At 39.4% G+C, this 236313-nt stretch overlaps 2 protein-coding genes across 2 annotated transcripts; one reads left to right on the top strand and one right to left on the bottom strand.

The window, feature by feature from the left end:
- The first annotated feature begins 243 nt into the window (after window positions 1-243).
- LOC134216695 (probable G-protein coupled receptor CG31760) lies at window positions 244-219658 on the top strand. Its single transcript, XM_062695534.1, has 15 exons — window positions 244-348; window positions 461-1004; window positions 111011-111238; window positions 154717-154903; window positions 162363-162561; window positions 162622-162786; window positions 162842-163420; window positions 163556-163964; window positions 175949-176157; window positions 180141-180390; window positions 180487-180749; window positions 194131-194227; window positions 194364-195072; window positions 201178-201412; window positions 218696-219658. The coding sequence occupies exons 3-13, from the start codon at window positions 111029-111031 to the stop codon at window positions 194409-194411; spliced, it is 2616 nt and encodes an 871-aa protein (XP_062551518.1). The 5' UTR covers window positions 244-348; window positions 461-1004; window positions 111011-111028; the 3' UTR covers window positions 194412-195072; window positions 201178-201412; window positions 218696-219658.
- On the bottom strand, window positions 50599-57474 carry LOC134212546 (uncharacterized). The gene is made up of 3 exons (XM_062690525.1): window positions 57295-57474; window positions 50891-50983; window positions 50599-50831 (listed from the first exon to the last, which is right to left on the bottom strand). Exons 1-3 carry the CDS (start codon window positions 57373-57375, stop codon window positions 50748-50750), a joined length of 258 nt encoding a protein of 85 aa, XP_062546509.1. The 5' UTR covers window positions 57376-57474; the 3' UTR covers window positions 50599-50747.
- Window positions 219659-236313: the final 16655 nt, after the last annotated feature.

Genomic DNA, 236313 nt, shown 5'->3' on the forward strand with positions numbered 1-236313 from the left:
GGCTGCGATCGAACCAAACGTTGCTTTCAGTCGAGTTGGAACCGTCCCCAGTGTTGGCCGTTTGAATATCGTGCTCGCTCCGAACTCCGTTGCTTGGAGTGTGGACTGCACCAGGACAACTGCCACCTGCCCACAACAGGTTAAAGTGTAGCTGGCAGGAAGAAGTTCTCCACCCGTGCGTGCCGTCAGCTGGGGTGGCGGGGTCTGTGAGTGTGCGTACATCGGTCGTGTGCCGTCGGGAGTGAGTGGGGTGTCCTTCTTGAAGACCCACAGAAACACCAGCCAGCCCCGAGCGTCAGTTTCCAACCCACCGTCCCACGTGTGTTCGATGTGGTTGGTTTACTTCGGGTCTGTCGTCGGTTGTAGAGTTGCCACTGCCAATGTTGCAAAAGGATTCTACGGGAGAGCTGCTGTTTATGAAATCCAGTGCAATAGTGCAACAGTGCAACAGCGTGTGAAGGCTATTTTTAGGGACGCAGGCTGGCCGATAAGAAGTGTTTCGAATTTCCTTGGGGCGTGCAGATTGGCCATTGAAGCCAGGATGGATGTCTTAATCGAAAAGTGAATGGGGTTGCGACATAAAAAAAGAGATATCTGTGGTGAATCCGTGGCGTGGGTGGTGCACCAAGTTGGTGTTGGTGTGATTGAATCAACTTGAAATGGCAAGTCGTGATATAGAGTAATCAATTGGGCAGATAAATTGTGTAACATTTGCCTGCCATCTACGTCTCTTCAGTGGAGGGTGTTGGGATTGTGTGAGTGCGTTGTTTTGGTTAGATGGTAAAGGTAAAAGTGCATTAAGAGCTGCTGGTTGGATTGGTGGATACCATTCGAAGTTGGATGGGATGGCGATGCGAGGATTATTATCTAATAGCAGTGAAAGACGTTAAAGTTTAGCTGGCCATCACCGGAGCAGAACGACACGACACAGCAAACGGTGGGACGCAGATTGTCCGACAGCAAAGAACGCGGGCCAGAAGACCCGAGGACGTGCTTTCTAAGAGGTAAATAGCTTTCAGAAGTTCGCAGCTCGTCATGAGTTACGTGATCAGGAATCAAAATGATGTGATTAATAGCAAGACCTTGATGCTGTTATCAATCCATTATCACACTCATGGAATGGCGTGTCTGGGCAAGAGCGAACCGATATTCTAACGAAACGACAGAATTTAGATTGGGGGAAATTCGTTAAAAAATAGCACATGTAGCTTATTTTAGTTATAAAACACGAGGTATTTTATACGCGCATGAAATTTTATATCCATTCAAACATTTTTTTGGTTAACATTGTTCTGAAAACTTAGATTATGATTAGATTATTATTGGAAGATTTGTATTGGAAATAATCACTTTCCTTCGATAGGACTCGAACGCTCGACCCTCAGTACGTTAGACTGGTGCTTTTAACCAACTAAGCTACGAAGGACCTTCGTCGGCCTTCGCAACTTAGCAACTATGAGCCCGAGCTTCCCAAATTGGACGCATAGACGAATCAATCACAATCCATTTGTCAAGCTAACACTTCCACATGTGTATAGTACACGTTCACATTAGAGGACCGTGAGTATTAAGAACGTCTGGCGGCTACACACATTCTTTATCAGCAATTGTACTGATCAAGTAGAAGTTGTGTGTGCTATTTGCCAGTCGGTCGTCAAGCTCATATTGTTTTGCTTTTCTTTTTGATTTTGTGTACCATATTTTCATGGTAATTTGGATGAAAATATAAATCTATTTTTTATTTTATGGCAGTTTCAATGGCAATCTTTTATTATTCTTTCAAACTGTTGTCTTTAAGCAAATGAACTCTCCCTTAATCGATATTAAAGGGACCATCGAGTTAGGCAGGTATCGAGGTAGGGAACACATTTTTAATTTGGCTGAATGCCGTTTGGCCAAAGAGTCAAACTTTGTTTTCTTATTAAGTGAAGTGAGAAGTAAGATGTTTGAAGGGAATAGTGAACAGCGAGGGCTGAGAAGTGACAAATAAGATATACGAAATGAGTATAAAATAGTGAGAAGTGAGATGTGTACAGTAATAAGTGAGTAGTATAAACTGAGAAATGAGAAGTGAGAAGTGCATGGCAGGCGGGTGTAAAGCTGTCAAATGTTTGTTGCCTCCAATCAAGCGAATGCCGACGGCACTAACACTCCGCCGTAGTCTATGAAAAATAAACACTGCAGTGAATAAGAATGTTATGAAACGCACAAAGTTTTCATAATTCCAGAAACAACTGTATCTGTTCAGCACAGCGTTTCATCTACCAACAAAATTATTTATCGCCATATTTCGCGTAAGGGATAAAGTGAAAACATTACATTTGGTGTTTTTTTGTTCGTTGCAATCCTTAATTTAAAATGTGCTTTCGATACCACTCTTTCTTGTAAAAACGGTAAACAATACTAATTTTCACAAATACCACGACTATTTATGATAGTATATGAGCATTTTGACATTGAATTATAAATTTATGCGCCAAATTAAAGGGTACTGTCATACTTGCCAAACTCCATATGAAAAAAATCCGTTGTCTCCCCTCTGGTGCATGGTGAGAAATGCGTGGTGAGAAGTGATATGTGATAGTTGAGAAGTGAAAGTAGGATGTGGGTATTGAGAAAAACAGGAGCAAGGGGTGAGAGGTGAGAGATGATGGTTGGGAAGTGAGAAGCAAGATTTTGAGTAGTGATGAGTGCACGGAGAGATTTGAAACATAAAGTAGAAGAAAGACAGAATAAGGAAAAAGAAAACCAAATTATCTCTTTTCCCATTTCTCGCTCGCTCATTTCTCAATTTTCACTTCATACTACTGTTTTCTCACAACTCACTTCTCACTCCTCATTTCTCATTTCTCACTACTTACTTCTTCTATTCATTTCTCTCTTCTCACTCACTTCGCACTTCTCATTTACACTTTTATCTTTTCACTTCTTACTTAAAACATCTTATATCTCACTTCTGACTTCTCATTTCTCTCTTATCAGTTTTCACTTCAAACTTCCATGTTTTCAATTTTCGCTTCTTATTCCACTTCTTTCTTTTCACTACTTCGCACTACGAATTTCTCACTTCAAACATCTCACTTCCCACTACTCACTTTTTACTTCTTTCTCCGCTCGTCTCACATCACATTTCTCACTTCTCACTTTCACTTCTCAGTTCTCATTTATTACTCCTTACTTCTTATTTCTCCCTTCTCAGTTCTTATTTCTCACTTATCGCTATAACTTGTAACTATACCGTGCATGTAACTTATCACTTCAAATTTCTCACTTCTCACATCTAACTTTGCACTGCTCATTTCTCACTTCCAACTTCTTATTTCTCACTTCTCACTTATCGCTTATTGCTCTAACTTTTAATTATATCTTGCACGTAACTCCTCACTTTTCACTTCTCACTTCTAACTTTTGACTTTTCACTTCACATTGCTCACTCATAGCTTCTTATTTCTCACTTATCGCTTATCGCTCTAACTTATAACTAAATAGTACATAAAACTTTTCACTTCTCACTTCTAACTCTTCACTTTTTACTTCTCATTTCTCATTTATAACTTCTTATTTCTCACTTTCCACTTCTCATTTCTCGCTTATCGACTATCACTCTAACTTTCAACTAAATCGTGACTAAATGTAACTGTTTCTGACAACATCGAGTTAGCGATGTAAACATTCATTGGAAAATTACGTCAACTTAAAGAATATCGGGCAGCAGGGACTATGTCCAAGGGCTTGACGATCCCTCCCAGGCCATCTGCGAGTTGTGGGGCTTGCCTAGGATGTGGTGGGGTTTGACAGTGGGCCCTGTTAAACCTCTATAAAAAGCTGCATGTATCCGCAAGTAGGCTCCACCAAAGCGACCGTGTGCCGCTCAAAGCGCACAAGCCCAAGTCCTGGTGTTAGGTGGGACGCTAAACAGCCCTGACACGACGGCCCTCCGACGAGACAGGAGGTTTGCGCAGGCCCAATAAGCCGCCTAGAAAACCAATCATTACGAACAATATAAGAGATAATGCGACTCGATATAATCGGCAAAGACCTAGGGCGACGAATACAGGATCACGATTGGAAGCTTGGAACATGGAATTGCAAGTCGCTAGGTTTCGCAGGTTGCGACAGGATGATCTACGATGAATTACATCCCCGCAACTTCGACGTCGTGGCGCTGCAGGAGATTTGCTGGACAGGACATAAAGTGTGGAAAAGCGGGCATCGAGCGGCTACCTTCTACCAAAGCTGTGGCACCACCAACGAGCTGGGAACCGGCTTCATAGTGCTGGGTAAGATGCGCCAACGCGTGATTGGGTGGCAGCCAATCAACGCAAGGATGTGCAAGCTGAGGATTAAAGGCCGTTTCTTCAACTATAGCATCATCAACGTGCACTGCCCACACGAAGGGAGACCCGACGACGAGAAAGAAGCGTTCTACACACAGCTGGAGCAGACATACGATGGATGCCCACTGCGGGACGTTAAAATCGTCATCGGTGACATGAACGCACAGGTAGGAAGGGAGGAAATGTATAGACCGGTCATCGGACCGGATAGTCTGCACACCGTATCGAATGACAACGGCCAACGATGCATAAACTTCGCAGCCTCCCGCGGAATGGTAGTCCGAAGCACCTTCTTTCCCCGCAAAAATATCCCCAAGGCCACATGGAGATCACCTAACCAAGAAACGGAAAACCAAATCGACCACGTTCTAATCGACGGTAAATTCTTCTCCGACATCACGAACGTCCGCACTTACCGCAGTGCGAATATTGAATCCGACCACTACCTCGTTGCAGTATGCCTGCGCTCAAAACTCTCGACGGTGTACAACACGCGTCGAAGTCGGACGCCGCGGCTTAACATTGGGCGGCTACAAGACGGTAGACTAGCCCAAGAATACGCGCAGCAGCTGGAAGTGGCACTTCCAACGGAAGAGCAGCTAGGCGCAGCATCTCTTGAAGATGGCTGGAGAGATATTCGATCCGCCATTGGTAGCACCGCAACCGCTGCACTTGGCACGGTGCCCCGGATCAGAGAAACGACTGGTATGATGGCGAATGTGAGCAGTTAGTGGAAGAGAAGAATGCAGCATGGGCGAGATTGCTGCAACACCGCACGAGGGCGAACGAGGCACGATATAAACAGGCGCGGAACAGACAAAACTCGATTTTCCGGAGGAAAAAGCGCCTGCAGGAAGATCGAGACCGTGAAGAAACGGAGCAACTGTACCGCGCTAATAACACACGAAAGTTCTATGAGAAGTTAAACCGTTCACGTAAGGGCCACGTGCCACAGCCCGATATGTGTAAGGACATAAACGGGAACCTTCTTACGAACGAGTGTGAGGTGATCCAAAGGTGGCGGCAGCACTACGAAGAACACCTGAATGGCGATGTGGCAGACGAAGATGGCGGTATGGTGATGGACCTGGGAGAACGCGCGCAGGACATAATTCTACCGGCTCCGGATCTCCAGGAAATCCAGGAGGAGATTGGCCGGCTCAAGAACAACAAAGCCCCTGGGGTTGACCAACCACCAGGAGAGCTATTTAAACACGGTGGTTAGGCACTGGCTAGAGCGCTGCACTGGGTCATTATCAAGATTTGAGAGGAGGAAGTTTTGCCGCAGGAGTGGATGGAAGGTGTCGTGTGTCCCATCTACAAAAAGGGCGATAAGCTGGATTATAGCAACAACCGCGCAATCACATTGCTGAACGCCGCCTACAAGGTACTCTCCCAAATTTTATGCCGTCGACTAGCACCAACTGCAAGGGAGTTCGTGGGGCAGTACCAGGCGGGTTTTATGGGCGAACGCTCCACCACGGACCAGGTGTTTGCCATTCGCCAAGTACTGCAGAAATGCCGCGAATACAACGTGCCCACACATCATCTATTCATCGACTTCAAAGCCGCATATGATACAATCGATCGGGACCAGCTATGGCAGCTAATGCACGAACACGGTTTTCCGGATAAACTGACACGGTTGATCAAAGCGACGATGGATCGGGTGATGTGCGTAGTTCGAGTTTCAGGGGCATTCTCGAGTCCCTTCGAAACCCGCAGAGGGTTACGGCAAGGTGATGGTCTTTCGTGTTTGCTATTCAACATCGCTTTGGAAGGTGTAATACGAAGAGCAGGGATTAACACGAGTGTTACAATTTTCAATAAGTCCGTCCAGCTATTTGGCTTCGCCGACGACATAGATATTATGGCACGTAACTTTGAGAAGATGGAGGAAGCCTACAGCAGACCGAAGAGGGAATCTAAGCGGATCGAACTAGTCATCAACACGTCGAAGACGAAGTACTTGATAGAAAGGGGTTAAAGAGAAGACAATGTGAGCCACCCACCGCGAGTTTGCATCGCTGGTGATGAAATCGAGGTGGTAGAAGAATTTGTGTACTTGGGCTCACAAATGACTGCCGAAAATGACACCAGCAGAGCATATCCGGAGACGCATAGTGGAAATCGTACGTACTTTGGACTCCGCAAGACGCTCCGATCGAACAGAATTCGCCGCCGTACCAAACTGACAATCTACAAAACGCTCATTAGACCGGTAGACCTCTACGGACACGAGACCTGGACGATGCTCGTGGAGGACCAACGCGCACTTGGAGTTTTCCAAAGGAAAGTGCTGCGTACCATCTATGGTGGGGTGCAGATGGTGGACGGTACGTGGAGGAGGCGAATGAACCACGAATTGCACCAGCTGTTGGGAGAACCATCCATCGTTCACACCGCGAAAATCGGACGACTGCGATGGGCCGGGCACGTAGCCAGAATGTCGGACAGTAACCCGGTGAAAATGGTTCTCGACAACGATCCAACGGGCACAAGAAGGCGAGGTGCGCAGCGGGCAAGGTGGATCGATCAGATGGAAGATGACTTGCGGACCCTTCGTAGACTGCGTGGTTGGCGACGTGTAGCCATGGACCGAGCCGAATGGAGAAGACTCTTAAATACCGCACAGGCCACTCCGGCCTTAGTCTGAATAAATAAATAAATAAAGAATATCGAGTTAGGGAGATATCGACTTACGGAGGGAACGCAGTATGCTAGATTCAAGGGACTTTCTTGAGCTTGAGCTTGATTGACTGCTCGTAGTTGCTACTCCATTATGACCAGATCAGCTGTTCTTGTACAGGGAACCAACAGATGTTTGCTTGGGACTAGCACACATCTTCAATGTACAAGTACTGGTGATCTCATTTGTTAGGTCATACTGGCGCCTGCCACGTCAGAATGCAAGTCAATGTAGGGAAGGGGGAGGAAATGATGATGCAATCACTCGCCCACTGCAAGCCGAATATACCTCTGCACTTGCCACGAGTTCATGCGGAATTTGTTGGAATTTCTGGGTTATGTTGGAGAGGCAGGGGTCCGTCTTGGTTAACGAGCTGCCAATGTGATAGATAGGAGAAGGTAACTGATGGAATTTCTAATTGGATGTAGGAAACGAGCTCTATAGTTCATTTCTAATGAATTATTGGCAGTGGCTGATTTTCTACCCGCCGCAGCCACATTCAGGCGCTATAGTATATGCACAAATAGCCAGCAAGAGTTAACCGCCAGAAATTTGTATGGCGAAAGACATCTAACGCTGGTTTTCTCAAAATTAGGAACTTTCCATGGAAAACTATTTGGCACCGGTTATGAGGGATGGTGTCCGCTACTACGCCTACCAAATATTTTTTCGATTAAGATGCTTAATTTTGAGAAATTGAACCTTAGATGCCTTTCGCCATACTGATTTCAGAAAGTTAACTCCTGGTGTGCCGCTGTAAGCACGCTCAAAGCAGGCGATTCATTCTAGCAGATTACTGTTAGAATACTCAAGTTGAAGGTATAGGAATAGGGTAAATGATATATTTTGGACATGTACATATTTTGGACAAGCCTGAGCTTCTTCGATCAATTTTAGATAATGTGTAGGAAAATTTTTATCGAAAGTATGATCATTGCATACTTTTACCTCAACTCTAGCAGCTTCTGATGAGAATTCACAAATCAACTATTATTTACCTTTAAAATTATCTAAAATGTAAAGCTTTTCACCAAAGTGCCTGCTGGACGCCAGTATGCAGGAGAACATGCATTATAGGACTCTTCGTAACATGCACCTGAAACACGTTTAAATTGGTTCAAACGGCAATTTTGAGGTCCTGCGGCCAAAGTTTAATTGTAATTGAGATACTAACATATTCCAATCGCTTAACATGAACTTGAGACGGATGAAAAAGGAGTGACCAAAATGAAGTTATGTTTTTATGCATCAGACATTTATTGGTCACCCCATGTACAGTGCATGGATGAACCATTAATTGCCAACTTTCAGGCTGTTTTCAATGATATCGATAAGATTGCGAAACAATGTTAATTTCTGGTTTAATCTATGTCAGTTAAGCAAATAAATGCATTTAAATGAATGTGGATACGTGTAGGTAGGTCATACCATTGAGATCTGTAGGGTGGCCATTTTTAAATTAGGAGAAAATGACTCTGTCCAAAATATATGCATTTTCCATGTCGAAATTATATATTTGATGTCCAAAAGAAAATATTTCAGTTCGCAGTATATCACAGTTTACACCTAGTAAACGTAATTTACTCAAAAATTGGGCAATGGAGACACAAGACTAATCATAGGTTATGTATTTGGATGAACCTAGTGGTTTTCAATTGTTTTATACTATTCAATCTCGATATATTTTCTAATGAATGTCCTGCGCTTGTCCAAGATACATCATTTACCCTAGTAATGGAAACGGTATGGAAGTCCATTTCCAGTTCTAGCGATTGCTAGAACATAAGAAATAAAGAGAAAGATAAAAAGTAGGAGAATGGAACGGACCTGGGATTGAACCCATGACCTCCTGCGTATGAGGCAGAAGCAGTAGCCATATGACTACCAAGCCCGCTTCGAAACAAGAGAGATCACTGAACTGATTAATTTTATTGCCGGCCGCGCAACGCAGAACACAATAATTCGGCCGACCGCGCGATCGTTCTGCTGTCCGAAACATGAGAGATCACGCACTGAACTCTATGCTAGATTCAAGGGACTTTCATCGAGTAAGGGAAAACATCGTGTTACAGAAAATCGAGTTAGGAAGAGCTCACTGTAATAAATTACCTGCAAAACGATAAAAAAAAACTTAAAAAAATGTACAATGCCTGCCGCAGTACTTCCTGTTTCGACGGCATGTTGCAACCAATGTTGGAGGGAAAGTGTGTGTACGTCAATTATAAGGATTATTTCTAAGGATTAATGCACATGTAATAAAATTTCTGTGAACGCATTATTGTTCTAATAGAAAAGTGTTGAAGCTGTCATATATTTTTATTTCCACGAACCTTCGGCCTCTTCCGGGTTCTCTACTGAATATTATCTTCGCTTGACATTATTCCAGCATACGAACAACGTGTCCAGCCCACCGTAGTCTGCCGTGTTGTATAAGCTTAACAATATCCAGCCCTTTATACACCTGATACCACTCGTGATTCATGCGACGCCGTCAGATACCGTTTGTCCGCAGCACCTTACGCTCAAACACTTCGACAGCTCTCCGAACAGCTGCCTTTAACGTCCATGTTTCATTGCCGCATGAAGCCACCGGAAGAATCAGAGTAGTATACAGCGCGAATTTTGTTTTCGTTTGCAGACTACGGGACTAATTACAAGAGATTACAATCTGGAAATAACAGAAATATTCATCAGAGATGTAGATATCAGCACTAATTAGCCTAGCTGGGAGCTTCTCAGCTATTCCGATAGTGACAAACAGCAATTCGTTCGCTGAAGTGATTGTGAACCATCATAATGGTGGTATCCATGGCTGCTAAAGCTGCCCCTGGTAGGAGAATACCGTTGGTTTGTATTTTTTCATACAATTTCCAGATTCACGAGGATGTGGAATAAGGCGATCATGCTCCACTCCACCGGACTTTCACCAAGCACAGGTTCAGAGCTGGGAGGGAGCTCTCGATACTACACATCAAATTAAGTATATACTGTCGTCATGCAACAAGTAAATTTTCAACAAGAAAAAACAATCAACGTAGGCGCCACATGAAATGACTAAATTCTGTTTTGCGTGTTATTGTTGTTATATTGCCTTCAAAAATTTGCTTGCCGAGAGTTTCGTTTTCGGCTCGGCTTGACACACACATTTTTCGTATCTGTTTATCCCTCCCAGGTTCAGAGTAAGTAATTGGCAGAGGTGGAAGAAATGCAGAAACAAGATGACGAGTGGGCAGCACGGGTGCTAAAGGATTTCAAGCATAAAACTGGAGTCGCAGAATCCTCGGTTCGTGTCCTTGAGGTTTACTAATTAGACAGAAGCTGCACGACCGTGATCAGTTCAAATTCAATTTTATTGGCATATTGATCTCTATACGAGCAGCATCGAGACCGATATGCCAATAAAATTAAATTTGAACTGATCACGGTCGTACAGCTTCTGACTATATAAAAGTTCATTTAATCATCGTACAATGTTCTGTGACGTTGTTCTGTAACACACCAACTGCCCTTTTTGCAATTCTATCGGGCAATCAGAACCAATTTCCAAATCGAATGAGTGACGGAGGTGTATTTTCCTATATATTTTGACTGAAATCCTTATACAAACTTCAAATCAAATGCGCCAGCCTATGCAACAAGCGATTGAGCTGAAATTTTGAGAGATTGATTTTCTCACCAAAAGACACAATTCTGGGGGCGGTGCCAAACAAGTTTTTACACATTCTAGTCACGCAGAATGAATGATTGCAACTCTTCTCGGTGATCCAATAGTGCCAGTGGAACGGATTCGGCACCTGCTCAAGCTGAAATCAATTTAAAGAGGGATGGCTGTATCGAAATCCGACAGGGTTTGTCCTCAAAAGCACCGTATAAATGAGAGCTGGAGTCCTTTTTGACTGAGAGCCGTAGGAGAAAGAGGTTCTGTGATTCAAACACCTGTTCTGAACGAAAACCAACGACTTAGAACTTAGCTGGCCTTATTTTGCAAATGTGCGAATTGTTTCATAGCTGGAAAATGTTTGTATTAATGAAAAATGAAAGTCCTAAAATTTACAGACCGGTAGGTGGAAGCTAAGTGGTTCCTCAATGGACCTAAAGCAATAGAAGTCGAGGTAACCCAGGACCCTCCACCATACAGCATCGATCACAGTGCTTTACGCGCCATAGTTATCGATTGCTGCTCATCAGTACTGAGCGTTCAGCAACCCCGAAGTGTCATCATACATAACATGTTAATAATGATTTTTGCATGACATGATTAGCATTTGTAACGATTTTTGTAAGAAATAAGGCAGTTACAAATATTTAATTTACCTTTTGTCCTACTGGTCTCCGAAAGGTCAAGGGGGGGGGGATAATAAAAAATAAATATTAAAATAAAAAAAAAACAAAAAACTCCTCGGATTTGTTAAAGAATGTTTTGAAAATCCTCAAAATTGTCCGAATTTTATTTTGTTGCCCCCTCAAAATATTATTTTTTGGCAAAAAAATCCGAGGGGGGGGGGAGACAAAATAGATTTTTAATATTTGTATCGGCCTAATGTATAAAAAAAAATAATGTGATTGTATTTTTAACGGATTGCTAACGAAATTGTGTATAGTTGCCTTTTGTTTGTTCGGTAGCTACTTTTGAAATTATGATGTGTTTAGTAGCCAGTCCTGGAAATCGGTTTCGCAAGTTGTCATGATAAAGAACTGATTCGGGGGGATGTACCCCATGGTAAATTCCTTTTAAAAGTTCAAACGCCGGGGACCATATATGGTACATTCGTAGAAATAGAGTGATCATGAGGCAGCTTACGTAACAGTACGGCTACAGGACGTCCAATCTGCTATCCCTGTGCATTTTGATGCTGCTACTTCTGCTGGGCATTTACTGGAACAGCGGAGCTGGCAACTGGAGGGACGCCACGGCTTGTACTTTGAATCAAGCGCTTCTTCAGGGATTTGTAGTTTGATCCGGTGATTCCGCAGCAAGACGTTCCACTTGCTCGTATACGGGGTATTATCATATTCGATATTGGGCAATAGAGAGCGGGGACGAGCCAACCGGTCTTGCCTAGACTTTCACCTCCTAAGCTGCGGGTACCAAGCACTCGTTAGGTGTGAACCGACGATAATTAACGGAGTCGTCGGACAGTCGGACACCAACACGGGGCTTGCAAACCTTTCCTTATCAATGTTCTGGGCAACTCGACAGCGGTTCCCGGGTTCCTTTCAACTGTTCAGACAGCTGAGATTGTTCCTTCCGCCAATACCTTCCGCGAAAATGGGGCTTGATGAACATCCGAAGCTTCACACTCCACTTGGTTAACTTCCGCCGCCAACATTCGATTTTCTGTACTCGTAAAAGTATCATCGAGTTAGCTTCATAATTTAGGAATGCAAAAATGGTAGCTTGGCTCAGAAACTTCGTTGAATTGCTTAGCGAACACTAAGCTTCGAAGCGGCAATGTCTCAGTGAAGGATGTAATGCCAATAAGAAGAAGAAAAATTAGTTCTATAGTTTCTTTGTCAGGGTACAGTTATCAAGTGTTAATTGTAGAAGATGTCCGATCAGCCATGGACAAGAATCAATGTGATTGTACAATCTGTGAACTTATCTTCATTCATTTCAATGTTTAATTTTCTATTGTAATAATCTCTGTCAACAAATCACATACACTGACATATCAGGCTATGTTAGTCATAATTATAGGATGCAAAAGTGAAAATAATTTGCTTTATTCACGGTAGACATCAATACAGATTGCATAAAAACAAAACATACAATCATAACTTTGAAGCGCCAACCTATAATTTATTTCAAGGCCATGGCTTAATTCCAATAGGAGCGTGAGCCCATGAAACAGAAGAGATGAATACATTACAGCAATTATAAACATTGTCTTGACAAACTAATGTATGTGTGGTTCGCCGAAATACAAAAATGTACCATACGGGAAGTGGTGAGACGTGGCTAATTTTAGTTTGAGAAACCCTATCCAATGTTATTTTAAATTTCGCATATTCAAATTATAGTTGATAATGTGAAATTAAACAATTGCATACATTAATAGAAAAACAATCAATTTTTTTTTTAAGTTACGATACATGGAATTAAAATTTGCCTTATAAGGAATTACGTTCTAATAACGAGGTTGCTTTATAACGAGGTTGCCTCATAACGAGGCTGACCTGTAATTACAAAAAAAAAAAAAATTGTGGGTGATAAATTGAATTAAATGCCTATATGTATAGCTCTCAAAAAAATCATAAGCCTGCAACGCAATATTCTACGTACTTCTGAAATTCCACCAAACCCGCCAGCTGATGATGTCTGGTGTTATAAACTTACATTTCAATTTGATCTAGGAACCACATTAATCTAGCAAAGCCTAAATAAGGCACAATCATGATATTCCGTATCTTGATTGACAGCACAGGGCTTTGCTCGTTTTTAATGATCCCACTCAAGAGCTGAACGAAATAAAAACATTGTCGAAAAAGAAATTCTACGCAGCACCAGAACGAATAGGAAACTCCACCCCGCCGCGCGACGACGACGGTTAAGCGTGGATAATGGCGATGGCGACGACCAACCTCCAGCAATCTACGCGTATTCGTATCAGCCAGTGCCCAACTGTCCGTCCCTACGCTTTCGCCATATCTCCAACACAACAACGACAGCAGGTGACAGAAAGGAAGTGGAAACGGAGACTCATTTTCTACGCCCGGAGCGAGCCTCCTTCCACTCGGGCCTACGTAGGATATGGAAGAAAACTGTTCTATGTTCCGCTCGAATCACAATTGCACAGTGGATCCGAACGAATGTTCCAATGAAAAATATAGAGTATACATTTTGTTTTCAAAAGTGGTTCCGTGTCTATGACACAACATTGTGTAAAAAATATGCATATGTATTGTAATGAATGTGGTTTTGTCGGGTTTCCATGACTGAATACAGCCAAGAGTTGAATTGTGAAGAGCTTATTATGAACACTTGTATTTGTCCTGCACATTTATTATCTAGCGCTCACCGGTCTGTCGTAATCAAATCGAACTTGTGTATTAAAAATCAACTTTACCAGCATATTCAGGAGTCTTGGAATTTGATGTTTTCAAAGATAATGCTTCTTATTCTTCTTCAATTGCTCTCAGGGAATAAATATTCGAGCAATGCCTAATGGAACGTACACACGGTCAAGCAGTTTGACCAACATTGACTCCACCTCTCGTTTATTCGAACATCCATCAAGTTTTACCAACAGCGGTACGAACAATCAATTTATTCGACCAACAATATCACACACGAACGACCGAAGCGCCAACTTGAGCACCAACCTTAAAAAAATATATATGGGGGTTTCGGAAACTTCACTACAAATGCTCAAACATGTTCGGCGAATCTTGACTTCGCCCCTGACAACTCGAACCAAAATCAAACCGTTTTATTTTTTCTAACAGAGTCGCCAACTGTCAAATGGTTGTTCGAACTAGAAATACTAGAATAAGAGATCGGCGAAGACGCCATCTTGCTTCCAATCGAACCGTTAAAAGCGGTTCTATTTCGACTTGTTTACTTTTTGCATCCATAAGAAGCAAACAAAAAGTTCAAGTGCTGCCAGTATCATTGTAACGATTTCATGCATTTTCATACGTTGCCATTTCGACAGTTTTCACAGTCACACCGCCGGTATCTGGTTATAGGGCTGCTAGTTCGAACAACTTCACAAACGTTCAAACAAACCAGAAACCGAAACGTTTTCTTGGGGGGCGGAGTCAATATTCGTCAAACTGCTTGACTGGTGTGTACGTTGCATAACAATATACCCTTTGTTGTCAACAGAGTTTGTTATGCAACGTACACACCAGTCAAGCAGTTTGACGAACATTGACTCCACCCCCAAGAAAACGCTTCGGTTGCTTTGTTGGAACGTGTGTGAAGTTGTGCGAACAACCATTTGACAGTTGGCGGCTCGGTTGTAAAAAATTAAAACGGTTTGATTTTGGTTTGTCTTGTCGGGGGTGGAGTCAAGGTTCGCCGAACATGTTTGAGCATTGGTAGTGAAGTTGCACAAACCCCCATGGATGGTGCTCAAGTTGGCGCTTCGGTCGTTTGTGTGTGGTATTGTTGGTCGAATAAATTGATTGTTCGTGTAGCTGTTGGTAAAACTTGATGGATGTAGGAATAAACGAGAGGTGGAGTCAATGTTGGTCAAACTGCTTGACCATGTGTACGTTCCATTACTGACAAACGCACATCGCAACAAGCCTTTGTCAGAACCCAAATACAATATGACAAGAATCATTTGCCTTGCATGCTCTGATATTTCCGAGAATACGATGCTAATTTTGTGATCATAGTTAGATTATCGAATATTTCCATAAAAGCAGGACGATATCAAAAAAACAAAACTTGCTGTAGAGATAATGGCAAATAACGGGATGAAAAGTTAGCAACAAAAGTTGCCGACCAAATTTTTCGAATCTTCGTCATTATTGTCTCCGACAAAAACAAAGCTCTGTCTAGAGATGTCGCAAATTAATCGATTACTTCGATTAATCGATTCATCGTTGTGATAATCGATTAATGTTGAATCGATTATTACCCAACGATTAATCGATTCAATAATCGAGAGGAATCGTGAGTAATCGATTAGTTACTAATCGATTAATCAGAATTTTACAACATTATAAGGATGTCGAAAATTAATTGATTATTTCGATTAATCGATTCTTCGTTGTGATAATCGATTAATTTTGAATCGATTACTATACAATGATTAATCGATTCAATAATCGACAAGAATCAAGAGTAATCGATTAGTAACTAATCGATTAATCGGGATTTTACGACATCTCTAGCTCTGTCGTTGGTTCTCTTTTGTCACTTGTTTCGCGTACGCATCAAAGAAAAGTTGATTCCCTGATGGCTCTACATTCCAACTGGAACTTGGCCTGCTTTTCACTTAAGTATTCTATTAGTATTTCCTCAGTTATTAATTGAAAGCTTTTCTGTGCCAGCCATCGCATGAGTATGTGTAAGGCAAGTACAAAGAATAAACTATGTCCAGGGTGTCGAGAATGTTTCCAACTCGAAAGCATCCTAGACCGGCTTTGCTCGCAAGGCTACTGGGGACCCCCAAAGCTAATGCTTAGTTTTTATTGACGCCTAAGAAAGCCTAAGAAAGGTTCTTTATAATTGAAAACGAAAAACATAGAGCTTCTCAAAGTGAACACCACCGATCCACAGGATGGGATATTTTCAACCCCCCAAGCTTCTCCCCCGCTTGATTGGTGGAGATGGATGCAAACGCAGGTTTGTATATCCATATATGACAGAACTTGTTCTTGGCAGAGTAGCCTTGAATTGCGTCTCCATTCCATTCCGGGGGTGGTCTCTACCCTTAGCCAATAAATAGATTGGCACACAGTTGTTCAACCGATGACAAATCCGGTGCCACGAAATGTCTTTTCTATCAAAAAGTGGTAAACCTTATGTTGGAAGCATTCAACAACAAAATGGATTAAGTATTAATTTTATGAGCATTGTAAGAAAATAGAAATTCGAGGAATATAAATGATGTTATTAACAAGGAAACACTCCATATAAGCAATTGAATAATGTATTAATTTAAAAGCCAAACATTATGGAACCCGAACTACACGTCTATGTCAGTTGTCCATCAATTTTGAGTAATGGACCAGATTGAAAAAAATGTCTTTTTTTTCATTTAAAATGAAAAACACTTTGAAGGAGACAAAATATATTTTGAAGAACGAAGGCAGGTGAAATACAAGTAGTTTTACTAATAGCATTTTATCCTTTTGGTTTTGCTCTTCGTTCCACTGTATAATTCATTCTGATATTTAAAGTTGATTACTCGTTTTCCTTTCGGCATTCGTCTACTTACGGCGCGGGTATCGTTAGCTTGAATATTTTTCCTTCAAGTCGGTATCGGACGTAAGCTGTCGTAGGGAGATTTTTTTGCTGAGGGCGGACATGATTATTTTTGAAACATTAATAATTGAAATGGTGACTTTCATTGGACTGGTTCATAGCAATAATGAAATTGAACGTTTCCGTTTCGGTTACAATCAATTTACCCCGGAATTATTTTTAGACACACGAAAAGCCTATTTATTCTTATTAGTAAAGGGTAAGTACGCCAAACATAATGAACGGAAACAATATGTATGAACTCATCAAAATTCAAAAACATTTTTTTGGCGGGAATCTATGAAGATTCACACACATGTTTGCTAACTCTCCGAAAAATCACATAAATGTTCCGTGTGTTTGAACATATATGTAAATGTTTTGGCCAATCTATGTTCGCCACATATATTGTATGTCCTTTTGTCAGAGATTATGAGAAAGGAGCCGCATGGTACATTATTGTGCTCCTAAACATGTCCGGGAATGCTGGTCCTGCCTCAAGATACCAAGTCAAGATACACAATAGAAGATACCCAAGATACACATAAGAAAAATTTAAATTGTCTGGAAAAAAACATTTTATCTTATATGCTAGTTTTGATCTTTTCTGCGTTGCTTATTATCTTTTTAAAAAACGCCACCACTGCTTTTCCAAGTGTAGACCATTCGTACCCAAAAAGACCTTCGAATCTACCAGTTAAACGCACCGATTCTTAAATCTAGTCTTTATTCCTTCGAGGTACAATTAGGACTGAATTCATATTCATATTAGTTTCGTCTAACAGCTTCATCGATCTAATTCATATTTATATGTATATGTTTATAGCACACTACAAAATAGGGTTCAAAATTCAATTCCAATATATCGTTTACACAAGGCTCCTTCCGTAAGAAAAAAAAATTGAAATCAAAAACACTTTTGTAAGCAGCAATACATCCTAATGAATACAAACAATTGTAAATTGATAGAAATATTAGGATCTATTACCTCAAAATTTCCTCCGACCTTTCTAATGCGATTTCTCTAATTCATTTTATGATGCAGGAAAAATCATCATCACTGCTAGGTGAATTATTGTGGATTTTTTTAAATATACTGTGCACTCCTTCCACCCGAAACTGTGCTCCCATTTTTTTTCGGTTTGATTACATTAATTGGAATGTTGGGAAGTTTTAGACACAGAACAAGTTTTCCAATGTGAAGTAGACAAACTTATGTTTCCAGATATGAAAACTTGGTTCAACTGGTAGTGGACTAACAAGCTACTAGTCACTAGAAATTCTCCTCATTACGAAAAGACACATTACAAACGGATCGCTTGCCCTCAATCGGTTTACTCTTGGGAGTTTGCCACAGAGTCACTTACACAAATATGGGACAGCTATGGGTCACCCATTTCAAGTAAATACTCCAACACTCTTCTTCCATTAGCAATCGTCCCGTTTTGTAGTAATCGATTTATATCCTACAGGATGTCGAACGGTGTTTGTTTGTTTCCAACTGGTCGCGTATGTTGTTCTGTGCTGGCTGCTTGCTTCACCCGACCCTATCACTCACTGCGTAGACCCGGCATGGTCGGTCACTCTTCTTGCCTGTCCTCCATGTACGTTGCGTTATGTGAGGATCGGTGAACAATTTTGCGTGTCCCTTCCGTTCTATGATTACGGGTTAACTTTGAAAATTTATCCACTTCATGCTGGTATGCCTCCCATGTGGTTGGCGTTTGTTTGAACTTCGATGTAGAGGCGATAAAAGCATCTCACTTACGGATGGGTTTACACCAGGAGGGAGGGAGGGAGGATTCTAGAAACCAGACCGGCAATGTTTAGTGGAACGAGGTGGGTGCGCTGTGGCAGAAAATAGAATTTCATTCGGTTTACAGTTGAGCATCATATGCTGGCAGGACATATGCATGTTCCATCCTGGGGAGGTACACGTTTGGTTTGTTTTCCGTGAGTAGTGTAATCTAATCCAGAAACTTGGATACGTTGTTAAAGCAGTCCACGTACTACCGGAGTATTGGTAATATGTATCTATCAGTTTCATTACAAACTTTTTTTTTCATATTTTTATCGAATACTAAGAAGAATGTCAGCTTTTTTTGGTACATTCTTTGTTTATCAAAAAAAACACACACAAGACCGCTTCAAGCTGCTGTGATAGAATATAGTTACCCGCATGATCAATATTTTATTTCAATAAGCAGGGCACTGTTAATATATTAAAGTTGTTGAATATCTTGACTGTGCATATGCACAGCACATGTTTCGAAATGGACAAATTGATATAAAATTAGCGAAAAACAATCGGCGTGTCTTGGAGGGACTCAAACCCGTAACCTTCTACTCTCTAGATAGGCGTGATAACCCCTATACAACAAGACCACTCAAAGCTCACTTTTGCGGAAAAGCCATCAGAATCCGAGTACCAACCTCTACCGCGGTTAGCTCTTTTTTGCACATTGAATATCTTTCAGATGATTGATTTGCCCAATCGTCACATGTGCTTTACTGTTGTATATGCACAGTCAAGCCGAATAATATGCGGTCGGTCGGTCTTCCACCGTCATTAGTCGTTTGAGCATACGCGACTGCACTCATCAAATGCTCTAGCAAAATAAGTCACAGCACAGCAGAGTGTGATTGATTCACACTCTATGCAAATACACCCAGCCCGTTGCTAGGGGCATTGAGTGTGATGTTCTTGATAATAAACAATGTGGGCTCACTTGATTGTGCACAATTCATGGTTATACAACAGTAAAGAACATGTGACGATTGGGCAAATCAAGTATCCGGAAGATATTCAATTTGCAAAAATAAGCTAACCTCGGTGGAGGTTGGCACCTACTTGGATTCTGATGGCTTTTTTGCAAACGTGACCTTTAAGTGGTCTTGTTGTGTAGGGGTTATCACGCTTATCTAGAGAGTAGGAGGTTGAGGGTTCGAGTCCCTCGTATTACTCATTTTTCACATTGAGAACTGAGAAGTGAGAAATGATTAGTGAGAAATGAGAAAAGAGACATCTCACTTCTCACTACTCACTGTGAAAAATAAGAAGTGTGAAGTGAGAAAAAAACGTCTCACTTCTCACTTATCATTTCTCCTTTCTCACTTTTGAAAGTGAGAAGTGAGAAGTGAGCAACAACAATAGTGAGAAGTGAGAAATTAGTAGTACGAAGTGAGAAAAGCGACGTCTCACTTCTCATTGTGAAAAAAGAAAGGTGCGTAGTGAGTGGTGAGGCATCTCACTTCGCACTACTCAATTTTCACAGTGAAAAATTATTAGTAATAAGTGAGAAATTACATATCTCACTTCTCACTCATTATTTCTCTTTTCTAACTTCTCACTGTGAAAAGCGAATAGTGCGAATTGATAAATGAAACGTCTACTCTGTTTTCACAGTGAGAAGTGAGAAAGGGTTAGTGAGAAAATCACCTCAAATCACCTATTTGGCTGAAAAACATTTTCGGCTGAATGACCGATTTGGCCAAATTACATATTCAGCCGGATTACTTGTTCGAAAAATTAACTTGTTCGGCCAAATTACCTATTGGGCCAAACGACATTTTCGGCCGTATGAATATTCGGCCAAATGACCTATTCGGCCAAATGGCCTATTCGGCCAAATTACCTGTTCGGCCAAATGACCCTTCTCGGCTATATGACGTTTTCAGCCGAGTGACTTTCGGCCAGATGGGTTTCGGCCTAATGGTTTGTTCAACCTTGTGGCATTCGGCTAAATGGGTTTCGGCCTTCCACGTGATAGTGTTAATAGTCACTATCATTGCATGGGTGAAAATAAATAATATAGTCTTTGTCATAACATTGAACTGTTTAGATACTCGTACAATTAAAAGTTGATTTCCGAAACTTCTACATATTATTGAATGCTCTTAACTTGAGACGGGTTGGTTAACCCTTTTGGGGCCAACAAAAAAAAAACACACGTGGATGGCCGACAGGGTGCTCCCATAAATTGATATTCTCATAACTTCAACAATTTTCTACCGATTTGGATAATTTTGACAGTTTTGAAAACAGAAACTCATATACTTTTTGTCCATTGTCAAGGTTTTCAGCTTATGCCCATGGTTATACAAGAAATCTTTGAAGTAAGGCTTAAGAGTCTACACGCGTAACCAAAGCCCATTCAACCAGTTTCAAATATGCTACAAGCTCTTTGCGCTTCTTAGAATTGAAGGTGTTCACAGTATTTGCTTCGAGTAATGCAAAAATCCCTAGGGGTCTTAGTCATCCGAGAAATCTCTGGAGTAAAGCCTAAAGATCTACTCGCGTAACCAAAGGCCTATAATGCATATTCAAATACGGTACATGCTCTTTGTGGTACTTAGCATAGAATGCGTTCACAGTATATGTTCTGAGTCACCCAAGAGATCAATCTCAAAAGTGGTACCCCGAGTAGCACACTTGTTACACATCAGTAACTGTGACTGATATGCGACCAAATCATGTCACATTGGAGTTGCTGCAACCAAATCGAACTAAACTGTTCTACTAGGGACATGCTCTTTGCGCATCTTGAAATCAAATGTGATCACTACATATGTTCTGCGCTATCGAAGAAATCTTTCCGATCAGTCCTCTGGCGCCTTCATTGAATATGTTCATGGTCATCCAAAAAAACCCTGGAAAAGGCCTTAAGATCTACACGCGTAACCAAAGATCTTTCATATTGTTTAAAAAGTGCTACATGCCCTTTGTGGTACATACAATAGATTGCGTCCATTGCATAGGTTCATGGTCATCCAAGAAAACCCTGGAATAGGCCTTTAAATCTGCATGGGTACCCAGAGATCTTTTGGCTTGTTTCAAAAGTGGTACATGCCCTTTGTGGTACATAGAATAGAATATGTCCATTGCATATGTTTATGGTCTTCCAAGAAAATGTTAGAATAGGCCTCAGGATCTTCACACGTAACCAGATACCTCTCAGATTGTTTCAAAAGTGGCATATGCCCTTTGTGGTACATAGAATATACCGCTTTCATTGCATATGTTCATGGGTTTCCAAGAAAACACTTGAACAATCCTCAAGAACTTCACGCGTAACCAGCGTGACGCGGCCTATTTGAATAGTTATACATGCCTTTTATGGTACGTAGAATAGAATGCACCCATTTCAAATGTTCATGGTCATCCAAGAAAACCCTGAAGTAAGGCATAAGGATCTACACCAGAGATATATCAGCCTGTTTTAAATTTGATACATGCCTTTGGGGTCCATGGATAAAATGCGTTCATGGCATATGCTAATGGTCATCCTAGAAATTTATGGAGTAAGACTTCTAGGCTTACACGAATATCTAGAGGGTCTTTAAGGTCACTCCTGACGGAATCCAAGTTTCAAAGTGCTCGCGTTTTCGGGGGCACACCACTCGAGCAACGCACAACTGTCATTTTTATTATTTCACGCATGCTGCGACGCAGCAAAGCTAAATCAACAAAAATGACAGTTGTGCGCCGCCTCCGCCGCCCCTCACGTTCTCGGCGTGAAGTTGTATCGTTCCAATTCATTTACATTTTGCATTTCCAAAGTATGGACAACTTCATATTAGTGATATGAATGAAGTTTGTATACTACCTGGAACCGACAACAATAACTACTTGGAACGCTAATATATCAAGATGAGGTTTCACATCTTGTTTTTTCTTCAATAACTACCAGAGCTAATGACAACAACTTAAACTACTTGAAATGCAAACATATACCAATAGCCTTCCGTTCGTGGGTTGATCTGCGGATCATTCCTATATGGAGTTCATAGAACACCTAGTACCATGGCAAAACAAAAACTACAGCAGACGTTCGATAACTGCAAGTCATTTAACTGCAATGCTTTTTAACTGCAATTCGATAGTTGCAACAGTTTTGCAGTTATCGGACCGATAAACTTCAAACCGATGTCAGACTCAATGGCAGCTGCATTGCGCTGCACATTTAGATGCACTTTTATTGCATCTGACGTCGATTGACAACCGTTTGACGTCTAGATTGCGTTGTAGTTATCGAACGGCATTCGATAACTGAAAAGTAAACATTTTGCAGTTATCGAACGGCTACTGTACTAGGAATGCGTACATTCATTTAGATGAGGTTGACCCGATTTTGTCACTCCCAGATTTTGTCTACCCCTGATTTTGCCTAACCCGATTTTATCACGTTTTCGACCCAATTTGCCGCAAAAATAAAGATTTTCATGAAATTATTTTCACTGCTTGTAGCTTATTATGAATCATTTATGAGTACCGGTTAATAAGTTTGTAAGTCTCTTCGACAAAAAAATACGGATTCCATTCACGTATTTTGCCTTGCCTTCATTACGGAGCCCACGACAATGAAAATAACTACTTAAAATACAAACATATACCAAGAAGGGGTCTCACAACTTGTTTATTTTCAAATTACTGCCTCCATTAAGGAGGTTGATCCATCGACCTTGACTCTATTTCATAGACTACCTGGAGCTCAAGACAACAACAAGTACTACTTGGAATACAAACATATAACAAGATGGGGTCACAAAACTTGTTTATTCTTCGATAGCTGCCTCCATTATGGAGATTGATCTACAGAACTTAGGTGGGGTTTGATCCCACGGAACCAGTACGCTAGACAGGTGTTTTCCCTACCAAGCTACTAAGGACCTCCGCAGCTTAACGGGTACTGATGAAATCAAATTCACAGCACCGGGCATGTAGCCGAACTATTGCAATACATTCTCAGAACTAACTCTCAAATATATGTTTTTGTACAATGCCAACCAAGTAGGATGAGTATTTAGTGTTATCTGGCTCCTACACACTTGCTTCATCACCAACGGCGCTCGATGAAGTAGGGTTGTGTGAGATTGTGCCAGTTGGTCGTCAGATCCCAACCCGACCACATAAGCGAAGAGAGATCGCCTTTCCGGGTATTGAGCCACCCGGAGTGGAAATTAATTACTATGTCTGAAACTCGATTATGCATATGCACAACATGTGATAGATTAAGTTCGGAAAAGGTATTGGAGGAAAACCGCTACCTTCCGTTCCTCCCAGTTGTTCTTAAATAACTGCATCCGTTACGGAGGTTGATCCACCGACCTTGACTCTATGGAGTTCGTAGACTACCTGGAGCCCACGACAACAACCAGAACTACTTGGAATACAAACATATACCAAGAAAGAGTCACGCTACTTGTTTATTCTTCGATAACTGCCTCCATTACGGAGATTGATCCACCGACATTGACTCTATGGAGTTCGTAGACTACCTGGAGCCCACGACAACAACCAGAACTACTTGGAATACAAACATATACCAAGAAAGGGTCACGCTACTTGTTTATTCTTCGATAACTGCGTCCATTACGGAGATTGATCCGAAGATCTTGACTGTATGGAGCTCGTGGACTACCTGGAACTCACGACAACAACAAGAACTACATGGAATACAAACATATACCAAGAAGGGGTCACACAACTTGTTTATTCTTCGTTAACTGCCTCCATTACGAAGATTGATCCACAGACCTTGACTCTATGGAGTTCGTAGACTACCTGGAACTACCTCGAGTGTGCATATGAAAGGTTATTCATTATATTTCATCCAAAAACAGCTAATTGCAGCAACACCCATCATTGTTTCCTTAAATGGTACCTCCAATTATTGGTGCAGTGTTCCAATAGTTGCGGTAATTTTTAATTCGGGTTCCTATAGTTGCGAATCTCATTGTTTTCATATGGTACTCGCAACTATTGGTGCAAGGCTGAGAAAAATTTAAGGTATTTTAATGATACTTTACCGATTTTACTGGAAATCCATAACTGTTTTCTCTTATTTCGTTTATTGACATGTCAACAAATTGGTAGACTAGATGGGTTGCTGCATTTGAGACGTGAATTTTGTAAAAATAGCACTACCGCAACTATAGGAACACCCACGACTATTGGAACTTCTACTATGATGTTTTTAAGCTTTTAAATCGTCATGACGATTTGGTTGCAACACAAAATAACAAATTGCGTCATGTAATCCGTAATCAATGTTCCTGGCATCATGTATTAGGAACTCTCGATGTCGAAGGACCCGCTCCGGAGCATGTAGGCTAAGCTGAGACAAGATGGCCGATGAAACGGTCTCTCTTCAGAAGGATTTGTCCTACTTTTAATACAATGTTCTTTCGTTCTCCTTCCCGCGGTCTACAGTGTTCTAATTACCACATCACAAGATGTCAACACGACTAGAGAGCAGCAAATTTTAATGCAGATGTTGAATAAAGACAAGCGGTATTTCGGTGAATGTTATATCAGGTGATTCGATTGGAATTTTGCGGAATTTGTTCCCGGAGCCGTTTTTACGGAAATGACCCTATCTCTACGTAGGGGAAAATACCTATGCTTGGCAGTCTAAGACATTCGCCAAATAGAATGATAAAAATAATGAATAAATACACTAAAACACAGGTAAGGTTCAACTGGTATACATTTGTATGTCTTTCTTTGATAATTGGTATTCACTAAATATAACAGCTTTTACCACAAACTCAGTAAATTTAATATAAAGTAACAGGTCAACGTTTCTTCTATTCGCATAGCAATTTCTATTATCAGCAATGAGTTTGCTCCCTTTAGCAACATATAAAAGCGTGATTTTTATTGTATATGTATCGCAAACATAAACATTATTATTCGAATCTAATAGTAAAAAAATATTTGGTTCCACATATAATTGTTATTATTATTTATTTAATCAGACTAAGGCCGAAGTGGCCTGTGCGGTATATAAGAGTCTTCTCCATTCGGCTCGGTCCATGGCTACACGTCGCCAACCACGCAGTCTACGGAGGGTCCGCAAGTCATCTTCCACCTGATCGATCCACCTTGCCCGCTGCGCACCTCGCCTTCTTGTGCCCGTCGGATCGTTGTAGAGAACCATTTTCACCGGGTTACTGTCCGACATTCTGGCTACGTGCCCGGCCCATCGCAGTCGTCCGATTTTCGCGGTGTGAACGATGGATGGTTCTCCCAACAGCTGATGCAATTCGTGGTTCATTCGCCTCCTCCACGTACCGTCCGCCATCTGCACCCCACCATAGATGGTACGCAGCACTTTCCTTTCGAAAACTCAAGTGCGCGTTGGTCCTCCACGAGCATCGTCCAGGTCTCGTGTCCGTAGAGGACTACCGGTCTAATTAGCGTTTTGTAGATAGTCAGTTTGGTACGGCGGCGAACTCTATTCGATCGGAGCGTCTTGCGGAGTCCAAAGTACGTACGATTTCCAGCCACTATGCGTCTCCGAATTTCTCTGCTGGTGTCATTTTCGGCAGTCACCAGTGAGCCCAAGTACACAAATTCTTCTACCACCTCGATTTCGTCACCACCGATGCAAACTCGCGGTGGGTGGCTCACATTGTCTTCTCTTGAACCTCTTCCTATCATGTACTTCGTCTTCGACGTGTTGATGACTAGTCCGACCCGCTTAGCTTCCCTCTTCAGTCTGATGTAGGCTTCCTCCATCTTCTCAAAGTTACGTGCCATAATATCTATGTCGTCGGCGAAACCAAATAGCTGGACGGACTTATTGAAAATTGTACCACTCGTGTTAATCCCTGCTCTTCGTATTACCTTCCAAAGCGATGTTGAATAGCAAACACGAAAGACCATCACCTTGCCGTAACCCTCTGCGGGTTTCGAAGGGACTCGAGAATGCCCCTGAAACTCGAACTACGCACATCACCCGATCCATCGTCGCTTTGATCAACCGTGTCAGTTTATCCGGAAAACCGTGTTCGTGCATTAGCTGCCATAGCTGGTCCCGATCGATTGTATCATATGCGGCTTTGAAGTCGATGAATAGATGATGTGTGGGCACGTTGTATTCGCGGCATTTCTGCAGTACTTGGCGAATGGCGAACACCTGGTCCATGGTGGAGCGTTCGCCCATAAAACCCGCCTGGTACTGCCCCACGAACTCCCTTGCAGTTGGTGCTAGTCGACGGCATAAAATTTGGGAGAGTACCTTGTAGGCGGCGTTCAGCAATGTGATTGCGCGGTAGTTGCTACAATCCAGCTTATCGCCCTTTTTGTAGATGGGACACACGACACCTTCCATCCACTCCTGCGGCAAAACTTCCTCCTCCCAAATCTTGGTAATGACCCAGTGCAGCGCTCAGCCAGTGCCTCACCACCGTGTTTAAATAGCTCTCCTGGTAGTTGGTCAACCCCAGGGGCTTTGTTGTTCTTCAGCCGGCCAATCTCCTCCTGGATTTCCTGGAGATCCGGAGCCAGCAAAATTATGTCCTGCGCGCGTTCTCCCAGGTCCATCACCATACCGCCATCTTCGTATGCCACATCGCCATTCAGGTGTTCTTCGTAGTGCTGCCGCCACCTTTGGATCACCTCACGCTCGTTCGTAAGAAGGTTCCCGTTTATGTCCTTACACATATCAGGCTGTGGCACGTGGCCCTTACGTGAACGGTTTAACTTCTCATAGAACTTTCGTGTGTTATTAGCGCGGTACAGTTGCTCCGTTTCTTCACGGTCTCGATCTTCCTGCTGGCGCTTTTTCCTCCGGAAAATCGAGTTTTGTCTGTTCCGCGCCTGTTTATATCGTGCCTCGTTCGCCCTCGTGCGGTGTTGCAGCAATCTCGCCCATGCTGCATTCTTCTCTTCCACTAACTGCTCACATTCGCCGTCATACCAGTCGTTTCTCTGATCCGGGGGCACCGTGCCAAGTGCAGCGGTTGCGGTGCTACCAATGGCGGATCGAATATCTCTCCAGCCATCTTCAAGAGACGCTGCGCCTAGCTGCTCTTCCGTTGGAAGTGCCACTTCCAGCTGCTGCGCGTATTCTTGGGCTAGTCTACCATCTTGTAGCCGCCCAATGTTAAGCCGCGGCGTCCGACTTCGACGCGTGTTGTACACCGTCGAGAGTTTTGAGCGCAGGCATACTGCAACGAGGTAGTGGTCGGATTCAATATTCGCACTGCGGTAAGTGCGGACGTTCGTGATGTCGGAGAAGAATTTACCGTCGATTAGAACGTGGTCGATTTGGTTTTCCGTTTCTTGGTTAGGTGATCTCCATGTGGCCTTGTGGATATTTTTGCGGGGAAAGAAGGTGCTTCGGACTACCATTCCGCGGGAGGCTGCGAAGTTTATGCATCGTTGGCCGTTGTCATTCGATACGGTGTGCAGACTATCCGGTCCGATGACCAGTCTATACATTTCCTCCTTGCCTACCTGTGCGTTCATGTCACCGATGACGATTTTAACGTCCCGCAGTGGGCATCCATCGTATGTCTGCTCCAGCTGTGCGTAGAACGCTTCTTTCTCGTCGTCGGGTCTCCCTTCGTGTGGGCAGTGCACGTTGATGATGCTATAGTTGAAGAAACGGCCTTTAATCCTCAGCTTGCACATCCTTGCGTTGATTGGCTGCCACCCAATCACGCGTTGGCGCATCTTACCCAGCACTATGAAGCCGGTTCCCAGCTCGTTGGTGGTGCCACAGCTTTGGTAGAAGGTAGCCGCTCGATGCCCGCTTTTCCACACTTTCTGTCCTGTCCAGCAAATCTCCTGCAGCGCCACGACGTCGAAGTTGCGGGGATGTAATTCATCGTAGATCATCCTGTCGCAACCTGCGAAACCTAGCGACTTGCAATTCCATGTTCCAAGCTTCCAATCGTGATCCTGTATTCGTCGCCTAGGTTTTTGCCGATTATATCGAGTCGCATTATCTCTTATATTGTTCGTAATGATTGGTTTTCTAGGCGGCTTATTGGGCCAGCGCAAACCTCCTGTCTCGTCGGGAGGCCGTCGTGTCAGGGCTGTTTAGCGTCCCACCTAACACCAGGACTTGGGCTTGTGCGCTTTGAGCGGCACACGGTCGCTTTGGTGGGGCCTACTTGCGGATACATGCAGCTTTTTATAGAGGTTTAACAGGGCCCACTGTCAAACCCCACCACATCCTAGGCAAGCCCCACAACTCGCAGATGGCCTGGGGAGGGATCGTCAAGCCCTTGGACATAGTCCCTGCTGCCCAAATATAATTGTTACGGTTGCCGTATACCAAATCTTAAAATATGGCCGCAACGACGGAACTCTTCGAGAAACCGAAATTAACATTCGGCAAACGGTAAGCATTTTAATTACTTTCGATTGCTTTCATTGTGTTAATTTATTTTATTTGCTGTTTTTTATGAAATAGGGATTGGACAGCGGAGTCCCGATGAAAACGATGAACTTAACTTCCATTCTTATATGGAGCATCTTCTGAAGACGGAATGCGATAGGGAGGAATATTGGATTGCTCCTGAACCTCTGAAAAGCAAGCAGCAGAGCAAAGGAATGGAGGTCGAAACAGGATAGGGCAGCATTCATATAGTCTGCCGCAGAGTCAGGAATCCAGATGATAAACAGATCGTGGAAAATCACCGGCCATTTTATCCATCGGGACATTCCACGGAGAAAAAGTAACAATCAATCTAGTGATGAATGTCGGATTTACGAAAAGTGACCGCGATATTTTCGGCGGTATGTAAGCGTGAAAGGAATTTTGCATCTCTTAGTTCTGAGAACATACAGCCCGCACTAGTAAATCGGAGAATATAGAGGAATATAGAGTCCCTTACTTCAATGTCCAACTTATCTTTTCTATAACAAAATTATTTTCTGTTTTCTTTTAATAAAAAGATTTGAAATGAAAAATAATGATGACCTTTATTTTTTATTATGCAAATACGAATAAAACTCATAAACCACAAACATAAATTTTATTTTGTGTCACCAAATACAGGTCATAAATCTCACACATAAATTTTATTCAACAAAACAAAATAGATTTTATTTGTTGAAAGCCTATAAATATAATGTTTCTGAACATATATGATTTATTTGTAAAATCTAATTGCAAAAATTTATGTAGTTTCACACATAACGTATATGCGGAAATTTGCCTCGGTGTACGTAAAACTAAATCTATACACATAAGAATGAATTTTTGTCTGTCTGCCCTTATAGACTAGGAAACGGCATGAACATTTGTATGTAGAGGTTTTTGGGAACGATGAAGGTTCTTATGATGGTATTATACCCCTCCTCTTCTGGAAGGGGGGCTCCCATACAAATGAAATACAAATTTCTGCTTTAATCGAGAATTAATCTAAAAATTGGAATCAAAATTTGCAAATTTCGAATACTTAACCGTCTTTTAAATAATATAAAAAATATATAATTATTCAATGTTAGGTGAAACGAAGCTCGTCGGTTCTGGTAGTATAGTATATCTTATATATCTTCTTATATATAAAAATAAAATGGTCTGTGTTCGTATCCGCATAACTCGAAAACGACTGGATGATTTTTTTCATTTCTTCAGCAGAAACATTCGTTATAGTTTCCGACGGGTTTATATGATATTTCCTAATGCGAAAATTACGAGTAAAGTTGAGCAAATCGTGAAAAACTAAAATTGTGATTCCTATGCGAACTTTGCATGGGCAGTTCGGAATGCACATTCTCGCCTACTATGCAGGACAACGTCTGCCGGGTCGACTAGTTAACAATATATTCCACCTCGTGGATAATGGGCAGCACTGTCCTATCCTGCCGCTGGAGCCATCTCATTCTTACACTGCGCTTCACAGTTGAATAATTGATAATACCTAAAAGTAGGCAATAATTTATGGTTGAAATGCGCTATGTAGGAATGGGAATGGTTATGATTGTTTTGATGAGCTTGGAAAGTATTGAAGTTGCAAAAGGAAAACGGTCCTGTCAGCCACATAAGGGTTAAAATACTACGGTGTGGCTATCACTTTTGATATAATTCATGGTCTGCGTACAAATCTGAATAGAAGCATTTGTATTTTAACATTTTTTTAAATAAATGCCATCGCCGGATATTTAGTTCGTATTTTGCTAAAATAAAATCACATAGAATTGTGCGTGGTATCTTTGTAGCGTGTGTTTGATATGCTCACAAACACATTCTCTCGCTCTATTCCGAAGTGTGCTGCTGTCAAAGAAAACGAACAGTCCTGATTTTGTTTAGTGAAACATAGAGCAAATATTGCATAAATTTGCTCTATGTGGTGATAATCAAGTGTTGATGAGGTGTAAAAAGTAGTTTACGTACTTAATTTCTCGTGTCATACGCAATAAAGAGAAGAAACAGGCGATCCAAAAAAGTAAGTAACAGTTTGCTTTTCGTGCGCTGCTTTCTTTGGCAATGCAATAATAGCAAGGATTTCGTACGTGCAAATTTGTTTCTTGCTTCTTTTACACAAACAACTTATTCAAATGAAAGCTTAGACATGAAATTGTGTGATTGAATCAAAATTATGTTCATAAATAGTGTATGTTTGCTGGAAAACGCAAATATTGTTTAGGGTGCCAACAACCGTCGCACCCTGCCAATGACGTATTCTACCCTATTTCCCATGTATTCGCGCTCTAAAGCCAGCATTAGTCGGCATATTACAAGCTTCAATGCTTGGCACCGGCGCAATAATATATTTTGGCTTCAGTTTGACAAGCAAATCGGTTCTATTCGCATTCGTAAATCTGACAAACATGTGTCACGGTGTGTTTGTCCGAAGAGGCTTATTTTAAAAAAAATCAGTATCTCTGAAACACTCATTACACGAAAGTATAGGTTTTACTCTTTCACGTAGGTGCTTTTTTTAAATGTTCTATCGGGGGTCATTTTTCCATACATTTTTAGGGGGGTTAAATCGGCTTTCATTTGAGATTTCTATGAAGTTTGCACCAAAAATAGTGAAAAAAATTAAAATTATTCTAGATCCCCCGATAGAACATTTTAGTTTACCCACTATATGAAAGAGGAGCATATACTTTCACGTGGTGGGTGTTTCAGAGATACTGATTTTTGAAAAATAATATTTCCCCATATGTGTTAAATTATGATTCTTTAAATAAACCCACACAGTAAAATTATACTTCGCTATATGTCCTAATTTTTGCCCATCCATAGAACCAAATGTAATTTTTCAAATAATTTGATCTGGTAAGCACATGTGAGCGCCGATTCTGTAATACCCAAATCACATTGATGATGGGCGATATGCAAAGGCTCAGGTTGAGGATCAGAGGCCGGCTCTTCAACTTTAGCATAATCAAAGTCCATAGCCCACACTCTTGAAGCACTGATGAAGATAAGGGCGTATTCTGTACGCAGCTTGAATGTAAGAGCATGCGAAGGAGTTTGGACCAACTATTGGAAAGTTCAGGCCCCTTGAGGACTGCTGAAGTTAGTTAAAGCGGAGAGTCTACAGCAGCGGAGAGCAGCATCTCGTATGTGGAACGAAGGGACGAAACGATTGGTTCGACAAAAAGTCCATATACAGATTCTGGAGAAGGCGTTGAAAAGCTGATTATTTGAGCATTTGTTTGGTTATCTAGGGTCATGTCCCTACCGCAAAAATACGACCGTACATCGTTCATTACTGCAGCAACAAGCATCAGCAGTTGTATCCGATTCTAAAAACTCCTATACTCTGGTTTATAAAAAAAATCAAACGGAAAATTTTCAAACGAATCGGATTTGTTTGAAAGTGAACAAGAATCTTAAAGAAAATTAAAATAATAATAATTTAACACAATTCACGTATTAACTACATAACTAGAAATAAAGAGTCTTTCACCAAGGTGAGGGTGGCTGGGTTCGATTCTCAGTACCAGTTTAGGCAATTTTCTGATTGGAAATTGTCTCGATTTCCTAGGGCATAAAAGTATCATAGTGTTAGCCTCATTATATACGAATGCAAAAATGGTACCTTGGCTTAGACACCTTGCAGTTAATAACTGTGGAAGTGCCAAATGAACACTGAGCTGCGAGGCGGCAATGTCCCAGTGGGGGATGTAATTCCAATAAAAAGAAGAAGAGTTTCAATTTCATGATTAAAGTATTTCCAAAATAAAGTTTTGCTCTGATACAGTGCAAATTGTGTTTCAGTTTCAGCAGTTTCAGTTTTCTTTGTTTCTTTTTGTTGAACCTGGTACAGGAATAGCAGCATTGTACTCATAATTCATCTGAATTTTATAATGTTAATAAATTTGTTCCACGTCCACCCATTAGCAAGCACAGATATTTGCTGGCGAATATCATAAATCAAATTCATTGTCTGTTGCACAGAAAACGCAACAATTTGCCTCAAGAAGCGTTTCAACAATGACACCGATGATTATGAACCGTTGACAAGGTACAATGACCAAGCATTTATCTGAAAACATCAACATACCACCCTCATTCCAGTCTGCTGTTGGTTCTTTTGCTGAATGGGACACCAGTCAAATCTAAAATATGAAGACAATTCGCCCCTGGTGTGCTTTCGGGTAGTAATGCCCGAGCGGTAGAAAATGTTTCTGATTCGGTAATCCTTACGTTTAGTTTGAGCTAATTACATCATGAATTCTATAGAATATAATTATTTCAGACACTGTACCGGCAAAGCCTGTAGGTTCATTATTATTGCTAGAGCTAATTTTCTATACCAATAGTTTTGGGAGTGTAATATTATTAAATGAATGAGGAAAAGAATAAAACTACTCAGGAGTTAATGCCAAAAGTTAAACTTTTCGTAGAACTTCTTCACTGTGTTAAAAATTTACATGTTATTCACTAATGGAACATGAAATACAATACGATAACTTTAAAATTTTAGCTCAATTATTTCTATTTGATCGGGACGTGATTCTAGGGCATGCATCAAGATTGCCATCATCGTGGGTCGCTCATGGATGCTGAAAGAAAGCTATCACTAGATTGAAACACCGTAGCCGCGCTCATGGCATGATTGTGTAGCTGGATGCCACCTTGTTGTGTTGCTTTGGAAAGGAAAATGAAACGTCATCACCGTATCCATTACTTTACTAGAAACGGATAAACTGTTGAGGCGTCTGTGTAGTATCCTTCATTCACTATCGGTAGAAGTTGTTTGTTGTTTTTCATGACGGGACCATGGTCGGGGGTCAGTTATCTGCTTTATATGGACAATACACTCGATTGAGAACAGATAGATTGTACAGACATACAATAATTAATAGTGATCTCTTTGCAGGAGCCTGATAATCACTGAACTCAGGGATTGAATCCAAAAGAGAATGAAAAAGTCTCTCTTATCATCGCTGTATACATATACGATATGAAACATAACGTAAGATACTTTTTTCGCAATCTGTCATGATAAAGAACTGATTCGGAAGGCTATACCTCATGACAAATTCGTTTTAAAACACTCCAAAGCACTGGTTCTGATGATACATTTTAACATGTTCTACACAGCTGTGCGGTCTCCAATACAAAATGAGCGAGAACAAAGCGAGAACCGTCACTTCTCGGTGAGGGCTGCCTATCCGATTCTGTTTTTTGGCACTTGTATACAACTTTGATAAATTTGTTATGATTCTGAACAGTTCTTGCGTTTTTTTGGTTGTTCGTTATCAATTGAGACCGATTAATGCAAGTTCTGACTGAACTTATGTTTTTTTGCTACAGTAGCACCGACGCCCGCATCAGAACAGCCGAGGTGCACGTTTTGATCAGAGTTATCAATCAATTATTTATACACATTTAAACATATGATTAACACACTAAAAACCAAACCAAGCGAGGCAGTAATGTCCCAGTGGGGAATGTAATACCAAAAAAGAAGAAAAATATACAAAAAATAAACATAATGAATCGCCTGCTTTGAGCGTGCTTACATGGGCACACTAGGAGTTTACTTTCTGAAATCAGTATGGCGAAAGGCATCTAAGGCTCGATTCCTTAAAATTAAGCACCTTCATCGAAAAAATATTTGGTAGGCGTATCAGCGGACACCTTCCTACATAACCGGTACCAAATAGTTTTTCATGAAAAGATCCTAATTTTCGCGAAAGCCCGCGTTAGATGTCTTTCACCATACAAATTTCTGGCGATTAACTCATGCTGCTATTGCTGCATATACGATAGCGCCTGGATGTGGAAGCGACGGGTAGAAAATCAGCCACTGCCAATAACTCATTGAAATTCCTCTCTATTCATTTTATATTAAGTTTTTTGGTATTGTACAATTTGCTCTCATCTAAAGAAAGAGAGTAATTTATTTATTTAAATAGCCATGAAGCAATAATAACAACAGCATTTAACGGTCCGAATTCTTAATTTTCAAATTTTATTTTTTTAAGTTTTTTGGAAAAAAGGGACGAAAAGCCAAACAGGGGCCATCCAGAAACCACGTGGTCATATTTTTGAAGATTTTCAACCCCCCTCCTCCCATGTGGTCTATCGTGGTCATTTGGCAGACCCCCACCCCTCCCCCCCTTTGACCACGTGGTTTTTTTTTCAAGTGCAAAAATTTAAACAAAAAACCCTATGTAACTATAACATATGGTTAATCCGATCAATTTTGAAGATGGACAATTTCAACTGATTCAAAATCAAACTAAAACCCAGCATGGAAATTATAAATTTTTATTATTTCGAAGATTTTTATGATGTTATCATGTTGTAATGTGTATCAGGTATTAGGTTATCTAGAACTCGCATACCTTCGATGCATCAGGAGGATACAAAAAAATGAGGACTCGCAAATATGTTATAAAAATTTCGAGAAGAATTTATAATGGATTAGAAATATTCCAAAACATCCCTATATATTTAATTTCTTTATTGGTGATTTTTAAATACATAAATGCAATTTTGCTTTTACAAGTGCTAATTTATTATTGTTTTGTGGAAATTTTTAACTGTTTATGGAAATTTTGCATTATTTGCAGTAATTCTATATTTATTTAATACTCATACCCTGATTTCTTTATTGGCAATTTCCAATTCTATTATGGAAAATTTCTATTTTTTCTCTAATAAATAATCTAGAGCTGGCTCATCTCTCACAATTTGTAATTCTTCATTGAAATTTTATTTTGATATTGACTCGTGGAATCCAATGATGCCATACTAAACATATTTTCTCGGTCACTCTGATGTCTTTCGAATAATTTCCCAAGGAACTTCTATTCCATATCTCGAATGTGCTTCAGTCAATGGTCCTTTCATAAGCGACTCATAGAAGAATGAATGTATTATAGATCAATTATCATTTTGGAGTTCGGATCATTCAATTTATTCAATTAACCAAATTATGAATGATGTATGATATAATATCCCATTAGGTCCATTGGGTTGATATGACAATTGTTATTTGTACAAGCTACTACAGACTTTTTAGTTAAAAAAATATGTTGAGCTTTTTAATGGAATGTCTTTACTAGTCATAAGACGAGTTTGTACCTTCCCATTTAATTCCACCACTTGATTGTACCTTGACAGATACGTATTTCGACCTCCACAGTAAGGTCGTCTTCAGTGTTTCGTACTTGACTCGACTTAGGTTATACAAAACTTTTAGGTTTTAAAAAACGTCCTGGAAGTCGTAATGTTTGAACTACTTAATCATTCAAGTCCGTGAACCCAGTGCTTCTAAGGCCCTACAAAAAAAGTTATAGTCATTGTGCAGCTTGATGTTGACTCAAGATAATTTTGGGTACCTTGTCTCTTAGATGTCATGTTAATGGAAATTAGGATCATATGCTTATTTCATCGGATTGGGTACATACCGATGATGAGGACATTACAAATGTCATGATTGATCACCCGAGAAGTCGTGGGCTGAACTTGAGAGCAATCACTGGCTTAACGTTCAGGATGACCCATCTTATCTGAGTGTTCAGAATGATTCAAACATTTCAACTTCATTTGCATGCTCTTAGAATCGAAATCTTCCCAAGGTTTCGGATAACTGAGTTTTCAGGGTCAGTCAAATTTGAGCTCCCATATTTTTTTCTGTAAAACCAATATCTAGATGAACAATTTTACTGAAGAAAATGGTGGTCTAGCTCTCTTTTGTGATTTAATAGACAATCTAAAACGCTGGGCATATATGACCCATCCGTCCTGAAAGGGTTGAGATTTGTTTTGGAATTCAATTTCAATCGTTATTATAACACTATTTATTACCCTAGATTGTTTTAGGAATTGGAGTGTTTTTTTTCTGGAACACTGCCACTTTTTTTCATATCGCAGGACTCTTCTTAGTTCTAAGACCCTTTTATGAATTTAAAAAGCATTTTATTTAGAATTTCATGTTGATTTTTTAAATGCAAACTTCTCTATGTCATAACCTTTTTCATACGCACTACTAGAATTTTGTGCATTATTGATCGAAAAATTTAATAATGCACCTAAATGTTCTAATTAAGGGCATTATTGAATTTTTCGATCAATTAGCCTAATTATTCAATATCATAAGAACTAGGCTTCTTAATCCTAAATAATTGCCTACATTTATTGCTTAGATGAATTTTAAATTCCAAGATCTTCCTAATTTTCAAGAATAATTATTCTGGAGTTGCAAGGGAAACCCTTCAGAATATTTAGAAGAAATTCTTCGGAGTCTCCACGGAAAAATCTTCAGTATTTCAACGACTTTTTTTCGAAATTCTGTGGAAGAGTTCCTAAAAAGGTTCGGTAGAAATTTTGAAGAACTAGAATAATCCGTAGAAGGATCCTAAATGCATATTTACGATGAAAATTCCAATAAACATCAAATTCCGAAGAATTTCCAGTATAAATTAGAAAAAAATCCAGCTTACTTTTTTTTTACAGAATCTCTAAAGATTTTTTTCAAAATCCTGGGCAACTTTAATGAATCTTCAAAGGAAATTCTTCTAAATTTCCAATGGAAATTTTTTTCGTTTTTCAAAAAAAAATCTTAGAAATTTTCAGCAGTTTTTTTAATTTCCAAAAGAAATTATCTGGAATATACCAAAATATTCCCGATGGAAATTCCTAAGATTTTCCAGTAGAAAATCGAAAAAAAAGTTCATCTAAAACACCAATAATGAATTTCCCGAGGATATTTCGATATTTTTACAAGTGGAAATAACTAAAAAATTGCACTTTTGTAGTACTTGTAAAGGTTGTACTTTAGAAGCAATTCCAATAGGAATTCCTTAGAAAATTAAATCAAAATTTTTAAGATTTTCTGATGTGAAAATTCCTTAAAATTTTTAAATCATTTCTTGTGTTTCTTTGCATGGTTTGCAGATTTAAAGCAATGTTTAGCTGAACCTACAAAGAAATTAAAATGACTTTCCGAAGAAGAATGAATTTCCCATGAAGTTTTGGAAGAATTTATGGTGCAAATTCAAAAAAACATGAACCTTGAGAATTCTAAATATTTATTCTTTGAAAATCCAAAGTATTTTTTGAAGATAATCCATAGACTCTTCCGTGGAAATTCTAAATAATAGAGTTCAGAGTGGTAGAATTCACAAAGAGCGTAAAAAATTTCATTTCAAAATTCCAAATTTGAAAACAAAAATCCAAAAACGGTAATATCAAAGTGTTTCATGTAGCATTGGCTATAAATTTAGAAGTCTTCTTCTTCTTCTATGGCTCCATATTCCAACTGGAAGTTGGTCTGCTTTTCAACTTAGTTTATTCTATTAGCATTTCCTCAGTTATAAATTGAAAGTTTTAAATGCCAGCCATTGTACGATTATATATCTTGTGTAGCAAGTACGATGGATACATTATACCTAGGGTGTCGACAATGGTTGACACCCGAAAACATACTAGACAGGAACGAGAATCGAACTCGTCATCTCCGGATTGGCAATCCTACGCCTTTGCTCGTAAGGCTAACTGGAGACTGAACATTTTGAAGTGCACTCCAAAAAATGTTCGAAAAACTTATTTTGGAAATGAAATAGAATTTCTGGTGAAGATTCGGAAGAACTTGTCGAAGAAATTCATTAGAATGTAAAAAAAAAATATGAAAATATGAACATTTTTTTCCACCGAAAATTATATGTATTTCCCACGAGACTGTTTTGAATTTTCAGACAGAATTCACATGGAATTTTTTTCGGCATTTACACTGGAGATGTTTTGTTTTTTTTCATGACCAATTTGTAGCAAAATTTTCCAGAGAGAATTGTTCAAAAAACATTCTGAATGCTAGCACTTTATCAGGATTGTATGAAGTAAGGTCAAAGTTTTTACAGGAAATTTTTTTACTGGACAAAACATTCTTTTGAAGATTTTTCTTGAATTATTGTAAAAACATGAACAGTTTTCAAAATTGTAGCTGTAGTCCGCTGATGCAAAAGTGTCGGCGGCGTGATGCCAAAAACCATCTGCGGCGGAATTATTAAAAAATATTTTTTCATTTTTCTTTCCCAATTTTTTTTTGTGAAAATTGAGACTGAAACGCAACCTGTTTTTTCGTTTATTTTTTTTATGGAAATAGGATCTAAAGCTAATGTTGTTTTCGTTTATTCCGAACGGTGTACACCGGCGGTGCAACATTTGCTACCGGAAATACGAATGGTTTGGGTGCAACCTTTGGAATGCCAACATATGTTTTCGATGGTGTTGGTGATGTCGTCAATCAAATCTATCGAATATCATATAGCGAGTATATATTATTGAGATTTATGTAAGGATGTAATATTTGAAAGGATGTATTACGATTATGTAATATTTTTGTCTTGTTTTTAATGTTTTTTTTTAAATGTCTACTGTATATTGTACAAAGTATTACACAAATTTTGTAATTTAATTTTGCAAATTGAAAACGTATAAAGTAGTTTCTTATGCGTTTTGTTTATTGATTGTAACATATTTAAATGTAGAAAAATCTTCAAAAAACAAAGGGCCCTTGTAGAATTTGATAAATTGTGAATGTTAGAAATTCATGAAATCTAGCCGTTTATATTTATTTGAAAACTATTTAAAACGAAGATCGATTCAAATACCGCCATCGGGGGTGACGATGAGTTAAGAATGAGTCATCGCTGTTACTGGCAGCCAAGAGGTCCATAACAAAATCGTTGGAAAACGACTCTTATGGTTAATTAGTTTCCTTGCTACTAAAAACATTTTAAGTTGTTGACAGTGACCAATTTTCAGCCCCATTTGATTCTTTGTCACCCCCAATGACGGTATCAAAATGATCAATAGATTTTGAGTTTTACCAGAAAATAATGCAATACGAGTTTATGGTCTTCAACATAAATTTTCACATCTCTACGTGATTGATTAAAAAAAAAACTAATACGTTACGTTACGAATTTACTCCAAAGCTGGTCTTTGGAAACTTGACATTTTTTCCTTTACTTCAATAATTTCATATGAATTGAACATATTATACAATTCATTTATATTCATAGTACAAAAAATCAAGTTTTAAAAAAATACAAAACACTATTCATATCATTGCTATGAAAAAGTAATGATAAAAGCTTAATTAAAAGATAACCGGATATGGTGCGTAAAACTGAATCAAGAACTGCATATGTGTAAATTTAAATTATTTCTCGATTTAAAAATAGTTATGTAAATCGACTATTAATTTGAGATCAATTCCAGAATTTCACAGTCAAACCTTGTTACATCATGTCAATATTCGTTTGAAAAAAGTTAAAATATAATGTTGAGGAAAATGAACAAGTTTGTTCTATTCAACACGTTAGTTGACTATTCGATTTACTACATTATGAAAAGAAAATATATAAGTATAAAAAATGAATATTAAATAAAATAAATAATAAATAAATTAAATAAAATATAGAAAGATTTTTCTCTCGCTAATAATTAGAATAATTCATTAATATTATAACAAATTGTACAATTATAGAAACTTCTTTGGATAAAGATTCTTTGCAGCTTTTGATTCTACTTCAACAACATTGATACACATTATTAAATATAATATCAATGAGGAATAGATATCAGCAGATAATAAAATAAAAACAAAGCCACCCGAAGAACCTAATAAGAAACGGAGTAGGAAACTTATGACAGCTCCGCATCGCATAAGTATTGGTAGGGTAAGACGGTATAATATGCCCCCCCTAAAGCAACTCCTTGATAACTTTTTACTTTTCAACGCAATTTATGCAAACTTTGTGTTATTTGGTAGTCCAGGAAGTCGCAAATGCATTGCCCGTGAGTAGTCATATAAAAATATTAAAAATAACACGTAATAAAGCTTTTTTGAAAAGTCGCGAAAAAATGGATTTCAACAAGTGCCTGGGCAATACGCCCCACCTTAGTTAAAGACGTTTCATAGCCCTTCATTAGTATTTTATCAATCCTATAATAAAAAGGTTACAAATCCTTATGCACTTGACATTAAAAAACCAACATTGGTCCATGTAAGCAGGTGTGAATTACATTTCAATATTTTCCATACAATTTGGAAGCAACTGCTGCTGGCTCGCTGAGCTTGTGTCCAGTTGGTAAGGGCATATCGTCCTGCCTACACTGGGGCGTTTTGACCAGTGAAACATGTTTTCGAAAATCGTTACATTTTTGAAGATGGAAGCAATTTTATATTTTTTTTTTTTTTTAATCTTTATTAAAGTGATTTTTAAGATGGTACAAAAGCAATTTTATATCATATAAACCACTGAGCAAAGTTATTTTGTTGCCCAGCTGAGTGTTCCAGTGCAAGTTTTGTGGACAGTATGCCAGAGTCGCTCCAGAATGTTGAGCTAACAAACATAAAATGTTACATCAAAACTGTAACTTTTTGTATTTTGCTATTATTTTCATTGTGTAATACAAAAATACTTCCACATTCACATAGTATGATGGGTTTACAAATACTCATAGGTACCAACTGATTTTGGCCCTTAATTAGTTATAGTTTTCTAGAAATCAAAGGGGGGCGTTTTGGCCAGGTGGGGCGCATTATACCGTCCTACCCTACCACGCGGTGCCTACCCGCTACACTCGCTTCGGGTAGGGTGTAGATTTTTCTGCACCGGTGGCAAAAAGGTGCAAGAACGGAACTGCACCGTTTTTAAAAACGAACGATTCCAGTGCAAGTTTGCCTACACCGGTGCAAGCGGTGCGAATAAACGAAAACGACATAAGTTGGCCAAATAACTCAGATATGCATCGGCGTTGCGACCGACGCTGCGTTACCGGGTTTTCTCGATGCTTAAGGTCGCTCCTGACGGAATCCAAGTTTAAAACTGCTCGCGTTTTCGGGGGCACACCACTCGATACAGAAGCAACGCACAACTGTCATTTTTATTATTTCATGCATGCTGCGACGCTAATCAACAGAAATGACAGTTGTGCGCCGCCTCTGAATCGAGTGATGTGTCCCCGAAAACGCGAGCACTTTGGAACTTGGATTCCGTCAGGAGTGACCTTAATGCTAAATTCTTTTTAACACTGAGTTGAAAAGACGCTACGTGGGCATCGGCCCTAAGATGCGCTTTGCGTTTAATGATGAAATCATTAAATTTTGATGATTTGTATTTTTTACACCGCTATTGTTATTCACCAAAAGTTTTTCGTGTTAAAAAAAAAACCACGTGGTTCGAGAGCAACACCCCCCCCTCCCCCAAATATGTCAACGTGGTTTCTGGACGGCCCCACAGGGAATGACGGTTGAAAGTAATGAAACTATACTTGACGAAAAAACGACAATATTTTCGAATCCTTGAATAAGGATCCAATAAGGATCGAAACGTTGGAAAAAGAAAACATATAATTGTTTTTCAGTCAAAAATCAGACTGAAACATCAAAAATGTATAATAAGCGTATTCAAAATTTCATCGTCTCCAGCAAGATAATCGACGTTGTCCTTTTCCCCTTTTTCCCTTTCCCCCCCAATCTAATTTTTTTTTTGTTTTGATGCCGGATCGACTCTAACTTTTATATTTATTTTACGGTTACGCAGTCTTTATTTGTAGAAACGAGTTTATTCGTTGCCCAACTTTTCGACACGGGGATTGTGTCTTCCTCAGGGGGTAATTATTTGTGTCGTTTTACGTCTATCGTTTCGTCTAACTATTACTGTCTGAACTGTTTTCCCCTGTCAAATTTTAGTTTTATAATGGTTTTAAGGCACTCTTGTAGAGTAAATAATGGTCTTGAAGAGCGTCATAAAACTAAAAATGTTAGTTCAATCAAAGGTAATTGCCTATTTCCGGGGATTAAACCACCCGACTTGGACGTTAATTTACAATGTTATGAAAACTCATATGTGAATATGTACGTTATGTGGAAGATATTGATTTGGAAAATGTATTGAAGGTAACCACTTTCCCTTCGATGGGACTCGAACCCATGACCCTACAGTACACTAGACTAGTGCTTTAAAAATGTTAAAAATGTTACTTGGGTTATGTTGGTACATAATTATGGACCACTACAAATCGTGGCTAGTCGAAACGATAGACGTGAAACGACACAAATAATTACCCCCTGAGGAAGACACAATCCCCGTGTCGAAACGTTGGGCAACGATAAACTCGTTTCTTCAAATAAAGACTGCGTAGCTGTGAAATAAATATTTTTTTTTGTTGCTCTCGTTATTTCACAATCGATTCCGCATTGCACCGAGTGGAAAATTAAAAAGATGACCACTCAAAAAAGAAATCTGTAACATAGACATTAGGGTGGCTCAAATTAGTATGGGAATTTTTTTTGATTTTTTTGATGGGCCGCCCTCTTATTCGGTTCTATTTGATGCCTTGATGCTCTGGACAAAATATCAGCCAAATCGGTCAACGTTCGGGCGGTGCTAAACTCGTTGGAAGTTTATATGCAAAAAATGTTTGCAGAATCATCCAAAAACAGTAAATTGCAATTTGGACGGCACAACTTACGATTAAGAACTATGATACTCATTCAGATCTTGAAGAATTTAATACAGAATATTGTGCAGAAAGCCGCGAGAAGATTAGAGTTTTCCCGGCAAAGCTATTAGCATTTCTCTGAAGTGGGGTTTGAGCAAATTTCGTTTCTTTTACCTTTGAAAAGAAATAAATTCACCCCTACAACACTCCAGTAAAATGCTAATATCTTTGCGTAATAAACTCTAATCTAACTAACTCTAATCGCGGTTTTCAGCATAACATTCTGTATTTAATTCTACAAGAACTGAATGAGTATCATTGGTTCTTGATCGTAAATTGTGCCGTCCGACTGCAAATCACTGTTTTTTTGATGTTTCTGCATACATTTTTGCATATAAACTTCCAACGAGTTTAGCACCACCCAAACATTGACCGATTTGGCTGAAATTTTGTCCAGAGCATCAGGGCATCAAATTTTTTTTTTATTCATATACTAGCTTTATGTACCCGGCCTTGCTCGGAATTGCCAGTTTGATTCGCAGTTTTTTTTTTCACAATCGGAAAATGAATAAACCAATTGGTCAACAGGATAATTGCGTTTTCTTATCGATACTTCATCATTTGATCAAAAGAAGGCAGATTTCATTTGAAAACATTGACTGATTTTGAAGAAGGGAGCAAACCCATAATCGCCATATTCCGGGCAAACGTCTATTTCTAAAGAAGGAAAAACATCCACCGATGCCTTATTCCGGGCAAACGTCTATTTTTAAAGAAGGGATCACATTCACCATCCAGAAGGAAACACATTAATCATTGCTTTTCACGTTGGGCAAACCATGATTTCGATAAATGGTTGAATTGATCGATAACTAAACAATACAATAATGGGTTCAGAAGTTAGGCTGGAGCATACACACAAACATACAAACATTGAGTTTATATATCTCGGCAACTTATTCAAAACGACGTATGTGATTTTGTAAACAAAGATGCATACGTCGACTTGTCAAATATGATGACACTCCACGCAAACCAACACAACGAACATGTAGCCGAAACCTTCCCCTACCTGTATGTGGCGATAGTTTGCGTGGGAGTGCTATCAGATTGCAGAAATCAACGTTTAAATTTTTGTTTACAAAATCACATACGTCACATACGTTGAATAAGTATCCGAGATATATAGATAGCTAATAGCTATATGTATCCGGCTTTGCTAGGGACTGAAAAGTAAATTATAGAATTAAAATGTCCAATGCTGTAGCACGAAACCCACAGAGGTAGATCTACCGGTCATAGAATTGAACCTTTGTATCAATATATTTTTATATCTTTGTTTGGCCCTTCCACCTTTTCAATAAACATCTTCCAAAAATAGAGAATAAGTGTACCAAATCTGGTTGAAATTTATCCTGGGAGTTACACTGAATTGCTCATTTTTAAAGACAACCCTTCCCCATAACTTCCCTTTTTCCAAAATGACCCTCCCACCTTCTTTGTTATCTTCTCCTTAGGATAGAAAATGTGTGCACCAAATTTGGCTGAAATCGGTCCTGGGAGTTGGGTGTTACACTGAATTGCTCTTTTCTAAAGACAACCCTTCCCCTTACCCTCCCTTTTCCCAATGATCATCCCACCCTTTGTTATTTTCTCCTTAGGATAGAGAATGTGTGTACCAAATTTGGATGAAAGCGGTCCAGGGTTCAAAAGAAACACTGAATTGTCTGTTTTCTGAACAATACCTCCCCCAGACCCCTCCTCTTTTCCCAAATTACACTTCCATGTGATCGACTTCTCTTAGTGAATATGTACAATATTTGGTTGATATGGGTACTGGAAGTTGGGAGTAACACTGAATTGCTCGTTTTATAAAGACAACCCTCCCCCATACCCTCCCTCTTTTACAATGACCGCCCCACCCCTTTGTTATCTTTTCTTTAGGGTAGAGAATGTGTATCAAATTTGGTTGAAATCGGTGCAGGGGTTCAGAATTTACTCTAAATTACCCGTTTTCTGAACAATACCCTCCCTCCAGACCCTCCCCTTTCCCAAAATCTCTCATATGATTGTTTCCTTATAGTGAATATGTGTACAAAATTTGGTTGAAATCGGTCCTGGGAGATGAAAGTTACACATAATTGTTCGTTTTCTAAACAAAACCCCTCCCCCTTTCTTAAATGACCCTCCCACCCCCTTTGTTAACTTCCCCTGAGGATAAAGAACGTGTGTACCAAATTTGGGTGGATTCGGCCAAGTGGTTCAGAAGTAGTTAGCGAACATACATACATAGATTGGTTTTTATATATATAGATTTTATTTGGTAGGCACTCTGTGTTCCTTAACTGCTACCGTGTGCCGTGATCTACTATGGTATTCTGCTGTACAGAATCCACACAGAATCTATTTTTAGATATCCATTATTCATTATTGTTGTCGTTGCCAGTTCATCTTCTCGTGAGCCCATTGTGTCCGTTTGTCCATGTCGGGTATCCAATGATCGTTGCGTTGTTTGGTTGCCATTTAATCCGGGTAACGTTGGAGGAAAGCCTCCGAGAAGAACAAGTTGTCAGTCGTCATCAGGCAGCCGTGACGATAAGGCGCCCCAATACGCTACCGCATGGGCTGCGCATCCGGCGACTGACGAGGGTTTGGTGGAGGGGCTGGGAATCGAACCCATGACCATTCGCTTATAAGGCGAACGTGTAGCCAACTACGCTACGGGACCCCCCTAGGGCATCAAATAGAACCGAATAAGAGGGCGGCCCATCAAAAAATTTGAAAAAGTGTTTTTTGAGCCACCCTAATAGACATTTTTCGCGCTCATGTTACCATCCATTTTATACAAAAATATCCACGAATTTTAAAAGAAGTCTCAAAGTCCCTCAGTTTATTTACGTTGTACTGGAAGATTTTTTTTGATACTTTTTTTTAATCTCGAAATTATAAAATTTAAGAAGTACAGTCGACTCTCTACATACATATATGTTCTATATCTTGATATCTCTCCCTTTGTCGATGTTTTCCTCAATCTCTTAAATCTACATACATTTTGGGCATTCTGCAGCTCGATAACCTCCCTATTTCGATGTGTTTTGATAATATTTTGTTCAGGATCCACTCTCCCTATGTCGATATGTTCAAATGTTTAGGCTACTAGACCATTTTTGGACAATAACAAACACATCAACAACAGGAAACGACATTTGTTTTGTTGTCGTTTTACATAGCAACGAGCTTTTTTGGATCTAGTACCCATTGCAATTTTCCTTCCATTCCTCGATCTCTCCCAAGCTTGATGGTCCCTTCAATATCGAGATGTGAAGAAGCGACTGTATTACCTGTACTAGAAACTAACTATTTGGGCAATCAATTAATAAAGGCATCGAGATTAATACAGATAGCAAGAACTTTGGTTATTCTCCACTTCAGAAAAATAGGATTCTTTTGGCATTTAGACTACTGATGTCGTGATTCGAAAACTTTCTAAAATTCGCACCTAAAAAAAATCTAACAATTTTTGGATAAAATTTTGGCATATACAATTCTGCAAGGTTTTAATACAATTAATGTAAGCTTTTTCTACAGATTCTGTATTAAAATAATGCAAAATTGTGAGATTTTAATACAATGGATGTATTAAAACCTTCCGAAATGTATATGCCAATGTTCCTATGCAGAACTGTATTGAAATTTGTCATTCGCTGGTTGGGTGCAAACTTTGTTACTTTGTTCTTAGTAATAAAACGTCAGTGGCAATATGAGTCATGGTTGGGATTTGAATCAGAATGGTAGTTTTATGTCAAATCGTTGAACCAACGACTAGAATATTGATATGTTCAGCAATCACTGGAAATATTCGCGATACTTCCTGAGATCTTCTAAATATCACTAGAAGCGTCTTGAAGTAATATTTGCATGAAATAGCACACGTTTAAAACGACGACAATAAACAGGAATTTAATAGGAAACCCATGTGGCACGATGAGCTCATCCTTTATTTAATGCTTAATTACCAGGACAATAGTGAGCGCTTATGATGTATTTATGCTTATGATCGTACAACCTGTTTCAAAGCCCATATAGATATATGGTTGCTGTTGTTGTTGATGATGATGGTGATGATGCGAGAGCAACTGGAGCTGAATGGGAGAATACGTTGCGCGTGAAAGCATTATCGAAACTGACACACTAATGAGTCTTTCCGGAGTGATTGGAGCGAAGTGGATGTGACTGTAGTTGCCTCCAGGAATCGGCTGAGATGGTGGGATAATGAAATTTCATGAATAGTTCAAATGGCTTCTGGTGGGTCTGAATGGCTTGAATATTTTATGAGGAACGAGTTTCCACCGGGGGAAAAGGTCGATTCGTGGCGGTAATTGATGGGAGGACTTAGCATTTTGATTTTTCCCGTGGAATTCCATTAATTTTATTATGGCACCAGATTGGAAGTTTCCTGAAATTGATTAGAAAGGAAGACAATATTTTTGGGCATCACCCCTCTATTTGAACCGGTGCCAGCGAAAGTGGTACATGTTACATTGAGTTAATTTTACAGGAGACGCATTTTTCCGAAAACTTCGAAAATAAAAATCAAATTAGCAATTATCTGCATCACAACTGTACCAACGTGTTATGACTGATGTGCCTAAAGGTAGTAATGAGAAATATGCGAAGTTTCTTGACAAATTTCAAGTATGTTGGAACAAAATGCACATGTACCACTATTAATGGGAGCAAAAGGCAACAGAAACCAAAAATCGTTGCCAGTAAAAGTGGTACAAGTACATTTTTAAAATTATTTTAAACGTCAGTAAACCATCTTGAAATTCAAAATAGGGTTAAATTCTGTTGCGGAAACAACTATGTTGTACAATTTTTGTTTTCAATAAGCTGTTTTTAGTGGGTATAACTGCACATGTACCACTTTTCCTGGCAACGAAATTGCCATTGTGATATATACCAGAAATTAAACAATGCATATCCCCAGATTTAGTTGTCAAAAATCACTTTTTCGTTATTCCCTTACTAAACCTTTGCTCCCAGAAGCAGTTGGTGTAAAAAACACAAAATCGACAGAAATGGTTTATGTACCACTTTCGCTGGCACCGGTTCATTTGGCTTCGACCTTTATTAGTCATCTGTATTTTAATCAAATGACTTGATGTTCGACATCGCACGTACACAATATATACGTTACATTATTTTAATTTATTGGCCAACCCTGTGGTAATGTTTATTGGGGACAACTCCCACTTATTCAGAATAGATATTTGAGATCTTTCAGCGGTATATTGTTGTCGGTATAATCATGTATATGTCCTCTAATTCCAATAGAATCAAAGTCTTGGATATATTTTTAAAATAAATTCTTCGACTTGGTAAAGTTTCACATTAAATGTATTTCGCCTTATTTACTAGGCTCACGAAATCATTTAGTACAAGAAAAACAAAAGAATGTTTGAAGCTCAGAGGTGAGCCAGCCTAGGGCTGCAAGCCTCTTTAATAAAGAAAAAAAAAAAAAAAGAATGTTTGAAAATCTTCTTATCACGCCCAATTTCGCCCAAGATAGGCATAAAAACTTTAGTCATATTATGAGCCAGGCACATTTTATGCCTGCTGTAGTGCTGTGTGTTTACCTAATGTACTTATGCCAAAAACGGAACAAAGCAAACATACAGTGAAATGCACATAGTGTATGTATGTATCTTCCTATTTTATTTATATTTCAAAGTAAATATATTCAAATGATACATGTTTTATGATATCCCTCTGAAACGCCTCAAAATCCAATAAATGTCCTTCCACAACATTTCAAACATGATCCAGGCTAAATAAAATGAGCGAGACACATACCATACAAATACAAGCCACTCCATTAATGCCAACCAATTCTGCTCCCCATCAATCATCCTTCCCATGGTTGGTGGTGAAACGCACCAGAGAGGAAAATCGTTTGTTTTCCTATTATCTAGCATCCCCCACCAACCTCCAGACGGCAGTCAACGGAAGCCAACTTGCGGTGGTCGTTCCGGAAGAACTGTGAACAGGCAGCAGGGTCGCTGAGGAGATAAATACTTGAACAAATATTGATTGGCTTCGTTCATTTTTCTTCCCTCTTCTCCGATGTTATTTCTGTCGTCGATACAGACGGAACCATCATATCCCGCTCGATCGTCCGCGGTTGCCATGGGAAATGAGCGCCACATGACTAATAAAATGGGCATCTTTATGGAAAAAGATGTCACCGAACCGTCTTGGCGTTGGCACCCCATCGGTGAAATGAAGTGAAACGTTTCTGTCAAGTGCACACGCGAGCTAAATGTTATTCACCCGGAACGGAGGACATTATTGGATGTTTCCTCCTGTACGGTACTCACACGGGAATAGATACCAGGGTTAGTAGTACTGTGCCATGAAACAGTTAAACACCCCGGCCAACGGTGAGGAAGCGATTAACAATTTATAATCGGTACCGAAATAAACTGCAGTGGATAATGTCCTGCTCATGGGCGGGGATCTAAATACGTTATCGGAATTCAAAAATGTATTAATCGTCTTATCTAACATTCCACTCGACTACAACAATCACAAGGAATTCCTCGAATAAAAGAAGCTAATAGAACGACAAAATTCAATTATCGAAAACCCATTTTATCTTGAATCTATCGTGGAAATATAACTAAACTAGTCGACTGATCCCCAGCAATATACGCTACACAGTGCACATGTGGATATATACGACTTGGTGCCAAATGAGATACCAGCAACAGCAACGCATGAATGAGATTGTAATAAATGAATCATCATATCAGATATAATGATAATATGGCATAGATACTTCAATGACATGATACATCTTCTCACAAGCTTTAATTCATTCAATCAAATATAATTTTCGGTTGACATGCATCAGTGATTGGTTTCTCAACACAGATGATTCGAATCCTAGAGAAACAAACAACATCCACATCAAACTTTGTCTAGAAGCCAATTCGATTTATTCTCCGTCAAGATCAATCAGTGACAGATATTCTCGCAAACATCAATCATAGCGCAAATCCTCTATCTCTGTAGATAATTGCTTCCGGGGCGCACACCATTTGCCTTTCTCTTTCAACTCAATCTCATCCGAAGAAGCATTCGGTTATAGCACCTTGACGGCACCGCCCAAACCGCCTTTGACAGTCGCTACAGTTTGCTATTGCCGTCTGCCGAAGAGAAAGGAAATTAGGATTTTATTACTGGAAAATAACGTTACGAAACTTACCGCGCCGTCACAGGAAACGTAGCCCTTGGAGTGTAGAGTGCCATATCCGCAGTACCTTGCCCCGTATGCCTTGCAGGAAGAGCATGTTTTGGCCTTCAGAGGTTGTTCGGTTTGATAACGAAACACCCAAGGTGAGGTAGTAAGGTTTTCACAGTAGCGGGAGCGCCGAATTGTTGAAGGTTATGCAATAGAATGAAGAAAAGATAATTCATAAAAAACAAAATCAGAAGGGTTATATACAAGATACGACCACCCGACGAAAACTACGTAAAACAAATTATAAGATAATTCATTTGATTGCCTATTAGAGTGGGGCGTCATGGTCATTTTTTCAAATCAATGGTTTTTCGAAGCCATCCTGCGTCCGGAACAACTGTGCAGAATTTGGGACCGATTGGTTGCTTCCTCGCTTTCCGCATCGCGTTTGAAGTTTGTATGGAAATTGGTATGGGAGAACGTATATTTTTGCATTTCTACTACTAGAGGTTTCAGTTCATCGTCAACCAAGTGCCACATTGCGTTAAAGTATAACCCAAAGGATGCCGAAAAACCATTGATTTCTTGCATATGGTTTAAACAATCAATTTTCGAAACGTAATAACATTTTTTGTAGACCTTCCAGCTACGTACCTTCTTCGGCAAAGTCTTTCGGCATCTTCCAGGCTATATGCTAACGTATTGAGTCACGTGATTAATGATAAATTGAAGCCGCTAATAGCAAAAATGTTTAAAAGTACATACTAATCTCCATGTAAATGTAAATTTAAAATGCGATGCAGCATGCGAGGTCGCAACCAATTGAGCCCATCAAGCCCATTGATCTCACTTGATCGGACGAAGTTCGCGTTTTTCCGTACAAGTGCGCCCCACTCTATTGCCTATGTCACTAGTTGGAGCATGAGCTTAGAGTGATTCAAATGTTGACCTTTTCACTCCCCTATGCTTGAACGATAACATTTGCTATTTTAATGAACCTCCTAAATTTTTAACTGAATTGGTTGTAATTTGATTGAGCACCAAGCTCCAACGGCTTGACGATCCCTCCCCAGGCCATCTGCGAGTTGTGGCGCCTGTCTAGGATGTGGTGGGGTTTGACAGTGGGCCCTGTTAAACCTCTATAAAAAGCTGCATGTATCCGCAAGTAGGCTCCACCAAAGCGACCGTGTGCCGCTCAAAGCGCACAAGCCCAAGTCCTGGTGTTAGGTGGGACGCAAAACAGCCCTGACACGACGGCCCTCCGACGAGACAGGAGGTTTGCGCAGGCCCAATAAGCCGCCTTTAAAAACAACTATTACGAACGACATAGAAGATAATACGAATCGATACAATCGGCAACGACCTAGGCGACGAATAAAGGATCACGATTGGAAGCTTGGAACATGGAACTGCAAGTCGCTAGGCTTTGCAGATTGCGACAGGATAATCTACGATGAATTACATCCCCGCAACTTCGATGTCGTAGCGCTGCAGGAAATCTGCTGGACAGGACAGAAAGTGTGGAAAAGCGGGCATCGAGCGGCTACCTTCTACCAAAGCTGTGGCACCACCAACGAGCTGGGAACCGGCTTCATAGTGCTGGGAGAAATGCGCCAACGCGTGATTGGGTGGCAGCCAATCAACGCAAGGATGTGCAAGCTGAGGATAAAAGGCTGTTTCTTCAACTATAGCATCATCAACGTGCACTGCCCACACGAAGGGAGATCCGACGACGAGAAAGAAGCGTTCTATGCGCAGCTGGAGCAGACATACGATGGATGCGGGACGTCAAAATCGTTATCGGTGACATGAACGCTCAGGTAGGAAGGGAGGAAATGTATAGACCGGTCATTGGACCGGATAGTCTGCATACCGTATCGAACAACAACGGCCAACGATGCATAAACTTTGCAGCCTCCCGCGAAATGGTAGTCCGAAGCACTTTCTTCCCCCGCAAGAATATCCACAAGGCCACATGGAAATCACCTAATCAAGTAACGGAAAACCAAATCGACCACGCTCTAATCGACGGTAAATTCTTCTCCGACATCACGAACGTACGCACTTACAGCAGTGCGAATATTGAATCCGACCACTATCTCGTTGCAGTATGTCTGCGCTCAAAACTCTCGACGGTGATCAACACGCGTCGGAGTCGTCCGCCGCGGCTAAACATTGGGCGGCTGCAAGACGGTAGACTAGCCCAAGACTACGCGCAGCAGCTGGAAGCGGCACTCCCAACGGAAGAGCAGCTAGGCGCAGCATCTCTTGAAGATGGCTGGAGAGATATTCGATCCGCCATTGGAAGCACCGCAACCGCTGCACTAGGCACGGTGGCTCCGGATCAGAGAAACGACTGGTATTACGGCGAATGTGAGCAGTTAGTTGAGGAGAAGAATGCTGCATGGGCGAGATTGCTGCAACACCGCACGAGGGCGAACGAGGCACGATACAAACGGGCGCGGAACAGACAAAACTCGATTTTCCGGAGTAAAAAGCGCCAGCAGGAAGATCGAGACCGTGAAGAGACGGAGGAACTATACCGCGCTAATAACGCACGAAAGTTCTATGAAAGTTGAAACGTTCACGTAAGGGTCACGTGCCACAGCCCGATATGTGCAAGGACATAAACAGGAACCTTCTTACAAACGAGCGTGAGGTGATCCAAAGGTGGCGGCAGCACTACGAAGAGCACCTGAATGGCGATATGGCAGACAACGGTGACGGTATGGTAATGAACCTAGGAGCACGCGCGCAGGACATGCGACTTCCGGCTCCGAATCTCCAGGAAATCCAGGAGGAGATCGGCCGGCTGAAAAACAACAAAGCCCCTGGAGTTGACCAACTACAAGGAGAGCTGTTTAAACACGGTGGTGAAGCACTGGCTAGAGCGCTGCACTGGGTGATTACCAAGGTTTGGGAGGATGAGGTTCTGCCGCAGGAGTGGATGGAAGGTGTCGTGTGTCCCATCTACAAAAAGGTCGATAAGCTGGATTGTAGCAACTACCGCGCAATCACATTGCTGAACGCCGCCTACAAGGTACTCTCCCAAATTTTATGCCGCCGACTAACACCAATTGCAAGAGAGTTCGTGGGGCAGTACCAGGCGGGATTTATGGGTGAACGCTCTACCACAGACCAGGTGTTCGCCATACGTCAGATATTGGAGAAATGCCGCGAATACAACGTGCCCACACATCATCTATTTATCGACTTCAAAGGTGCATATGATACAATCGATCGGGACCAGCTATGGCAGCTAATGCACGAAAACGGATTTCCGGATAAACTGATACGGTTGATCAAGGCGACGATGGATCGGGTGATGTGCGTAGTTCGAGTTTCAGGGGCATTCTCGAGTCCCTTCGAAACCCGTAGAGGGTTACGGCAAGGTGATGGTCTTTCGTGTCTGCTATTCAACATCGCTTTGGAGGGAGTAATACGAAGGGCAGGGATTGACACGAGTGGTACGATTTTCACGAAGTCCGCCCAGTTATTTGGTTTCGCCGACGACATTGATATCATGGCACGTAACTTTGAGAGGATGGAGGAAGCCTACATCAGACTGAAAAGCGAAGCTAATCGGATTGGACTTGCCATCAACACGTCGAAGGTGGTGACGAAATCGAGGTGGTTGAAGAATTCGTGTACTTGGGCTCACTGGTGACCGCCGATAACGATACCAGCAGAGAAATTCAGAGGCGCATAGTGGCTGGAAATCGTACGTACTTTGGACGCAAAACGCTCCGATCGAATAGAGTTCGCCGCCGTACCAAACTAACTATCTACAAAATGCTTATAAGACCGGTAGTTCTCTACGGACACGAGACCTGGACGATGCTTGTGGAGGACCAACGCGCACTGGGAGTTTTTGAAAGGAAAGTGTTGCGTACCATCTATGGTGGGGTGCAGATGGCGGACGGTACGTGGAGGAGGCGAATGAACCACGAGTTGCATCAGCTGTTGGGAGAACCATCCATCGTTCACACCGCGAAAATCGGAAGACTGCGGTGGGCCGGGCACGTAGCCAGAATGTCGGACAGTAATCCGGTGGAAGTGGTTCTCGACAATGATCCGACGGGAACAAGAAGGCGAGGTGCACAGCGGGCAAGGTGGATCAATCAGGTGGAGGACGGTTTGCGGACCCTCCGCAGACTGCGTGGTTGGCGAAGTGCAGCCATGGACCGAGCTGAATGGAGAAGACTTTTATGTGCAGCACAGGCCACTCCGGCCTTAGTCTGATAATAAATAAAAATATAATCAACCCGAAGACTTCATAGAATATTTCCTAATATGTAAGACAGTTATTGTTCCGAAGCGATCGGATCGTTGCTCATTAATGATATTTATGTAATTCTTTCACGTGTTAAATTGATTTTCCCACGATTTAGTATTTCGCGAGTATGTTCTGCACCAATCGTGCAAAATTACCGTCGTCACTCTACATCTCGATGTTCTATATCTCGATATACCTCCCTAGATAGAAAAGGGACCTCCGTCCCTACGAACTACATACATTTTTACATTCTGCATCTCGATAACCTCCCTATCTCGGTTGCTTTATCTCGATGTGTTCTGATCATGTTTTGTTCAGGATTCACTCTGTCTATGTCGATTTATTCAAGTTTCTAGGCTACTAGACAACCTTTGGGCAATAACAAACACATCAAACACAAGAAATGACATTTGGTTTTTTACCGTTTTTCATAGCAACGAGCTTTTTTCCATCTACTACCCATTTCAATTTTCCTTCCATTCTTCGATATGGAATTTCTAACAAAATTGACGTAACTCAAAATATGAAAATAACTGGATGCGACAATCTAAAATTTTCACTCAAAAACCAAATTCATTCCCCAGTGGTGATGATGCCTTTCTTCGACTATTATTCGACTAAGAGTGGTTAATGCATCTCAAAGGTAATTGCCTAATAAATGGCTATTAAACTCTTTGAAGTGTTAAAACTTATGAAGTGTTGGGTGCTGCCCAAATGGTAAGATAACCTTGTTTAAATTTGATAAACAATTTTAATAAAACTTGTAAACTGGTGGCGAGTTTCCGAGTCTATTGATAAATAAATCTTAAAAACTTATTAAAAAATAAAGGCGCTATTAACGTTAAAAATCTTACATGAATTCATGACGGTCCTCAATTTTGAAATATTGTGAAATATTGCACAAATTATATCCCAGCCTTCCCCTAAGATGCAATTTACGTCAAAATCGGCTTTATAATGTTAGTCTAGGATTGCCTGTAAACATAAACCTGTTTAAGCATTTAGAGGGATTACAATGAAAATTTGACGTATAACTATGTCCATCAGTATAGGCTTTGAATAATTATTAGCAAGGGCGTTGCTTACACGAACATGTCCAGCACCTAAAGCACATTTTCATAAACATTAAGGTTCCCCCAAACACACGCGACGCTACAGTTGCGACGCGATTCTATCGCTTGGCGACAGCGATTCTGTCGCCGTTGGTATGGAAGCGTAAATCAAACATTGCCTGAACCAACCGCACCAGATGGCGGCCGTAACGGAACTCTGAAATTTTAATGAGTTTGTGAAGAATTCGAATTTTCAATGTTTTTACTTTAATAATCAATAATAATCAAAAAATTGCTGGAGAGTTTCCGTTTCGATTGATAATACAATCTCAAAAATCCATCGAAAGATAAAGGAGCTATTAGCGTTTGAAATCTCTCCTAATTTTGTGACGGTTTCGAATTTGGAAATTTTCATTTGCCACCCTGTATTTGAGTCTTCCCCTTAGACATAGTTTACGTCAAAACAAACATTCCCAAAAAATTTCCACTAAAAGAGCTTAAATATTTTTTGTATAATTGAGAAACCATTTTGTTTTCACTTCACTGTTGGGATTGATTTCCTTTTTGAAATTATACTAAAGTATGTTTTAATCGTAATTAGCATTAGCATTAGCATTGAGCAATTCGCACAAATTCGTAGGTGGTACAAGCCAAGACTATTGTATGGGTGAAAACGCTAATTGCAGTAACTTATACTGAATGATAACAAAATTTCAATAATTTAGTTAAGGTTACTGCAACTAGCGGTATAACTTCGTTATTAGTAGAATTACAATGACTATTGGAAGAGTCGTAGAAAAACTTTCGCACTAGAAGTCCATCATATAACACCGATTGAAATTCAGCCTCTGGAATGAGTTTATTAACAAATAAATAAAAGATCGTACCCAGATTATATATTAAATGATCGAGAACATACTTGCTCGAAACATATTATTTACAGCGTGAAAATATTAAGAACTACTCAATATTTTATAAACTATACTCAATAAGGTTTTGATTATTTAGTATAATCTACTACAACATCTCTGACGTTGACAATAAATAATCAAATGTGAATGGTTCACTGTGAATGAAATACTTGAGTACTCTAAACTTACATAAACAAACACCAACGCTTCGCTGTATGCGGCAGACATCACCACTAGAGCCAACAAAATACACACCGTTTGTTGTTTCATTGTTCTAATTGAAACACTTTGTATTACGATTTCTAGAAACGGAAAGTTCACCGTACGCTGCAGACAAGGTAGCCACAGTTCAACTGCATCGTAGCGCCCACCACAGCGAGCTTATATTCACTTGCTCTCCTCATCTTTCTGTTTATCGATGGAAGTGGTCTTATCAAACGGATATTCGCAGAAGTAGTGTGACAAACCCTGACAGAACAAATATTGCAATAATGTCGGCCACATTTGCTCAGCAGGTCGCAATCACTTTGAAGTTTCATTGGTTTTACAAACAAATTTTAATCATTTACTTAGGTATATTTATTCATCCTCGTTCTTGTCCCTTAGCCCGCGGTATTATACACTAGCCTGCAGAATTGCTGTACCTAATTATTATTTCTATTATTGTTTCTTATTAAAATCAACGGTGTTGCACTTATATATTTGGTGTCTGCTCCAACTCCTCTGAACTACAATTAATTGGAAGTTACCTATTGGTGATTAAGAAATGCTAAACAATTAGTGTACTAATCGTATGAATCCAATAAAAAATCAAAATCTCAAAGTTGAAGAAAGTCTATGCTAACATTGATAGAATTTCAATCATTGTTCTGATCACAATCACAAATCTCAACTATTATATTCATAATGTTTGCTCTACATTTTTGTAGTCATGTCCATGCATACAATCAAAAGCTCTGCTTTATTTCGTTAATCAGTGTTATAAATTGCACTCATTAAGGTAAAATGCTTTTTAATCGCACGGGATTCACACGTTGGCGTTCATAAAAATAGGTATGCTGCGGCGTCGAGGATTCACAATCATGTAAACTTGTAAAGGAAAAGAAAACAGTTCAGCGCGGCAGTGGGAATCACCAGATAAAGTAGGGTTATGGCAGATATCTTTGTCAGAGTATAGTTTTCGGACGTTGGATCGAGGCAAAATTTTAGACTCCACAGTAGACAGCTTAGTATTCATGCTCTGATTCGGAGAAGTAATATTCAGTGGCTTTCACATTTATGAATTGCCCGGATGAATACACCTGCCTTATCCCTATGTACACTTAAAAGGTACACAGTGCCATTTGGAAACGGGGATGCCCCAAGACATCGCCAGTCTTGTTTAACGTTTCTTAGGCGTATTATTGTTGTCTCAATTGCTTTCTTAAGAAATTGGTAGGAGCCCCAAGAGCCTTGAACGGTATGGCGCTGAGAATAGCATGACGGCACAGAGCACAAAACGGAATCAGGCTTAAAATAAAACATTCCTGCGGGGAGAGAAAGATTAATTTATTGTCATCCCACTGAGAGTTTTAACTTATTACGTTTTAAATGTGTCTTTCTCGTTTCTACTCCATGTTGTAATAAATGAAATTATTGATGGGCTTCTGCTGAATCCTTATTATATACAATATGCGAATTTATTCATTATTTAAAATCTGGATTAATTCCCCTAGCGATATGCAGCATTTCCCACTTCTTCTTTTCTACCGATTTGCTTGCAACAGGCTGCATTCGAGGGGAAATGCTGTCCCATTGTTCCATGCATAATTAAACGGAAATGGATATCAAAAATTGAGTTATTTTTATTTTAAGTACGAACTCACAAAGCAAATGTTGTTAATGCTTTCAAAGTGTGAAAGCATCTATAAGAACAGATGCTAGACGTGTTCGGAAGAATACGATTGCTGCTTGTAGAAGCATATTTTTATTTTTATCCAGTCTTCGGCTTAGCTTTCCGCGAAACTCTTTGCAAAATTATTCATTGTTGTCATTGGATTATCAAACGTATTTATGGCATACCTAATTTTTCATGCATCCGAACCCTTCTTCCTTTTGTTGTCAACAATTAGGAGCAAATCCTAATCTGCCTGAGAGATGTATGGGAAGCCTACGTTACGTAATGTCTCTGAATTCATTGTGGAAAAATGAAGCGTTCAATGCAGAAATTGAATATTCTTCATTCGTGCGTGAACATTAAAGAACCAACAACTACAATTATAATCAATACAGAATACGCTTTTGAAGAATACAGAACGAAAACATCGTCATGAAAATATTGGAGATAGCAAGAAAAAACAGTAATCCTTTCGCTGATATTTTTTTTAGAAAGTAGGTATGCCTACGACCGTGAAGATGATTACGACCGTGATTACTCTGCATTTTATTCAGACTTCTCAAAGGATATTGCAATGAATCTGTTGTGGGTCCGGGATGTTTTACAAGTTTTGAGAAGCTTGGATGCCTTAGAATGTCATGGTCCTTACTGATGGAATCCCATTTCTATTTATGATGGAGCATCATACTAGAGATGGGCAAAACGGATCACTTTGATGAACGGATCAGATCTGGGTCATTCATTCTGATGATCCGGATCTTTCAACCGGATCGGATCCTCAGAACAAAATGCAAGGAGAATGCAAAATAATGAAGCCTTAGTCATTCAGGCTCTCACTTTTAAACCGTATTGACAATGACTTCACCCTTTCTTGTTTACAAGCGTATGGAGTACAAACAATGAACTTTTCATTTTGTCATTTACTTACAAATGGTGAAATAATTTGCTGATCTGGTGAACCGGATCTTTTAAAAAATGATCCACGAATCATTCACTCACTTCAGAGATCTGGATCTATTTAACGGTTCCGGATCTTAACGCCCATCTCTACATCATACTACTTCATTATTTTAAGGTTTTAATACAGGGGTTAGACGAAAAGGTTGAGATAAGCAAACTTTTGTCGAAATTCAAATCAACATAACTTTGTGTAGCATAATCCGATTATAATAAAACTGAGACCATCGGACGCGGACTTACTTACTCGATACTTGATGGGCTACAGCTCTTCAATTAACCTACGCCGAATGGAGTATCCTTTTCCACTGGACTCGATTGTGGGTCAATCGTTCCCAGTCGCCCTGAACATTGAGCGCCCTCAGGTCCTCTTCAACTGCAAAAACCATCGTGTACGCGGCCTTCCACGAAGCATGTGGCCTCTTCCGGGTTCTACTAAATATTGTCTTCGCTTGACGTTTTTCCGGCATACGAACAACGTGACCAGCCAACCGTAGTCTGCCGTGTTGAATAAGCTTCATAATATCCAGCCTTTTATACACCTGGTATAACTCGTGATTCATGCGCCGCCGCCAGATACCGTTCTCCTGTTTACCGCCGAGTATTGTCCGCGTCACCTTACGCTCAAACACTCCGAAAGCTCTCCGATCAGCCTCCTTTAACGTCCATGTTTCATGGCCGTATAAAGCCACCGGAAGAATCAGAGTAGTATACAGCACGAATTTTGCAGACTACGCCTTTTCACCTCGTGGGTAACATCATTATCGCACGTCACTAATGTTCCAAGATACACAAATTCTTCTACCACTTCAAATTTTTCACCATCCAGCACCATTTCACTACCACCACCACTAATGAACCCACGTTAATTGCCAGCGACCATGTACTTCGTTTTGCAGTTATTGATCGTGAGTCCGATCCTCGCTGTCTCCCTCTTAAAGGGCACAAAAGCTCTTCTAATGGTACCGCTTCTTTGCACACCAGCTCTCCTAATCGCACCCTCGAGCGCTATATTGAACAGTAGATCCGAGAGTGCATCACCCTGCTTTAATCCATCCTAAGGTAACAAATGATATCGATATTTCACCCTCAACCCTTACACTTGATTTCGATCCGTTCAACGTTATACGGATCAGCCGTATCAGTTTCGCCGAAAAAACATGTTATAGCATAATTTGCTTTAATTCCTTCCGTTTCACTGAATCGTACGCCGCCTTGAAATCAATAAACAGATGATGTGTCTGCAAGTTGTACTCCCGGAATTTATCAAGGATTTGTCTCAGGGTAAACATTTGATCCGTCGTTGATCGGCCCTCACAAAAACCTGTTTGGTATTCGCCGACGAAGGACTCTTCAAGCGGTCTCAATCTGTTCAACATAATACGGGACATAATTGTGTACGCCGAATTAAGGAGGGTTATTCCTCGGTATTTGGCGCACTCCAGTCTGTGTCCTTTCTTAAAGAGAGGGCAAATTAGGCCGTCCAATCTGCTAGCAGGCAGTTCCTCGTCTTCCCATATTTTCGACATGATATGGTGCAGAGCTGGTGCTGCTCACTGTCATGTTTGAGAAGTTCAGTCAGGAGCTGGTCCTTCCCCGCAGCCAGTGATGTCCTACACTCAGTGCAAAAAATTCTGCTCTTTGATTTTATTCCATCTAAACGATTTTATAGTCTTAACTAACTAAGTGCAACTAATAGAGGGATATTTGAAAAAATGTCATGTCAAACTGTCAAAAAAATGCACGCCAGAGCCATATCGCTAATATTTATTCTGTTCACCGATGCACCGTCACTTCCACTATTCAACAAAGTCTCGAAGTGTTGCTTCCACCTGGCAGCAACTTCGGTTTTATCTGTCAGCAAATTCCCTTGTAGGTCTTTGCACATGACGGGAGATGGCGATGCCTTTCTCCGCACGCCATTGACAGTCTCATAAAATCTCCGCATATCATTCTGCTCCATTTTTTCCTGTGCCTCGCTAATCACTTGTTCTTCGTACTCGTTTTTCTTCCTGCGGTAGGTTCGTTTTTCGGCTGCTCTTGCTTCCTTGTACCGATCTCTATTCTTCTATTCCAGTTGATAACCGTGATCGATTTTTACTGACAACCAGTACATGGTCTAACTGGTAGCAAGTTTCACCATTTGGGTGTCTCCAGGTGTGCTTTTGGATGTTCTTTCGTGTAAAGTAGGTGCTACTGATGGCCATCCCTCTTTTTTTTTTTTTTTTAACAAAGGTAATGGAAATCTGCAAACAGACACCTGGGGAGGCGAACCCAGGTAGTGTGGGGATAGGATCACCAATCCCGACCCACTAAAACCAACTCCTTCCTCTCCAGTCATTCCCCCGGCCCGCAATTAAGCAATACTTCGGGGGATGACTATTGGGCATTGCGCCCCCTCCATGACGTACACAAGTGCACGTATGCGCCTCAACTCTTCGACACTCCCCATGCAACACATTTGCACAAGACACACTGGCACCACATGTGCCCCAGCACCTGCCTATGCCGCTTGAATGACTGCAAGGGACCAACTAACAGGTACCCTGCAGGGGTACCTCATGCCGCCATCTCACAAAATAGACAGTCCTCACTCAGTGTGGTGTTCACCCCGTCCTGCAACAGGGTGGCACCACTTGTCTACCAAGCCGGAGGCGACCCTAGGTTGGTGGCTCCTATGCCGCTCCTACCTCAGCTACGAGGCAGACCCTTTCATGTCTCCTATTTCTGAGGTGCCGCAGAGGCATCAACCCCCCGACACTCCTGCCAGTCATAGCCAGCCGGATCACACTACTGCCTAAGCAGCCACTCTGACCATACGTACCATGCGAGTCTGACTTGTGTGCTTGCTCATACATTCAGTCTCAATCGCTTGCACCACTTGTGCACCACTCTCCTTGACATTCAGTCACTCACTCAGTGGAGGTTGTAATACCCCCATCTCCCATTTTTATCCACTCTATGCACCTCCTGTGCATCGTTTGGGCGTGGAACACCCGGCACGTCAGGCGTGCCTAACACTCACCTACCCAGGCTTTGATACTGCCAATAGGTCACCGTTAGGTACTTTGCTGGCAGCACCCACCTATTGACATTTCGAAGCCCAGATAGTCCTCAGCCAGTGTGGTGGTCACCCCATCCTGCAACGGGTTGGCACCACTTACCTTACATGTCTCCGATTTCTGAGGTGCCGCAGAAGCATCAACCCCCCGAAACTCCTGCCAGACGCAGCGAGACTTTCGTGTCCCCTACTTCTGAGGTGCCGCAGAGGTATCTGCCCCCCGACACTCCTGCCAGGCCTCACCAGACTTCAGTCATTCTAACACTACCGACCGTGCGTACCATGCGAGACTTACTTGTGTGCTCACCCATACACTCGGTCCCTCACTCGAGTAATACCCCCAAATCCCATTCGCTTGCACCACATGTGCACCACTTGGGGTGTGTGGGTACCACCCACTGCCACCCGCTTACCGCCGAAGCAGCCCTCACTCTGTGGAACCTCCACAGGCTCCGTTAACGACCTGGCTAATTGTTTCACCCCCCAGGTCATTCATCCCTTCGGCACGGATCGCCTGACACCTTGGGATTCGGGGTTAGGGGCTTGTATACTTTAAGCGGCACACGTTCGCTTGATAGTGTCTGCTTGCGGATACTTGTGGTTTTTGGGAGGGAATTAACAGAGCCCCTGTTAACCCCACCACCTCCTGGGCAGAACCCCCTGACTCGCAGACAGCTGGGGAGGGGTCGTCAAGCCCTTGGACATGGTCCCTGCTGCCCCCATGGCCATCCCTCTGGCAGCAGCGAAATTTACTAGCCGTAGAACGTTGTTATTGGTAGCGGAGTGAAGCCTCTCCCTACCGATTATGGGACGGAATAAGTCCTCTCTACCGACCTGAGCGTTAGCGTCTCCGATAATAATTTTCATGTCATGCTTTGGGCACTCTCCATAGGCTTTATCAAGACATTCATAAAACGTGTCATTCACGTCGTCTGATGTATCGTTTGTCGGTGCGTAAACGTTGATTAGGCTGTAATTGAAGAATTTGTATCCTCAACACACAGATTCGTTCGCTAATGGGTTTCCACCGCACCACTCGCTTCATCTGCTTGCCCATCACTAAGAAACCATCTCCACATGCTCCGCTTTTACGCCGCCGCTGTGATAGAAGTTGTATTTGAATGCAGTATTGGTCGGGAGGTCCACTGCTCGGAATTCACGTTTTCCGGATCTGGGCCATCGGACTTCTTGAATAGGGGCCACGTTCACTTCAAACTTCTGCAGTTCACGAGTTTATTTAGGGTCCTGACATTCCAGGTACCAAGTTCCCAATCATAGTCGTTATTTCGTTGCTGGGTCGGTTGCCGAAAATTACGTTTTTTCTTCTTCTATCTCCATTTTTCGTGCTACTTGAGAGGCTTCTGTAAGCTACCTTACCGGGGTCGCGTTACCTACATCGCGCTGGCGCTGGTGGGGCTGCACCTTAAGTATAGCTGACGCGACACAGCATTTCGTTAATCAGCCGCTGGATACCAGGCAGACGTTGTTTGAGCCGTACCTCCTGGTGAACAGACGCTCCTGACGTACCTTCTCAGTCTATCTGATGTCAGAAGGACAACAGTGTCCAGGCTGCACTACCAGCTTAGTACACAACGTTTAGCGCGTGGTCTTTTGTCATCGGACGACCCGTGGAAGCGTGAGATAGGAACTTGTGGGGACTAGAGCTATGTTGGGCGCTCCTTCCTTGTTATCCCACCATTTCGCAGCCCACGGACGGACACGAACACTCTCCTAGTATTCTGTCCTAATCCAAAACCTCAAATTGGCCCACGGACACCCAGTTTATATCCGACAAAATGGCGCCTATTGTCAAAGCTTCTAGAATTTTGCGTAAACATAAGTTTCTCAACACATTTTTTTTCATAAGCTAAATTGACAGTTATAATAAAAAATGTGAATCGGGATGTCAACAAAATCATCAAGAAGATCAGAAAGAAACACACTGTCATTGAATTTTTGATATCCAGGAACAAAAACAGAATATAAACGGTTTTAGCTGTTGAAAATCCAACAAATTGAGATTGTTATAAATATCTCGAATTTCTGAGTTAGAAGTTTTTCGTTGATAATTAGATTTCATGTCTAGAAGGTCAGATAATATATTCAACGAAACAAAACAGATTTCTAAAAAGATTGATGGCTTAAAAACATCGACAATACAACGTGTCCTCTTTATAAACTGAACAATCCCTCTGCTCTCCTCTTTCATATAGTGGGTAAACTAAAATGTTCTATCGGGGGATCTAGAACAATTTTTATTTTTTTCACTATTGTTGGTGCAAATTCCATAGAAATCTCAAATGATAACCGATTTAACCCCTCAAAAATGTATGGAAAAATGACCCCCGATAGAACATTTTAAAAATGCACCTACGTGGAAGAGGAAAACCTATACTTTCGTGTAGTGAGTGTTTTAGAGATACTGATTTTTTTGAAAATAAGCCTCTTCGGACAAACACACCGTGATAGTCCTGAATAGAACCGATTTACGCTTCTTTTACGTTCTTTTTACAACCCTAAAAGCGACCAAACCAGCTTATTTTTTTAGCTGACAACAATGGCTACTCGAAGATTTTTCACAATTTTCTGAAATAAATCACTTGCAGAGTCTTGTTGATGACGGCCACACGATGATTAACATCCCGCCAGGTACGTCACCCATAACAATGGCTGAACAAAAAATTGTACAGCAATCACGTCGATGATCACCACCGATGACGACGTTGAGACAAGTACTACAAAACGTCGTGATCGTCATAAGACAAAGAGCAGAGGGCCTTTTTCTATCTTAGGCGACCAAATGGAAATATCGTGGGCTCTTTGGTCATTTTTGCACGAAAAGCGGCCATGAAAGGACGTTGTACTTCGTTTTGAAATCAAAATATCTAAATTATTCAAGAATAATTAGTAGTCGGTGAAATAATCATATTCCTTTAATCCACCGAGTTGTAAGTTGTAATAAACTCAAGAATAAAGCAGATATTATACACTTTTATACCCATACAAATTGTTGAGATTTTTCTAGCATGACTTTCATCCTTCGCGTTCTCATAGAGAGTGAGAGGGGCAGATTTGTAAATATCACGTGACATCTCTAATTGAAATTGAGAAATTCCCGTACTGGCTGGGACCGATCTTCGATACCGATGGATGGTGGAACCGCTTCCCGCGAAATAATATGATGATTCTTGCATCACTCACCAAAGTGAATCCAGATAAAATATCCTATACAACTAACACAATACCTCATCCCAAGACAATCGTGGAAATGCAGAGGTGTTCTTGGTCTCTTGTAGCAACGAGAGTCGAACTAACAAACCTTCCTTTCCTATATGACCGTGAGGACGTGGCCGGCGCCGTTATTGACTACGTGAGCTTCTGAAACGTGTGCATTGAAAATGGATAGCAAATCCCATGCACCATTCACATGGTTCTCTGTGCAATTTTACAAGTTCCAGTTAATCACGCAGTAGCAACTATATAGTTGTAGCAACTATATATTCGTATACGAATTGTACGGTCATAATGCACATGCTCATACTCATATGATCTGATCTGATAAGACCATTTTCGGTCATATGGATCCGTTTAGCCAAATGACATTTCAACCAAATAGTTTTTTTTTATTTGGCAAACGAACATTTCGGCCAAACAGCCTTTCGGCAAAAATAACCAATTCGGCCAACCGCAATTTTCGGCCATATGACCCGTTCGGCCAAGTGACATTTCGGCCATATTGCCCTTTCAGCCAAACAACCAATCCGGCCGAAAGACATTTTCGGGCAAACGACGCTTTTGCAATCAGACAAGCAAGCAGTCGTTGCAGAGAAGAAGAGGAGGCCGCGTGCAGGGAAGACGTTTTTTTCGACGGTTGACAGACCTTCTTTCTATTAACAGGGTGAAAATTTTCAAACTAAAAAAAAAAGAAAATTAAGATGTTTTCAAGTTTTTTGGAATAGACGCTTAAACCGGAAAGAGTCTCTCCCGGAAATGTCACCACAATTTAAGAAAATGAGCAACTCAAAAACGTCTTAATTCATGTCCCATTCGTGTTGTCCAGCGAATCCATCGGGCAGCTTCGGTGGGTTGAAGGAAGCTTTAAAGGTAACCATTTGCGAAGGACCCGTTCGGTAAGTTATTTTATTATTCCTCACATGAAGACCCATATTTACATGAGCTGTTGTGATAATGTGTGGCAGCCAGTTTGATTAAGATAATTTAATAACATTTCGATCGTTCAATTTTATAGAAGATTCGAGGGTTCTAGCTACCGTATGCCTTTCGTTGAATTTTTTTGGCAGTATTTCGACCAAATTGGTGAAGAATTTGTGTGTATGGTGCTTTGTGTGGGAGGGATTTAGGATTTATGTTGACCTTAAATCTCCATACGATTGCCGGATCGTGTTAGATTCGGTTGTGCACGCAATCCTGGCTACCGTGTCTATGGGCGGAGCATGCGGATGACTCATTACCATTACTGTTGAGTTGATTTAGCGATGTAATTGGCATTGTTTATATGAGATAAATAGAGAATTTGGTGCAGTTAGCGTCAACTGATTTACTATCAGAATCAACGCACGATGAGTTAGTTTGTCTGTGGTTTTATTTGGAAAACGGAACTGGTGTTGTGAGCGTATGTGTTTGTGATTACTAATATACGAAATTTGAAATTTGTTAGTTTCTCATTTCATGTATCAATGAGATTCTTGCCCATACATAATAAGAAGGTTGAGTACATTTTCTTCAATATACTGTATATTTATATATTGTGAAAATGTTGTGGGGTGTTCAATTTGTAGGGTGGATATTTCTCAATTATGTATTAAAATAGGTGTCACATTTTTTTCAGCCAGATGTCAGATAGAGTGTAGAGGAATCCAGCAATTTCTCATATGCCCAGTTGTAATGATTTTTATGGGTTATTGTACAGGATTGTGAGATAAAACATACAAAACACGTCTGGTGGCTTCCGCTCGTGAATACATTCCACAGAAAAGCCCAATATAATTTTTTTTTAGAGAGAGTTTACATTTTTGTCTCTTGAATCCCCCCGCGTCGAAGAAATGAGTTTCTTTAAAAATAAATGTAGGTTTTGCAACTGCAAAACAACTTTGCAACTAATTGCTTATTTATAGGTTGAAGTTTATAGGTAGCAGATTATCGCGGACAGTTAAAAGATAAATTTACATTAGTTCTACCGGAGCGATTGATTGTCTGCCCTTTCGTTGGGTGAACAAGAACACAACAAAATACGTCGTAACTTTGTTCTCGCGTCAACATTAACATGCTAGTTACTTGGATTACATCACTTACCAAGGTGAATCCTGATCTAAGTAATGACACTTCCTCTCCCTACTTACAATACTCCTTCCCGTAACAACCGTAGAGATGCAGACGATTCGTCGGTCTCTAAAACAACGGTTGTTACACTAACATTCCTTCCCTTCCCTAGATGATCGTAAGGACGTGGCCGGCGCCGTTATTGACCCATTGAAAGTTGAGCTTTCAGAACTTGCACATTGAGGATGGAGTGCTAATCCCAAGTCCCATCTGTTGGTTCTCTGTGCAATTCCGCTAGTTCTGGTCAATCACGGAGTAGCAACTACGAATTGTACGGTCATCTCATGCTCATGCTCATGCTCATGCTCAGACAAGCAAGCAGTCGTTGCAGTAGGACAATAATGTTGAGCAAGTGAACATTGAAAGTTACATCAAATCTTTAAATTTTTGAATTTTGCTATTAGTTTCATTATGTAATACAATAATACTTCCACATTCGCTTAGTATGATAGTCTTACAAATATTAAATGATTAAATTGAATGATTTTTAACCTGCGTTTTAGCCAGGGAGGAAGGGCACATTATTCCGTTTCACCCTATTCTCAACATCCATGTCCTACATCATCCAAATCAGAAGCACCAACTCAGCCCAAACCTTGTAGGGCTGCAACAAATAGAACGTTTATTCAGTGGCATTGGGGGGCACCTCGATTGAAACTCCGACCCCCCATACTTCTAGGAATGCTGTATCACGTCATGACATTTATCCATTATGTTACCCTGTTATGAGTTCAACAACACAAACAGTACTAACACACGTTTGCCGTAATGAAAACAATGAATCCACTCGTAACGACGAAATGAAAAACTTAATGCAATTCAAACCACCCACTCCTTGACAAGTGGCGACTGCACATAGGAGAATAAGCAGCAGAATGCGCATTCGGGGCGGAAAAAGTGACATTTATTTCTATCAGAAAACATATATTTGACAATTCATTCCTTTGTTCAAATTTATTGACAGTGTTTTCAAGCAGGTGAAAGAAACTTGTCAATAGTAATTATATATTTTATTCACTTGTTAAAATTTAAGAACATCCCCTTTGAAGGGCCATTTCAAAACGCTTATGTATATTAAATAGTCAATAGCCTAAAATTAATTTGAAGGTTAACTATAACACGTACTTTGAAAAGGAAATTAAATAAAATGAGTCATTTTCATAAATAATGTGTTTACTTGGCCATATGTATATAAGGTAAAAGACCCAATAATGGAAGAACTAAGCACGATCCACCACTATTTGTTCACTTATACCATGTCTATACTTCATTTCGCTTATCTTAAGTACGCATTCGAAAGCTTATCAATTATATTTTAAACGAAGAGTTATCCAATCGCTGCAGAATTCATCATTCTTTACCTAAAGTGATACCTTCAATTATTGGTGCAGTGTTCCAATAGTTGCGTAATTTTTTTAATTCCTATTCCTATAGTTACGAATCCTATTGTTTTCCTATATTACTCGCAACTATAGGAACACTACCGCAACTATACAAAGCAGAGAGAAAGATAAGGTATTTTATTGATACTTTACCGATTTTGGTGCAATTCTCAACATATTTTCCTTAATTTCGTATAATGACAGGTCAACAAATTGATAGAATGCATGGGTTGCTGCGTTTGATATGTAGATTGGGTAAAAACAACACTACCGCAACTATAGGAACCCCAGTTTTAACAGTAAATAATCGAACTATTGGGAAAATACCTGGTTGCCTAATCTACACAAATAGTTACTGTATACAGGGATTATCGAATCATGTTGATGAGGGCCTTCTTATGCTGTGCGGTAAAATGCGCGACAACAAAGCAAGACCATACAGAAGGTGGTTGGGTTCGATTTCCGGTCCTTTCTAAGAAATTTTCGGGTTGATTTTTTTTTCAATTTCCCTAGGCATAAAAAACATTATGTTTGCCTCATATCAATGCAAAATTGGTAACTCGCCTCAGAAACGTTGAAGTTAATAACTGTGCTTAGTGCTTAATGAACAATAAGTTGCGAGGCGGCAATGTTTCAGTGATGAAGTAATAGTAATTGATGATTAAAAATTACATCGTCCCGTATTTTTTCCATCAAAATTCACCACAAAAGAACAAATTCACTACATTTTCAAATAATAAATATGAAATCACAAATTGGGTAATACTGGCAATAGAAGTGATGATGTGTTATAATATTTCTCCATAACAGATATCCGCTTGAGCTTAAGGTATTCGTAATGTCCCTAATACCCCTAACAGTTTTATTCGTTCCACCTCCTTGCTGTTTTACCCTTCTAACCATTTAACTCTTAATCTCCCGACAGTACGGTGGCACTTCATTCGCGTCTCATACAGAGAAAAAATCTTCTCCCGTTTCCGGTTGCATTTCAAAACAACAAGCTGAAGGAAAATACAAAAAAAATCATCCTACCTCCGGTCACCACATCCCCTCGCGCTGAAGTGGGCACTCGGCTCGGGCAAGAGCTTTACAGTTGTGTAGATCTTTGTTCTGTCATTTCAAGTTGTCGTCGTCGACCTCTCCGGCCGTCACCACTTGCCAGCGCAATTCTCGCTCCTTTTCCACACCTGTCTGTGATGTGTGACGTTGGCTCGCCTAAACGATGCTTTCACTTGGAGTTAAAGATTTAATCGAGCTAAAATAATCCCAACAGGATTTTCCTTCCGTTCTCAGTTTCAAAACTGTTTGTTCGCTGATACGATTGTCGTTGAGAGGGAATTCAGACTCATCCAGTATAATATATTTACACCAGTAGACGTTGAGGGGAAAAGGAACTGGGGCACACTTGGCACCAGGGATACAAATATGCGAAAATGTGTGATGTGTTTAATCAATTCCTTAACGCATTGGTATTTATTGCTTCTCATTTAAACATAATTTGGCATAAAAATGAGGTAAAATAAATCTGTTGGGAGATGAATGTTTCTTATATAACTGAAGGCTGAAAAAAGTGCGGAAATGTTTCGCCTCGCGAGTATTGAATGCCTTTTATTTCGCTGTTAGCACAACCAAATCGTTGAAATGATATTGACATTGAATTATTTTTTTAACTCAAATCGAGTAGGTAGTCGGTCCATTGGAATCTGTAAAATCATATACAGTAACCAATCGATTTTTGCAAAACACTTCATCGACTTTTCTAATTTCAGGATGCCAACGCCTGATGATTATCGTATCATTTGCATAGTTTCTCCTTTATATTTTCCATCCTGAGAAAAACTAAACAGTCATGAAAAACTGAAAAGAAGCACAAACAATTTTAAGGCAATGCAATCGTGTTGCCAAAATCGACTCGGCCCTGTTTCTGTACTATACAATTGAAATCGATATTATGCGCGAATACATAGCTGATATAAGCACAAACGTCTCGACATTCATCGCTTGATGGGCTATGGTAGTACGAAATTCAAGGAACCTTGATAATCGAATCCGGCTTTTTCAACGAATCACTTCTCCGTCTAAAATGGAATGTTGAAGCATTCTACGAGTTTTTCCTAATTGAATTTACGCTTGACGATTTTATTGGTCCCAGCTGATTGGATGCTTCCGGCAAAAGGCAGACTACGACCAGCAGATCGACGCTTGGTGATTGACTTTTCCAATTTAGTGGTTAATTACTTTGTCGCAGAAATTATGTTTGGACTTAGCTTCATCATTGTATGTCTGCTATAGTACGACGCCAAATATTTCGCAAAAAATTGAATCATCGCAGCAAATCAGATTTAGCTCAATGTATCACTGACAATAGCTCCTACTCGACGTGGCTCTCCAACTTGAGACAGAATGCTGACGTTTGAACTCAAAGAGGGATCAGAAAAAATACTATATATCGATAGTTTATTAGTGAATGTTGATTCATACCTCATGCGGGGCTCATAATTTCTATGTTTAGACATTTGTATTTTTTTTTGTTAGCTAATTTTATTTGCTAATTATCTTATACATGCATTCATCTCTTAGACTAGGTGTTCCGTGTTTTCTTAACACCATCATCCTTATTTGCTTTGTTACTTTTTAGATAGTATTAATACATTTCAGGCCTCTGGCAGTTAGAATTTTTTCTCTGGTTGAATTGAACCATGTAGGAATTACAATGTTTTCAACTTAAACTAAACTTAACCTATTTTATACTAAGGGAACAAGGAGTTAATCGTTTGCAATAGAAGATTGCAACGATTTTTGTCAAAAATTGGAAATTATTTTGTTGGACATTTGTTGCAATGTCTCAATATTATAAATTCTATGAAGTTCATTGGTACTACACCATGGAGGCAACTTCAGAATCATTTTCAGAATTTTGAATCCTCTGAAGTGCCTTCTTTCTGGTATTGCAGCAACTAGTCCATATAGGCACAGCATACAACATGGCTGGTCTAAAAATTTGTTTGTAAATCAAAAGTTTGTTCTTAACACAAAGTTTTGATTTTCTGTTTATAAGTGGATATAGACACTTAATATATTTGTTACATTTGGCTTGAAGGCCTTCAATGTGATTTTTAAAAGGTAATTTTTGATCTAGCAGAAGTCCTAAATATTTAGCTTCGCTAGACCAATTAATTGGAACCCCATTCATAGTGACAATATGTCTGTTAGAAGGTTTCAAATAAGAAGCTCTCGGCTTATGTGGGAAAATTATAAGCTGAGTTTTGGAAGCATTCGGGGAAATTTTCCATTTTTGCAAGTAAGTGGAGAAAATATCCAAACTTTTTTGCAATCTACTACAATGACACGAAGGCTTCGCCCTTTGGCTGAGAGACCTGTGTCATCTGCAAATAAAGATTTTGACACCCTGGTGGTAAATCAGGTAAGTCAGAAGTAAAATGTTATATAAAATGGGCCCCAGTATGCTGCTTTGGGGAACACCAGCTCTTACAGGTAGTCTATCAGATTTAGAATTCTGATAGTTTACCTGCAGTGAGCGATCTGATAAATAATTTTGGATCAGTTTAATAATGTTCAGAGGAAAATAAAAATTCATCAATTTTACAATCAAACCTTCATGCCGAACACTGTCAAATGCTTTCTCTATATCAAGAAGAGCAACTCCAGTCGAATATCCTCCAGATTTGTTGAGCCGAATTAAGTTCGTAACTCTTAATAACTGATGAGTGGTTGAATGCTCATGGTGAGAACCAAATTGCTCATCAGCAAAAATAGAATTGTCATTAATATGAACCATCATTCTATTTAAAATAATCTTTTCAAGCAGTTTGCTTATTGAAGGAAGCAAACTTATTGGGCGATAACTAGAAGCCCCAGCTGGATTTTGTCCGGCTTTAAAATTGGAACAACTTTGGCGTTTTTCCATTTATCTGGGAAGTTGGCATCAATTGAAATCATTTGTTAAATAAATTAACCAAAAGGACAAAGAGCTCTCAGGAAGTTTTTTGATAATTATGTAGAAAATACCATCAGCAACCGAGGCTTTCATATTTTGAAATTCTCTAGTAATAGATCTCACTTCATCCAAATTAGTTCCCAACGAAGAGTCAAAAACATTCTCTTGATTGAGAATGTCTTCGAAGCTCCGTGTGACCTGATCCTCAATTGGACTAGTGAGACCTAGACCAAAATTATGGGCACTCCTCGAACTGCTGAGCAAGTTTTGAGCCTTTTCACCAGTCGTTAATAAAATTTTTATTTTCCGCTTTAAGCGCTGGAATTGGCTTTTGAGGATTTTAAGAATTTTCGTTTAATTTACAAAAGGGTTTCGAACTAGGATCCAATTTCGAGACATTATTTTCAAAGTTGGTATTTCTCAGAATAGCGAAACGTTTTTAAATTTCATTTTGCAAATCTCGCCATATAACTTTCAATGCGGGATCGCGAGCTCTATGGTATTCGCCTCACATGTTTAAGACGGATCAGTAGCTGGCATTATCAATATCACTTTTGGTATCGAGAGGAATATCAACATCAAAATTCCTATCGATATACGTTTTATATAAATCCCAATCAGCTCTATGATAATTAAAAGTAGAGCTAATTGGATTATAAATGGCTTCTTGTGAGATTTCAAATGTCACAGGAAGGTGATCAGAGTCAAAGTCAGCATGAGTTACCAATTGGCCACACAGCTGACTTGAATCCGTTAAAACTAAATCAATTGTCGAAGGATTTCGAGTGGATGAAAAACAAGTTAGGCCATTGGGATATTGAATAGTATAATATCCCGCAGAACAATCTTCAAATAAAATTTTGCCGTTGGAATTGCTTTGAGCATTATTCCATGAACGGTGTTTGGCATTGAAGTCACCAATTACGAAGAATTTTGATTTGTTGCGAGTCAGAATTTGAAGATCAGCTTTCAACAATTCCCTTTGCTGCCCATTGCATTGAAAAGGAAAGTAGGCTGCAATGAAGGAAAATTGTCCAAAATTTGTTTCAACAGAAATTCCCAAGGTTTCAAAAACTTTGGTTTCGAACGAAGAAAATAATTTTTGTTTGATACGTCTATTGATGACAATGGCGACCCCACCACAGGCGCTGTCAAGACGATCATTTCTGTAGATAAAATAATTTGGATCTCCTTTAAGGTGGTTATACAACAAAGCCACAAATCGGCCATCTTGAAAACCACGTGCTTTTTCTATTGATTTTTCAAGAGCACGAATTGAGAGAACCACAAAGCCCATGGTGATGAAACATCCGTAGATCGTTTGCTTACTTATGCTAAACAATCGACTTTAATTTCAGCATTGTACGAGAATTATTACGTTAGATTTGAACTTTCGATGATAGGAGTAGAAACTGTGTGGTGAATTTGAATTTCACCACTTGGCTTGATTGTATAATCACCTTAACGGAGAGTTAGCATTATGAACTGTTAGGAAGTTGAATAATTCATCTTCCTTACCCTTTAGAGAGCGGGCATTCCAATTTAGAACTTTCACACAATGTTGCAATTGTTCCTGTTCCTACCTGAATCGGCAACATGACCGTTATTTTCCGTTGGGACATGGGTATAAACCTCATTTTGAAAAGAGAAATTTTGTCTACCAGCAGCGATGTTTGCATACGCATACGAAAAATTGGAATTTACTGAAGTGCTTGCTACCGCAGGAGGCAAAATTTGTTCGTGAATTGTGGTGGGTATGAATTGCTCGACCGGTAACTGGTTTCGAAATTTGAGCGTTTGTAAAATTTCTACCCGTCGAATCTGGGATCCGATTGGAATTTCCCGTCATCAATTTTGCACGGGAATTCAAAACTTTTTTGCGTGAAGGGCATTCCCAGAAATTGGATTTATTATTGCCCCCACAATTTGCACATTTAAATTTATTGGAATCTTCTCTCACAGGACACGCGTCCTTGGCGTGAGACGTTCCACCGCAAATCATGCATTTAGCATCCATGTGACAATGTTTAGTTCCATGACCCCACTTTTGGCACTTACGGCACTGGGTGGGGTTTTGGAAATTTCCCAGGCCTGCGGAAATGTTCCCATGTAACGCGGACATGGGACATAATACAGGCCTTCTCCAACTTTTCATATTATTTAGTCCACTTTTGTTAAAATGAACTAAATAAAATTCTTGAGAAATGCCCTCTGGGAAGTACCAGAGTGAGATTTCTTTTTCATCTTAATTACTTGGACTGGTGAAAATCCAAGTAATTGAGAAATTTCAATTTTAATCTCATCCAGTGATTTATCATCACTGGGGAAATCTTTCAAGACGACTTTGAACAATCGCTCAGTTTTATCGTCGTATGTGAAGAATTTATGGCGCTTCTCAGTTAAATACTGAAGAAGACGTTTGCGATCGTCAAAAGATCCCGGCAAAACGCGGCAGTCACCCTTCCTAGCAATCTGAAATGAAACCTTGATCCCCTGAAGGTTACTCAAGATTTCATTCCTAAAGCCAGAAAACTCGGCAACAGATACCACAATTGGCGGAATCCGTTGTTTCTTCGCATGAATCGAATCACCTGGGCTAAAGGTAGATTCGATTTGCTCAATTTCATCATTAATCAAATCGAACTGATTGCTCAGTTCGATAGGAGAAGAAATAATGTCAACGTTAGATTTAGAAGGAATATCTGAAGTCTCCAGCTTCCTTCTATTTTTTCCGCGCTTGGGCAGGACGGTCTTGAAACCTTGTTTCTTTGAAGGAAGTGGAGAATTCAGAGACTCCCCCTTCCTCTTGTTTTTGTTAATGCTCATTTCGGAGCGTGGAGACGTGACCTTCTAAGAGGTTTTTTCCCAGAACGGTGTCCCTGCAGGATTACCACCGCTTGTCAGAATTTTACTTCCGCAAACGGGTCCAACGTAAAACGAAGGCACGGGTCCTTGCAACAGGATCAGTGGGTACAAATAGCGCTGAGAAGCACTATTTAAATTAAAATAGCGTCGGGTAGTATTCAAAACTTCCTTCTGCAAAGAGAGAAAGAACCGCACAGCACGAAAGCACGATGCGGTCTTAGACATTTGCATAATTATTTCAAACTACAAGTGAAATTATTAACCCAATTTCTACAGGTATAAACAAAATGTGTTGTAAGGTAACTGTGAGCGATTCAACAACTGATTGATTATTTTTGAAAAAAGACATTTCCAAGGATGGTCTAATTGGACCACTAAATCCAATTAGAAAGATTAAAATACTTGGATGGAATTATGCCCGCTCAACTTTTTTTGGCCAAACAAAATAATTGAGAGGGCAACAATAAAATTTCCGGAAAATTTTGAGGATTTTGATGTTGAACATATTGGAGAGAAGTAAGACGTGAGTTCAAGTAGTTAGAAGCTAAAACATGTGATCGCTCTCATACTCGATAATAATAAGCGATTAATAAGCGATCTTTATAAATCTGTAATGATTTAGGTGCTCAGTACCGCTGCCAAATATCGTCAAAATTCTAATGAATGGACTAGAAAAAGCATGTTTGTTATGTATGCCACGACCTCTTCCGGAGCCTTTACAGAACTCGGTTACATGATAATGCAAGAAATAGTACTTTGACGTGAATAGAAGCTGCGGTTTTCTCAACAAAGCGATCAATTGCTTCTTCAAAACCATGCTCTAGTTTCAAAGAGTTGTATCCTGCGTACACGTTTTTGAAATCATTCAGAATCTCATGAATGAAATGAAAATTAGAAATTTGTTAATTTTTAAGTAGAGAAACTTATCGTAACGTAATCCGAAATATCGGGATTCCAGTGAACCTTATGCCATTTGTTGATGCCTCATATGTACTTGGTTCACCCACTCTACCCAATCGGGTGCTTCTCGAGCAACTTGAAAATCGTATCTACAAAAGTACTGCCCACTAGACCCTCGGATACTTATTTAAAAGGACGTATGTGATTTTGAAAACAAAGATTCAAACGTAGAAACGTAGATTTATCCAATCTGATGGCACTCCCACGCAAACCATCACCAGTCACCACAGACAGGTATGGGAAGCCTTCGGCTACCTGTCTGTGGTGTTAGTTTGCACTCCCTTGCAAAGATTGAATAAATTGAATAAATCGATGTTTGAATCGTTGTTTGCAAAATCAGATACTTTTGAATAAGTACCCGAGCCTCTTCATGTTTTCGAAAAGTATCAACAATTCAACCGGTCAGCCCAGAATTACAAGTCTTATGCTAAAATAAGCTGGTTAGGATTTCTTCAAACAAGTTGTCCGAACGAAGAAGCTTTGATTTCACTTGGTACTAAGATGCACTTGATGGCAAAAGCATACAGACATATAGTGCCACGAATTAAATTTGGAAATAGTTTGTTATAAATAAGCATCAAATATAATCGAAAACCAATTTACCAACCAATTTAATTTATTCGAATAACTTGTTTGAAGAAATCCTCACGGGTAAATTTATGATAAATGTCCAGCTTCTGATTTTTAAGAATTTAACGGTAAATCGCACATTGGCAATTATATTACTCAAATATCCAGGGGAAAAAGAGGAATAATAATACCTAGGTATAATAAATTAGCAAAGTTTTATAATAAATTCAAGAATTTTGTAGAGCAACGACTTTTTGAGGAAACAGCGTTTTTATGCACATAAAAGCTTGAAAGCAACTTGGACGTGGTCAAAACGTGAATGGAACAAATCGCAATGTTCACAAGACTTGTAAAACACATCAAAAGCTTCCGTTTAGAGGTTGTTGCTATGATTTCTAATGTTTATGTCTCTTGTTAGATTTTTTTTTACAATAAATCGGCTTGAGCCACCTCGAAATGTTATCCGAATTAGCTGAAAACGTGACAGAAGGCTTATTTTAGCATACGAATTGTGATTCTGACCAATTGAATTTTTGATACTTTCTTAAAACATGAAGAGGTCTACTGCACACATCTTGCAAATTCTTTCCTTTTGTTGTGCAATTTTCCTTGATGTTTTCCTTGGTTCTTGAGGTGCAATTCGATATGCCGAGTTCACTCTTAAAAGTCGTACTTTTAACGGGGTTTTCTGAAAGTGCAATGATAAAGAAGTTTTCTTTACCGCCATCCTTGAAGTCATTACCAGCCCGATGATCCGTTTGCTGGGAAATCGCACATAAAGTGATTTTGAAAAAGCTCCGTCAATGCCAATGTTTACGGCACCCGACGAAGATCCAACATGTTATATAATGATAAGCAACTACACTACTCCAAACAAATCTTTAAGCTATCGGTTTTTTTTTCATCAATTTCTTTCGTTCTCATGGTTTGATCTTTACTTATGATGCTCCAATACTATATATCACACTTAGATAATGAATGAAATATACAACACAAACTTTATTCTAAATTATTAAACGAAGAATTTGCAGTCTGCACGTGAATTCTGAAAGGTTCTCAACAATAGGTATCATTTTTGAAGATAGACGGCTTCAATCCATAAAAAAAACATACCTAGTCAGTTTGGTGAGTAAATATTTATAATTTTAATTTTAATGAAGGCAACAAATGCAAACTGGTAGAAGAAAAATTTAGACCTCCGAGACGAGCCAGCCAAGTCTCTTTAATAAAGACAATAATAATAACAACTTGGGCCAGTTTATGGGCAGCTTTATATTTTGGGGATATTTTTGAATTAATTCAAATAATTCGTTTAAAATGTATTAACTAAAATCTTCAAATCAAGATTTCTCCAGATTCCCTTCTTGGGATTTTTGAAAAAAAAATAACCCAGAAAACATCGGGGCTGAAATGCACAACATTGTTAGAAATCCGAAGAAAAGCTTCAGCCAAGACTCTCCTGAAGTTTCAGTGATCGACAAGGCGAACTTTCTTGCCATCTCGGCTCTTCGACGAGCGATACCAGTACTTCCACCGTGACAACCGCACATAAAACTGGCGGATGCAGAAAATTGATTCAAGCTCTCTACATGCTCCATCTACCAGCAAGAGGCCCCTACTTCCTCCTCCTGAATTCCACCGGCAACCGGAGAGCGATAAACTTCTCTATGCACTTGTTCCGCTCTATACCCCAGAGCAATTGTTACGGATCTTCTCGCAGCTAGCCACTCGGCTGCGTGGTTCCAAAACCTGATTCGACTAGGTCTTCACTCTAGGCATGTTCGTCATTGAAAATGGCTGCAAGGGTGGACCTGGATAACGCTTGTTCGCTCAACGGCACAACAATCTTTTGTTTTAATTCTTTATTAAAGCGATTTTTGTGTGTATGGTAAAGTTCATCACGTAGCAAAACAATAGAGATGAAGGATTTCCCTGGGGAAAAGGAAAAAGACCATCACGGCGAAAACGGAAGAGAATGTCAACACTCCGGATTGTCGCATCGTGAGACTCGACCGGCCGACTAAGAAGGTGGTGTGGCCATCGCTCTTCGCTACAACATCAACTATACTGCCCATGATCGCATATTTGTACCATTTGCATTTTGGTTGATTTTGTAAATCGTTTGTCAATTCTCCCCACAAACTCAATCATTTCTAGCTTACCACAGATAAGCAAAATAGTAAAGCCTATTTTACTGTTGTGGGATTAAATGGAATAAATTGAGCTTTCTGAACGATTCACAGGCTTTTTACAAAATGAACAAAATGCGAGTGTTACAATTATGCGATCATGGGCAGTATAGCCTGCTGCCAAGCACCCAGCTGAGTGTAATCGAGACCATCGGTGTCGTAGTTGCCACTTCTGTCGGCACAATCACGCTCATCGTGGCGTACTATCCAACTTAGGAACGATGTCCACGATTTTATGTTTTTACGTTTTTTACGCTGCGTGCACGCCGCGTTCACGCAAGGTACACAGCATTAAATGGAGTAATGCACACGTATACGTGTGCACGACTACATTTGATGCAGGGCACCTTGCGTGGACGCGGCGCACGCAGCTTAAAAGACGCTACGTGGGCATCGGCCCTAACACGTACGTCCCCAACCCCCATTTTACGACAAAACTCAAAATTCAAAACCACGCAGCTCAGCCAATTTCTAACGGATTTTCAAGCAATCTTCTGGAATCGATCACAAAATTCCTATAGTTTTAGGAACCGAAGTCAATTTTTGGCCAATGGCCATGGTTCCGGATATATTCCGGGGAGTACTGGGGTTACCTCCCTCCCGGAAAAAATGGTCACTGGCAGATTGGCTTCGAAATCCATCGTGCGACATGTCAAACTTCATGATTTTGCAAAACAAGTACACTGGAGTACATTTCGGCGATTTTCGATCGAATTGGCCACCCTCCGAGTACTTCCAGGGCCTGGTTTCCTTGGGGAAGTGGCCAATTTTCGTTCAATTTTGGAATCCATCTTGCGACATATCAAACTTCATGATTTTGCAAAACAAGTACAGTGGAGTATATTTCGGCGATTTTCGATCGAATTGACCACCCTCCGGGTACTTCCAGGGCCTGGTTCCCTTGGGAAAGTGGCCAATTTTCATTCGCTCTTGGAACCCATCTTGCGACATATCAAACTTCATGATTCTGCAAAACAAGTACACTGGAGTACATTTCGGCGATTTTTGATCGAATTGGCCACCCTCCGGGTACTTCCAGGGCCTGGTTCCCTTGGGAAAGTGGTCAATTTTCGTTCAATCTTGGAACACATCTTGCGACATATCAAACTTCATGATTCTGCAAAACAAGTACACTGGAGTACATTTCGGCGATTTTCGATCGAATTGGCCACCCTCTGGTATTCAGGGCCTGGTTCTTGGGAAGTGGCCAATTTTCGTTCAATCTTGGAACCCATCTTGCGACATGTCAAACTTCATGATTTTGCATAACAAGTACTCTGGAGTACGTTTCGGCGATTTTCGATCGAATTGGCCACCCTCCGGGTACTTCCAGAGCCTGGTTCCCTTGGGAAAGTGGCCAATTTTCGTTCAATCTTGGAACCCATCTTGCGACATATCAAACTTCATGATTTTGCAAAACAAGTACACTGGAGTACGTTTCGGCGATTTTCGATCGAATTGACCACCCTCCGGGTACTTCCAGGGCCTGGTTCCCTTGGGGAAGTGGCCAATTTTCGTTCAATCTTGGAACCCATCTCACGACATGGCCAATTTTCGTTCAATCTTGGTACCCATCTTGCGACATGTCAAACTTCATGATTTTGCAAAACAAGTACACTGGAGTACGTTTCGGCGATTTTCGATCGAATTGAACACCCTCCGGGAAGTACCTGAAGGAAGCAGGGCCTGGTTCCCTTGGGGAAGTGGCCAATTTTCGTTTACTCTTGGAATCCACCTTGCGGCATGTAAAACTTCATAATTTTGCAAAACAAGTACACTGGAGTCCATTTCGGTGATTTTCGATAGAATTGGCCACCTTCCGGGTACTTCCAGGTAAAAATTAAATTGGCGGTGGCGTGATAGATCATTTTCAGCCAGCGGCGTCACGCCGTTGGTGATTGGCGGCGGCGTGGATCGGTGTGAACCAGTTTCAAGCGCCAAAATTTCTCCAAAAGTTCGTCAAGGAATTCTTCCAGAAGTCGTGACGCCGCCGCCTCTGCCTGAAAATGATCTATCACGCTACTGCCGGTAAAATTTCAATCAGCGCACAGGCCTACCTGGAAGTACACGGAGGGTGGCCAATTCGATTGAAAATCACCGAAATGTACTCCAGTGTACTTGTTTTGCAAAATCATGAAGTTTGACTTGTCGCAAGATGGGTTCCAAGATTGAACGAAAATTGGCCACTTCCCCAAGGGAACCAGGCCCTGGAAGTACCCGGAGGGTGGTCAATTCGATCAAAAATCGCCTAAATGTACTCCAGTGTACTTGTTTTGCAAAATAATGAAGTTTGATATGTCGCAAGGTGGGTTCCAAGAGCGAATGAAAATTGGTCACTTCCCCAAGGGAACCAGGCCCTGTAAGTACCCGAATAGTGGTCAATTCGATCTAAAATCGCCGAAATGTACTCCAGTGTACTTGTTTTGCAAAATCATGAAGTTTGATATGTCGCAAGATGGGTTCCAAGAGCGAATGAAAATTGGCCACTTCCCCAAGGGAACCAGGCCCTGTAAGTACCCGAATAGTGGTCAATTCGATCTAAAATCGCCGAAATGTACTCCAGTGTACTTGTTTTGCAAAATAATGAAGTTTGATATGTCGCAAGGTGGGTTCCAAGAGCGAATGAAAATTGGTCACTTCCCCAAGGGAACCAGGCCCTGGAAGTACCCGGAGGGTGGCCAATTCGATCGAAAATCACCGAAATGGACTCCAGTGTACTTGTTTTGCAAAATCATGAAGTTTGATATGTCACAAGATGGGTTCCAAGAGCGAATGAAAATTGGCCACTTCCCCAAGGGAACCAGGCCCTGGAAGTACCCGGAGGGTGGTCAATTCGATCAAAAATCGCCTAAATGTACTCCAGTGTACTTGTTTTGCAAAATAATGAAGTTTGATATGTCGCAAGGTGGGTTCCAAGAGCGAATGAAAATTGGTCACTTCAAAGGGAACCAGGCCCTGGAAGTATCCGGAGGGTGGCCAATCTGATCGAAAATCACCGAAATGGACTCCAGTGTACTTGTTTTGCAAAATCATGAAGTTTGATATGTCACAAGATGGGTTCCAAGAGCGAATGAAAATTGGCCACTTCCCAAGGGAACCAGGCCCTGAAGTACCCGGAGGGTGGCCAATTCGATCGAAAACACCGAAATGGACTCCAGTGTACTTGTTTTGCAAAATCATGAAGTTTGATATGTCGCAAAATGGGTTCCAAGAGCGAATGAAAATTGGCCACTTTCCCAAGGGAACCAGGCCCTGGAAGTACCCGGAGGGTGGCCAATTCGATCGAAAATCACCGAAATGGACTCCAGTGTACTTGTTTTGCAAAATCATGAAGTTTGATATGTCGCAAGATGGGTTCCAAGAGCGAATGAAAATTGGCCACTTCCCCAAGGGAACCAGGCCCTGTAAGTACCCGAATAGTGGTCAATTCGATCTAAAATCGCCGAAATGTACTCCAGTGTACTTGTTTTGCAAAATCATGAAGTTTGATATGTCGCAAGATGGGTTCCAAGAGCGAATGAAAATTGGCCACTTCCCCAAGGGAACCAGGCCCTGGAAGTACCCGGAGGGTGGCCAATTCGATCGAAAATCGCCGAAATGTACTCCAGTGTACTTGTTTTGCAAAATAATGAAGTTTGATATGTCGCAAGATGGGTTCCAAGAGCGAATGAAAATTGGTCACTTCCCCAAGGGAACCAGGCCCTGGAAGTACCCGGAGGGTGGCCAATTCGATCGAAAATCACCGAAATGGACTCCAGTGTACTTGTTTTGCAAAATCATGAAGTTTGATATGTCACAAGATGGGTTCCAAGAGCGAATGAAAATTGGCCACTTCCCCAAGGGAACCAGGCCCTGGAAGTACCCGGAGGGTGGCCAATTCGATCGAAAATCACCGAAATGGACTCCAGTGTACTTGTTTTGCAAAATCATGAAGTTTGATATGTCACAAGATGGGTTCCAAGAGCGAATGAAAATTGGCCACTTCCCCAAGGGAACCAGGCCCTGGAAGTACCCGGAGGGTGGTCAATTCGATCAAAAATCGCCGAAATGTACTCCAGTGTACTTGTTTTGCAAAATCATGAAGTTTGATGTGTCGCAAGATGGGTTCCAAGAGCGAATGAAAATTGGCCACTTCCCCAAGGGAACCAGGCCCTGTAAGTACCCGAATAGTGGTCAATTCGATCTAAAATCGCCGAAATGTACTCCAGTGTACTTGTTTTGCAAAATCATGAAGTTTGATATGTCGCAAGATGGGTTCCAAGAGCGAATGAAAATTGGCCACTTCCCCAAGGGAACCAGGCCCTGGAAGTACCCGGAGGGTGGCCAATTCGATCGAAAATCACCGAAATGGACTCCAGTGTACTTGTTTTGCAAAATCATGAAGTTTGATATGTCGCAAGATGGGTTCCAAGAGCGAATGAAAATTGGCCACTTCCCCAAGGGAACCAGGCCCTGGAAGTACCCGGAGGGTGGTCAAATCGATCAAAAATCGCCGAAATGTACTCCAGTGTACTTGTTTTGCAGAATCATGAAGTTTGATATGTCGCAAGATGAGTTCCAAGAGCGAATGAAAATTGGCCACTTCGCCAAGGGAACCAGGCCCTGGAAGTACCCGGAGGGTGGTCAAATCGATCAAAAATCGCCGAAATGTACTCCAGTGTACTTGTTTTGCAAAATCATGAAGTTTGATATGTCGCAAGATGGGTTCCAAGAGCGAATGAAAATTGGCCACTTCCCCAAGGGAACCAGGCCCTGGAAGTACCCGGAGGGTGGCCAATTCGATCGAAAATCACCGAAATGGACTCCAGTGTACTTGTTTTGCAAAATCATGAAGTTTGATATGTCACAAGATGGGTTCCAAGAGCGAATGAAAATTGGCCACTTCCCCAAGGGAACCAGGCCCTGGAAGTACCCGGAGGGTGGCCAATTCGATCGAAAATCGCCGAAATGTACTCCAGTGTACTTGTTTTGCAAAATCATGAAGTTTGATATGTCGCAAGATGGGTTCCAAGAGCGAATGAAAATTGGCCACTTCCCCAAGGGAACCAGGCCCTGGAAGTACCCGAATAGTGGTCAATTCGATCTAAAATCGCCGAAATGTACTTCAGTGTACTTGTTTTGCAAAATCATGAAGTTTGACATGTCGCACGATGGATTTTGAAGCCGATCTGCCAGTGACCATTTTTTCCGGGAGGGAGGTAACCCCAGTACTCCCCGGAATATATCCGGAACCATGGCCATTGCACAAAAATTGACCTCGGTTCCTAAAACTATAGGAATTTTGTGATCGATTCCAGAAGATTGCTTGAAAATCCGTTAGAAATTGGCTGAGCTGCATGGTTTTGAATTTTGAGTTTTGTCGTAAAATGGGGGTTGGGGACGTACGTGTTAACTGCCCTGATGGTTGCCACAGCATTATGAAGAGCTCCTGAATGACTATTCCCGAGCAACACACTTAGATACAACAAAAACAAGTCATATGTGAGTTGTTGTGACCAGAACGGACTAAATTGGGTTACTAAAGAATGCCAGACAACGATGGCGATGATAGCGATGATAACGAACCTGGGAGGACGCCGCAGAATATGCAATTTCCAGCTCCGAATCACTAGGAAGCCCAAGAGTAGATTGGCCGACTGAACAAACATAATGGTAAGGCACTGACTGGAGCACTACCCTGGGTAATTACCAAGATTTTGGAGCAGGAACTTCTACAAGAACAGGAGCTTTGCAGAAGCGATGAGATAGGTTAAAGCAATACGGGACATTCTCGTGTCCCTTTAAACCGTTCAAAGGGCTACGGTAAGCTGATGGTCTTTCGTGTCTGCTATTCAACATCGCTTTAGAAGGGGTAATACGAAGAGCAAAGATTAACACGAGTGGTACGATTTTCATGAAATCCATTCGCCTATTTCGTTTCACCGACGAGAGTGATATGATGATACGTAACTTTAGGAAGATGGAGGAAGCCTACATCATACTGAAGAGAGAAGCTAAGCCAATCATTAACAGACGAAGACGAAGTATATGATAGGAATAGAAGAGAACGTAAGCCAATCTCTGATGAGCTCTCTCTATCTGACTGCCCCATAGTTTTATCTATCATTCCTATCGATCATTGCAGTTTTTTGGGGACTGTCACAGTTTTGTGTAAAAAATGATACTTCAAGAGTGACGCATATTTTATCGCCACAGTATAAAAGTAACAAGATAAAACCGTAAAGAGCATCGTCTTGATTCAGCTTGTGTGAAGATAGTAGTTGCGTCACATAAATACATTTAAACTGAATGTTTACATACGTGCTGAGTCTGTCTTGTACTTTTGTATGCCGTGCTCCAAGGGATTATTATAATGTTCTTTAATACTAAACTATTCGATAAATCTGTTAGGATACGGGAGAGTGCCTTTGAGTAAGACGAAACAGCCACTCCCCTACTATTCGTTTCCTTTCTATTCCAATTGATTATTGCTGCTATGAGGTGCTAGCGTGAATCAGCAAATCGTCCAGACTAGAAAACTAATCGTGCTAAAAATATATCTATACCACCTTTGCACTCGTCCTATTATTTAGTAAGTTCTACTGACAACAACACTGTCAATCACACTGTACCATAATACAAGCACAAAGCTGTGCAAAATCCTCCATTACCTCAGCATACTCCCCGGGAAATGCTCAACAGATGTATTAATATAAATGTTATCATAGCTGCCCTTTCACGTGACAAATCCGATAGCACGCGCTGGAATGGAGTTTCATTCAGGTTGATTTCTACCAACTGTCATCTACATATCTTTAGATCTATCTTCGAGGAAAAGTAACAGCACAAAGGAGAAGCTATCTTTCATTGAAAACGGTGCGAAAGCTGGACTAATCGTGCCTAACGACCTCGCACTTACCTCGCACTGACGGAAAAATGAGCGTTTTGATGGACGTTAAAGGGAAACGCTATTAAGTTCATTGGATTAAGTTAAATCTCGATGGCACAAGATATCTACGATTAACTTTGATTTGATAATAATTAAATTATAGTCTTCACAAAATGTAATAATTAGCATTTGAATCTAATTAGATGGACTGAAACACACCGGGAGTTACGCAATAAAAAATGTTACACATTTATCCAAGCTTATTATTCTTTTAACGCCTTGTAACTTAACTTTCTTATAGATTTCATTCGACAATTCTTCTACAAACCACACATTACAAGTTTCTACCCAACAAACAACAAAAGTGGGTGAAGCGATTTTTCAGCAAAAAATAGTCTTCTTCAGCTTGAGCTTGAGCTTGATTGACTGCTCGTAGTTGCTACTCCATTATGACCAGATCAGCTGTTCTTGCACAGGGAACCAACAGATGTTTGCTTGGGACTAGCACACATCTTCAATGTACAAGAACTGGTGATCTCATTTGTTAGGTCATACTGGCGCCTGCCACGTCAGAATGCAAGTCAATGTAGGGAAGGGGGAGGAAATGATGATGCAATCACTCGCCCACTGCAAGCCGAATATACCTCTGCACTTGCCACGAGTTCATGCGGAATTTGTTGGAATTTCTGGGTTAGGTTGGAGAGGCAGAGGTCCGTCTTGGTTAACGAGCTGCCAATGTGATAGATAGGAGAAGGTAACTGATGGAATTTCTAATTGGATGTAGGAAACTAGCTCTATAAGTTCATTTCCAATTCTAGCAGATTACTGTTAGAATACTCAAATTGAAGGTATAGGAATAGTAATGGAAACGGTATGGAAGTTTATTTCCAGTACTAGCGATTGCTAGAACATGAGAAATAAAGAGAAAGATACAAAGTAGGAGAATGGAACGGACCTGGGATTGAATTCACGACCTCCTGCGTATGAGGCAGAATCAGTAGCCATATGACTACCAAGCCCGCCTCCAGCAATAAATAGTCTTCTTCAGCTGATAAACTAACTTATTCAGCTTAAATTGTTTGTTGGGTATTTTTATAGATACCAGGGACAGGACTTCATAGAGATGTTTGAGATTTATGGATATAAAACGATAACGAATATTCAATAGAGTGCATTTCAAAACACTCACAACATGCTGATGCTTCATATAAAACTAGTTATGCTCGGTTGATGCGTTTACAGATTCATTATTGTTGGGCTCATTGGTATTGATCCTTTATTTCAATATTGAAAATGGTGTAAAAAAAATAATCCAAGATCAAGATTAAAACCCATGGTCTGATGAAGGTTTTATTGTTGTAAAAGTCCGTAGTATTAATGAAGTGATTTGCATTTCAAAAATCAGTTTTTACGATTCCTACTCAAACTTGTTTTTGCGGTGGATTGCTATTAGTTGACGTTTAACAGTCTTTTTGGGCTCCATGTAATCACAAAAAACCGTTTTTGCTAAATACGGATTTACTATCGCCTCTCTCATGGAACTCAGCAAATCAGTCTGGCCACTATGAACGCCTCAGAGCAGCCATTAGTATAATTGAATCAAGACAGAGTCCATCCTTATGATACCAAGCTTGTATCACCTTAGCGCCTCTGAACACTTCCTAACAACAATTTTCATAACAATGTATACGCTCTTGTACTGCAAAGATAGTGATCTTCGATAAAAATGATAAGGTTCTGTTCCCAAATTATGTTACAGAAATGGGGTATTTTTTGCCCCCTCATTTGCCCTCATTGCGCCTTGATTATAAAATTTATATTAGTTCAAAGACACTGGAGTGAAAATTCAAGTCTGTTTGTGGAAAACAGTGTAGTGAAAAAGCACAATATTTGTTATTCCTCTGCATACTTGAGTCGTAGCGTTAAGGAAGGCCCTATCTAACGGACAGGATTTACTCAAGCTATCGATGTTGGAATACAACCAAAAGAGTCGAATCGATTTTTCAGTTCAGGAGATCCGTTCCATTCACGTGGATTGCGAAGTGGTTTCTCCTGAATATACAGGGAGCGAGAAGCCGAAACTAGGGATGGTGATTATACGAGACCGCATTGATGAACCAAAGCGACGGGGACAGCAATATGATCGGAAGAATTCTCGAACGAGCGAATGTGTTACAATTCCATAAGTCAAGTGCTTATATCTATATCTTCTATATATTAAAAATAAATCTATGTATCGCTAACTACTTCTGAACCACTTGGCCGATTTCAACCAAATTTGGTACACACATTCTCTATCCTCAGGGAAAGTTAACAAAGGGGGTGGGATGGTCATTTGGAAAAGGGGTAGGGGTTTTGTTTAGAAAACGAACAATTCTGTGTAAAGAAAATTATTTTGAGCTTTTTAGTGGAATGTTATTTTTTATGACAAGTGAATTATGTGTAACTTTCAACCAATTTCAACCAAATTTTGTACACATATTCACTTTGAGGAGACGATCAAATTTTGGAAAGGGGGAAGAGGTTTGGAGGAGGGGGATTGTTCAGAAAATGGGCAATTCCGTGTAAATTACGAACCCATGGACCGATTTGATTCAAATTTGGTACACACATTCTCTATCCTAAAGAAAAGATAACAAAGGGCGTGGGATGGTCTGTGTGAAAAGGGGGAGGGTATAGGGGGAGGGGTTGTCTTTGGAAAACGAGCAATTTAGTGTAACTCCCAACCCCAGAACCGATTTCAACCAAATTTTGTACACATATTCACTATGAGGATTACCCATTCTCAATGTACACATTCTCAAATATCTAAAGTCAATAACGGCGCCGGCCACGTCCTTACTGTCATATAGGAAGGGAAGGATTGTTAATCCGACTCTCGTTGCTACTAGAGACCGAGTATACCTCAGCATCTCCACGATTGTCTTGGGATAGGATATCCTTTTAATTACAAAGGATAAATTATCTGGATTCATTTCGGTGAGTGATGCGATCTATGGGATGGAAAAAAAATACTCTCGCTGTCTGAAACTTTCACTTTCTGATTTATTCACTCACCCGTGCAAAGCAGAACAAAATTACGACGACCGGCCGATCGTTTTGCCTTCCGCACAAAGCAAAACTAAACTTCGACGACCGGTCGATCCGCTTACTGGAGAAACACGACTGGACAAGAAACAAACTTTCACTTTCTCATTTTTGACAATGATGACTGATAGTGATTAACGATTAAACTCAGTTTTGACGATGATTAACAATTAACGAGGAATGCTCTTTGGAAAGAGGGAGGGTGTGTGGGGATGAGTATTGTTCAGTTATCGATCAACTCAGTGTAACTTTTATACCCCTTGGCCAATTTCAACCAAATTTGGAACTCACATTATTTTTCTTAAGAAAACGATAATAGGGGTTAGGGATGATATTTACAAAACGGGAAGGTCGTAGAGGGACTGGCATTATTGTTCAGCTCTCAATCACCTCAGTGTAGCTTCTGATCTCCCCTTAGCCGATTTCAGCCAAATTTGAGACACAATTTCTTTATATTAAGGAGACGAGGATAGCGGGCTAAGGATGTAAAAGGAGAGGGTGTGGGGGAGTATTGTTCAGTTATCGATCAACTCAACCCCTCATTGAAATCATGGTTTGCTCAGTGAAAAGTGGGTACATAGACCTAGTTTTCATAATAAAAAGAAAACCCTAGGAATAATATCTTGTGATAAAGTAATAAAATGTTTTCAAAAATCATCTTTTGACGGGAATAAACTTGTTGTATGTCACCAAGCAGTTTAATTGCTGATTGAATAAGTAGTAATACCTGCCCACAGTTTTGGGTTAATTTTGTTATACAGTCCCATCCCGATTTTGGCAACACCCGTTTTTGTCTACCCCCGATTTTGGCAACATTTTCTTCCCGATTTTGGCAACAACCTCGAAAATATTTTTTTTATTACTTTTTAGAGCTAAAACCTTTTTATTAATATGTAATAGGATAAACAAAACCAAAAGTGAATGTCATTAAGGTTTATATGCGTATTATGGGCACTGTACGAATAGTGGGCACTTTCACTGAAATAATGAACCACCACTCGTATCACCGCTCATTGCAAACAATTTCTATTGAAACTTTTCTGCTCTTTTTATTCACGTTTTCCATGTCCTTATTCACACTACCCTAATCTAACCAGCCCACTGTAGAATGTCGTATTTTTTGGTATTCTCACTGGTTTTGCCGTCGACAAGCTGACTCAAACCGTTGTCTCATACGCGAATTTGTCAAGCGATTAATATCAGAACACTGTTGGCCTTTCTTGTTTTGATTCCAGCATGTTTGCCAACAGTTCAACAGTAATGGTAAGAGTATGGTAACATGTAACCGTAAATCTAAGCCAACCTGATGCTCTGCGCGGGGAAAGTTATAAGCTTCCTAAGATCTTTGAAACTGGACGTTCGATGATTCACCGTTTAATGATCTTCAACGCTCACCAATGGAAGCCTTGGTAACACAACCATGAGCGTCGTTACGGTGCGCTGATAGAAGAAGCCATTCAAGCATTCTAAAAATGAAGACCTCTATGACCTCTAGCACACTGAATGGGAGGCGTTGATACTTTCTCTCGACTATCTCATCACCTTGAAAGAAAAGCGAATAAGGCAGAACGCATGATGTGGTTTGATTGTTTGGTTTCATTGTACTAGAGCAAGCGGGGTACGTATTTTTTTCTTTTTTTTTTTACAAGGGAGAATGCATTTACACACTAACCCAGTACACGTGCATTGTAGTTGCCAAACTACCACACGGAAGTGTACTGGAGTGTCGGACTCGACCATACCGGTAATACCGACTAAACTCCCTTGGGCTCCACCATCGTTTCCCCCAGGAACTACCTCGCAGTACTACTTCTGGGGGGATAGCAGTACTAAGCGTACTCGCTCATTGTCGCTCACACAGGCACTCGTCCCACGCGAGACTGACTTGGGTGCTCGCACACCATTCACTCCATTTGAGTCTTACTTGGATGCTCTCCCGGGCGCTCCGCTGCCATGCCTCGAGGTGTCAATAGCGGTAACTGTCTGGGCCTACAGATATTACGCTACGACACTCCTGCCTCAGCACGAGCAGATCAATCACACCACTGCCGAAGCAGACCACACGCTACCCTGCCGAAGCAGGGACACTCCCCATGCACCACATGTGCACAACTGTAGGTGTGTGGGTACAACCCACTGCTACCCTGCCGCCGAAGCAGCTTCTCCAAAGACCATTCGCTCCATGTGACCCTTTGTCGGTGCTCATTCTAACACTCCACTGCCATGCCTCGAGGTGTCGATAGGTACCTCGACTCCTACCTCAGCATGTGCAGTCCATACTCAGACTTCTGCTGCGCTTCGAGGTGTCAATAGCGGTAACTGCCTGGGCCTACAGATATTACGCTACGACACTCCTGCCTCAGCACGAGCAGATCAATCACACCACTGCCGAAGCAGACCACACGCTACCCTGCCAAAGCAGGGACACTCCCCATGCACCACATGTGCACAACTGTAGGTGTGTGGGTACAACCCACTGCTACCCTGCCGCCGAAGCAGCTTCTCCAAAGACCATTCGCTCCATGTGACCCTTTTTCGGGTGCTCATTCTAACACTCCACTGCAATGCCTCGAGGTGTCGATGGGATACCTCGACTCCTACCTCAGCATGTGCAGTCCATACTCAGACTTCTGCTGCGCTTCGAGGTGACAATAGCGGCGACACGCTATGACACTCCTGCCTCAGCAGAACCAGACCACTCACTCCCTGCCGAAGCAGCTCACGCGCTACCCTACCGAAGTAGGGACACTCCCCAAGTCACTCTAACACTCAACTGCCATGCCTCGAGGTGTCGATATGGTATGTAGGGACCAATCAACGATACTACGCTACGACACTCTTACCTTAGCATGTGCAGTCCATACTCAGACTTCTGCTGCGCTTCGAGGTGACAATAGCGGTGACGCGCTATGACACTCTTGCCTCAGCACAAACAGATCACTCACTCCCTGCCGAAGCAGCTCACGCACTACCCTACCGAAGTAGGGACACTCCACATGCCAATTGGCACTCCTGGGCTTGTGCTTTTGAAGCGGCACACGGTGGCTTTGATAGAGTCCGCTTACGGGCGCTTGTGGTTTTTTGGGGGGGATTTTAGCAGAGCCCACTGCTAAATCCCACCACGCCTCCTAGGCAGTGCTCCTGACTCGCAGACAGCTGGGGAGGGGTCGTCAAGCCCTTGGACATGGTCCATGCTGTCCCTGCTGTCCCTGCTGCCCCCCAATAAGCGGGGTACGTATGCAAAAATCGTAGCTTACATGGATATCTCACCACGGCTTGCCTTGTTAGACGGTGTTGCTCATTGTTTATCACACACAGCAAATAATTTTGAAAAATTCAACGACGTGTAAAATTGCAGCTTATCCCATCAAATGAATAAACATTCGATATTCAATAAAATTTGATTGAATTTTACAAGCAAGCACCGTTTAAATTTATTTCGATTTAAAAGAATAGTGAGATCAATTGAATATTACGTTTATTTGCATGCTCCAAATATGTACATGAAAATACATTTAAAACCACAATATATTTACTATGTCTGAACTTGATTATGCATATGTACAACATGTGATAGATTTAGTTCGGAAAAGGTATTGAGGGTAACCGCCCTTCGGTGGGGTTTGATCCCACGACCCCAGTTCGCATGACAGGTGCTTTCCCTACTAAGCTACGAAGGACCTCCGTCGTCCACCGCAGCTTAGCGGGTACTGATGAAACCAAATTCCCAGCATCAGGTACCAGCCGATCTCTCGCAATACATTTTCAGAACTAACTCTCTCAAATGTATTTTTGTACACAATGTCAACCAAGTAGGATGAGTATTTAATATTGTCCGGCTCCTACACACTTGCTTCATCAGCAACGGCGCTCAATGAAGTAGGGGTGTGTGAGGTTGTGCCAGTTTGGTCGTCAGATCCCTTGGCTTAATGGTGGCTTAATACCCGGCATATAGGCAATTAACTTTGAATGCACAATATATTTTTATCTGTGCAGGAACGATCGCTCCTACTCGTTGTTTGGCATGGATGCTACGATTGGAATAGATCAATGCTCACTCACATTTCCAATGCCTGCTCTCGAGTGTTCTGTTTGTGATGGCGAAGTATCAGAAGTGGAGTACCTCCTGTGAAGGTCCCATGAGATCACTGATTCAGCCTAAGGCCGGAGAACCATTTTTACTCCAAGTGCGCGTTGGTCCTCCACAAGCATTGTAAAGATCTCGTGTCCAAGGAGGACTACCGCCACCGGTTTAATAAGGCTGAGGCAGTTGAGGCAGGTATTTTCGTCTCTTCGTCATAGTCTTGAAAACCAATAAAAGAGACATTTTTTTTGCCAAACTCATCCGTACCAAATCATAAGCTCAGGAGAAGCATTCTGCTATAGTGAAGTTCTAGCAAATGGACGTTGCTATCGTGGGTTTTAGCCCATACGACGATAGACGGAAATACCTGCCGTGTCCCTATGTACGGTACGGCGGCGAACTCTATTCGATCGGAGTGTTTTTTAGAGTCCAAAGTACGTACGCTTTCCTGTCACGTTGCGTCTTCGAATTTGTCTGCTGGTTTCGTTATCGGAGGTCAAGTGAGTTCAAGTACACGAGTTCTTCAACCACCTTGATTTTGCCATTTATACCCATACTCATACTGCATTCGATACGCTTGACTAATGTGCAGAATGCAGATTTCCGTTACCATTTTCTAAAACAATGGAATGTCTTATGCCTTGCGTTCATTTTTCTATAATGTCAGCGAAAATTGTGCAAAGAACTTTACTCTTAATCACTCCGACCACAAGAAAGTTTGCCTCCATCAAAATCCATTATATAAGAATTCGAAATTTGTAGCACATTTAGTCATCTTGTATCCGTCGGATTGCTATTTGATTATGATAAAAACAAGCATTTTTGGTGGACTAAAATTTATATGAGATGTCAGATTGAAGTCAGCACTTCAATGGACTACAATAGGAACGTTATTTTTGTCACCACAAATTTTTGTAAGGACGTGGCCGACGCTATTGTTAATTTCAAATATTATTTATTATTAAATTTGTAGGTATTATTAAACTGGCCAATTAGTTACCTTATCGTTTGATTACCATTCTTGAGTTTGTTTCAATTTTGTTTGAACTACAATCTCCGAGTTATGAATAATATCACAAACATGTCAATTCTGATGCACGTGCATCACTTGAATACACTACACATGCTTTGTAATACATATTCTTTAGTATTTAGCTTCAATAATGCAAACAAAAAAAAAATGAAATTTTGTATGAATTTTTTTCCCGTTTTTGGCAACATCCCCATTTTGGCCACATTAAAATCCGGTCGTGTTGCCAAAATCGGGAAGGGACTGTATGATTTTTTTGTTATTTTGCTTGATTATGTTTTATTTTATCTCGTTTCAGAGAGCGAGTAATGGCGCTCTAGCCTAGACATAATTGCCAGGACATATGAAAGAAATACCAGTGCTCATCCCTAGAAGCTGGATCAGCAAGTAGTGACACTAATCTTCTTAGCAATGTCACTCCCAACGTCACCTTTTCATATACCCCTTGAATGTGGAACGGTTGGCCCCGTTTCTTCTTATCGTGATTTCAAAACTTTTCGTTGATCATGATATTCATTACTGAATAATCTGATTACCGGGGAATTATAAATTATCTCTCAATTTCAAGCCTGCATGGTGGGCTGGCCGTTTTAATATTTGTGTCATATTTATAATACGCTGCAAAGATTAATGCTGACAAGAAAGTGCTCGGAAACATAACCGACATCGGAAACATAACATAACCGAAAACCGGATGGTTTTCAATACTGGCTGTGCATGTGCTAAGACAAGACAAGACAAGACTGAAATTAATCCTTTCCCTCGCACATCAATGTTACGTAATTTATGAACAGGCTTTAACTTGAACTTTTCCGCAGAATTCGGTACTTAAACGGAATACTTATCCTGGAGGAATCACTGGAGTGTAAAATTTGCATTATGTTGTTTTCCCAAAGGTTTTTGCATTTTAATAAAAAAAATACGACTTTCATAACCAGTCGGAATGGTGCTCGGCTCAAAATTAGGATCATGCTGATTTGAACTGAATTGAAATTCCTATTCAGTTCAGTATATGTTAAGGCATGGTAGTTTTTTCAACTCCATTCAAAATAGCATGAAGTACATTCAAGCTCTCTGCACGATATTCACATTTGGCTTAGAGCGTGAGCAATTATTATCAATCGAATTTATGGCGCAACTATATGCTGATTGATTAGTTGTTGATTCCGAAGCTTGTAAATATTCAATGGCGTCCAGTAATACAGAACCTAAGCCGAGGCCATACATAAAATTGAAACAATTTGTTGTATATTATAAATAGGCTAGCACAACGAATAGTTCCACAACCTTCCCTTGGCTATAAGTTAATATGAAAGACTGACATATTGTTCTCGGTTTACCTTCCCTTTACCTTTACCTTCTTCGTGGGTGTTATATTTGGGGATAATGGAATAAAACACTCCCTCTCTGACGAAATATTTTTTCCTCCGACACCGGCATCACATAGATTAGTGTTAACAGTCATTCAGAACTTTTTTGCTAAAAAGTTCGGCCATTTCATCAGTTCACATTCTCATTTTACTTCGAAAGGGAGGCAGTACACCCCACTTTCATTACCAGTCTTTTGTCATTGTCACACGGGAACGCGGATGTCAGGTTTGTTCTATCCGGGTTGTAATTTCCTGCTGGAATGGAATTTCCATTTTTCTGATATGGCGAGCAAGCCTCACAATAGGTTTTCGATCAACTTTCTCGGAAGTATGTACTGAACTAAATGGATAAGCTTCCATACAACCAGAATCCTGCTAGCCAAGTTAAATTGATACCCGCGGAATTGTTTTTTTAGGGGAGAGATGTATTATGTCCTACACCAGATTTTTTACTTGATTAATTGATATCTCCACAGTACTCAAATTATAAACTTAAAAAGAAAAGACATTTAAAAGATTCAGACCATTTGAAGAAGACTTACGAAAATGGCTATTTTGTAATTCACAGTATTTTAAACAAGCCAAACACAGATTATTTCAAAGCACCTGCGATTGCTCGCCAATTCGTAATCCAATTAACTTCGATTGTGCCTTCAAAATCGCCAGAAAATTCAACGGCTCAATTGATCACAAATCGAATGTTTTACTACCCGTTTATCATTTGAAATCATTTTCCTATTAAACGATAGTCACTGAAGCATAGCTTTTTTGTCCAAAGCAGTTTCCACATCCGCCCACCCATCCGACTTCCGTTTGCCTCACGATCCATGACGCCTACGAAGTAAAACTCTTGGAAAATCTGTACAGAAACATTTACTGAGCCTGAAAACATTTTTTTACTTCTTTCCTGGACTACTAGACAGATGGTACACGCCCACGCGCAAAACGCTACCGAGAAGGTTTTTTTTTCGACGACCCAGTCCGTCCCCGTTAATGCTTTGCGTGTCCTTGGAATGCTGGAGATGTGGACTCGATTTGCGTTTTCCTGTTTCCGCACGGATTGGAATCGGCACGGGGTTTTTCTTTCTTTTGTGAGCGGCTGTCGGACGGGATGGTCGACGCGACGCGGCGAGACAGAGCAAAACTGTTGACGGCAGCTGGATTCCGCATCGTTTCCGATCATCTTTGGGTTGGCACATTCTCACTCGATGCTTCATTTTGGTTTGGGTTTTGTGAAAAAGCTAACCGGAAAAATGCTACCACTCATGATTGGAATAAAATGTACATTGAAAAGATCGCCGGCAACGTGCGGACAGGGTCGGTTATGGGAGGCCGCGGCGGCGTGGTTCATGTTTCAAATATTTCAGAGGTTTATCTGGATTCCAAGACAATCTTAGTTTTTCCTGTCGTTGATTAATTAATCGCTTGATTCTTGAATCTTGATTCAATTAAGAAAAATACCCGACAATAGAAGCCCCAAGGCAGACTTTTCTTTGAAGCCTTTATAACTTCTCGGCTCCGGCAAACACAAGCGCAAATCCGACTCTGCTTGTTCGGATATCTGTTGTAACTGCTTCAACATTATGTATTCAATCAACGCTTCGAGGCTTTTGAGAGTTTTGTTAAATGCGATATCAGAAATTGAGTTCCCAAGAAGGGATAAAACGATAGCTTATTGGATTTTACGAGCCGTACCAACCAAATTTGAGACAAGTGAAAGTACAGCAAAAGTGTTTGGAATAATTTGTTTTTCCATCGTTTCAAATGTATAGCCTCCAGTGAAATTAATCTACAATGTTCATATGAATTCCGCATTATCTATGTATAGATTGGTTGAGCCTAGGATAAATAACCGTTATTTTTTCCATATTGGAATTCCAGTGCGAGCAGGCCTCCAAAGCATTTTCTTTCTTTGAAACTTCAAGAGCAAAATAAAGCCAAGATAATTAGATATTCTCAAAAGCAAGAACCTTCCCGAAAATAATAGAATTCCGAGGATATTTTTAGATAAATTCATGTTATTTCGTTTATTTGATAACCTAACTACTGTGTACACCAATATAAAATTTTACAGAAGCAATTTTATAACCTATGAATGTGAGCAATGGACCCTGTCTTTTTCTTTACACTCACCGAAGTGTTCATATATGGTTTTTATTCCGGCCAGACAGTGGACCTCTGATGTACTTGGGGGCTCATAATTACCGCAAGCATTTGTTTGAAGTTTGAAGTAATGAATTTTTAGTGCAAATCTCCCAGGGCAGCATGCCCAAGGTACCACCATTTAAGACACCTTAAGCTACCGTTTTCGGTAACGGGGAAGATGAATTGTTTTTAGAGAGTAAGCCTATTTTTCATGGACTAAGACGGTGGTCGATTGATGAATGGGTACAGCCTAGTTTCATAAAAACGTTACACTTCGTCGTTTCCATTGTCGTGCCATTGAGGGTGATTTTCTCAAGTGGAGCATGATTGAAACATTTTTTGATTGGGGAAAGATATACATACCTAATATTAGGTATTTTTTTCTCCAAACTGGAGTTTAGTGAAGCATCTCAAAATAAGGCAAATTTTTCTTGTATCCCATTGTTTCCTATTGAAAATTGGCCCGATCGGACTATGGGCTAGGAATCTATGGCCAAAATACTATTTTTACGGAAGCATCGCGTAAAAAAGTGTCACTTATTTTCGGGCACTTATCCTCAACCGATTTGCTCGCAACAAGTTACATTCAACGCAAACTTCTATCCTATTGTTTCCTATTGAAAATTGACCAGATCGAACTATGGAATCGGAAGTTATGGCCAAAATACTTTTTTTACGGAATAATCGAGTAAAAAAGTGTCACTCATTTTTCGACGCAGAATTATTTTCTATTGAAAATTGCCCGGATCGGACTATGGGCTCAGAAGTTATGACCAAAATACTATTTTTTAACGCACGAGAAAGGCACCATCACCGCTAGGTGGATTAATCTGGGTTTTTTTACATACCCTCGAAAAACACGGAAAAACTCCGGTACCCGTGGACCGATAGGACAGGACAGAAACAAGAAGAATTTTAAAATCGGATCACTTTCTGCTTCTTTTTCTTCTTCTTCTTCTTCTTCTTCTTCTTCTTCTTCTTCTTCTTTTTCTTATTGGCATTACATCCCCACACTGGGACAGAGCCGCCTCGCCGCTTAGTGTTCATTAAGCGCTTCCACAGTTATTAACTTCGATATTTCTAAGCCAGGTTACCATTTTTGCATTCGTATATCATGAGGCTAGCACGATGATACTTTTATGCCCAGGGAAGTCGAGACAATTTCCAATCCGAAAATGGCCTAGACCGGCACCGGGAATCGAACCCAGCCACCCTCAGCATGGTCTTGCTTTGTAGCCGCGCGTCTTACTGCACGGCTGATGAGGGCCCCGGATCGGATCGGATCACTTTAAGTAAAGTTAATTTGAATTTCATAAAAACTTCGCCTATCTCTACTTTTTTTTAATGGACTTGGTGGCCATATGGCTACCACTTCTGCTTCAAACGCAGGAGGTCTGGGTTCAATCCCTTCCCTCACCCGTTCCACTCCTCTACTTTGTATATTTTAATATATTGCTCATGTTATAGCAACCGCTAGAACTGGAAATGGACTTTACACCGTTAAATATCGTCTATCCTCTACACTACAACGTTACCAGACATTGTTAGGATTTAAAATGAATGAAATCTCGTGTCTGCACCCAATTTAAAATACCACCTTTTTCATTCCTATCACATTGTTAGCCCGTTGACGAAAACGAACCTCTGCCACAAAATCTAGCCCCAATCTAGAGTAAAAATAACATTTCACATAAACTCATGGCAAGTGCAGAGGTGTGATTGCTTCCATATTTCCGCCCCATCTCCGATAGACCGTAACGACAATTTAAAATACTAAAGCTCTCGAACTGTGCATATTGAGGTCGGAAAGCAATGTCCCATGTGCCATCCATTGCTGGTTCCCTGTGTAATTGCGATTGTTCTGGTCAATCACGGAATGGCAACTACGAAATGTACGGTCATCATGCTGATGAATAATTATTGTACTCCAACCCTTATTTTATAACTTGTGTTATTTTATTGTTTTCAATTGATAAATTGATTGACGATTGATTACATGCAATAATTAATGCTTGGTGGTTACTTGGGTAGTTGGTTAAAATTAGCAGTCTCTGAGGGTCATGGGGTGTTACCTTCATCTAAGAAAGTGGTTAACTCCAATACATTTTCCAAATCAAAATCTTCCACATAATGTACTTAGGGTTAACGGCTCAAACCTTGGCCCTTCATGCTACGGTTGAGCCTTATCGTTATAAATCTTCATATTGCATTTTCAACCAGAATTAATCCTCCAGCCGGCTTGCTTACATATGGATTCGACGCCAAACTGCAAAAAACGACCATGGATGTCCACTAGACTGGCCCAGATTACTATGGGGAAAAAAAATGTTGTCAAATGCCACGGGGCACCCCCCAGGATTGTGTCGTTGGGTGAGAAAATCAATCTGAAATTTCAGCTCAATCGCTTGTTGCATAAGCTGGCGCATTTGATTTGAAGTTTGTATGGGGATTTCAGCCAAAATGTATAGGAAAATACACCTCCGTCACTCATTCGATCTGGAAATTGGTTCTGATTGCTCGATTGACTTCAGAATTGCAAAAACGGCAGTTGGTATGCTACAGAACAATTTCACAGAACATTGCATGATGATTAAATGAACTTTTATAATTTTCGGCTGATTTATTAGGAGCTGATTTGTATTTTTGGGTTTTTGATCGAATCGCATCAGCCGAAACCTATATAAAAGTTCATTTAATCACCGTATATACAATGTTTTGTGAAATTGTTCTGTAACATATCAACTGCCCTTTTTGTAATTCTGAGCTCAGTCGACCAATCAGTACCAATTTCCAGATCGAATGAGTGACGGAGGTATTTTCCTATACGTTTTGGCTGAAATCCCAAACAAACTTCAAATCAAATGCGCCAGCTTATGCAACAAGCGATTGAGCTGAAATTTTCAGAGATTGATTTTCTCACCCAAAGACACAATCCTGGGGGGTGCCCCGTGGAATTAGACAACTTTTTGTTTCCTGGGCCAGTCTAATGTCCACAATATCTCATTTAAGCGAGCGAAAGCCTCGAGTGAAATGGACATAATGTTGACACCATTGTCCCTATCAGGTGGATGATTTTTCAGCCCACTTGGGACGAGTGATTGTTGATTTCGAACATACGAAAGAAAAAGATGGGTTGCTGTTTTAATTACAAGTCATTTTGCTTGCGTTGAATAAAAACAGCATGCAAACAAACAGAGAAAATCAAAACATCTTATTGAGGAACACAGCAAAACTGTTTAAATTTCGGCGACGTGTAAACAGGCTCAGTCTTAAAAACACATTAATAGAAACTCTAATTGAAATCTCCATTAAAATCGATGCACATATTTAGAGCATCAAAAAAGATGTAAAATTAAACGAACTCTCATTGATTTTTCAATTGTTGTAAAAATATGTCAATTTGAATTTATTTTCCCTCAATAAAACTTTAATTTCATACAATCATGTAAATAAAAACCTGCTTTAGTTAAATGTCAGAACAACATGGTGACAGCGTGCGTTGCGTTTAATTAATCTGGAAAGTAGGGATTTTTTGTCCCAAATAGGCTAACGATAAACGACGTTGATCAACTGCGTTGATGGTAAGCATAATTTGCATGATTTTTCAATTTATGAAGTTCATGGCTTTCTTATTTACAGCTAGTATTTTTGCTCCAGCTGCTTTATATTTCGGCTATAGGAAGATAAGTAATTGCAGCTCAATCAAATGTGCATGGAAGTGGCATATATGTCATATATTATACATTAAATGAATCATATTAGAAAGACTTTATTCAACTTTTTTTTTAATTTGACTTGAAATAAAACAAATTGAAATCGATTATTTCTTCTGATTATTATTTCAATTGGATTATATATAAAAGGGTGGCGATAAAAAGGCGATTAAAAAATAGATTTAATTTCACATGCATTGATGCCATCAAACGTGTAAAATTCAACGATCTTGATTAAATTTTAAATTCATGTAAATTTAACGTCAAACCTAATTTTAGATGTTTTTGATGCTCCAAATATGTACATCAAAATAAACATAAATTTACACAAAAGTTCTAACTGTGTGGATTCTAATTGGAGTGCGCTCTAGATTCCCCCAATAACACGCCTACCAAGGACATGCTTACGAAAATACTGATTGTACGACAATTTCCCGAAACCCAATTCCCCGAATGCAATTTCCCCAAATGTAACAATTCCCCTAGTGCTACTTCCCCGAATGTAACAAATCTCCGAAAACAAAGTATTTTTTACAAACACATAACTGTCATCGACTTTTGATTTCGAGATTTATTCCAGAGTGTCTCTTTGGAGATGCCGAACATGATCAAATCTTTCGATAGGATTGTATGCCCTTGATCTTTCTTATTGTTAAATTATCAGTCCTATTGGTAAATTATAAAGATATTAGAATAAAGTGCGTTCCTATTCATTTTTTTTTTTCTAAAATAGTCGAACAAAGGCTGAATTTCATTGGTGGAGTAGAATCGCGAACAGAAATTCCGATTGATAGTATCATGGTGAAAATTTGTGAAATCAAACTCCTGTCATATGTAAAGACTATTCCTTCTTAAGAAGTTACAAGAAGTGGATTTGAATCATTCAAGAAGAAATATTAAATGAATTGTATTTTATTGATGTTTAGATTTAATTCGAATAATAGAGATGAGCCAGCCTAGGGCTGAAAATCTCTTTAATAAAGATAAAAAAAATCATTCAAGAAATAATAATGGGTATGCCCGGAATAAGGAAATGGTGAATGTAATCCCTTCTTTTAAAATAATGCATCTACTCGGAATAACGCAATGGATTAATTTGATCTCTACTTTGAAAGTAGGTGTTTCCCCAGAATAATGAAAAAGTGAATGTCATTCCTTTTGTGACAATTTGTATTTACCTGGTATGAGGAAACGGTAGATGTGATCTATTCATTAGAGCTAGGCGTTAGCTCCAAATAAACCAAAGTAGAATGAAATTACTTTTTGAGAAGTAGGAGTTTACCTGCAATAAGGTAATGATAAATGTAGTTTCTTCTTTTCATTTAAGGAAGGCATTATCTCCTTCCTTCGCTTTACTCCAGGCAAACATGTTCAATTGAAGAAGGGTTCATCTACCCTCTTTGTCTTATATCAGGCAAACGTGTTCATTTTATGAAGGCATTATGACTCGTCTTCCTCTAATACCGGGCAAAGCGATGATTAAAAAAAAACATTATCTCTTTCCTTCGCCTTATACCGGAAAACGCATTAATTTTCTTCCTTTATCTCCATCCTCCTTCCTTATTTTTCCATTCTCTTTTCCTACATCTCACTTCGTATTTCGCCCTTTCTCGCTCCTCACATCATATTTTTCACTTCTTACTCCACACTTTTCACTTCTTACTTTTTCCTTCTCAGTTCTTACTTTTCACTTCTCACTTCTCACTTCCCACTACTCACTACTCACTGCTCACTACTCACTTCTCACATCTCACTTTTCACTTCTCACTTCTCATTTCTCACTTCTCATTACTCACTTCTCATTTCTCACTTCTCATTACGCTCTTCTCACTTTTCACGTCTCACTTTTCACTACTCACTACTCATTTCTCACTTCTTACTTCTCACTCGGCCTAATGACGGTGCAGCATAATGATCTTCGGCCCAATGACCCAGCCTCTTAATTTTTTTCAATGTTTAAGCGAATTTAATTTGCAAGTGAAGAAGTTTAGAAAAATGAAAACTGTATTAAAACTGCAATTGCAAAAAAAAAGCTACATGATATAGCCCTCATTTTGTGCTTTCAAACAAATTGCATATTAGTTTAGTTTAGACAGGACAAGTGAAATGAACAAGCTGCGAATTGATTGTTTGATCGTCTATTCAATTCACTTTAATGAAAAGAAAATTGAACACGTTCAACTTTTGGCAAGTCAATTGAATTCAACTGAGTTGTTCAATACACTTGCCCTGTTGAAACGTTTCATAAGAATCAAGTAAACGGGATCCATAAAGCGCGGTGGTACCTCCCCTGAAGGGCACACCGCGTGCAATTTTGAGAAAATCAAGCAATAGTGTACCGCTGCAACCAGTGGCGCCGGGAGTGGGTAGGACAAGTAGGACAAACGTCTTCTTCGAAAATATTTTTTTCGCGATCTCAGCTTGTTTCCGGATCTTTTTGGAGCACTGCGTAAAAACCTTGTTAAAAATCCGCGTTAGAGAACGCGTAAAAACGTTGCGTATAAAACTATTCACGTAAAAAAATGCATAAAAAGCGACGCCCATGTATGTGATGCAATGTGCTATCACTTATCAGATGAAGCAGAAGCATATTCCGTACGTATTGCGCATTGAAAGCGCGGATGAGTGAAACACGGTCTCTACGTTGAAATTTAGTCGCTTTCCTATGCGGCTTCCTCTACATTACCATCGTTTTTGTACCAAAGATTGTTGAATTAATTTTACTCTCCCTCCATATCATACATTCACTATCATTTTGAGCAACTAGAAACTATGAAATGTTCATTCACGCTAATTGAAAAAGCAATACATGCTCAGAAAATCGATGGACAATTTATTGAGGATTCTGTCCGGAAGGTTCAGAAGTTTACCAGTTCATTGATAATAATTATTGACGTAGGACTTACGTCTTTCTTTACTATACTGGGTGTCATTTAGATTTTTGGAAATCGAGAGCGTTACGCTGGAAGGGAAGATTTTGAATGTTTCTTGCGCCTTTATCTTTCGATGGATTTTTAAGAATTATATATCAATCGACTTGGACACTCTCCACCATTTTGCCTATTTTATTGAAACTTAAGATTATTAACGATTATCTACTGAGAATTTCAATTCTTGTCAAAGCCAGTCAAAATTTCATATGTAACCAATCCCGTGCATTCCTAACACGGACATCAGAATGCGGTATGTCACGGTATGTTCGGGTCTACCGGAAGATTTTCTTTGTGTATAAAAGAAGTAGTGCCTGCCGTGTGTGAGTCATTACAATTTGTGACAGCAGCGCGTACTGACGTGCTTTTTGCTCCCGCATTTTTCATTTCGTTCGTTCGTTCGTTCGTTCGCTGTGTTTACCTACACAGCGATAGCATACAGTCACCAGCGGTAGAACTGCCGATGGGTGGGTCTGCGAATATGCATTAAAAAAGTGGGCGCATTTTTTGTCATTCTGTGCTTGATGATGGTCGGATGCAGTGGTGTCGGTTGCGATGGATGCAATCGCCCATCGCATCGCTCGGGGTTCACGGCTACAGGCCGATGATGGCTGTGGCAGCGAGGGCAGCGGTAGTGGATGAGGAAGAATAAAATTAGAGAGATTTGGTCTGCTCATCCAGGTGATGGGTTTCATAATCCATATGATCCCGGGATGGGTATGAGTCATGTCATATGACTGACCATATGTTAAGTTGTGCTTGGTACTGAACCACACGTACATTGAAACATGGTTATACTATAACAGTTCTGATTCCCTAGAAAAAAAAATAAGTACGCTGATGAAAATAAAAATTTGATTGAAACAATTACTTTCATTTATTTGCAAAAGTCATTAGCAATTAAAGATGCACAATCAGCAATAGTGTTAATATCCATGTTTTAAAAAAAGTCCGTAAAAAATAATTTCCAGAACAATATTTAAATAAACTTTATCTTATTTTTTGTTTTTCATTTTCCGAGAAATTGTATTATTAAACTTGACGTCGACTCGGAGTTTGGATTCAAAACATCAAATAATTTTTCGTTGACGTATTAGCAGTACCACCTCTATTTGAGTAGGGTTACTGCTCCTTGACTTGTTACTTATTGTTGTGATTCAGCAGTAAGCACGCATGTTAGCAAAAAGAAGCAACGAGATTGGTGCTGTATTTCTTTGTTTGGCAAACGGGACAGTTCCCCTAAAATAGCACATTTTGCCCAAGTCTGGAAGTTTTATAATTAAAATTTTTAAACTTCAAATACTATCATCAATAAGAAATCTATAGATGCCCTACATTTGCTTCAGTAAATAAGGGCTTAATAGTTAGGAACAAAGCAATTCTAATTATGTATTTAATTATTAGTTTTATTTCCAGAAGTTTTGAATAAACAAATTGCTAATAATTCTACACAGCATGGAAGTTGTCGTTTCCAATATCAATACCTATAATCAAACTCTATAGATCCAAAAGTTAGAAGTTAAATGTAAATACGTTACGTTTATACAAGTCCTACGTCTACTCGCGGTTATGTTGAAAACATTACCCATTGCTCGTTTTTATTCCTTCACGTGTGTTGCGTCGGGCGTTGCGTTTAGGCCAAAAAAGTGTCAAAATAATAAATAAAAATGAATTTTTTTCCTCATTTTCAAAATCTAACATTTCGGCAAGGCAAAACGCCCTAGTGGGGCTTACCTGCAATGTACTATGCGTCTCCAGGCACTGTCCATGATATCAGAATGCTGATTTGCCAACGCGTGGTGCGTTGTTCCCTAGGAGCTGCCGATATTTTTTTTTCAAATCAGCGTCTCTGAAGCACCCACCACGCGGAAGGGTATGCTTTCCTCTTTTATATAGTGGCTAAACTAAAATATTCTATCGGGAGATCTAGAACAATTTTTATCCGATTTCAGCCCCAAAAATGTATGGAAAAATTACCCTCGATTGAAAATTTTAAAAATGCACCTACGTGAAAGAGGAAAACCTATACTTTCGTGTAGAGAGTGTTTTAGAGATACTGATAAGCATCTTCTGACAAAGACACCGTGTCAGCTAGCGCATATTGCCCCTCTTTCCCCCATCTAGTTTTCAATAGCAAATAATTATACATTCATTTTGTAACACCCGGTCGGTAAATAAAAACAGCGTAAATCCCATAAAACATCCAAAAAAACGTAGATCCCCAAATCCGTGTGAAAAAATTGCGTAAAAAGCGATCCGCGTAAGAAACGACTTCATTGTACATTGGGTATAAAGCGTTGGCTCTTCCTTGATCGAACGGTCAAACAAAATTTTGAATCCACGGAGAAACAATTGAGATATTAACGATCAAAGTTTATCGTTTAACGGTTTATTATTTTTCGCAATCGTTAAGTGTAGCCCAATATAGAAACACAGACGTAGCTCCACGTCAAAAATTCCAGAAAACGTGGGACTGATGATATGCAACCACATGTAGCACGGCCATCTAGCCACTAGCTCAACCACCACTCAATGAATTAATCCTCTAGTGCCCAAGACCGCCTTAAGACGGGGTACTTTGATTATTTTTTTGTAATTTTCAATTGATCAGATTTCGAAAAGTTTTTGATGTTGATCAATAATATAAACTTGAATGCATGTTTAAATGTGGTTTAAAGTCAATTTTCAAAGTTCTACAAATTTATTAAAAAATATTGAAAATTGAGTAATATTTTGTTCTTTCGTGTTTTCGCTCGTATACCTTTAAAGAGTGAAATATTTGTAGTTTAGTATTTTTCTACAACTAACCGTATTCAATAAAAGGTTATAGTGGTGAATGTTACACTCTAAAATATTCATCCAACTCGTTACACGGAAAATAAAAAATAACCCTGAAAATTTAAAAATTGCGATAAGTCAGCATTTAATAGGAATTTTAAAACTCTAAATCTGTTGAAAATCAAAAAAAGATTAATAGATTCAAGAAACTATTTGATTGGATAAAAAACTTGAAAATCAAAATTCTAAAAAATCAAATTGTGAAATTGATAAAATCGAATTCAAATTTTATAATGCCCAAACCGTGTTTAGATTGATTTTAGAAAGCAAAATAGTGATTTTGAGCGAAAACAAAAATTTGGGTTGTAGAGGGTTAATTTGACAGTATTAATAAAGAAGAAATAATATCCTCTGTGCGTTTATTTTTTTTTTCATTTTCGAGGATTTGTGCAAATGATTCAGAAGTGGATATCTTCATGCCGAACGGAATTTAACCCAACTTGGCAAAGAGGCTGATTCAGATATTTGATGCCTTCAAGAGTTTGGATATTTTGACTTTTGATCGTTTGGCTTTTTTCGGGCGTTTTTGAATATGAAACCATTTACCAGTACTGTACCTACATGTTAGAACACAATGCGTCTCCGCATCCAAAACATTGGGTATCATCACCCAACGGATAACCTATTTTTCGAAATGTACAGAGAACCATCTGCATCCATAATGTGAGCAAAGGAAGCGATAAATATTCGGAAGTGTGTAAATTAGGTTCGGACGTGCTTATTGTCTGCCCGTAAGTGGTTCCGACACGAACCAACAATCCATACGGCGGAACACACTTCAGCACTGCTTTAAATCTGGGGCAAGCATACGGATGTGTGTTCCTACGTGGGCACGTTTTTGTCACGTCAGGATTCTTCTCAATCAAGGCTGACTTTGGCTGCGATACGAGAAGAACAAAATAGCAGAAGCCCTATCTCCAACCCTTATCAAAAGCTGTATCGATAACCAATTCAGACATAAAAGCATGATCCCAGATTACACACCAATCGATTACTGTACGGGCAACCCGGATCAAACGCCAAGAGCTATAAAGGAAATGCCCTAGATGAGTACGTTGGTATTTGTTTGCTGTAAAGAATAGGTAGTTGAAGATTTTTTCTGCCAAATTCTAAGGTTTGTGGAGCAGCTAATCAATTTGAAAGATTTCGCTTGATTTTTACATGTTTTTTCAAACTCTGTCCGACTTTCCACTCAATATTCTAATGAATATGCTTGTAGTGATCAATTAAAGTTTTATCTTGTGTAACACATTATTATTATTATAATCTTTATTAACAAGACATTCGGCCCTTGGCCGGTTCATCTTGTAGGGTTGTGTAATATATACCCAACCATGCAGTCATTACAAAATTATAATTCGATAACACTAAAGGTTGCTACGTCCCATCCAATTATCATGTAACACAATTTTGGTTAATTTTGAACTCCGCCATACCCATATAGTTTTCCGTAACGAACGTCCAGTTCCCCCTCTGTATGTTACACGTAAGGCATGTCATCCACAAAATAATTTAGATTGTAGTAGTAGAAACAGTAAACAGTAGAAACTGTTTCTGTGACAGAGCACAAATTAATATTGGAATATTTTCGTTAATTTCGATATTTCAGTATGAAACCTGGTAATAATAATAATAATATCATATCAATGACAAGATTTTCACTTCATATTTTATTCATTTTATTATTTTTTACTGATCGGGTACCCTATGCCAAGAAAAGTTGATTATTCTGAACAGCATAGATACTGGCTGTTTTGCGATCTCAAATAATTTAATCATGTTAAACCGATTTTAATTTACTTATGGAATAATAAATATTGAGCGTCTTAAGGAAGTTAATTGGAATTAGTTCATTGTGCCGGGGTCTGCCACCATTGAGAATGTCAGATCCCGTTATTATTATTGACTCCAATTAGTCTTCAAAATATTAATCATCCTTATTACCTTTCGGCTCACCCAAGATTTTATCATCAACTAGTTGACCCGGCAGACGTTGTCCTGCATAGTAGGCGAGAATGTACGTTCTGAACTGCCCATGCAAAGTTCGCATAGGAATCACAATTTTAGTTTTTCACGGTTTGCTCAAATTTCCTCGTAATTTTCGCTTTAGGAAATATCATATAAACCCGTCGGAAACTATAACGAATGTTTCTGCTGAAGAGATGAAAAAAATCCATCCAGCCGTTTTCGAGTTATGCGGATACGAACACAGACCATTTCATTTTTATATATAAGAAGATAATGCACACATCGATCATGTGACATGTATTTACACAGCCCTCTACTGGTGATGAATCATCCCCTTCCCAGACACTTTCCAGAAAAAAAAATCAATTCCAGTTATTTATGTGCAACCTTCGTTCAACGTGATAGCTCACATGCCTCCCGATTACACAACAAGTAATGTGTGTAATTAATATTTTCCCTGCCCATAATCGCTCCCGGAAGCTGGATATTCCGGTCATAAATTCTGATTAAACTTTTCCGACTTTTCTCCTGTTTTACGATCTCGTTGATTCTGTGGCTGCCTTGGATACCTTGGCATCACACCACAGTCCAGTCCAGCAGGACTGGCGGAAGGGTGCCGAGCTTTATCAGCTATTAAGTTGTTTATTGTAGCCACCGGCATCATAACTAATTCGCCTGTGTATTTTTCTTCTCTTCCTGACGTTTCTCTGACAGGTCACATGACCGTTCGCAATGTGTAAAATTCCGTTATGGCCCTGGTTAGCCATAGCATGGAGACAGCAGCTGGTGGTGGCGGTGCTGGTACTGCTGCAGAACTATTCCGCCAGCGCCGTTCAGTCAAGTGGTTCAAGAACAAACGATGGAAGTCCCGGAAGTGTGGGATCAGCAGAGGCCGCGGGAAGTGGGAGCGCTTTCCTGCTCGGAGCAAACAAACCAACTATGGTAAGTAACTCTGGCAATTGTTTGTGGTTTGGGCGGGATGCACGGCAAAACGTGATAGGAATGTGTCACTGGCAGCGACAGCTTCCTCGACACATGTGATTATCTATTTTGCATGTTGTTCCTAGCTGTTATCAACATGTACTCAGTGTGGCAAATCTGAATATCCTCCATCCTTCATAACATGAAGTGGAGTTTGTAATGAGGACAATCTAATTCTGGAAACATTCCGTGCATTGTGAACGTGAAGTATGGAAATGAAGATGCTAGTTTACTTGGTAGAGTTAAGCTTTAATCTTATTAGTTTCCGATTTAAATCTTAATGGAAATAGCTAGTACTCTTCAACTGTATTGATATCCTTCTTCTTATCATTGGCATTACAGCTCCCACTGGGACATTGCTGCCTCGCTGCTTAGTGTTCATTCAGCACTTCCACAGTTATTAACCGCGAGTGCCTTTTTGACATTCAAGAGGTAGAAAATATTTACATATTTTAATCAATGTAGGCCTTGATTCATTGGAAAACATTGGCACTCATCTGTTATCAACAAATATATGCCAAATATGTTCCATTATATTATTCAAGGAATTGGTAATTCTCCTATGGATTTTTGGTAATTATTTTATTCTGTTTTCTAGCATAACTGCAAATTTACAAGCATGTTTCTGCTTTATAAGACCTATTTGAGTAGAACACCAGAACCCCCTGATTCACCGGAGCTAGAAAACGGCGAAAAAGGTGGCGTGGATATGATTTTGTATTGACGGTCATCGAATAATACCGTAGAACGGAGGGCTCGATCGATTCTTCACTGGCGCCGGGTCATCTTACTAACCGCGGGAATTGGGGCTTTGTAAGCTTCGGCCTGTCGACCGCAAATGTGAAGAACAAAAGTTCCCTGTGATGGCGTCTAATTGCGATTCCAATGGTGGCCGCAGTGATGCTAGGAAGGGTTTGATAAACACGTTCAGCCGGAGCTCGTAGCAGCAGATTTGATAATACCGGAGTGCAGAGGATTACGACCCTGACCGGAGAACTCGAGGCTAGTTTAGCCACAATAGTTCCAAAACATTCCGGTTGGAAATTTGGGAAAATAAAACTCACTACAGCCCAACTCAATCGTCACCGAAATGTGCATTTCTATTTTGATACTTCTCGATTCGCAGGTTCACATCAACTGCCTTACAAAACTTTCACTAACACCTTCCCGCCCAACAATTGCATTTCTCTTCTTGCATCCTTGATTCGGATCAATGGATCTCGTCACTCACTAGGCAACCAAATAATGTAATCGAACATGGTGCGCCTCTCTCATATATTAACTGAACCATGCGCATCAACATCAGCATCAACGGGGCCCTCCTTAGCCGTGCGGTAAGACGCGCGGCTACAAAGCAAGACCATGCTGAGGGTGGTTGGGTTCGAGTCCCGGTGCCGGTCTAGGCAATTTTCGGATTGGAAATTGTCTCGACTTCCCTGGGCATAAAAGTATCATCGTGTTTAGCCTCATGATATACGAATGCAAAAATGGTAACTTGGCTTAGAAACCTCGCAGTTAATAACTGTGGAAGTGCTTAATGAACACTAAGCTGCGAGGCGGCTCTGTCCCAGTGTGGGGATGAAATGTCAATAAGAAGAAGAAGAAGATGCGCATCAACATAAATCGGCCGTTCATGAATCAACTTCACAATATGATATCTGCTGGGAATAGTCACGGACCTTTCCGAAGTATTCTTTACTTCACCTTTTCAAAGCTGCCAGTTCTTAACAATACTCTATTTTTCCGTAATCATAAATTATTTGTTACCCGCCGGTAACAGGCTAGTAGTGCCAAGTTGTCCAAGGATCAAGAGAGCCTGCACAGTATAAAAATGTTACAGCATATATGATGTAACAAAAAGGCTCCGATCGATTCGACTCATTTTTCCATCACTTTTTAAAATTACAGGTCGTCATTACTATGGGGATTGTAATCAACATTGCGTACAAGAAAAAGTTGGAAGCAAAATTAGAGGTTATCGATCACAAAAATAAGAGTTAAAATATTTCTATGGCATGTAATTTTCACAATTTTTAACTGTGTGGGAAATACAGGGAGATACAAGAGGTGTCTGTCTAGGTACATGCAAATCAGTGTCCATAATGCTCAAAAGTCCCCTTGAAGTATTGCTTGATTCAGTAAGTAGAGCGTATAGTAAATCCATTTTGACACTTCCTGACTATCACCTCACCCAGGTGGTTCCAGATTTCCTTCCCCTTAGAAAATACTGATTATTATCATTATACATTATTTGTCGATATTATGTGGCTTCTATTATTCCTAGAAAATACAATAAAATCATAACAAAAAAGCATCTTTCATCATAACAAACCAATGAGGAAATATTTGACATTTTGCTTGTTTGTTGATACCTGGTGAGTGCCAATGTTTTTCAATGAGTCAAAGCCTGCGTTGATTAAAAAATGTAAATATTTTCTACCTCCTGGATGTCAAAAAGGCACTCACGCGGCCGCCATTATCGAGCGCAAAATACTGGATATTTTCTTTGACATGTTTAGATTCGTTGACAACTTTCTTTCCCATAATTGTTGCCAAAACTAGAGAAAAATGCAAGCACCTCACCGGGGTTGCTCAGCCCAGCATGGGCGTAGCCAGGATTTCGAGAAGGGGGGGGGGCAACTTTTTTCTAAATCGTAGTTTTATATTAGTTTTATAAAAACACATGAATATTAACACTTGAAGCCAAATCCAAACCAAATCGAAACAATAATGATTAAAACAATAATGGATTTAAAAATGCGTGATTCATTGCTCATCAGAGATTTTTAAATAAAGTGAGAAAAATATTAACGAACTTAGTATTCAGAAAGAATATAAAATCGGCTATAACAATTACTATAAAAATCCTGCATTCTTCCATAAGTCTTGTCTTATGCTTTCTTCCATAAGTTTAAGAAAACTAGAACCATACATCTGAATTTCTAAACAAATCCTCTCTGAAATAATATTTATTATAAAATTGGCAGAAAAATCAATATGTAAGCTTTCTCCAGGAATTCCTTCGACAATTGCTCCTGGCATTCTATCCGAAATTCTATCAGGGATTCTTTAGGAATGCCTCCAGCAACTTATTCGGCAGTGTCTTCAGGAATTCCACCATAAATTTTGCCGGGAATTGATCCAAAAGTTCCATCATTATTTACTCCAAGAAAATCTTCTCGAACTTCTTTATAAGTTCTGCAGAATTCTCTGCAATAATAAAAATAATTTCGTGCTGTTTCCCATCATTTTTAAGAATAAGAATATTCCGTGGAAATTCCGCAGAATTGCCAGTAAACATTCCTGAGAATTTCACGAAAAATCTTCGAATTTCTTATGAAAATTCCATAAAATTTTCCGTGAATTGTTTCGAATTATTTCTTGTGAAAATTTCAAAGAATTTCTCCAGGAATTCCACCGGAAATTTATACAGAAATTATACCGAAAATGAAATCATCAATGGAATTTTCGGAGGAATTCCTAGATTAATTCGCAATGAAATCCTGAAAGAATTCCGGTGGAAACTTCAAGATTTCCACTGGGAGATCCTCCAGGAGTTTCTCCGAAAATTCCTCCTGGAATTCTTCCAGGAGTTCCACCGGCATTTCCAATTTCTCTAGGATTTCCTTCGAGAAATAATTCCGGTAGTTCTATCGGCAGTTCCTTTGAAAATTCTTCCGGGAATTTCGGCAGAATTGGAATTTATTTAGGATTCTTCAGGAATTTATATAGATTTTCCATTAGAAGCTCCTCTGAGAATTTCTCTGCGAGCTCCTCAGGGAATTCTCCGGGAGGTCCTCTGATGATGATGATGGTCCAGCTACAAACCCCAACAAAGGTTTCAGCTAGACGAGATTTGTCTATAAGATGAATTCTCTTGTTTCCGAGAATGCTTCTGGTAGTTTCCCCGGGGTTCCTTTGAAAATTCTCCCAGGAGTTTCTTCCAGAAAATTCCTTCGAGAGTTCCTCCGGGAATTCCACCAGCAATTCATCCGGGAGTTTCTTCGGAAATTTCTCCGGGAGTTCCACCACAAACTATTCCAGGAAATTATTCAGGCTTTTGTCAGGAAATCATTTAGGCTTTCTTCAGCAATTAAGCTGGAAATTCCTTCAGAAGTTCTTCCGATAGTTTCTCTGGGAGCTCATCCGGGAGGTCCTCTAGGAATTCTTCTAAGAGTTCCTCCTGAAATTCCTCCGGGAGTTCTTACGGGAGCTCCTCCGGCAGTTCGTTCGGGAATTCCTCCGGGAGATCCACCAGCAGTTTCTACGAGAATCCCTCCGGGAGTTTCACCAGCAGTTCTCTGAAAAGGAACTCCCGAAGGAACTCCTAGAGTAATTTCCGGAGGAACTCCCGGGGGATTTTCTATAGGAATTTCCGGAGAAATTATCAGAGGAATTCTCGGAGGAACTGCCGGTGGAACTTCTGGAGGAATTTATTGAAGAACTACAGGAAGAATTTCCGGAGGAAATCCTGGAGGAAGTCTCGTAAGAATTCTAGGATGAACTCCCAAAGGAACTTCCGTAAGAATTCCAGGAGGAAATCCTGGAAGAATTCTTAAAAGAACCTCCCGGAGGAATTCCCGTAAGAACTCCCAGAGAAATTCTCCGAGAAACCTAAAGAAATGCTAAATGAATTCCTGGAAGAAAGCCTGATTGAATTCCCGAAGGAACTACTGGTGGAACTTCAGAGGAATATCCGGTGGAATACCCTAGAGAAAGACAAAAAATATTTCTGCAGGAACTTCCGAAATCCCATTTCCCGTGAAATTCCTGCCAAATATCGTCCAGGACTTCCCTGTAAAGTTCTTGGAGGTATTACCGGAGAATTTCTTAGAAAAACTCCTGGAAGAACTCCCGGAGGAACTCCCACAAGCACTTCCGGAGGAATTCCCACATGGAAGTCCTGAAATAATTCTTAGAGAAGTTCCTGAAGGAATTTCCGAAAAAATATCTGAAGGAATTTCCAGAAAAATACCAGGAGGAATTAATGCTGAAATTCCCAGATGAAATCCTGAAAGTATTCCCAGATGAATTGCTGAAGAAAATTCCTGCGGATTGTTCCGAAGAAATTTCTGGAAGAACTCTTGGCAGATATCCGAGTAAATTCCGAGTGAAGTCCGGAAGGAATTCTAGTACACTTCCGCGGAAAATCTCCCGGGAAAATTCCTGGAGAAGTACCTGAAGAAACTCCAGAAAAAATACCTGTAAGAATTTCTGGGGAAATACTTGGACGAATTCCAGGAGATATTCATGAAGATATTTCTAGAGGATTTCTTGAAGGATATTCTGAAGTAATTGCGAAAAGAATTCCAGATTGGAATGCTAGATGATTTCGCTATTGAATGTTTATTTATTTATTTATTTATTTCGTCAACCGACGCGACGTAGACTAGTACATATACAATATACATGTTTTTCTTTATTTTCTTAATGCTATAAATACGGTATTATAGTGTATAAAAAAAATAGTTTGGTTAAGTAGTGTTTAATTTTGCGATTTAATGTAAATTTAGATGTGTAGGTTTCGAATTGTGACAAAATATTTTTTTAGGTTCTGCCGAGATATTGTAAAGTCAATAGTTTCGCAGTGTTGATTATAGATAGCCATCATCTGATTGAGAGGTCCGAATTTTGCATAATTTGTACGGCAGTGATTAATTAAAAATGTATGTCGATGACGCAGTTGTCGAGATGGTATGTAGAAATTTAATTTCGATAAAATGTTTGATGAATCAATACGCTGCGAAACTATATCGTTAATAAATGAAACCATTGCAGTTTCACGACGCTCTTTCAAAGATTGAATGTTTATAAGCTTGCAGTGTGCCTCATATGATGGAAGTGGGAATGTTGTCCAACCTAATTTACGAAGATCAAATAATAGGAATTGTTTTTGTACTGATTCTAATCTTTCTTCGTGTGCTATTGAAAATGGAGACCATACAATGCTGCAATATTCCAGTATCGACCTTACATAAGCAATATATAATGTTTTAATTGTGTATGGGTCATGAAAGTTATAGCAGAAACGTTTTATAAAACCCATCATATTATTTGCTTTATGAATAATGGTGTTGTAATGGTCGATGAATGTTAGTTTGGAGTCTAAGATAATTCCTAAATCCCTAACTCTATCGCATTTCTCTACAACCTGGTTTCCTAATGTAATTGAGAGATTTGATGCTGTTCTTTTTCTGCTGAATGATATAAGGTTACATTTTTTTACATTCAGTTGCAATAGGCTTTTATTGCACCATTCGTAGAATGTGCATATTTCGTTCTGGAATATGTTGAGGTCATTTTTATTCGCTACTAGTCGACCCGGCAGACGTTGTCCTGCATAGTAGGCGAAAATGCGCGTTGTGAACTGGCTATGCGAAATTCCCATACGAATCTTTATTTTAGTTTTTGACGATTTATTCAACTTTACTTATGATTTTCACATGAGGAAATATCATATAAACCCGTCGGAAACTATGACGAATGTTTCAGCTGAAGAAATGAAAAAAATCCATCCAGCCGTTTTCGAGTTATGCGGATACGAACACAGACCATTTCATTTTTATATATAAGATTTCCAAAAAGAGCTTCATGTCATCTGCATAGATTAACACTTTAAGTTTGTCAAGAATGAAGGAAATGTCGTTTACATATATTATGAATAATAGAGGCCCCAAATGAGAGCCCTGGGGGATACCGGAAGCGGCTTGAATGGGTTTTGATCTATTGTTGTTGAATTTTACAATCAATTGGCGATCAGTTATATAGGATTCAAGCCATTTGAGTAGTCCCGGCTCAATTCCAGTTTTTTTCAATTTGAATAGAAGCATGGGTATATCTATGCGTTCAAATGCTTTACTGAAGTCAGTATAAAGAGCTTCTACATGGTTTCCTTTATCCATTGCATTCAGGGTATAGACAACAAATTCAAGAAGATTAGTTGAACTTGAACGCCCTTTACAGAAGCCATGCTGTGCGTCTGTTATTCGGTTTTTTACTTGTTTGAATAATTTTTCGTTTACTATGGCCTCAAAAAGTTTTGGAATGCAAGAGATAATGGCTATTCCACGATAATTACGTATGTCTGATTTTTTCCAGATTTGAAAATGGGTATCAAAAGTGAGTTTTTCCATATATTTGGGAATTTTCCTGGTTCTAGTGACATATTAAATAGCCAAAATAATGGAGTGATTAGTTCCACTGCTAGGGTTTTCATAAAGGATATAGGAGGGATTCCATTAGGACCAGGACCTTTCGAAGCATCTAAATTACGTAGGGCCTGCAAAATGTCATGGACATGAAGTTGATTCACTCCAATATCATTTGAAAACTCTGGAAAAAATGCAAAATAGTCGCGGTCACGATCATTTCCAGAAAATGTAGAATAGGTTTCCTGGAAAAAATCTGCAAAAAGATTACAGTTCTTTTCCGAGCTATCCCCCGCGTTTTCGTCAAGATGCATAATTGATGGAAAGTTATTAGATTTCAGTTTTGTTTTACATAATTAAAGAAGTTCTGTGGTCAGGACTTTATTTTGATCTCAGATTTTGAATTGTAATCTTCCAATGCGTTACTGATAGCGTAATTCAATTGATCGCATACGTCCAAGTAATATACTAAATTTTCATTACTGTTATGACTTTTGTAAATTTTGTGTGCTTTTTGCTTGCGATTTCTTAAATTCTTGATTTGCCGGTTATACCAAATTGGGTCTTTATTATTGTTATGACGTCGTTTTCGTTTTAGTGGAGTTTCTTGCGAGATTATGTCAGATAATAATCTGTAAAAAGTGTTAACAGATGCTTCGACATTTTCTTCATTTCTTAAAACTATTTGCCAGTTTACACTACTTAGCCTGCCTCGAATATTTTCATAGTTCGCTAAATTGTATTCAAAGACATCCTCATACTCACAATCGTTGGGTCTTTGTTGTTCATGAATGAATAACGAGTATTCGATTGCAGTGTGGAACGCTTCATTTTTCCACAATGGATTGATAGATTCTGTTACACAGAAATCTTCATAGATATTTGTCAGCAAGAGGTCCAAATAGCAATTTTGATTGTTTTTTATATGATTAATTTGGTTCAATCCTAAACTTGCAGACTTGTCAAAAATTAATTGCAAAGTTTCGTTATCCCCAACGACTGGCAGTAGTTGGAGGTATTCCCGGAAAATTTCCTGGAAGTAATCCCGGAGGAATTAAAGGAAGAGTTCCGAGAGAAATGCCCGGAGAAGATCCTAGAAGAATTTCCGAAGAAATTTCTTATAGATTTACAAGTGAAATTATGGAGCTAAATCGGAGGATTTCCGTCATAAATTTTTGAAGAAACTTCTGGTAGAATTTTGGGAAGAAATTTCGTATGTATTCTTGACGGAACTCTCAAATGCATGCCTGAAGGAAATGCCGGATTTTTCCTGAAGAGAGAATAACCGAAGAAATATCTAGAAGTAAATCTTGAAGAGAAGATAAGAAATCTTCAAGGAATTTCCTCGTGAATTTCCTAAAAAAAAAGAGTGGGGGGTTTCTAGATAAGGAGGAATTACAATTACATTAGAAGGATTTTCGAACGATTTTCAGAGGAATTTGTGGATAACTTTCCGGAGGAATTCAGAAGTTCCCAGGGAAGCTTCTAGAAGGATTTCAAGGAGAATTTTCGAGTCCGAAATGTTTCGAGTTGTTTTGAACTTTCATATATTATGGATCCTGGATGCCCTAATAAGTTTTGGGAATCTTTTGAATTTCAACCACCTATTTCTGTATATGATTGGATCGTAAAGTGCACATGTTTAAGGGAATTCATTTCAGTACCCGTGAAATCTTTCCACAATTTAGGGGGGCCCCCCTTGGCTACGCTCATGCAGCCCAGTAACTCAAATTTGAGTAAATTCAAGACAACAAAGACACACTGGCACCACATGTGCCCCAACAATCACCCACCTGATCTGTGAGACCGCCAACAAGTAGAAGGCAACATATCTTCTAGGAGGTATCCCGAGTTGGCATCTCACGGCCCAGTTGGTCCTCGATCAGTTTGTTAATCATCCATCCTGCACCGGAGTAATACCACTTGTCTACCTAGGTTGTTGACACCTATGCCGCTCCTACCTCAGCTACGAGGCAGACCTTTCGTCCCATTTCTGAGGTTCCGCAGAAGCAACAACCCCCGACCCTCCTACCAGGCCTAGCAAGACTTCACGCATTCCGTCACTGACAGCTGCCTAAGGATCACACTACTGCCGAAGCAGTCACACTGACCACACGTACCATGCGAGGCTTACTTGTGTGCTCGCCCATACATTCAGTCCCTCACTCTGTGAGGGTATTACTTGATTGATACCACCGTCTCCCTTATGTTTCCACTTGTGCATCCGGTACATCACTTGTACCTCAACGCTCACCTACCTGGGTTATGATATCGCCAACAGATGGAAGGACAGGTACCTTGTAGAAGGTACCCCTTTTGTCAGTACGTAGTTCCAGACAGTCCTCGATCAGTGTGGGGGTCACCCCGTCCTGCAACAGAGTAGCACCACTTGCCATTCACGTCTCCAATTTCTGAGCCCCCGACACTCCCATCAGGCATAGCGAGACGTTTGTGTCCCCTAACTCTGAGGTGCCGCAGAGGTATCTGTCCCCCGATACTCCTACCAGGCCTAGCAAGACTTCACTCACTCTATTACTACCGACCATGTTTACCATGCGAGGCTTACTTGTATGCTCGCCTATACATTCGGACCCTCACTCTGTGAGAGCATTACGTGTAATACCCCAAACTTCCATTCGTTTGCACCTCATGTGCACCATTTGGGGGTATGCGGGTACCACCCGCTGCCACTAAAGCGGGTCATTCTGTGGAACCTCAACAGGATCCGTTAACTGCCTGATTAATTGTTTCACCCCCAGGCCATTCATCCTCTCGGCGCGGGTCACTTGACACCTTGGGATTCAGGGTTAGGAACGTCATATTGTCAGCTTCAAAACGAACGCGTGGTGCCTTCCTTCCTCAAAACGACAGCCAACAGTTTTTTCATATGTTAAATACATCAATATTATTTGCAATACCAATTTTAATTTACAATCAATAGTCTTCAGGTACCAGCTTATTTAGTCCTCTAACGGTTCTGTTTCTATTTGTTATCTTTAAAGTGTTCCTAGAATTTTGTTCTATTTTAGTACACAATACTTTGTACTTCCAGACATGCCGGTATCGTCGTATGCTAGAAAGCCTATGACAGAAAGCTTATGCATTTGCATAATCTGCGCTAGAGAGGGTATCCTTAGCCGTGCGGTAAGATGCGCGGCTACTAAGCAAGACCATGCTGAGAGTGCATGGGTTCAATTCTCTGTGCGGTCAAGGCAATTTTCGGATTGGAAATTGTCTCGACTTCCCTGGGCATAAAAGTATCATCGTGTTAGCCTCATGATATACGAATGCAGAAATGATGAATTGGCTCAGAAGCCTCGCGGTAAATAATTATGGAAGTGCTTAATGAACACTAAGCTGCGAAGCGAAATCGATTTAGTGTTTTTGGCATAATTTTGCCCGTAAAAAAATCGTGACTCTGAGTGGGATGAACGAAATTCATTGCAATAACAACTAAATGAAAGCCATACCTATCCTCGAAAACTTTGTAGAACATTGTGTTATAATCGGAACAGATCTTCTACGCGTTTCAACAGATTTCGTCCTTCGAGATGCTCAAAAATCAACATTTTTCATTGATAAAAGGCCTATGAAATCGACATACAGATATGTTTTCGAAATGAATTCGTCGGGAAGTTGCAGCTACACATTCATTTAGTATAGCACGCTACTAAATATCGGGGTATCAAATCAAAATTGTAGAAAATTGAGGAGTGGATTCACATTTTAATTTCTCTAATTGATTGCCTTATTAAAAAAACTTGCACGCTGTAAAGCATTTCCATAGAACAAGTTACCATTGCTTTTCAATGAACGTCATCAAATATTTTGGTTGGGACCTGAGATGTTGAGACATTGTAGTCATTGGTAGATGGTAGATTGTCATTTAATTTTAACACCATGCTGCAACGGCAAGCGTATCTGGTGCAGATGGTAGGGCGTTCGGCTGATAATCAAAGTGTCATGAATCGAATCGCACAGAATTTGAACCAAAATTCAAAAATCAACTTTTTAAAGAATTTTCTTGATAAGGAAATGCTGCCATCTTCTAAACCTGAACGTACATGTTGATAATATAATTGGAGGCGGGAGTACAAATCTACTTCTATATAGAAATCTTCATGCCTGCCATACTATCAACTTTATGTAATTTCGCCTCTAATTATATCATGAACATGTTCGTTTAAGTTTGAAAGAAGATGTTAGCATTTTGCAATTTCATTTCAAGAAGTAACAAACTCATGTCAATCAATTGAGCTGAAATTTTCATCAGAAGTCTATCTTAACATAAGAATTGTGAATACCAGTTGACCGGTCGATTTTAAGAAACTTTTTGAAATTTGAACAGATCTAATGTATATAGAACCTACAACAAACTTTTTATTTGGCCATTTCCTTACAAAAGATTTTTTTAATTTGATTCTGGCGAACAGGAACTTTCAAAAAGTGAGCTTTGAATCATAAACTCACTTTAAAGATCCGGATGATTTTAGTGGTTCCGGATCTGAACACCGATCTCTAATCTGCACCGTATCAAAGCCCTCGAATCGAAATATTTTGAGACTGTTAACATATTCTTGCGACAGTAAACCGAAATCATAATTACATAAGCATTGAAAAAGAATAATACTTCCGTCATTCAATAAATTAAATGTCTTTGATTTGTTTCTTTTTAAATTCAAAACCATTATCTGTTAAATACTTATATAAATCTATGACAACTAAATATCTTGAATTATATTTGATATGATCAAACTCAAACGGGTGTAACTAATAAAAACATCAATATTTTTCCGTTTCATACAAGTTGTTTGTAAGTAAATATAATAATTTTCTGTGAATTTTTACATTTATTATAAACATCGTACAAACTACACCAGCTTATTACCGCAAAGTTCTAAAATCAAAGTTTTTTTCTATGGTCAACTGAGTTTTGACTAATATGTCACTTACACCACTGTGTTTCAAACCCCCTAATTTAAAACTCGTTTATTAATAAATAAAGAAAAGTTATTCCTCTTTCACATAGACTATGGAGACTATTAGTTAAATGTTTCAAAGATACTAAAAGGAATCATAAAAAATCTGAAGGCATATCAGAGTACGTTGACTTCTCTTGCTCGATTGTTGAAGCAGAAAGAGAAAAAAAACAGTTTCCCCATTCATACCGAATCCAACAGACTCCCAGAACCAAAAGTTGTGTTAAAGCAGCACACGTTATGAATAATTTTGCACTCTGTGGGGATCCTGTCAATGGAACGGATATATGTGGAATTGCGACAGTGATTGCGGTAACACGAATCATCCTTGTAAACATATGCTGAATGCTGAAATGCCTCATGTAAGGCGATGTTCGATAGAAATTGTGCTCTACATTCTTGCCATACACAAAATTAACTGAAATAATAAAGGATGTTTTTTTTTTATTTCAATAAAGCGTAAGAACTAAAAAGTGTAAAATATCGCCATCACTTTATAACCATTACTGACATAGAATAAATTCACATTTTCAACAATCATAATATGTGCAACCATTTTCTTTTGACTTGCAAAGCTCTCGCAAGCACAAGAAGGAGCAGCCATCTACTAACTAGAGCTAGAGGCACTTTTCAATAAACTGCGCTTTAAGGGACGAGTTCCATTGAAATGAGTAAATTAAAAATTCATGGACCGTACTATGTGCTACGCTGATGGCAAGGAAAAACTTCACTACATAAGCATGGCAAAGGGTTGTTTCATTGATGGAAAATTAGGTGAATGATCTACGGATCACGACTTATGAAGCATAGTAAAAAAATGTCAAAATTGGGGCAATTTTATGTTACATGTCCTTTACAACGAAGCTCTAGGCTTGGGTTGAGGCCGAAAGATAAAATGCCTAACCGGACGAATATTGCTAATTTTTATGTCTTTTTGCATTTTAAAACGTATTTTCAATACACCGTCTAATACATGTAATAAATTTGGAAATCTAATAGATAATATAGGTATTTTTTTCTCTACATTCTATTCATAACTCTATCCATCTTTAGTGAGAATTACATTCTACCAAATGACAACGTGATTTTTCTTATTTGTACATGCTCCTATCGTACCGCACATGCGATTGCCTTAACATAAAAACAATATGACAATGATCTTCTATATGCATATGAAACACTTCACTTGTCATAAAACGAGTTAGAACTATCTCATTCAACCCCACCACTTGAATCATAAAGTAGACATTCCACTTGAAGCCTTAAATAATTTTCTTATTAAAAGTTTTTTTTTTCAAGATGCTTTCGACAATTACGAACTGGATGGAAATATTTATTCAGAAACATATTATCAGTGAAATATTTCTAATGTCTGCTCTATATCAAACCAATAATCGGCTTCTGAAAAAACGAGGGAAATATTATGCAAGCTTGTTGTCGATAAAAACGAACTCAGTGTTGTCATATTAGCTTCTACAGGGAGGAACAATGACAAACTAGACAGATTTTGTGCTTGTTGTTTGGCAAACCTAAAAAAACAGATCATTCCACCTACCGTTGGTGTGGCCTTTCTCGCGCATTAAAAAAAAGAAAAACACATAACAGAGGTCGAAATAGCACTTTATGGGGACAGATTTTTCTTTCTCCATCAATTCTCGCTTAACTTTTCAAAAGGACCTAAGTGACATTTTTTTCATTAATTAATTTGAGTACTGCAATCAAAAGCTTTCATGTTGTTCTGTTGATTGCCAAATTAATCCATGAAAAAAATTGTTATTTAGGTCCTTCTGAAAAGTTAAGAGAGAATTCAAATCCATTTGCGGTCATTTGAATGCATTGCTGCAAACCTTGAAAAAAAAAATTGTTTTTGAAAAAAAAATTCCCAAGGGGGGACCTTTGGCAAAAAAACAATTTTTAATAACTTTGGAAAACAATGACCGATCGGGCCAATTTAAAAAAAGGAAACAACTAGACCGCAATCCGCGTCGATTGCAACATGTTACGAGCTAATGCTAAGTATCAAGAAGTGTGGCTCACATTTTTGTACACATACACACAAAAATACAGACATCGCCTCAAATCGTCGTGCTAAGTCGAATGATATATAACATTGTGGATCTCAGAGCCCTCTATCAAAAGCCCTATAGCCCTTACGTATACTTTGCAGACGAGAAAGGCAAAAATAATTACACTATTGTGCGGTAAGACGCGTAGCTACAAAGCAAGACCATGCTGAGGGTGGCTGGGTTCGATTCCCGGTTCCGGTCTAGGCAATTTTCGGATTTGAAATTGTCTCGACTTCCCTGGGCATAAAAGTATCATCGTGTTAGCTTCATGATATACGAATGCAAAAATGGTAACCTGGCTAAGAAACCTCGCAGTTAATAACTGTGGAAGTGCTTAATGATCACTAAGCTGCGAGGCGGCTCTGTCCCAGTATGGGGATGTAATGCCTATAAGAAGAAGAAGAATTGTCATTTACTGGAAATGTATTGAATATAGGCGCGCGCGCGGAATTAACCTTTGGAAATTGTGGTTATCACACACTAAACTCCCAGTGCGCGTTGGTCCTTCACGAGCATCGTCCAGGTCTCTTGTCACTTGTCCGTAGAGAACTACCGGTCTAATAAGCGTTTTGTAGATAGTCAGTTTGATACGGCGGCGAATTCTATTCGATCGGAGCGTCTTGCGAAATCCAAAGTAGGTACGATTTCCTGCCATTATGCGTCTCCGAACTTCTCTGCTGGTATCGTTATCGGAGGTCATTAGTGAGCCTAAGTACACGAATTCTGCAATCATTAGTTACCACCAATACAAAATCGTGGTGGGTGGCTCACGTTGTCCTCTCTTGAGCCTTGTGCATCAGCTGCCATTGCTGATTCCGATCGATTGTATCATAAGCGGCTTTGCAGTTGATGAATAGATGATGTGTGGACACGCTGTCGCGATATTTCTGCAACCCCCAACGTACGGCGAACACCTGATCTTTGGTAGAGCATTTACCCATAAATCTTGCCTGGAACTGTTACACGAATTCTCTTGCAATTAACAATTAACTCTCTTACCAAACTCATCCGTATCCCGAGCAGGAGCGACGACCTCGATAACAGAAATTGGTATGAAGAAGCCTTGCATAAGAGGTGAAATACCAAAACATTATATGCAGAATACCTGAGGCATAACAAGCTTAGGTATTTCTATACCAAACGAATAATAATTGGTTATGCATTTGGTATTGAAATAGAATTTAATAACAGAGTATGTTATGGCTCAAGTATTGTGCATATAAAGTTTTGGTATTATTCCTTTGGTATTTTACCTCTTATGCAGGGCTAGTTCATAATAGAGTATGGTATCAATAACAGAATTAGGTATTATTGAGCCAATTTCTCCTGCTCGGGTATAACCATCCGTAACTTAGGAGAAACATTCTACTATAGTGGAAAGCTATCCAATTATCTAAGGAAATACCTGCCATGTCCATACATATTGTGTTCAGAAAATAAAGAAAGGTGTTCTGGAAAACATTTTTCAAGCATTTGCTTGTCATCAGACCCTAAAGAATCACAGTTTAATCTAAAGTGACCAGATTTTTCTTGGGCCAATCCGGGACACCATGTGCATTATATATTCAGAAAACATGCCCGAGCAGGAGAAATTGGCTAAATAATACTTAATTCTGTTATTGATACCTTACTCTGTTATGAACTAGCCCTGCATAAGAGGTAAAATACCAAAGGAATAATACCAAAAATTAATATGCACAATACTTGAGCCATAACATACTCTGTTATTAAAATTATATTTCGATTCCAAATGCATAACCAATTATTAGTCATTTGGTATTGAAATACCTAAACATGGTATGCCTTAAGTATTCTGCATATAAGTTTTTGGTATTATTTTTTTGTATTTTACCTCTCATGCAAGGCTAAATCATACCAATTTCTGTTATCGAGATCGTCGCTCCTGCTCGGGTATCAAATCGTCAATGAGAATTTCCTTCTATCAACTTAGGACATCCAGTATGATGATTTTTAACATGTTTGAAATAAGAAATAATTTACAATCTCAATCTCGTGGCTGTACGGCGCCTATCGTATGAGCATATTTTTAATTATATTATGTGTATGTATTATGAGTTGAGGTTGAGAGTTATGTCGTTTTCGGTTTTAGACCTGGGTCAGGTCCGACCCCGACTCTGAATAACCGAACGAAAAACGAATCGGGATCGAGTCAGTATGATGGTGTTAGTGAGATCTCAAGCCCTATCATCTGTTTTTGTTTTCAATTCGCACTGCCAGCTGTTAGGCAGAAATATAAATATTTTATCAGATTTTATACAGATTTTATCTTTTGAATTTTGTTATTAGTGTTATTTTGTTTCTTATTATATAAATTGAATGGGGATGTCAGATTTTTCTTCTGTTAATTGTTTATTTTAACAATGACAGTTAATCCATCAATAAATTTATGTGATTAGAAGCTTGTGATGAATGGCGACGGCAATGTAGATTTCCGTGAAGGAATTTTGGCGCTCTGGAACATTTCCGGTAATTATGCCAATCCGTGTTTCCCGATAAACTGTTATACTGGTTCTAAGTGGCGTTCTGGATAACAGTGATTGTGTTACATTTGAATTATCAATTATGCCCATTCAAATGTAATAGAACAAGAAAATATGGAAACACTTTGTAAAAATCCAATAGACAATTTATTGAGATTTGGGCCCTTTTATTTTAAAACAAAGAATCAAATCGCACAAGAGTTGACTAACATTTTGTATTTTCCTCCCAAGAGGGATCCTTTGGGATAAACCGCGATTTCGCCAAAACTGCAAAAAACCAAATATACAAGAAAGGCAAATAATTTTTCTCTACATAATTTTCCACTACATAACAGGAGATTCAACATAATAAATATCAACGGGGTAAAATATGTTTTGTCGGTTTTTAACGAATTACAACCAAAATCCTTCTTCCACTCTAAAAATTATGCTCAATTCGTATAAAACTGTTCCTAAATTTACATTTTGAATTTATTTTCTGGCCAAGTATCATCTAGAGTGTTACTAGGTAGCAAATATACCCTCTGCAAGGTGAATAATTAATAAAACTATTGTAAATAATCAGAAAAACGCATCATTTGTTGATGGCAATATAGTTATCACTGCCATATAAAGGGTTAATACATTATGTTTATATTCTTCAAATCCTTAACCTTAAACAAATTATTCACAGAGCTGCAATAACGAATAAAATAATGGTATGAACTGTCGTATCCATCCGGGAGCTAATTACCACCAGCCGAAACTCGGCCTCAATAGCACATAACGCGCACGTCTGTTCGTTGGAACTTCGTCTACAGAATGACCAACCTTCCATTTACCCATTTCATTCAGCCTTCACAATCTTTCATACGAATATTCCCTTCCACTCTAGCACACGTTAACATTCGTCTTCATTTGATACTCCGGCACTCAGTCGTCGTCATATCATCAGTTGTATATAGCGTTCGGGACGAAACGAGACCACTGCTTCGTGTGATCATTAGTCCTACCACGGAGGTGACATGCACATTACTCTTCTTCTAAAAATCATCTGTTTCGTATAATCATTGTGATGACAATTTCATTTTCTTTTAAGCGATTAAGGGAGACAAGCATCCAACTTTTTATTTAATGACTATTAATTACCTATTGCCATGAACCAATAATATATTTATTCATGATATAACCTTATCATAATTTATCTTCAATAATGAATTATTGATCAATACAAAATCAATGTTCAGTTACACATCTCTTCACTACAATACCTTTATTGCTCGAAAGCCAAATTAATGTGAACTAAAACAAAATCTGGACGAAAAAACGAGCCAAGACCAATCGATTTCCAATCCAAATTCATTTCAAAGTTAGTCCAAAGCTAATTAAAATTTATTCGAAAACAATAAAAATCCAATCAAAATTCAATCCAAATTCAATTCAAATCCAAAACAAATCCAGTCCAATTCGTTCAGACAAAATTAAAACCAAAGCCAATCCTAATCCCATTCATTTTGAATCCAGTATAAATTCAATTCCACTGCACATTCGGTATAAATCAAGTTTAATAAAAATCCAATTCAATTTTAATTCAATCCCATCCAAACTAATTCAATCCAAGATATTACAAATGCAAACCTAACAAAAATTCAATCCAAAACCTACCCAAACATACTCCAAATCCAAGCAAATCCAATTCAATCCAAATCAAATCCAAATCTAACCCAAATCCAATCAAAATCCCATCCATTGCAAAACTAATCCAACTTTAATTCAATTCCGATTAAAATCTAATCATAATACAATTCAAATCCAATCTAAATTCAATTGAAATTCAAAACATACCCCAATACAAATAAATATCAATACAATTCCAATCAAAATCCAAATCCAACCAAAATCCATTCCGAATCCAATCCAAATTCATTAAAAATCCAATCCAATTACAATTCACTCCAAATGCAATGGAAATCTAATCATCAATCATTGCTAATCTAATCCAAATCCAATCTAATCCCAATTACAATCCAAATTTAATCAAATTCCAATCTAAATTCAATCCAAATCCAATCTAAATTTAATCGAAATTCAATCCAAATCCAATACAAGTCCAATTCAAACTCCATCCAATTCTAAGTCAAATTAAGAAAAAAAAACAAATCCAAAACAATCGAATACTAATACAAATACAATTCAAATCTTATCCAAATCCAAACCAAATTCAATCCTATTTCCATCCAAATCCAATCAAAATCTAATCCAAAATCAGTCCATATCAAAACCAAATCCAAACTAAATCCAAGTCCAATTAAAACCCAATTAAAGTTCAATACAAATTCCATCCAAATTCAATAAAATTCAATTCAATCGAGACGCAATCTAAATCCAATTTAAATTCAATCCAAATTCTGTCACAATCTCAACCAAATCCATTCTTTCCAATTCAAATCCAATCCAAGTCCAATCCAAATTCAAACCGAAACCAATCTAAATTCAATCGAAATCCAATCCAAATCCAATCCAAATCCAACCCTTATCCAATTCCAAGCCAAATCCAATCCAAATTCATTTCATATCCAATCTAAACCAACTCCAATATATGTAAATCCAATCCAAATTCGGTCCAATTCAGAAAAAAATCCAATCCAAATTCAATCGAATTCCAATTTATATCCAACCCTAATCTACTCTAAATCAAATACAAGTCCAATCCAAATTCAATCCAAATCCAAATCCAATCCAAATCCACAATCCAATCTAAACACGAAATCTAATTCAAATCCAATCCAAGTCTATTCCAAATTCAAACCAAATCCAGTTGCAATATAAATTCAATCGATATCCAAATCCAAAATTTATCTAATCTAAATCCAATCCACATCCATTTCAGATCTAATCTAAATCCAACTCCAATATGAGTCCAATCCAAATTCGATTAAATTCCAAACGAAATTCAATCCAAATACAACCCTAATCCAATCTAATTCCCATCTAAATCAAACCTAAATTCAATCGAATTCCAATCCATATCCAACCCAAATCTTATCCAAATCCAATACAAGTCCAATCCGAATTCAAATCAAATCCATATCAAGCCCTAATCTAATCCGAATTCAAACTAACACAACTCCAAACCAAATACAATCCAAGTCAAATCCAAATTAAATACAAGTCCAATCTTAATTCAATCGAAACCCAATCCAAATTCAGCTCTAATCTAATCCGAATCCAAACCAAATTCAATCCTTTACCAATCTAAATCCTATCTAAAACCTTTCTATATCAAAACCAAATCAAATCCAATCAAAGTCCAATTAAAACCCAACTTAAGTACAATCCAAATCCCATCAAAATTCAATAAAAATCAAATCTAAATCTCAATTCAATAGAAAGGTAATCAATCTAAAACCAATTCAAATTGAATTCAAATTCAGCCGAAATCTCAACCAAATCCATTATAAATCCAAATCTTATTCGATTTCAGTTCAAATCTAGTACAAGTTCAATCCCACTTCAAATTCAACCCATATAGAGCTAAATCCAAGTCTAATCCAATCCAAATGTAATCTAACTCCAATCCAAATTAAATCGAACGAAACATTTTATTCAAAATATTCATTTTAATAAATGCACTCTAACTAAAACAATCCCAAGTCAATCCAATTGAAATCATATTTAAATCCAGTCCAAATACAATTCATTTCAATGTTAATCCAAGTCCAATTCTAACTCAATCAATTCCCGAGCAAATCTGAACCGAATCTAATCCCAATTCAATAAAAATTCAATCTTATCCATGTAAAATCCACATTCAATACAAATACATCCAAATCCAATTAAATCTCATTCCGATCCAGATTTAATTTCGAACGAATACGAATCCAATCCCATCCAAAACAAAACCATATTCAAAATCAATCCAAATTGATACCAAATCGAATTCAATTACAATCTAAATCCAATATAAAATTCAATTACACTTCACGTTCCAATAATATAGAGTAGAATCCAAATGCAATAGGACCCCAATCCAATCTTATTTAAATTCCATCGAAATCTATACCATCCAACTCAATATTAGACTAAGTTCGAATCAAAACACAAACTTAAATCCAAATGCCATCCTACTCGAATTCAAAAACGATAAAAATTCTAATTTAAAAACAATTCAAACCAAATAAAAATCATGAATTGTACTTGCCATTCAATGCCAATTCATCCTCATTCAAATCTAGCTCAATCCAATTGAGATTCCTACGTCCGAATGTGTGAGTGACGACAAGAGGAAAACAAACACTCCTTTATGGTGCAACTCATCAAAGCTTGGGTTAAAATGGGTATATTTCCAAATTTTTTTTTGACTCCGTTGTAATCATTGTGATTTCCGATCAATTTGAGATTATGAGCAGAAGGAAAACATACCCCAATCAATTTGAGATTATGAGCAGAAGGAAAACAATATATATTTACACATGCAGAATTGCACATTAATGTGCGTGCACCAAACGTCACTCATCTCAATACAAAGTCCATCTAAATCCAATTTAATCCAAATTTAAACCAATAATCCATGCTTAATCCACATCCAATGAATATAGAATCCAAATTCAATACTGTTCAATCTGAATCCAATTAAAATTTATTCCCTTTTACATTTAATCCACATCGAGTTAAATCCAAAACAATTCAATTTCATTTCTATCCATTTAAAATCAAACTTAAGTTCAAACAATGTAAATCGAATACAATCCTAGACAAATCTAATTCAAACCAAATCGAAGTCAATCCAAATACATTATAATTCAATTGTATTCCATCATTCCATGTTAAACCCAAAATTGAAATAGATTCAAATCAAATCGCAATAAAAATCCAATCCAAATTCAATGCTATCCGATTTCAATTCCACTCCACGTTCAATCCAGCTTACCGTAGTATCAATAAAAACCAGTTCAATTCAAATGATAAACCAGAACGTCTTAAGTTCAATATAAATATTTTCTTTCCATATCGAAACCAATATAGTATAAATACAATATAAGTCAAAACCAAATCAATATCTAATACAAATCCAAACAAAATCAATTAAAACACAAAGCCAAATATATTCTAAATCTTGCTGCACACAAGAATTTGTGAGAACTATCCTGTTTGAGAAATTCCATACAAAATTACCAGTTTTGTATGTATATCTCGAAATTTGGAAACAAATACCATTCAAATAACATTTACGATTTACGCATTTGCTCATTTCCTTTGTTACAATCAGTGTCTTTTTAGTTCTTACATCGGAATCCAGTCATCCGCTCATTATTAGTGTTTCAATTTATTGAGGCACGCAAGGAACCCACTCGTCCTGCGTTTGAAAATGGTGCTGGAACCCACACGTCCGCACATTTTTTCTTGTCTTTTGGCATGCAGGTACCCACACGTCCTGCATGCTTTTGTTTTTACAAACAGGTACCCACTCGTCCTGTTTTATTTTTCTTACTTTTACATTTTAGCATTATTTCTTTTTGGCATGCAGATACCAACCCCCCCACAAGATGACAGAAAGCCTTAGTTTGGCGTACCCACTTGGAAAATAGCAGATGGCGCCACACAACGTAAACAACGGGCCATCCTGCATCGCCGACACGGTTTTGTTGTAAGGGAAAATATATTTTTGTTTCGTCTTTTGTTGATGTCAAACCACGGGCAAGAGTTGCAGTACAAAAAGGCGTAGAGATAATTGGAACCATTATTTGAACTAAATTAAAACAAAACTAATTTGATTTCATTAAATTTTTCTTGTATTGAGTTTTCGAAGCGCAGAGTATAATATATAAAATAAAAGTGGGTGGTAATCCAGTTGCGACAAAAATACTACTCGACTACGATAGAAGATAAAAACGATACCGATGTTCCGGTTGTTGAAATGCTTGCGTCCGCCACTGCGGTTGATGACTTTTCGCTTTAATCATTGATTTATTCAGCAATCCACGTTCAAAACAGTTTATTGGAAAAATAAAATATGAGCATTATAAACATGGGCTTGTTCAGACTTCAGAACATATTAAGGCCAACAGTGTTGGTAAAAACTAAAAATCTCAAAACTCATGGATGATTCAAATCAAGCGTGAGTTGAAACGCACTCAACTCAGCATCTAAAAACTCATGGATGAGTTGAATCATCCATTTGAATCATCGTAGGTTTTCTTTTGTTCCCCTTCGTTGAAAACAGTGAATTGACATTGCCCGCTAATTGATTTCAAATGCGTTTTTAAACCAAAATGATTTTTTGACAAATGAGTGAAATGATGCGTTTTAGCATGATAAATTCAAGCGTGATGCATTCCTTTAAAATCGCAGACGATTTCGATCGCACGGGAGCGCTCGTTGATTGAGATTTATGAGTGATTTTACCAACACTGAAGGCCAACAAAGTTGATCTTTTAATTTGCAAGATCTCGGAGACGGTGTTAAAAATACTTATTAAAGATTAACCGAAACTCGAACTTCAACGTCGGGAAACATTATGCGCAGCTTGGATATCACATCGTTACGAACATCTACAACACCCACCAACATGTTTTCTTAACAAGTTTGCTTAACACATTTTAGCACAGGAAGCCATTAATAATCATCGAAGTATTTTGATGAGCTTAGGCATTGATTTTAACCTGAAATATTGGCTTAAACAATATGCCTAAAATTTCGAAGGCATAAACAATTCATCCGTAATAAAACTCATAAAACTGATTCTTTTCCGCGCCGAATAAAGCCCCAAACACAATGTTAGCGGAACGGAAAGGGCAAATTTGACAGAAAATATATGGGCTAACTGTTGTCACACGTTGTTCTATTTCAATAAAATATAATGACTTAAATGAGACAAATATAACCATTTCTACAAGTGTCAATATTTGCTATTTAAAGTGAAGAACTGAATTCATTTCAAAATTCACAAAAATAAGAAAAAAAAATGCTATTTGCTTTTATCACACCCATCTGAAATCAAACGAACAAAAACTATCTCAACAACAACACAGTAACCATCGAACTGTCAAATTGTAACTAAAAGTTAAACGAATCGGTGGAATGGTTCACAGCCTAAGTACTTCTATAATGAATCGCGTGCTTACAGCGGCACACTAGGAGTTAGCTTTCTGAAATCAGTATGGCGAAAGGCATCTAAGGTTCGATTTCTCAAAATTAAGCACCTTAATCGAAAAAATATTTGGTAGGCGTAGTAGCGGACACCATCCTTCATAACCGGTACCAAATAGTTCCTAATTTTGAGAAAACCCGCGTTAGATGTCTTTCGCCATACAAATTTCTGGTGGTTAACTCATGCTGGCTATTTTGCGCATATAGGGTAAATTATATATTTTGGACATGTACATATTTTGGACAAGCCTGAGCTTCTTCGATCAATTTTAGATAATGTGCAGGAAATTTTTATCGAAAGTATGATCATTGCATACTTTTACCTCAACTCTAGCGGCTCCTGATAAGAATTCACAAATCAACTATTATTTATCTTTAAAATTATCTAAAATGTAAAGCTTTCTACCAAAGTGCCTGCTGGACGCCAGTATGCAGGAGAACATGCATTATAGGACTCTTCGTAACATGCACCTGAAACACGTTTAAATTGGTTCAAACGGCAATATTGAGGTCCTGCGGCCAAAGTTTAATTGTAATTGAGATACTAACATATTCCAATCGCTTAACATGAACTTGAGACGGATGAAAAAGGAGTGACCAAAATGAAGTTATGTTTTTATGCATCAGACATTTATTGGTCACCCCATGTACAGTACATGGATGAACCATTAATTGCCAACTTTCAGGCTGTTTTCAATGATATCGATAAGATTGCGAAACAATGTTAATTTCTGGTTTAATCTATGTCAGTTAAGCAAATAAATGCATTTAAATGAATGTGGATACGTGTAGGTAGGTCATACCATTGAGATCTGTAGGTGGCCATTTTTAAATTAGGAGAAAATGACTCTGTCCAAAATATATGCATTTTCCATGTCGAAATTATATATTTGATGTCCAAAAAGAAAATATTTCAGTTCGCAGTATATCACAGTTTACACCTAGTAAACGTAATTTACTCAAAAATTGGGCAATCATAGGTTATGTATTTGGATGAACCTAGTGGTTTTCAATTGTTTTATACTATTCAATCTCGATATATTTTCTAATGAATGTCCTGCGCTTGTCCAAGATACATCATTTACCCTAGTATAGCGCCTGGATGTGGCAACGGCGGGTAGAAAATCAGCCACTGCCATATTTCATTGTTTCGATTATTGCAGCGCCAAACCAGGTTGTGATGATATCTATATAATTCATCACCCAGCTCCGTAGAGCTTGTGTACATGCGAGCCTATTTCAAAATAACTAATGTGTAATGTAGGGGAAATGTTCCGATCTCCATCTCACTGTACATATATCCATCTCATCGCTAAACAAAGAAATACGGCACCAAATTCGTCGCTTCTTTTTGTCAACATGCGTGCTCACTGCTGAAAAAAATCACAAAAATAATAAACAAACCAAATTCCTTTCCATTGCTTTGTTTTTGATGGGATTGAAATAGGAGCTATGAGATGAAGTGGCAAACCGTTCCCCTAATTGTGTGATAAATGAATAAAAAATTTATAATTAAAATTTGAGTTTATTTTTAACTTTTTACGCCATATTCAGGAAATGTTCACGAAATAATTGAGTTTGACAGAACCACCTGAACCAATTTTTCGGGGTACACTGACAATGTACTGGAGCTGTCACGTTGCTCACGGGTTGGCAGATACCCACCCGTTCTGCATGCATATTTTGTTTTCACAAACAGGTACCCACTCGTCCTGTTTATTTTTCTTTCATTTACATTTTATTTTTGGCATGCAGGTACCCACTCGTCCTGCATGCATATGCAATTATAAATAAACTCACACTTTTGATCCTTCATATTTCACCGAAAACAATTTCATACCTACCAACTTCGCCATGTCGTATCCATCCGGGAGCTAATTACCACCAGCCGAAACTCGGCCTCAATAGCACAGAACGCGCACGTCTGTTCGTTGGAAACTTCGTCTACAGAATGACCAACCTTCCATTTACCCATTTCATTCAGCCTTCACAATCTTTCATACGAATATTCCCTTCCACTCTAGCACACGTTAACATTCGTCTTCATTTGATACTCCGGCACTCAGTCGTCGTCATATCATCAGTTGTATATAGCGTTCGGGACGAAACGAGACCACTGCTTCGTGTGATCATTAGTCCTACCACGGAGGTGACATGCACATTACTCTTCTTCTAAAAATCATCTGTTTCGTATAATCATTGTGATGACAATTTCATTTTCTTTTAAGCGATTAAGGGAGACAAGCATCCAACTTTTTATTTAATGACTATTAATTACCTATTGCCATGAACCAATAATATATTTATTCATGATATAACCTTATCATAATTTATCTTCAATAATGAATTATTGATCAATACAAAATCAATGTTCAGTTACACATCTCTTCACTACATGAACATTTTTGTATAAATAATAATCCGATACTCCGGTACGCTATTTTCCCATTGAGAGAACAATTATACCTAAAGCATATAATCGAATACACATTACGTTGTGAATAAAAATCATCAAAATTTTTAACCATCATTTTGTTTATAACGGAGCTACCGTCTGAAGTAATCTGCAAAAAAATATGTCGGTATCTGAATCCATTTCACCCTGAGAAACAACACAACATTAAAATAATCCATTTTTACGTGCAAGACAGCAACAAAATTGATAAATTCAACAAATGAAACAAAAACGATTAAAAGTCAAATACCCATCCGCACCCTTCCGTGTCTTTCATGTTTTCATTTTCCTTTAGCGTAAACATAAACACCTGTTTGACAGTTTGTGTTCGAATGTATTGGTGAACCTAGGTTCGATCTCGATAAATCGGCAGAGCGAACCTCGTTCGTTTTGGGTCGGATCTGGTGCGGATCGCGATCCAACCTGAACGAATAACCGAACATTTTGACAGCTGTTAGAGCGGATCCGGGGCAGAACTAGGTTCGACCCAGCAATAACCGAAAACGACATTATAGATTTCCGCTTTAGCCATGGAAAGTCTTCGATAAACAAAACATTCTTCAGTGGTTGGTTGACGCATTGTTTCAAGGATTTTCTGGATTATGAAGATTTTTAGATCTTTGCAGATTTAAGAATACCTCAGATTTTACCCATTTTCTGATGTCGCATTTTTTATAGATTCTGGCCCTGGCCTAAACTTCTCGGAATATCACAAGACATTTTTAAGTTTTTAATTTTGTACCCAGTTCATAAAAATCCTTAATATTCCCACATTCCTCCTTTTAGTTCATTAAAACAACAAAGATTCCGGATTTCTGCTTTATCCAAAGGCTGACAAATCAACTCAACTATTGTTGATTTTTTTAAGAAGGCTGGGGATCTTTAATAGTTATGATAGCCTTTTCATCTAGTTCACGGATTGTATCCCAGGCTAGTTTTTAGTGGCGGGAGTGAAGAAATTTCAACACGATAAATGAATAATCCCGCTGGCCCCATTTAAAATTACAGAAATTATTAAATCGTCAAAACATTCAAAGTTTTTTGTTTTCTTAAAGTTCAGTAAACTCTCTAAATTACTTGAGTTCTTCCTTTTTCTTCTGAACAGTTAGATCTTTTATAGATTTTCTAAACATCACATTACCTAATGATTCCATAGATTTCCCAAACTTCATGGATTTATCATGGAATGCGGGACGTTTTCCGGGACACCTGGCAATGGTCAGCAATTCGGGACGTCTAGTCACTTTAGTTTAATCTGATATATGAATATATATTGGGATTAAGTATTATATTTCCCTCTTTGATTTAACCTCAGAATTAAACAAGAGAGTAAAGTAATGACATATAATTTTTTATCAAATAATTTTTTGATTGAATAAGTACATTTATTTGCTAAATAAGATTGAATTTCATAACAAATTGTGTTTTTGATTATAAGTTGATTATGGCCTTCACTGGTCGAATTTTGGATGAAAAGACACTGGAAAAAAATTCAATATGGAAAGTTTTTGGTAGAATGTAAGGACGGTTGGTAGACAACATAGTTAACTATCTCCAGACAAAATTTTCCCCAAATCAAAAAAATATTCCGCAAATCGACTTTTAATTTTTAAAATAGATTCTTTCAGTGTAGAACTCAATTTGGATTTTTTCAATTATTTTTATTCGAAAACTTGAATAAAACACTTTTTTGTAGGACATTTTTAGCTATATCCATTTAATGAAAATCGGCAAAAAAAAAAGATAATCCAGAATAATTTCGGAAAAGCTCAGTATGCAAAGTAAAGTGGCTTTTTGTGACAAAGTTTTCAAGTCCAGAAAGTTTCATTGAAATCAGAGAGTATGCTGCCAGTTGCGAATACGATTTGGTGCGAAATGCATCATTTTCACTGATATGGAAATGCTAATATAACCTTCCAAACTTAGACGTGTTACATGTTCATGATAGAATTAGTTGAGATACAGCAGACATGAAGGATGTTCTATAGAAGTTTTACTATAGAAAAATTACTAACGGAACTATCAAATCTAGACTTTCGCCTCTAACTAAGCAACCGAAAACATTCCACTGGCAAGTTGATCGGGGTTCAGCCAAACCGCACCATGCGGCTTGTTGACTGACTTGTAATATTCTATTAGCACAAGGAAAACGGGAATCATTTCATATCAGTTCATACGTATATTTGTTGTACGATATCCTTAGTTATGGGGTTGAGGGATATTCGATAGATTTGTGATCAATTAGATCCACCAAACGAAAGCTTGGGCAGAAAAAATAGGTAATTTTTTGATGGCACTTAGTGTGTTTTGGCAGAACCCCGACCAGTTGTAAAACAATTTTCAATTCAACCATGCCTTAGCAGAAGTTATAATGAACACCCTCTTCAGTTCAACCATCAACCATGACAGAAACAGCAATCGTCCAGAGAATGAAGGAACAGAGAAGACAACACATCAGCTTACCTTCCCGCATAATATTGTTAACGTGAAATAAGATTCCCCAAATCAGCAAAAATCAATGCTACTTTCAACTCCACAGAAGGCAAACAGTACTTAATTGAATCCTTCACTTCGTTTTCCTATCTTGTTAGAAAGATGCCGTGCAGATGAGTGGAGAAGATATGTACAACACATCAGATTGAATAATAAGATGAAGAAAGTTTAATATTATAAGCAAGTTTGGAAACAAGATTTCTCGGAAATGGCAAAGTAATTTAGCATCATCATTGTGTAAGAATGGGTCAGGGATACATATTCGACACCGGATTTCCATTTCTGAGCAATCGAAGCTGTATACACAGCAGAATTATCGATTTTTTTTTCTCATTATATAAAACAACTTTGCTTTTTTGCATTATCAGATAATAATCTTAAATAAAACTCACATGGCTGTTAGTTTTCTGTCACATATATGGATTGTGTGGCTTAACATGCAGGTTTTTACATTTTTTCGCTTCTCTCTTTTTCGGATCAGTTTTCCCTGAAATTTCTGAATACGTTAGAATTATAATACCCCTGAGTAACAAAATTTGTCAAAATTGCAATACACCCAATATTTTTTACACGGTTGGTATTCATTAATTTCTCGGTTAACCTTAACTTTCACATCTTTTTAAATACTACCTGAATTTTCTTTGATTTTTTGTGATTTTTTTCGTTAACTGATAGTTTCATTGACGCTAAAGGTCATAATTAGCATTAGCATTAGCATTGAGCAATTCGCACAAATTCGTAGGTGGTACAAGCCAAGACTATTGTATGAGAGTAGCATCACTTTCATCCGTTACCACGGATATTGATTTGGGACTAATCACTATCTCTTAGATGGAAGCAATGCACTCTCCAATAGTCGAGGTTAGTTGAACACCCACTTTAGAAAGATGCAGAGAACTCTACTATCTCTCATAGGTGCCACGGGAGGTTTTGGAATTGTTAGTGTGGAGGGTTATAACAGTAGGAATCGTTGGTAGAACGTGAAACTCAGAAAGAACTAGGATAGAAATACAAATTAGGAAAGGGACGAGCCTGGAATTGAACCCACGACCTCCTGCTTATAAGGCAGAAGCGGTAGCCACTAGACCACCGAGCTTGTCCATTGACGCTAAAGGTCATAATCGGCTAAAACCTAACCGTGTAAAAAAATAATTAGATGTAGCATAATGATTAAAATTACACAAGTTTCAACATTAAACGATCAGCATTTGACACATTCTCACACCTGTTAAATTTTATGGACATAGGCACCAATCACCATCATCTTCGTCATCCTGGTAATAAACCCATGAAATTTAAGAAAACGTAACATATGAGACACATCCATAATCATAACCATAACCATTCACATATTGTTGGGGTGGAACTCAGAATCCGCAGTTAAGCTCTTCCATAGTTCGAGGCAGGCTTATGGGAAAATGCTCCTGTGTTCGCCAAAAAAAAACTTATCCTTCTTAAAGCTGCTTGTGTTTACCATTTGGGGTTCTTTTTTTAAATTATATTTCCGTTCATGTCAACCCTCGTCATGTAGCATTCAATCTAGATCGGCTCCTGACACCCGGACAGTGTTAAATAATAGACATTATGGTGCCCATCATGCTTCGAGAAAAAGTTTGGCATGTTTACATCATGAGATCGGTGGGAAAGAAGATGCGAACAAACTAACGGATGTATTCGGATAAAAAGGAGAATGAACGCCTTAGATAAATCACATCTGGTGATACAAACTCTTCTCCCAAATCAAACTTTTATTAACACAACTCTATTATCATTTTCACATCAATTCACAATAACGATTCAGAACCGTTATCCTTCGAATGGTGCTGAGCCATTTCATGAGTGCTGAGTCTACAATGAAACCATCCAGAAACTTCTTTATGTTGCCGAAAGACCACTGCCTAGCATAAAACACGGTCGAACGAATAGCAAACAAAATTACCTCTTTCATCAAGTTGTAAGACGAGAAAAACTGAGGGAGGCAGAACGACCTTAAAGCATATTTTTTACAAGCATCCTTTGGGCAGGACTACTAAGTAGAACTAATGGTATCCTACATGCTATTTTTGGGTATCAGAATAGGGACAGAGTAACCACTAAGTTGTCAATAATGTTGGTGAAGAATCCTAAACAAATAGCATAGTATTCAGTGCATTCCGAAGAGTTGCTATACGTTTGGCACCCTCAGAAGCTAGAAACGAACTCGTTTCCATCATTTTCATTTGTATGTTTCAAAGTCTAAACTGTAAACAGATAACACCGAATCAACAATTTAAAAAAATATAGCGCTGCGACACGTGGCCCTTACGTGAACAGTTTAACTTCACATAGAACTTTCGTGCGTTTTTAGCGCGGTACAGTTGCTTCGTCTCTTCATGGTCTCGGTATTTTTTGCTGGCGCTTTTTCCTCCGGAAAATCGAATTTTATCTGTTTAACGCCCGTTTATATCGTGCCTCGTTCGCCCTCGTGTGGTGTTGCAGCAATCTATTGTTCGTATGACTCAAAAACATTCCAGATTTAATACAAATAATAAAAACAAATTTAAAAAATAAGTATAACTAATTTTTGGATAACGATGGATAACATAAGACGAGTTTGTACAATCCCATTGAATTCCACCACTTAATTGAATCTTGACAGATACATATTTCGACCTCAACAGTAAGGCCGTCTTCAGTGTCTCGTACTTGACTCAAGTATGAGACACTAACGACGGCCTTACTGTTGAGGTCGAAATACGTATCTGTCAAGATACAATTAAGTGGTGGAATTCAATGGGATTGTACAAACTCGTCTTATGGCAAGGGCATACAAAATGGTCAACTTTGACAAGCTGTAACTTTGTACCCCGATGACCAATTACCCTGAAGTTTTGGCAGTGAACTACAAATATGATGAAATTTACACATACTACGTATCATTTTTTCCGAATGACGCGTTCAAAAATTACGCACTAAGTCAAATTGTTTAAAATAATAGCAGTTTTTGTTTTGGAAATATCAGGAAAACAATTAATTGGAACGTTATCAATTTAAATTCAGCTGCTGCGAGACACTAAGTTCATAATTTAAAAAATATAAATTGTTGAATTTGACATTTGAATTGGTCAATATATCAAAAATAAAAACGGCTATTTTTTTTGAATAATTTGAAATAGTACGTAATTTTTGAACGCGTCATTCGGAAAAATTGATACGTAGTATGTGTAAATTTCATCATATTTGTAGTTCACTGCCAAAATTTCAGCTCAATCGGGGTACAAAGTAACAGCTTGTCAATGTTGACCATTTTGTATGAAAAATGGCTTCCGCTGCTATTATTCTGAACACAGGTGTAAATCCCAATCAGCTCTATGATAATTAAAAGTAGAGCTGATTGGATTATGAATGGCTTCTTGTGAGATTTCAAATGTCACAGGAAGGTGATCAGAGTCAAAGTCAGCATGAGTTACCAATTGGCCACACAGCTGACTTGAATCCGTTAAAACCAAATCAATTGTAGGATTTCGAGTTGATGAAAAACAAATGGTGGGTATGAATTGCTCGACCGATAACTGGTTTCGAATTTTGAGCGTTTGTAAAATTTCTACCCGTCGAATCTGGGATCCGATTGGAATTTCGCGTCATCAATTTTGCACGGGAATTCAAAACTTTTTTGCGTGAAGGGCATTCCCAGAAATTGGATTTATGATTGCCCCCACAATTTGCACATTTAAATTTATTGGAATCTTCTCTCACAGGACAGGCCTCCTTGGCGTGAGAGGTTCCACCACAAATCATGCATTTAGCATCCATGTGATAATGTTTGGTTCCATGACTTTTGGCATTTACGGCACTGGGTGGGGGTTTTGAAATTTCCCCCAGGCCTGCGGAAATGTTCCCAAGTAACACGGATATGGGACATAATACAGACCTTTTCCAAACTTTTCATATTATTTAGTTCACTTTTGTTAAAGTGAACTAAATAAAATTCTTGAGAAATGCATACATAAAACGCGACGCGAGACTGGACACAACAAGTCGTTTGTAAGAACCAAAAGTGTTGTGTCCAGTCTCGCGTCGCGTTTTATGTATGTGATATAGTTCTTACGTTAGCACAATCTCTAAAAAATGAGCTTGAGAAATGCCCCTCTGGGAAGTACCAGAGCGAGATTCCTTTTCCATCTTAATTACTTGGACTGGTGAAAATCCAAGTAATTGAGAAATTTCAATTTTAATCTCATCCAGTGATTTGTCATCACTGGGGAGACCTTTCAAGACGACTTTGAACAATCGCTCAGTTTTGTCGTCGTATGTGAAGAATTTATGGCGCTTCTCAGTTAAATACTGAAGAAGACGTTTGCGATCGTCAAAAGAACCCGGCAAAACGCGGCAGTCACCCTTCCTAGCAATCTGAAATGAAACCTTGATCCCCTGAAGGTTACTCAAGATTTCATTCCGAAAGCCAGAAAACTCGGCAACAGATACCACAGTTGGCGGAATCCTTTGTTTCTTCGCATGAATCGAATCACCTGGGCTAAAGGTAGATTCGATTTGTTCAATTTCATCATTAATCAAATCGAACTGATTGCTCAGTTCGATAGGAGAAGAAATAATGTCAATGTTAGATTTAGAAGGAATATCTGAAGTCTCCAGCTTCCTTCTATTTTTTCCGCGCTTGGGCAGGACGGTCTTGAAACCTTGTTTCTTTGAATGAAGTGGAGAATACAGAGACTCTTCCTTCCTCTTGTTTTTATTAATGCTCATTGCTGAGCGTGGAGACGTGACCTTCTAAGAGGTTTTTTCCCAGAACGGTGTCCCTGCAGGATTACCACCGCTTGTCGGAATTTTACTTCCGCAAACGGGTCCAACGTAAAACGAAGGCACGGGTCCTTGCAAAGATCGCAACGGGATCAGTGGGTACAAATAGCGTTAAGAATTTTATTTATCATCAGACTAAGGCCGGAGTGGCCTGTGCTGCACATAAAAGACTTCTCCATTCAGCTCGGTTCATGGCTGCACTTCGCCAACCACGCAGTCTGCGGAGGGTCCGCAAGTCGTCCTCCACCTGATCGATCCACCTTGCCCGCTGTGCACCTCGCCTTCTTGTTCCCGTCAGATCGTTGTTGAGAACCATTTTCACCGGATTACTGTCCGACATTCTGGCTACGTACCCGGCCCACCGCAGCACAGTGGTGCGTTTGGCTAAAATCGTGAACTTTTTATTTTACCACTTCAGGGTGTTATTTTTTGGCATCGGTGTCTTTGGGAATAAATTTTAGAAAAATATGGCGCATCGAATGACGAAAGTTGTGGTTCAATTTTTGCCACAGGTGGCGCTGCAAAATCTCTTCTTTAATAAACGATTTTAAATATGGTGTCTTTGGCAAAGTTGTAGTGTAATTTATTATGAATTTTATTGCTGAAGACACCAGTGTCCATCTATCATCGTTTTGAAATACGGGCGTTTTTATGGACAGACCCTAAAACAGTATTTAAAATATTTTCGAAACTAACAGTTTCAGGTCAATACAATGTTCTACAAAATGTATATATATAATCAAAATAGACCACTTTCTGGAAGAAACCAGGGATGTTTTTTGCAAACATGACTTGTTATTATCAGCGATTTAGGGTCGAAAATAGTGATATTTGAAGACTTCATATGCAACAGAGGGCAAATTAGGGCAAGAAATCCCCACAGGATTTAAAATATCCGGTCTGTAGTTTCATATGCATATAATTATGTCTGTCTCCACGTGTATCCAAACAAGTATTTCTAAATTTCATAAATCGACATTTTCAACTGATATTTATATAATAATTGAGATTTCACCACACTGCATACCACGCTGTTGAATGTTAATGTAAAAAGAAGTGCAGCGTGAAGCTGGTTTTCTGTTCTCTCCATCCAATCATTTCACACAATGCAATTCTGACGTCATACGCTACTAGGGATGTCGTAAAATCCCGAATAATCGATTAGTAACTAATCGATTACTCTTTATTCTTATTGAATCGATTCATCGCTGGGTAATAATCGATTTAAAATTAATCGATTATCACAACGATGAATCGATTAATCGAAGTAATCGAATAATTTGCGACATCTCTATAACGCTAAGCGAGAGAATGAATGAGTTGACACCTTAACATTATACACTTAACAATGAATCCCAACCAGTAACTGGTTTCTACCCACCAACTGCCAGCATTCAGGTGCTATCATATACATACATTTCAATTAATCGATTAATCGTTGAGATAATCGAATTATTTTGAATCGATTACTTACCAACGGTTAATCGATTCAATAATCGACAAGAATCGAGAATAATTGCTGAGTTACTAATAGATTAATCGGGAATTAACGACATCTCTAAGAAGTCGCAAATTAATCGATTAATCGATTCATCGTTGTGATAATCGATCAATTTTAAATCGATTACTACCCAACGGTGGATCGATTCAATAATCGACAAGAATAAAGAGTAATCGATTAGTTACTAATCGATTATTCGGGATTTTACGACATCTCTAGGAGCGTATGACGTCAGATTTGCATTTTGTGAAATGATTGGATGAAGAGAACAGAAAACCAGCTTCACGCTGCACTTCTTTTTACATTAACATTCAACAGCGTGGTATGCAGTGTGGTGAAATCTCAATTATTATATAAATATCAGTTGAAAATGTCGATTTATGAAATTTAGAAATACTTGTTTGGATACACGTGGAGACAGACATAATTATATGCATATGAAACTATAGACCAGATATTTTAAATCCTGTGGGGATTTCCTTGCCCCAATTTGACCCTCTGTTGCATATGAAGTCTTCAAATATCACTATTTTCGACCCTAAATCGCCGATAACAAGTCATGTTTGCAAAAAACATCCCTGGTTTCTTCCAGAAAGTGGTCTATTTTGATTATATATACATTTTTGTAGAACATTGTATTGGCCTGAAACTGTTAGTTTCGAAAATATTTTTAAATACTGTTTTTAAGGTCTATCCATAAAAAACGCCCGTATTTTAAAAACGATGATAGATTGACACTCGGTGTCTTCAGCAATAAAATTCATAATAAATTAATACTACAACTTTTGCCAAAGACACCATATTTAAAATCGTTTATTAAAGAAGTTACATTTTGTAGCGCCACCTGTGGCAAAAAATTGAACTACAACTTTTCGTCATTCGATGCGCAATATTTTTCTAAAATTTATTCCCAAAGACACCAATGTCGAAAAATAACACCCTGAAGTGGTAAAATAAAAAGTTCACGATTTTAGCCAAACGCACCACTGTGCGCAGTCTTCCGATTTTCGCGGTGTGAACGATGGATGGTTCTCCCAACAGCTGATGCAACTCGTGGTTCATTCGCCTCCTCCACGTACCGTCCGCCATATGCAACCCACCATAGATGGTACGCAACACTTTCCTTTCGAAAACTCCCAGTGCGCGTTGGTCCTCCACGAGCATCGTCCAGGTCTCGTGTCCGTAGAGAACTACCGGTCTTATAAGCGTTTTGTAGATAGTCAGTTTGGTACGGCGGCGAACTCTATTCGATCGGAGCGTCTTGCGGAGTCCAAAGTACGTACGATTTCCAGCCATTATGCGTCTCCGAATTTCTCTGCTGGTATCGTTATCGGCGGTCACCAGTGAGCCCAGGTACACGAATTCTTCAACCACCTCGATTTCGTCACCACCGATAGAAACTCGTGGTGGGTGGCTCACATTGACCTCTCTTGAGCCTCTTCCTATCATGTACTTCGTCTTCGACGTGTTGATGAATAGTCCAATCCGTTTAGCTTCGCTTTTCAGTCTGATGTAGGCTTCCTCCATCCTCTCAAAGTTACGTGCCATGATATCAATGCCGTCGGCGAAACCAAGTAACTGGACGGACTTCGTGAAAATCGTACCACTCGTGTCCATCCCTGCCCTTCGTATTACTCCCTCCAAAGCGATGTTGAATAGCAGACACGAAAAACCATCACCTTGCCGTAACCCTCTACGGGTTTCGAAGGGACTCGAGATTGCCCCTGAAACTCGAACTACGCACATCACCCGATCCATCGTCGCCTTGATCAACCGTATCAGTTTATCCGGAAATCCGTTTTCGTGCATTAGCTGCCATAGCTGGTCCCGATCGATTGTATCATATGCGGCTTTGAAGTCGATAAATAGATGATGTGTGGGCACGTTGTATTCGCGGCATTTCTGCAATACCTGACGTATGGCGAACACCTGGTCTGAGGTAGAGCGTTCACCCATAAATCCCGCCTGGTACTGCCCCGCGAACTCTCTTGCAATTGGTGTTAGTCAACGGCATAAAATTTGGGAGAGTACCTTGTAGGCGGCGTTCAGCAATGTGATTGCGCGGTAGTTGCTACAATCCAGCTTATCGCCCTTTTTGTAGATGGGACACACGACACCTTCCATCCACTCCTGCGGCAGAACCTCATCCTCCCAAACCTTGGTAATCACCCAGTGCAGCGCTCTAGCCAGTGCTTCACCACCGTGTTTAAACAGCTCTCCTGGTAGTTGGTCAACTCCAGGGGCTTTGTCGTTTTTCAGCCGGCCGATCTCCTCCTGGATTTCCTGGAGATTCGGGGCCGGAAGTCGCATGTCCTGCGCGCGTGCTTCTAGGTTCATTACCATACCGCCACCGTTGTCTGCCATATCGCCATTCAGGTGCTCTTCGTAGTGCTGCCGCCACCTTTGGATCACCTCACGCTCGTTCGTAAGAAGGTTCCCGTTTATGTCCTTACACATATCGGGCTGTGGCACGTGGCCCTTACGTGAACGGTTCAACTTCTCATAGAACTTTCGTGCGTTATTAGCGCGGTACAGTTCCTCCGTCTCTTCACGGTCTCGATCTTCCTGCTGGCGCTTTTTCCTCCGGAAAATCGAGTTTTGTCTGTTCCGCGCCCATTTGTATCGTGCCTCGTTCGCCCTAAGAAGCGCTAAGAAGCACCGTTGAAATTAAAATAGCTTCGGGTAGTATTAAAAACTTCCTTCCGCAAAGAGAAAAAGAACCGCACAGCACGAAAGCACGATGCGGTCTGAATATCAGTAGGTGATTTTTGCTATTTGAAGACCGTGCTTACCTCCACAAGAATCACAGAAAGAATTATCAGTTAGTAAGTAGGCATCGTTGAATCTGGATTCACTCTAATTAGTGATTGTAGCAGCCAGTTTTTTTACACAATGATTTTACCAAACTATTACTCGTCCATACAAAGCAGAACGAACTAACTGAACTAAGGTACATGAGCAAAAGCGCACCGATTGATTTACTTCTCGACTGCACAAAGCACAAGAATACCGGATCGTATGCGTCCAATCTTGCACTAAATTATTTACTCTCCAACCGCACAATTAATCCTTTTGTCGGAAAAGTCGTTTGTCCGAATGGTCGAATGGTTGTTTGACGGAAAAAATATGTTCGGGTCAATTTGCTCTTTCTGTCAAAAGACCGATGTACGATGTACGATGTACATAAAAAAATAATTTCAGTCTACAATATATTTATAAAAATATTCGGTGAGGTCGCTTATTATTTTTTTTTTTTCAGTATAATCTTTGGCCCGAACTAGCAAACACCGCAAACGGATTCAAAAAAGGGAGATTTGTTTACGGCACTTCAAAGTTCAACTTTGAAAAAACCGTTTCAACTTACCCCTGTGTACCTTATGTCCATTTTACATCGGGATTTTTTTTATCCTAATTTTCATTGTCATAAAAATCACAAAATCTGATTGTTTTCCACTTAATTGACTTCAAGCCATCGATATATGTAAATATGTACTAAAATTGTACAGTTGGATTAACTTCGCATGATCATTCTCGCTGATAAATCATGTTGCTGCAGAGAACAATGAGATTCTATGTTATCGTGCTACATTGCATTGCTCGACAAACCCTGAAGCGATAGTTAAGTGCCTTTAGATAATGTTAATGTCTTGTCCATCCAACTATTTCATTTATTACGCGACGCAGAGAATAAACTTTTTGAATACTTACTCAAGCTAATTCAGCAGAATGTAACTACGTAACAACTGTTCTGATGATGGTTTTAATGTGCTTTAATCTAATAAATCTGTCTGATTTAGGTACTTAACATGACCATTCTTGGCAAAATATCCACATATTTGATGCAGAAAAAGCAGGTTCCATGTTATCAAGCTGCAGTGCATAGCTCGACAAACCAAAACAAATGAAGCGATAGATGTTCCTGTCTATGGATAATTATGAAGTTATGTCCACTACAGTATTTCATTTATTATGCGATTCAGAGAATACACTTTCCAGGCTTAATTGTTGGTGTTTCATTATTGCTACCATGCTATAATGGTCATTAAATCCAACGATGCATGGAAAAGTAGGCCGTTTCATCACATGCTTTTTACCCGCTAAGCTGCGGAGGACGACGGAGGCCTTCGTAGCTTAGTAGGGAAAGCACCTGTCTAGTGTACTGGTTTCGTGGGATCAAATCCCACCGAAGGGAGCGGTTACCCTCCAATACCTTTTCCGAACTAAATCTATCATATGTTGTGCAAATGCATAATCGAGTTTCAGACAATTTTTAATAGCAAACAATGGAACCGACGAATGCGGCTTTTTGCGAGCAACGCGGATCATCACATAACATATGTGTAACTTGGGTTCAAAAAGTTGTACCCAAGTACAGATTCAGAGGTGGTATAGAGAACATCGTAATGTCAAAGGCATCATACCAGTTCACTTTCGAAACACGGAAAAAAATATAGTAAACACAATCAAACTTTACACGATGAGATGACTTAACCCATTAATGAGTACTGTATTTATGTTAATATTACTCCTACCGTGAAAAAGTCACTCTTTTGACGTAGAACTACGTCTGTCTTTTCTATATTGGCTTTTTCTACACGAATCGTATTTTATGGGATTTTTTTCACTCAAATTTTGGGATTTCAGCTAGTCATTCAGACATATTTTGGGATTTACGCGAATTTTACGTTGTTTTAATTTACGCGGCCCATATCCTCCGCGTTAAAACTGATTTCAGTGTGTTACATACAATATTGATGTATGATAATATTTGCTATTGAACAATTGCTAATAGTTTAGCAGACGGTTTCGGTAAATTAGTCGATCTCGTAAGTGCATCGCAAGCATCTTCTTCTATAACACTATATTCCAACTGGAAATTAGTAATCTATTAGTATTTCTGTGGTTGCAACTGCAACTCACGTGAAGGAATAATAATTATTATCAATAAATTGTCAAACTTCTTTGTCGCGTCTACTCTGACTTCCTCCATAGGATGACCACCAAACGCCATTGACAGCCCAGCTTCCACGATGGGCTTTCCTGTAATGAGTCACCGGGGCTCAGTCTGACTTAGTGGCAGGTGCTTAGTCAGACTGTGACGGGTGCTTTCAAACATTATAGTTATTTCTATTGATTATTTGGATATGTGATCGCTTAAGAGTGTTGTTCATCCTCGATCATTTGAAAAATTTATTTTTAAAATCCTTTTCAAATGTTGGTATTAAAATTGTATACTTCACCAGTGTTCGTAATGATCACTCAATCTCAAGAGCTCAGGTCAAGATCAAGGTCAGATTGTATTAGAGGGCAGTTGAAAAACCACGTGCCTAGAGCACAGTATCATCTAATAGCAAAGTAGTACTGGTTACCAAACGTACCATAATTAGGTACCTGGAACCCTATATCAAGCCAAATGCTCCCCTGAGATAAACTCCCCACTCTGAGATGATCTCCCGACTCTTAACCACCTATCGATAATAAGCGACGGCCGATCACCAGCTTGGGCAGTTGTAAAATCCAGTCTCCTTAGTTGTCGGTTAACTGCTCGTCTTCCGCCATTGGCATCTTAAGTATTATCACTTTATCAACAGGATAAACAATCCTATACTGCAAACTATACAACAAAAACTAAAATAAATAAAATTCAAACATAGATTTAATTTACCTTACACTTGAAAAACTTCCACGAATATCGAGAATCGGCCAAGAATCCTGATCTAGAGCCAGCGTTCAGCCATTTTGCCTTTTCACTGTGCTTTTTCACAAAGGAAAATCTCGCATTTTGACAACTGCTGTGATACGGGCAGATTCACGTAGAATCAAAATGACACCCAGGTAGACGTCATTGGAATATTATGTATAAAGCATATATTGAGCTGTGGTTTACATCTGACTCACATAATATGGAGGTATTCGAATTATTTTTCAATTTAAGTGAACTTTCACGTACATCTAACGTTACAATATTTTTGAGTGTAGGCTTGGCATGGTGAATCAAGCTTGAAATTGTATGCTAACAATGAAGCAAATAGTAACAATATATCCTATAACGCATATGTTGTTTTGACTGCATGGTATGCCGTTTTTCATTATGCGGGCACATACAAAGACATTTTTTTTTCGTGCCACCGAATCGCCGAATAATATGCAATTAATGTGATTCAAATTTTGGGTTAATTTATTAGACCGTGCAGGGCTCAACTTTTATACCACTTTTTAGTTCCGTGTCGCTTTTCTCAGATGACAGAACGATGTTCCCCGTACCAGTTATACAACTTTGGCGAGAAGCAAAAGGGGGTCAACTTTTTGCTACGACTTCTCTTCGAAGTTACACTTATGTTATGTGGGATCATGCTAAGTTCCAAAAAGTGTGTCTTCAAAACTGTGTACACATACACCCATACAGACATCACCTGGGGGCAGCAGGGACAGCAGGGACAGCATGGACCATGTCCAAGGGCTTGACGACCCCTCCCCAGCTGTCTGTGAGTCAGGGAGAACTGCCTAGGGCGTGGTGGGATTTAGCAGTGGGCTCTGCTAAAATCCCTCCCAAAAAACCACAAGTGCCCGTAATCAGACTCTATCAAAGCGACTATGTGCCGCTTCAAAAGCACAAGCCCAGGGAGTGCCAATTGGCATGGGGAGTGTCCCTACTTCGGTAGGGTAGCGCGTGAGCTGCTTTGGCAGGGAGTGAGTGATCTGTTTGTGCTGAGGCAGGAGTGTCATAGCGCGTCGCCGCTATTGTCACCTCGAAGCGCAGCAGAAGTCTGAGTATGGACTGCACATGCTGAGGTAGGAGTGTCGTAGCGTAGTATCGTTGATTGGTCCCTACATACCGCTATCGGAACCTCGAGGCATGGCAGTGGAGTGTTAGAGTGAGCACCCAAATAAGGGTCACATGGAGCGAATGGTCTTTGGAGAAGCTGCTTCGGCGGCAGGGTAGCAGTGGGTTGTACCCACACACCTACAGTTGTGCACATGTGGTGCATGGGGAGTGTCCCTGCTTCGGCAGGGTAGCGTGTGGTCTGCTTCGGCAGTGGTGTGATTGATCTGCTCGTGCTGAGGCAGGAGTGTCGTAGCGTAATATCTGTAGGCCCAGGCAGTTAGCGCTATTGACACCTCGAGGCATGGCAGCGGAGCGCCCGGGAGAGCATCCAAGTAAGATTCAAATGGTGTGAATGGTGTGCGAGCACCCAAGTCAGTCTCGCATGGGACGGGTGCCTCTGTGAGCGATAATGAGCGAATACGTTTAGTACTGCCATCCCCCAGAAGTAGTACTGGGAGGTAGTTCCTGGGGGAAACGATGGTGGAGCCCAAGGGAGTTTAGTCGGTATTACCGGTATGGTCGAGTCCGACACTCCAGTACACTTCCGTGTGGTAGTTTGGCAACTACAATGCACGTGTACTGGGTTAGTGTGTAAATGCATTCTCCCTTGTAAAAAAAAAAAGACATCACCTCAGTTCGTCTGAGTTTATTGGTATACTAGCGAAAGAGACCCAGCTTTGCCCGGGTGTTGCAAATGTCACAATGAACTATTTGCAGCACCGCACGCTAGATCAATTTCCGCGCGTTTGTTTTGTTTTCCTCAACAGCTGACCCAAAATTGTATTCAAATGATTTTTTACATTTCCCCGTTAAATTCACCAACTTTTTGTAGATACAATGAATCGATTAGGCAAAAAATCTTGCAAATCGGTAAACCCGTTCGCAAGTTAAATCGTCAGGAAGGAAATTTCAGCTCATTTTTATTATATAGAAGAAGAAGATAACACTATGGGTCTCCGAGCCTTCTGATTATCTGGCTAGTTTATCAAAGGTTCGTTTCTTAAGTCATCATATAGCCTAGATTTAGAAAAAAATCTTGAATGAGCGGCTTAGTACAAATAATGTTTTACCTATATCGTACACTAAGTGTAAGTGTACGAGATAGGTGAAACATTAATGTTAGCTCATTAAAAAAATTCTAAATATTTTGAAATCCCAGTATATCTTAAATAAAAGCCAGCATATTTAGCAAACGCTTGTGCTTCCGAGCGGGTATAAGTACGACAGATTTGCATTTTTTATATTCGCTTGGGAAACTCGTTCATACACACTTGACGAGGCTGATATAATGGTGCCTAAGAGAACGAAGAGAAATAAAGCGAAATGGGCTCTTCAAATGAATCGTTTACGGCGACGTTTGTTCCAGCATGGCGGTTGCTCCATCATTGAGTTGCTTCATTCCTCGAGTAGCTGGCATGCTAATTTAAAAACCAGTATGCTTAGCGGTTCATGTTACATCAAGAATCAAACGATGAGACTCTTAAAATCTTGAAATTTTTTAAAGATTCCAATCATAAAACGAAATTTCGCTTTTCCCATCCACAGGCAGCCATCGAGGACTCGCTGCAGACGATACACGACATAGCGACGGAGAATCTGGGCACGCTATGTCTAACAAAGTTGTTTCGACCACTGCAAATAACCTTGAACCCGGACCGATACACGGGTGCACGGCAGAAGGCTGACCTGGCCGCAGTGGTGCTCCAGGACGTTGGAGTTGCTCGTCACAACGGTAAGGCACTTATCGTCTAATAGGTGATTTTTGTATGTTATGATTTTCATCCAGCAGCATGTGTGATGGTGGCGGTGTCGATAACTTCTCGGAAGGAACTACACATATGTCATCACCGCAGATGAAATTGATGTTACAGAAGAAGCCCTCATTCCGGGAAACAGTTATAGTGCTCTTGTTTGCACGCGTAGGATATTTTAGTACAAATAGAGCTGATATAAAATCCTATTCAATTTATTGACATGAATAGAGGATGAACTTTTCAGTGCTGCTGATGCATGATAACAAAAACCTTCCAACACGTTCAATATGCTGTTCGGTAGAATTGGATAGTTGTTGGCTTCGCAGTCATATAATTAGTGCCGACAGGCATCACATCAATAGCAGAACTTTCGCAAGAATTTGTTGGTTCATTGTGGTGCTTCGCACAAAGACCGACATGCTCTTGAACGTGTACAGCGTTTTCCAAAGATTTTCTTCCAACTTCACAAATATGATTGTTTTCGTCATATTATTTAAGGTACACATGTTGAAAGTTGTTATGTTAACCACGTCAATATTCTATCTATTTGATTTCTAATAACTGAGAAAATGTTATTTCGACTTGCATTATGGTAACATATTATTAACTTATACTTCTGTGAATTTTCTTTTGCTTCGTTTATTTTAACTTTTTTCTTGATTTGATTGAATTATGAGCACTACTCCAAAGATAAGTAATGTATAAGCTAGTTCTGCAACGCTATCAAAAACGAGCAGCCACTTGCGTATCTATAGTATAAGTATTACATCCTTCAATAAAAGAATGGAAAGATATCTGGAATACGCAGAGTAAGGAAACATAAACCAGCGCAATACATACAGGAATAAATACAGTTTATTTTATAGTTTTTAAAGATGCGTTTTAAATTATATATATTAAAGTAAGTGCAGTAAAAAAGTGAAATCGTGAAATGAAATCGTCATTATGCTTCATCAGGAAGGATAGTTCTTCAAATACATTATGCACCAGATCCAGTTTTTCATCAGCCTCATGTGGGATACAAGTTTGAATAAGTGTAAATACAAAATTTAACATTCTATTATTATTCACTTTTTCAAATAGTAATGGCTTGGGAACATCCCCAAGTAAAAGTAAAAACCATTGCATTTGAGAGCAATTTCCCCTAATAGTATCAATGATGATACCGCATTGCTAAACCTCTGCAAACAGCTCAACGAACAAAATGCGATGTAATGGGTTCACTCCTCCTCGAGGGCGGCATACCGAAACTTTCTTTTATCTGCTACGTCGATACTGTTATTATTGTCATCATTTTATTTGGGTCCCATTTTACGAGCCAAGGAAGGTCGCTAGCAAAATGCGAACGTCGATTTTGTCGTTCACCGATACGTTTAGACGGGCCTGTATATTTTTTTTTTGAAAAAGTTACCTTACGGAAAATCTCGCTCTTTTTATTGTTTAACGTAATGGAGATATTAAGTAGGTACTACTGTATTGTGAACCAGTCTAAGGATACATATAGAACACCAGAATCTGAGGATGAAGTGTTTTTCGCGGTTTGAAAATGCGGCTTTTATGTATGAGAGGCAAACTTGAAAAGTTCAAATCAGTTTTAAAGTACATGCACTTGTATAAGATTTTAAGGATAGTTTGTTTAATCAATTTCAATTTGGAATGTTGTTCTATTGAAAACTAGAGGTGTGCAGTGCTCTAGTCCTAATATTCTCGTTAACAGTAATGAATGATGGTTGGAAGAGTTTGGAACGACTATAATTTGCTTTGCTTTATTTGTCTGAAGTCGAAACTGATTAAAAGGCGTGGCTTTGAGAGTCGATGTACCCCATTTCTCGAAGAGTATAAATTTATCTAAAGTGGCTTTAGATCAAGTTTGAGAAATACCTGAATGAAAAACGTCTGCTTCATTTCTTCTCAAAAGCAATGGAGTAGAAAGACATGCACTATACAAAGGACACGGGTATACCTGCTACAAAAGTCAAATAAAGGACGCAGTGGTCCATCCCGAACAAAAAAACACAATGTGAGGCAGTATTTATTACAATAGTTATCTTGCATAGTTAATATATCCCCGAAGGTTTAGAAAAATGTTTGAAGATAACTGCAATAGGTCATTTGGCCGAATATGTCATTTAGCCGAATAGGCCATTTAGCCGAATAGGTAATATGGCCGAATAAACATTTTTTTCAAATCTGTCACTTGACGAATAGGTTATTTAACCGAATAGGTTATTTGACTATTTGGCAGAATATGCAATTTGGCCAAACAGGTCATTTGACGTACCACTTCTCACATCTCAACCATTATTTCTCACTTCCCACTGCGAACAGTGAGAAATGAGAAGTTATGCGAGAGAAAAGAGATGTCTTACTTCTCACTTAGATTTACACACTTTTAACAGAAGAGTGAAGAGTGGGAAGTGAGAATTGATACGTCTCACTTCTCACTTCTTAATCTTCATTTCACACTTCTCACTTCTCACTGTGAAAGTGAGTAGTACAAAGTAAGAAATGAGACGTCTCACTACTCACTTCGCACTACTCACTTTTTACAGTGAGAAGTGAGAAATTAGGCGTCTCACTGTGAAAAGAGCAAAGTGAGTAGTGAGACATCACACTTCCTACTTTGCACTACTTACTTTTCACAGTGAGAAATGAGGAGTGCGAAGTTAGAAATGAGAGGCCTCACACTATCTCCTCATTTCTCTCTTCTCATTTCTCACTCCTAACTATTCCTAGTGGTCCTTTTTGCCAAACGACCAATAAAGCCAAACGGCATCAAAATTACTTTTTCGGCCAAATTACCTATTCGGCCAAACGACATTTTCTGCCAAAATGCACTTCCTGCCAAACGACTTTTTCAGCCAGATAATCTATTCGGAAAAAACAACATTTTCGGCTAAATGGTCCTTTAAATAATTAAAGTCGGCCTAAAGTCGACTAACTGACCATTAAGCCAAATGACATATTCGATCAAATGACATATTCGGCCAAATGCCCCTTTTCGGGTAAACGACTTTCGGCCAAACAACTTTCGGCCTAGTGGCCTTCGGCCAAATAGCATTCGGCCGAGAAGTGGTGGAAGAAAGTGGTTTTCGTACCACGCCCGTGTAAAATCAGAATTTTGAAAGAAAACTCCATTTCACTGCTACTAATGCCAACGTCAGCCACGCGATGATTTGAGACGCCATCCATGCGAATAAATTTTTGCAGCATCTTCCTACAACGAGCGCTTTCCCTGCTACCAACTCCAACTTTCTACCTTCGCCAAGTAGTTATGATTTTCATTTTGAAGAAAAATTTTCAGCTCTACCTTCTCTCGTGTAAAATGGTGAATCTGAGAAGAATCATTTTTCAATCCACAATGCGGTTTTCCAACCAATAATAGCAACCAAACTTTTGTCTGGACCTATCGAAAAAACTGGTACTATTGTCCAACAGTCACTCGATGATTTTTCGCTGAGACGCCACTATCTAAAATACATTTTCAGTACAGCCACTAATGTCTCGGAACCGCAACCGGCGCAATCAACCCTTTCTTCTCATACAATTTTGGACCTCAAACGAACCGATTTTCTTTTCACAATGTGCCACTAACAGCAATCAATCGATGGTCCGAATATTGCGTGGAAATATCTCTTTAGTGCTGCTGCGGTTGGGATTGTATAACATTTCGCCGAAATACATTTTTCGGAATTCATTTTCGCGGAATAACATTTGGCGGTATGTAACTTTTCGCGGTCTGGGAGTCTTCGAAAGGAAAGTGTTGCGTACCATCTATGGTGGGTTGCAGATGGCGGACGGTACGTGGAGGAGGCGAATGAACCACGAGTTGCATCAGCTGTTAGGAGAACCAATCATCGTTCACACCGCGAAAATCGGAAGACTACGGTGGGCCGGGCACGTAGCCAGAATGTCGGACAGTAATCCGGTAAAATGGTTCTCGACAACGATCCGACGGGAACAAGAAGGCGAGGTGCACAGCGGGCAAGGTGGATCGATCAGGTGGAGGACGACTTGCGGACCCTCCGCAGACTGCGTGGTTGGCGAAGTGCAGCCATGAACCGAGCTGAATGGAGAAGTCTTTTATGTGCAGCACAGGCCACTCCGGCCTTAGTCTGATGATAAATAAAATAAACTTTTCGCGGTACGATATTTTGTGGATTTTACCTTGTCGCCGAATTCTTTTCGTCGAAGTTTTAATAACAATAGTGTTCATTCAGCAGTTACTCTTTTTTGGAATTGGTATAATACGAGATTAATACGTCGAAACTTGTATGCTCAAAAACGTCGAAAAAATTTCTAATCGATAACTTAACTAGACCAGACCAGAATTTGAACCCAGCCACCTTCAGCATAGTCTTGCATGGCAGTCACACATTTCCCTGCACGGCTAAGGAAGTCCTCTCGGAATATGTAGGAGTAATGTACAAAATTTCAAATTCCTTTTACAAATCTTTTACTAGGTATATCTGGCAGACCTAACCCATATGTAATAAAGGAATTTTCTTTATACCGAGCAAACGAGTCCATTTCAAGAAGGAATTATTTCTTCACATTGCCTTATACCGACCGGATACGGCCGTTCAAAAAAACTACTACTTTTGTCTTATACCAAGCAAACATGTCCATTTGAAGGGGAAAGGGTAATTTGGCCGAAACCCATTCGGCCGAAAGCCATTTGGCTGAATGCCACTAGGCCGAACAGACCATTGAGTCGAAAACCATCTGGCCGAAAGGGTTGTTTGGCCGAAAGGGTCATTTGGCTGAAAGGGTCATTTGGCCGAAAGGTCATTCGGCCGAAAGGGTTGTTTGACCAAAAGGGTCATTTGGCCGAAAGAGTCGTTTGGCCGAATGGATCATTTGGCCGAAAGGGTCATTTGGCCAAAAGGGTCATAATGCTGAAAGAGTCATTAGGCCGGAAGGGTTATTAGGCCGAGAGGGTCATTTGTCCGAAAGGGTCGTTTGGCGGAAAGGGTAATTTCGCCGAAAGGGTCATTTGGCCGAATAATTCATTTGAAAAGTGAGAAATTAGGAACATTTCATTTTTCTCTTCTCACTGTAAAAAGTGAGAAGCGCGAAATGAGTAGTGAGATGTCTCACTACCCATTTCGCTCTACTCACTTTTCACAGTGAGAAGTGACAAATGGGGAAAGAAAAATGAGACATCTCTCTTCTCATTCCTAATTTCTCACTTTTCAAATAAATTATTCGGCCAAACTACCCTTTCGGCCAAATGACCCTTTCGGCCAAATGACTCTTTCGGCCTAATGACCCTTTCGGCCTAATGACCCTTTCGACCAAATGACCCCCCCCCCCCCTCCTTTTTGCGGTGTTGAACTTAATCTCGAATTAAAAAAACACCTTAATAAAGAAAAAATAATAATAAAGACCCTTTCGGCTAAATGACCTCTTCGGCCAAATGACCCATTCGGCCATATGATTTTCGGCCTAGTGGCATACGGCAAAATGGCTTTCGGCCGGATGGGTTTCGGCTAAATGACCCTTCCCCATTTCAAGAAGACAATATCTCCTCACTTTGCCTTATACCGGCCACTGTGCACTGCTTTAATTGCTTTAAACCACAATCAAAAAGAATTTAAGTCGGAGTACAATAAATATTTTAATGATAATTATTCTAACTTAATTCCGCCAAATGGCATTCCGCGAAATGTGTTTCGGTGGAAAGATGCATTCCGCGAAATATCGTACCGCAAAAAATAAATCCGCGAAATGTTTTCGGCAAAATAGTTTACAATCGCTGTTGGCGATTTATGCAGGGTCTGCTAACACCAGTGTCATCGTTGCGACAGTACTGTGTTCTCCGTGAAATCTTAATTGAACAGAGTAGCCCAGCACGTATGTTTGATGTCTGTGCTTGCGAAGCACATACGAGATTGATTAGTTTACCAATTTTAAACAGTGCCTGGCGAAATTCAATTTTTCTATAGATTAGCGCTTTTAACCCATTGTATTTCCCTTGTCATAAGACGAGTTTATACCATCCCATTGAATTCCACCACTTAACTCGTCTTATGACAAGTGAAGACATTCCACTAAAAAGCTCAAAATAATTTTCTTACCATTGTATTTAATAGTTAAGCAAAACCTTAAAGAGTGCGTCGATTGATACCCAAATCTCCTAAATCGGTTGGAATGAGTTATTTGTTCATACTTCCTGACCACTTTTCGTTACGGTCGCAAATTTAAATCTGCAGTATGTTCCCCCTATGTTCCCAAAGGACGTAATACTACGTCAAAAATGTACGAGGCGGTGACCATAGAGCACCCAGTCGTCCAGCAGCTGTCATCGACCTGCTGCAATATGACGGTGGTAGTCTACATCGACGTTCCCAAACAGAATAACACAGTCGGTCCGCATTCTACGGTCATGGAGTAGCGTGTAGCCAAAACATTCAGTCTACCGAAAGAATGAAGCGTCTTTTTAGTGGAGGCATATGCCACAACGATGTCGATAAGGATTCTCAAACATCAATACCGAGATGTTGCTTACTAGTGTTATAATCAAAGGCCCGAGCAGCACAAGTCAGATCAAATTGGTTGCAGCAACTCGATTGTGACTAAATCTGGTCACATATGGTCACATTTGTGGCTGCAACCTTTGTGGAATATGCGTGCTGCTAGGGGATGTCGATACACCCGTAGACAAAGAAATAGAAGGAGCAGTACATCAACGGTAACAGTCTGGCTAATCGATGGCGAACAACCCTAGCAGCACACATGTTCTACATAAATTACTGCAACTTATATGCGATCAGATTCGGTCACAATCAAGTTGCTGTCACCATTAGTGTCTATCGTGTGCTGCTTGGGAAGGGCGGAGGGGCAACAATTAACCGATATTACTTATCTCCGGAAAAGACGCGCTAATACGAGGCCTGTGGTAAATGTTCAGTTTTAGATAAGTTAAGATACGGGATATGAAGGACGACACACAAAGGTTGATGACCAGAGTTTGCTTACACGTTTGAGAGTTGGTCAGTAACCAATGGTCACACGCAGCTAACCCATACGTTACTGTTGAAGAAGTAAAAAGACAAATCCTGCATGAAATAAATTATACACTTGGTATGTTGATTAGTTGACTTTCAATTTCTGTAAGATTCAAAACAAAAAAAAATAAAACCGATGAAAGGCAGAATTTTGACGAAGAATTTTATGTGTGCCGTTTCTTTTTATTTTTCAGTACTTGTTAAGTTTCATCTATCACAAACTTATACAAGAATTGGTGACTAGGTACAATAATTCACATTCGCTTGCCCTGTCGACATGAGCCATTCACTTCTTCTCCAAAGTATCCAGCCCCTCTGATTTAACCTCCTTCCTCTAATGCAAATTGTTTTGATAATATGTACCATAAAACAACTGTTTTGTAGCCATAACTATTTTTTCACAAATTTACACACACACATTCAACAGGTCTGCTGGATGCGTTGGCGAAAGGGCTGCTCTCCGATCTGCACGTAACAAGTGCACGCATCCTTTCGATAAACATCTCCGACGGTATGATCACCAACTCCGTCTGGTGGAGTAAACCCACATCTGCAATGGGAGCTCCAATTCGGGTGGAAGAAGATGGAATTGCCGTGGGAAGGTCTCCCGATCCTAGCTATCCATGGTATGTAACTCAACCGCCAAGCCAGGGTTTGAATTGTTGTAAATGTTCTTTTTTATAAAGGTTTGCTGACGAATCGTCATCACCGGGGCTGCGATCGCCCAAGTTCGCTCCCTCGCCGCTTAACATATCCTTCAAAGGTTGGTGGACGTACCCGTATTACTCCTGCAACCAAAAACGATGGATTCTATCATACAGTGTTGCCATACCACCGATGGGACGACATGGGTAAGTTACGTAATTTTGTATCTGATAGCATATTAACACCTAGGGTATTCCACAGACTACGAGGGTTCCTTAGCATCGACATCGACATCTCTGACCTGCAAGTCAATCAGTGCAACAATCCGAACAATTTGGAAATCATGAGCTACAATCAACGCTTGAGACAATACTATCCCTTCGTGCGGAATGCCAAGCTCACCGAAGAGGAGCAATACAGCCAGATCGAAGCGTTTCACGGGTCACACAAATGCCACGTTCACAGTATGCGCTGCGTTTACCGGCCAGTCGTAACGAACGTGGCTACGGCAGTCAATTTAAACTACAATCACTATAGCAACACTAGTAGTTATACTAACGGTAATAGCAGTAGCGGTGGATCGGTAATCATCAGCAAAAACATGAGGGTCATCAACGGATGGAAACGCGGTGCATACGAATGCAAATGCCGGGACGGGTTCTATTCCGGTCCACATCCTCAGGGCTTCAACGGTAGTATTATGGAGGTTGCGTATCAGGAGTACCGCGACAACATCAGTAGCTTCTTCATGGACTCGTTCGTGTGTCTGCGATGTTCACCGGGATGTACAACCTGCACCGGTCCGTATCCCTGCTTGGCAAGCTACAACTGGGTGTTTCGGTGAGTTAGTAAGCACTTGTAGCTTACAATGGATTTATAATTGGAATTGAACTTAAAGTTCTCAGTTATCACGCATTGGTAAACTAGAATTTAATTAAAGTTATTTTCGCTTTTCTTCCACCTACAAACCATAAGGACGACCCTCCTTACCTTCTCGGTGATGTGCGCCGGGTTCACCATCGTCCTCACACTGTACATGTATCAGCACCGCAAAATAAAAGTTTTCAAGGTGGCCAGCCCGATCTTTCTCACCATTACCCTGCTGGGTTGTGCCTTCATGTATCTGGAGATGGCCGCCATCTTTCCGATCTTGGACACCTATTCCTGCATAGCCACCAAGTGGACACGTCACATGGGCTTCTGCGTCACCTACACGGCACTGCTGATGAAAACGTGGCGCGTCTCGCTGACCTACCGAGTTAAATCGGCTCACAAGGTTAAGCTCACCGACAAGCAGCTGCTCCAGTGGATGGTTCCCATCCTGTTGGTGATGTTCATCTACCTGGGGACATGGACCCTGTCGGCACCGCCTACCGCAGAGAAGGTAAATACACCTTTAATTGCATGTCTATTCAAAATTTAACCACCCACAAATTGGTTTGCAACTGAGCTGCTATCCTCACTTTTGCCCTCCTGCTGGGATTCTGCTGTCGGGAAATAAGCAGACCAATCGTAGCAGCTTCTATATTGGCTGATGGGCAAAAATGGCCAAAAGATGTTTTGCCAAAATTGATAAAGGAAATTTTGATTTGTGCATGTTTTTGGTAGACAATTTTCATTTGCTTACGGCATGATAGGTGACGAATAATTGCTACGATACTAAATGGAAAGTTCGCAAAGAAGCGCGAGGTCGAAATTAATCTCACAACTCATCTAGTGGCCATGTCATCAACAGTTAATTGACAAGTCAACATACCTTTTCCAAACGTTCTGGGTTGAAAATCCTTTGAACGGCTCGGATAGTGTTATGGGCGACACGTGGAGCCACTATTACCGAGAGTGACAAAAGAAAGCTGATTTATGTTCACATTTTTATGTTGAAAATTGTCATATGTCAAGAATTCATCACTGACATCATGATTCAAATAATACTATAAATAGCAGTTCTAGAGCATATGCCTTGAAAATGTAATAGATATGTAATAGCTATGAATAAATTATTGCAAAGCAACACACACCGACTTTTGGCCACCAAGATCCCAATATTGCCATCATGATCGCACTACTGGTGTCAGCTCATAAATAATTGATGATGGCATTTGATTTGATTGCTTAAAACGAGAATCACGGCCAGTCTCAACAGGTCTATTCAAACTTCCTATCGCCGAGGGTTGTAATACAATTTGTGGGGAATTGAACTGCACAGAGGACAATAAAAGTATCCCCGAGCGACGAGCATTTTACCGTTTTGGGTCACTCGTGTGAACCAACCAGACGCAATACCTTTTGGACTTATCGTTGTGTCGGTGGAGGGGCGCTGGTAGAGTGAGTGACAAAACTTGTCATATGACCATTCCCACAGAGACGAATTATTCAAATCAACATCATTATTCGAGGACCAGCAATTGGAGTGCGGACAGATCGAATGACTTTTTTTTCTGGGGGAGGAATATTAGAAAAAAGCCTATTTGGTAGAAATATGAATTGACTGTTTTTCTAAAGGCGAGACGAGTGGACTTTATGCAGCGTCTGTATGTAGAGGCAATGAATTAATTCGCTTGGAACATTTGGCATGCGACGAGGAACTCAGTGTTATTTTTCGACTTCGATAAATGGATTTTACAAAAAATGGTAATGAATATTTGCACATTGTGTCTCGTATAAATGAGCGGTACTAAAGGGAACTAAGATATGTTTGTAAGGTGTCAGGCCATTTGGCCAAATGCCGTTCAGCCGAACGGGTCGTTTGGGCGAATGCCGTTTGGCTGAATAGTTTTAAAATTTGACCTCAGATTACGAGAAGTGAGAAGTTCTTTCTCCTTTCTTCTATCTTCTTTCTTCTTTCTCCTATCTTCTTCCTTCTTTCTTCTTCCTTCTTTCTTTCTTTCTTCTTACTTCTTTCTTCTTTCTTCTTTTTCTTTATTTTTCTTCCTTCTTCTTCTTTCTTCTTTATTCTTTCTTCTTTCTTCTTTCTTCCTTCTTACTTTCTTCCTCTTTCGTTCTTCTTTCCTTTTATACTTTCTTCTTTCTTCTTTCTTCATTCTTCCTTCTTCATTCTTCTTTTTTTCTTCTTCCTTCTTTCTTCTTCTTTCTTCTTTCTTCTTTCTTCTTTCTTCTTTCTTCTTTCTTCTTTCTTCTTCCTTCTTTCCACTTTCTTCTTTCATCTTTCTTCTTTCTTCATTCTTCATTCTTCTTTCTTCTTTCTTCTTTATTCTTTCTTTTGTACTTCTTTCGTTTTTATTCTTTTTTCTTTACTCTTTTTTCCTTATTCCTTGTTTCTTCTTGCTTCTTTTTTTTCTTTTTTTATTTTGTCACTTTTCACTTCTTGCCTCCCATTCCCATAATAAAACGTATTTCAACTATTCGGCCAAATGGCATTCGGGCAAGGCTATTTTATCATCCCGCGTTATATCATAGATCCATGAGTCGATGTTCTATGACTCGATATCGACTAATGGAAGCAAATTATGCCGTACTGCCATACTTTACGGTCCCTTCAATATCGACTCATGGAGGTTTGACTGTATTCGAGATTTTTAGTTTAAACGATATAATTTAATTTTTATATTCGAGTTATTTACAATCGAATATCATACCAACTAGGGAACACATGAAAATCGAAAATCGACAAAACAAACCGGGGCATGTTGCGATGACACATGTTGGTATTGAAGCATAAATATGGAACATTGCTTACAGAGGTATAACATACTCTGGTATTTGTTACGTTAAGTATGTTGAATCTAAAGTATTTTCCATAATAATTTTCGATGTCTCTTGCTCGGGACCGTTTGATTTCATTCGCCTTTTCAATCGAGTCACGGTACGCCTATAGAACTCTTTCGGCATAAAATAAATTGGTGGAAAGTTCCGATAATTATAAATACACTAAGAAAAAGACATCAATTCAAATAATAACATTAAATGAAAATGTCGATGCCTCCTAAAATTACATCCTACTCTTTCACGTGATGTATTAGTTCCAAATTTTTTGCCAATTTGACCCAAAAAATGCAAAAAAGGGGTTATTTTTGGAACGTGTTTTTTTAGGTAAATTACCTAGAAAAGAACGTATAGCTGCTAGATCAATATATTGTTCAATACAGACAAAAAATATTTCGAAAAAGGAGTAATCATCATAAGTACGAATGTGGCTTTAGAATCAGACGATTATCAGGTATGGTATATATTGAGGTTTACTCTGAACCCCAACGACACAGACCACATTTCTCCAAAAAGTGAAAAAAAACTGGTTGCGTTAGTGAAAACAAGAGCTCGGAATCATTTTTAATATTTTTTGGGGCTAGTCGCTATTAATTTGAAATTGTTCCAATTCTCGTCCGAGTGCAATTATTCCATTTTAAAAATCTATAATGCTTGTTAATTGAGTATAAAAAGCAGATAAAATGGATGGAAAAATTTTAAGTGATAGCCGAAAAACATGTTATGCAAAATACTCGAAACATTGCGAAGGAAAAAAAGGATAGAACATGACAACTATTCGAAACATTCTGGAAAACTCGAAGCAAATAGAAAGTTAGGCTATATGTAACCATAAAACAATAAATTACTTGATAAACATTGGAATTATTCAATAAAAAAATGTATTTATAATTATCGAAACGGCTATAGATCCGAAAATTGTTGGAATTTGAAATTGAAGGTGGAGCATTTTCTTGCTTCAAGGAGACGCTTGGTGTTTTACTCTGGAAGACTTGTGCGGTGGTAGTGTTACAAACTTTTCTCTTTGGTGCGGCAAAGAAGACGCATGGTACGCGTAGTACGTATGGATGGACCGTAGAATTCGCCTATCCGTAGAATCCAATCTCGGCGGAGCGATGAAGGGAGCCAGCAAGGAGAACAGAGGAGCGGTTGCATTCTGAAGCGCAGAAATCAAACTCAATTCGAGTGCCTGCTCTGCAACTTTTTCTTTTTTTATCTTTTATTGAGAGGGAAAAGCCGGTACCGACTCTGCGACGAAACTCCGATAAAGACTAGAGATCACACTGAAAGTCATTTTAGCCAGCGGTGGCGGCAGGAATCGGTGAGGCAATTTTTTTTATTAAGTTCGTTTTCCAAAGATTTGTTTCCGGAGTTTTTCGGAATATTTGTAAAACATTAACTGGAGAATGCTTTGAATTTCATCGGAAAAATCAAATAAACTTTACGCAACTCTTAACTCCGATATGTGATACTTTTGACGCATTTCATAAACCGCAGTTTCACCGTTGCAGTGCTTGAATTGACGATGAGCTTATTTACATCGTGTGATTGTACGACAATTCCCCGAATAACAATTCCCCGAATGCAATTTCCCTGAATAACAATTCCCCGAATGTAACAACACAAGCAACACCTCTTGTTTCTCAGTGAGTAACAACAACTGTGGTGTGACTTACTAAAGGTCTGACTTATGCACAACGCGTCGTATTTGGAACTCCTTTGTGACACAAAAAGCGCAAGGGGTGGAGCCTATTTGCAACATCTTGCGGCTACAATGAAAATAAAAACACAAAAACCAACCGGGAATCGAACCATGGACCTTGAGATTTGCAACCTTCTACTATAACCATCACACCATCAATTCCATTTAGAGATTCTGCTACAAGTGAACTACATAAACAACAAAGTCATTTGTAACTTTATTGTACCTTATACGGAACATGCGGGGGCTGTCAAAAATAAAATACTGCTCAGCAGAGCTCAAAGTATTTGCAACATATCAGAAACATTGTCGTAACAGCAATGAACCGAAGTGTTATTAGTTCTGCAACTTATCTGTTTTGTTTCTGATATGAAACACATCGAATTTTAAACCACCCAAGAAGTCAGATTGGTAGAATATTGCGACCCCACTTAAACGGAAATGAAACATTATGTTTTTCTGAAACTGGGAAGTGGCTTCAATGTGACTCGATGAATTGCCAGTGTCTTCAATGCAATTTCTTAGGAACAAACACCTATTTGAAAGATGTTACGCGTGCTGCTTGGGAATTCCCCGAATGTAACAATTCCCCGAATGTAACATTTCCCCGAATGTAACAATTCCCCGAATGCATCTCCCTTCTTTTTTTAGTGCGGCACAAGGCGATGGGTATTAAGTCATGCGAGCAAAGGCCTATGATTGCCGATCCGGAGCTTGGGAGTTCGATTCTCGGTGCAGCCTAAGATGCTTCAGGGAGGGAAGCATTTTCGGCGCCTTGTGCACAGTGTAACTATTGTACTTGCTACACAAGATATTCATGCAACTGGCGGGTACCGGAAAGCTTTCGATAACTGTGGCAATTATAATAGAACACTAAGTTGAAAAACCGCCCATGTTCCAGATAGAATGTAAAGCCATTGAAGATGAAGACAATGCGCTGAAAGAAGGCAATGCTTTCTTCAAATAAACGCATTTGATCTGTATAAGACGAAGTGAGGAGATAATGCTTTCTTTAAATTAATAAGTTTGCTCGGTATGATGAACGCATCTGCCCGGTTTAAAGCCAAGGGAATGTCTTCTTAAAATGTACGCGTCTGTCCGGTATAAGACGACGGTAGGAGATAATTCCTTCTTTAGATGATAGCATCGCCCGGTATTAGGGGAAAGAAAGTGATAATGTCTTCCTCAAATGAACACATTTGCCCGGTATAAGGCAAAGAAGATAGACAGCCCCTTCTTTAAATAAACTCGTTTTTCTGGAATAAAGTGAAAGAATGAAGCAACGCCTTCTTTAACTGATCGCGTCTGTCCAGTGTAATGAGAATGGAGGAGATAATGCCTTCTTCAAATTAGGGCCTTTGGAGACAGAAGTTCTGTCAGCAATAAAGCAAAAAATGGGGGGATAATTCATTTACTAAGCAAGTAGCATGTTTGCCAGGTATAATAAATGATTGATATGAAGCAATTATATGTTTCAAAACTGCTGTTACATTACACCACACTTATCTGAGAAAATGCCAATTCATTTAATATAACATTCCAAAAAACGGCATTCTTCCTAAGATCATTCTGAAAAAGGTAGAATCCATCGAAAATCACACTGCGAAAGTTACAGACCGCCTAATGCTATATTGAGAAAATGAATTCGGGAAAACGTTTTTCGGTTAAATATAATACGTTCAATACATATTGCGTAATAAGGGATTTTTTTTTCCTCATGCTGGCCAAATTCGTCTGCATTAAAATAAGAGATCAGATTAGTTCTTATTCTCATTCTCAATTCATTTCTCAATTCATTTGCATCTCGAGACGAGCCAGACTCGGGCTGAAAGTTTCGGTAATAAAGAATAATAAAAAAATCGTTGCATTAGTTCGAGCTAACGCCTATTTTTGAAGGACCACATCTACCATTTGCTTACTTTGTAAAAATGCCTTCTTTTAAAGAATGCATCACATCCCTCATTATCATATTCAGGGCAGATACATGTTATTAAAGAACGAATAATAACATTCAATATCTGGTGAAACATCCACTGAAGAAGGGACACATTTACCATTGCACTATTCCGAGCAGATGCATGCTTTTTAAAGAAGGAATCACATTCACCATAGCCTCTTTCCGGGCAAACGCATTATTTTTGTTTACAAGGATTTACATCCACCATTGCCTCCTTAGAAAGCACTGTACTCTGATATCTTTATAATTCAACAACACATCTTGGAGGATCAAGAACTACAAATACTACCAAAGGCTATTCAGCTGATAATCTCACTCTTGAATGTATCTTTGAACGTTGCTTTTTTCGGACGCAAGAGGACGTGTTTACAAGAGGTACTATGTTTTCGGGGAATTGTTCCATTCGGGGAAATGTTACCTTCGGGGAATTGTTACATTCGGGGAAATTGCATTCTGGGAAATTAAAATTACATTCGGGGAATTGGTTTTCGGGGAATTGTCGTACAATCACATCGTGTCCTTTGGGCAGGTTCACGGGAAACTTGAAGTCGAACGAAACCTGCTGTGGACTTCATCTGTACGTCCAAAAAAAGGAAAGTTTTTACATCCTGCTAGCCTTCTCGATTTTCAACTACACTCCAGCGGGCAGCTCTCGGTTTTTCTTGAGGATAGTGAGCTCATTTCTGTAGGATTCTGCTTGGATCTGCATGAAAATAGTGGACTCAGCTTTGAAAAATTCGTCCCGGTTTAGCCACGCCGTTATTTCTGATGCTTGCTTCGCAATTGTACAGCGGAGGTTGCTGATGAATCGGTGATCCCGTTGGCCACCGCACGAACGGGACATTCCCATTTTTAGAATCTTCCAAACTGCACCAGTTGATCTCCGACGACGCCTTGAAGTAGATGAAGCGGGCGAAGCTCTTCTTCTGACTCAGGTATTTTCAGTGATTACTTGGGCCACTTTTCGGAATTTTTGTACAGCAACTCTAAAGTCAGGAACCACCGACTGTCGGATGTGATATTTGCTCCCTGGCCCCATTTGGTGGCCTCGTCGGCAACGTTTGAACGGGATGGAACCCAACGCCACTCATCAACCTGTGTTAGCTCATTGATTTCCGTCAGCCTGAAGGCAACGAATTGTCGATACTTGCGAGGATCCGATCGCAACCAAGAAAGGAACATTCAAGAATCACCCCAAAACACTTTGCGATTGATTAGAAGCGTTTGGTTCTTCACTACGGATTTCGACAGTTCAGCTCCAAGAACGGCTGCTGATAATTTTAGCCTCGGAATGGACAGGAACCTTGAAGGTGCTAGGTTCCTTCGTTTTCGCCGACACCAGAGAAAAAACAAATTTTCGTTTCTTCCACGATTCTAAAATACGCTACCGATGCGAAGGCTCTTCAGAAGCGTCGACGGAAATATGCAACTCTCCTGAACGGTAATCAGTAGAATAGCCCGGAAAGTTACATCGTGGAACGTCAATGTGTTTTATTTGCTTCATCAGCTTGATCCACCGTATCTACTGTTCATGGTAGTGATGTTAATTTTAAAATTAAAAAATCACATAAATGAAGAATCAAAAAAAAGTATCAACTGTTCGACAAGTTAGTCTGGAATATGCACATTCCAGCCAATTCCCGAATGCCAGATGTGCTGCACGAGTACTTTTCTATGAACAACAAAAACGGCAAACGCCTTGGAAGATGCACACATCTTGGTCTGGCCTCCATGTCAAACCAAGAACACGTTGATCGGCAGCCAACCTGTCGATTAACTTTTTCTTCGGAGATTCTGTTTGTTGCTCCCCGATTCGTGTTAGGACTTCGAACAAATTGGACAGTCAGTTCTAGTGGTTGACCCCGACTTGGAGTGTATCATCTTGCCCAGCACAGCAATGACTTCTACTGTTTGTACGCTGCATAAGAAATCATCCAAGTAGTGATGCTTTTTGATTGCTTCCACCGTTCGTGGAAACGGAGAACTAATCAGCGTTCCGATTATTAATAAACTGAGCTGCAGAAGGGGAGCATGTGGAGCCAAAGGTAGCAACGTTCATCACGAACACGTCGAACGGTTGAGATGGATTGTCGCGCCATAGAAACAATTGAGTGGAACGGTCTTCTGATCGAATAAAAATCTGATGGATCATTTCACAGATATCGGCGCTGATCGAAACCTCAAATTGACGAAATAATCTTAAGACGACAGAAAGAGATGCGAGAAGATCCGGACCAGCAAGAAGAGCAGAGTTGGGCGATTGGCCTTGGACCATAGCCGCTGCACCACACCTTGTTTGGCTTTCTTGGGTTCGTTACGACGTTCAATGGCAGGAACCAAGTCCGTTGGGATCGAAACTGGCCAGCTCCTCTGAATTTGCCTTATGTTTGGGAAATTAACACAGTCATCAGGGTTCGCAGAAATCGCTCTCAATAGATAACGAACAACGAAAAAAGAGAGGCAAAAACTGTTCCGAATCATAACAAGCCAAGATAACAAATTTATCAAACTTGTATACAAGTGCGAAAAAAAACAGAATCGGATTGGCAGCCCCACAGAAAAATAGTGATTCTCGCTTTGTTTTCGCTCATTTCGTGTTGGTTACTGCACAGCTGTGTAAAACAAGTTGGAATGCGTCATCAGAGCCAGTGCTCCCCGTGTTTGGAGCTTTCTAAAAGAAATTTATCATGGGGTGTAGCCTTCCGAATCAGTTCTCTATCATGACAGCTTGCGAAAAAAGTCTCTCGTGGTATGCTACATATCGTACATGTAAACAGAGATGATAAGTGAGGGACTTGTTCATTCTCTTTAGGATTCAATCCCTGACAGTCATATTTCCACAGCAAGCCTGTTTGAAACCTTCCGGCTTCCAAAATTCGCTTGGCTCGTTTGTCATCCTCACTTTCAATAGCAGAGGCTGCAGCACCCATACTTTCCAACGAGAAAAACTCCTTTCCTAGTTCATGCAACTCTTGATCGGTTGAACGTGCAAAAATATGAAACAGCTGATGTGTCGACGGTACGTTTGCAGCAGACGTTGTTCCGCACACCGCCCATCCTAGTCTGGTTTTAGCAGCAATTGGGTTTCCCTTGGCTATTTCCCTGCTTTTTCATGTCGCCATGACGAACGAATTCTCCAAACCAACTAGAATTATGGGAACAGCGTTAGCGTAGCTACGGATTTGAAGACTTTGAAGGTACGGGAACTGTTTTCTTAAGTTCGCTGAAATTCAGTGATTGAACTGGAAGGTTCAATTTTTTGACGGCGTATACTTCTTTCTATACGAGCCGCGGAGAATTTGGTTCTTTAGAAATCTGTAACCGAACAAAGCGGGTGTACGTCACCGGTCACTCCAAGTTCCTCAGCAATCTTCGATTCCAACAGCGTCCTAAAGAAGACGTCATCAAGAAATGCAAACGTTCGAATTGTTTTGCCTTTTCTATGTAACGATACCGGCACAATGCGGAATAAAACCGCCAGCTTGAGCTGACAATAAACTGTGGCTGTGCTCGTAGTTTACATAGGATCGATCGGTTTAGCTGACTGTGGATTCCCAGATTGAAGAAGTTTATGATGACGTTATTTGCATCCTTTTGTCCGCAATTGTTCGCTTTACATGGGAACTACCTGTGGGAACCTAGGCAACGACGAAACAAATATTTCTTCTGAACAAGTTTTCAACTATCACCAAGACTCAGCTTGTGAAAGATATGACAATCCTTGATCTTGTGGCCCATTTCATGGCATGCGACACACGGCTTCTGTTGCCTCGCCTGACGGGCCACTATATGTCGTGGGCACAGTGTACACACTTTCCTCCTCTGCAGCGTGTGCGTTTACGTCCATCTTCCCCTTTGTCTTCTGTTTCGCCTGCTTGCTTTGATGTTCTTCTACCTCATTCAAAAAAGTCACATCACTTGCGGATGTCACGATCTATTCTTTATAAGACCCGAATGTGGTCACGTCGAAGATGAGGTGCTGGCGCTTGAAAAGTGACCAGTTAAGCTTCAGTGTAGCTGGAAGCTTGCTTACCATTTTCTGAAGAAGTAAGGGATTAAAGATCTTGAAGCAGCTCTGATCGGCGGAAATGGTTCAAGCAGGTTCTTCATATTGGATTGAGGAGCAATCGTCGGAATGAATTTGGAGCACGTTTGACTTGCCGAACTGGTAACCTTGTCGTTACCAAGCTGACCGAGAACTCGTAAGTCGCATTGCGCGCTGGCATGGGAACATTCGTCGAAATCTTGGCACTTTCGATGACTCCACCAACCGTTGATGGTACTGAGTGCAGAGGATCCCTAATTCCGCTCGGTGGTCGCTTCATTTCCTCAATTTGACGGGTTGTCGTCGCTGCCAACTGCTCCGGCAGACTGTCACATTGCATTTGAAGATCACGTAACTGCTTCATCACTTCATCTTAAACGGGCGATAGCTGCTGCAGTAGGCAAACTCGCAAAATGGATAGCATTGTCTCCCGGGTGTACTTGGCTATGTTATGGTTAGGTTTACTTGCTTGCTGGGAATACGCTTCACCTGCCAATTGCAGCTCCGTCGGTGCCCAGAAGACTGGAATATTTCCAGAGCGTGGCATCTCGTTAGATTTCACGGTTAGAAATCTAAAAAGTTTGTTATTTTCACCTACATTTCTAGTCCAATTTTTAGTGTGTTTAGTGTATACCGATCACTGCTTGCCAATCAATTTTGATAAATACACCAACGCACAATATATTTTCACTTCTCCTTCTACTTCTCATTTGTCCCAATACGATACCGTTTTACAAACGAAGTAACCAGAAAACGACCGTCCCCTTGCAGCAAAATAAGAACCCCTCTAATGGAACCGAGCCACCCCGGACAAAAGGAAAAACAATAAAAATTATTTGTAATAATTCGTAATAAGATTTCCCGTGGCGAAACGTATGAGTGTTGAGTATGCACCGCAATGTTATCCATTTTGGAAACACATCTTAATTAACTCACAGACGGGAGTGTGCTATCAAAAGTATCCGCAGATATACAATCTCCGGTTGGGCGAAAACTTAGTTAAGTAATGTTTTAGGGGTAATCGGCTTAAATTTGTCGTTTGAGCACCACTACAGTCGATGGGGAATCTTGTCCCATTGTTTCCTATTGAAAATTAGATAGATCGGACTGATCCCATATTTAATGCCAAAATACGATTTCCATTAAAAAAAAACACTCTAAAAAAATATCCTAGGTTTTTTTTAGCTTATCTAATGCACCCACACCATTTGTTGGATCAATTGGGATTTTTGCAGTATTGTGGACTCATCATTATTTTTTAATTATATTCTAACTGAGGTGTCAACTGTCGCTACTGCAAGTCAGTCTCATATGTATATGGCATCCATGTACAGATGGGACTGATTTACAGTTAGTGGCAGTTGAAATGTCGATAAATACTTCAACTATATATTTTAAATGATTTGATGGTGTCATTAATAGAAGCATATTACCCTTACTTCCCCAATAACCAAGCACAATTGCGTTGGCAAAGCATCATTTACATTTTAACTAATTACGCTCGAAACTAAAGTACTCGACTATGTCTGATTTGAACCAACCCACTTTTCGGTAGGGTGAAATTTATCACAGAATAACTTGTGTTTGAAAATGTTGTACACAGATTTCTGTTTTTCCACAATTTTTGATCGTGTAGCTTTTCAGTTCAAAATTACAAAATTACTGAAAAAAATGTAAATCGTATAAAAACAGAATCATGTGTATTTGAATAGAACGTCCACGAAATATGCTACGTTTTCAAGGGTGGAGTGATGAAATTCGAATTATGGATACGTTTAAGATCACAAAATCATAAAAAGTGTATTTTTTTAGATAGATTTTGGGAAAGATGTTTTGATTATTAGAAGTCATATTATATACCTTCCACAATTTTCAATTTCCCTACAACCGTAAACTAACCCCATGATGCATTACGATTTTGCTTCTCCCATCCACCCGCAGATAGTCGACCAGAATGGACTCATCTTCAAGCAGTGCTCCTACAACTGGTGGGACCACAGCCTGGCCATCGGCGAGGTGCTGTTCCTGGCGTGGGGCATTCGAGTATGCTACAACGTTCGGAATGCCGAGTCACTTTACAACGAGGCCCGGCTCATCTCGTATGCCATCTACAACATCGCCCTCGTCAACACCACCATGGTGGCGTTCCAGTGAGTATTCAGTCAAGGGGTAGAGTTTAGATTTTAATTGGTTCACTGCGGCCGAACAACCAACCAACTGCGACCAATTGCCAACATTCTATGTTGCCATTATTAAAGCCTTTCCACGTTAAATTTCGGACACTGAGAAAATGTCCAACTGATTTGTAGCCATTCCATCTCTTTGGACAAGAAGGAAAACCCGCTGAAAGAATAACATAAAGGGGAGAGATTCAACTGTCGTGTAAATTGATCTCCTCAGTGGTTTGTGGAAATTTAAAAAAATCACATGGGATGATGGGTGTCCGAAATTAACGTGGACAGGCTTTAATTAAGTTATTAATAAAAACAAGTTTTTTTTTTTCAACAGATCGAAGCATAGTTTTCTCGTAACATCCTATAACTACATCCCTGTTATTGCGTTTTCAACTATGCATTTGATGAAGTGTTCTTCTAGAACGATTAGGCATTTATGCATTCGCACCATTTTTGGTATGCAGACATGGGGGAATGTTAGTGGTTAGTGCAAATCCAGAGAGGGTCGAATGATATTCCTGGCAGGGTTTCATTCCAGACACAGGCTTAAAAACCAAAGCTAACATTTTCTTTTTTTTTTGCAAAAACTCCTCCGTAGTAGTGGGTGCTCACTCGAAAATTTACAATGCAGCTAGTTGAAATTGAGCTTTATTATACAATTCCTGAAAATCTGACGAAGCTACGTAAACACAATTTAGTTTTTTGTATCAACGAACAGGTTTTTGGCAAATAAGTTGGTAGAGCTGTATAAGTTATGAAAAGCAAGGTCAAATGGCTCTAGATATAATATCGGAGAAGCTGTACATAAATTGAGACTTATTTCGCCCGAGTGAATGATGATGATGAATGATGATCATTCATCTGAAAACCATTTGGCGAATGCCATGTGACCGAATAATACGATTGGCCAGAAGTCATCTAAGTGAATTTTTGCCAAATTACGGCTATTAGACCGAAAATACCGTTAGGCCGAAATGTAGTTTGGCTGTAATGGTCGTTTGAAGGAAAAGGCCATTTGGCGAAAATTTCATACAGGCGAACTGGTCATTGAGAATGGCGTTTGCTGCACGATTGTATTGCTAAAAATGTCGTTGGGCCACAATAGCCACAACAATAGCGAATTTGAAAAGTGTAAGGTGATTATTAATAATTGAGAAGTGACAAGAATGTAAGGAAATGTGAGCAATAAGTGCGAAGTGAGAAGTAACTAACAACTCTTAAGTAATCTGCGAGACGTCAGATGTCTCTTATCACTTTTTCTCGCTTCTAACTTCTCTCTAACTGTTAGAAGTGAGAAGTCTCATTTTTCTCTTCTTATTTCGCTTTTCTCACTTTTCACAGTAAGTAATGAGTATGTGAGAAATAAGCAGCGAGACGTGAGAGATGAGATGTGATTGCCTTAATTCTTACTCCTTCCTGCTCACTATTCGACAGCGATTTTGACCTGCCTTTATGTTGTTCTATGTTTAAAAACTATTCCGACGATCGGTGGCATTTTTTAGAAATTTCATACGATTTGACGCTCCTTAGAGACCATCCATAAATTACATAACGCTGAAAGGAAAAGGGGGGAGGGGTGCTGAAGGGTGACGATCCATTCCAAAAATTAAGATTCATACCGGAAATGTGACATAGGAGGGTGTGTCAAATTAGCTATATTTTGCTTTTCGTAATTGATGGATCTTCTTATAAGGAAAGTGATGGCTTTAACAGGTACTATTGTTTTCATGTTTTTTTCAGATTAAATATTCTTTGGACCAAGTTTGAGTATAAAAGGGCTAGAAAAACCCTCCTGACAGTAATAGGTCAAATCTATGAGATCAATTCATACTAGAGCATTTTTGAAAGTGTGATAAAGTGATCCGATAAAGAGGAATAAAATGTTTACCGTCAATTGGAAAGCTTCTTAAAAATAAAATCTCATAGAAATTCAGATCTACAGTGAACTTTCCTTTACTCGATACTGAAGGGACCATCGAATTAGGGAGTTCTCGAGATGGGGAACACATTTATATTTGGCCGAATGCAAATTAGCCGAACAGTTTAAATGTGTTTCCTTATTAAATGAAGTGAGAAGTGACATGTTCGAAGTGAATAGTGAACAGCGAGAACTGGGAAGTGAGGAATGAGATGTTTGAAATGAGTACAGAATAGTGAGAAGTGACTACTGAGAAACGCAAGTGAGTTTTGAGTAGTGAGATGTGTGCAGTAACAAGTGAGAAATGAGAAGTGATAAGGAAGTGGTGAAAAGTGAGATGTGACTTCGCAACTAAGTGAGAAGAAAGGTGTAAGTAGAAGGAAAAAAGAAGCAAGGGATAAGAAGAATATAGGATAATTATGAAGTGAGAAGCGAGATGTTGAGTAGTCAGCAGTGAATGGAGAGATATAAGACAGAAGGAGGAGGAAGGCAGAAGAAAAAGAAGGGAAGAGAAAAAATCTCATTTCTCGCTTCTCACTTTTTACTACTCTCTTCTCGCAACTTACATCTCACTTCTTATTTCTCACTTTTCACTTCTCACTACTTACTTCTTACTTCTTTCTTTGCACATCTCGCTTCTCATCATCCGTTTCCCACTACTCACTTCTCACTTCACACTTCTCACTACTGACTATTTATTTGTCACCTTGTTACGGTTTATTTTATCTTACCTGTAAGTGACAAATGTTTGAATGGAATTATTTCCCAGACACAAACCTTATATTGCTGGTGCAAAACATGGCACAAAATTATTATTTTAAAATTAAATTATATTTTTATTGTAATAACCTCTCAATTCGCACATATCACATTTTTCACTTCTCACTTCTCAATTATTACTTCTTATATCTCCCTTCTGACTTCTCATGTCTCACTTATCACTTTTCACCTCTTATTTTTCCTTCTTACTTTCCACTTCTCACTACTCGATTTGAACTTCGAACTTGTCACTTGTTACCTCTCAATTCTCACTTCCCACTACTCATCTTTGTTTTTAAATCTTCATTTCTCACTTTTCACTTCTCACTTCGTCAAAAAAGGTGACTCCTCACTTCGAATTTCATATCACTTTTAACTGTTGACTTCTCACTATTCATTTCTCACTTCTAACTTCGCACATCTCACTACTCACTTCACACATCTCACTTCTTACTTCGCACTTGTCACTTCTCACTTCTCATTTTTCACTTTTCACTTCTCACTTATAACTTCTTAAACCTCACTTCTGACTTTTCATTTCACACTTATTACATTGCACTTCTAACTTCTAACTTTTCACTTCGCACTTCTCACTATTCACTTCACACTTCGAATTTCTCACTTCTCACTTTTCATTACTCACTTCCAACTATTCATTTCTCACTTCTTACTCCGCATTACTCATATCTCACTTTCTTCTTCTTCTTTCTCTTCTTACTTGGAATTTCTTACATCTTACTCCTAACTTTTCACTTTTATTTCCTCACTTCGCATTTGTCACTCCTCGCTTATCACTTTTCACTTATAACTTCTAACTATATCGTGCATACAAACACTGTGCATACATTATACTGTTTCTGACAACATGCATTGGAAAATTACTTCGACTTAGAAAATATCGAGTAAGGGAGATATCAACTTACGGAGGGAGTGCGATATACTAGACTTTGAATTTCACCGAGTAAGGGAAAATATCGAGTTACAGAACATCGAGTTAGGGAGAGTTCACTGTATTACACTGCTATGGAATTTATAACGCAATAAATGTGCTACTTGGCACCATATTGAATTTCATATAACATTCCGCCCAATATGTTTGTTGTCCAAACAAAAACTAGAAACTAATCATAGCTATCCCTTCTGAGCACAAACAAAAGTCACAAAAGTTGAAATGTATCACACCAGCTCAATAGCAGCCATTTCCCCCCACACGAACTGTAACACAACGCAACAGCACAGTGAACTAATAACCGTTAATCTCCTCTTTATCCCTCGCCGACAGTTTATTCTTCTTCCCACAAGCCGGACCCGACATCAAATATCTGCTGGGCTTCATCCGGACACAGCTGAGCACATCCGTAACGATAGCGCTCGTGTTCGGACCGAAAATTTTGCGAATATTGCGTGGTCAGGGCGATCAGTGGGACCAACGAGCCCGGAAACGAGGCATAACCGCATCGTTCTCTCTCAATGGCATCGGTTTGGTTCCGGAGGAAACCGCAGACCTCTACCAGGAAAATGAAGAACTGAAGGTAAACCATCAACCCATAGATAAGCCACTTTCGGGAAACTTGAGCTTTCCCACAACATTTCACTTTTTTTCCTGTTCTGTTTTGTTTTCTCCCAAGGAAGAAATTCAGAAACTCGCTGCTCAAATTGAATTTATGAGGATTGTTCACATGGAGATGAACAATCGACACCTGAAACCGAAACCGGGGAGTTATTTTACACTGAAAAGTCCTCTCGGCAAGAGTATCGGCGGTAGCGGACTGCACTCGTCCCACAGGTACAGACATACGAAGGAGGACTCACTCAAGGAAACCAGTGGTATCACCGAGGACGGTCACAGTGGCTCCAATAGCTGCTACTCCGGGACGGCTAACTCTGTTGGGTGAGTTGAATGAATATATGTTTAGAGAAAACAGGATAACAAATTGATGATTCGTTACAATTCTGTATGCAAACAAACATATGCAACATTTCAGTATGCCATACTTTCGGTTGATTCGCATATCCTATTTTATGGTGCTTTAATTTTGAAGCAAAATTTATTTTCATAATGACGTTATAAAACCATCTCAGCAACTCACGTCAAATTGTTATTGATTTTATAAACAGAAATATGGTGGCTTAGCTTAGCTTGCTTGGTTGTACACTTCGAAGTTGCTAGTCGTGTTTGGCCGAGAAACAATAAATATGCCCAGCTTATCAATTGAATAGCTTTCTTGTGATTAGAAAACCTCATTGTACGTGCATTGTAGTATACGGCCACAGTCGATATAGGATTTTAGGAGGGGAAAATTAGTTGGGCCCTCATCGTTATAAGAGACCGAGGAATCCTCTGTATCTCCATAAGTTTCACGGGAAAGGGATAGCTGGTTAGAGAAGGTAATCTATAGGAATTAGTGTAGAATCGCAGTGAAGAATCGAATATTTCGATGATCGCGCGATCGTTCCGCGTCCTAAAGAAAACACCATTAAACACGCACTCCTATGAAGAGAACTATGGTTGTGACAAAAAATCGTTCGAACGTAAATACATTTTTTTTAAATACAAATAACCATTGCATCATTGCATTATGATGGATCGACTGTTTCATAGATATTTGGAGCATTTCTTGGCTTGCAGATCCTAGAACTCAAGTGATATGCCAATGGAAAGTCAATTGAAATACAAGAAAAATAATTAGTACAATGCTCCTACTCTAGAAGCAGTTTAAGATCTTAAATAAATGTAATTGTTTGATAACCTAGCCAAAAAGGCATCCGCCGAAATGTTGAAAAGGGTGCTAGAGCAGGATTCTGACACGAGCCGGTAGCTTAGAGCGGGGTACTAAACACATAAACGTAACTTTCAATCGATATTACTTGTGAGAAACCGAAATAATCCGGAAAGGAACCATCTATCAAGGTGCCACGAGTCTTACCTGTCCGTCAGTGTGGAGTTGAAAGTGACAGATTGACTTGCTGCCAGGGTGAGCCTGCTGCGATGGCAGTCGAGGTGAGTTATGAGTGAGTAATTCGTTATGAGTGCACATCCATGTCTGATCACAAAGGGGCGGGGCTAACGGGCTTACTTTATTGAATACAATGCGCGCGATCGATTTTAAACGGGATTATTTAGAGAGCGGTCGAACAAGATTTCACGCTCGCAACATTCCAGTTCGAGACAGCAGCACGTACGGACGTGTTTTTCTGCTCGCGCTTTTTCTTTCCAAGTGTTTTTTTGTTTCGTTCGTTCGCTGTTTACGTTTTCGCTTCGTCGCGTTGGCGTTATTTTCTCCCGGACCCGTCATGGGAGACTCAGTGGCCGCGACGTCACGCAGTGTACCAACTGCTTCAATTTCGGGCACAGCACCAGGAACTGCCGCATGAAACCGCGCTGCAACAAATGTGGCGAACTCTATCCGACCGAAGAGTGCGACAAGATGGAGGTTGCTGATCCCAAATGCGCCAACTGTGGCGACAAACATCGGCCTACAACCAAGGACTGCCCAAAGCGGGCGGCGTTTTTGTAAATCAGGAAGAAGGCCTCCACCAGGTCCCTGCCGAAAAAGAACCGAGTTCCTGCTCTCAACCAGGTGAACTTTCCGGCTGGCGGCTGCTACATCATCAGTTCAAGCTCCAACACCATCCACCAGCGAATGGCCTCCGCTTCCTCCCCCTGGACTCCGTCGTCAGGATAATGAGCCCCTTCCGGCCGAGGGCGACCTACCGCTCTACACATCGGAGCAGCTAGTTCCGATTTTCACCCAACTGGCAATGCGACTACGCGGATGCAAAACTCGCTTCGACCAGATCTTCACCCTGGGCATGTTCGTCATTGAAAATGGCTGCTAGGGTGGGTCTGGTCAATTGGAACGCTTGCTCACTAAAAGGCAAAATCATCGAGCTCATCAATTTACTTCAGGAGAAGGAGATTGACGCGGCTTTCATCATCGAAACCCACCTGAAGCCCGAGGTAAGTGCAACAATTTCGGGTTTTAGGCTGGTGAGGTTTGATCGAACAAGCTCCAGAGGGGGAGAAGTGGCAATCGCCTTGCAAAGCAACATTGCCTGCCACCTGCCGCCTGCTGCCGGACTTCAAGCTCAAATTCATCGAAGCCGTTGGAGTAGAAATCACCACTTCCGTCGGAGTCGTCACTCTTATCGTGGCTTACTGTCCCACACAAGGCAAAGTCGACGATGGCACGTCGGCCGAGCTACGAAGGGACATAGTCAAGCTCACTCGGCGGCAGGGGCAGTTCATCATCGCCGGAGACCTGAACGCAAAACACCAGTCGTGGGGAAACACCGTCTCCAACCGGAACGGAGTTGTCTTGTCCAACGACGAACTAGAGGGCCACTATACCATCCTGAGCCCTGACAGCCCTACCCGGTTGACACGGTCCGGGACCCATCCTACGCTCGACATCTTCATCACGAACATGCACGACCACGTCTCCCAGCTAGTCGTCCTCCAAGAGCTTAGCTCGGACCACTATCCGGTGCTGGCAGAAGTTGGAACTTCAGTAAATCGGCACGAGCTAACAAGGCGAAACTATCATCGAGTGAACTGTCAGCGGTTCCAGTAGTGCGTCGACAACACCGTCGATTACGAGGTGCGTCCGGAGACGCCGAAAAGTATCGACCGCCAGCTGTGCGCTATCGAGAAGGCCGGTGGCCCGTGAGCAGCATGTACCGACGACTCGGCAGGTAAGCAACTCCTTAAACATCGATACACGCACCAAAAATTTGATTCGATTGCGGAATGTCACTCGCAGGCAGTTTCAGCGTACTGGACTGCCTGAGCACGCTGCAATCGAATCACAAAAAATATCAAGGCCAGAATGGTGGACCTCAAAAATAACGACTTCTCGAATAAGAACCGCACTCTCCCAGACTATGCTAAGCCGTTCTGGAAAATGACCCAAATTCTAAAATCCAAGCCTCGATCCATTCCACCTTTGATCCCACTAGATCAGCGGTTCTCAACCTCATTGTTTTTTTTTTTTTTTTTTTAATTTTATTTGCTAATTATCTAATACATGCATTCATCTCTTAGACTAGGTGTTCCGTGTTTTCTTAACACTATCATCCTTATTTGCTATGTTATATTTATTAATACATTTTACTTGCCTCTGGCAGTTAGAATTTTTCCTCTGGTTGAATTGAACCATGTAGGAATTACAATGTTTTCAACTTAAACTAAACTTAACCTATTTTATACTAAGGGTACAAGGAGTTAATCGTTGCAATAGAAGATTGCAACGATTTTTGTCTAAAATTGGAAATTATTTTGTTGGACATTTGTTGCAATGTCTCAATATTAGAAATTCTATGAAGTTCATTGGTACTATACCACGGAGGCAACTTCAGAATCATTTTCAAAATTTTATTTTGAATCCTCTAGATGCCTTCTTTCTGGTATTGCAGCAACTAGCCCACAATGGCACAGCATTCAGCACGGCAGGTCTAAAAATTTGTTTGTAAATCAAAAAGTTTGTTCTTAAAGACAAAGTTTTGATTTTCTGTTATCAAGTGGATATAGACACTTAATATATTTGTTACATTTGGCTTGAAGGCCTTCAATGTGATTTTAAAAGTTAATTTTGATCTAGCAGAAGTCCTAAATATTTAGCTTCGCTAGACCAATTAGTGGAACCCCATTCATAGTGACAATATGTCTGCTAGAAGGTTTCAAATAAGAAAGTCTCGGCTTATGTGGGAAAATTATAAGCTGAGTTTTGGAAGAAGCATTCAGGAAATTTTCCATTTTGCAAGTAAGTGGAGAAAATATCCAAACTTTTTTGCAATCTACTACAAATGACTCAGAAGGCTTCGCCCTTTGGCTGAAAGGCCCGTGTCATCTGCAAACAAAAGATTTTGACACCCTGGTGGTAAATCAGGTAAGTCAGAAGTAAAAATGTTATACAATATGGGCCCCAGTATGCTGCCTTGGGGACACCAGCCCTTACAGGTAATCTATCAGATTTAGTATTCTGATAGTTTACCTGCAGTGAACAAATCTGATAAATAATTTTGGATCAGTTTAATGATGTACAGAGGAAAATTAAAATTCATCAATTTTACAATCAAACCTTCATGCCAAACACTGTCAAATGCTTTCTCTATATCAAGAAGAGCAACTCCAGTCGAATATCCTTCAGATTTGTTGAGCCGAATTAAGTTCGTAACTCTTAATAACTGATGAGTGGTTGAATGCCCATGGCGAAAACCAAATTGCTCATCAGCAAAAATAGAATTGTTATTAATATGAACCATCATTCTATTCAAAATAATCTTTTCAAATAGTTTGCTTATTGAAGAAAGCAAACTGATAGGGCGATAACTAGAAGCCTCAGCTGGATTTTTGTCCGGCTTCAAAATTGGAACAACTTTTGTTAATTGAAAACATTTGTTAAATAAATTAACCAAAAAGGATAAAGAGCTCTCAGGAAGTTTTTTGATAAGTATGTAGAAAATACCATCAACCGGGGCTTTCATATTTTTAAATTTTCTAGTAATAGGTTTCACTTTATCCAAGTTCCCAACGAAGGGTCAAAACATTCTCTTGATTGAGAATGTCTTCGAAGCTCCGTGTAACCTGATCCTCATTGGACTAGTGAGACCTAGACTAATATTATGGGCACTATCGAACTGCTGAGCAAGTTTTTGAGCCTTTTCGCCATTTGTTGATAAAATTTTATTTCCCTCTTTAAGCGCTGGAATTGGCTTTTGAGGTTTTTAAGAATTTTGTTAATTTCCAAAAGGGTTTCGAACTGGGATCCAACTTCGAGACATTATTCTCAAAGTTGGTATTTCTCAGAATAGCGAAACGTTTTTTAATTTCATTTTGCAAATCTCGCCAAATAACTTTCAACGCGGGATAGCGAGTTCTTTGGTATTGCCTTCTTCTCACATTTTTTAAGACGGATCAGTAGCTGAAGATCGTCGTCAATAATAATGGAGTTGAATTTAACTTCACATTTCGGAATTGCAATGCCTCTGGGTTCGACAATTAAATTTGTCAAAGATACGAGAGCATTATCAATATCACTTTTGGTATCGAGAGGAATATCAACATCAAAATTCCTATCGATATACGTTTTATATAAATCCCAATCAGCTCTATGATAATTAAAAGTAGAGCTGATTGGATTATAAACGTCACAGGAAGGTGATCAGAGTCAAAGTCAGCATGAGTTACCAATTGGCCACACAGCTGACTTGAATCCGTTAAAACTAAATCAATTGTAGAAGGATTTCGACTGGAAGAAAAACAAGTTGGTCCATTGGGATATTGAATAGTATAATATCCCGCAGAACAATCTTCAAATAAAATTTTACCATTGGAATTGCTTTGAGCATTATTCCATGAACGGTGTTTGGCATTGAAGTCACCAATTACGAAGAATTTTGATTTGTTGCGAGTCAAAACAATTTTTTGTGTGTACTTTATACCAACCTGAACAGCTTCAGGAATGGTATTTGCTTTGAACATTGCATCAATCATGTGATGCAATTGTTCAGTTAAAAAATAAAAATCGGAAGCAGTCATGCTACCTGAATCGGCGCATGACCGTTATTTTCCGTTGGGACATGGGTATACACCTCATTTTGAGAAGAGAAATTTGGTCTACCAGCAGCGATGTTTGCATACGTAGGTACATTCGAAAAATTGGAATTTACTGAAGTGCTTGCTACCCGTTGACGAGCAGCATAATTTGTTTGTGAATTGTGGTGGGTATGAATTGCTCGACCGGTAACTGGTTTCGAAATTTTAGCGTTTGAAAAATTTCTACCCGTCGAATCGATTGGAATTTCCGTCATCAATTTTGCACGGGAATTCAAAACTTTTGCGTGAAGGGCATTCCCAGAAATTGGATTTATGATTGCCCCCACAGTTTGCGCACTTAAATTTATTGGAATCTTCTCTCACAGGACATGCGTCCTTGGCGTGAGAGGTTCCACCACAAATCATGCATTTAGCATCCATGTGACAATGTTTGATTCCATGACCCCACTTTTGGCACTTACGGCACTGGGTAGGGTTTTGAAATTTCCCCCAGGCCTGCGGAAATGTTCCATGTAACACGGACATGAGACATAATACAGGCCTTTCCAAACTTTTCATATTATTTAGTTCACTTTTGTTAAAATGAACTAAATAAAATTCTTGAGAAATGCCCTCTGGGAAGTACCAGAATGGGATTTCTTTTTCATCTTAATTACTTGGACTGGTGAAAATCCAAGTAATTGAGAAATTTCAATTTTAATCTCATCCAGTGATTTGTCATCACTGGGGAGACCTTTCAAGACGACTTTGAACAATCGCTCAGTTTTGTCGTCGTATGTGAAGAATTTATGGCGCTTCTCAGTTAAATAGTGAAGAAGACGTTTTCGATCGTCAAAGGATCCCGGCAAAACGCGGCAGTCACCCTTCCTAGCAATCTGAAATGAAACCTTGATCCCCTGAAGGTTACTCAAGATTTCATTCCGAAAGCCAGAAAACTCGGCAACAGATACCACAATTGGCGGAATCCTTTGTTTCTTCGTATGAATCGAATCACCTGGGCTAAAGGTAGATTTGATTTGCTCAATTCATCATTAATCAAATCGAACTGATTGCTCAGTTCGATAGGAGAAAAACAATGTCAACGTTAGAGTTAGAAGGAATATCTGAAGTCTCCAGCTTCCTTCTATTTTTTCCGCGCTTGGGCAGGACGGTCTTGAAACTTTGTTTCTTACAAGGAAGTGGAGAATTCAGAGATTCCCCCTTCCTCTTGTTTTGTTAATACTCATTGCTGAGCGTGAAGACGTGACTTTCTAAGAGGTTTTTTTTCCCAGAACGGTGTCCATGCAGGATTACCACCGCTTGTCGGAATTTTACTTCCGCAAACGGGTCCAACGTAAAACGAAGGCACGGGTCCTTGCAAAGAAAGATCGTAACGGGATCAGTGGGTACAAATAGCGCTGAGAAGCACTGTTGAAATTAAAATAGCTTCGGGTAGTATTAAAAACTTCCTTCCGCAAAGAAAGAAAGAACCGCACAGCACGAAAGCACGATGCGGTCTGAAAAACTCATTGTTCGAATTTGTACCAACTTCCTGAAGCAGCACGGATTTGTGGCAGCTCAAAACTAGAAAATTTTGTTTTATTACTCGTAATTCAAGGTATTTGTTACAACTACTTACAAGATTTGGTATGCCTCGTTTCCGATAGTACCGATTCTAAAGCCTTCGACGTTATCTCAGCTTATCTTGACTATCCCTACGCAAATGTACATTTTTAGTTTTATCTCTTCAGGTCACTTCAAAACTAGTTTATTACTTACTAGGACCCCTAAGCTTGCACCCGTAATATCGATACAGAAACAGACCAGATGAATCAGTCGCAACTAAATTTCCGCTCTATTCTTCTGCTGTAAATATAATGCACTTTAATCAAGCTGATATGATTTTCCATTCATTTTAATTTACGCTGAATCCTTAATTCGAAACACTATACGTATCGCCTCTTCTTCTATAGCACTAAATTAAGTTTTTTAGGTATGGTTTAATTCTCGAAAAACAACGTTTTAATATTAACTTTATGATTTTAGATAACAATGGCCGTTTTTATCACCTTTGTTTTGCTCTATTTTTCATCTCTTATCAATTCCATTTTCTCTTATCATTCCATTTCTAGGTATTAGTAGCTAATGAAATATGTGTATGATTTAACCATTAGGAGTGCAGTGCTCATTCGATCGACACTCGCAAAGGTATAGGTAGGTACACTGAGCAGCATGACGGTGATAACACTCATTGATAAAGTTTTGATAATTGCGTATTTTCTATTTCAAATTTATTTTGTACATAATATGCAATGCGATCAATAAATCACAATTGAATCCTGCCTTCCACAACCAGGACAATGTATGAAGGGCTGCGGAACAATTGATCAAACGAACAAAGCGTCGAATGAACAAAATGATTTTTTTTCACTAAAGCTCGGTTGCTTCGTTGCAAGAGGATTAGAATCATCCTTCTACACCTCTGTGAAGCCTTCTTCCAAGCAGCTCGAAGGCCTTCTTTCAAGAGGCTCGGAAGCCTCCTTTCAAGAGGCTCGGAAGCCTCCTTTCAAAAGGCTCAGAAGCCTCCTTTCAAGAGGCTCGGAAGCCCCCTTTCTAGAGGTTCGGAAGCCTCCTTTCCATAGGCTCGGAAGCCTCCATTCCAGAGGCTCGGAAGCCTCCTTTACAGAGGCTTGGAAGCCTCCTTTCAAGAGGCTCGGAAGCCTACTTTCAAAAGGCTCGGATGCCTCCTTTCAAGAGGCTCGGAAGCCTCCTTTCAAGAGGCTCGGAAGCCTACTTTCAAAAGGCTCGGAAGCCTCCTTTCAAGAGGCTCGGAAGCCTCCTGTCAAGAAAGCTCAAGCGTCCTTTCAAGGGGCTCAGAGCCTCCTTTCAAGAGGCTCGAAGCCTCCTTTCAAGAGGCATGGAAGCCTCATTTCAAGAGGGTCGGAATGCTCGTTTCAAGAGGCTCAGAAGGCTCCTTTCAAGAGGCTCGGAAGCCTCCTTTCAAGAGGCTCGGAAGCCTCCTTCCTAGAAGCTCGGAAGCCTCCTTCCTAGAGGCTCGGAAGCTTTCTTCCAAGAGGCTCGGAAGCCTTCTTCCAAGAGGCTCGGAAGCCTTCTTTCAAGAAGCTCAAAATCCTTCTTTTTTAGAGGCTCAAAAGCCTTCTTTTAACTCAAAAGCTCAAACTCAAAAGCTCCATTTTACGTGGTTAGGTTGCCTTCTTTCAAGAGGCTCGTAAACCTGCTTTCAAGAGGCTAGGAAGTCTACTTTCAAGTGGTTCGGAAGCTTATTTTCAAGAGGCTTGGAAGCATAATATCAACAGGCTCACAAGCGTCCTTTTAAGATGCAAATATAGCTTATTATCAAGTGGTTTGAAAACCGCTTTCAAGAGGCTCGGAAGCCTCTCTACAAGAGGCTGAGAAGCCTCTAATAAAAAGAGGCGCGGAAGCCTACTTTAAAAGGATTCAATAGCTTAAAAGAGCTTCCCTTCAAAGGGCTGCTTCCGAGAGGGGGTACCTCAATTAATGCAAAAGTTCGAAGGGGTACCTCTCAAGAAAAAGGTTGAGAACCGCTGCACTAGACAATAGTGGCTCTAAGGATCGCTTGATAACTCCTGCAGAGAAGGCCGCTGAAATAGGTCGTCACTTCGTCAGCTCACACATTCTTGGGCAGAACATCGTCCGTCCACACGAAGCAGCCCTCAACGAGCATGCTAACAACATCCATTTGATTCCCAACGACTTCTCGGAGGAGTTGGAGATCTCAGCTGGGGAATTGACGGCCAATATCAAATCATCGAAGAACATGAAGGCCCCACCCTAGGAACATTTTGGTTTTATGATGGTTTTATAACACTCTTGTAGAGTAAATTATGTTCTTCGATAAAACTTAAAATGTTACTTGGGCAGGCTTCGACAGCATCCTGAATCTCGAGCTCAAACACATGAGTGCTCCGTTCTTTGAGCACCTCTCGCTGATCTTTAGTCAGTGTCTCCTGCTCAGCTTCTTCCCATCGGCCTGGAAGTCAGCAAAAGTCATCCCCATCCGGAGGCCTGGGAATGATCCTTCCTCCCCCAAAAGTTATCGTCCCATCAGCCTTCTCTCAGGATTATACAAGCTATTCGAAAAACCTATTCATCATCGGTTACTTAAGTCTACCGAAAATCTCAACATCTTGCCCAGCTACATGGTGAAAATCATCAATACTATAAAGAAGTGAAAGTTTCGTGAGTGTCGATTCATAATTCACAAGTGTGGAATTTTCTTAAGAAAAAACAGTATTTTTCAATAAGATGCGTATAGAGGAGGGGGTGGCACACCGGGACACAATGTCAGGCACATTTTAGAAAGTTTTTACGTAAGGATTTGAAGGTGTGATGGTTTGGTGAGTGCCAATTCACACATAAACAACAAGTAAAGAATTGATAGTTCACGTTAGGATGCGGCAGGCATGAAGAATGTTATTATAGAAGTCGATTTGAAAGCGAACGGAGAGCAATATTTGTGATGGCACATATCGCACGACCTTCCTTCTGCCAAACTCCCGTATGAAGGGGGAGGGAAGAATATCAGTGTGGAAGCTGATATATCTCCACTGGCCTGTCGTCAGACAACAATTGAATTTTCAACAAGAAAATAACAATGGAAGTGGGCGGCACCTGAAAGGCTAAATTTTGTCCTGCGTGATACTGTTGTTATGTTGCCTTATGTCGTTTTCGTTTTTGAGGTGTAGATACATCGCACAATGGGAAAAATCGGGTACATCGGGGTAAAACGAGGCCTTGCAGCTTTGTGGAGTGAACTTAACCACCTTTGCACGATTTCCCCAGAAAGATCTACGGTTTGTGCCAAAATTTCAGAGCAATCCGCCATCACCGAACCGAGGTGCCATTGTGCACCGTTTAGTGCACCACTCTGCATGGCAAAAACCAACGTTTTGAGTATAGTTGGGTTAGTTTGTTATGGATAACATGAAAGTAAACCAAAAAAACGGCAGAAATTTAACAACACATACAATTACATCGGCACACTGTGATTTTATTTGGTGCTACACGGTTTATTTCGGTGCAAGAAAAATGCTACACTGGTATAGCACCAAAATCAAAAACGAACATTTTTGGTGCAAAAGTGTAGCACGAGTGCAAAAACGAAAACGACATTAGAGAATTTGCTTTTCGAGAGTTTTGTTTTTGGCTTGCTCTGTCAGCTAGGACAGTATTATACTCTACTCCGTAATTTTATATGCGTATATGGAAGAGATGGGACCATTCTTAGTCATCTTTCGGCAAGATGTTGTGGATCTAGTGAAAGTTGTGGACCTAGCAAAAATATGACATTTTGTTATTAAAACTTTTTTTGTACGAAAACTTTTTGTGTACGAAAGTTGCAAGCCGAATCAAAATGCTCAGTACTCTCCAGTAAGCTTCATAATATTATGTTACGAAGCAATCGTTATGACAAAAAGACTTTTTTTTCGCCCTAGGGAGACTAACCTACAATGTACTACGCATCTCCACTCACTATCCATACCAGAATGCTAATCCGCCGACGCGTGAACCATTGTTCCCTAATAGCTGCCAACTAGAAGACGTATTGCCTCGTGAGTTTTTCGGCAGCGAAATATCACTAATTTTTTAAATGTGAATATTTTCATTATGATTGAGATTTTCTATAGTTTTTAGATGGCATCAGTTAGCTATATTGTATAACTGTTGCATGAGGTAATAAATTACTTGACCGACAAATGAACCCAGCCATATATACATGACATTGTGATTCGCTTTGCCACCTTCTTCCCTATACGCAATCGAAATCAGTGTGAAATTGATTTTAATAGTTCCATAATTTTTTATATAATGTCGTAGCAAGTTTTATATTTATCAAAACGCGTAGTTTTTTAGTGCTCACATTTTTGTTTTAAGTCTGAGTTTTGTTTAGAAAAAAAAGGTGTAGCCAAAATACTGAAATTACTGAATTTTACTTTTTTAATAGTAGGTACTATTGTAAAATAAATATTTATGATTTATTTCTCTATTTCGACACTAGACACTATTTCGATCATGTCAGCCGCTTGGGCACAAAACAGTTAAGTTCATCAAATCACGAGTTTCGACCATTGTGTGCGGTGGCAAGTCCAATGGATACACTATGCCCAGGGAGTCGAGAATGTTTCCAACCCGAAAACATCCTAGACCGGATCGAGAATCGAACTCGCAATCTCCTGGTTGGCAATCCTATATATATGCATATGCCTTTGCTCGCAAGGCTACTAGAGTTAGTGAATATGTTGACTTTGAAACTTACTTATCTGAACGGAAATAAACATATCCGCATAAAATGCTTTCTACTATTCTAAATTTGTTACTTTTCACCATCACAGGTCATGAAAGTCTAAAAATAAATAAAATAAAAAACAATTGCGGGAATCGGTAGCGAATTCACATTTCTCTTGGAAGTGCAACATTTAATCTGCTTGCCATCTTCCGTCAAATGCCACTAAACCAAAGTAATTTGATGGCCCATCATGAACCATAAAGCAAATTTAACGCCACATTTCATGGCTCATGGCACCATTACCAGTTCGTGGCCAAGTTTCCTACCGAATTGATGGGTAATGCTGGCTGGCTGCTTTATTGCATGACATTACATGAACGGAACTCTTGTATCATGTTCCTTTTTGCGGGTTATGTCACAAGGAGAGTTCAGGCTGATCTCATATTATTAAAGTTTTTTTTTCTCTTGCGCTTGCATATGTAATGTTCGATCGATATTAAGTTAGGTAATCTCTCCTTATTCTCATAAAAGTGCCATGGCAGTTTTCATCAAGTTGAGGAAGTAGTCGTTCAAAGACCAGACTGACAGAGCACCTAACATTTCTACGACAATGACTGGCTGCTCCACCTCGTAATTTCAAGGACACCCCCTTGGCGACGCTTTAAGTTTGTGCTTTAAGTGTAGCCCGGGAGAATGCGAAGTGAATTTATTGCATGTAAACACCTGCGTTCAGCAAACAGCTTAGATTTTCCAAAATCGTTTCAAACACATTTTTTTTATATTGATAGGTATAGATGGATTATGAACAATAAGCAAATGAACCGTTTGTTTGAGAAACTGCATATGTAACATTTTTGGCCAAAATGAGATTTTTATATATTCTGAATCCTCGTCCAAAAATACATATTCTGGCAAAAAACACGAAAAAAAATTTTTTGTTCAGTAATGTATGAAATTTTTTTCGTTTGTTTGAGAAACTACATATGTCCACGTACTTTGGAGAGCAATTGTGGAGTACTGTTTACATTTTGTGCTCTGAAAGTGCCCCAGGGTGTTGAGTTTTGCCAAAAACTATTGATCTGTATCGAAGAAAGCGAAAGATTCGGTGCAAATTTGTTCAAAAACAGTTTTTTGTTGTTTTCTCGAAATAGTGTAAAATGGACTTATGCAGTTTCTCAAACAAATGATTCAAATGTTTATGGATTTTTATTTCGTAATTGAGAAATTTGTATTTATGCAGCAATTTCAAATTTTAATGCGATGAAATTTCTTAAATTTCCGATAACGTGGTAAATGTTTAGCATACAATATGGTTACAGAAAAGTAGCCAATTCAATACTAATAACAGATAATAAAGATATGATTACGATGCGTATTACCTCTTTCTATCCCTAAATGAGATTTCCTAATTACCTTCCACTAAAATGTGCCGTTTTCATTCCATTCCTTGTGTCATCCTGTGTGTAGCTACTCATCAACAATCCACAGCGGCCAACAGCCGTCGCAGCAGCAACAGCAGCAGCACCAACAACAGCCACAGCAACAATCCAACGGAACCGAAAGGGTATGACATGGCTACCGAGGTGGACGCGATTGCTCAGTCTCATCAGTCGTTGTCATAATCACAACCCCACCATCCAGCACCAATTCCCGAAAAGGATTACCGGCCCTCAGCACAACTCCCTCTTCGTCTTCCCCAGCTCACACGGCCACTGACAGCACTAACCGTAATGATGGCGTCAACATGAATTACAATCTCCATAAACGCAGCAGTGAGAACAATGGTTCCCACGGCGATACTCGACGCCAGATCAGTAGCAGCAGCAGCAGCAGCAGCAGTAGCAGCAGTAACAATAACCTACCCGAAACGGAATCCCGAGCCCAAACTACGTCGTCCGGTTTAGGTGAACTACAGGAGCAGCATTACAATCGTATCAACAACAATCATGTAATTGATGGAGCCGCAGGGCTCAACGATTGTCATCTAGACTCATCCGCGACCGCGGTGACCGGTGAGGTCTGTGAACCTGATTCCATCGCAAATCCTACCCTTAACCAAGCCACCGAAATGAGCAATGAATCACCCAGCAAGTCCGTCGACAGCAGAATCCCAGTTTATGTCTGAAAAAAAAACTTGAACGCACAACCGGAGTGACCCCGATAAGAAACCAATCCCAAATCCCGGCTCAGTTTCATCATCAATTGTGATAATAATCAGCGGCACCCGTTGGTGCTTGAATCGTTAAAAGATTTCAGATTAGACTTTAAGCTGCTCTTGAGATTTTTTGGGCTTTCTAAATGAGGCTGCAGCAACTGTACCCTCATAATATTCATTATAGGAGGATGAGCCTTGCTTTTGCTTCGTATCCAGTCATCTAAGAAAAATCTAATTATTTTTAACAGAAACAGGTAAGTCAATTCTCCCGGAATTATATCGTTTGTAGTGCACCTTTTTTTCTAAATTGAATTATTAAGGCAAATTAGAGATTTTTTATGAAGCAGCTTCAGCTTGAGCTTCACTGGTTGTTGATTTTACCACCAAAGGTAGTGCATAGGTTTCCGTATCGTTTACTCCTTGAAATTATGTTACAAAGCGATGGAAACTTTCATTGAAATTTCGTATCCATGTTTGTTTACAAAATTGTGTTTTTTTTCTCGTATTATTTGCATCTAAGTAAAAAAGCAAGGCAAAAACCATCCAATCGTGTCATTTTGTAGCTACTTGGAACACAAATTCTAATCACAAATGCATTAGATTAGAATATTGCTGCATTAACTTTCGACTTATTAATTCTCAGAAACTGGGAATAAAATCTGTTGTTTAATTTGAATCACATCCTTGGTTAAAATTTTGTCAGAAGCTTGAAACAGCAAATCGTCATTTTCCATTTGCAGATGGAGACGCATCCCGAGCAAAGGCAGATAACTGAAATGATATCAAACTGATAACACGATTAGTTATCCTTATTATCATTTTGATATTTAGTTATCAATCATGTGATTAACTGATAACTGAATAATAACAAATTTTATTATCAATACAAATTTTCTTCTAAATTTCGCGTCGTTCAGAAATGGGGCTAAGCATTCTACCCTTGCCAACATTCTACTTCTGTAGCCGGCCTATGCTATGAATATTGTGACAAGAACTGTTTCCAAACACTGAACTGAATTTTTTGTCTAAGCAGAGAGTGATTTTCCCCGTTACCCTCGATATCTATTGATTTGTTTATTACTCTGTCAACAAAGGAATTTACACAAGAGTTGAAATTTTCTTATTTGTTTTATGCTATGCTTAATAACTTTACTTTCATTTCAGGTGTCGTTGAATAATGAAATATGTATCTGAGAACCAATTAAGCGTTGTAGTTCATTAAGTACTTAAAATGAAAAATATATTAAGCTTTTTTTTAGTGGAATGTATTAAACCGTCTAAGACGAATTAAGTACTGTCCATTTAATTCCACCAGTTAAATGAAAACAATCGCAACTTACACTATTTATACTACGCTAGGTACCTAATCTAATCTTATTTGCCTACTTTATTTACCTATACAGTAAATTACTTTATTGAAGAGCCTTGAAGAGCCAAGAGCTGCCATTTCCCTGATCCTTATTCAACAGCGCTGTTTGTACCTGTCGGTGGATTTCCAAACTCTCAGCTCCATCGAGTTTCCATGGGGAAGAGACATTTCTTAAGATTTTAATATTTGATGCCGTAATTGGGTGATTTTCCTTATACACATGCTCTGCTACCTTAGATCTAAATTCGTAATGTAATCCCTTATCGTTTTCTCTTTTCGCCTTACTCACTTCCGCCATATGTTCCTTGAACCTTATATCTAATGATCTTTTTGTTTGGCCTACATAGATTTTTTCACATTGGGAACAACTTATCTTATAAACGCCTGCCTTATTCAACATTTCTACTTTATCCTTCGTTGAACCCGATCACACAGAAATCAGACGTGGAACAGATCATCGTGGACATGGAGACAGCGATTTCCCGAAACATCGAGCAACAGGATCAAAATACAGCGAGGAACATTGTGGCAGACGCCATAAAAGAAGGACGGCACAGGACAACGAACCATGACGAAAGGAGGATTCTAAAGGAGCTTAAGGAAAAACCAGTATACTACGTAAAAGCCGATAAGGGAAACGCAGTAGTGGTAATGGATAAAGAGGACTACGACGAACAGATGACGACGAAAATCAACGGAGGACCTTATAGACATTTGAGAGTGGATCCGCTACCAGGATTAATACGACTCACGGACAAAACAATAAAGGAGTGTAAGGCGATCATCGGAGAAGCCCGAGTAAAGACAGTAAACCCGGTTCTACCTAGGATTAAAGGGCTACCAAAAATCCATAAACCCGGCAAGGAGATGCGAGAGATAGTTTCATCAGTGGGTTCCCTACCCAAAACCTAGCCAAATGGTTGGTAAAGGAGTTCCAAAAGTATGCCGAAACCATTCCCCAGCAGGTCAGTCATCAATACCCAGGAGTTCGCCCAGAAGCTGTTGGAATCAGGACACATCGAAGAAGAGGACATAATGGTATCATTCGACGTAGCGGCATTGTTCCCTAGCGTTCCAGTGAAAGATGCTCTGAATCTTCTAGAGGATTGGCTGCTAACACAAAGGACGGAAACAACATGGCGAGGAAAGGTGAAGATGTACCTAAATCTGGCAAGGCTATGCATGACGGAGAACTACTTCACATTTCGTGGCAGCTACTACAAACAGACGAAAAGGAGCACCGATGGAAATCCGCTATCACCGTTTTGTGCGAACTGTTCATGGCGAATCTAGAGAACAACCTACAAGAACAAGGAATACTACCCCAGAGAAGTGGTGGAGATACGTCGACGACATTTTCAGCATCATCAACCGAAAAGGATCTACCAAGGATTTTGGAAGCGATAAACAACGTGCATAAGGACATCAAATTTACCTCCGAAGAGGAAAAAGAAGGTAAACTACCTTTCTTGGATCTACTAGTCATCAGGGAAGTAAATACAACATTGAGCCTCGAAATCTACAGGAAGCCCACGAACACCATGAGAGTCATCCCATATACATCGAACCATTCGTACCAACATAAAATGGCAGCATTTCATCACATGATCCACAGGATGCAGACGATACTCCTGAGCGAAGAAGAAGGAAAAACGAAGGAACTACAATACATCTTGGAAACAGCGAAGATCAACGGATACCAGGAGAGGACTATACGAGCGATCATCAACAAGAAGGAAAGGACCCTACGACGAAATGGACATACAACGCTGACACCGATAGAGGAGCCGCTGAAAAGAGTTTTGGTCCCATATGATAAACAAATATCACCAACCAGCTACGCCCTCGACTAAGGAAATTCGGCATCGATCTAGTATTCTCCAGTAGAAACAACCAACTCAAGTCTCTATTGGGTTCAACGAAGGATAAAGTAGAAATGTTGAATAAGGCAGGCGTTTATAAGATAATAAGTTGTTCCCAATGTGAAAAAATCTATGTAGGCCAAACAAAAAGATCATTAGATATAAGGTTCAAGGAACATATGGCGGAAGTGAGTAAGGCGAAAAAACAACGAAAAGGGATTACATTACGAATTTTGATCTAAGGTAGCAGAGCATGTGTATAAGGAAAATCACCCAATTACGGCATCAAATATTAAAATCTTGAGAAATGTCTCTTCCCCATGGAAACTCGATGGAGCTGAGAGTTTGGAAATCCACCGACAGGTACAAACAGCGCTGTTGAATAAGGATCAGGGAAATGGCAGCTCTTGGCTCTTCAAGTTTCTACCTAAACAATAAAGTAATTTACTGTATAGGTAAATAAAGTAGGCAAATAAGATTAGATTAGGTACCTAGCGTAGTATAAATAGTGTAAGTTGCGATTGTTTTCTTCAAGTCGAGTCAAGTACAAGACACTGAAGACGACCACACAGTTGTGGTCGAAATACGTATCTGCAAAGATAACGAAAATTAACTGGTGGAATTAAATGGACAGTACTTAATTCGTCTTAGACGGTTACTTAAAATGGCCTTGCAGCTCCCGGAACATATAATCCAAGGGATCAGGAACGGTGAATAATCTTGACTAACCGCCAAGCTAACCGCAACATAATTCATCTTGGGATCCACAGTGCTTATATATATATATTGAGAAGCGGAAATTTTAACTGGAAATGTCGGATAATCAAGAAATTGCAACGATCTGGTCTGTAGTGGAGGAAACAATCATGGTCGCACTTTAGTCGATCTAGCAATGGGCTCAACTATTGACAGTTTAAACCTAGGTTTGGACACAAAAGACAAACCAGAGCTAGATCATCTGCAGCCAAACCTTCAATAGTCGATGTTGAAAGGACGGTCGACGCATGGGAATATTGAGATGTGAAATAGAAAATCCTTTGGAAGGTGTTTTGTCACAGTAACCCAAAAAATATGTTTTAACTACTCGACCCGGCAAACGTGGCAGACATTGAAGGTTAAAATGCACGTTGTGGACTCGGTACCCATACGAATCCTAATTTTAGTTTTCCACAATTTACTCAACCATACTCGTGATTTTCGCATGAGCAAATATCATATAAACCCGCCGGAAACGATAAAAACATATCTGCAGAAGGAATTAAGTCATAGAACATTGACTGAACTGATAGATTTGAATTTATATAAATAAAAAATTACTTGAGGTTGATTTGACTAGCGAGAGGATTCACTCATGGCCGGATTGAGGGAAGAGGGGGAGGGGCTTTGAGTCATGGCCCCGGGCCCTCCACATAACCGTATGTACCAAAGTCAACCTTTTCGTACATTTAGGAGCTCCCGAAAACTGTCGACCCGACTCTGGATTCACCAAATGGCAACATTTTTCACGGATTAATTCTTGCTGGGATCAGCAGTGTTGCTGTTTATATATGCATATGGTTGTGGTTTAGTTAGAATAAAACTAGAACCGAAATCGATCTACAGCATGGCGCTGCTAGTAACCTCATGATTGACAATTAGAGAAAAAAAACTAACCTAAGCCTATTATTTGGCCTATTATGTATAAACCTATTATACTGGAAAAATAAATAAAATCATTAAAAGTACGATAAACCGTATTTATTCTAATTGATTGCTGGTTCGCTATTTTGAATTAAATTCGGTTTATCCTTTTGTTATATTGACTGGTAATTCAACCAAAATAATAACAATTCTAGTTATCAATATGACTGGATAATAAAGTTTGTTATTAATAAGTTATTCTGTTCTCAACTCTGTACAGCTGACTGTTATTTACATAAAATGGTCATATGGCATCATGATTGTAGAAAGCGTATTGCTCTTCTCTTCTGCTCCTCAAGAAAGCGTAATTGGGTGAGTACCTAGAGACGACGCCGTGCAATCACTCGATTCGAGTTCGAATCCCAGTGAATGACAACATTTTTTTCAATGCGTAACGAAGTCGGCAAAGAAGATTCAACTATTTTGGTCGATAAAACAGTGATGGCTGATAACTAAATAATAACTAAATTAGTTATTTGAGTAAATAACATGTATAACAAAATGTGTTATCAATTTGGTATCAGTGATAACTTAATTTGTTTTCATGTAGTTATTTCACGAATAAAATTCTGGTATCATTTTTGTTATGTTGGCTGTTAAGTCAGCCAAAATGATAACAAGTTCAGTTATCAATATGTCCGATAACCGGATAACAGAATTTGTTATCAATTAGTTATTTATTTGTGCTCGGGATGGTACACCATACGTGATATTTCTTTCAACGCATGCTTGTTGTTAGGAAAAAAACGTCTTCTCGATATTTCTACACGATTGAGGTTGACAAAAATCCTAAATTATATAGGTTTGATGGAGGAAGTATCGCAATAAAAGGCTGAAAAACAGCTATTCAAGTGAAATTACCTTCTTTGTATAAACAATAGGCACGAAAAAGAAATTTTGTAAATCGGCTAATCCGTTCGCGAGTTAAATAAAAGTCCAAATCATTTTTTTCTAGGATATGGATATATGGATTGAGCGACCGTTACGGTAAATTTTCATGTGATACAAGTGCAATATGGGTCTGATATTCCTTGTCATCATATCAATTTTCAAAGTAAAAATTAGTCGCACCTCAAAACACTTCGGTAAAAGAACAACGAAAGCGTTTGCAGTACTCAGCTCAATTTGGCTAACATCATGGAGCTATTTCGTAGTTCTTTAATTTCACTGAAGGTTCGCGAACGATCATAGAAAGAAAAGTATGTCGATAAATATTCCCAGTTGGATATAAGCACTTCCTCCGTAACGAAATTAATGTAGTAAAAAGCCTCGTGCCTTTGCATACATATTTTTTACGCTCATGCCAAAGAGCAACAACCATTTAAATTGCTATGGATGTAGAACACTGACTGTGAAATATACGACCGACGACAAAGCTCGCCAAAAATCCAAAAGAACGCCAAACTAAATTACAAGTCGTTATTCTTTCTGGCTTCGACCACTTCCAGACACTACCCCGCCGGTTCACCCGATCCATGGGTGGAAGGAAGCTGAAAAACAATTTGTCAACATGATGTCGGAAGCAACCCGTGGACCAACCAGCGACGAGTCCCGCTTTGATGATGAGCAGTAGCGTTAGACATCTTGTTTTTGAATTTTCCTTTTTTTTTTGTGTTTTTTGCTTTCCGAATATAATCCAACTGCTGCTCTGCTCCCGGATGGCTGTTACTTGTAGCTCGTGGGGTAAGTACATCATTCATCACAGTCTCGTTAAAAACTCAAATTATCAGACCACGTGCACACTGCTCGGTCATATGGGACACAGAATGAAGCGAATGAGGTAAGGTTCGTCACGTGCCTAAAGTGTTATAAATATGTGTATATGCTAGGTGATATGCACTCCATCAAGGCATGACTTTTGACTATAATTTTATCACTTGTGATCCATCATCGCACATAGCCTTTCGAAAATTAATTTGCAGCTGACCTAGTAACGAAACATTGGATAATATCCGGTCGCCGCTGGAGTAATTAGAGTTGAAACCTAGCCATATGTTATTACCATAATTGATAAACCCGTAAAGTGGTTTCAATCATATGAAATTTACGTGCTGTTGGAGTATGTTGTGTTCTTTCTTCGGATATTTTCCTTCCTTAGAATCATACCAGAGCATTCTAATTTTACTAATATAAGAAGAAGAAGTTTAAAAAATACTAATACATCAAAGCCTCCCAATGCACACTGGGGAAATCCGATTTCAAAGGTGGAAAAAAATTATAACTTTCTTTACGAACACCTTACAGAAAATATCAAGAGCTTATTCGAAAGGTATATTTCCAAGGTACTCAGTGAGTGCTATTTCATGGACGTGAAACACTTCCATATGTAGTTCTTGAGCTCGTTTTGCCCCAATGTCCCATATATCACGAGTTTTCATGTTTTTTTTTTCATTTTATTCTTAAGAAATTATTCTAAAATTGTTTTTATCTCTTCACTGTGGATCCACAGAAGGGCACTAAATAAATTAAAGTATCTTGGGATCAAATAAGCATCAAAGTGCATTTTATGTTAAATTTTTATGTATTCTGTCAAAATTAATAATATTTACAGATAATTATTACGATTTGGTTTTCCGTTACTTGATTAGGTGATTTCCATGTGGCCTTGTGGATATTCTTGCGGGGGAAGAAAGTGCTTCGGACTACCATTCCGCGGGAGGCTGCAAAGTTTATGCATCGTTGGCCGTTGTCGTTTGATACGGTATGCAGACTATCCGGTCCGATGACCGGTCTATACATTTCCTCCCTGCCCACCTGAGCGTACATGTCATCGTAGACGATTTTGACGTCCCGCAGTGGGCATCCATCGTATGTCTGCTCCAGCTGCGCATAGAACGCTTCTTTCTCGTCGTCGGATCTCCCTTCGTGTGGGCAGTGCACGTTGATGATGCTATATAGTTGAAGAAACGGCCTTTTATCCTCAGCTTGCACATCCTTGCGTTGATTGGCTGCCACCCAATCACGCGTTGGCGCATCTTTCCCAGCACTATGAAGCCGATTCCCAGCTCGTTGGTGGTGCCAGCTTTGGTAGAAGGTAGCCGCTCAATGCCCGCTTTTCCACACTTTCTGTCCTGTCCAGCAGATTTCTTGCAGTGCTACGACATCGAAGTTGCGGGGATGTAGTTCATCGTAGATTATCCTGTCGCAACCTGCGAAGCCTAGCGACTGCAGTTCCATGTTCCAAGCTTCCAATCGTGATCCTTTATTCGTCGCCTAGGTCGTTGCCGATTATATCGAGTCGTATTATCTTCTATGTCGTTCGTAATAGTTGTTTTTAAAGGCGGCTTATTGGGCCTGCGCAAACCTCCTGTCTCGTCGGAGGGCCGTCGTGTCAGGGCTGTTTAGCGTCCCACCTAACACCAGGACTTGGGCTACTAAGCCACCCACCACGAGTTTCTATCGGTGGTGACGAAATCGAGGTGGTTGAAGAATTCGTGTACTTGGGCTCACTGGTGACCGCCGATAACGATACCAGCAGAGAAATTCGGAGGTGCATAGTGGCTGGAAATCGTACGTACTTTGGACTCCGCAAGACGCTCCGATCGAATAGAGTTCGCCGCCGTACCAAACTGACTAACGCTTATAAGACCGGTAGTTCTCTACCGGCACGAGACCCGGATGATGCTCGTGGAGGACCAACGCGCACTGGGAGTTTTTGAAAGGAAAGTGTTGCGTACCATCTATGGTGGGGTGCAGATGGCGGACGGTACGTGAAGGAGGCGAATGAACCACGAGTTGCATCAGCTGTTGGGAGAACCATCCATCGTTCACACCGCGAAAATCGGAAGACTGCGGTGGGCCGGGCACGTAGCCAGAATGTCGGACAGTAATCCGGTGAAAATGGTTCTCGACAACGATCCGACAGGAACAAGAAGGCGAGGTGCACAGCGGGCAAGGTGGATCGATCAGGTGGAGGACGATTTGTGGACCCTCCGCAGACTGCGTGGTTGGCGAAGTGCAGCCATGGACCGAGCTGAATGGAGGAGACTTTTATGTGCAGCAAAGGCCACTCCGGCCTTAGTCTGATAATGAATGAAAGATAATTATTACATTATTATCCCAATAATGTGTAGAGCAGATATTGACATATTTTTGTCGAACAAAAACTAATGAAGAAAATCGTTTCGCAAATGTTTTATTTGGTATTTATCGAGTAAAAATCGATTTCCAAATATTTCCAAACAATACCGGACAGCACAACTAGACAAGAATAGTCATATTATATGAGTCTTGGTGTGATCATAGATAGGAGATAGTCTTTTTTCCTACCTTTTTGCCAAAATTCCCATATGAAATAATATAGCTCAATGATTCTGAGCAAGAAAATGATGTAGTGATATTAATTTAATTGAAATTTGCCAATCTATATATGTATATCCCAAGTAACATTTTAAGTAATATAACGCTCTTAAAACTAAAATTTACTTTACAAGGGTGTTATAAAACCAGCATAAACCCAAAATGTTACTATGGATAAAACTCAATGTATGTATGTTCAAGCATAATTTTTGAGCCTATTGACCGATTTCAACCAAGCTTGGAACACGCATTCTTAATCTTAAGGAGATGACGATAGGGGGAGTGGGATGATGTTAGGAAAAGGGGAAGGGTGGAGGTTGGGCTGCAGGTGTATTGTTTATTTATCGTATCGATCAACTCAGTGTAACCCCTTGGGCGATTTCAATCCAATTTAGAATACATATTCTTCATCTGAGAGATGATCTTTGGAAAAGGGGGAGGGTGGGGGAAGGGTATTGTTTAGTTTATAATCAACTCAGTGTTACTCAACTCCTGAACCCCTTGACCAATTCCAACCAAATTTGGTACACATAATTTCTGTCCTAAGGAGACAATTATAGTGATGGATAGTGACGTGGCGATCGCTGTACCAAGACAGGCCGTTCCTGGGTGGACTTCTTCTTCATTGGCATTACATCCCTACATTACATCCCCAAAAAATGATTAAATTTCAACGACATGTAAAAAGAACAAGCTGTAATAACACAGCTCTTGAATTTGTTACTTGATTAAAATTTCCATCGAAATCGATGCACATATTTAGAGCATTGAAAAAGATGTAAAATTAAATGGCTCAATATTCGATTTTCAATTGATGTAAAGGTACATCAAAATGCATTTATTTTTGCATCAATAAAACTTTAATTTTACACGATCGTGTAAATTTCAACCGATGTACTTCAGATGTAAACAACATGGAGGCAGAACTCGTTATCGTGTATATTGTGAGATCAGCAGTACCTGTACATACTGTGTCCCGAAATCGCTCTTTGGTGATTAAATTTAGCTTAAGAAAATTCAGCGAATGATGACCAACTAGATATTTATGCAAATGCATCAGTTTACCGAATCACTCCATGCCATATTGAACCGATAGATATATTCAATGTAATTCTGAATATTGATGTTTTATATTGTGCGAAAAATAAAATAATGATGAAATGAAATTTTATTTAATTCAAAGTTTGATTGAATTTGGGAATGGGGGGAATCAAAGGTTGTCGTCAATTGGTTTTACATTAATTTAATTTTAAACGCGTCCGTAATATACAACGTGTGAAATTCAACGATCCTATTGAATTTTAAAGTGATGTAAATTTAACAGCTAACGTAATTTTAGATGTATTTCGATGCTCCATTGAAAAAATCAAATCATGAGTAAATTTACAGAAATTCTAATTGATGCTCTTTTGCGGCCTAATCGCTACTGCTCTAAAAATACTTAAATTTTACATTGCCTGTAAATTAGAAATGATGTAATAATAAATTGATTGAATCTGAAAATTTGATTGAAAATTAAGGCAAATTTTATTATTGCTGTAATCATAAATTGATTGAAATTGAATCTGATTGAAAATTGAGTGTATTTTAATCCGCTATTAGAGCATCGAAAACACATAATTTTAAATTTTATTTCATTTTACAGTACAGTGTATTTGAAAGCAGCTACTTTAAAGTAAATGGAAATCTGATGAATTTTCAATCAATATTAATTTAATTTTCAATCGTAACAAAAAGTTACAGCCGTAAAAAAATAGATGGAGGATACCATACCAAGAGCACTTCGGTTTTCTCACTCAGTGAGGTTGCATCATTGTGTTACGCAGCATGGTTAACTGCGCATAGTTAAAGTGTTTTGAATATTCATCTGAGCAATATGCGTCAGCAACAATTCAATTTGAAGTGTCGCCGTGTTTCCGCTGTTGCATATAATTGCATGAATGAATAATAAATAAATTTATAGAACACGATTCAAAACTATTTTATTCCTCAGAAACAAAATAGACTATTTCGGAGAAAATTTCGTTTGAGAGAAGACAAAACATTTCATATCGCTCATTATGTTCCAGACCAAATACTTGAAAACTGCCTGTCAGCCGAAATTTGAAGATATCAGTTCTTCGTTTATGTATATGGAATGATTACTGTTACATTTCTAATGTTTGCCCAAATCATCCATTCGAATCTCCAAGATTTTTCTGCAGAAAACAAATTTAGTTACAAAACAAAACACAGCAGATGAAATGTGGAATTACATCATCGTTTAAAATTACACGATCGTGTAAAATTAAACGATTGATTCAATTGAAACTACATGTAATGATTTATTACATGGCTACCCGCAAATCAGTGTAATTTAATATCTGACTCATTTTTGCGTTTATTTTCATGCTCCAAATATGTGCATGAAAATAAACGTAAATTTACAGAAAAATTAATACTGTGTGGGAATCAAACCCAGCCACCCTCAGCATTGTCTTGATGTCCCATACATCACAATTTTTCCTATTTTTCGTCCTTTTATCTTTTAAATATTGTACTAAAGTTGTGTTTTAATCTTCATAATGGATCCATAAAAAGCACTATACATATTTTGTTGGTAAAAGTTGGAAATTTAAGGGGTTTTGGGTTTAATTAATCACCAAAGCGTACACACTTAGAATTTCTGTGTAAATTTACGTTTATTTTGATGCACATATTTGGAGCATCGAAATACATCTAAAGTCATGTTAGCTGTTAAATTTACATCACTTTAAAATTTAATTAAAATCGTTGAATTTCACACGTTCAATATGACACATACGTGTAAAATTAAATGAATGTAAAAATCAATAGACGACTTTTGATTCCCTCTTTCCCAAATTCAATCAAACTTTGAATTAAATAAAATATCGTTTCATCATTCATTTTTTTTTTATTTTTCGCGCAATACAAATTATAAATATAAAAACTTATATTGAGTATATCTATTTGTTGTGTATTTGTTTGGTATGGAGTGATCCGATAAACTGTTGCATATGCATAAATGCCTGATTGGTAGACATTCGCGGAGCTTTCTTGAGCTGAAATTGAGAGTCACGCCAGGTCAAACAAATTGGCTGTAATATAAGCAATGGATGACTTTTGAGACATGAAATAATATTCATCCAAATTATTCTTACCTACCCGTACTTGCTCCGCTGTTTAGGTCAAACTTGTTCAATAATAAACGGTTTCGAAACACAGTACAGGTACTAATTTACTTATCTCACAAAATATTGACGACGAGTCGACCAGATGACGAGTTCTGCCTCCATGTTGTTTTAATGTTTTAAAGTACATGGGTTGAAATTTACACGATCATGTAAAAATAAAGTTCTGTTGATTCTAAAATAAATGCATTTTGATGTATCTTTACATCGATTGAAAAATGAGCAACGAGCCGTGTAATTTTATATCTTTTTCAATGCTCTAAATATGTGCATCGATTTCTATGGAAGTTTCAATCAAATAGCAAATTCAAGTGCTGTGTTATTACAGCTTATTCGGTTTACATGTCGTTGAAATTTAACCATTTTTTTTCTGTGTATATACGTGAATAATATCAAAAATGTTGGAACAGATATTGATATTATAAAAAAAAACAAATATCCGTATATTACATTAAAAATTGATTTTTAATGGATTTTGGTGCCAATAGGCGAAAAATTCTTTAAATGTTTTTTTAAAGCTTCTGAGCTTGTTTGACCTCAAAAACCCCTGGGAATCATTTTTTTACAATGCAATATAGGAATCTTTCATAGTATGTATTATTGACAAATGATAATTGAATAAATGTTACTCCATCATTTCTTAGCTCAGAATCATTGAGCTTTATAATTTCATAAGGGAATTTTGGCAAAAAGACATGAAAAAAGAACATTGAACGTCTTAGGAGAAAATGTTACAAAATTGAAAGACTTCACTATTCCATTTACTTCCACTATATGTGTTCACTTTGTATCAACAGATACGTATTTCGTTTTCTACTTGAAAACTTCTGCAGTGTTTTGTTATCTACTTATTTAATAAATAAAAAACTTGGAAATTAATTTACGATGTTCTGAAAACGTATATGTGAATATGTACACTGCGTGGAAGATAATTATCAGAAAGCATTCATAAGCCGGATTAAGGCAATGTTGAATGTGATCGTTCTTTCAAATAAGTGTTTGCCCGGATTAAGGCAATGGTGGATGTGATCGCTTCTTAAACAAATAAGCGCATGTCCAGATGAAGGTAATGATGGGTGTGACTCCTTCTTCAAAAGCAGGCGCTTGCCCGGATTAACTCAATGGTGGATGTGATCCTTTCTGTATAAATATACGTTTGTCAGGATTAAAGCAATGGTGAATATGATCCCTTCTTAAAAAGAAGGCGCTTGTCTGGATTAAGGCAATGGTACAGAGCTTCCCAAACTTTTGGGTATGCGACTCACCTAGCAAAATTCTATATGTCTCGCGACCCACCTATGAAAAAATGCATTTTACCAAGTAGTATTGAGCATTAATTGAATCAGAATGTCATCTGTTTCGGCTTCTTCCACATAAAAAATATTCACGTTATCTTACATGCACAAATGCAAAAAATGACGAACATGATATTGTTTGTCAAAAAGTTAGCGTTTTTATTTTACTTCATTAAGGGGACAGATTTTAGGCATAAATGTTTCTAAAATAGCGTGGTGATGAATATTTAAAACAAAATGCGGTTTGAACTTGAAATTATGTTCCTGAAAAAAATGATCAAAAGGTTCGGCATTCGAGCTGCAATTAATATTTGTTCTACGCGACCCACCAATAATCCGCTCGCGACCCCCCTGGGGGTCGGGACCCACAGTTTAGGAAACCATGCAATGGTAAATGTGAAACCTTCTTTAAAAGCAGGCGCTTGCTCGGATTAAGGCAATTGTGAATGTGAAAACTCCTTTAAATCAGGCGCTTGTTCGGATTAAGACAATCTGTTATCCAGAAATGAAGCAATGGTGGACATGATCTTTTTTTAAAAGAAGGCGCTTACTCCGATTAAGGCAAGGGTAGATGTTATCCTTTATTTAAAATAAGGTGTTTTATCGTGCCCGTGTTTGAATATGACAATTGTGGATATGATTCCTTCTTTAGAAGTAAACATTTTGCCTGCACTTGTAGAACTAACTTCTTCAATGAAAGCAAATAGCTATCTAGTATGACTAGTGATATTATCCAATTGTAGATGTGATTCAATTTTTGAAATTTAGTCTGCGTCGGGAATGAGGCAAAGGAGTATGATATCCAATCATAAACAGTTTGTTTGGTTTTATTCAAATATGAATATATTTTTTTGATAAATAGTATCCATTTTTCTGAAAATTTTCTAACATGTTAAATAATCACTTTTATGAAAATTTATTATACCGAAAATCCCTCCATTATTTAAAAATGCCCGTAATGCAAAATTACCTTCTTTATATGATTCTTTTTCTATTCTTTAGTCATTTAGTCATGGCTTTCTGGCATACGGTTCAATCTGGTAAATGAGTTTCTGGCAAATGTCATACAATCACTGTGAAAGTACATACGTATGATACCAAATGAAATGTGACCAACCTCGAAAGAATAAAATTTCCCACTTTTTTATGATAAAATTATTGATTAGATTTTAAATGTATTTTTTTATAACATATTATTTTCAGTTATGCCACATTTTTTACATAAACCAAACACTGTGTCAAGACGTTGTAACGTCACGCCGAAATGTGTCAATTGTAAAAAAAAAAATAAACCAAACACTGTGTCAAGACGTTGTAACGTCTCGCCGGAAAGTGTCAATTGTAAACGAAGAGTTTTCCATAAATAAATAAAAATGTTCCACCAAAAAAAATACAAAATTTCCATAAATATATCAATAATAGCAACAAACAATTACAAAATTTTCCACAAAATAAATATTTTTTACAACATAAATAATTTAATATATAAATATTTTATTCATACAAAAAATCAAAAACAAAATATAAAAATGTCTATAAAGAAATATAAAAAGCAATAAAACTAATCTTTTTTATAGATGATCCCATCTTTAAAAGCGTTTAAACTTCATGGAAAATTTTATCAATTTTATTGCTTTATGTATTTTTGCTCATAACTTGATTTCTATATTGGCAATTTACTACTTTTTCATGGAAAATTTTCATTCCTCATGGAAATTTTATTTTGCTGCATTTTACTACATCTAAGACTAAATTGAAACAATAGTTTCGTACCCAGTAAATGCTTTGTGTGTCTAACCCTCAAAACCAATAAAAATCGTGTTTAGTAATTTACAAACGGTGAACTATATTTAAAGATTAAACCTGTATAAAAACGATCCACAAACATGATTGACGACAATAAACAAACAAATAAAAGAACGATGATTTTATGTTCGTCCCTGCGTTCCGACAGTGGTTAGTCATCTTATTCTTCTTCTTCAATGGCTCTACATTCCAACTGGAACTTAGCCTTCTTTTCAACTTAGTACAACTTAGTATTCTTTCAACATTTCCACAGTTATAATTGCAAGCTTTTCTATGCCCTCCATTGCATAAAGACTAAAATAAATACTCCCCCTCTAAACGATTATAAAATTCTAATAAAAAAATAGAAAATTGCCAATAAAGAAATCAGGGTATGAACAAAAAATAAATATAAAATTTTCACAAATAAAACAAAATTTCCATAAACAATTAAAAAATTTCCACAAAACAAAAATAAATAGGGTAACCGTACCCTTAGTGGAGGTAGAACCAATAGTGGATGTAGTGGGGTTTTAATGAGATTTATCATATTTATCATTTCGGGCAGCAGGGACTATGTCCAAGGGCTTGGCGATCCCTCCCCAGGCCATCTGCGAGTTGTGGAGCTTGCCTAGGATGTGGTGGGGTTTGACAGTGGGCCCTGTTAAACCTCTATAAAAAGCTGCATGTATCGACGACGGCCCTAGGACGAGACAGGAGGTTTGCGCAGGTCCAATAAGCCGCCTGGAAAACCAATCATTACGAATAATATAAGAGATAATGCGACTCGATATAATCGGCAAAGACCTAGGCGACGAATACAGGATCACGATTGGAAGCTTGGAACATGGAATTGCTAGTCGCTAGGTTTCGCAGGTTGCGAGAGGATGATCTACGATGAATTACATCCCCGCAACTTCGACGTCGTAGCGCTGCAGGAGATTTGCTGGACAGGACAGAAAGTGTGGAAAAGCGGGCATCGAGCGGCTACTTTCTACCAAAGCTGTGGCACCACCAACGAGCTGGGAACCGGCTTCATAGTGCTGGGTAAGATGCGCCAACGCGTGATTGGGTGGCAGCCAATCAACGCAAGTATGTACAAGCTGAGGATTAAAGGCCGTTTTTTCAACTATAGCATCATCAACGTGCACTGCCCACACGAAGGGAGACCCGACGACGAGAAAGCAGCGTTCTATGCACAGCTGGAGCAGACATACGATGGATGCCTACTGCGGGACGTCAGAATCGTCATCGGTGACATGAATGCACAGGTAGGAAGGGAGGAAATGTATAGACCGGTCATCGGACTGGATAGTCTGCACACTGTATCGAATGACAACGGCCAACGATGCATAAACTTCCCAGCCTCCCGCGGAATGGTAGTCCGAAGCACCTTCTTTTCCCGCAAAAATATCCACAAGGCCACATGGAGATCACCTAACCAAGAAAAGGAAAACCGAATCGATCACGTTCTAATCGACGGTAAATTCTTCTCCGACATCACGAACGTTCGCACTTACCGCAGTGCGAATATTGAATCCGACCACTACCTCGTTGCAGTATGCCTGCGCTCAAAACTCTCGACGGTGTACAACACGCGTCGAAGTCGGACGCCGCGGCTTAACATTGGGCGGCTACAAGACGATAGACTAGCCCAAGAATACGCGCAGCAGCTGGAAGTGTCACTTCCAACGGAAGAGCAGCTAGGCGCAGCGTCTCTTGAAGATGGCTGGAGAGATATTCGATCCGCCATTGGTAGCACCGCAACCGCTGCACTTGGCACGGTGCCCTCGGATCAGAGAAACGACTGGTATGACGCCGAATGTGAGCAGTTAGTGGAAGAGAAGAATGCAGCATGGGCGAGATTGCTACAACACCGCACGGGGGCGAACGAGGTACGATATAAACAGGTGCGGAACAGACAAAACTCGATTTTCCGGAGGAAATAGCGCCAGCAGGAAGATCGAGACCGTGTAGAGACGGAGCAACTGTACCGCGCTGGGTTCTATCACAAACGCCCGAATTCCATTCGCCCGAATAGACCAAACGCCCGAATGGACCAAACGCCCGAAAAGACCATTCGCTCGAATGGATCATTCGCCCGAATAGACTATATGCCCGAATAAACTCTTCACCTTACTTGATGAAAAGATTTTTTGTGACTGTTAAAAAGAAATAGTATATTTGATTTCCTACTTATCTCTTATTTTGTTGTATACGTCTCTCACATGTATCTAAATATTCGTTTAGTTTATGTGTGAAATAATTAGAAAAATATCGATGTTATGTACTTTCTTTTTCATAATATTCAAATTGATTTCTTTATATATGTATGCATAAAATCCTTTAATGTAGCTTCACTCCTCGGGAATTCGGCTCGCATTTTTTTTCCCAGGGCACAGGGACCAAAATCCGGCAGAAAACTTTCCCGAGGTGTAAAGCACCATTTAACATTGATTATAAATAAAATCTACTCATCACTGTCTTGCAATCCATTCACATAGAAAAAAAACAGTCTCAATCGCTCAGCATTGTTGAGAGAATCAGATATTAAAATATGTTAGTTTAGGGAGTTTAGGGAGCAACTAGGAATTCGCCCTTCTTTTCTTCATACATTGTTCTTTTTAAATGTATTGAAGACATGATTTCTTCCCTAAGTATTAAGGTTAGGGTGGCTCAAAAAACACTTTTTCAATTTTTTTGATGGGCCGCCCTCTTATTTTGTTCTATTTGATGCCTTGATGCTCTGGACAAAATTTCAGCCAAATCGGTCAACGTTTGGGCGGTGCTAAACTCGTTGGAAGTTTATATGGAAAAATGTATGCAGAAACATCCAACACAACACAGCTTACGATCAAGAACCATGATACTCATTCAGTTCTTGTAGAATTAAATACAGAATGTTATGCTGAAAACCGCGAGTAGATTAGAGTTTATTACGCAAAGATATTAGCATTTTACTGGAGTGTTGTAGGGGTTCTTTTCAGTGAATACTAATAACTTAGTGAAATACTAATAGCTTAGCCGGGAAAACTCTAAACTTCTCGCGATTTTCTGCATAACATTCTGTATTAAATTCTCTAAGACCTGAATGAGTACCATAGTTCTTCATAGTTTACAATTCACGGAACTGTAAGCGAAGGTCAACACCGTCGATTCGTTCCCTTGGTATTAATGCTAAAACACGGGAACGTATGATACAGCCTTTTGTTCATTAATGGAACGAAATTTATCAATATACGTTAGATCCAGAGTATATACTATTGGATTTTAGGATGGCTGGGATCAACCAAAGTTTTGTTTTTAGAACACATCAGTGATTGGGATTACAATCGGCATACGGGAAGGATTACAAAATACAGACTTCAACTTGCCTATAAAAAGTTTGTTACCTTAGCACTTTTTTCATGTTAAGATAACAAAGGCATTCAAGGAGGTTCGAAAGTCTTGCCCGAAGAAACGTAATTGTTTTTCTATGTAAACAAGTATTATGTGTACCCGTTAGGCATAATGTACGTTATACATAAATGACCTAAAAACAGTCTATGACATAAAGAAGGCAGAATTATGCCAGACGACCATTATGCCTAACGTACATTATCCCTAACGTCCGTAATGCGTAACGTCCATCATGGCTAACGTACTTATGTCTAACGTAGTGGACTCATGTGAATGGTCGCCAATCAACGCACAAAAAGACCACTAGAGACCCACTTTTCTCCCCTTCACTATGGCCGGTCTATAAAAATACCCTAAACAGTATTCCTCGAACTTCCAATAACATTATAGGGAGGCACAATAAGTGGAATACGCTTTTGAAACGAGGAAGTCTTACGTTTTACAACGTTCCAAAACAGTTCCAACTACAAGAAAGAAATGCGACCACTGATACCCTACGACCACTGCAGGCTAAGAAGATATCTAAAAAAGCAGAAATAATGAAAAACTAGGCAAACTGGAACGCTCATATATTCCAGGTTATTGGCATATTTTTTCTTTTAATATGATTAGAAAAAATAACATGTTGGTATAGAATCTGGAGGTATATATGACCTATTCGGGCGAATGGTCCATTCGGGCGAACGGTCCATTCGGGCGAGTGGTCCATTCGGGCGAGTGGTCTTTTCGGGCATTTGGTCTTTTCGGGCGAATGGAATTCGGGCGAATGTTACATTCGGGCGTTTGTCATTCGGGCGAATGGAATTCGGGCGAATGGAATTCGGGCGAGTGTCATTCGGGCGTTTGTGATAGAATCACCGCGCTAATAACACACGAAAGTTCTATGGGAAGTTAAACCGATCACGTAAGGGTCACGTGCCACAGCCTGATATGTGCAAGGACATGAACGGGAACCTTCTTACGAACGAGCGTGAGGTGATCCAAAGGTGGCGGCAGCACTACGAAGAACACCTGAATGGCGATGTGGCAGACGAAGATGGTGGTATGGTGATGGACCTGGGAGAACCCGCGCAGGACATAATTTTACCGGCTCCGGATCTCCAGGAAATCCAGGAGAAGATTGGCCGGCTGAAGAACAACAAAGCCCCTGGGGTTGATCAACTACCAGGAGAGCTATTTAAACACGGTGGTGAGGCACTGGCTAGAGCGCTGCACTGGGTCATTACCAAGATTTGGGAGGAGGAAGTTTTGCCGCAGGAGTGTATGGAAGGTGTCGTGTGTCCCATCTACAAAAAGGGTGATAAGCTGGATTGTAGCAACTACCGCGCAATCACATTGCTGAACGCCGCCTACAAGGTACTCTCCCAAATTTTATGCCGTCGACTAGCACCAACTGCAAGGGAAATCGTGGGGCAGTACCAGGCGGGTTTTATGGGCGAACCCTCCACCACGGACCAGGTGTTCGCCATTCGCCAAGTACTGCAGAAATGCCGCGAATACAACGTACCCACACATCATCTATTTATCGATTTCAAAGCCGCATATGATACAATCGATCGGGACCAGCTATGGCAGCTAATGCACGAACACGGATTTCCGGATAAACTGACACGGTTGATCAAAGCGACGATGGATCAGGTGATGTGCGTAGTTCGAGTTTCAGAGGCATTCTCGAGTCCCTTCGAAACCCGCAGAGGGTTACGGCAAGGTGATGGTCTTTCGTGTCTGCTATTCAACATCGCTTTGGAAGGGGTAATACGAGGAGCAGGGATTAACACGTTTGGTACAATTTCCAATAAGTCCGTCCAGTTATTTGGCTTCGCCGACGACATTGATATTATGGCACGTAACTTTGAGAAGATGGAGGAAGCCTACATAAGACTGAAGAGGTTAAGCGGATCGGACTAGTCATCAACACGTCGAAGACAAAGTACATGATAGGAAGGGGTTCAAGAGAAGACAATGTGAGCCACCCACCGCGAATTTGCATCGGTGGTGACGAAATCGAGGTGGTAGAAGAATGTGTGTACTTGGGCTCACTGCTGACTGCCGAAAATGACACCAGCAGAGAAATTCGGAGACGCATAATGGCTGGAAATCGTACGTACTTTGGACTTCGCAAGACGCTTCGATCGAATAGAGTTCGCTGCCGTACCAAACTTACAATCTACAAAACGCTCATTAGACCGGCAATCCTCTACGGATAAGAGACCTGGACGATGCTCGTGGAGGACCAACGTGCACTTGGAGTTTTCGAAAGGAAAGTGCTGCGTACCGTCTATGGTGGGGTGCAGATGGCGGACGGTACGTGGTGGAGGCGAATGAACCACGAGTTGCATCAGCTGTTGGGAGAACCATCCATCGTTCGCACCGCGAAAATCGGACGACTGCGATGGGCCGGGCACGTAGCCAGAATGTCGGACAGTAACCCGGTGAAAATGGTTCTCGACAACGAGCCGACGGGCAGAAGGCGAGGTGCGCAGCGAGCAAGGTGGGTCGATCAGGTGGAAGATGACTTGCGGACCCTCCGTAGACTGCGTGGTTGGCGACATGTAGCCATGGACCGAGCCGAATGGAGAAGACTTTTATATACCGCACAGGCCACTTCGGCGTTAGTCTGAATAAATAAATAAATAATCATATTTATACATTTTACGATGATTTCAGTTGATGCGTCGTGCTTTAAATATCCTGTTAAATGCAACTTATCTTAAGATTTCGCTTGAAAAACCATTAAAAACAATGATTTTCCTTAACAAAATTGACTCTCTTGCTCCTATAGTGGTGCAATCAAAATTGCCAATAGTGGCGAGTCTCATAAGAAACCAATGGATAGCACCACTATGGGAACAAAAATTATTTTTCCGCCACTAAAGGAACAGTGTACCCATAGTGGTGCAAGCAATATTTGGTAATTGCTGATGTTAAATGACATCTATCTCATTTTTGTTAGCAAATTTATTAGTTTATCTATTGACTAAGATATTAAAGTTGAAAATTTCTTATAATTACACATTTAAAAAAAATTTCTTTTGTGGATCTACTAATACCTCCACTATTGGTACCGTTACCCTAAGCACTTTTAAAAGCAAAAATTGCAGTTATAAAAGAAGAATTTTCCATAAAGAAATCAAAATGTTTCACGAAAAAAATACAAAATTTTCATAAATAAATCAATATTAGCAATAAAAAATTACAAAATTTTCCACAAAATAAATACATTTTTTTCATAAAAAAATAAAAATTTTCCATAAAATGATCAATAAAGAGCAATAAAAAAATAAGAAAATTTCCATAAAGAAATATAAAAAAACAATCAAACTGTGATTTTTTTTCCATAGATGACTCTTCTTTAAAGACGTTTAGAGTTCATGTAAAATTTCATCAGCTTTATTGCTTTCTTGTATTTTTTATGGAAATTTTCTTATTTTTTATTGCTCTTTATTGATTATTTTGTGGAAATTTTTTAAATTTTTGTGGAAAAAAATATTTATTTTGTGGAAAATTTTGTAATTGTTTATTGCTAATATTGATTTATTTATGGAATTTTTTTATTTTTTTCGTGAAACATTTTCATTTCTTTATGGAAAATTCTTCTTTCATAATAGCTATTTTTGCTTTTAAAAGTGCTTATTTTTTTGTCTTGTGGAAAATTCTTAATTGTTTATGGAAATTTTGTTTTATTTGTGGAAATTTGAATCAGCTTATAATATTCATCTTCACGAACCAACTTCAGTCCGAATTTTGACAAACATCGCATGATTATTCAAAACATAAAATGACATAGTCAGACGACTACTCCACCAACTCATTCATTCGACTCTCACTGAATGTGCTTACTATGTGCAGAAAAAACATAATTAGCATTCTTTATATTGATGTTTACCGTACCTCGTTGATGAACATCGGATTCAGTTCTATGTGATAAATTACTTTACTCATTTGCAGGGTTGGGAAAAATCAAATTTTCGAAAAATCGAGAATGATCAAACTCACCCGCGATTTTACTTTTAAATTATCAAGTGATTAAAACTCGCCAGCGATTAAGAATCGTTTGAAAATCGTATCTTGATTTGAAGCATTTACCGTTACATTTTGAACTCTTTTTCCTCACTAGCATGAAGCTATAACGCCAAATAGAAGATATAACGGGACTGTTAACAATTAGATATTATTAGCGAAGATTAATGATTGAATGAAAATTCTGTGTTTATAATCGTTTGAGTACAAAATTTGAGAAGTTGTCGCCGGTGACAGCTCGCCTACTGTTTTCACGTGAGAAGTTTTCACATGAAAATTGCAATCATGATCGTCTGATAATGATTAAGCACAACACTGCTCATTTAAAACGTGTTCAGATTTCAGATAATTTAACAATTTGTAGAATGTGCATAAATATTCAATGACTAATATTCAACCGAATATTGACAGTTCAGAGCCGACTATGAATGTATCTGGAAGTGAGCTGAAAAGTGAAAAAAGGTGGACTTCACCAAAAAATTTCGATTTTTTTACACTCTGAATTTGATAATTATTTATTGCTCATACCCTGATTTCTTTATTGGCAATTTCCTAATTGTTTATGGAAAATTTCTAATTTTAAATGCATAAGTATGTATCTTGTGTGGCAAGTACAAACGATACACTATGCCTAGGGAGTCGAGAATGTTTCCAACCCGAAAACATCCTAAACCGGACCGAGAATCGGACTCGTCATCTCCGGATCAGCAAACCTACGCCTTTGCTGGTTAGTACCATCTTGAATTATCCCCTGGATTTGTTACTAACCATTGCCGAATATAGAACCATCGTTCTGACAGAGTACTGCAGATATTATAGTCAAACTCTCATCTCCATAATTAAATTATATTCGATCCCATCCATCATTCAAATCAATTTAAAAATATTATTAATTATAATTTTTTGCCAAAGTCAAGTGGCAAAAATGAGTGTCTTATATGAAAATTAAAATCATATGCTTTCTTTCCCACCCACAGCATATTCCATCAAGTGCCCGAAGCGAGCGAGAAACTGCCAACGCGAAAGCCCGAAATTCACCCCACCGCAATGGTAATTGCATTGAAATTAAGTTACACTTCACACTGTGGTAGGCACACATCACACACCGCCATACATGTTTTGGGTATCCATTGGAAAGTACGCCGAAGCACGGATCACACGTACACTCATCACCATTAATAAGTTCCTACACATGTCACGAGCTGAGACATTATGAGTTATCATAGGGAAAGCCGAAATTCCACTACATAAATTATGTTTCACTGATGGGTTTCCGTTGTACATGGAACGTACGGGATGGGTTCACCTCGGTAGCCAGGAGGCTTGAGTTATATGAATAGAAGGTGGCGACAATAAACGATCGTAAACTTCAAAGGATTGAGGGAAATTATGCAAAATTGACTTGCGGAAACAGAGTTCAATATTATTAGGATGCGGTCGGTAGTGATTAGTAGGGTAGTTATGCTTCGTAGTGTAACGGAATAGATTAGATCTGAAAATCTCAGCAAATGAAACTACTTGGAAGAGACCTAGGAATGGTTATTTTGCATCTAGAAAAGTGGGTCCGAATTTGAGTAAAAAAATCATGTCAGGAGTTCTGTTATGAGATGGTTTTAAGTTTTATTTGTTTTCTGTTTATAAGACAACTTAAATCGCCAGGTTTAGATGATTTCTATAAAAATAACCATTGAGATTATGTTTGAGGACCATGTTGATTTTTTAAAGGGTGATCATAATTTAGGTTTTTTATGGAGTTTTGAATGGAAACTACAAAACATTAGACAAAAGTTGGTTTTAACAAGTTTTGTTTTATTATGTACAACGGGGCACTATCGATTGCCTTTTTTGAAACTCGGTCACAAGATGCTTAGATATACTAAAGATGTCTTCGTCAAATTCGAGCTGAATAGTTTTAAGAGAAAATCTCACCAACAGTTGAAACAAAGTTGCCTCTATGATGATTCAATTAAACCTTTTATTAATTATTTCAAAAGTATTTAAAAAGTATCGATCATTCAAATCATTTAATAAAAATTCTTCTTTAAAAAACAACTGGTTAGTTTCGGAGTTGTACATTGGATTTACATTTTTTTAATACATAAATCTGATTGCTCCCAATAACACTAAAAAACGAACCAATGAATGACATATGGGTTTTTTAAAGAAAGAAACCGTAGAAATTGATGCTTTTTTGTTTGTTTAAATAAAATTGAATTTGTGAACATTACATGAAACATGGCACATTACATATAAGGTCAGCGGACCATTAGTGGAGAAACTAAGTACGTCACAACAATATGATTAAAATTGGACATCGATTGCCTGCTAGAAGTAGAGAATTGTCCTAAAACGACATCGCTTACAATGTTTTGAGCAACAGTTCTGGTTCTGCGACTCAATTTCTTAGAGTTTCCCGGGCGGTTCTTACAAGTGCTTTTGGAAGAAAACTGCATCGTTTTTTTTTTCTATATCAGCCGAATACACACCACACTAAGTCACGGGATGCAAAATCTGGCCAAGCCACGACGAGTTCGATAACTTTCTTAATTATTAATGAACAACCAACTGTGTGTGGCAACATCAAACTCCTGCCCTGGAAACTACTTTGTGTTTGGCTGAGCCATTTCCGGTAAAGCTTCTTAGTTCGGATTTTGGTTACCGGTTACCAGAATCATCTGCCCACTGCGCCACATTGCAGATTGCAACATTCGGCTGACGCAGAACAAATTCAACACCATCCATAATTTGCTCGACACAAACACTTCTTTCGTTATGTGACAAAAAAGGTATCAATTTCTTCGACTCTTTCACTCAACATGCGGTAGTATAGTTTGAACCAAATTTAAGTATGATAGTTTGATTAAAGTTTCTATTTTCTATTTTCAACGTATATCCCTAGCTCGGGTATGACATAATTTGGTCGAATATGAAAAACATAAACTAATCAATGACAAAACTATTGCTCGGGATGCATATGAAAGGAAACTACGGTTTATTTGTGAAACAGGAGAGAGAGAAAAATAATATAAAATCAAACAGATGAAAAAGTTTTAGTTTTCATAGTGCATCGAACCAATTTTCCATAAGGCATTGACATATTTGTAAGGTCCAGCTCATAATTTTGATAGATACATCACATATCTTATTGTCGATCTACAACAAGAAAATAATTACAGATTCTTTCACTTTTTTATAGAATAATGCGAGACGCATGAAATAATAAAAATACTGAATTGACCTTTCCTGTCATGTTTTGGCTCAAACTATTCTTTCACTTATTAGAAGTAAACTTTCCAAAAGAACCAACATGATCTGACCAAAATAGTGCTGCATTTTATTTTCGATCTGAAATTCGCGCGATTTTGGATCACCTTCTTCTTCTTCTAAGGCTCTGCATTTCAACTGGAACTTGGCCTGCTTTTCAACTTAGGGGTCGTACACTAATTACGTAAGCACTTATGGAGGATGGGGGTGAGCCATCTCCAGATTGGCAATCCTACTGTAGGATTCGAATTAATATCAGAATTATTATTATACTAAAGATATTATGCTGAAGTTTCAAACGTAATGGTCTCTAGGGAAATGATAAGCTACACAGCAGCATAGTAGTCTCCACACAAGGCCAACTGGAGACGCAGACGAGCCAATTCTTATGGCCGATTTACACTACAGCACTTTTGTTTCTAAGTTTTCATATAGTTGGATGCGCCAAACCGTTAAATAATATGAATTCTTTTGGAAAGTTAGCCTTAAATAAATGAAGGGATCGTTTTAGAAAATTAAACGAGATAACCTTAACCAATTTGTTAAATATGTTTATGGTTTTAGAAGCAGCAAGAAAACTTGCAACAACAATTATAGTAAAAAAATCAAAAGAAAAACAACTTACTTGGATTAAATCTTTATTCTATTTCACGCAAAATAACGAATAATTTATTTGTAAAAACCTGTTAATCAGTTATATTTTGTTTTACTAACCTAGTTAACAGCAAACGTGCTCTCAAACCCAAGTCATAAAGCATTGGAAAACGTGCGAAAGGTGATACTATAATCATATTTTAATAAAGCTACTGTAATAAGTGAATCAATGCAAACTATTGCCGATCTGCTACGAAACTCTCGGCACAGGACGATGTTCGATGTCACTAGAGAATAATCATCCCAGTATCATGATGAAATAGTCACCGAACCAGAACTGCAAAGAATAGTGAAACTATAGAGCAAAAGACTCAATGGAATAAAATCAAACCCAGTATTTAAACTCAAAGATCGTTAAACCGTAAACACAAGTGTATAAATGTTTAAAAGAACTGTCAATCATAAAGGCAATATAACCTCTTCCGTTGAAATGTGTCATCGAGCATCTCACACACCCTTGTCCTTGGGGATCCACCCAAGATGAGTCCATGGAAGGTGCATCAGAGCAAGTGGAAACTAGCTGAGAATTTTCAATCGGAACAAAGATATCGATCCTACGGCATTGCTTAGTACCTATGGGGTCGTTTACAAATTACGTAACGCTAAATTTGGCGACTTCGGACCCCTTTTGTGTGGAAGGCTTGATATTTTTATATAAATCGTAAAACTCGCCCGCCCCTCACAGCTCTACGTAATTTGTGAACGGCCCCTAACATATTAAAGGGATAACTGATTAAATCCCTTAATGCTGGTATTGAGTAGTGCCGAAATTTACATTTAATGTTTTCTTTCTGACAAACTGACATCCATTTATTTTCTCGTAAACAATTTCTCAAAAACAGTCCTTTTACTTACAGTCCCACCGATTTCAACTTACCTGTGTGCACCTTCATGAGAACTATATGATAACAAGAATTTGAGTTTGGCTTTGATCTACCTGCTATCGTATTGCTGTTGTTCCTAATTATGTTAAAATTATGTTATTGTTGTGAAATATTGTGTGAGTTTTGTTCTTTTTACAAATGCAACAATTTTAAATTTTGAAAATTTATCACAAATATCTTAAATTCCATAATCTAATAAAAAGTTTATTTAAAGACTTCGAAAATACTCCATAAACTAAATACAAGTTCAAGATACTCCGACAAAAGTTTTAAGAACATCATTAGGCTTTCTTTAATTTTTTCGTCAGTCTTCGAAATTTTCAGGAAATTTTATACTTCCCGGGCAAATTTCAAATTTCTAACAAAACTTAAAAAAAGCCGGAGGTTTTAGATTTTTTTAAGAAATGTCAGAAATTTGAGAAATTTAAAACATTTTGCCTCGACTTAAAAAAAACTCGCTGATATTTAAACAAATCTCTGACAGTCTTTACAAACCAGAGATTGAATCCTAAAGAGAAAGAACAAGTCTCTCACTTATCATCTCTGTATTCATGATACAGAACTGATTCGGGATGCTATACCCCATAATAAATTTCTTTTAGAAAGCTCCAAATCCGGAGAGCACTAGCTCTGAGGATGCATTTCAACTTGTTCTACATAGCTGTGCAGTAACCAATACGAAAGGAGCGAAAACAAAGCAAGAATCACCAATTTTCTGTGGGGGCTGCCTATCCGATTCTATTTTTTCGCACTTGTATACAAGTTTGCTAAATTTGTTATCATGGCTTGTAATGATTCGGAACAGTTTTTACCTCTCTTTTATCGTTGTTCGTTATCTATTGAGAGCGATTTCTGCAAACCCTGTTACAAACCTTAATTTTTTTTAACATTTTGTCGAAAATTCCATAACATTTATTACAAACCTGAGCCTAAAAATTAAAAAAAAAGGCCGTCAAAAATCCTTAATAAATTATTGAATATCATATTGAAAATTTTTTTTTTTAAATCCATCAGAAAGTTTAAGGTCTTTGAAGTTTGAAAATTTCTTTGCTATTGTCGCGAAAATCGCTTTCGAAAAATTCACTATTGAAATTTTCAAAAAATTAGCAATTAGAAAGTCTTCAAAAAAATTGTTCAGGGTTCCAATTTTCGTAGAAAGTTTCAATTTTTTTTAAAGCTCCAGAAAAAAATTCTCAAAATTTTAAAAAGTACGTTCAAAAAGTTAATTGTGTCTTAATCCGAATCCATCCAGGTCCAGGTGTGTCTCACAACGACCAAAAGGATGTTGCCGGCGTATATAAAGATGTAGGGTAAAGGTCCAAGATTCCTAGAAAAGAAATTTATGAAAATGAAATTTGAAATGGACCTCAGTTGTTGATAAATAGTTGAAAATTTCAACTTGTAAAAATGAAAATATTCTACCTTTATGATATATTTTCGTATACACATTTTGGGCATCCCCTATTAGATCTATTCCAAATCGAATTTACGCTGATCAATTGACCAAGAGAGAGATGCTTCAATGCACTTATGGTGTTCGTTGGATTTTCGGATTTTCGAAAATGTATGGGAGCTCTCAGACTTAAGCGATTTTATCGCCGCGAAGGTGACCACTAGTCGCCGCAATTATATCGTTGGGTCGCTGCAGGCAATGTTTCATTTACACTTCCATATCAACGGCGCCAGAATCTCAGTTGCCAAGCGATAGAATCGCGTCGCAATTGTCGCGTGTGTTAACACGCATTGTATTGTTTTTCTTGTTGGACAAACTGATTTCATGAAAAAAAAATCGTCTAAATATCGTTATTTTGGTACAGAAAACAAATGCGAAAAAATCTTGTTTACTTGAAGCCAACGAGTGAATGAGCAGCAACATTGATTTAAGTTCATAAATCGAGAAAATGCCACAAAGGGGTCCAAAATATCTTGGGGTACAAATCAAGTTGGATATCCTAGATGTTGGGCGGTAGGAATCGAAACCGGGGCGCAGCTGTTCCCTTCCGGTAGGTTCTATGAAAACTGATTGCCGATGAGAACGATCGCTGACCAGTTGCTCGACAACCTTGGATACGCAAGAGGTCAGCGAGATAGGCCGGTTTTAGAAAAGATCCCAGAAGGAGACGCTCTTCTGGTGGATAAGGGACGATGCCCACATAGCGTTTTTTTTTCAACGCCACGTGCACGCAACGAGTGCTGTACTCTCTGCCTCCCACGGATGATCTTCGTAGACGGAAAACGGGGTCAAATGCAGTCACCAACTGTGTGGGTGGTGTGTCAGGTCTTGCAACTTGCCACCGTCTATTAAAAAAGGAGGATCCACAGCGGTCTTGATCACAACACATTGAAAAAATGATATGGAAATGCTAATATCATCTTCCAAACTTGGACGTTCATGATAGAATTAGAGGCGAAAGTATAGAATTGATAGTTCCGTTAGGATACGGCAGGCATGAAGAATGTTTTTATAGAAGTCGATTTGAAAGCGAGCGGAGGGCAATATTTGTGATGGCCAGGGCCGGATTTATGGGGGGGGGCGGGGGTTCGTGGTCCCGGGCCCCCACAAATCTTATGTACCAAAACCAACCTTTTTTGTACATTTTGGGGCCCCCACATACCGTCGGCCCCGGGGCCCCCTTCCGGCTAAATCCGGCCCTGGTGATGGCACATATCACACGACCTTCCTTCTGCCAAGCTCCCGTATGAAGGGGGAGGGAAGAATATCAGTGTGGAAGCTGATATATCTCCACTGGCAAAAGGAAGGTGGTTTGACTTGCTCATATGCCATCGCGTGCGGAAGGATTTGCTATCGACGAGTACTGTCTCCAAATTTCTAATATGACATCAGCATTTAGTCGAATAGGATTTTTATTGCACAGTTCTGTTTTCTCATTGCGTCCGTCTCGTCGCAACCAACTTGGCTGCCTGGATATTATTGGCTGGCTGTTGGATATTATTATCGAATGACTCCCAATATGTGGAGTCATAGCTTCTTTGTGATGATGGGGAAGAAGCGTTAGAAGCTCTCTAAATTGGGAAATGGTTGCTACCGTAAAGGTCGGATGCAACTTCCTCTTTAGTATGGGGAGAAAGGAGCGGTTGATGTTGATCTCGCCGATGACGGAAGTCGAATGGCGGTTAAAAAAGGTGGTAAACCATCGTTGAGGAGGACTAGATCTGCCACCTCGAAAACTTCAAGTAAGGTAACACCTCGGGGATCTCGACCTCGACTCGACCTTGTACCTTCTCAGGCCGGATGGTAGGTTTATATCTTCCAAAAGAAGGAAGAGAGAATGGGTTATATCGATGATGTCACTCATATTTTGTTTAAGGTGATTATAGAATGAAGCCCGTGGTGAATTTCAAATTCACCACACGTTTAACTACATATATTTCCAAAAGCCCAAATCTTTCGTAATAGTTTTCGTACAGTGCCGAAACTCAAATTATGATTGTTCAGCAGTTACTAAGCAAACGATCTAGGGGAACTGATCCTTGAATTCATACCATGTACCCAAATCAATACCATTCGAAAACAAAGAATTGGTGCGCGAATTGTTTTATTTCTCATTTTTGTGATTTTTTGCAGCAGTGAGCACGCCAGATAACAACAAAACACTACACAAATTGAGCCTAAATTGCCTGTTTTGCGAATGTTATTGATATAGGAGCATGTTATTAATAATGGAACAGATACCCTACCATTATTTCCAGATTTCTGGCTTTATTGTATAATCACCTTTATGTTGGGAAGCGTTTCACAGGGGGAGGGGGGGTAAACATTTTTCCACGCTAATAAGAATGCAGCCTCGAAAGGACCACAACGACTGCAAGATGTTGCTTCCTTCAGTTGTCCCCAATACAGTTGTCCTAGTGGAAGGCAACAATCCAGGGCGAACTCTCGTTGATCCGCAGGTTGTACCAAAACTTGTAATGTTCCACTGAATAGGGTTTGACCTCCAAAAGAAGCATATGAGTTAGAAACGAGGTAGGGGCGATGATGATGACATACCAATTGCACTGCGTTGATAAAATGATAAACAAAGCTTTGGGAGTCGGAATGATTACCTCCGGAGGTGTCCGAAAGGGTTTTACCGTTGACTGGAGTACCTGAGTGATCACGCCTGGGGGACTTTTAGACCCATAGACAAGGTCGACAACTGGATTTTTTTTTTAAATTAAAAAATTAAAAGTTCTACCCTAACAAAAAACTATGCTAAAAAATATGGCATTTACTCAGTTACTCATGAGATTTTGAGAAGCTTGAGGTATCAGAAGACTCATTTGTTTCCTAGTTCAACGTTGGCCTTTTGTACCGGAAAATTCGGGTCTCCGGAACCTATACCGTGGTCCTACTAAGAAACTAAGACGTTTTCTAGATTACTCATGAGAATCTGAGAAATTTTAGATGCAGTTGATTTGTTTTGCAGTTTTATATTGGTCTTTTTTACCGGAAATCCCGGGTTTCCGGAACCCAGTTGGCCAGTTTTAATCTACCAAGAAACTATGGCGTTTTCTAAGTTACTTGTGCGATTCTGAGAAGTTTGAGGTGTCGGAAGACCGATATATTCCGCGATTCTATGTTGGATAAAAGGCCGAATGTTTCGGGTTTCCAGAACCTGTTCGGTGATCATCCGAAGGCCAATTTATATCTATTTGGCTATTGTTGTCAACCATTCACATTGACCATTAATTAATTATACTAAAACATCCGTTATAATGATGATTTCAAAATACTAAACATTTGCTCTAAAAATGACACTTCTAAAATGACAACTCTAAAAGAGGGAGAGTCATCCTGAGCATTTTACCCATCTACTTTCTGGAACTACTATTCCCCTTGAGTTGCAACCGCTTGCATTTTAGTTGAAAATGGACCGAGAACGAGCTGTTTCAAGTTGTCAAGATTCGTCCCGGCAGTTTGAGGGTTAAAAGAAACCTTGAGAAAAATATGTTTCCTTTGCAGTTGTTAATTCATTCATCTAATCCGAGCACCAGCATTTTTAGCGTTATTGGTTCATTTATAATTTGGCGTCAGTAGTAAGAACTTTAATTTGAGGGGATAATCAGTCAAGTTATAAGTCATTTGAAAAAAAGTCAGGCAGTTTCAAATATAACGAATTTTAATTGAGGTGTCGGAAGCCTAATCTATTTTGTAGTTTCATGTTGGCCATTTTTACCGTAAATTCCGCGTTTCCGGAACCTGTTCCATGGCTATCGCATGGCCAGTTTTATCCTACCAAGAAACTAAGGCATTTTCAAAATTACTCATGAGATTCTAAGAAGTTTGAGGTGTCGGACGACTAATTTGTAATGTAGTTTTATGTTGGCCTTTTGTACCGGAAATTCCGGATTTCCGGAACCTGTTACATGGCCACCGCATGGCCATTTTAACCTTACTGAAAAACTACGGCGTTTTCTAAGCTACTTATGAGATTCTGAGAAGTTTTAGGTGTCGGAATCCTAATTTGTTTTGTAGTTTTACGTTGGCCGTTTTTTTACCGGGAATTCCGGGTTTCCGGAACCTGTTTCATGGTCATTGCATGGCCAGTTTTATCCCACCTAAAAACTAAGGCATTTTCCAAATTACTCGTGAGATTCTGAGAAGTTTGAGGTGTTTATTTTTTTTTTCTTCCTGAGCAATGGAGGGGAAATCTGCTCAACAGACATCCTGGGTTGACCAGGAAGTGCGGGGTTAGGGATCACCGAGGGAGGCAGGAGTACATCCCCGACCCACTAAACCGTTTCCATTGCCGCCAAGCCCATAGTCCCTTCGGTACAACTAGAAAGTAATGCTTCAAAGGGGGGCCAGTGCACAACGCACCCTCGAGGTTAGCTGCGTGTCCTTGCAGCATAGAACTTCGTGACTCGCTTTTTTAGAAGAACACCATGGTATCGTGCCAGCGCATTGCCGGCTTTCCAGGTGGCCTTACCACGCCCTATGTCCTCGGAAGGTGGGAAGGGTCGACTTCGCGCCTGCTTCCCCCTGCACGACTGGTATCAAGAATGATGATGCCGCGTGCACCCCAAATTGACCTTTCTGCGATAGGGCCTATTCGCCAGCACACAGAGGGACTTGCCGACTCGAGGCCTACGCCTGCCCCAGCCTTGACGAGGACCCCTTTCCGTCCTCGGGCTCGGAACCCGCCCGGTTGACCGACGCCGCGAAAGCGACGATACCATGTTGTTCTTCGCGCGGCCACTTGTTCGATAAAAGGATCGAGTTCGACCACAGAGCATGACCACCGGTATGACCCATGAAGCCGACTCCGATCCCTTGGACCACCTCTTATTTGCGCCTGAACTAGCCATCCTTGAGTCCACGCGCCACCTTCTGTGTAGCTCCGAGACGATTTGGGCGATAGCCGATAAAACGGCGTTCCAGCCAACTTCGTCTTTACACATCCTCCGAACTAGGTTGTCCGGGGTAGTGTCCAGACCACATGTGGTCACGCATTGCGCGAAAACGTGAGCACACGAAAAACACGTGTTCCGCCGTTTCCTCTAAACCTGCGCACACCAAACACTCGGGCGAGGCCGAGCAAGCCAGCTGCGTTACCTGCACTGTGATTTTGCAGCACGCTTAAACGCCGGGCACATCGAACCCCCCATGGGGTGCTTGCTGTTTACAGCTTTGCTGGAACAAATCAAACAATTGGGAGGGTTCGTGCAGCATTGTGCCTAGGGTGGTCGGTATTGGCCATTTTTTACATATACCGGTATTCGGTATTTGGTGGAGTCAATACCGGTAATACCGGTAGAATACCGGTTTTTCTGAAAGTTTCAGGTAGTAAAAGAAAAACTTTTGATTGGGACTTTTGGATGAAAACAATATTTGTTGACAAATTTGAAATGTTAAAATCATTGCTTGTTGAGCTGGGCAAAGCGAAACTTATGTAGACAATCTAAGCGGCTCATCTCCCAATTTGCATTGGATTTTGTTGACAATGTTGCAAACTTGCAAACTGATGAAATGCCGTCTCTGGTTCAACCAAAATTGGACGAATGGTTCCAAGACCGTCGAAAACCAGTGTCAAGTACTTGCCCTTAATCCATTCAGATTCATATTAGGAGAATTCCTTACATTGAATGCAAGGATTCTGGCGTCAACGTATTTGCCACCAGGAACGAAGTGTTTTGCTCTGCTACAGTCTCTTCACAAGTTGTTCTTTAACCGATAAACCAGAAAAAATATTCATAGAGGCATCTTCCTAGTACCGATCGTCAGGTATGGTCATTGTCTCAGTTTCAACGATCGCATCAGGAATAATTAGACGCTTCAAGATCCCGTCCGCTTGCTCTGGATGTTTTGAAGAAAATGCCAAAATGCAGAATTATTCAAAAATGCAAAAAGATCGGCGTATTCTGATCGTTTCTCTTGGATTCATGCATTTAAAGCATCGAATAAGAGGCGGAAGTTTCTGTGGCTTGATTTGATAATTATTCCAACATAAATTGGAGCGCCACGTCAGCTTCATGTAGAGAACAGAACTCACTGCAGAGTAGTTCAACAGCAGCTTGAACAGGTTCAAGGACTTGAATTATTTCACCAACCACCCAACAATCATCACTGAACTTCAATTTGGAATAAAGTTTTAACTCATAAATCCGTTTGAGCATAGATAACATGCTATTCCATGCGTGCCTTGGCATCAGCCACTAATTCAAATTCTTTTCCGAATCCAGAACGGACATATTTTAGCAGAAAATCGTTTTTTACAGGTGAACTCCGGAAAAGAACTACTACGTCACCTTTTTCACAATTTCATATATTGCTGGAGAATTCTCGACGATGTCAACAAGTCAACAATTTTCATTGAAGAAAAAAGTCATTTGCAATTTGGCAGAGTCTAAGAGAATGAAGCAACACGTATGATTAATGACGATGATGATTGATTTTTGGTGTATCGTGAACGTCGTCAATGATGCTTACTTGGGCAAAGTTATTTTCCTGCACGTATTTAAGTATTTAATGCTTGTAACCCAATATTTGTCCCATCTATGTTGGATTTCTTATTTATATGGACGGATATGCGATTGCAGGCGGTTTAGCTGATAGGTGAAAACTATTCGAGATTTTTTATTCTGTCAGCAAAATTTTAAATACCGAAAATACCGGTATTTTCCGTCTCTAATACCGGTATTTTCGGTACCCCAAATTGGTCGGTAATACCGGTATTACCGGTTTCGCTACTACCGGTTAGACCACCCTAATTGTGCCTTATGTCCCTCCAATCCGCAGCGTCGGCAGAGATTGCTTCTGTCTGGGCCTTTGCAGTCCCATTGCTTGTGCCCCGGTTCCAGACACTTGAAGCAAACTTCGGGTTGCTCGTATATGCCCACAGGGCATACCGACCATCCCACCTTGACGCTCCCTAACTTGACTACCTTGAGTTTGAGGTGTCGGACGCCTTATTTGTAATGTAGTTTTATGTTGGCCTTTTGTACTGGAAATTCCGGGTTTCCGGAACCTGTTCCGTGGCCATCAAATGCCCAGTTTCACCCTACCAAGAAATTTTGCCGTTTTCTATTTTACTTATGAGATTCTGAGAAGTTTATGTAGTTTTATGTTGGCCATTTTTACCGGAAATTCCGGGTTTCCGGAACCTGTTCCGTGGCCATCAAATGGCCAGTTTCACCCTACCAAGAAGCTAAAGCTTTTCTAAGTAACCAATGAGTTTCTTAGAAGTTTGAGGTGTCGGAAGACTGATATATTCGGTGATTCTATGCTGGCCCTTTATACCGGATATTCCGGGTTTCCGGAACCTATTCGGAGGTCATCCGGAGGTCAATTTATGTCTATATGGCCATTGTTGTCAACCATTCACATTGACCGTTATTTACTTATACTAAAACACCTGTTACGACTTTAAAAATTTAAAAATACTAAACATTTGCTCAAAAAATGACTTATGCCACACTTCAAAACTCCCCCCTCTAAAAGAGGGAGGGTCATCCTGAGCATTTTATCCATCTACATGCTGGAACTACTATTCCCCTTGATCACAGTTAAAACCGCTTGCAATTTAGTTAAAAATTGACAGAGAACGAGCTGTTTTAAGTTGTCAAGATTCGTCCCGGCAGTTTAGGGTTAAACTTATTTTTGAGTTATTTTCGCTTTTCTCTTTCACCCACTTTTTCTATTTTTGACAAAAACAATGCATCGACGCCAGTTCGATACGGGAAGCCAACCTTGAGTTTGCTTCCTAAGGTCGAAATTGAGTGAATTAAACTTCCAGTTGAGTAAATAGAACCTACGCTAGGTACTGGTACATTTTTCACATGGGAGTAAGGGCTAACTACTTCAACCCCATTTACTCAAATTTGGCTTACTGTACGGAAGTGAGACGTTGGGTCGATTGATCTCACCTTTGGGTAATTTATTTCTTCCATGTAGGCTAGCTCATATCTTTTTTTTCGGATTTAGTAAAATTTAACGCTGATTTCACGAGTTTTCACTTTCGCTGTATTTTTTTAAATTTTCCTTAATGTTTTTAAAACATTTGGAGACGAAATATTTAAACTTGCTAAAATGCAACTTCTAAAATATTCGACGGAAATTTTGGCCAATTTTTTATTGAATTGATAAAAAAAATTGGAAATTTATTATTATTATGCATTTAACTGATGAAAATTTTATAAGTTTCTGGTGAAAATTTTGTAAAAATTTGATCAAGCAGTTTTTAAAAGTTTGTCTCTAAATTTCAACATTTAGACCAAATCCGATTTTGGCAAAACTTGCATTTATGTCGTCAAAATCAATTGGTTTTTATTTTTTCATGTTATTTCACTTTTTGCCTTTCTCGTACAAAAAAGTTGTACCGAAAGGCTATAGAACCACTCCAAAGCAAAACTTTTGATATCAGGCCACGAGATCCATAGTGTTATATATCAATCTACTCAGCTCGACAAATTGAGGTTTTTTACTTATTGTGACACTAGACACACTGTGACACTATGTCTTGTTTGCGCGAGCTCGGAAATCTAAGCACTTTTCTTGAAAAACTATTATACGCGATTGGTTTTGATACTTGAGCAGTTTCTCACGTGGATAATTAGTTTACCGCGGTTTATAACCAACCTCAAAAAATGTGTTGCTGAAACAGATTTTTTTTTTGCCTAAACTGGATGCTGCCAATATCGAGAGGGGTCTGAAATTTCAAATGTTACGTTGATTAAACTGTTCATAATAAGTTTTGATAAGAAAGATGTCAAAAATTTTCGCCAAAAATGTTTTATACCTATTTACAAAAAAAAAAAATACTCAAATAATTTTGAAAACTTCTTTGCAACATTTTTTAATTTAAAAAATCCAGTCGGAAGTCAAATCGGAAGATTAAAAAATGTTGGGACAAAAATGCTTCACCTTGTCACGTCCGGAGCATTGAATTGACACAAACTCTTCCAACTCCAACACACCCAACAGAACTGTTCCGCTTAAACACCGGAAGCGGTAAGTGGCAACATAAAAACGTTTCCGCCTGCGTTACTTTTTGCGACCGTCATTCTCACTCTCGATAAGCCGATTTCAGTCAATAAATGCACGGAAGAGAAATGGCCCATGGAAATGAATATGATACGACAAGGCGTGGAACCGAAACAAATGTTCGGCGAAGAAAACAATAACCAACTAAGTGTACGAGCTTATGTGGTGCCTAACAGGAAATTACTGAATGAATGGCGTTGATCCTACGCATCGTTTCTCGGAACGGGCTTACAAACTGTCTTCTGCGATTAAATGAGGATGCGAGTTGACAGGAATCGTGCCACGACTACAAATATTGTTTGTTTTCAAAAGAAGAGTTTTTTTTAGCAAGGAATCAATCTATTATTAAAGAGCATAAATCAGTTTCCAATAAAGTAACAACTTTCTAATCTAAGAAAACGTTTTCTTCTCTTAAAGAATTCAGCAAAAATGGATTGACTTAATTTATTTGATTATTTACTGGTTCCAGTACTATGAAATGATAGTTTCCCCCCATTCCAAAGGAGAAACCCGTCACTTTTCCAGAGCGAAACCTAATCCGCATCATCCTCGCCGCAAAAGTATTAACTGGCAAACACCATCAGAACATTCGACCAACGACTGCTGCCATTCTGCACAGCCCTCTAAATCAGTCCGTGTGGTGTGCGATACCGCACTGCAACTCGGGTCCCCTTTTGTCAGCAACGTGCCATCACCAGCGAAACATTCAACGGGCTCAAGTTTTTAAATTTTAATCACTTTTCAACATTTCTCCCCGTGTGCCCGAGGCCAACCATTCGCCATCGACCGAACCAAAACGACAGAAAGTACCCAACAGGAAGGTCACAAACTTTTGACTGTTTATGATGGCAGAAGTTTAAAAGGTCCATAACAATGAGCATTTCTATATTACTCCACAAGAGCAATTTAAATTACAGAATTGCTTAATAATTATTATTGTATTGTCACATAATTAACCCACTTTTTCATTAATAAAAAAATAGTTCAGTTTCTATTTTCCATGGGTTTGTTTAAGATTCAATTGCGACGAATACATTTCATTCATTTCCGGTCGAACAGATACAAAAAAAGGTGTCAAATGAGTAATTTCTCATATTCATCTTGCTTTCACCTCGCTGCCCAAACCTGTCGGTGGAAGTGGGATGTCACGCACTAAAAGACTTTTTTCCAGATATCACCGTTCTCGCACCTCGTTATCCCTTCCGGCAGTGGGAAACTCTCACGCCGAAGAAGGTGATATTCCCGGAAAACTTTTATTTTACATCCACCCGCACCTTCCTGAAACGGACAGAAAGGGGAGAATTTCAAGCCGTCGAGGAGGGGTGCCCTATTCGTTCCACCACACGCCACTCTTCTCCCACACAGCATAACCGTATAAATATAAGCACCTCTAGCATTAGCGACGTAAATTTAATCACAAACTTTATCTCTCTATTTAACCAGTACTACCGATGATAGAGATCGGTACAACTTAGATAAGCAGAAGAGTGACTTGTGTCAGCCGTGAAAGTGGGATGCCCCGGTTACGGAAATATTAAAACAATTCTCGAAAGATGGTTTCACTTGGAATTGTTGGTTAATGGCACAGGAACGAAAAGGTAAAATTTGAAAATGATTATCTTTTGCGACTGATGGCATCTTTCAAACGACCAACGGGAAACGCAGTTGCGACACAGAAGGACGGAGCAAACCAAATCAGGAGCCAGAAATGGCAGCATCTGTTGGTGGAAATTGTCAGATTTTGGAGAATACTTTCCGCGGATGGGGATGTCGGTCAAAAGATTTCGTAGCCTTTTAGGAACGAAGAAATTTGTTTGTGTATCAAACTTCGGTTAGGATACCAGTTTTCCATGTTTAGGTTTATTTTATCAAATTCGATTGTCTATTCTTGAATACTGATTTATGCTTTTATGATATGGTTGTCACATACGTATGAGGGCTGAATATACAACCTCATGCATCGCTACGTAATTGTGGAATAAGCTCTTTAGTTCAGAATTATACCAAAATAGGAGATCTAGTTTCACATAAATTATGATTTTTATTTACTGAAATTTAGATTTGATTTCCGATTCCAGATTTTTAATTTCCGATTTCGGATTTTTAATTTCAGGTTTCGGATTTCTGATTTCTAATTACATATTGCTAATTTTCGATATCCGATTTTTCATTCCCGATTTAGAATGCCGCATTTCATGTTTTTGATTTCAGGTTTTGATTTTTATATTTTAGATTTTGATTGTAGATTTTGAATCCCGATTCGTATTTTGATTTTCTTATTTTTGACAAAGGTGGAAATTTCGATACAGTAAAAATACATTAAATCATATTGCCGTGCAAAATACTACAATTCTCGATCCTTGTAAAGCTCTTCGTACTAAAATCATGAATATTTGTAAAGTCTGAAGCGCTTTGATAAAACTGCACTCCCTTCTTCACGAAATCGTGGTCGTTATGATAATGATCACAAGCACAAGATTAAAGCATCGAGTGTCGTCTTGAGCATCGTTCAATCAAATAAATACGACAGCGGAAAAAAATCATTCGTTCTTTCCTTAGCAACATACCGAACCAAGAAGATGTCCTTCAATGTGAATTATCTTTATCGGTATCATCAGCATTAGTCATCTGAGCGTCCGCATGGAAAGAGAATATTTATCAAAACTCTCCAACAAAAGTCATTCACTCGCTCCGATTCCAAGGAAAAACAAATTAAAAATTATGACACATCCAGCCAGACTCCATTAACCGCAAAGCGAAAAAGTCCTTCACATTTTTTTTCTAACGAAAAGCAAAAGTTTTCCTTGCTTCGTTCTTGTCTTTAGATGTTCGTTTCATTTTGTTGCATTCATATTTAACTTATAGGTGCTTAGCCGTTTCGACTTTTATGTGCTTCGGCCTTCAAGTTATTCGACACGGTAATCCTTCTTCCGATTATCATGTGTTTCTTCCTCTAGTCGGTAGATCAAAGCCATCAACAAACGAGGGCAAAGGGTGCTACAATCCCCCAAGTGAAGAACTCAACGGAATACAAATGCTTAATCCGATAATAACGACTAAACTGCTGATAGTTAGAGCAAAATGTGTTTCATGTTTCAAATTATCCACAATAAAGTGAGAAAGGTGTGTTGAGAGGTTATTATCTGTAAATCTTTATGAGTAGGTATCCGTACTAACTGTATGCATAAAATATCGGTTTGATAAAGCATCACGCATTTTTTGCTCTCACGTATTGGAGATTTTATTGACGTGTTAGAAAAAAGAATGATACATAGTTGAAAAGACTCATCTGTTATCGTATATACATTCA

The sequence above is a fragment of the Armigeres subalbatus genome, chromosome 2, assembly GCF_024139115.2.
Source record: "Armigeres subalbatus isolate Guangzhou_Male chromosome 2, GZ_Asu_2, whole genome shotgun sequence".
NCBI lineage: Eukaryota > Metazoa > Arthropoda > Insecta > Diptera > Culicidae > Armigeres > Armigeres subalbatus.

Bases quoted from the DNA above. Each gene is read 5' to 3' on its own strand.
- LOC134216695 (XM_062695534.1), top strand. From the start codon at position 111,029: ATGTGTAAAATTCCGTTATGGCCCTGGTTAGCCATAGCATGGAGACAG. The intron at 162,562-162,621 runs GTATGTAACTCA...TTTTTTATAAAG, and splicing joins CCCGATCCTAGCTATCCATG to GTTTGCTGACGAATCGTCAT. The intron at 162,787-162,841 runs GTAAGTTACGTA...GGTATTCCACAG, and splicing joins CCACCGATGGGACGACATGG to ACTACGAGGGTTCCTTAGCA.
- LOC134212546 (XM_062690525.1), bottom strand. From the start codon at position 57,375: ATGAAACAACAAACGGTGTGTATTTTGTTGGCTCTAGTGGTGATGTCT. The intron at 50,984-57,294 runs GTAAGTTTAGAG...CAACCTCTGAAG, and splicing joins AAGCGTTGGTGTTTGTTTAT to GCCAAAACATGCTCTTCCTG. The intron at 50,832-50,890 runs GTAAGTTTCGTA...TCTCTTCGGCAG, and splicing joins ACGTTTCCTGTGACGGCGCG to ACGGCAATAGCAAACTGTAG.